The sequence below is a fragment of the Diadema antillarum genome, unplaced genomic scaffold (assembly GCF_040938485.1).
Source record: "Diadema antillarum isolate AM-2024a unplaced genomic scaffold, OU_Dant_1.0 seq00001372_RagTag, whole genome shotgun sequence".
NCBI classification, from domain to species: Eukaryota; Metazoa; Echinodermata; class Echinoidea; order Diadematoida; family Diadematidae; genus Diadema; species Diadema antillarum.
The window spans coordinates 1-286,520 of NW_027272133.1; the positions used below are offsets into that span (position 1 = coordinate 1).

Genomic DNA, 286,520 nt, shown 5'->3' on the forward strand with positions numbered 1-286,520 from the left:
TTGGAATCAAAATACAAATGTATTATTGTATGAACAAACTACCAAACAGTTACAGTACAAGTTCAGTGAGTTCATTAGGATCAGATTAGATACATATGTCTTGAAATTGTTCTAGACTTCTTTGACTGTTGGTGAAGATTGCAGATGAGGAGGGAGCCTGTTTCATAGCTTTAGAGCAGTAGAGAAGAAAGCTGTTTTGCAATCCAGTATGTTGCGTAACCCTTTGTGTGTTTCGAAAGTCCACTGGCACAAAAACTATGTAGCATTAAAGGTCCTGTTTACCTTTGGAAACAGTGATTTAAAAAATGTTCAAGATATCACATTTGATGCATACATGTATGTGTAGGTCTGTTTATCACAAAACATCCTACCATATTAAAATTTTCACAATAAAGTCTAAAAGATAAGGAAATATCAGTATTTTTTTCATTAAACCATAACTGTAGACGATTTAGTCTTGAGACACTTTTATATAATTGTTGTTCACATTTTGTGTATTTAACAATACTTAATATCGATTATACGGATTCAAATTTTTACAGTGGTTGTTTCTATCCCAAACTCACATTTTAGAACTATTTTAAAGCACTAATGCTGGGTTTTTGTTTCATCTACAAATGATAGATTATGCCTTTAAACACATTGTCCAAAGTCCCAGGCACAGTTAGGGTTAAGAGTTGTACAAAAGTCAGCGACATTGACAAACGAGTGCACACAGAATGGGAAAAGACATTCATCCACAGACTCTGTTGTTGGCCATGTTATGGACCAGTATCCAACCTGTATAATTATAGGCATATCACAACATGAATGTGTTTCATTTGTTGCTTTGATGTAACCGTTTCACTGAATGCTGGACAAGAAGCTTTGTTCCTCTGCTGCGTGAATTCAACTCTGATAAGTGTGCATTTTGCTTCTAGGTACATGTAGCTGTTGATGGGTGAATGCATCTCTTAATTCCCTTCACAACGTCACAGTTCCTTTGAATTTGAATTCATCATGATTATTTTTATAAACATCCCTTGCCTTATAGCACTATCACAAAATACCTTTTAAATATCTGCAATGTAGTCATGCATGTAGTAGAGCATTGCAGGCTCTTTCAGTGTTGCGCAAGGCTTTGGAAGGCACATTATGCATAATGAGTGATACAGAGCAAGATTGCCAATCTCTGTACCTTGGTACATAGCATACCAAAAGACATACAGATGCACAGTCCAAAGAAAAAAATGCTTTTTGAAGGCAAAAATCATACTTTGGATCAAAGATGGAAAGTGTACATATACCTAGGCATTTCATATTAGATTTTCAGAAGAAAATAACACCTTATATTTTTTATTTAAAAAATGCTCTATTTTCTTGCACTAGATGAAAGATAAACAGTATTAAGCGACTCAGACAGAGAAGAGATTCTGAAGTAAAATGGGTCAAATGCAGTGTACACTTGTACTGGGATACAAAATCTGGTTGAAAACAGGATTAATTTACATGTTATTTGGTACCATCTTCCACTAAACTTATGCTGAATAGAAGACTTCTTAGAAAGAACATTGATGGATGAGAACAAAAAATATATGACATAATTGTGTCTAGTTTTATTTATCTTGTTCTGTGATGAATGATTTTCTGTTTGATTGTTTTGGCCACTCTGGTAATACAAGGTCTTGATACAGGGAAACCTGTTCAAAATGAGCTCGCTTACGAAGTACCATGTTTAACAAGGTGAATTCGGTGGTCCAAAGTTTTTATTGTACCGTATTTAACTGGCCTCTTTTTAGTACATTTACAATGAAGTACCAGTTATAATGAGGTAAAATCAGTGGTTCCAGCAACCTCGTTATAACATGATTTCCAGTATAGCAAACATGCTTCTTCATCACAGTGGCCCATATTCACAAAGGTGATTTAAGTGAAAACCATGGTTTAAATTTTAGTCTATGAGCTAACCAAAATAAGCACGAAAAAACAGGCGAGTGTCAGAATGTGGTTTAATATTACATTTAATGCCTGTTGGCATAAGTGACCTGCCACATGCATTCATTGTACATACAAGAAATTTGCATTAACCATGGATTTTGAATGTAAACCACCTTAAAGATTACAGTGCAAAGAGTTTGTCATAATGAGTATGCTGTAATACAAGCTCCCTGTTGTGTGCTTGGTCAAGATCATTCCAGTCTTGTAATGGTGTCTACACCGATTAAAGCGCTCACTGTGTACAGTGGTATGTTCATCTTTATTTCCCAGGATTTCGAGATAAACTGTTAATTTTCTCTGAGCATTATACAAAGCGACCATTTTAACAAATCATCTCTACAGCTCTGCAAAATCTGTACAAATTTTAAGCATGCCTGAAAATAATCTGCTTGGGAGTTTGTAGTGTGTGTCTGTTCTATTTGTACTGGAATCATGAATGAAATATCTGTGTCACACTATGAAAGGCTTTGAGTTCAAGAAGAAGGGTACATGTCAGAAACATATCAAATGTGATTTTGATTTTATGTTCCTAGAATCGACACTCAGTGGGCCAGAGGTGATTAACTATCAAGGCATCAGATACTATTACACTGTACTGGTATAATTTTCCTGTTGATGGATGCAATTGTTTTCTGTGAATATTATATGATAATGTTGACTGTATGATAGTCTTTCATGCAAGATTTTATACTCTTCAATGTGCAGTTTAGTCACCTTTGTACTTTATTTGTACTACATTTTTAATCATCTGCCAATTATCATCATTTTTAAAAGAATAATATTGGGGATTGCAATAAAGTCTTATTCACTTAAAGATTTTGATTGATATCATCTTGTCCAATGTTTTGTATAGACCAGTATGATGCAGAGACTCTCAACCCCACGCACCTTCTGATCTGGAAATTCTCCCGCCTGAAACCCCTAGCAACGGGAAACTCCAACTTGATGTGCACAAAGCGCACATCACTTGGGCGAAGTTCCTTGTAGCCAGGGTCCAGGGCCCGCTTTAAAGGAGACCTCCGGATGATTTTCAGATTTTTACATTTGAACAACTACAAATTAGTTATACTGAGGACAGAGTTTCAAAATTTGTGATAATTGGGATGAAGAATAAGAATATTTTCAAAATTAAGAACAAATTGCAATGAACAAGGATGATGACATGGCAGAGTCACCATAAGAATGCATGAGTTGCAGCTCAAGGAAGCAGAACAAAAGAAGAAGGCATGCATAGATTATTCACAGGTGAACTCGCAAGCAAAGCGGTATTGTAATGGAATTACACTGCTACATTTCTGAAATATGTGAACCTCTTATGTCATCATCCTTGTTCAGTGTAATTTGTTTAAGGTTTTTCAAAGTATTGTTTCTCTGCTCAAAAACCACAACAAATTCCACAAATCTATACATGGAGTGGTCGATTTATGTACTACATGATGTGAAATTATGAAAATTGTCTGGAATGTCCCTTTAAGGGCCCTGGAAGCTCTAGGGTTCTAGATCAGATGCTCTCTCGTGCTATCTAAGGCTTATTTTTCAACATTCGATGGCACGAAGTAAGAAATCCTTTCAAGCGGGGGACACAGATGCAGGGCGGGAGAAATTAAATCTCAAGCGGGAGAGTTGGAGTCTCTGATGACGTGTGCTACTAAATGTACTGGTATATGAAAATGGAAAGTGGAAGTGAAATGCCATTGAAGTTTCGATTTGACCTAGAGTTATGTAATCAAATAGAATGGCAGAAAGTTAAAATTGGACTTAAATAAGGAAATTATGGCTTACAAAAGTGCCTTGCTTTCCTCATGACATACTGCATATTGGTCACGGTTACAGTGCACTCCCGTTATAATGAACACGGTTATAAAGAAATTCCGGGTACAACAAAGTAAAAATTCAGGCTGCTACATATTATCCGCTCTATGTATTTCTATTGTTTATTTGTTTAGTTATAACAAAATTTCGATGTAACAAAAGAAAACGGCCGGTCCCGAGCACTTTGTTATAACGGCAGTCCACTGTAAATCTAACAAATGTTTACAAATCTTTCTGCATTCACCAAATCCAAATAACGTGTATTTCAGGGAGACCCCCTCTTCAACTAGTATACACTTTATTCAATTCTACACATTTTGTTTTTCACACAAAATTTTACTAAGTTTTAATTTTCTCAAATATTTTGGCACAGACAGTATTTGTCCACTTAGGACATGCAAAAATGTATAATTATTCTTATTATATACCAAGAACAGACATGAAAAAAATTTTTCTCCTGTGAATCATTTTGTGACTTTTCATGTACAAATGGAAAACAGAGCTGCTCAATGTCTACATCACACAGAGTTGCCAATTTGCCCTGCTCTCTCTAGACTTAACATTTAAAAACTTTTTTTTTTTTTTACTGTGTCTATTTTTTATTCTCAATTTTTCACTGATCTACTTCAATGATTTTTTCTGTTTTCATACAAAGCAACTTATCAGAATGGAATTCCCCTTTAAAAACCAAGATTACGCAACTAAACCTTGCTTCAGATAGTTTGCTGGAAGTGACAGGGTACAGTTGCATCCATCAAAAAAAAATAATACATTCTCACACAGTGTTGCCATGCAACTATATGATTTGAAATCACAACACTATCTCACTAGTCAATATCAGAAAGGGCCAAAAGAAACAAGGATGGTGGAATGGGAACAATTTCAATTGTAACAGGAAGAAGACAGATAGAAATAGGAGATATGTTTTATCAGTCTGTGAAAGTAAATATGAAAGTGCCTGCTAATGGGGGAGCGATATTTTGAATGCTGAGTGAAACCATGTCATTGTTAAACTCCCGATATAACTCAAATGTCATGAGAACCTGCCAAATCCAAGCTAAATAGCCCAGTCTGAAGTGCTGGTTTCTGTCTACAGTTTATTACCTGCTGCTATGTATACATCAGTTTTAAAAAAGAAGGTATTTGATACTTAATAGTAACAGGTGCACTGTTTGGCCATTTGTTTTTCTCCAAAATTGCAGTGTTCTTGCAATTTAATACTACCTCCATTATTGTTGTGAATTCACTGCAGCGTACTCCAAGGTTCAAATAACAACAATGCACTTTACATCTTTAAATGTTTTGACAAAAATAATACAATATGAGCCAGGGCCTCAGTAAGAGCTGAGTCTTACAAATACTTCCTCCAACTTCACATTATAATTAACGTCTAAATTTAGTGAAGAGGATCACAGAAAAACAATCAAACATGATTCCGCTGGAAAATTAACTGCTTCAAGATTGTATGATCAAGACATAGTGATCGGGACTCCCCCCCCCCCCCCAAAAAAAAAAAAAGAAAAAAAAAAGAAAGAAAGAAAAAGAAAAGTAAGCTACACTTAAATGTTTCATCTACGGAAAGAAAAAATTGCTAAACAGTGAGCAAGTATGCCTTACGACTTGCGCAAAGATTTTGTCATGACTCAAAGCCAATCATTAATTGGACACTTGAACATACACATGGCACGGTCATCCAGGCTACTGCAACCACTCATCCTTGAACCAAGATAATGGTCATCTTTTTGTTGTGAATGTTAACCCTAATCAGGCTGGGGGGGGGGGGGGGCGGAATCCGCCCCCCCTCGACGTTTCGCGCAATATCTCCGCAGCGCGATAAGCTCCCGCCGCGATATTTCAAGACTTTTTTCTTTCAAGTATCGCGCAACTTTTGAGACCAAAATTGTTGCGCCCGCGCGTACCGTTTTGACGCGACGCCCGTTCGAAAAAAATTTGTCAACCCCAAAATTGCTCCAAAACGTGATTTTGTGTACAAATCCAATGCAAATTGTTTTTTCAATTAATTCACATAAAAATTCATATCTTGACTTAGAATGGACGAAATTAATTTATTTTAGCATAATAAAGCTTCGAAAAATGTCTGTGACAAATTTTGGCCAAAAACCAAACAAAAAAAAGGTCGAAAAACAGAGAAATACATAAGAAATTCAAAAAAACAATCAAATACATAAGAAATTAATTTCGATACAGATTTTTTTTTTATCCTATGTCTCAGGAGAATGATACAAGAAACATCTTTTAAAAGAAATTAGCTTAATTAGAGCATTAATAAGTGATTTAGAGCCCAAAACTGATTTTATGCATAAATTACAATAATTAATTAATACAAAATATACGAAAAATTTTTCGGAGAAAGCAACCATACATTTTGATAGTATACGTCGCGGGCGGCGCGTGTGCCGATTTTCGGCGCGATCACGCGTTCCATAGGCGAGATCCAGATATAGCATAGCCAAAAAAGCCCAGCCTGATTAGGGTTAAACATCTGTCAATCACAATGGACTCCTCAGGCAAATGAGTGTATGATCTTCTTCATAGCAATTCTATGCAGCGCGGGGACATGTTTTGGCTATAGCAGGGTTGCCAACCTTGAGTGAGAGTTTGGCGTGAGACACTGCGAGGGAGCGGAGCGACCTCCTGGCTAGCGCCTGACGGCCTGCTGTGCGGCTGTACGTACAGTCAGTGTATGTAAAGCGATGTAAAGCACACGTCATAGCCATACATGTACTGTAATTTGCCAAAAGTACAAGCTGCGCTCACGTGGTGTAGGTAGAAACGAATCGTAATCCAATAGCTCGTCTTTGCGCATGAACTGAAAATTATTATGATTGGTTAAGCTTTACACCCGCGCGGGAAAATTTCGAAATTTTGGGCTTGGGCATATCGATATTCGGAATATCAGAGAATTTAGAGATATATGTATTTTTGTAGTCATGTACATTCCATTTTGGGGGTTCAGCATGAGATTTCGTTTATCAGAGTGAGACAGTCAAAATTTGTTGAATTGCGTGAGTCTCACGCTCAATGCGTGAGAGTTGGCAGCCCTGCTATAGACTTGTCACATACCTCTTGAACACTGCACCTTACCAGTTTATTTTAAAGGACATTGGATGGACGTACGTACAATGTGTATTACGGAGGAAGGATTTGTTACTGTCTGAACTCTTGATTCCTTTCAATCTCTGCTTCTTTGCGCTGGAGATAAACTCAAATCACGGCCCAGGTAAGGGAGTTGCAGACCTGCACAGTGGTAGTCTTACATCAGACACCTATTAACATAATGCTGTATTGCCATATGGAAGGACAAAATTCTGCACTCACCACCATCCCCCTCGTGAGTACATTAGCAGCTTCTACAGATGGTGAGGCAAAGGATTGCCAACTTGGGGATCACTTGCTGAAGGGAACAGATCCAAGGGGCAAGGGGGGGGGGGGGGTTGGACCAGGAGGATTACTCAGTTTTGGCAAGGTGCAGACTTGGAGGAAGACTACATTCAGCCAAAAGGATGAGACCCTCCGTGATACATACATATAACATTAGCCCTGCTGATGTTAGAATGGGAAGGGATTGAAACTTGCACATTTGAACATACGTAAATAGGTATGGTATTGCAAAAGGTAAATATATAATTATGATCTGATGACAAGCTAATTAAGACATCATCTGCTATTTTCATTCAGTCAGAAACACTCTCGGATGACACCAATATTGATGTTGAGATTTGATTTATTGGCTTGTCAGAAGAGAGGCGTGACCAAAAAAGACATGACTGAAATAGACATGGAAGAGGCATGGCAGGATACATCTCAAACTCTTGGCTGTATGAGCACGGTAAGATAAGACCTACACATAAAACTTAATGGACTAGAGGCAATATCGACTGAAATTTAACCCGTTGAGGACAGTTTGATTTTGCTACAACACGCATTTCCCATAGACACCTGCCCGAGTATACTCGGGACTCGTCCTCAACGGGTTAACTACCTCGCTCTCCGACTCTCTAAGTCAGTATTGTTGCAACCCTCTCCCATTTCGGATGTACACTGTCAAATATTGATTGAAGACTCAGTCTCGAGAGCGCTGTCTGTTTGAAAAGAATGGTATGTTGTAGGAATATAAACTATGACATGCTTTGTAAAACAACATGCTGGTTTGTACGGAAGCATCGTCTAACTCCTGATTTAAAATAGGTCATAGAAGAACCCATGAGAGTAACAGAGACCAGTAAGAGCTTGACTGCTACTGCATCAACAAACACATCAAACAACATTTGTGGGCAAAATACTATGTCCGAGGCTTTTTGCAAACATAATTTGGCGTACGTTGTATGGAAGCTGTTATTAGCCCCCAAAACAGTAGAAAATGGCTAATTTTTATTCCTTTGAATGATTTGATGCAAAAACTTTCTTAACAAGAACTTTGAAATTCCTAAATACTAGGAGATTGTTTTGATTAAACAGAATGATATGGACCGGCAATGAAACTTTATGGAAACAGACGCTTTGTAACAAGCATGCTCCTTTTGTTACAATGAGAATGAGAGGAATAAATACACATTGTTAAGAATGAATACTGGGTACATATCAGCTTCACATTTTGAAGCAGAAAAGAGATAGTGGGCTGTCTGAATATCTAAAATGATATTATTCATGAAGCAACCACAATACAGTACATCTTTCAGTTTACACTAATAAAGATTACTATTCGTCTCATATTTTTGCAAATACATGGAGTAACCCTGCATGAATGATCTGCCCCATGCAGTACGCAAGTGTAAATGAATAAGCAATGTAATATAAATGCAGATGACAGGGATACAGTGTAAAGGGATATAAACACAAAAGCACACTTAAGTGTTTGGATGGATGAGACTATGAAATGCCATAAACAAGTTCAAAAACTTAACAGTGATATTGCCACACGAATTACATTGCTGAGACAATCAATGTGGTACTAAGCAGTGCCAAATCAAGGGCAAATTCACTCATCCTACTGTAATTTGACTACTATTTTTGAACATGGTAAATATTTCACAAAGCCTTGAAACTGTTAAAGAGCATAAGAAACCTGCTAGAGTGGTTTTAAGATCGGATGACTCAGTGCCAACCAACCAGGTGCTTGGAAGTCTACAATGGATGATGCTTGAAGAGAGGTGGCCTTTGAAGATGATTTTATGTAAATCTAGTTGTAAGACACTTCATGGCAGCATGTCTGCATAGGTGCAAGAACACATCATACAGTAACCACAACAAAAACTTGTTTCATAATCCCACAATCTAAAATTTAAGCAGGAAAAGAAAAATTTTTTCATACTATGCTGCATGTCTTAAGAATCAACTCCTTGCTTAAGCTGAAATGCCACTTCCCTTCAAATATTCATGAGAGGATACTAATTTCTCTCTAATACAGCATAAGAGGCTCTGGTTAACATCATATCAACCAGCAATAAGTGATACACATTTATAAATATAAATGTATGTGATGCACAACTATCAATGGCCACACCATCCTACACAAGCTCAAATTCAAGCACGAAAAAATCGATCTCACACGAAACTGTATGTCCTTGGAATCAGCTCTCTGCTAAAGTCAAAATGCCACCTGCCTTCAAACACTCATAAGAGGATACCTATCACTCTTAAAGATGAAGCTGGTAAAATCTATATCCCTTCATCATCTTAGGGTATCACACTTCTTTTAATGATAACATACTTTCTCTTAGTTTCAATGGCTCCTTACTTTGCATTACTTTTACACACAATTTCACCATGATTGGTGTATTGTTACTTGCATGCAATGTATACCAGTGTCTGGATATTTTTGATTTGTTATTCTGTCTTTGTTGAATTAATTGTTACCACGTTGCAGGGCCCATTAGAACATCAAAGAATACTGTACAAGTGGATATTTTCGCATGACTAATTTTTCGCACTCAGCGCGGTAAGAAGATTTTCGTTTGTTTTTAATTCCGCGGAATCAAGATATCAACTACTGGAACATATAGCAAGCAAAAATATTCGCGTGCTTCTATTTTTGCGCTAGTTTGCGCGAAAATTTCCACTTTTACAGTGACCACTGTAGGGGCTACCCTGGGTAAAGCATACAAAATAAACAAACGAACAATAGACACCTAAGTATCACAAGTTCACCTTCCATGTAAAAAGTTTACGAGACAGGGTAATTTGTTAACATTTTTAACCTGCGATTTCTTAAAGGAAGTATTGTTTTCAATGAGAAGCTCCATTATGTTCCTTGAAAATGCCATTTCTGACTTGTTGGATTACACAGCACTTCATTCATCTTTGAGCTTGTTTTTTTTTTTTTTTCCCTCTACAGGAGAGATTGATTCTATACACAAGCTAGAGAAATTTTGCTGTGTGGCATAACAACAAGTACAAAGCAACATGGGTCAATAGACATAATGACTGCCTGGTGCTCCCCACTTTTGCCATTTTGACATTATCAACTTGCACGGTACATAAAAACTGCACGGCAATCTTTAGCTCTCACAAGGAGTACAGAATCTTGTTTAGAGTACGCTACAGGTGGGGGAGTTCGTTCATTCCCATTGCACTAGGCCACTGTACCATTACACTATCCTTGGCTCGAACACGAAATTGCTTCATTGTTGGACTCCATTCTTCAGTCCCTCTTCATACTGACCCTTTCTGTGTCAGGGATTTTGGACAGTACGTTCTGCGCTTTAGGATTTTCTGTGCCTATCAAGGGAGACTCCCTTGACAGCATTCCTGTGGATGAACACCATCATGTGTGGATGAATCATGAAGGCCATTCTGAAACTGCGTCTGTAGCTTAAAGGTTACAGCAATAGAGCACATCACGCCATTCACATGCAATGCCATGCTTAGATGGACATGACGCTGTGCTCGAAAGCTTGTGACAACTCATCCTCAAAGATTGAGATGGTCAACAGAAATGAGTTGCGGGTCCTCTCTTTGGCCAGTGCTTCTCATGCTGCACTCGTCAGCGGTATCAACCACTAGCAGCAGACATTTGCGATGGAATCAACCCTGCATGCATTCTGATGGGTGGTCCGCTCGGCTTCTACAGATGGAAAAGAAATTCCCCAGTTCATTCTCTCTGTAAAAGGCGTAAATTAGGGTCCACCTCCTGCATCAATCGGACCGCCTCCCTCCCCTGGCTGACCGGTATCAGCTCCGAAGGTCTCACCAGGGGCTTGCAGGCCTCGATGGCCGCGGCAATGTGGTCAAGTTTCCAATGCTTCTTCAGCAGGGCGTGGTCGAGACTGAATGGACCGTCGCGTATCCTCCGGACCTGGAGTGCTACGGCTGATGACTTGAGCTCCTGGCCAATGTCGTGAACAACTTTCCGAAGGTACTGAGCAGAGTCAGCATAGCTGTGTATTTCTGGCAAAAATATAAAAGGAAAGAAAAAAATTCAAAATTACATTACCTGTGGAAATTTTTGCAGTGTGGGACTTTTCATCTTCATTGCACTTTGTGAGATACCACTGCAAAATAAAAACTATGTAAAAATCACAGCATTAAATTCATTATTACATGTCTACATAAATGTATATTATTGCCAGTACAAAAGAAAGCCCCATCATTCAGCAAATCTAAAAGCACACAGATTTCGTCTAACAAGATCATGAGCAAAAAAAAAAAAATAATCCCATGAAAATTTCCATCTTCAAAGCATATAAAAAAAATTGCACACAAAAGACAGTGAACAAGGCACCTAAGGATCGGATGGCTTAATTCACAGCTTGGGCTTACCTAACTCAAAGTAGGGAGGTTCAAACATGGTGCAACTAATGTCTGTGAGTAGAGGGTTTGTCTCCCCGACAGGGTGTAAGAGGCCCCTCACTGCCAGCTCGTAGGCCTCCTGACTCTGCATGTCTACCCCAGAATGCCTGATCAGCTCCCGCTGGTAGCTGCGGCAGATGTTGGATATGACCCAGTCCAGCCTCTCCAAAGTGATGTGGTCTGTGGTGGGACAAATGTAACATACACATCTACAGAATGTTGAAGCAACCGCTCCTCTAGAATGCTCATGCAAATGAAGAAACAAACTATTAAACATCTTTGATCTCGACAAACAAGTGGCACTAGCCACAGACAGGATGTACAATGGTATCAAAATTTAACCCGTTGAGGACGAGAACTGAGTATACTCGGGCAGGGGTCTGTGGGAAATATGTGTTGTAGCAAAGTCAGTCCGTCCTCAACGGGTTAATATACTGAAAACAGGTTTCTCATCAGAAATAGTCAATGTGTGGAATTTCACTCTCTGTTTTTCCTATCTCCCAGATGAGCACCACATGCGCAAATGAAATAATGAGAAAAGATGATTTTTACGTCGCTGATTACAACGCATGCATATACGGTTCACACAAAAATAGGTCAAATAAAGAGACCATTCGCCAGCACAACTGGATCCAAAGAATGTTTCCAAATTACATGTATCTTGAAAACATAATAATCATGGACTGGAAAGATTAAAAGTATATACCGGTATGCCCGGTGACTTTTGCGTCACTTACCATAGGTTGTCTTCTGCCAAATCTTGCCCTTGTCATCGTGGGAATCTGTAGCTACTCCAAAGCAACCTCTTACTGTGTATTGCCGTGGTAACCGGGCATCCTGGTACTGACTGACAAGCTTGTTCCCATCTCTCACAGCAAGAACTTTGGAGAATAACCGTCCAAACAGAAAAGGCAATGACAGGAAACTATCTAGGGTTTGATATTTAATAAAATTTGTGCAAAAGCTCTGAATGAAATGCATCCTAATGTATTGTATTTTTTCCTCAGGGAATAGCTTCACTTTATGATAAGTTGAAAATTTTTGAGCAATATGGAATATATGTAAAACATTTCAAGATGAACAAGGAAAAGTAGAATTTACGCGGTGCGTAATATATGTCCCCGCCGGAAGTAGCATTTTGTAGCAAAATGTACAATACAGGTCACAAATCAAGGTCAAAGGTCAAAGAAATCAAAGGTCAAAATTCTGTGTAGAAGTTTTGAAGCCCTCACCTGCTGCCATCACATAAAGCAAACGGAATCGAAATCGGGTTAGAAATGGCGAAGGAGTAGCATTTTGTAGCCATTGTACAATATAGGTCAAAAATCAAGGTCAAAGGTCAAAGAAGTCAAAGGTCAAAATTCTATGTAGATGTTTTGAAGCCCTCACCTAGTGCCATCACATAAAGCAAACAGAATCGAAATCGGGTTAGAAATGGCGAAGGAGTAGCATTTTGTAGCAAAATGTACAATACAGGTCAAAAATCAAGGTCAAAGGTCAAAGAAGTCAAAGGTCAAAATTCTGTAAAGAAGTTTTGAAGCCCTTACCTATTGCCATCACATAAAGCAAACAGAATGAAAATCGGGTTAGAAATGGTGAAGGAGTAGCATTTTGTAGCCAATGTACAATATAGGTCAAAAATCAAGGTCAAAGGTCAAAGAAGTCAAAGGTCAAAATTCTGTGTAGAAGTTTTGAAGCCCTCACCTAGTGCCATCACATAAAGCAAACGGAATCGAAATCGGGTTAGAAATGGCGAAGGAGTAGCATTTTGTAGCAAAATGTATGTCAGGTCAAAAAATCAAGGTCAAAGGTCAAAGAAGTCAAAGGTCAAAATTCTGTGTAGAAGTTTTGAAGCCCTCAACTAGTGCCATCACATAAAGCAAACGGAATCGAAATCGGGTTAGAAATGGCGAAGGAGTAGCATTTTGTAGCAAAATGTACAATATAGGTCAAAGGTCAAGGTCAAAGGTCACAACTGAATTTCTGTGTAGAAGTTTCAAAGCTCCCACATAGTGCTATCATATAAAGCAAACAGAATCAAAATTGGCTAGTAAATGACAGAGAAGTAGCAAATTGAAGATTTTGATCACACACGGACGCACACACGGACACATGGACGGACACACGGACGGACACACACACGGACACACACACGTACTGATGAATGCTACAGTTATGTAACCTGGAGACAAGAATGAATAAATATTCATTCATCTCACACAAGGTCTTATTTAGAATATCATGAGAAAGAGTTTAGTGTCATGCAGAGTCCAATGTCCATATCATCAAGATAAAAAAGAAAAGAAAAGAGGACATTATCAAACTATTAATTCAATGTTACACACAATAAACTTTAATATCTCATTGTGTTTTTTCCTTTTTTTTTCTGTGAAATTACATAGGAATGCTGAAATAATTAAATTAGAGGTGGCTCTTAACATTGATAACACAGTCCGACCACGATTTTCCAGCCCTCTCTTATCTGGAATTCTCTATCAACAGGGTGCATTCACACTGTGAAGATGAAAATGATTTCAAACTCACTTAAACCCCTTGAAAACTCACAAGATTTACCTATAATATTCCCAACAAAAACATATTCTGAATTTTACACTGAATGTTTCAATTTCTGTAACTAAAATTGACGATAATTTTAGGTAGGCTAGCGTAGACTTAAAACAGTTGCGGTGTACGCTATCTACCGACATGGCAGGGTGACAGAGATTGAACTGTATCAACGTTGCTGATCTACAACAAGCACCAAAAAACAGTACTCTCACCCATAACTCCACAGGACTTCCAGTCAAGGCCACGGGACACAACAGACACACTGATGTTGCTGTATGATAGACCCTTCACTAGGGGGTGGTCAGCAAAGCTAGGCACTTCCACCACCTTCAGCGCGCCTGGACTTGTAGCCATGGCGGCTACTTCAGACTCACCCTCTGGCACGAATTTGACAAGGGTCTTTTGTGGCCTTTGCTTGAGGCTATTCAGCTCTGATGACAGAGAAAAAACAAAATAAAACAAACTCAAAAAGTAAAAAAAAAATAAAATACAAAGATATAGTGTCACATGTGTGGGACTCTAATGCCTCAGTATTTCAGGCATCATCATTACATTCGCAATGTATTTTAAGCAAATTCATCCCACAACAAAACAATTGAATGGTATTGATCAGAAACCTTGTGGTCAAGACACACAAAAAAAGTTTGATTGCACTTCTGAAATATCCCCTGGAGAAGAGTAGAAAAATAAAAGTTTAAACCTTGAACATTACATATGTGTGATACAACACATCATATTTATTTTGGGTGTCCTCAAAATTAATCTGAGAGTCTGGAAGTTTCAAAACATGGTGAAAAGTTGGTGGAATCTGTCACACAAACAGACATCAGTGGTGGCTGGATTACAATGTACCTTCTAGGAGAGTTGTCTTGATTTTGTTTCTCACTCCTTTGATAGTGTGACCTGCTGGCTTGTAGACAGCAAACATGCCATTGAGAGCCTGCCATGCCTTGTGTGCATGCTGGAACCCTTTGCTACTGGCAGACATCTTGCAGGCTCATAACAGATTTCTCCTGTGGCATATATGGAGAAAGGTTGACAATATGGTTACCCTTGGCACTTATATACACTTATCTCAGTATGTAAACCAGGTTGGTCCATGAGGCATGAGGGGCTGTAGCAAGCTAATTAATAGGTATAGGGTCTATACATCACAAATTGTAACAACATCTTTCAAACCATGTGCAATGCATGCTCCTTGTGGGCATCTCCTTTTTTTTGAGAGAGAGAGAGAGAATTATATTTCTACCCAATTCTTCTAGTAAAAGAACGGTTTAACAGGGCTGCCAACTCTCACGCATTGAGCGTGAGACTCACGCACTTTGGTCCTTTCTCACTCTAAAACTTTATTTCATTTGCATGCATTTTACTCAGCATTGGCCTATGGGATCAGGAGTCTCACTCTCAACTAGTTTCCAGTGTTGGCAGCCCTGGTTTAATGGTGGTACCACGAAAATATCATCTACGGCTGACCATGTCAGTGCCCTCAGTAAATTTACTTAAATATTTTATTGATAATATATTTTTAGATTTCAAAATAACTCTCCCACCTACCAAGACCAAGCCTTTAAAAAGTACCTGAAGTTAAGGTAAATAAAGAAGCAGAGTTTAGGATTGCAAAAAAATAAAAAAAAATAAACAAAAACAAACAAACAAGCAAAAAAAAAAAACAAGGTAAACTACAGTCTGTTCATTTCCACAAATAGAGATTTGAGTTGTAATTTTCTTGTGAATCATGTGAATGGTTAATTAGGGTTATCTTCTGGAATCATACATTATGTATGAAAGTATCATGCTGCTCTTTTTTTCTTTCTCTTATTAGACCCAATTGTTAGAAGTCTATCTTTATTTCATTGTATTCAAATTCTGTGATGTTCGAGAGGTCTAGACCTATATACCATTGTTGTCTTGTACTCTTGATCATTTAAGAATTGAGAAATTTACTTGATTGCTGCATGCTGTCACATCCTGCACATAACTAAACTTATTCAAGTTATTGTCTTTATGCAATACAGACTGATTTTTTTAAAAGGGGAAATTAGATCGCACTCCATTGAATACCTAGATTTGCAGTGTCACCACACGAAACACAATGCGGCATGCAGCACACAACATTTCGCATTATAGAACTGAAACGAGGAGGCAATTTTTCATTGTAAAACTCATTTAACTCTTGGAATTACCATACTAATAAGATAGGTATATTATAAATAAACATTTTAGAATCCATCATTTAATATTTTAAACTTAAAATTTTTTAAAGAATTGATTTTATTTTACACTTTTTTAGTTTATTATCTAAAAAAGGAAAAATAAATAAAGTTCTTTAGCCCGTACCCAACCAATTCAAGACAGACACTATAGATTTTGATATCTACTCGACCTCTTCATCAGTCACTCTGCTACCTTCGCGTACTTTACACGTGAGGCGCGATTTCAAAGTGTCACTGTCGGCAGTTAGCTGGGTAAGCAAATATCTAATTGTCACAGAATCCGGGACTAGGATTGTCGACTACCTGGGGACAATGATCAAGCGAGGACCTACGAGGATCGTGCTAAAGTTAGAGGACTTGGAGGAGTTTGATAATATCAAAAAAGAACTCGAACAGAAACGGAGAGTGGAGCAAGTCGTCGGGTTGAGTCCCACGGAAAAGGGAGCACAGTCGAACACATCCAACGGGGCCGCAGCCGGGCAGGAAACCGTGGTGCCCGCTGGAGAAATCGCTGATCCACGCGCCCGGGATGAGAGAATCAGAGCGAGGATTGGATTTGATCCGAGACCAGTTCCGACTACATCGCATCGAATCGGGGAGTTTCGAGGAGGTGAATCATGATGGTCTCATTGATTAATTGCAGATTATCATTACTCATATGAAAATGCATGCTGATCAATGCAAGTGTGAATGCGAACTCTCCTGCTGATCCCGCGGGCGGGGGAGTCTCCGGCACTCCGGCATGGCAGCGACATTCAGTGTGACTCTGCTCGTGACTTCAGACGTTCGGTGAGAGAGTAACTTGCTTGGCTGCGTGACAGAGACCGTCATCACTGTCATCATTTAATGACCTGTAATATTCTTCTTTCGTATGCACCACACCAAATGTTCAACTGAGATCTGAGTTATAGTAAGCCACTAACTGTGACCAGCCCGAATGCAACTGTGTGAAGCACTCACATCGTACACTGTATGTCATGTCTCTGCTGTGTTGTGAAAGCTCTGTGTGGTGTTTTGAGGATACAGTGTCTGTATGACACTCCCCAACCTCAAGTTTATTTATGGCTGTACCTTCTGGTTTGCTTTCCTGCAACCCCACAAACACAAGATGAGTAGTGCCTCAGCCCCCTGTCAGATCAGCTGTAAACATGCCTGTATTCTGATCAACCAGTAACCAATCCAGACCTTGGTTGTTTGAGTGTAACCCCAGTGTTCCCTGTTTGTTGCTACTGGGAGCCCGGAGAGTTTGGCAGAAGTATTCATCCAAGATGGAACTCTTTGAAGACTGGTGCTGGAAGGATCTGCTGCACTTTTTATTTCACTTGGAGGAATGGGAAGATCATTCTACTGAACATAAATTATTGACAAAACATTTCTGAGGGAAATGCAAAATTTAAGCAAAGTTGCGTGCATTTTAAAGCGAAACTTCATTAAAGAGAGGTCTGATTTAACAGAGCCCTCCTATAGAATTGTGATTTTGTAAGGCCCAACTCCTTATTGCTTTGTTTTTGTACCCTTAGATAGTTAGAGACCTGATATAACAAGGTACAAGTAATTGTCATGGTTTTAGGTTCTCCTCATAATGAGGGTCCCGTGTATGAGTATCAAATGAGGTTGTTAGTTGTCAGGCAAGTACATGTACAAAAACCTGATGCAACCTAAAGAGTGTAAGAAGCTCTTATGGTCTCAAATGTCTGATAACTGTACCAGTGTATAATGCTCAGCTCTGTAAGACCTAAGTATAATATTTTGCATATGTTTGTGTATCAGACTGTGTAACTTCAGCGTGTGAGTCTATGACCACTGCTTATCCCTAACTGTTTTTTAGTTAAGTTTTTTTTTTTTTCACAGATTGGCACAGACTCGGAGCACTCTGATTGCTGATTGACACACTTGTACATTGTAGATGTCTGTAAACCACCTGATAACTGTCAATGAGAAGGGATTACCTAATTCCCTTATCCCTGTTGTGTCCCCATGGCCATTCAGTTGGACCTCAAGACTCATTGCTATACCTGAGTGAGCTTGCTAATTTTTTACCAAGATCAAGTTTTGATTTTACTGGATGCTGATGAAACAAAAGCTTGGTGATTTAAGTGTAGTGCCTGTTCATATTTAGATAAAGGGTTAAATAATATGATAAAAGACAACAGGCTCTCATTACAAAGAACACTGATTCAACAAACTTTCTTTGCAACACATTTTACTTGTCCCTTAGTTCAAAGCTTCATGTACATGTATCTTTTTTTCCTTAAATCCTGATAAAAATTTTGATGCAACATAGAGATTTCACTGCAGTCAAGGATTTTCATTATTAAGTCCGCTGTACAGTGCACTATGGTTTTCTGGCATGATTGCAACGTGTGATACTCTTGTTATGATACTTGGACAGGGAATTATAAGTACAGTGTAGTGATTTTAATATGTGTAGTGTACATGTATTTGACAACACTGTAACTTCATACATACTGGATAGCTGAACCTGTTCCTTACGGGAACCTGGTATACCAGGTTCCCATGGGAGCAACTGATATACGGGAACCTGGTAATACCAGGTTTCCAAGATGAAGACAAGAGTGCCTGTTTCTTGGCCTCAATTCCCCAAGTCCCCCAAGTCCCCCAAAATGGGTTTGATAAAAAGATTAGACTTTATTCTGTCAGCACTTATTCTCTTTGTGTTGGAAGAATTTGTATATCACAGTTTTTTCAACCTTTGTTCTGATTTAGTTTGCCCTTGCTCTGCTACAAAACTGGTATGAACATGTACATTAGCGATGAAAGCTGATCACAATAAATATATGTGTTCGCTGACCCTAGTCATCGCATTCTGGTGCCTGATTTGTGTAGAACAAAAGAGTGTTAGCCCATCAGGGCACGCTCTATTCATACACTGCACCCGATCGATATTTCTGTTGTTCAAGGGCACATGTAGTTGACCATGGGGAGGGGATTCGTGCAGCGCTTGACTGCTTTCGCACAGGTGGATTACCAATCTGTCTGTTCTCTTTCGAGGGGCAAAAAGAATCTCGTTTGGGGACATTGATGGTATTTAGAGAATTGCGGAAGGAACAGGTTAAAAGATGATGAAGTGAAATTCTGAAGCATACCGAGTATATTGTAAAACCATAAAAGGTGTTCTTTTTCCTGAATAATATTTGATGTTAAAACTGAGATTACATTAAATCACAATTGCAGGGAGGTATGTAGGAAAAATACTCTCCCTGCTTGCTGTTAAAGCTGACATCAAATTAGGCAAACCGTTCTCCTACCAATTAGAGAACATCACAAACTACATGTACAATCTACATGTACAATGTATTTGGTGGAAATGAGAAATACAGTGTACTTGCACTTTCAGAACTGCTAAGCACCTCCCATTGAAAGCAAGCCAGAGTTACAGTATGTACATGAGACTGAAGTGTCAGTGTCAATGCCATTTCAAAATATGTGTACAATGTAAATCAATGTCAACTGTTTAGCTGAAGTGACTGTTGCAAATGGTACTCCATGTACACTAAACCTTTATCTCACTCTAAAGAATCTTGAATGAGACATTTGCTTCACTTAGTGGGTTTACTGTAATTTGGTTATTTTGTTTTCACAACAAGAGAGAATATGTTCTACATTTTTGAATACACAAACCATTCATTTGATGGTATGCATATCAAATATAAAATATGACGTACTGTTTAATTAAGCACAAATTAAAATGGTAAATGTACAATGTACCCCTCCAAAATTATGATGCTAAATTCTCCATGGAGTCTCAAAAAATGTAACTGAGTGGTTATTATGTAGTGTAGAGTGTGTGTGTACAGTGTACTGTATCATGACTCAAGGTGAATGAACTCTATGACTCAGTAAAAATGCACCTATTAAAGTGCACCTGCTATGAAACAAATAAAAATGCAAAAACAAAAGAATGAAATGAAAAGAAGGGCAGATGCATCTGCACTCACACATTTTGTGTGTCTGTAATTCTAAACAGGGGAAATTGTGGTCCCATGACCTAATTTGTGTGCATGTATGTGTGTGCATGTGAGTGTGTGTGTGTGTGTGTGTGTGTGTGTGTGTGTGCATTTGTGTGTGCATAATGCGTAAATGTATATGCACTGGGGGCCTGTGGCATAGTGGATAAGACTAAAGACTCCCAACCGGAGGACCCAAGTTCGAATCTCGGCTGGTGCTTACGCCCTCGGACAAAGTGTTTTTACCCACCATGTTCCTCTCGACCCAGGTGTTAGTCTGGTTTCCAGACGCTCTGCCACTTTCACAAAATGCGCCCTCCGCGGCAACGAAGTCGCCGCCCGCATAAAAGTCGCTGCCTTTGCAGAGAGACCATCCAGCTAAAGGGCTCACATCCGTAAATACATTGTACAATGGAATGTCCCAGACCCCTTCACAAATTCGTACTAAAGATACCAAAATAAATGAAGAAAAAAATTATTTAAAAATCAATGATGTAGTTTGACAAAAAACTGAATAGCTGTAGATATTGAGTTTGAATTCCTCTACAAATTGCATTTTGGTTGGGTGATGAAAGCTTTTCTGGTGGAATTTGAGGGGACTATATTTCATTGGGTATGTGTACGGAAAATGGGTGATTATTTGAGTGACAAGAACTCGTAGTCTGGCTTTGCGGACCCCTGGACAGAATTTGGACTGAAGAATCCGCCCTGAAAATTTGATGGATGGAAGGGTATATCTCACTTATCCAGGTTAGTGAAACTGAAACACCTCATTTCTCCAAGCTATTTTACAGAATTTTTTGAATTTGATTTTTAACACACATCCCTATGGGGAAATATTTATGGGTGTGAGCCGTAAACCTGCTACTGTACTTCTTTTGTCGTTAGAGGGCGTTTATATTCGAGGAGTAGTACGAGCACCCTTATGGTCTGGAAGCCAGACGAAACCCAGGTGTAAAAAGGGGTACCTGACAACGCCAAGGGTAATGATAATGGCAGAGCCCTCTATACGCCCTATGTATTGGTTGCATTATTAGTAACTTTCTGCACAATAATACTTTGTACAATAATATCGGTACATTCCGCGCGGTCCGTGTAAAGCCCATTACACAGGCTTGTGCCGAAAGGGTGGGGTGGGTGGTGGCGCGTCGCTTTAATGGGAACACCACCCTTCGTCCAAAGGCCCCCCCCCCCCCCCCCCGGTTTTGCCGAAAGGGTGCGTTGGGAGCGTTGGGTCGCGTCGCGTTGACTGGAACCCCATCCTTCGTCCAAAGCCCCCCCCCCCCCCCCCCCGGTTTTGCCGAAAGGATGTGTTGGTACTTTTTCTCATGTAATATTAAAAGACGAGTTTTGAATTTAAATATCTAACCTTCAAACAACCATTTCAAAGAGGCTATCGTCCGGATCGGTTTACACTCTATTACCACTTGGTCTACAGCCAGTTATTCTGATAGACTGTTTAATATCAGTTGGTCTAATAACTAGTTGGTCTAGTCATCATTTCGTCCAATTACTGTTTGGTCTAATTGTTATTTGGTTTAATTACTATTTGGTCTACAGTCAATTCGTCTAATAATAGCCATTTGGTCTATTTTTGGTCTAACACCAATTCATATCATCAAATACCGATTTGATCTATTATGAGATGGTCTAATTCCATTTCGTCTAATCATCAAATGGTCTAAACTAAAACCAAATTTGTCCAATATAAATTTGGTGTACACATAATTAATTTTGGTCCATTGCCCAGTTGGTCTAGCCTCTGTCTATCATCATTTAGTCTAATAACCATTGATCTTATTGTCATTTGGTCTAATAGCCAGCCTCCTGGTCTAATCAGGTACCATTTTGGTCCAATCATCGTTTCGTCTATATGACCAACTGGGCTATTTTTTTTTTCGGAGGGGGGGGGGGGGGGGGGGCTTTTTCTAGGCTTGTGCCGAAAGGGTGGGTTGGGTGATGGAGCGTCGTGTTAATGAGAACACCACCCTTTATAGTAACTAAACCAAATAACAATTAGACCAAACAGTAATTGGACGAAATGATGACTAGACTAACTGGTTATTAGACCAACTGTCTTCTATCGGACCAACTGGCTGTAGACCAAGTGGTTAGAGTGTAAACCGATTCGGACGATAGCCTCTTTGAAATGCCGGTTGTTTGAAGGTTAAAGGGACTGTACAGTACTGGTTGAGGTAGGGATTCGTGTTTTGAACATTCCTAAGTGAAATAATGAAAAGCCTCTTGTGAAATATGAAAGAGCATGTAATTTTAAGAAGGATTCAACGTTTATTTGATGAAAATTGGTTTTCAAATGACTGAGATATCCAAAAAAGTGCTAATAATAAAAGGCGACATGCCCCAACTTTATTAGTATCTCTTTGTTTCACCTTGTTTTTGGATATCTCAGCCATTTCAAAACCGATTTTCATCGAATAAACTTTTGATACCCCTTAGAACCGCATGCTCTTTGACATCTCATAGAGTGGTTTCTGAATATCTCACAAAACGTTAAAAGCTAAATCTCCACCTCGACCAGAACTGTACACACCCTTTAAATATAAATTCAAAACTCGTCTTTTAATATTACACGAGAAAAAGTACCAACGCACCCTTTCGGCAAAACCGGGGGGGGGGGGGGGGGGGGGGGGGGGGGGGGCTTTGGACGAAGGGTGGGGTTCCAGTCAACGCGACGCGACCCAACGCTACCAACGCACCCTTTCGGCAAAACCTGGGGGGGGGGGGGGGGGGTTTGGACGAAGGGTGGTGTTCCCATTAACGCGACACGCCACCACCCTTTCGGCACAAGCCCATTAGGCATGTGATACAAGCAAGAAGCATGCCCGTTTTGATACATAATTTGACAGGCTTGTGCCGAAAGGGTGGGTTGGGTGGTGGCGCACCAGTTGGTCTAATAGACTGTTTAATATCAGTTGGTCTAATATATACCAGTTGGTCTAGTCATCATTTCTTCACCCTACGTCCAAAGCCCCCCCCCCCCCCCCCCCCGGTTTTGCCGAAAGGGTGCGTTGGGAGCGTTGGGTCGCGTCGCGTTGACTGGAACCCCACCCTTCGTCCAAAGCCCCCCCCCCCCCCCCCCCCCCCCGGTTTTGCCGAAAGGGTGCGTTGGTACTTTTTCTCATGCAATATTAAAAGACGAGTTTTTAATTTATATTTAACCTTCAAACAACCATTTCAAAGAGGCTATCGTCCGGATCGGTTTACACTCTATTACAACTTGGTCTACAGCCAGTTGGTCTAATAGACTGTTTGATATCAGTTGGTCTAATATATACCAGTTGGTCTAGTCATCATTTCGTCCAATTACTGTTTGGTCTAATTGCTATTTGTTGTTTAATATCAGTTGGTTAAATATGATTTCAAGACTCGTCTTTTAACCCTATAAAGACCAAGGGGGGGGGGCACATTGTGTCCCCTACCAGATTTTCATTCGCCACTCCTTCGCCCTTAATCCAGTTTTAACCAAATTTGGTGACTTTTCCAAAAATCTTATTCCGAACATTTTGATATATAATTAAGCTATATTTGATATTGCTGGTTGCCATGGCAACAATAAAACTGACAACCATGTCAGTCAGATTTTGCATATTTTTCTGTTCCAATTCAAATTAACCATTATAATGTATAAAATGGGCGTTTCTTGGCTGAAATTTGCTGAAGGAGCAAAATGTGAAGTAATTATGGCCCTGAAATGTTTTTCCTATTATTTCCTTTGTTTTTCTGTGACAATGCCATAAAACAGTAGATATAATAGAGATACTTGAAAATAACAGTATTTTCCAAAGAGTGCCATTCTATTTTGTGTCATTTTGATTCCTCCACCCAAGTTATACCTCTAATATCATTTGTTTATCACATTATCAATCTGCAAACTTAAAATTCCGATATTATTGGAATATGAAATATGATAACTATGCATGTACCTATCCCTAACAATACATCACAGGTCTCATAATGTATTTCTTTATTTTGTTATGAATAGCGCCCCCATGTAGTGACCTTGAGAAATTTCAACCATAAAGAATAATGAGCTTTGACTTGCAGATCATTTGTGGCAAATATGAAAAATATTGGTCTATGATAAGACATACTGGTGGGGATAAAGAAATTATACAGAAAAATCATGTTTTTAGCATATTTCCTATGTATTTCTTTATATTTTGGTAAATAGCGCCCTCTATGTGTCACCATGAAAAAAATCAAGTGTGCGGTCATGTAGACTATGAGTTGCTCTATACCCATGTGCCAAATGTGACGATGAAACATCAAACAATAACATCAAAATAGCTTGGGCTTTATAGGGTTACATGAGAAAAAGAGAAAAAGTACCAACGCACCCTTTCGGCAAAACCGGGGGGGGGGGGGGGGGGACTTTGGACGAAGGATGGGGTTCCAGTCAACGCGACGCGATCCAACGCTCCCAACGCACCCTTTCGGCAAAACCGGGGGGGGGGGGGGGGGGGTTGGACGAAGGGTGGTGTTCCCATTAACGCGACGCGCCACCACCCAACCCACCCTTTCGGCACAAGCCAATTTGACAATGCAGTATTATATCGATAAATTAATGCACGCTTTTTCCAAACAGAGACTATGACTTGCAATTGTCATTCAGACATCAACGTCTGTACTCATCCTAGACAGTATGATCCGTCACTGCGTTTTTATCCATTACCTTTTTTATTACGTTGAATATACTTGTTCCAGTTGGCGGCTCCAATCATGATAAAGCAGGATATTGCTTGCCTTAAAAAAAAAACAACAACAACAACACCACCACCACCACCACCAACAACAACAACAACAACAGCGGTGGCAGCAGCAGCAGCAGCGCCAACAACAACAGCTACATAACAGCAGCAGGCTCAGCAGCAGCAGGCTCAGCAGCAGCAGCAACAACAACAACAACTTCAAGGTAAATTCAAGGTAAATTAAATTCAAAACGAAACTACAGATGAATGTAAGCAAACTATGGAAATGATTATTTCGGTAGGCCTAAGATGGCGCATTATGATACAAGTAGTTATTTTCTATGCGTGTTGAACATACCGTATTTAAAGAGTCTCTCCGTCATAAAAAAAAAATATAATAATGTTTTGAGAACTATACATGTAAATCAAGACGAGCATGTTCAAGTCAAACGTTTGGTGTTGAATACTTTTATGTCATCATGCAACATGACCCGAAAGTTAGTAATGATTCTTTTGATGTGACACTCAACTTTGTTGAAATCCGCACACACCCAGCTCCCTACCCACGAGGCATTGTTTGCTATATGGCAAGGAACGTGTGATTGTATAGCGCTATTGGCACGCCCTCTTAATGTGGAATGAGGTTATTATGACTTCACGTAGATTGCCTCGGGCACACATCCAGCATGGCTCTCGAGGCTGATTTTATCCCCTGTGTCGGAGGTGTGGCTTCGTCACCTGCACTGTTCCATTATCGCCGAAAGTGCTCGTATACAAATGTATCAATGGTTTGATAATCCTTATACCAGGAGGCAATATTGTTAGAACGTGATGAGCATTGCCTAATCAATAATATTAGCGTTATGATTCCCGAAGACATAGGATCGGCGTTCCCAAAATCACGCTTGATGACTGATGATTAATCTCACTTGAGCCAAGGTCAGCGTTGATATAAACTTAATCATATTTATAACAAACAAAGGGCATCTTTATTCCCCGTCAATTTCAAAGGTACACGAATAAAGCACGATCTTAAAGAGAAGTATCTCTATAAGATGTAGTAGTCTTTAAAAAGTAATAGGGGATGTGGTAGAAAATTTAGTGGACTAATTGTTTTTCAGAATGATGGTACTCTCCCAAGATGTAAATGATATTTCATCTTTTCTAATCTTGCAGTCAATATCAGTTTATGTGCTGGTTATATACACACAGACACAGACACACACAAACACTCACGAGGAATCAATCAGTTGATATAACAATGTATATATTATTTATATCTCATAGAATAATAATTATTATAATAATCGTAATTACACATGAGCAGATAAAATAATTCTGTATGGGTATATGATTTCTGAGTTCACCTCCAAGATAACTGCTAAATGGTTTTAATTCGACTGAGCTGTCAGTAGTGAAAAAAAATGTTTTTGCAAAGTTATGTAAGAGACATAAATACGTGATGACATCTCCCTCTGTCTCTCATTTCTTCTCTATTCCATAATAATTTGTCTCTTTGTTCTTCAATTTTTTATGTGTTTGATTATATAGTGCGGATGTTGTATATCTCGTTTGTGTTTGGAAGTTTTATGTTCTGTTTTCTATTTTCTTCTCTCCCTCTCTGTCCTTCGCTCCTCTCTCCCTCCCTTTTTCCATCTCGCTCTACCTCTCTCTCTCCGTCTCTCTCACCCTCTCTCTCTCTCTCTCTCTCTCGCCCTCTCTCTTTCTGTAAATTTGTTTTTGTTTTTTTGTGTGTGAGTATTGGTTTGTTTAAATTATTACATATTACCGTTGGTATTTTTTAAAAAGAAGTATACAATAATAATTATTATTATATTATATATTACAGTCTAATACATGTATGTGGCACCATTAACATGTGCAACAGTCACACATTCAGTCTCTGCTTCATTATTGGGATTTTGTTGCGAAAGGTTACGATAGTTCGTCAAGATTACAGACTGTTGTGACATATACCACTGTCTGACTGTTACATCAATTATACAAACACCAACGTCATCACCATAGCATTCGTGTCACAGACACTATTGACTTCATATTACACCATTCCAGACATTGCCAGAAAAAAAAAATCGGCTCGTAAAAAGAGAAATAAAATTCATTGCCAAGCGGATCATTCTTATTAATACTTGTTTTCGTATATTGTCAAAATGCTACATTCGAAAGTGGAAGATTCACAGAAGAGCTTGATAAATGTTTAAAAATGAGTTAAGAATATAATATGAATTTAGTCCATGTAGAAACTGGGGAGAGAAACAAAATAATGTGACAGAGTGAATCGAGATTTTTATTCAGAAACGCATTATCAATTCAATAACTTCATCTATAACGCATGTTATATAGTTATGAAAAGTTGAAATTGGTAGCATTTTCATTCCAATCCAAATCATTGATGTAGCCTTATTCTCCTGAATAAACATCTATTACAATTTGCATTTCTCCAGATTCCATTGAAAGCCATAGCATGGAAACATTGATCAATCATTTTCTGCTTATACAGAATTTTACGTTGACATTCAAATGTATCAATTACTTTCTTCTTTTCTCCTTAAACCAAATTTTGTCTTATGTGCAAAAAGCAAAAGAAAAACCCCGACAAAAATGAGCTATGAGTTGAACTGTTTCAGAACAGATGCATTACACCTCGATTCCCCATAAGAGCTACGCGAGAAATAGTGCTTTAATATTTGCAACAATTTTTCTTTTTTCCTCACTACCCTTTGCATTTTGATAAATCGTGAGGCTATACATAATACATAACAAAATTGGTTGATAACATCCAATCACATTATGCTAACTAGATTTTTTTTTCACTGCGAGCAAAACGATAATCATTGTTTTCTATGCTGCCTTACTCGAGTATCGATGGATTACTGAGGTTTACGTCACAACTAACGTTTCAATGCGAAGACACAGGTTTCATAATAACGTCTACAGGGCGAAATAGTCTTTATATGCTCACACATCCCTGTTATCAAAAGTTTACGCCAGCCCTTTTGATTGAGGAGGCGTCATTACGCCATCATTCCACATTGTTTTTGCGGACACATTGAGAGAGGGCGTTGTTCATCAACAACTGTTCATCAACATCAGCCTTGTAATATATTAAGTGAATTTTGTGTAGTGTGCCTACCAACCACGCTAACAGTGACTACTTGCGTACATTAACTTCTGTCAAGAAACTGTTCACATATCATGATGATCTTCGATGGACTTTTGAGTCGTCATGAACATTACCAGTGACATAATTTCTCTAACGGTTTTATACATTTCTCTATGGTCTCTAATTTGTGTTACTGGTGACAATGATGGACGTATGCGAAAATTATACATAACTGCTTCATTAAAGGGCTTAAACAAATTGAGTCATACTTCACAAGCAGGACTACAAAATAAACTAATCACGCATTATCATTCAAAAAGGAAATATCAACGACATCCACCTTGCATAAGGCAGTTAAAAGCGCTTTGAATACTGCTTACATATTATAGCATTACACTAACGGCTGTTATTTGATTTGATTTGATTTGATTTGATTTATTCTTTCATTTACATCTTATTTACCAAACAAGGCACTTCCTCAGTATCAAAATTACCTTCCCTTTTTTTTTCTTCAATGATATACATGACACTATAAGCAATTTACAATCATATATGGCTGCATTTACATAAAGAACATCATTACCTGAAAACAAACTTTTCGTTTTCTATGTCGGGCAAAGCTGAATATCGCTCTTGTTTGACAATCTACACTGCAAATGAACGACCAGTGCTGATCTAGAGAAGGCTCAATATAAATTAATTTCAATGACAAATACACTAACTGCTGAACAATCATTTTGTTCACTATGGCCGAAAAGTATAATGAACGACTTCCACGTAACAGTTCCGACCAGTGTTACCTCTGTTCGACATACAAGTGCTCAGATTTTGCAAATCCCCCTTTCTCTAAGACGGTTAAAGTAACTTTGAGCTTTGGTTCTTTTTATGTTTTAGTGAGAAATGAAAATAGGAAAATGACGTTAGGTATATAAAGTTGGTTTGTCTCTCCAGCTTTCATTCACCTCAATTTCTGGTGTTCATCGATCTACTGACTGTCGTAGTCTCGTACTGAGTCTGTCTCGTTGAACTGCCGGTCTCCATGGGAGAGGTGCCGCCTTCTCTGACATTCGGACTCGTCATTGTTGACGACGAAGACGACGACGATGTAGTGTTGACGTCAAACTGCGAAGACGTGTCCGATTTCCTGGTCGGAGACGTCATGCTGCCCGCTACTTTCAGCTGTGTCGGCTCCGTGCTGATGCTGACATGCGATCCGGAGGATGATGTCGTCATCTCGGCCTGGTGAGAGAAATCTCTGCCGGACACGACGGCGAGTGTTTCCGCCTCTTCAGTCATCGGACGCGCCGATGCCATCGCCGTGTCCGTGGAAGGTTTGGCCTGCGCCATGGTGGTCAGCATCTCGGGACCCTCAAACTGCGAAGTCGAGTCCTGGACAGTGAACGACGCCGTGCCCGTGCTCATGTTCGAGATCGTGGGGCGTGTTTGGAACGAGGCATCGAGAGACCCGCTAAGGACGACCGGTGGAGAAGTTCCGTTTTCTCGTGCGTGAGCCATTAGACAGAAGTGCAGCTGAACGTTCTTGGAGTCAAAAAGTTCACTAAGAGTCAAAATTCTAATCGATTGGCAAAGCAGGCGTTGACAATTTTGATCTCGAATCTTATGTCGTCGCCTATGTCTGTTCACTCTTTCAGAGTGACGCTTGAGGAGATAAGTGTCCGACTTTGTATAAATTTGCAGTTTTTATTTCAAATCTCTCGCTATCTAGAAAAGGGAATTTTAGAGTGAAGCTGCAAAGTCTAAGATATAGAAATACAGATGCGGTCTTCCAGCATAGGAGTCAGCTCTAAAGCGATCTCTGTTTGAAATTAAATGCAGGTCCTGATGGGAGAGCGTCTCGGTCAGTTTTCATTAGCACCTTGCGGGACCAATGGGCGACGCCCAGTCTTTTCATTTCAAGGTACCGGGACAGTAGCCAATTTGTAACGAGTGTTCTCAGGAGAATGAAAGAAACAATATTTGGATAGTGAAATGAGGAACAGACACGAACTCACCAAGGTCCGACCTTGATGGCGCTATTGTGTTACTAAACATCTCGCCCTGTTCTGTTAGCATGGTTAGTGTGATACACGCTACGTGTGATCCTATGCATTACAGTCAGCAAAGGGCGGTTTCAGATGAAGATGCCCTCTTTCTTCCACTCCTATTTTTCTCTAGTTACCTTTCGAATTGATTGTGGTTTAAGAAACAAAGTATGCAAATACCACGCACCTGCTTGGCAGTATGCAATGGTGTAGATATCATTCTTTCATGTTCCTTTGTTGTAAAATGTCTTTTACTGCTAATTATTCGAATATTAGCAAACCTTATAGATAGGTCACATCCAAACGATGTTTTTGTGACTACAACAATTATGCGCCATCATTCTTTCCTATGCAAGGATCTCGAGTCACTATAAAATCATTCACGATGATTGACTTGGCATGAATACGTTATGTCGATATGTTTGTTTGCTTGTTTATATGTGTTTTGTGATTGTACGTTTGTGTGAGTGTGTGTTCATTCCGATCAGACAGATATCGGGTGTTGGTTTTTTTTTTTTCGGGGGGGGGGGGGGAACCGCGCAATACATAGTAATTAAATCTTTTGATCATATACGATGGATGACTGCGGATTATTTAAAGTATTGTTGTATTGCCGTTGAAGTATTCATCAATCCCCGCGCTTGGGTGAATTACAATAGAAGAGTACTTTGATTGTAAAGTAATAAATTGATTTATGTATGAACCCCGATAACGAGTGCTTCTAGTAACTATTTACCCCTTTATCAAATACTCTCAACACTTTATCATTCTCGGGGGCTCTCCTAAAGGTTTCTATGGGGTTGGTGTAGATGGTCTTGAATACATGTATACAATTTCAGACACGGGAGTTTATCATCGTCCATTTTCGCGATTGGAGTTTGCATCCACCAACATCAAGAAAAAAAAAAACCAACAACAACAGCAACAACACTACAGTCAGTGACAGTGCCACCAGCAAGCTTTGCATTAGATGTAATTACATTTAGCAAACTCGGCTTGAACATTAGCTGATCATTTTATTTAAAAAGCGATGTCGCAAACATCAGCAGATGAAGAAACGGACGCGTTTCCAATATTCTACTACTACCACCACCACCACTACTACTATACTACTATACTACTACTACTACTACTACTACTACTACTACGTAACTACTACTACTACTACTACCACTACTACTACTACTACTACTACGTAACTACTACTACTACTACTACTACTACTACTACTATTATACTACTAGTACTACTACTACTACTACTACTACTACTACTACTACGTAACTACTACTACTACTACTACTACTACTACTACTACTACTACTACTACTACTACGTAACTACTGATACTACTACTACTATTATAGTAGGAAAGCTACAATTCAATGACAAAGACAAACGTACAATACACGACACGCATTAATTTTTACACCCAACACAATCCCAACCCTTTTGTCTACAGAGAAACTACATGCACGTAATATTAACATTCACACACACAGCATGCTGACAAGGAGTGGTTAAATAACTTCCCTACTATGACTGCTGATCAAAAAATTACGTAGGCAACTGTCTCCAAAGGAAATATATATAGTGGTATATATAATGGTTCTAATAAAAGATATTACACATTATTTACAATATGGTTCATTTGTGCCAAAGGAATTCCTATTAAAGCCTACATTTTGTACATCTCTGCCTTAGTTGAGCCATTACAAGAAATCAGTTTTTATTGCAGACGTTTTACTCGTCGTGCCATTAAATCACGTCAATGTAGTTGGGTTGACCTGAAATATCAAAAGTTGTGAAGACTGTAAAAAGTTGGGATGCCCTACACATCCTTGCTCTTTGAAGAGCAGGAGCAAAAGAAGAGAAAGTTTGGGCCAAAATGATGCAAGATGAGACGTACCATCTTGCTAAATTAGAGGGACGACATACTGCAGTTTAAGCGGTTGTGGAGTCTTCAGTTGAAGCGCATTCGTTTTGGTTGGTTTTACCACATGTGTAATAAGCACTTTCATACACATAACACACGAAATATTTTCTTAAACTAATTACTTTCAAATATCATAATGTTAATACTTGCATGACTTTGCTTCATCATATGGAAGAGTCCCTTTCGCATGAAATGAATAACCCTATATCTTCTAAGAAAAGACAATAGAGAGGAGTAGGGAGAGAAAGTGGTCTACGTTAAAAGAATAAGGGGAGACAGGGACAGAAGGAGATTGGAACCAAGAGCGGGAGTGAATAAAGCATGGGGGAGGTGAGAGAGAGAGAGAGGGGTAGAGAGTGAGAGAGAAGAGTGATGACGTAGGTTCCTACCAGAAGTTGGTATTTACATAATATATCATGTGCATTGTCATGACAACCACACAGTCTGGACTTCGGAACCTGTCAGAACACAGGCGTGTGCTTGGAGGAGTCCTTGAATGACCAGTAGTGACCACAGTGCTCAGAAATGTGTGGTCTAGCGCCCAATTTTACTTTGTCACGATGTCCTGATTATCCTACACAATGTGACTATAGTTTAGACTATTTAAACTATAACACAGTACAAAGACATGTTATTTAATGTTGCACCAGACAAGGGCTACATACTTATAATTCAATCACAAAATGTCACATTGCTGTTTTAGGAAAGACGCAATTCGCTGACAAAGTTTGAACTCGAATTTGTGCCATGCTTGAATCTCCTGAATCGACAATGAGAAAAAAAATTAATTACCTCTTTCTTGCTCGATTGCAAATACTTTCTCGCTGACAATACTAACAGCAGGAAGAGCAGGGTGATCATAAACATACTGATGTTATACTCAGAATAAATGAAGCTGTCTGACAAAGACCTGCACTCCAAAGACATAAGCAAACTGCCGAACATAAAGAGTATTCTTCCAACCGGCTTCGGGAGGGTTAGCGCGATACAGCTCTGTTAGTTTCACCATTCTTTTTCATCTTCTTTTATCCTCTTCTTTTCCTTTTCTTTTTAAAGTCGGATGCTTTATACGCGGCGGTCAAGGTATAGCAGCTATGTAATCGTGTAACGAAAGGCAGGTCCCGTCTGCGATATCATTACGGCATCGTCAAATCTAAAATATTTGATAACAAGCCTAGAAAATAACAGTTTGCTTTGTTTTTCGCGAGTAAATTCCCTATGGTCAGCACTTCCCCGTCACATGTATTCTTAATTTCTGTTCATCAATATCGCGTCATATTATCCGTCTTTACATGTAACCAGTTTGCACCAGGGCATTTTATTAAATGCACAATTATGGTTGGTGTCAGGATACAATTGTCTCGACGTAATGAAGTAAATTAGACGGACCGATGATCTCGTTATAATGACATTCCCCTATTCCATTTTTTGTTCTTGCATATGTTAAGGGCTGTACAGTACACTTGTTACGTAACTCAATCACAAATTTGATATGGAATTGCGGTAAAAGTGTAATTCAATAACAAAATAGCGCAGATTCCAAAGCTATTGCTGTAAGGCTTGAAGTATTCAATGACAAAGAAGGAGACACAGGCTCCCGATTTATCACTGGCTTTACAATTACCAATTAACGAAAATCTGCAACTTAAAATTTGAAATTGAGATTCCAAACTCGAGACTCGAAACTCGATACTCGAAACTCGAAACTCGAAACTCGAAACTCGAAACTCGATAGTCGATACTCGAAACTCGAAACTCGAAACTCGAAACTCGAAACTCGAAACTCGAAACTCGAAACTCGATGTTTAGCAACACACCCTAGTACTACTACTACTACTACTACTACTACTACTAGTAGTAGTACTACTACTACTACTACTACGTAACTACTACTGCTACTACTACTAGTACTACTACTACGTATAACTACTACTACTACTACTATCACTACTACATTGAAATAATTATCATATTTTACGCCGCTCCCGTTCATCATGGTGTGTGCTCGTATGAAAATGGAGAGTGTTCAGTAGCTCTACATCATCTACATTATCATGAAAAATTCCTCAATCATTTTATGGTCATTGAACAACTCCAAAAAGATTTTGAACATCGTTTAGACGAGGAACAAGATTGAAATGTGAACGACATTTATTACTATCCTCCAAGACAACAATGTTGATTCTGTCAGAACTACTGAAGTTGAATCGTACTTCTTATATCATTGTCAATATAATTTCATATAATTTCATATCATGTATCCTATCCTATCCTATCATATGATATGATATCGTATCATATATCATATTATAATTATGTCATATTATATATCATATCGTATAATTCTGAGAACTTCATTTCGACGAGAAAAAAAAAATTGAAATATGAATGGCACATCCTCCAAGACAACAATATCGATTCTCTCAGAACTATTGGAGTTGAATCATACTCCCTATATCATTATCATTATGATATGATATGATATGACATATTTTGATATGATATATCATAATATATATATATATATATATATATATATATCATATCGTAAATATATCACATCACATCACATCACATCACATCACATCACATCAATCATGTATTATATCATATCATATCATATCATATCATATCATACCATACCATATCATATCAAATCATATCATATCATATCATATCATATCATATCATATCATATCATATCATATCATATCATGTCATATCATAAAATAGTTCTAAAATGTGAGTCAGGGATAGAAACAACCACTGTACAAATCTGAATCCGTATAATCGATGTTAAGTGTTGTTAAATACACAAAATGTGAACAATAATTATGATAAAAATGCTTCTAGACTAAATCGTTTACAGTTATGGTTTATTTAGAAAATACTGATATTTCCTTATATTTTCGGCTTTATTGCGAAAATTTTATATGTAGGATGTTTTGCAATACAACAGACCTATCATTACAAGCTTTGCTTTATAGTAGGTCCCCCATATTTCATGTTTGTAAAATTGTCTTCTTTGTAATTACGACGCTATGTCCAGTCTTATGTTCAATCGATTGTATCATGTTATTTGTGTTTTGAGATGTGGAACAATAAAATCAAATCAAATCAAATAAAACCTACACATATGCACCAAGTGTGATATCTTGAAAATGTGTGAAATCACTGCTCCCAAAGGTAAACAGGACCTTTAATGAGTAAAAAGATGACCTGTGCCTGCGAAAGACAGTGGTTTCATCGACTCTAAAATTTTTGTTTCACCAAATGAAAACAAAATAAAACAAAACAAAACAAGAGGCTACCACTTTTTAAGTCTAGAAAAGAGTTTACCTGACGAAAATTTGGCATGGGGTTGCAGGTCTGACATAGTAGTCAATATCCAAGGCAACGGCTCATACAAAAGCCCAAAATTCGTGCCGCAGCCAAACAAACATCGCCTCGCTTTTCTTTCGTCCAGAAAGTGGGCGAGAAGTTGGCATCTAACAAGGACATTCAGTAAAAGATTCTGATTTTTTTTCTCTTCCAAAGGTAGAGAACGCTGTCGCAATATTCAATAACATTGGCCGCACAAAGGCGCTGGCATTTAATTTCGATGCAGCACAATAGAGGCAGTCGACGGGTTCATGGCTGCGATTGAAAATACGAATGCCTGCAGGATTTTATGCTTATTTTTTCTGCCCTCCGTGACTCCCTTCATGTACGTATTGAGTACAGTGATTTCTCTGGTGCAATGTGTGATAGGCAACCGGTGTTGTGAGCTGACACTATAGGCGCGACGCCATGGACTGTGGTATGCAAGGCCAAATTTAAAGCCCTTGTAGCCAGCCTCTGTATAAAGTTAGCACCCTTCTTATGAAGCGAGGGAATCAACATCGGATTAAGAAGTGTTGAAGTTTACACAATAATGTCCTCATGTTACGCGTTGAGCAGTGAAAACACTTCATAAACCTCCCGTGCAAATACAGGGGCAGTAAAATTCAAGAGAGAGATTGGTCAAACATCATAGTTCATAGAATTAGAAATCGCAAGATCAACTCACAATCTCCTGTCCACTATGTGTATGCCCTAAAAGGAGAATGATACCCATATAAATATATGGGAATTTTGTAAATGCATCAATAAAAGAAGAACAATCACATTAGTGAAGTTTGAGAAAAATCGGAAGAATCGTTCAAAAGTTATGATTTTCTAAAGTTTCGGTGGCATCATCGCCGGGTGAATTTCTTGCTGGAAAGAACACAGTGTGAACACAGTGTGAAATCTCTTCACACTGTTAAATTTGAGCGTTTTAACAGTGTGAACACAATGTGAGCCATCATTCACAGTGTGAAACAAAGCATTACTATATGAACACTCTCTATGGTTCTCTGTTATCTGTCTTGAATATTAGTTAACAATCATTTTAATTCTTTGGAAGGGGGCATTGAGGTCTATGTTTCACACACGCATTTACACACATAAGCACACACACATGCGCTGAGGCGAGCGCGCGCGCGCACGCACACACACACACCGAAAAAAAAAATAATTATCTAAAAATCCGAAGGAAAAAAGATACGATCGACACTAAAGCCAAGACCTATATGTGCATGGGTTACGCCCCAACCTTTTGCTACTTTATCCCAACAGAAACAAAAACAAAAAACTTAGATGTGACCACTGAAAGAGTTTCAAGGGGAAAATCAGTAGTGCCGTGAAGTAAGAAGGAGAACATAAAATCTAGAAGTGAAATACGACACATACATGCACACGAAATGAAATAGGTGTCGAGAAATTCCACGCGGACGCTAAACTGTGACCGTTCTTCGTTACTCGCTGTTGTGATGGTGATACTGATGATGATAAATAGTGACAATTGCTATCTACTTTTTTTGTTTGTTCTTCACGGCAATGCATATGCTAGATATCTTTTTTTTGTATCTCTTTTCTTATAGTCAAGATTAACCAAACAGTCCTATGGAACCAAACCCTAACATGATGCACTGTTACTCACTGCGTGGGTGGAACAACCTTGTAAGAATGAACTGTTTGTGGAATGAATAGCGACCAACCTCTCGAATAGGTCGTTGTCCAAGCAAGAGGCATTTTTTTTTCGGTTTGTCAAACAGTTAGCATATCATTTATTATGTAAAACCGTTCACCCGTTCTTATCTTATTGTCTTTGGAATTTATTTCGCTCGCAGGAGGGCTCGTTCATGTCATATGAGTTCATGTTCGACATTATGGGGATTGAACTAGTGCAAAGAAATGACATGTTTTCAAATACATTGTATTCAATTTGCCCAACTTCTGTGTTACGACAAGACAAGATAAAGTTGCATATAGGTGCGGCCGTCCATAGTCCCACGTCTTCATGGTCTTGCTCAGTTTTATTACCATAAATGAGACAGAATTGCATCCAGTCACTAAGTTTAATATTGTCTGCCTTGATGCTTTAGATTATCGGCACAATGTAATTTCCCGTCGACAATGTTTACCGCGCTTGGTATAGAGTGGAGGCGTAGGGGCGGGGAGGGGTGGGGGTTGAAAGACTATGAACTTGCACTTTATGTTCATGGTGAGGGGGTTGATGATACACCTTAGACTAATCGATATCATTTTTCATTCTTCATCATTCACGTGTATAATGGCTCAAACGGCGTGCAGTGTCAGCGCCTGATAATTATGTTTTTGGCTATTCCACGTGTTTTTGGGTGTGCGGTGATTACAGCAAATTGCGTAGGAATCGTTTTGCGATTGAGAAATGTGCACACTGACGGACGGGGGTTAATACGCCTTTTTGCGATCTCGTTCATGCGGACTCCATTCAGTTTGTCACGCTTGACTTATGCCGAATGGTTAACATATCGTATATTGCTTTTCGTCAACACGTAAATGTTTTGATAGGTGTGGAAAAGACGTTTCCTAGTCTTTCACTGATGTCATTTGGTAGCATGTTTTCAAAGAGTCCAAGCAGGTAAACATTTTGTGAAAGGCCCGCGCAGTATTGTTGCTCTTAGAAATAACCTTTTTAATGATCATGACATTTTGCAACGTTGTCCTATGGCACTCACTTGCAGTGAATCTGATGATTTCTTCTCATATTATCTCCTTTATATACACCCATGAGAAAGCACACGTTCACATGCAGGAACACACAAATACCATCTCACGCACACACAGACAAAATACGCATACTGACGCACAGACATATACATATTAACATATACATACACACATACGCACACATAAACACGTTACATATACAATATTATTCATATTATATAGAAGCTCGCAACACAAATGAAAACCAAGTAAGGCAAAACTACAACACTTGTACACGGAGGCAGACCATCTCATCCGGTAGATCTGCTCTCTTTAGTTGATGGAGTTAGTAAAATACAATTCTTGACGCTTATAATTGCGTAAGACTGTTGAGAAGATTTCCTTTCTATATAAGTCTTTGTTGACGTGTTAACGACAGAGTGTTGGCATGGCAGTCACACATAAAGAAAGAAAGAGAGCACCAACTCAGACGAACGTGTCGGAGCAGTTTTGCAAAAATGTTGTGACGCCTCAGGATAAGCAACATGAGGCAGAAGAATAATGACATATTGCATGTGATGTCGCTGCGTTGCGAAATTGGGCACATGCTTGACAATAGATTTGTTACTCGTTATAGAACAGAACCTCAAACTCATTCACTGCTATTGACTCACTTTTCCACCCCACCTCCTCCTATGCATGTAGCGAATGTTTGTCCTAAATGCATGGAGTCTTGGTTACAAAAATCGCATTCAATACCTTTTGGCTAAAACTCAAATTCTGTAAGAAAACAGAATAGTCTATAGCGGTACTAGTTAGGACATCCCCCTCTCACCAACAAGTGACATTTTGGCCATATGTCTGACTAAATGACCTCTCTCAATGGAGGAGACGCGACTGCCACAAAAATGGTTTGCGCTCTCGCCAAAAAAAAGCGACTTCATGGAGACGTCTGAGACATCCTCCAAACAAGATGACAACTTATTCGCCTGGAATTAGCGGGGACATCGCCACGACGTCTCCGATACGTCTTGTCAGTCACGGAGACGTCTCCGCGACGTCTCGACATCGTTGCCGGCAGGTCGCCATGTGTCGATCTCCGCAAAGTTAACGGACGCGTATCGGAGACGTCGCGAGCAAAACAAGTGCATGTATCTGCAACTTGGCCGCAACTACGGAGACGTCGCGGAGACATTGCGGCGACGTCGCGGCAGCGCCTGCGAGTCCAGCTGGAGACTTGAAAAAGTCTGAAAAATTGTACATGAATCATGATTCCCTCACTACTCCTCCAGGAAATGTCTCCAGCGAGACTCGTGTCTCCACTACACAATTTTAAGATTGTGATGCATTTTGATATCTCATGGGCAGTCACTCATGATACTGCATGTGTTCTTATGTTTCATTTGGAGTACCTCCTCGGTAACACTTTACTGTAGATGTACGATTGATGAAAAGCGGGATTTGTTGAAAAGTTGAAACATTAAATATTTACTTCAGCCGTGTGCCAACGCCTGAGGCATGGGTGATAGATCAAGTCCTCTTAGCTTCCTATGTCCAAACCTGCCACATTTGGGTTGTTGTGTCATCTTGTATAATATATTGATATCATGTGTATACTGTACAAAGTAAATCTTGATTCGGAATCTTTTGCGGACGTGGAAAGTCAACCCAAGTGTGCAGAGAAACATTTGTTGTGACTATGTATGCTACAAAGTGTTTTATCGGTGCTAATCTACACGATGATGCTACCACGTCTAGTGTTTGTTGGGTGACAGGAAAATATTTAATCCTATTCAATCCTCTTCATACATACTTCAGTGTAGATTTAACCTACATTTGAACATATTGCTAGAGGTGATTTTTTTTTCCCCATCCACTCTGAGGTTGAACGGTAACAATGAAGGGTCGCTCCATCCGAGCACTATATTTTCTCTCTCTCTCCTATTTGTTCTTTTTTTTTTATAGTCCGCTAGATTTCGCAACACTGCTTTGACATTCTGTTTTTTCAGCAGTGAAATACGCACGGCAGTACCTACAACGTCTCTCCCCCCTCCAGCGCCTTCAGTGTCAAACTCGGTTTCTGATTGGTCAATTGTGCAGAAGCTACAAGTCCGTGTCGGTAGCTACCGAAAAAAAATACAGAGTCAAAGAACCTTCGCATTCGTAGTGACAGGAGCTTGTACGCCGTCCACAGACAGAAAGTGCGACGAAACTTGGGACAGTGTGAAGTACGTACGGAGGCACGTACACCTGTGAGCACATCGCCAATCAAATTGTGAACTTGGCTGCGGTGGAGGGACCATGGACCAGACGTAATCCAAAACCATGGTAAACCAGACCCGTCTTAGACAGTCGAAAGCCCACAGCGAAAGTTTTGGAGGAATGCAGTAAAACCGTACCCTTGTTCGATCTTGGACAGGTTTAGCCGACTGTCAGGCTCGGTCCCCAAACTGACGCGATGCCTACTTTTCGAGTGATCAGCACAGCGTAGAACAGATTGGTTGACATCTTAAGGAGAAAGGTAAACTCATGATTCCTATCATTCATCTATATCTATCACTGTGTATGCTGTTATATTTCAATGATCACTGCTCACTATCAATGATAGTAAAACAAGAACACGGGAAGCATGAAAATAATTTTAAAACTTTCTCACGAAGTGAATTATCCGAAAAGCTCCCGTGTATTGAAAGCCACCGAGTATAGGGCAACCCCTTTGCACTATCTCACTGATGTTGACATTTCTTGACTTTTTTAAAACCTGTTTTTACATTGGAAAGGCAGAGAATTTCTCCGTGGGAAAGTATTGATCCGTTGCCGGGACAATGATATATATTAGAACATACTCTGCACCTTCAATGTAACCTGATGTCAACCTTATTTGGGGAAAATAATCATGCTTCGAGAAGACCTCCAGAGTCGCGTCCTCCTCCTCCCTTGTAGTATTAAAGCCGAAGGTTTTACTTCTTACTTGTTAATCTGCTGAATACAACCATACGAAACCATGAGTGTGATCAATGCCATATGGTTTATGAATTGATTGAGTGATTGATTTTTATTTCTGCATTTCTTTGAAATGTAACACACAGTCATTTGAACAAAGTTGAGTATTGCTGAATGTAACAGTCGAAAGAGCTAAAGTGATTAACTTTAGTTATTCCACGATGATACAAAATGCAGAAACCAAGCATAACTATGTCTCAAAGAATGTGGTGACTATGATAACAGAGAGATCTATTTTTATATTATTATGAAATGAGGAGTGGCATGATATGACGAGCCGCTGTGAGAATCTCGGACAAAAGACTGTCACGTTCGAATTATTTGCTCTAAACAGTGCGGAAGCGTCCTCCAGCCAGGCCACATTTGCTTTTGAAATCTGTCGCTGTCTGGAGTGTTTACTTGAATCATGACACCAATCTCACCAGAGAGAAGGGGAGAGGAAAAAAAGCAGAAAGAGAGAAAGAGAGAGAGAGAGAGAGAGAGAGGGAGAGAGGGAAAGGGGGAGGGAGAACAGTGACTACGTCAAGCTCAGACGCGTTATGCGTTTTATGTGGGGACGTAACATATAAAGAGTTTCATCGCAAAACGGGTTAAGCAAGTTAAACATTTCCAGTATACCTCACTTGTTACATAACAAGGAATATTCTTTAAGTTATTAGTACAGATGTACCATACTCTCTTGATATTTTAGTTTTTTTAGCAGGTTTAATAGCAAATTATCTAAATTCAACACGAATGGAGTTAACTTTTTTTGCGATAAATTCTTCATATAGAAATAAAATTACTCCTCGGAGTGTCCTTTTCTTCTATGCTTTCAATAAGTAATCTTAGTATATAGCTAGACTGAGAATAACCTCTGACAAAAAATAATTAAGTTAATATTTGCTTAGTCTCATGTAATGGACATCTAGAATAGTAGCGACACAGTTAGGAATTGTATCAGATTTGGAGTAAACCCAGATTTTCTCACCTCGGAAGAGCGTTATCGACTTTTTCTTTTCCAATTTTGTTATTTTCTGGGGCATTACAAAGTCGTAATGTGTTTTACATCGACATAAGCCAAAAAAGAGACAGTTTAATTTCAGTGTCATTTTACACCATTTTCAAGTTGAATTAAATCAAATGAACAGAATAATAGCATTTTCTAATCAAACTTGGATTTGGGATAAGAAACCTTTGACGGAATCATAAAGTTTGGAACGTTTTCACCGAATAGTGGTATTGGTTGCAAACAACAACAACAACAACAATATGATATGCAGCTTGGTTGGGATCACATGGGTGCCAAATACACCTTACCGCAACTCAGGTGTGAATAAAAAATCCATAAAAGTAAGGTTTCGAGTCGATATCAAAGTTAGCAACTTTAAACCTGTCCCCCAAAGAGTCATCAGTTCAATGCAAATACCGCACAGTGTTTACTTTTTAATTTCATGTCAAAAAAGGGAGATCGGTAAAGATTATGAGTAGGTGACTGGGAAACATGATGCGATGCCATCAACACCCCAAGTAATTGGAAAATATACATTTTTTGAAAAAACAAAAATTTGAAATTTTTAATTTCCAAAATTCTTATACTTCATTTCTGGTCTGATTTTGATGAGACGTCTATATATAATTCTGCTCGCTTGATATTACTCTTAATTAAACAATGCCAGCTTTAGCATGTAATGGTGTGGAACCGCACTATAAGTCGGTCGTGCGCGGCAGTTGATGTGCATTATCAATATGTGTAGATGATGTATTGACCGTAAAAGTACTGGTTCCGCGGAATACTTGTGATTCTTCATAGAAGAAGACAAGCAATTTGCCGACATACCGCGTCCAGAGTTTGGCTCAAAAAATTAACCTGTCGTAGATTTTTTTTTTTTCAAAGTAAAGTCGAAAGTTGTCCCATCTCGGAATGGCCCATGTGAGAATTAGGACAAAAAACAAAACAAAACAAAGCAAAGCAAAGCAAAACAAAACAAAGCAAAGCAAAGCAAAGCAAAGCAAAGCAAAGCAAAGCAAAGCAAAGCAAAGCAAAGCAAAGCAAAGCAAAGCAAAACAAAACAAAACAAAACAAAACAAAACAAAACAAAACAATAACAATACTAATATCTATCATTGATTATGTGTGAGAAAAAATGTAGAAGTTAGTGCGCCATGAAAGTCCTGCCTACAAAATAAAGATCCCATCACTGATAGGTCAGTGTGTATGTGTATGCGTGTGTGTGTGAGTGAGGGGGGGGGGGGAGAGTTAAGCAAATGGGAAGTGGAGACAAAGCATATTATACCAATCGCATGTTATAGATAGCTGTACGTTATCCGTCCTCACAGATCCCGGCGTAGGATAGTTGTCATGGTAATACACACTCCATAGACATACACAATCGCAGCCTTCGTCCTCTTCCTCTTCCTCCTCCTCCTCCTCCTCCTTCTCCTCCTCCTCTTCTTCTTCTTCCTTTTGCGCAAAAAAAGGGGTCGTCATAAAATCATTGAGAGTGACCATACTCCCTCACATCCAGTATCCTTGCTACCAGCTAGCTACCTGAACTAGTAAAACTGAGGGCCCAATAGAATGTCTTGTGTGCTTACATGCAAAATACTATGTAACATCTGAAAGAATCGGGTAAACGAGAAATTGTCGTTGCCCTTTTCCAGTACACTTCTCAATGAGTAATGTGCTGCTGCTAATTTTATGATATCATCTACTCAAGCAAGTAGACCCTGTGCAATACTTGCCGTTTTCAAATGTAATAGGTCTCCAAAGATGAGAGAAAAAAGTTTGTCAACATGAGAAACTACTTAGTATTATGTCGGAATGAATTTCATACTTACTGGGAAAGGTATTCATTCACGTTACACGTTTACTCTCCCAAACACTAACATTTGCACGTGGCATAGTTGCTATTGATTGCTTTTAGAGCCTTGTGTCAGTTGTATGAACAATGTTTCTCAATACCCCAATAGAAGGCAAGCTATAAAGTGCCTGTTTATCTTCATCGCTGGGATATAAAGAGAACTGGCTTAGCACTATGCTTAGCATGGGGAGTGATCGTCAACCAAGGCCAGATGGGCTTATGATAAGATTCAGATGTATTTGCGGGATTCACCCATTATAACGTCGCATATTGATCTGCCATATTGGCACGATAGCCAATATTCTAAAGATTCTGACTTTTCAACTGATCAAGACTTGCTAAAAAAGCTGGTAGGCAGGCAAGATTGCACATTTTTAATAACGCCCACACCTCTTTGCATGTAATAAAGGAGGTGACAGGTGAGAGGTTCTTCCTCTCACCCCCCTAAGTGATATATAGACTGTGTGGAGTGACATATCCCTTGTCCTTCTTTGAAGGGATCAATCTTAAAATGGCTCTGGTTCTAGTTCTGGTCTGTGACTACAATGCCCAATATAGTGGGCTATCACGGTGCAGGTGCAGGCGCAAGTATGTACGTCTATATGCATGTATAATGTATTTACCAGTTTGTGTTGCATATCTGTATGTATCAAGAATAGATCATGAAAGGTATATACATATTAGTAAGTTCAGTCAGAGAAAGGCTACTATGTTTTGTACGATAGTATAGACTTGTAAACGTATACATTTCAAAGAATAATAAGCATCTTTCCTTTTCTAAAGAATATAACCTTCATTCAGCTCAAACTGTTTTTTGTTGTTGTGCTGAATAGAATTTGCAAATGCTCCTATGTAGGACATTAACGAAAACTCCAGGGCATTGTATAGCGTCTTTACTGATGCAAAATCCAGCAAATATTTTCGGTCGTTAAGTGGTTGAAATGTCTAAATACGAGTTACCGTCTTGTTTTGACTTGCTGGCAAAGTGCTATATAGGGGCGACAAAGGAAACCTCTTTGTCAAATGAAAGTCTTGAATACGGTGTTTTCGGAAAGGAGAGCGATTGCTTGGCTTCAAGCCTTGTTCATTGCCTTTAAGAATAATATAGACATTTCTGCGGGTAAATACCCTACGAATGTAGCCCCTCCCCCTCCAACGAATCTCTTGAGGCGACTAAGACGTCCTAACTATTTTGATGGGACAGTAAACAACAAGAATAAGCTGTAATCACGCGGCGATGGATGGGAGTCAACCCTCCAACACCGATCCACTCAGCCATGTCAGCCGGGATACTTCAGGCATGCAGGCTCAGGATCAACACTCGCATGCGTTTTCCTTTGAAATAATTCAGAACCTTGGTGTGAAACCCTTGTTGGACATGGGCGCAAGGTTGTTGTCCCTTTTTAGGTTTTGTCACTTTTCAGAGCGCCGGAAGTCAGTCATTGATTATTTCTTTTTTTTCAGTTGTTTTTAGAAGCTCGAACAAATTTCTCAGAGTATACACCTCTAATCTTTTCTCCTCCCTTACCCTCTCCGGTTTCTCTGTTTATAAATGAAATCTTATTCACCTCTTCGAGATCTTCTCACATTCATCACCTAGGAATTATCGTAATTATTGGATACCTCACGAAATAAATGTGAAGTGCTTTTCGAATATGTCTGTATTGAGGATTTTTTTTTTTTTGGATAATGGTATGATTTTTCAGTGACACAGTGAGGGAGCAAGATTATATTATGATAAACATAGTGGCAAAGATAGCTAGAATGATAGGTGAATATATAGATGAACGAATGAATTGAAAGAAAATGTAGAAATGAGAAAGTGAAATGGCGGAGATTAGATAAGGGATTAAAGCGGCAAATGACGCCCAATCATACGAATGCTTTTCCACAGTTGATCCGTTTACTAGTAGTTTGCTACGAGACTATAATCCTTAAAAAACAACAACCAGAATTTATCTCAGCTCTCTTTTCGAGTAAGATCGTTTTCCAGCTAGTGAATAGTAGTGATCATTTTCTACTCCCACAGTTGAGACCACTGCTCTGCTGTCTGTAAGCATGACCTTTTCTAATTATATGCGCTAAATTCAAGAAATCAAATCGGAGTGTTCGTATAAAGAAAGCAATTTAACCACTTTTCCCTTTGCCAAGAGAGTTGTTCCTCACTTTGCTACAAAGAAATGGGAGTTTCGTTTTATACTTGAGCAAGACAACGCACTCTTCAATAATCGAAAGGATCGTCATACAAACAAGTTTGCTGCCCATACAGACAAATCCGATTACCACTCGTTAGTCCTTAGACAGGCATGCATATGGGGCCATAGCCAAGGTAACGAAAATAAAGCATCTCTAATTGAGTTCAGCTCTATAAGGAAGGTTTGAACAGGGAGGTGGAAGTCTCCACCTCTCTGGTTTGAGAAAGCTCTTTGCGGATGCTTGAGATCGTTTAATCCTCTCGTAGAAATTGTCGCGATTTACAAAGTTCTTCCCCCCCCCCCCCCTTGGAGTATACAGAAATATACGGTCTTACCAACGAATCAGATATATCCCCTCGTGGTGTAATAATGCGTTGAAGGGTTAGAATACCATTGTTTGCCGCTTTCTTTTTTTCAAATAACACCTACACCAGTGCTCTACATAGGGAATACCATACGCACTATATCCCGATATGTGTTTTGACTAGCTTACAGAATTATCAAGGAAAAACTGTTGTTCATAACTTCGTTACATATTTGCTTTTCATGATGCCAATTGCTCTACATTTTAGTAAACATTTATTTTTTGTATTTATTTATTTATTTATTTATTTATTTATTTTTTATTTATTTATTTATTTATTTTTTTTTTTTGGGGGGGGGGGGGGGTCATGCATTGGGCCAGTTCTGACGTGTTTTCTCAGGCCTAAGATATTCCTAAAACGAATATATTTTCCCGAAGTCCTCCTAAGTCATTCTGCTTCCTTGATGTACGGATCCCTTGCAAAATTCTGCTCTCTTTTTATCGTGAAGAAAACGTCGAATTAAATTCTCCGCAGGCTTGATAAACCGACACTGTAAGAGGTTTCATTTATCAATATTTGCCACCGGTAGCACAATTACAGGTACAGGTGAGGATCCTCAGTCAAAAGTTTGAGTGGAAGCTAATGCGCTGGGCGATATCTAACGGTGACATGATAGGCATGATAGGCGATATGTTAAAGGGTTTCCTCACTGGGTAGCTAGATTCTGCCGCTGCGCCCTGTACGGTTCTCGCCAGTCTATTATGTCCAAGCGTTTTTAACCCCTGATGGCCCCACGTTTACCAATCGTACTATTGGATTCCCTAACAAAGGTGTGTTTCTTTTTTCCCGGGTCGGACCTTTTTCCTTTCGGGTAAGAATAACCATTATCTGGCTTTATTTTGGGGATTTGAGACCCCATCGATGTTACGAATACTGCCTATTCATTATTATTATTCGTCGTCGCTTGCTAGCGAGAACAGGGTCTTCTGCATCCATCATCGGAGATCGCTGCTTAGGGAGATTAATTGCGTCTTCACTATACAAACACAAAAGTGTCGTTGTTGACTGAACAGAAGTCATTCGTGCGTGGTCTGGGGAAAGATTTGTTCGTTTAGGATTTTTTTTTCTGAAGTCTAGATTTATATATTGTTAAAGCGTACAACTAGGACACTTTGTACCACTTTGTATCTTTCCACGCTTTCCACTCCTTCAAAAAACTGTTTGACCAAACCGTTTTGTTAGAAGTGAAGTGGCGACAAGCATTATTTACCTTGTAAACTTGAAACCATATTAAAACTGATGCAACAGTGTTGCCTAATTGTGGAATGATTATAGACTACTTTGCAAGCGTTATAGAACCATTTAAACCTGTGAAATGGTCAGAACACCACCCCTTTTAGCTTATTTCCCTCGTCTGACTTCTTCGTGAAAGTATCATAATGACGTGTACCTCTGCGTGTTGATTAATATGACACACTACCCCGTTGTGACCAATGTATGAACACGTATAGCTTTGGACTTGATTGGTAATCGTTCAAAAGCACATCAGGGTGCGGCTACGAAGACGGTACAGGCGTGACAAGTACGCCTACATACTATAATAAGGCTCAAACACCGATTAAATGTTTGATTTCATGGTTTTAATCAAGTTTTCATTACTCTGATTATAACATTTGCTCGTCCACCTGACATTGCCTGAAGTAGTACATTGTATATGACAACAATTGGATGATGATATTCATAGTTTAAACCAAGTTTTCATCACCTTAATTGGCGAATGCACGATCGTTCATCTGAAGCAGTATCACATAGGCATTCATGGCAGTATCGGGTGATAATGCGCATTCTGATCGCAAGATAAGTGTCACTGCTACCCTGGTATCTTTATGCTACCAAGAGAAAATACTCAACTAAAAATGACTGCATTTCATCCTATATGTGTAACGGATGATACTGCCAAATTCAAAGTCTGTCTGTCACTAAAACTGAAACACTAACAGCATAATTGATAATATTCTGAAGAGCTTTAATGTTTGCATTCCGAGTGCTTGCTCCATCACGAGTTCACTGAATAAAAATGTGAATGCTATAAGATTATTCGAATACTCCCATGCTACACACTCTGGCAATTAATGCACCTATAAGGAGCAATTTCGTTTTCATGATAACGTATAAGATTACTAGTAATCCTTTCAGGTGATTTGATGTTACTTTGATCGTTCCCAAATTCCCGAAACTGTCCTCAGGCAGCATAGATTCAATTCAATTTTTGAATGAATTCTACTTTAATCATTATTTTACATTCATCCAACATAAGATTGAAACAAAGTACATATAAGCATCTCATTAATGACACAAATCATATCGTTTTATCAATTTGTAAGAAATGCACAACGTAGGTAAATCATGAAGTATATATATGATAGAAGGTATCAATGTGCAGTTGAGTATAGGCCCTGAATAAAACAATGCATAAAATATATTGCAAGTTAACAGAAAAGTAGGTATAATTTAGTTGTTTTCAAGTGAGTAAAAGTTAAGGAGTTTGACTTGATGTTTGTTTAGGGAATAAGAAGAGCGAAGGTTCTGGATAGTACGGCAAAAATGACTACTGGAAAGATGTGTCGATATGAAGTACTAGTAGTCGTAGGCATAATAGACATTTCCAGAATGGAGAAAGAGAACGAATTTGGTGTATACTGTGGTGTCCTCAAGAAGATAGGTGACAAAGATCAAACGGATTCGAATATGCAACCTTTTATAGGTCCTATGGGTTGACGCTTTTGGGAACTATCATGTTCATTTTTCCACGAAATGCTATTCATGTTCATTCAATTGATATCTACAATATTCATATAATGCATAGATATATTCATATCATGTTAAATGTGTATCATCTTGTATCGCATCATATTACATCATATTCTTCGTATGTGTGTGTGTGTTTCTGTGTGAGTGTGATACATTGTGCTGTCGCGTCAATGTTGACCAGTTGCAATTGACAGTAAAATCAAACCATAATGTCTTTTTCATGAGACGACTGCCAAAGTCCTAATGATGGTAGGATCAATTAGACCCTTTTGAAGTGCTTTAAACTACTTAAAACGAGCAGTCTTCCAAACCTAAGTGTCTCTTTGAACCCGCTTTGATAGATTGTCATATATCATGTCTTATATAGTTGGATATTCCTGCATTTTCCAGCTGGATGATTCCTAAATGTGTGGGATTGATATTTGATGTGTATGCTCGTTTGCCCCGAGAGAAAAATCACAATTTTGCGAGATACAGCCTTTTCTAAACACTATCAACGTTTCACAATTGGTGTCCCATCAGCATATAAATCAGGGCTTCTAAGTAAATAAAGGTGCGATTGTGGTGGCATGCATGTGGCACAAAAAAGATCGCCAATAGAAGATTGGGCAGGTGGAATTTCAAATATGTTTTGGGGGAAAACAGACGCACTCTCTGACGGAGAAGTTTGTGTGCAAATGTGGGTGAAACGAAATGACGCGTAACAGTTATTCATCGTGTTCGTTTGTCATGACGGATCAAGTCGCTCATCACACTTGCTGCATATACATGTGTGTGTGTGTGTGTGTGTGTGTGTGTGTGTGTGTGTGTGTGTGTGTATGTGTAGTGTATACATATTGTTTTTGCGTCAGCATGTTATTTCACAAGTTGCACGTTGACTTTAAGTGTTATGGTCATATCAGTATTAAAGGTAGGGAATCCCATTTGCATGCCTTAAATGAAGAGTTGTGTAAATACAGTGGTAAGTTGAAGAGAGTATCATTTTAGAAACTCCCATAAAGTATTGAAAGTGGAAGGTAACATTTAGTACACTTTTTTGACCGTTAGATTTTGAATTGAATTTTTTTCGGGGCTCACCGTAAATTCCAGTACATTACTAGGCTACCTTTGCAGACCCATGCACTGCATGTGTGTCCATCATGTATATTTTGTGGAGAAAGTTCATCAAAAACTTACAAACATTTCAGTATACATTCTTGCCACACACTCTATATGTTATTACATCAGCTCTTATACTTTTAGATTTGTGTTTATAAATACAAAATACAGAAGACTGCAAGAAAAATGCTTAAGTGTGGCTGACACACAGAACTACTGAGTAGTTGAGTTTTGTGCATTATTCAAATTGTAGATAACTGTTGACTTCCAAATTTCTCAGCAGTGGCCTAAACAAGTCCCCTGAGGTTCATATCTAATGTTATGCTGCATTTTGGGAGGTCTGTAAAAGGTATCCCCTACCTTTAAAGTCTACACTTATACCGATGGAAAGTTCCCCCTTTAATGCCTGTTTCCTTGATCTTGATAAATAGTTCATATACCTTTCCGCATGAAACACCCTAATGATTGACGTTTTATGTGCTGTATTTACATACTACCACAGTACATATGCTATGAGTGTTGTGATTGATAATTTTCTTGACCGATTTCAATGACGATTTGTATCTACCATGCCAATATATTTAGCTTCCGAGACACTTGCTCATGGCGGGAAGGAATTTTCCATCCTAACCATAAACATGTCTGAAGGAATTCTTTCTTCTTTTTTTTTCTAAAACAATTGTAAATAGGGGTTGATTGAAATTATTCTAACAGCAATGGTGATATCGTAGATGTGTATTCCCCTCCAGTGAAAACTAAGCTCATATAAATTGAAACATATCTGGTCAAAAGCGGTACATTCACAGGCCGATCAACCAGGTGTGTACAGTTCTGGTCGAGGTGAGGATATAGCTTTTAACGTTTTGCGAAATATTCAGAAACCACTCTATGAGATGTCAAAGAGCATACAATATTTTAAAGAGTATCAAAAGTTTATTTGATGAAAATCGGTTTTGAAATGGCTGAGATATTCAAAAACAAGGTGAAACAAAGGGATCCTAATAAAAGGCATGGCCTGTATAGTCATTTATTATTATCACTTTTTTTTTGATATCTCAGCCATTTGAAAACCAATTTTCATCAAATAAACGTTGAATCCTTCTTAAGATTGCATGCTTTTTCATATTTCAGAAGAGGTTTCTCAGTATCTCACTTAGGAATGTTCAAAACATGAATCCCCACCTAAACCAGTACTGTACAGTCCCTTTAAAGGAAAATCTACTCCTTGACATAATGCAGGAAAAGCATTCACTGAACGCAGCGATGGAATGTCATCACATTATACTGAGGATAATTTAAGGGGGAACAATAAGATATTACATCCGTACGAATATCAGTAAGTTGTCTGACAAGGTTCTTCTGATAAAGTCATGTATAGATCAGATGACCGCATCTCTCTTGTGTATTATGTATCCAACGATGCTAACTCATCTTTTGAATGTGAACTGCCACTAATATCACATTTTCTCTTCAGATTCATTTAATCACACTGAAAGTAATATTGTTCTTGTTAATATCACAAGAGTATTGATAGATTTGTACAAATCTGTTGATTAGATAGATTAGAACGTACATTTTTATGCTCCTGTATATTCCAGGTAATAATAGATTTAGGTGTATGTCGTCACACACATGTTACCAAGGCACTTGCCTTGAGGGATCCGTCAGACACTATGTAAGCCAACATACCGATGTCAATGTGTCTGAATTTGCGCTGCATTGTTCTGTGACTCAAATTTCCCTGTTAAAATCAATCAAAAGCAGTTGCAAAAAGCAAACTTCAAGCAATAGTACAATGAATTTCAATTCGATATTATGTCAGGCCTCCTGGCACTGGTAGACTATCCCCGCAATTCTTTTCACCTGACAGGGCAAAAGTTAACGACTGTACTTCAGCTAACCATTAACAACATTAACAAGTTGCTGTCCGATAGTTGATAAAACCAAGATGTGAAAAGAAAGGTAAAACTTATATGATGGAAAATTCCTCTTAAATTGAACTTCAGCCAGAATAATTATATGGAAGGTTTAAACGAAACGGACGATAAGATCTTAAAGAGAAAGAGAAAGAGAAAAGCAAAACACCTTGGCAACACCGTACCACAACTTTAGACTCCTACTCTTTGTTCCCACGGATGGAGGGCGCCTTCCTAACTGGAGGTGGGTGTTAACTCTCAGTGACAAGTGTGGGGGTGAAAGGGTGTCACACCTAACTTCAATGGGATACCTTCCTGTCACGATGTGGCGTGTTGTTTCACGTACAATGGGATATTCAAGCGTAGGAGTGAATCACAGCATTGAGGTGTGACTCGAAAACAAGTGCGTAGTATACATGAATGGAAAGAGAACTATGAGAACTCCGTTGAATGACAAAATAAACAAACAAACAACAACAAGACGAAGAAAAACGGGCATAAAAATACCAAATGGCCATTGCTTATGCTATGTATTGAGATACAAGGAGTAATATTTCGTGTGACCAAAAGTTGACTTGTTTTACTTGTGGTGGCATTCTTTGCTCGTTGAATGCAAGTTGTATTGTTTTGGAACTGTGATGGGCTACATGTCAGTTTCTCACGCAAAACGCTTGACCCTCGATAGGGAGTGTTAAAATTGACCCCATCGTCACATGCAGTGATACTCGAACAGTTTGTCGAATATGGTTGATGCTGACATTTCTCTGTCGTGACAAACACACAAATATAGATTTATCTCAATAATGCCGATATACAGATGAAAGGAACTTAAAGCAGATATGTTATTCAATTATTATAAGTTGCCACATAACGGAATTATGATTCCATGAGTTTGTGTGTCATTGAAATACAGTGAGCAGTTACGTGAATATCTAAGAGATATGTAACACTTGAACACCCGAAAGGCTGACACCTTTCATAATGAACAATATTAGATTATTGTGAAGACGTATTCAACTAATATATTTTCCCATACAGAATGCCAGAAAAAAAATATCAGTCGTGATTTCATTCTAGGGCTGTCTGATTTTATTTCGTTTACATGAAAAGCGTGTAGTAATCAACACTGCCTGCTGAAAAAACAATATTGTCACACAAGCGCAAAAAGATACCGAATTTTCGCTCAAAAACACAAAAAGTGTTAGGGCCTATGTTTTTATTCCTGTGTTAAATCGTAATGATTTTGTGTTAGTGGAATTTAGAATACGCCATTATAATTCAAGTGACTCAGGCGGGAATGAACCCCATTTGGATCAAATAGTTAAATTGTTTCGTGTTATGAGTCTTTATCCTAGGTAAACAATAGTCTCTGAACACACGGTATGGAAATGTTTTGCTTATTGACAGAAGTGAAATTCGTCAGGAAGAGAATATTCCGATTTTTCACTTCTCGTTTGCAAACAATAACTCGATGTATAGACGAACCCAAAGAATTCTTTGTGACTACACGACACATCACTGGAACAATATTGCACCTCTTCACAATCTCAAGGTGTGAAATAAAGTGCCTCTGAGAAGTAAATTGGTAAGGAGTCATCACTGTCCTTCAGAAGTGGAGTCGATGTATACAGTGACAACAAGATGTCGTTAAAGTCAAGGAGATGCCCTTGATCTTTTACGTATGGCGCCACACATATTTTAACCTGTCTAAGAAGTGGACATCAAGTATTCAAGCAATTTGTCGGGATCGAAATGAACCGGAAAGATTAAAAAATTAGGTAATCTTATTCATCTCAGGGAAACGTTTTTTGCTGAAACTAAATGCGATGTTTCATTTGAACCAAATAACTCGCTTTCTGTCAGTCTCTAAGAATCACCTTAAAAGTTATCATTGAATTGCTATGCAGCAAGCGTTGTGTCTAATCTTTTCTTGATAAAAATACTTCATTCTAATCCCTTCGATTTCTGTGTATGAATTGATTGATTTGTTTGATGTTTCCACAATTCATCTTAATCAAGGTGTAAGATGTAGCTGTAGTGCCTTGACAAGATATAACATGAATAAGTTTTTCTACAGAAATAATGAATTAAACGTTTTAGAGTATATTTCTACTAGTCCAGGTTACATAGCGACCTGTAATCAGGTAATTGGAAATGCAGTTCTAAAGATATATGCTACAATATACAGCCTGTATTCTTACAGCATTTTTTTTTTGCGACTCTGCTGTCGCGAGAATTGCTGTAATTTTACAGCATTTAAAAAAAAACGATGTGGGATATTTCTTTATTTTAAATCAGTTAAAGAATAGAAAAGAGGGAAAGTCTACTTTCACTTCGCGAAATATTTGTTAGGTACATTCCTCGAAGTGAATGAAACCGTCTTTGTAAGTGATGACAAAAATGAGTGAAACGACTTTTACGATAGACGTAAATGCTGTGGTGGACAAGTCGAGCTCTGCATTGCTCACTTTACCTCACACTTAAATTATGCAAGAGTGTGCTGAAAATGTTAACAAAAGCTGTATTTGAAAGAGAAATATCCTTGAGAGGGTTTGGGCTGTTTCTAAAGTATGTCAGCACTTTGTTAGTTGCTGAGATACTTTCCAAATGGCTTATACCGACTTTCGAAACGTAAACAGTATCTGGTACCCAACTGCTTTCCGGGAAAATGTAAACGTACACCTTAAAAGGCTTGAATGGATTGAATTTTGAATAGGACATAATGTGCATGGGTGTAACTAAAAATTGCCGCTATTTCAGCGACACGTTCAAACGAGGAGTTGCTGTGGTTCAGCAGATATTAAGACCACAATAATCACGAGGTCCTTCGTACGAGTCCCGTTTTGTGTGAGCTCTTTACGCATGAATAAATTGTATAACGTTGTTGTCATGACACCACCAAAAAGGACATCTTCATCATCAATAGCTGTAAAAATAAATGAGTCTTGAATGAGTACTGAGGAACTCACCTTAAGTTTTTTCATCTATTCTTATTCATTTTTGTTTCCCCGAGAATTCCTGCTTTTCCGCCACTGACGTTGCCATAATATTATGATGTGTGTAAAAGTCGGTCGTATTGGTTGTCATTGATGTATGATACTGCCTTGATTTGCAGTATTGGCGCCGAGATGTCTCCTGCACATATTTCAGTAGCCTTTTTAAAGCAAGCAGTGTCACTGTAATGAAAGTGCGTTTTTGAGTGAGTGAGTGTGTGTGTGTGTGTGTGTGAGTGCATGTGTGAGAGAAAGCGTTTCATCGGTGGAGCTTTTGTATGCTCATTTGCAGTCCGTTCATTTTCTTGCACGCATTCCCGATTCGGTTCTCAGTGTCCATTTAATCACTAGCACTTCTTTTCACTCGTTCAGTACTCTAAACCAACTCGAATTGTTGCACTAATATGAAAGCGATGAGCTTTACACTTTCAATAGGGTATGAATATATTTTGTGAGCTTGAAAGGCGTTCAAAGAAAATCATCTTAATCCATCAAAATCTCCGTCAATGCCCTTCGACGCAGAAGTAATCTTCTTTGCCTTCTAAGTATGAGGATTAAAGTATCAGTGTTGTGTAAACGTTACTTCTCATCTTCATCGCCTCTGTATGTAGAGTTTCGAGACTGTTGATTCGGTTGATCTTTTAAAAGCTCCTATTAAATATTCAAAGGTATTTGTTGCAGTGTTCTACTGCCAACATGTTTTTTCTTTTTAATTCCAGGTGTTTTTTTTTGCCACACTATATTCTCTTCTTTAAATATTGTAAAGACTTAGCTTCATCAAAGAGAACGTTGCGCCAAGAACGCGAAGGATAAGCCTGATAAAAGAAAGTACTTTCAAATCGACGAATGCCTTCTGATTTGATTGTAATGAATCTATTTCCGAGTATCTATGTGTTATAAACTAATACATTGCTTGCACAATTTAAAGAAACGCACAAGTTGAGAAAAATTTCACCCAAAACAATTAAGAGAAACAAAAGAAACATTGGTGCGCTGCTAGCGTTGTTTCTGTTATTAACTTAAACATTGAACAAACACATTGAACCTCAAGCATTTGCAGTGTATATAGGTGTTCAATTGTAGACCTAATAAGTATCTTCATGAACGATGATGACCCGAGATTACACTAGAATTTCAAACCTATGATCTAAACTGGTGTATTTTTGGTGTTTATTTCTGAGTTAAGACGTCACGATAAAAGATATCCGAGCTTCATGATGAAAGTGGAATATTTGCGTCACGTTGATGTACATTATAGGCCTATATAATTCATATAATAATATATTATATCATATATATATAATATATATATATATCTATGAATATATATATACAGTGTATATATATATATATATATATATATATATATATATAGAAAGAAAGAGAGAGAGAGAGAGAGAGAGGGAGGGAGAGAGGGAGAGAGGAGGGAGGGATGCAAAGGGGGAGAGTTATTCTTGGGTGGATGTCTGCCTTTCGTTTGGTAAGAGGATGAAAATACCATTCTTTAACATCTCTCGTGTCAGTCTTTTTATTTTCTCTCCAATCGTAGGTGACCTTCTAATTTGCTTGGCATTTATCAAATTTTTACACTCTTTCGTGAGTCTTTAGATTAAGTAATCTAGCTAACCCAGACAATGCCAGATTAATACCAAAGCTGTCTCCGCAGAATACTAATCTTATTAGACATCTTAACTTGTTGGTAACATTTTTGTTTTTATGGTGTGTGTTTTTTTTGGACATTTTCATGGTGATTTTTGAAAGCACCGATCGGCTGTGTTTCATAAGAAAACTTATTTTTATTTCTTTGTCTGTTTCTTCATTTTGAGTAAAAAAGAAATAAATATTACGTTTTTGTGCGCCAGGTAAACTATAGCATTGCCAGCCCATTCTGGTGTTTAGTTATAACTCTGATATCTGGGCATGTCGGTCTTGGATCTTCCCGTTTGTGCTGTAGGAATACAAATAGGGGACTAGTCAAAACTGAATTTGCTTTAACAATGGAGAGGATCTATGTTTAACACAAACAAACGTGATTCCAATATTACGGATCATGGCCTTAACGCAAGTTCCTGCAGATCTCGATGAAGATCAGCGGCCTTCAGTTCAGCAGTACTGAAACGCAGTTCCCATTCAAGCAAAACTGGACTTGGCTTTGCTTTTATAAAGGAGATTTTTTTTTCTTACATTCGATGTCATATGATTAAATAATAGCAAGAACATATCAGAACAATCCTTGATAACTCTCGATTAATATGAATGCCGATTTGGTCAACCGCAAAAATGCAATCTATGTATTTTATCAAATTCTTGATAAATCAGGTACGGTAAATTTACGATCGCTCTTTAAATCCCGCTACACAACATGGTGGAGTGCTTTCGTCTACAATACGCCTTTGAAGTGTATAATGAATCCTCGGGAGCACTGCGGGGATGTGGCATTCGCTGTTTGTCTACGATTATCAGCGTCTTCATCCTAACAAAGAAGTCTGCTTGAATTTGCATATTACGGCGATACACTCGGGTGCATAGTGGTCAGCTTCACGATAAATACCATGCCAGTCCACTTCAGAATATCTCCTTTTCTCGGAGGAAATGATTTTACATTGCTCTGGCATGAGAGCAAATAAACCGCTGTTCTATATGGGTTTTCCACATTCCATGTAAACAGACAGCCTGCATTGGAGCGCAACATCCATGACCCAATGCGCAACAAACACGGCTCAGACTCGGCACTCGCCCACAGATCTTTCTTACGTACGAGTCCTTTTGTCCAATGTAACGCCTGCGTGACGCCCTTCTGTGGTATACCAGACCTGCGAAACTCTGCGCACTGATCATGTGTAAACGACTTTAGCCTTGCTCTTTGAAGAGACACTTATGAAGGCAACTGCTGGAATATCCTCCTCATTTGTCGCCTCTTCGTTTTCCGTCTGGATTAAAATTCTCCATGTAAACTGGCAGAGTCATACATCCATTTTTGTTGTTGTTGTTGTTGTTGTTGTTGTTGTTGTCCTGAACGCACTTGACTCTGCAGGCGCTCTCTCTCTCTGGCAACTGAGCAGGCTAAACCCTATATCCTATGTTGATAATCTTTACAAAAATGTGTTTTTTATGTATTATTGGGGATTTTTATCGATTAATGTAGCATAATTTGAAAGACTATAAGAGACAAGACGAACATCGTCGTACATTAATAATGATCAACGCCTCCTCACGAACACTGTCCTCTAGTCTTAATTCGTGCAGACAAGGTTGTTTTCAGTATCCAAGCAATCTCTTTATAAACGCAACCAAATATCATGGGCGCCTGCCAACATTTACCTTTGCAAATTTTGCTACTTCTGCGGCTATGACATCAGCATGGCCTATGGCTATTAAAGGAAGCTATAAGAATCAGCATTTCATTGTGCCAAGCGTTTCAATGAGAACAACAAACCAATCATTAAACTATAAGATATTAAATAAAATAAAATGAAATAAAGTCCAACTAGCAAACATATAGCATTCACTACTGCTGTATAGTGATCACATTTACGGTTATTTTCTTGCCTTGGGATTTTTAGAATTGTAGCCACAAACGTAAATTTATGGAAATCATTTTGTAGAAATATACAGTGTACGTTACGATTAGCCTTGTAAAACATACGACACACGCTTTCACATTAAATATATATATGTACATATATTTTTCTTTCCATGTCTGCCATGCAGGACCTGAGACAATGGTTGCCTAACAAAGTTCTTTGAAAGAAGCATCGATCTGGACCTCCGCTCTTCGATCATGGACCAGTTGCTAAAGTTCCTCCTTGCTTCATCACTCCTTCTGGCCTCTACACCTTTGGTGGCAGGACAGGCCGGGGCATGTCCCACGAACGTAGTCAGCACCGGAGTTCTCGTAGGATCGGTGGTTGCGGCCTTCATTGCGGCCATCATTCTGGAGACATCTGCCATTCTATGCTATAAACATTGGTGCAAGAAAAGACCACCAAAGTTGCAACACACTTTCATCACAAGTAATGGCGAGGAGGTCCACATTAAGGAGAGAGTCCCCCCAGTGGAGGACGATAAGGTGGCTCCTCCTTTGAAGAAGGAAAAACGGCAAGATGTACGAAAGGAAAAGAAGCAGGAGGTGTTCAGTGTTTCTGATAACACTGATACCGAAAGTAATCTCTACGGTCCCGCCCTCTATCGGTACCCAATCGCAGCTGACAAAGATACAGGAGATGGTATCATGAACGGACGTCACGCGTATGAGCCTGATATGACCAGCAACTTCCTCTACTCAACTGGATGGAAATCTTCCAATGATGATACGCCTGACCTTGATAAAGTTCTCAGCGGCAGTAAAGATGAAACCCCTATTCTTCGTGGTCTCAAGAAAGGTCCTGATGTCGATGTTGACTTTTCGTCTGCTAGATTTAAGAAAAGTATGGTTCGTCAAGCCATGCCCCAGGAATGGACAATTGGTATGGCTACAACTGATGATGACATTATGACCTACCGCTATCACACCGGCTTAGGAGGTAAACAGCGTCGCGCGTCTTCCCCAACACTAGGACTCGACAACCAAGGCTTCGTAAGTTCCAGACCTAACAGCCCATCAAGGGGTCTCAGAGATTCAACTGTTGTTCAAATAGAGCAGCAACCGTCCACATCGGAGGCAAGAATAACTATTGATGATAGCTTTGTGCTCGCTGGGAGTAGACCAAGACGAGGGAGCGGTTCCCGGGCTACACTGAGTTCAACGCAAGGATCAGTACGGGCGTATGACGACAACTTCATACTGCGTGACCCGCAACGTTCAGATAGTAGCGACGAAGACCTCTATGACTATGGTGACAGCGAGCATTCATGGCAAGGCTCATATTTTGGAACCGGTCGCTACCGAGCTGACATGGGAGGCATACCGTTGAGCAGACACGGTGGAGGATCCCCAACTAGTCCCCGCAGCTTCCGCTATCACACCGGACTTATTAACCCCAATAGTCCCGATTTGGGTGATTCAGAAACGCGTCCCATAAGGGTAGATCCAGTGTATGCCATTCCACATCGCAATTCAAGGCAAGAGCCGCAAACTATTGGATCCATTAAACTCATTCGACCGCATTCCGTCGAGAGAGATAGGCATGTTGGAGAGACCACCTTCTCCGTTGTGGACGAATCTCGTTCTGATACCTACGTCCAGAGGAGGAGTCCAACAGTGACTCTCCGAGACAGAGGAACTCAGTGTGAGCTGCTTGCGCCGAGGCACATGGTATCTTTCGGGGACCGATCGTCGCCACTATCTTCACGAAGAGACCCAGGAGTTCCCACAATTGGTGAGCCTACATGAACCATTCTGTGCAAACGCACACCAAGATTTTTCAACTTCTTTGACATAAAGAAAGTTAGATTATACTTTTAATAATAATGATACATACAATTTCTATAGCGCCGTTCTCCACTTTGATTAAATGCCCAAGGCGCTTTACAATTGTACATCAAAGCAAACAGACTGAAGATTACAAGTACGTATCACCATAATAGAAGAAGATGAAGAAGCAGAAGAAAAAAACAGACATGAAAGTCTGTCTTCAAAAGGCACTGGTCTTCAAAATGCACTGCTAAACACATATGATTTCAAATTACTCCTGAAAGATGTTATAGAGCCTGAGTCTTTCAGCTCACGAGGAAGTGAATTCCACAGTGTTGGTCCAGCGTGAGCGAAAGCTCATTCCCCCAAAGATTTCCTAGAAAACGGAATATGTAAGAGACCTGAAGTTGAGGATCGAAGAGTTCGTGAAGGTTGGTATTGACGAGACGAACAAACATTGTAATCAGGAGCTGTTCCCTCAATAACGTGATAAACCAAAAGAAGTATCTTAAACCGAATACGCTCCTGTACAGGCAACCAATGAAGACTCTTCAGGATAGGTGTAATATGACTGCGTTTACTTGACAAAGAAACAATACGTGCAGCGGCATTTTGTAGCTTTTGTAATTGGACAATTTGTGAGTTTGGTAGATTGAAAAACAAACCATTACCGAAATCAAGGCGTGAAGAATTAAGTGCATGAACAATTTTTTCCATGGCAGAGCGAGTCAAATACTTGCGAATAAAACCAATACTGCGCAATTGATAACGGACTGATTTAGAAATGTTGGTGATTTGATCAGACATAGCCATGTGAGAGTCAAACATAACACCCAGATTGCGACATGACTTTGACAGAGGGATATCGTTACCTACAATCGAATTGAAATTAATATCCAACTTATTCAAGTGAGATTTAGAACCAAAAAGGATAAATTCACACTTGCTGTGGTTTAGAAGCAATGAGTTAGACCTCTTTTATCAAGATATTGACATCAGAAGCGTCAATAAGTATAATATAACTATCTACTGAATAACACATATTTGAAAGAGATAATTTGATCGGAATGAAAAGCAGACCATTTTAACAGCTCATAGGACTGTCATGACTATAGGAGAGTATGTTTTTTGTGTGTATTGATCTCACTTACATAATTTCTTTACCTATTACCTAAATCAGGTATCATAAAACTGGTAAGCAACCAGTCTTTCCGTGAGCAACGTCAACGCAGTCCCGACCGACTGTCGTGGAGCACAGACGACGAAGAGCCAAGTTCTCGATCACAGAGTTTGCCGAGGGAGTGGGCAACCTACTCCGAAGTGTCTCGAACAACATCAGAGAAGATTCGTAGACCCCGACGAGCGAGATCTGCCTCTCCTGTTCGACGGTCAAGATCCTCCTCTCCGGTCACAAGATCACCGCGAGGACGTTCACCTGGTCGACGATCTCCGTTTGGAACGATGGGTGTAAATATGATAGCGATTTTTATTCTGTTGACATATAATCAGCTTCACGGTAAAGGATGTTTATTTGTACTTATAGACACATTTTGATGTCGATGTCAATAAGGGGAAAACATAGTTGTCATACTTCTATGCCTGCAAAACTGTCGATTTTTGCTCTAAAATATGCACGCCTCCATAAAATCTAAGAAAATAACACTGTACTAATATGATTTCAGTATGGGGTACCGACGAAAATGCGAACTATAAGCTAAAACTGTCTGGAAGTACTACAATCTCAGAGGTTATCTGATCTTGTAAGCTACGTAATTATTTATAATCGATTAACGATACTCGACAAATCGGGTCAGAGCCGTATCCATCGCTCTTCTGCGCTTAGAGTGAATCGCATGCGGCTTGCTGGAAAGTAGGATTGCTAGGGCACAATCGATCATTTGGAGGGCGCTTCAGGAATGAAAGACATGTACTACTATCGACAGTATTTCACTTTAGATCTCAAAAAACTCCTAAACATTTTAAGATATTGGCAAATTACGTCAGCCAGACAAGATTCTTTGTAGACGTTTGGTAAATATCATGTCAGTTTCATACTCTCCTCTTTTGAGAAGTGAAAAAGCAATCACAAGCAATTACGTCTTTCTTAACAGCCGTCGTCTTTGAATTAGAATTAGCGCAAAATAGGATGATAACGGAATAAATTGATTTCTAAGTATTTTACTTCAATTCACATTCCATTTTGACTATTTAAATGTAGTTCTGCTCATATTTTGTGGTATTGATTATATTCTGTCAAAAAGCAAGTCAAGTCTCAGTGATCAAGGGTACTTCAGTATTCAATAAGTCTCTCCCATCACAAGCTACTTGAAGGCTGTGAAATTTAGATTTTACGTTTGTTTATTTTTTAATTATTTGATGTAACAAGAACATAAATCAAACGGAAAAGTTGTGTGTGTTTTTACAATCAGTGATTTTAGTAGCAACTACATCTTCAAATTGGTAGATATAATGATGTGATCCCTTGACAGTGGACTCATTGGACGTCTACAAATCTTAGATAAATTTCCACTTTTCTTCGTGAAATTGATAAGAACAAAACATGTACCATAAGCATTAAATTTTTAGATTTTTTTTTCATGGGAATTTTGTAAAATAATTTTGAGACTCTGTTCTTTAAAGTCAGGAATAAGATCGAGTCTGACTTGTAGGATTTGAACTCATCAAATGAAGATGATGCGTACGTTTACTCTGCCCCTCTGTAATTTTGCGAAGTACTATTTGCCCTTTAGAATCTTGCTTTCCACAAGTGTCAAAAGAAAGTGAATGTTCGAATTGCTTCCCACGATCTGATCAGAGTGCGTATGTCGAATAATTTAAACGTCCGCATTGGTTTAGAATATACAAAGAGGTAGAGGTAAACACCTGTCAGTTTGTATTGCCATAGACAGCTAATAGAAGGCCGCAACTAGTGGAAACAAAGTGAATGACAAATCAATTGAATGCGCGAAACAACATGGAGAAACATTAATTGATTGAAATCAATTTCTTTTCGTTTACAGACTTCGTCTGGAGATATTCCAACTATTGGAGTCATCAGACTTATATCTCGCGATGGTACTAGAGGCCCACTAGAAAGAGACGACGAGAAAGACTCTAGCAGCGGTATCAGTATGGGAGATTCCACTCCACAGATACGTCGTTTGGCTTCCACAACGCGGGGAGAATCCCTTTACCACTATGCTCAGCAAATTCTAGACGAGGACGAACAGGTTATCCAGCGATTTTCACGAGATCACTCAAAACCTTCGGATGACGGGATACCTACCATCGGGGTACTTCGGCTTGTATCTGATCGTAGACGTCCAAGGGATTTGGAGAGGAGAGTGAGTTGGGCAGGAGATGAGGTCGATAGCTACGAGAGATCAAGTAGTTATAGAATGCGAGATGAAAATGAAACAACAACTAGAAAGACCTCCCAGAAAGGGACGCAGGAAATTCCCTCTCCTCGCCAATCACCCCATAGCCTGCCAACAATTGGAATTATCAAACTAGTTCAACCTGACATTGCACAACGGCCTGTATTGGAAAACACTCAACAATATGTCCAACGTTCTGTCGATATTGGTGCGAAACGGAACATTGGCACCCAGAGTAATATTTCCTGGCCAACATTGATACAGAGGATGGAAGAATCAATAGAGGAGGATGTTACTAAACGAGTACTGCGACAGACACAATCAAACAAAGAACCAAACACTATCGGCGTCATAAAGCTGACCACTCCCCAAGTAAGTTCCGAAAAAGGGCGACAGGAATTGTTCGAAGAGGTGGACGTTAGCAAATCTCACAAAACAACATCTAGGAAAACGCCCAGTATGATTGACAGGCCCACTGAACCCGCTATAACCTGGCCTCAGCTAATCCGCACTGTTAGAGATCTCGTAGAAGAAGAAAGGACACCGACATCACGCAAAGATGATAAACGGGCCTCTGTACTTGGTATTTTCAAGTTAAAGTCAACAAAAGACAGAGCTCCGAAAAAACACGTTGCTGACCAAGGCACAAATCCTATCCAATCATGGAGTAATCTCATGACTTCTGTTGAAGAAGAACTGGAATCGTCAATAATCACGAGACAGAACACGATCTCGGCTAAGGGCACGTTCACAACAACCGGTACGGAACCGGAACTATCCTGGACTGACATGATAAACATGGTACGGAATGTAACAGAACAGGAAGTTATGAGAGAAGTGATGGAAAAAGAGCAAGAAAGAGCAGTGAAGAAAGAAACCCCTACGTATCTGGGATCTATTCAGCTGAAACAAGAACCTAAAGCACCAATGACTGATAACGCAACTGAACCTGAATTCACATGGTCTCAGTTGGTGCGTATCATTAAAACAGAAACGGAAGAACTGATGATACAACAGCAAACAGGTTCTTCTGTCCACACAGACGACAAGTCAGTGCAACCTGAAATTGATTGGCCTCAAATGTTACAGTTAGTCCGGCAGGAAGTCCTGAAGCAGGTGAAAGAAACTACTGTAACAGAGAAGACCGCGCAAAAAACTGACAAAATACCATTAACTGTTGTCAAGTTACTCGGTTCGGAAGATAAGAAAATACCAACACAAGACGAAGGGACACAGCCAGAATTCACCTGGGGACAGCTCGTGCGAATGGTTCAATCAGAGACTGAGGAAATTATCCGGCAGAGGACAGTGAAGGCGGAGGAGAATGAGCAAAATGACACTGAAGAAAGTGGAACTGATCCTGAACTACCATGGCCTCTTCTCGTGCGCATTGTGCACGGGGAAGTTGAAGAGATTTTAAAGCAAAAGATCTCGAGAAAGACAGCTGATGCTGGGACAATGCCAAACATTGAATGGAACACAATGATACAGACTATTGAAGATACGGCAGTACAAGATTATATACGGGTAACCAAAGATTCGAAACCAAAGACTAAAGAGCCAACCATGGTAAGCATCATTAAACTGAAGACAGAAGAACAGTCCACAATTCCAACAATAGAAACTGTGGATCAAGGAACTCAACCAGGAACATCTTGGGACCGGCTTATTAGCAGGATTGAAGAGAATGCTATCATGTCAGTAAAGAAAAAGACTGTGCAAAAGAAAGTTCAACAAGCAGAGCCAACATCACTAGGAGTCATCAAATTGAAGGCACCCGACATAACCGAGAAAAATGAGAGCTACACACAGTCTGAGAGGCCAGATGTTTCTGACAATTTCACTGAGCCTCGAAGACAATGGCGAGATCTGCTTCGAGGGTTGAAAGAAGAACTAGAAAGTGAATACATTAAGACCATTCGTGAACTGGAAGCACACTTGGCTACTCAAGAGGATGAGCCTGACTATGCACCAACAATAAAGTCACTAGGAGTTTTCACCCTGAAGGCGCCAAAAGAAGAGACAAGATCAAAGCGGAATACCTTCACCCAGTCATTCATACCAAGTACATCCAATAGCTTCACGCAATCTGAAAAATCATGGCCAGAGCTAATGATGAAAGTTGAAGAAGAAGCTGAGACAAAATTGAGACGAAGAATGAAAATACCCAAATCAGTACAACAAGGGTCACAGACTGAAATAGACGAAGAAATTCCACAACTGTTCCTTGATGACATGGTCGAACCTACAGAGATAAATGATAATGAAGAACATGCTTCTCCATTTACTCTGAAACAGGATTCATACGCACAAGCTGAAACAGATACGACGGATGGCTCTTCCTCGCCCATGTTGATTAGAAGAAGTACAGCAGAAACTCACACTAAGCCTGATATGCTGGATGGATCATCACAATATGAGCAACACCGGAGTAGTGTTGCAACTCAACTGAAGACAACAGTGACGGAAGTCGGCACTGAGACCAAAACACCATCGAGCAATGACTCAGCTTCACAGACAATGCCATTCCCGGTTGTCACTCAAGAGCCACCTATTGTTGTTGAAGCACAGCCTCCTGTGCACATGAAATTGCAACAATTACCTGACAAACCTGATACGAACGATGCAACTACTTGTACTCCTCCTGCACCAAAAACTAAAGACGAATCTTCCGAAATCACATCCATAATGAAGGACACTGGAGTTTCAGCATGGAAAGTGTCAACCAGGGGGTTTTCGGCACAATTTGACACGCCACTTGTTGAGACATCCAGTTCTGCTCAACAGACAGCCCTTTCAATTATCGAAATGGGGACATCACCCTTCAAAGACACCCCCAATTTTGCTGGTGTACAGGTTTCACCTACCTATGAGACGCGTAGTACATTGCTAGAGCGGCCACAGACGTCAACTACCCCTGTGCAAGTTTCTATGAAGGCTGAAACAACGGAAAATGGCACAAATACAATCGAGAAAGACATTAATGTGATGCATGTTCAGGCAACTGCTGAGGTCTCTGAAAAGACTGTTTCGACTGATACCCCACGTACACAAGATGCTAGTATTTCAGTTGACTTATCCAAGAAGCAAGTGGTCTCATACTATCTGGACCAGCTAAAGAAGAAACCCAAAACGCAATCTGTGTCAATTCAAAGCGAACCTCATCCAGTACCTGAGACAAGAGATGCTGAGACAGAGATGAAACCAAAGACTCTCAATCAATTTTCACAGGTTGAAACTGCTCAAAATACGACCAGCACTCAGTATGACCTAGTCCAAGAGGAACCAGCAATTGTCGCCGAAGTTATTGAAGTTTCAGAAAATGCTGCAAATGAAATGACCTGGAGTGAACCTCCGCCGACGATTGAAAAGAAAGATAAGGGTACACTAACAACAATGCCAGGAGTGGATGAAATGACTGAAACCAGACTTCCTGTCCAGGAAAAACAAACTGCAACTCTGACAGCACAGATGAAGCAATTCTCCATCCAATACCACAGTTCAGTCGATGATTTTACTCAGCAAATGTCGACTTCACATCTTGATAAGCACACAATAACAGATTCTAGCTCTCCTCGAGACGCGGGATTCCAGATAACTCCTGTTGCCTACGCACATAGTACCCATACATCTTCCAGAAAGTTGGTTGCCACACCTGTTCAAGTTAGGCAGAAAATGACCGATGAGTGGACAAATACGCCAGTTACTACACCAGTAAAAATGTCTTCGCAAGCGACTCAAGCTCTTCGTGATGTGCAAAATGCCGGTGTAAATACATATGTAACAGAGCAATCTCATAAAGAATGCGAGGTTGATATTGAAGACCACAGGGAAGAGGGTCTCCCTCATATCACACAGACTCTGTTGGGATCACCGACTTTTCGAATGCCGGACACCGCGTCTGCTGGCTCTCAGACGCACATCGTAGTCTCAAACTCTTCGACTCAGACTGACTTCGCAGTGAAAATCGCCGAAACATCTAGCTCTTCAACGAACACTGACAAAGTGAAAACCAAGGAAGCATCTTCTTCTTTCTATATGAAAGTTTCTGTTGCAGAAACACAAGCAGGCATCTCAAGGAAAGAACGTGCAGTTAATACTACAGTGATCGAACAGGAAGACGCTTCAAATATGACGGACAACGTAATTCCAGAAACATCATCGATAGGTGAACAAGTGGATATTAAACAACCAGTTAACAATCAGATTATCCAAACATCCAGACCACAGAGTCGATCACTAGGAAGTAATACAAAGCAGAAACCTTCCACGAAGAGCACGTCTTCTCAAGTAAAGCCCTCAATTGCAACGGCATCTCTGACAGTTCAACCAGAAACCAACGATTTTGAATGTACTTTTCAACCAAAAAGTCTGGACAAGCAAAGTCAAGTTGTCGTTCCTGTCTCAACGATCGGCGCCAACACGGACGCTACCATCAACGAAAACGCTGAAATCGTTAAAGACGTGTCAACATATGAATTTTCGGTAATTGTGCCTGAAAGAGTAGTACAAGAGGAGACTGTTCCAGAAAGAGCTCCAATTCTTTTGCAACCAGAAAGCTGTGATAGTGGTGTTCAATTTCAACCAGAGCAGCAGGAAACCTGTACAAATACAATACAGGCCGCTCTGAAAGACTCTTACTCTCAAGTACTTGATATGAAAACCAAAGACTCAGAAGCACAAGCTCAGCCAACCGTGGCATCCATGAAATCGTCAATACGTCCAAGTATGGAGGACGCATCATCCACAACATCTGTTGCTGTCAAAGACTTTTCGCATCAAGCAGAGATTCATCCTTTGGTGAAAGATGTTGGTTTGATCACAGACAGAGCTGAAATTACATTAACAGGTGTTAATACAGTGCCTATTGACGTTCAAGCAACAGGTGTAAATACATCTCCACTTCCAATAAGGAAAGACTGTTCTGCCCAAATCGCCTCTGAGCAGAAGAATGTAGGCGCGAACACTCACCTAATCAAGGTTTCAGACTCATCAATACAAATAAAACCAGTTATGACGTCATCCTCGTCATCCACAGCATATCAGCCCAGTGAAGACATATCAATCCAGTCAGCGTTTGAAGCAAAGGATTTCACCCAACAGATAATGATTCAAGCTGCACGTTCTAAAACTGTGCATAGTGCTTCTCAGGTTACTGTAGATATGTCGGCAGCCGCGATAATGGCCAAGCCGTCCGTGTCAGATGGAAGCATCATCACAACACAAATTGGGAATCTTAGTACTGAAACACAGTACGAAAGCTTATCCATCAGCAGTTCCACAAATACAGAGGTGAGAGAGGTGCAGGACCGAGCGTCACTTGCTGCAGAGGCTGTAAAGGTTGAAACAGAACAAATCATTCGACAAGAAGCACCAGTTGTGCAGTTTGCTCCTCCTGTTTTTTCACCTCAAATCAGTGATGCTGCAGTTTTGGTCAAGCCTCAGGAGAGTGAATCAAGCACTAATACCAGGGTTATATCTTTGACGGATTCTACCTCACAGGTGATATCACCTGCGACAAGAGACTCTACCTTCCAAATTGTGGCTAATCAGCAAGAGTCGGGCAGTAATACAGAGGTTCAGCGACTGATAGATGGATCCAGTAATACTATATCAACCAGTGTGAAGGATGGTATGAGCAATACATCTCCATTACCAAAGCGAGCCAACATTTCAGCACAAGTTAGCACCTCGATGACGTCATCATCAATGATGACAAAACCGGACACGAAATCTGGGAGCACATCTCCAATTCTACCCTCGAAACTTGATCGATCTACACATGCTGACATTCCACAGGAAACAAATGAAATGATTGTTCCCGCAGTTACGACTCCGGTAGAATTTGCTCCACTGTACAAGCAGACAGAAATGAAGGATTCTACAGCTCAGGTAGTGGCTGATCAGCGAGACTCAAGCAATAATACAGAGGTTCTACGACTGGTAGATGGATCCAGTAATACTAGATCGACTAGTGTGAAGGATGGTATGAGCAATACATCTCCATTACCAAAGCGAGCCAACATTTCAGCACAAGTTAGCACCTCGATGACGTCATCATCAATGATGACAAAACCGGACACGAAATCTGGGAGCACATCTCCAATTCTACCCTCGAAACTTGATCGATCTACACATGCTGACATTCCACAGGAAACAAATGAAATGATTGTTCCCGCAGTTACGACTCCGTAGAATTTGCTCCACTGTACAAGCAGACAGAAATGAAGGATTCTACAGCTCAGGTAGTGGCTGATCAGCGAGACTCAAGCAATAACACAGAGGTTCTACGACTGGTAGATGGATCCAGTAATACTAGATCGACCAGTGTGAAGGATGGTATGAGCAATACATCTCCATTACCAAAGCGAGCCAACATTTCGGCACAAGTTAGCGCCTCAATGACGTCATCATCAATGATGACAAAACCGGACACGAAATCTGGGAGCACATCTCCAATTCTACCCTCGAAACTTGATCGATCTATACATGCTGATATACCACAGGAAACGGTTGAAGTTGTTGTCCCTGAAGTTGTGAAAACAGTAGAGTCGATACCACAATACAAGCAAAAAGAGGTTAAGGATTCTTCCTCACAGGTTGTATCTCCTGCAACAAGAGACTCTACTTCCCAGATTATGGCTGATCAACAAGACTCGAGCAGTAATACAGAGGTTCTGCGACTGGTAGATGGATCTAGTAATACTCGCTTTATCAGGGTTTCAGACTCATCAATACAAATAAAGCCAGTAATGACTTCATCCTCGTCATCCACCGCATATCAGCCATGTGAAGACATAGCAATCCAATCAGTGTATGAAGCAAAGGATTTCACCCAACAGATAATGATTGAAACTGCACGTTCTGAAACTGTGCATAGTGCTTCTCAGGTTACTGTAGATATGTCGGCAGCCGCGATTATGGCCAAGCCGTCCGTGTCAGATGGAAGCATCATCACAACACAAATTGGGAATCTTAGTACTGAAACACAGTACGAAAGCTTATCCATCAGCAGTTCCACAAATACAGAGGTGAGAGAGGTGCAGGACCGAGCGTCACTTGCTGCAGAGGCTGTAAAGGTTGAAACAGAACAAATCATTCGACAAGAAGCACCAGTTGTGCAGTTTGCCCCTCCCATTTTTTCACCTCAAATCAGTGATGCTGCAGTTTTGGTCAAACCCCAGGAGAGTGAATCAAGCACTAATACCGCAGTTATATCTTTGAAGGATTCTACATCCCAAATCATGGCTGATCATCAAGACTCCGGTAGCAATACAGAGGTTCAGCGACAGGTAGATGGATCCAGTAATACTAAATCAACCAGTGTGAAGGATGGTATGAGCAATACATCTCCATTGCCAAAGCGGGCTAACATTTCGGCACAAGTTAGCGCCTCGATGACGACTACATCAATGATGACAAAACCAGACACGAAATCTGGGAGCACATCTCCAATTCTACCCTCGAAAGTTGACCGATCTACGCATGCTGACATACCACAGGAAACTATTGAAGTTATTGTCCCTGAAATTGTGAGAACAGTAGAGTCGATACCACACTACAAGCAGAAGGAACTGAAGGATTCTTCGTCACAAGTGGTATCTCCTGCAACACGAGACTCTACCTCCCAAATTATGGCTGATCAGCAGGACTCGAGCAGTAATACAGAGTTTCAGCGAATGATAGATGGATCCAGTAATACAAGATCAACCAGTGTGAAGGATGGTATGAGCAATACATCTCCATTACCAAAGCGAGCCAACATTTCGGCACAAGTTAGCGCCTCGATGACGTCATCATCCATGATGACAAAACCGGACACGAAATCTGGGAGCACATCTCCAATTCTACCCTCGAAACTTGACCGATCTACACATGCTGACATACCACAGGAAACAAGCGAAATGATTGTTCCCGCAGTTACCACGCCAGTAGAATTTGCTCCACTGTACAAGCAGACAGAAACGAAGGATTCTACAGCTCAGGTAGTGGCTGATCAGCGAGACTCAAGCAATGATACAGAGGTCCTGCGACTGGTAGATGGATCCAGTAATACTAGATCAACCAGTGTGAAGGATGGTATGAGCAATACATCTCCATTACCAAAGCGAGCCAACATTTCAGCACAAGTTAGCACCTCGATGACGTCATCATCAATGATGACAAAACCGGACACGAAATCTGGGAGCACATCTCCAATTCTACCCTCGAAACTTGATCGCTCTACCTATGCTGACATACCACAGGAAACGAGTGAAATGATTGTTCCTGCAGTTGCCACTCCGGTAGAATTTACTCCACAGTACAAGCAAGAAACATCGGATACGCACACGCAGGTTACTGTAGAACAGAATGATTCAAGCACAAATACCAAGCGACTTCTGTTGACAGATTCATCTTGTCAAATTGAAAGTCTTCCCAGCCTAAAGGAATCCATGACTCAAATAGAAGTACTTCAGAAACATTCGAGCAGCAGTACCAGGCTAGTCAAATACAGAGATTCCACTTCCCAGTTTGAGCGAACGACGTTACAGAACTCCTCAGTGCAGATTCAACCCGATACAGTCTCTTCAACAGCAACTATATTCCCAGAGAGTAATGATGTATCAACATACGCGACTGTTACTGGACTGGACTTCTCACATCAAACTAATATCAGTGACCCAATTCCAGAAAGAATGGATAACGGTTCAAACACAGACACTGATGTCAAGGACTCTGAAAGCAATACATCTCCACTTCCAAAACGTGCAAACCTTGCTGCTCAAATTGCTGTAACGATGGCTAGTGAGTCAATGATGACACATCCTGATGTAAAGGTAGGAAGTACGTCACCAATCTTTGTCAAGAAACATGACCAGTCTACTCTAGCAAACATAGACGTACCAACAGAAGAAATAGTAAAACAAGAAACATCATTCGTTGAACTTGGTGCGCCACTTTTCTTACCTGAAGTTAGTAATGCGGAATCTCAAGTAAAGCCAGATCAGGTTGACAGTGGAAACAACACAATCAGGAAGATCTGGAAAGACATGACCTCACAATACGAAGGCCCAGACCTTAGTGAATCTTCAACTCAGCTTGACATACAGCAGCGAAACATGGGTAGCAATACGCTTGTCACTGAGTTAATAGACACATCAACTCAACTGGAAATGGTTGAGAGAAAAGAAATCACAGCGCAAATACATCCACTAACTTCTGAGATGACGGCAATTGTCAAGCCAGTCACTGAGAATTCCTCAACATTGGCAGTTTCGACGTTCAAGGATTTTGCTCATCAGGTTAGCCTTGAAGACCCATTACCTGACAACATGGATGTCGGGTCGAATACGCCCGAAACGGTTTTGAAGGATAATGTTACAAATACGTCCCCGCTACCCAAACGTGCACACACAAGCGCACAAGTTAGTGCACACACAACAGACGACAGTACATCGCCAATACTTACTAGGAAGTATGATCAGTCGTCATATGCCAATATACCTAATGAGGAAATTGTCAAACAAGATGTGGTTCCTGTTGAATTTGCACCACCCATTTTTGAAGTTGATGTGGTGAATACGAGTTCCCAAGTTGAAACAATGCAGATGGAGTCCAGCACCAACACTAAGGTTACATCAATCACTGACTCTACTTCACAATTTGAGAGAGTGTACACGAAAGATTCCGTCGCGCAGGTGCGTCCAGTGACTGACACTACTTCAACAACTGCAACTATTGATGGCACTGACTTTGCACAACAGACGGAGTTACCCAAAGCAGATGTTGAAACCACAGGCATCAATACCGATGAGAAGGGTACATGCAATTTCTTTGTTCAAGTAAAACCTTCATCAGCAACAAAAACATCCTCGGCGAGACCGGAGGTTACCATGGCATCAACAAATACGTTGCTTAAGACAAGCAAAAGTGAGATCAGCATGACTAACGCTCAATACTTGATGAAAAGCTCTGTTTCGCAAGTAGATGTTACATCCGCAAATATATCATCGCAGGTCATACTCCAGAGTGCTAATTCATCAAGCCTCGCTTTGCCATCAACACGAGACACTAAATCTGACCCTATCATCGGATTGCAACTGAGTCGTCATACTCAGTACGAAATATCATTAGCTGAAACATCAGTTAATACGGAGGTTGTTCGTATGAAAAATGCTGCATGTGAAGCTAATCTTCCAACACCTGAGAAGGACGAAGTAATAAAACAGGATGTTGAAGAGGAAGAGCTCTCGCCAGTAGTATTCCTTCCCGATTTAGAAGATGCTGGCACCCAGACGCTCTCCGACCAGAATGAAACGGGAACAAATACTACAGTGTGCGAATTGCGCGATACAACATTTCAAGTTGCACCAGACACTACCCATACCAGCAGCAACACTGTTCCTAAAATCGTTTCCATGACAGCAGTCAACACATCAGCACCAGCTAAAACATTCGACATGGGTTCGCAGAGTGCAATTCGAACTTCCTCGGCTGCAATGATGGCAAAGCCAGTGGTTCGTCATGCAAGTACGACTACGTCGGCACGGTATTCGAAAGCGCCCAAAACTCAAGAAAAGTCGGTCAGCACAAAGATGGTGAATACCATACCAGTCCAACGAGTGGAAAAGGCTTGCGAAGCTAAGATTCCAGATCGAGTTGAAGAGGTCATACTGCCAGAGAAGAAAGTGGAAGAGTTTGTCCCTCCTGTCATCAGTAAAACGCTAAAGGATGTCAGATCTCAAATATCTCCTGAAATAGCAGAAACAGCCTCGATTACTGTATCCCCAAAACTAACAAACACAGAATCACAATGTGTCGTCAAGTCAACTCCAAAATCAACCAATACAGCTGAACGCCCACGTCACGTGGACTCCACATTTCAAGTAAAACCTGTAGTAGGTGAGGCGGCAACGCTAACTCAGGTTACTGGTCGGGAATTTACGCAACAGAAGGTTTACGAATCTGTAGCTGTCGAGATGCACTCTATACCAACAAATACGATGCCACAACCAAAAGTGAAAGAATCTACCTCACAAGTGAAACAAAGTTTTTCATCGGTGTCCACATATACACGACCTTCCGTAAAATCTGAGTCAATTACAGCAAGTCAGGTTACAAAAACAACAATAACGCAGACGGAGAGACGACAGGAAGAGCCCAAACAAGTTACAAAGACTTCAGACACTGGTGCACAGACGAATCCTGTTACCATCATCGACTTTGTTCCTGTTACTGTCGACTCATCTGTTCAATATGAGCCAAAATACTTCTTCACTGGCATGCCCATCCAAGCCACTGCACCGGTGGTCAACCAGGAAACAGGTACTGTGCTGGACGAAAAGTCTCAACTTACATCGACTGTTTCAATTTCCACTCGGCAAATATCTAGTCAAACAAAGAATTCACCCGAAAGCAGGGACAGTGCCGAAGACCCAGTCAGCAGGGATTTAGTGAACAAACCATCCCAAGCAGAGGAGCTTCAACCACGCTTGTCAGATGTCTCTGTTCAGCATCAACCAAAAATGGGATCTCGCTTTCAGCAAACCGAAATGAAGAAGTATGACAGGGTTTCAACGACACTTATCGAAAAGAAGACTGTACACCATAGTTCTCAGTTTTCCACTGAAACAGCGGGTGTCAGTTTGCAGTTTGCACCGGATGTTAGTAGTGTTTCTACAGTTACGGATGTCAGAGAAAAACAATACAAAGACTCATGGCAACATCCCAGAATCACTAAGACAGGAGATGTAGATACTGAGATAGCGCCACACACGACAGAACGTGAGACTTTTATGCCTAAATTCCAATCGAGTCACGCATCAACTCAACACAAACCAACAACCAAGGAGATGAGTATGCAAGCATACATCGAGCAGCTTGAAAAAGCAACGATGGAACAACACCAAATGCTGGAAGAAAGTGGATTTCAATGGAGCACAGAGAGAACAAATTCAGGTTTTCAGATCGCACCGAAGATGAGTGAAAAATCCAATGCTGCTGCTCGTGTGCAGTCAAAGGCCACTGGCGCTCAGGCTGGAGCTGATGTCAATGAGAACTCATCCATGACTGACTTGACATTAGATGACATAGAAGAGATGCTCACTGTTGTGAGACGCGACATCACTGCTACTGTCAAAGAGGAACTGGTTCAACCAACAATTTCAAGACCAGAGGAAATGTCGCTAGACTTCGAAATTGAGACCATGGACACAAGCATGCAAACACTTCTTGATTCTATCTCACGAAGTGCTTCCCCTATTCTCCAAGAAATGAAGAACATCGCTATCCAGTACGAGAAGACATACGAGATGAAAGATCAGCAAATGACAGTCATCCCGGATACAATCGAAAAGGCAATCAACACTGCTCGTGACGAGCTTGTCTCAGTTTTGACACAATATGAGATGAAGTCAGATTTGAAAGATGCTGACGTCCAAGTGCAAAGAGATGTTAGGGATAGTCCAACAGGAATGCCTGAGAAATTCTTCAAAGACCAGGATTCTCAGTATGCGTCTAAATATGTTACGGGACAGATCCAAGCATCACCTCTTGTAACTGACGTAGGAGTTGCGTTGCATCAAGAGAAATGTAAAAAAGCTACAACACAGACTCATATCAAGAGCTTCCCACAGGGAACTCAATATGAAACAAAGACGGGCATTTCATCAACACAAGTGACTCAAGACACTGGTGAAAGGAGCAGTCAGACAGCTGAAACTAAGCACCTTACTGACGAAAAAATCGAAAGGGAAGAAAAAACAGAACTTCTTCGCGTTCCTTTGATTCCGGAGTCCGTGACTATCGAGATACAAACTGATCCTGTAATCATTAAGTCATTCGATGACGATGACGACCTAGATACCGAGTCAGATGTTGACAGTGGAATCGAAGCTGACATGCAAACTGACCCCGTGGTTGTACTTACAGAAGACGAGTATGAATCTTTAATTTCGAGGCCAAAAGTCGCTGAGTATTCATCTCAAACATCTTCATTGCAAACAAGACACTTCAGCGATCAGTTCATGGCATCAAAATCGTCTGAACCAACTCAAACAGAGGCAAAGAATTCAGACACATCAACAATGTACACGACAGCGGTGTCTCGTCAATTCACCCAGACCTTTTCTCCAGTGAAATTGGAAAAAGATGCACAATATGAATTCAAAAAGCATGTAACAGGGACGCAAACCTCCCATATGACGTCCGATGGCTCGACGACAATGCCACGGATACGCTTGGGAAGTACTGCCCAGCAAACATTGCCAACGGAGAAGACGTTCCAGAACAAGCACGTGTACACCATGAAAGATGAGAAGTTCGACCAAGACGTGCAAACGAGTCCAAACAAACTCAGTGACAAAGGCAGTTCAACGATACCCATTCCGGGTAAAAGTGAAATTACACAAACGAGCCCAGCCAAGAATCTGGAAAGTTGTACTGATCCTATGGTTACAAAAGTGTCCTTTGCAGAGTCACAGACACCAGTCATCGACGGAAGTGATCAAATTATCCAATTTTGTGTTGATCGAACAAGTATTATGACTGAGACTACGACTATTGATTCGACATCTCTTAGTACAAATACAGAAACGGGAGGAAAGGTGGACTTTGTTTCCCAAACAGAAAAAGCAGATGTTTCTGATGTTGTTTCCTTCACCGGGCACGTACAAATGACCGAATCTACAGTTCAAACTGATGAACAGCCTACGGAAGTGATAAGTGAGGTAGTCCATCTGCAGCCAGTCGAGCCCGTGTCCTTCTCACCAGCTGATTTCATGCCACAAGAGAACCAACACGATTGCCAGACACAGACTGAAGAGGTTGTATCGGATATTCTTGATAAACATCCGGCAGAAGTTAGCACAGTTGAAACACAGTCAGCTGAAGTGCATGTAGTAGACAGAGGCTCAAGTCCAGTATTTGTAAAATCTCCAACAAAAGAGAAGAGTGTTCAACTTGGAGTAGCAAATAAATCGACAGGTTCGCAAACCTACGGCAAGCAATTTGTCACAAGAAACACATCTACCAAAAAAGTTATGAAAGATGTGGCCGTGCAAACCGAGATTCCCCTGGTCACAATCGTTGAAGATGCTGTAAAACCAGTTCAAGCCACGCCTGTAAGAATGAGTCCAAAATTGTGGGATAAAGTTAAAGACGTTACTGATTCATCATCACAGACACCTCACATTGAACTTTCGGACAGACAAGCAGCAACTAGTCCCGTAACAACATCTGAAAAATCAATGCAACATGAAACTTCTTCGCCTACCAAAGAGCGATACGTTAGCACGTTCCAAACAGCTCTCCTAGAAAGTGCAGATGCACCCATTCAGGCTACTCCGCAGACCAGGACCATACCTCTGCAGGCATCACGACAAGCACAACTGGCAAGTGTAGTTACTCAGGCCAAACCAAAAACATTCGAGGCCAAATTGCAAGTTGTCCCTCTAAAAGTGCAGACGCAAAACTCAGGTACACAACATGACACTGAAATGCCAACAATGGACAACTCCATGTGCCAGACTGACTTTGAGGATATTCCTTACGAAGAGATTATCGTTGTTTCTACCTCAGATGTGGACACCGAGCCGTTCTTCCATGTTGAAGAAACGTCTGATTTTGCTTGCCAAACAGAAGTTTCTTTAGAAGAATTGGCGTTCAACACTGACTTGATCCCATTGGATGACGTTCAAACGCAAACATTTTCTCCGAGGTACAGTGAAGCATCATCTCAGTATCAAGGGGAACTACATGATTCAAAATGCCAAACCACACCAAATTCGGTACCAAGATCAACTTCACCTGTTACACCAATTCATTCTAACCACGAATCCCAAACGCAAGATGGCAGTAAGACTGTTATTGATAGTTCAAGTCAGCATGAATATCAACATGAAGATTCCCTTACTCAAACAGCATTCACCACTATTATGAAAGCTGTATCTCCCATACTTCCGCGAAAAACACAGAGAGAATCACAAACGCCTACAAAGAAACCAACACCTCTTTCCCATAGATTTACTCAAGCTTATATCAAGCAACGTGATTCCTTGAACCAAGCTGATGCCACTGCCGCTCATCGAGCATCATCACCGACCAACGTTGTTACTTCAGCTGTAAACGTCCAGACTCGATCTGCTGAAACCGTTGTGTTTGCTGATAAAGTCACTCAGCATGAATCTTCATTATCTCATTCTGACAGTCAAACCGTATCAAGTTCCCAACTACACAGGTCTTCATCCCCAATACCTGTCGTGCGTGATACCCTGGAAACTGCAGGAACACAAACCCTTATGGAAACAATAACAAAAGCACTGTCACCCATCCTCCCCCGTTCTATGGCTCGGTCAATGCAGACACCCCTTTTAAGCCGCCAGGAAACGAATGAGTGTTCTTCTCAGTATGATCGAAATGAAAGGGACATCGATTGTCAACACGATGTTCCAGTAACAGAAAGTACATCTTCTCCTCTGCTCGTTCGGAAATCAAATGATAGCAGCCAAACCACTCAACCGCAAAGCAAATTAAAAGCGACTCAACATGAAGTCATGGGACAAGACAAGGCCGCACAGCAGAATGTGACTGGAAGAGACGTTGGCTCCTTAACTGCGCCAAGAGGAGCTCACATTGCCACACATGTCGAGAAAACTTTGCAGGAAACAGGATCACAACATCAAGTGGCAGTTCGTGATTCAGTGAGTCAATATGAAAAGGCTATGCAGGTGAATGAGAGCCAAACAGCTCTTCTTACAGGGGAGCAGGCGACCTCACCAGTTCTTCCTCGTTCAAGAGCGAATGAAAGCCAGACGGATAAACAGGAACCGATTATTGTCACCACACCAGTAATAGAGGACTTTGCTCCGATCATTCCTGAGATTGTTGCCACCGAGTCTGAGGTTCCCGGGATTGTTACACGTGGGATTGCCACTCAATCCCATGTACCAGAAAAAGATGCCGAAATCCAGGCACTGTCACAGAGTACAGAGAAAGGTTCATCCCCCGTGCAGTTCAGACAAATTGACGAATCTATGCAGACACATTCGTATAAGCTTACAGAAATGTCCAGTGGAGCCACCCAGTATGAAACAAATGTTGTCGATGGCACCACACAACATTTTCTTAAGATTGACAGCAAGACAAGTCAGTATGACATCAAACAAGAGCACAATGTCTGCCAGACAGCTATGGCTACAGCGGAAAGGGCATCTTCTCCACAGGAGAATCTTACCAAGGAACTCCCCAGTCAGACCATACTCCAAAGCATGCCACGCGGTTCTTCACCTGAGAGGGTGAATTCAACCAGTCACGAATCACAGACAGCCAATGTAGAGGTTAAGCACGTGACCAGTATGGCAACGCATATCAGCATACGCCAACATGCTTCGATCCAGCATGAAAGGGAGTTATTTGACAAAGTCAACCAGTATGATCAAAAGACAATGCTGTCCAGTGCCTCCTCACAATGCGACAAGTCAGAACAACAAACATTCACTCAATATGAGAGTGAACAACAGGATGCTGCTTCGCAGTATGAAGTGAAGCAATATAATCGGGGGTCAGATTCTATAGCTCGTTCTCTCCGTGAGCGGGAATCTCAGACCTCTGACATGAAACAGGAGAAGGCAGATGCGGTTACAGAGTGTGAAGTGAATCGAACAGACAGCGCAGTGCAGTACGAAGACAAGGTCAGTCGCGAAGGATCAACTCAGTGTACTACACCGCAAGTTGAAAAATCCAATCAGTTTAATGTGGACAGTAATAATATTCAAACTCAAACACCCATTGATGAGGTACAGGTTATTCCGGCAAAGCTCACGCCAAGTCTCGTTGCCCCAATCATGCGATTAACAAGTGATAATGCTGCACAGTATGAAATAGAGCGATCTGAATCATCAACTCAGTACAGAAGGGAGGGAGAAGATAGCTGGACACAGAACGTTGTAAACCAAAGGGACGCTGCATCTCAGTACGACGGCAAACCGCGTTCTCTTGGTCAGGCTTCCTCGCCCATTTTACCATGTGTTAAAGGCCAGGAAATTCAGACAGCAAAACCTGAACAAGTTCTGAAGAGCAACGGTGCGACTCAGTATGAAACAAACCTGGAAGACGTGTCGACACAATATGATAAGGGCAACATTTCTGTAAACACGCAATACGAGAGACTTGATAGAGATGTCACAACACAATACATACAAGCAGTTAAAGAGCGTACGACACAGCACGAACTTGAGGCAAGTGATGGATCATGTCAAAGTGAGATCAGGGCAGAGGATCGGGCGTCACAGTACGACTTTAGGCAGCCAGAATCATCCGTTCAATACCAGAAATCGGAACAAGATAACTCTTCTCAATACACAATCGACTCGATGGAACGAGATGTACAATTTGATGTTGAGACCACGTCAGTTATTTCACAAACAAAGACTAAGCAATATCATGAAGCTTCATCACCAATCATGCCGCGTGTGGAGCATCAAGCTCTCCAGACTTCTGTAGTGGAAATGACTAGAAGAGATAAATCAGCGCAGTATGTGGTAAAACAGGAAGAAGCATTTACACAGTATGTAAGAGGGGATACCAGCGTGTCTACACAGCACGAAAATGAGGCAATGCAAAAGTCAAGTCAGATAAATGTGGCGTTGACTAATAAGACAATCCAACATGCATCTGAACAAATTGACATGTCAAGCCAAGATGAGCTTGAAACGGAAAATAAATCTGCGCAATATGACATTCAGCACCCAGCATCATCTACACAGTATGAGAGGTCAGACAGGGACGGATTTTCACAACACGTCACATATCAGCAAGATGCCAGTGCCCAAAACGAAATTAAACAACAATCTTTTGGCAATCAAACTTCTGCTGATACTGTACATCAAGAATCTTCACCGATTCTTCCACGTGTCTCTGGCCGATCGCTTCAGACCTCCACACCAACAGCTGCTGCGACAGTCGACGGAGCAACCCAATATGTGTTAATGCGGGAAGACATATCTACATTTGTTGACCGCACAGAGGCTGACGTGACGACACAGTATGAGAAATCTATCAGTGATACGTCTACTCATATTGATGTTAAATTGACAGACACTAGCACTCAACATGTCGGGAAGCAGAGAGAAGTTCACGTCCAAGCCAAGGTCAAAGGTACTGGGAAGGGCTCAACGCCTGCAGAGATTACAAAGATCAGCACGAATACACAATATGAACGAAAGCAAGCCGAAAGTTGTACCCAAGCTGATGGCATTAGCACTCAGGGTCACTCGACGCAATGTACCACATTAACTGAGGAGAGAACCTCTCAGTATCATCTTACTGGTACCCATGAGGAAACGCAAACTCCAGTCGAAGTACTTTCAAGTGTTGATACGCCAATAGTGGAAACAGTGGTAGTGCCTACTGCTCAACATCCCTTAACTAGGGCTATGCCTGAAGATATTATCGTGCGTAGTGATAGCCACACCCAATACACTACAGAATGTTTACAAGCTCACACGCAATATGACCAACTACTTACCAACACATCGACACAGTCAAGTGCTAGTGTCGAACATGTGACAACGCAGTATCATGAGAGTGTGTCCGACAGCAGCATCCAGTATGAAAAGACTGCTCATGAAAAATCAACCGAGTGCTTTACTACGCATGAAGATTATGCAAGTCAGACAAATGTAAACACCCAAGACCAAGTTTCTTCTCCAGTCCTTAAGCGAGTTTCTCAGCAACAACTTCAGACTGCTGTGCAAAACAATGTCGCCAAAACTCAGACTTCCGGGCAGCAAAATGTCTCGATCATTGACAAAGTCACTCAATCTGGGAATGAAATGACAGATGGTAAAACCCAAGTTGATATTCCAGTCCGAGAAGTCTTCAGTCAATACGAATCTGTAGAAGTCAGCGAGGAATACACCCAGTATGATATCAGACGTGGACTTCAAGTAAGCCAGACAGAAAATAAAACCGTGGATCAAGCGTCATCGCCGGCATTGCCGCAGGTTTCCAGTAAGGCGTCACAATCTGAAGCTACAAAACACACAGTATCAGAGAATTATGTCCAGCATGACAGCAACACGCGCAGTAATGGAACATCACCTATCACTGGCGGTACTGAAGATGTTTTGTCACAGACTCCTGAGACTGAAAGGACTTTGGTACATTCTCATAGTCAAGTGAAGCTTGTAACATCTCATCGTGGAGTATCTCCGGTGAGACTTAGGATAGCAAGTAGAGCCCTGCAGACACCCGAGCGTTCACTCTCAAGCATGACTGATTCCTACGTGCAGCCAGAGAAATACGGTGTTGATAGCTCTACACAATACACAGTGAAGCCTACTGAAAGCGCTGCTCAGTATGAAGATCAAGGACGGGATTTTGGGCTGCAAATAGATTCACAGCAAACACACATCTCTACTCAGTATGATCTGGAAGGTACGAGTGAAGGCAGTCAGTCTCATCTTTATGAGCAGGATGGCACTACCCAAGTAGAGATAATTGGAGCAGATGTTGCCACACAATATGAGTGGAAGGTTCTTCATCAACAATCACAGAGTAATAATCCAGTAAGAGAAGCATCTCTCCAACATAGTGCTGTTGGTTCCCATCAAGCGACATCCCCTCTTCCACGACGCACTGCGGCGTTTGTCTCGCAAACATCTCAACCAGTTCAGTTATCCGAGCAAACAACATCTCCAGTTCTTCCTGAGATATCCAGCAAAGAGTCACAGACAAATGTGAAATTTAGTGATGTTGTAACCCAGTCGAAAGTGATGCAAGTGCATGCAGAGTCTCAGTTTTACAGACAGAACCGGGAAAGTTCTTCTCAGTATGAGAAAACCGAAGCTGACAGCTCCTCTCAGTGTGAAAAGGAAGTAACAGAAACTGCCTCTCAACTTGACCTCATGTGTACGGACTCTTCTAGCCAGACGAGCTATTTTGGCGTTCATGAGGCATCGTCACCACAACTGGTAAGCTCATCTTTGAGAGATCAAGCGACAGATTACCAGAGAGAGGGCCATGATGCCAAAACCCAAACTTCTCTTGAAGTAACTGAGAGTGGAAGCCAGAACGTACCTCAACAAAATGATGTGGATATGCAGAACTCTGCAGAGACACTCAATACCGCATCGTCGCCAATTCTTTCCAGATCTAAAGCAAAACAGTCAGAGACCGTTGTCGCTGTATCACATCAAGCGCTGTCGCCAATTTTGCCACGTGTTAAGCATCAGTATCTGGAAACAGAACTACAAAAGACGACAGCTGACACGTCAACGCAACTAAGTGCCAGTACAGGATGCTTCGGAACTCAGCACGATTCTACTGTTACTACTTTCGACAGTGCTACTCAACGAGCATTGGAAGTAGAAAGCACCGGCATCCAGTATGAAGGAATAATGCGTGAAAGTACCACTCAATACGAGAAAGGGTTCCAAAATGCAAACATCCAATCCAGCTCAGAAGTCGTTGATAAGTCTACACTCATGTCAGCAGAAATGTCTATTCACAAAGTTAATCAGACCGAACTACTAGAAACACCTAAATCAGATGAAGCTTCACAAAGTGAACATGTTCTTAGAAATAACAGCACCCAGTCGACCCTAAGCCGAGAAGATAAGTCGTCCTCTATGAAGACTGTGATTTTGAACAATCAAGCCTTGCAGGCATCTATTCAAGATGTTGCTAAGGTGCATCAGAACATGCAGACAGCTCAAGTGATACAACGGATTACTGCCACTGCAACTCAATACGAGACTGAAACAAAAGATTTCTCTGTTCAACGGGATGTGGAGGCTGAAGATGAGATGACTCACACTGAAGTACATTCCAAGAATGCAGGAACACAGAACACCATTGGACGAGCCGACTTCCAGAACCAAACAAGTACACTGATAACACAGCAATCATCGCAGACACCAAAGGAGGAAGCTAAAATCAAGACAGAAATATCGACACAGTACGAGACTAAACGTGTACATCACATTGGTCAAACAGTCAATGAAAAAACGAGGGTGCTTGAACGCGGAAGCCAATATGAGGCTACCGGAACTGAGTCTTCCACTCAGTATGAAATGGAGAAGCACGAAGTTCCTACACAGTCCCAAATTGAGAAAGGCGATCTAGGTGTCCAAGTGCTGCATTCTGTACAGCAACGAGCCTCATCACCAATCATCACACTGAAGAGAGGACAGGAATCTCAAACTCTTCCTCATCCTCAGTCCTTGGTTGATGCTGTCACAGACTACCGAACTGTCCAAATTGAGAAAACGACACAGATGATGCCAACAAACCGGGCTGAAGCAACCCAATATGTATTGAGCCACTCTGATTCAGTTAGCCAGACGACTGTGAGAAGTCTAGATCAGTCTTCATCACCGCTTGTGTCAAATGTTTCAAATCGTGAGTCGCAAGCAACAGAACACATAAAATCTGCAAACGTCACCACCCAATTTGATATCCAATCCATCGAATGTCATGCCCAAACGCAAATATTTCAGCCGGAGATTCAAACTGAACAAAAATCATCTTCACCTATCCTTCCCCGGGCGCTTCATCGAGACTCCCAAACACCAGTGAAGGATATGACTGAAAAATCTTCTCAGAGTAAGAGCGTGGGTCAAGATGCATCATCCCAGGCGGTTGAAGATAAAATATTAAGGGAGCGTGCGACAGAAACCGTAAAGGCCAAATTAAGAGCAGGATTTACACAGGTCAGCAGCCCTGAGCTGATGAGCAAATCTCTCCACATCAAACCACTGTCAGCAGACCAAACAACGGAAACGAGCGTCAGAAGGCAAGAAAGTAAGCCTACACAAGTAATTGTCAAACCAGTTTCCCAAGGCACAAAAACTGAACGCGGAGTTATGGCGAGTACTACAACTCAAACGGATACACGAAAGGCAATTGTGTGTGAAGATCGATCTGTTTTCACCTTACCTGAAAAGAAGGCAGAAGTCCAAAACATATCAATCCAGCATGCACTTCCTTTTCCAGCGTCTGATAAATCATCAGAAATAACCTATGAGTCTAGGGAGGAAGGGACTTCTGCAAGGATTCCTGATATGAGTGACAAATCCTGTCACGCGACCGCGGAAGAATACATAGAAGAAATAGTACCAGCAGTTGTACAACAACAAGAGGTTACACCGGTCTCGTTTCTAAGTATACAAATGAAGGAGAAAACCATTGAAACAGATTCCAACGCCATGCTGGACAGATCTTCATCGACCGCATTTATAGGACACAATGAAATATCTACGCAGACTGTGTCTACAGGGATGGAATCAGTAGAAGTGCAAGTTGAAGAACCCGACTACGGTCCGATGTACTTGAGTACAGTCAGTTACATTCTTGACGGACGAGAGAGACAAACAGAAACCATAATTGAGCAACTTGCTAATACACCTGTACAAACAGACGCCTTCTTCCAAGACGTGCAGCTGCAAACTGCAGCAGACAATGAGGACGAAGCGACTGAAACCGTAACGACTGGTATCGACTTCGCTGGGCAGTTTCAGCCACTGGCGATTGAGCAAGCTACCTTAACACATACAGGTCAACTGGTTTCAAATGAAGTTCAAGTGAAAATAGAAAGTCCTGGTGCGATAAAGAGAGATACAGCTACGCAACATACAACAGCTAAAACAGCAGATTCACTAACGCAGGCCGAACCACTGATGATTGATGAGGGTGTCGTAACGTCTGTGGTTTCAAAGAGCACAACAAGCGCCCAATACAGCCCTCCACCTTCTACACACACTTCTCCTAGGCAGGAACGTAGAGTCATGACAGCAGTTTCAACCAACACTCCGGGCAAGTGCATACACACAACGAATACACAAACATCTCGCCCTCCGTACGTAGAGTCACACGCTCAGGTGAAACCAGCGGTGAGAAATCAAGAGTCACTAACACAATTTTTGTCAAGTGTAAGGGACCATGGAATGGTTGCAAAGCCTGAAAGTTCCGACGCTGATTTGCTGGCCGCAGTAGATCATATTGATTCACCTGCCCAGTGCACTAGTACAGTTGAAGATTCACCCAGTCAATATGAATCCACTGAGGCTGCAGATATGTCAGTTCAGGTGATGCCGACAAGTGCTGACCTTGCAAGTTCTCCAATATTCAAGAGACGAGAGATGCAAGTGTCTTCCACCCAAACCGATCCGCTCTTTGCTGACTTTAGTGATGAATATGAAGACGTGCCTGATCTGTGTGATCTGCCGGCAGACCGCATTTCACTCGAAGAATTTACATGGGATACATACGTTGATAGTCTCGTAGAGACAATGGAAAGACCTTCGATGCAGTCATTTGAAGCCCCGGTTATGCAGATAAGTTTTGACAAATCATATGCCACACCTCAACGAATTTCGGGGGTAGATGCGTCTATACAGAATCAACCGATGATGCTTGATTGCGCAGCTGGCCCATCAGCTAAGTGGCAACAAGATAGGGGCATACAGATTCATACTACCCAGGCGACACATTCAACTCAGAGTGACCTTACCTCTAAAATCATTGTCCATTCGGCTACTCAGCATACAGTCGATACACAAGACAGCTCCTTGCAGCATGATACCATCGTCTCCTCATCTGACAGAGCAAACTCTCCCATTCCTACGGAGGCCAAGCATGTTCAAACACAAAGTAGACCCACGATGTCAGATGGAAGCACAATGATGACTGCTTTCAAAGGGAAAGACTGTACTACTCAGGCAGCACCTTTGACGGTTGACATGGCAAGCTCACCAATTTTCAAGAGAAAGACTGACAATGCGCATGTTCAAGTGAGCAGCGATATGACATCTACAATGAGCTCTCCACTGACGATGAGGAAGTTTACTGCAAATGAAAGCACAATGATGACACCAGCTGAGTCAAAGGATTTCTTAACTCAATCAGCTCCCTCCACATCAGAAAGTATGTGCTCTCCTGTGCTGGTGAGGAAAGCAGCTGTAGATGAAAGTGTGATGGTGACACAAAGAGCTGACAATTTTTCGGTACAATTCAATCCTGCAACTTCTACCGCCGGGACACAACTTGAACAGAAAACAACGTCCGAAATGAAGACATCTCCCATTATGACTAGGAGAGCAGTTACTGACGTCAGCACGGCTATTTCTCTGCCAGACGTGCAGGAACTTGCTACCCAATCTTCACCTGTAATGGGCGACGTGGTCAGTCAACATGAATCCTCCGGAAGTGACAAAGCAAGCTCCACATTACCAGATCAGCTTGGTGATGATGTCACCGTCCAGGTTCAGCCAGCTGTACAAGACAGAACATCGTCAATGGAAAGAATTGTGTTCGTTGATGGATCAGCGCAAATTCATCCTGATGTTCAGCACCAAGCTTCCCAGCTCTTAACAGAAGCACTGCACAGAGGAACGACACCATTACCTCAGACTGCTAGTAACGCTGAATGCCAGATTACAAGTTCGAGTATTCATGAGAACGTAGCCACGGTTGAACGTGCTCAGAGGGATACCACGTCCCAAGCGACACCGGAAACCTCAGAAGGTTCAGCACAATATCAGCAAGTGCTTATGACTAGCACGATGACCTCTCCTATCTCGGCACAACGGCAACCAACTAGCGATGAGGGCACTATGGTGGAACTGAAGAGTGGAAGTAATGCCATATCTCAGGCCACTCCAGCAACATCTGAAAAGATAAGCTCTCCTCATACTCTCAGGAAGCAAATGGTGGACGTGAGTACAGTAAGTGCGCAACCAAATAGCACAGACTTTGCATCCCATGTAGTACCCCAAACGGCCGACGAAACATCGCAGTCAGTTGTGCTTAGAACAACGGAGAAATCAACATCACCACTTCTGGCGCCAACTGAGTCGAAAAATTTTGTTGCTCAATCAACACCCAAAACAAAGGAAAGCATGGGCTCCCCTGTCCTGTTGAGAAAAGCAGCTGTTGATGAAAGTATAATGGTGACCCAAAGAGCTGACAACTTTTCGGTACAAGTCAATCCCGCAACTACTGCCGTGGAGACACAACTTGAACAGAAAACCACGTCCGAAATAAAGACATCTCCCATTATGACTAGGAGAGTAGTTAGTGACGTCAGCACGGCTATTTCTCTGCCAGACGTGCAGGAACTTGCTACCCAATCTTCACCTGTAATGGACGACATGCTAAGTCAACATGAAACCTCCGGGTATGACAAAGCAAGCTCCACATTACCAGATCAGCTTGGTGATGATGTCATCGTCCAGGTTCAGCCAGCTGTACAAGACAGAACATCGTCAATGGAAAGAATTGTGTTCGTTGATGGATCAGCGCAAAGTCATCCTGATGTTCAGCACCAAGCTTCCCAGCTGTTAACAGGAGCCCTGCACAGAGGGACGACACCATCAAATCAAACTACTATCAATGCCGAATGCCAAATTATAAGTTCGAGTATTCACGAGAACGTAGCCACGGTTGAATATGCACAGAGGGATACCACGTCTCAAGTGACACCGGAAACCTCAGACGGTTCAGCACAACATCAGCAGGTGCTTATGACTAGCACGATGACTTCTCCTATCTCGGCACAACGGCAAACAACTAGCGATGAGGGCACTATGGTGGAACTGAAGAGTGGAAGTAATGCCATATCTCAGGCCACTCCAGCAACATCTGAAAAGATAAGCTCTCCCCATACTCTCAGGAAGCAAATGGTGGACGTGAGTACAGTAAGTGCGCAACCAAATAGCACAGACTTTGCATCCCATGTAGTACCCGAATCGATCGATGAAACATCGCAGTCAATTGTGCTTAGAACAACGGACCAATCAACATCTCCATTTCTGGCGCCAACGGAGTCGAAAAATTTTGTTGCTCAATCAACTCCTAAAACAAAGGAAAGCATGAGCTCCCCTGTCCTGTTGAGAAAAGCAGCTGTTGATGAAAGTATAATGGTGACCCAAAGAGCTGACAACTTTTCGGTACAAGTCAATCCCGCAACTACTGCCGTGGAGACACAACTTGAACAGAAAACCACGTCCGAAATAAAGACATCTCCCATTATGACTAGGAGAGCAGTTACTGACGTCAGCACGGCTATTTCTCTGCCAGACGTGCAGGAACTTGCTACCCAATCTTCACCTGTAATGGGCGACATGCTGAGTCAACATGAAACCTCCGGAAGTGACAAAGCAAGCTCCACATTACCAGATCAGCTTGGTGATGATGTCACTGTCCAGGTTCAGCCAGCTGTACAAGACAGAACATCGTCAATGGAAAGAATTGTGTTCGTTGATGGATCAGCGCAAAGTCATCCTGATGTTCAGCACCAAGCTTCCCAGCTCTTAACAGAAGCACTGCACAGAGGAACGACACCATTACCTCAGACTGCTAGTAACGCTGAATGCCAGATTACAAGTTCGAGTATTCATGAGAACTTAGCCACGGTTGAACGTGCTCAGAGGGATACCACGTCCCAAGCGACACCGGAAACCTCAGACGGTTCAGCACAACACCAGCAAGTGCTTATGACTAGCACGATGACTTCTCCTATCTCGGCACAACGGCAAACAACTAGCGATCAAGGCACTATGGTGGAACTGAAGAGTGGAAGTAATGCCATATCTCAGGCCACTCCAGCAACATCTGAAAAGATAAGCTCTCCCCATACTCTCAGGAAGCAAATGGTGGACGAAAGTACAATGGGTATGGAGCTGACGAGCCAAGACTTTGCATCCCAAGTGTTATCCCAGACAGCAGATGAAAAATCTCAATCGACTGAATGTAGAACACTAGAACAATCAAGTTCACCCATCTTTGGGAGGAAACAGACGACAGAACAAAGCACAATGATGTTACCATCGAACCTTAAAGATTTCTCAAGTCAAGTTGTAGTCTTAACTAACGATGGTATTTCCCAACATGTCACTACATTGTCAGACAAACAAAACTCTCCTATAATGAAGAAGAAACTTGAATCCCACACATCAACATCTCTGACAGAGGGTAAAGATTTCCTAGCACAGATATCGCCAGTCATGGAAGCAACAACAACTCAGTACGATAAACCACATGGCAAAGATGCGAAGAGTTCACCTTTGATGACAAGGAAAACGCAGGACTTCGAGTCACTAGTAAAGCCAGATTCCCAAGAATATGGTACAGCTGCGATGGAGACAGAATTTGGTGACAGAACCTTGCGGGTATGTCCGCAGAGTCAAAGTCAATCATCTCAATGTACTAAGCTGCAAGTCAATACTGAGGCAGGCATACAACATGAAGTGGATATGCGAGAGTCAACATCCTCGCCGGTGATAACTGAACTCCTCGATAGAGGAGCTCAAATACACCCAGTTTCTGCAGAAGTCTCAGTGCAGTCAACTAGACATCAACCAAAGGACGAATTTAGTCAAACAAAAACTAGCCGTGATGATGAACAGGTAATCCAAGTCGAAGAAATGGTTCTTCCAACTGCGCAGCAATATCAAGAATTGGTTCCGCTCCAACAGCCAAAGCCTTCGATCTATTTTGAAGAACGAATGAGACTGCGGGATGAAATTCGCAGAGAAGCAAAGGAAGAACTGCGGAGAGAGATCAAAGAGGAGCTAATCGAAGAAATCAGAGAGGAGATCATAAACGAGGTTAGAGATGACGTCAGATCTGAATTACTAGCGTCTGTGTATAAACAAGATATAAAACCATTAATGACCAGTATATCAACAGTGCCAGAGCAGGTTATGGATCATAAGTCAACCTCGCCTGTTGACCATAATGTCGACGATAGAACCATCCAAGCTCAACCAGTCTACGTAGAAGAGATAAATCAGACAGATGTGGATAAAACGGACAGTGGTAGTCAGCCTGACTCATCATTAGTACAACCTGCAGAGCCTCTGCGAGAACCTCCTTCTCTGTTCCCGGAATGCTCTGACATAACATCACGAAAGGAGGAACAAAATGATGTGCTCGTAGATGAGATCAGACATGAAATCAAAGAAGAGGTCGTAGACGAGATAAGACATGAAATCAGAGAAGAGGTAGTTGATGAGCTCACGGCTGAATTGACAGCAAGCATACGTGACCAACTAAGCTTGGAAATGAAAGAAGAATTCAAAGAAGAACTCAGGGACACTGTTATTCATGAGCTCAGAGAGGAAATATACGATGACTATCGGGAAGAATTAATCGTCGAATTTGCTCCACGCATTAGGCATGACATCGAGGAAACTGTGCGAGAAGACCTCGAAGAAACTCTGCGGAAAGAACTGGAACCGCGCATACGGGAAGAGATTAAAGAGGAATATATCCAAGAACGGGTAAAGGAACTTTTAGTGGAATCTCTTAAATTCGAGCCTCCTAAGGAACCAGAGGTTAGGGTTAAACCTGTGACAGTCGAGCGAGGTACACTACCGCGTGTTATTGTACCTTCAAACTCATCAACTCAAGTCAATGTGAGTGTGGTTGACATGAGTGTGCAAATTGAGGAAACAAAACCAGTTCAGATTGATGAGATATGTCAAACCCAAACCCGCTGCAACACCAGAGGTACGTCAACGGACCGATCAGATAAGAAGGATACAAAGACTCAGGCTCAACCGACAACGAGTGATCGAGGCACCACCCCAGCTAAGGCAATTAGCAAGCACTCCTTTTCCCAAACTGATATAACAAATGTGTCTCATATCGGAAGTCAACATATCTACCGGCCACAATTACTGCACCAATCCTTGCAAGCTGAAATGCGACCACCACAAGTGCATCAAACAGTGCAGGCTAGATACGCCAGTGCATCAAAGGAAACGACAATGAAGCTGAAACAACATGGGCCTGCTATGACACAAACAGAATTTCCTAGAGGAAATCAGCAGTCACAAACATTTATACCTCAAAGAGAGCATGGAGTTCAGTACAGATATACAGAACCAAGTGCTGACGTGCAAGTTTACGCCGTACCTAGTAGGCTGCAAAAGGAAACGAGTCCAGAGCAAAGAGTGTACGTAACCAGACAAGTGCAGTCCTTTCCTTTGAACCAATCACACGCAACAACAGAGGCTGATAGAAGTATTGGTATTGTACATCGAGCATCTCAACCTGAAAAACGCCCCGACGTCACAGATCATATCGTCCAGATTGGTCCCGTGACAAGGGAAGGTGCTAATTCTCCCGTGTACTTTCCCGTGGGACAGCAACCTACATGTGAGCGAGCAATATCACCCGTGTCTTACTTGCCGAGAACAGATGTAGAAGCTGCTCCTCCAGGTTTAGAATCTCTATCACCTCGACGAAAAATTTCGGTTGAACATATCTCTGACACGCCTCAAAAGAAATCACCGAAGAGGGTAACCATACAAGAAATACCTCGCCAAGAAGAACCTCGATTGATGTCCAGCAGTACTCCATTGCAAGCACGAGAAAGTCGTGCAGTAACCAAGCTCAGTTCTTTGTCATTCAATGAGTCAAGCGCTTCAGTGCACAAAGTGATTATGGACAACATGCCTCCTAGGTGTAGCATGATTTTGGTCCAACAAACAACAGCTGAAGCTACCTTTACTACTGCAATGGCGACAAAGTCCTTTACTAAATCCTCACTCTCAACAACGTCAAGTACATTCTCCACGAAGAATTATCTGCCAATGCAGGCGCTTTATAGCTCACGTACCGACGACGATGGTGATTCTTCGGAACTCTCTGAACCAGACTCGCTTATCGATAGTGAAAGTGCGCACATTGATGAGCTTGAAAAAATAAGACGCGATCTACGTTTGTCACGGGTCATCGTCTCTGAAGACCAAACTACATTGATCAGCTATCTCGTCGATGACAAAGATTCGACAGAGCCAACGGGAACGTCATTCAAGGCACCACAGGCAACGCCATCTAGAGAGGCCTTTGGTACACAACGCTTTGTGCGATTCGAGCACGGACCGCAATCCGTCCCAGATGTGGATGCTGGTGAACCATCTTCGAATCATTCAATGGATGTCACTAGTGAATGGTTTAAGAAGGAAACATCTGCTTACAAGCTCGGTATACCGTTTGATAAGAAAGGCTCTCCTGCTGGTGGTGCTCGAATACTTACAGGTCCAGCACATGATCTGAGTCCAGATGGCGCAACATCACTGAAGTCGTCCACTTCAACTGAAGTGGAAATGAAGCCAACTCGCCTCATGTACAGACGAACCCGTGATGAATATCTAGGTTCACCTCCAATGGTTACTCGTTTTGAGGAACTGTACCGGAAATCTCGACCAACGTCATACGCAAATTATGGCTGGCTTATGGAAAAATCTCCAAAGAAACAGGAAAGTGATGAGTACGAGGTTCCATCTGTCCAAAAACTTAAGGCACGCTTCTCCAGACCTAAGGACGGGCCACCTGGGCGCCCAGCAGATGAATCACCTAGTGACGTCGAATCGGAGGTCAGCACAACAGACTCTGAAACTGACTCTGAGTCATGGCAAGCAGTGATGGACTTCTCAAGCCCTTACCTTCACGAAGATCCAAGGTTCTGGCCATATAGCTCCTCCCATAAAGCACCAGGTGAACCGAGTTCCGAGTCTGAGGCTTATGATTCCGACGATGACAACCAGACGGTCTGCAGTGAAGTTGATCTGACAATGACGAACGTTGACTCTTCGTCCTCAGACGACGATACACCGGGAAAGCCTAGGAGTCGAAGGTCGAGTTCATCCAAATTCAGGAGCAGCTTATTGCGGAAGGAGCTCTCCCTCACCGGCATTGTCGACCCCCGGTCACAAACTTTGTTGACAAGCTACCAGAGTCGTCCACATGCCGAGCAAAATCTTCTTGCTAGTCGACGAAGCAGGTCCGAGCCTGACCTCACTTTCTCTTCAATAACCAGGAGCCCTGCCTCGTCTGAGGTTGGCAGAGGAATGGCCCGTGCTGAACTCATTCAGTCCGATGCAAGATATGCTCGTGTAGTCCAGAGAGTAAGAGACAACAGACCATCATGGGGCCGCTATTCGAGACTGTCAACCTCGGAAAGTGATCTATCTAAAAGGTCCTCCTTTCATGAAATTGGAAAATTCTAGGAAATTCATGTTACGTTGACGTGCTATTGCACTTTGTCGTCAAAATTGTAAATAAGTAATTTATGTATCATTGACGTGGATGCAGGGCACTATTCGTCATTTTCATGAATGTAAATGATATTGACTTTGTGTACTTGTCTAGCTTTCAAGGCATGACTACTCAACGTATCACGAGGAATGTTCGGAAATTTGTTTCCAGGATATTAAGGCAGCCAGTAGTAATGCAATGCCTCTCAGTATGTATCATTTAGTCCTTGCACGAACGAATTAAAAAAATACATGTTTGTAACAATTATGTCATTGTATATGAACTTATCAAACAGGTGTTTATCTTAGTGTTTTAGGACACAGTTGACTGACAGCTACATTTTGACTTAAAGTTTGTGATGGTTTGGGAGTTGCGTTTGCCCCAACCTTTCAATGTACTGTTGCTGTATATACAATACTATACTGCTTCTGTTGTTGATGATGATATAGAAGGTTTATGGTGATGGGTCGTTAGGTTACATCTACTTCTTTATGATTGAATGCCTATAGCAATTATATATAGCTGTATATTCATTGGTATATTTTGTTGTTGTGTTAATCTTATCAAAGGTATTTCATTACCATATGTTTATCATGAGGTTATCTATGTAATGTAGGCATCATTGTGATCAGAAATGACGGTCATGCAATCTGCCAGTCACTCTGTGTTAAATACTTCGGTAGTAATTTTAAAGAAGTGTAAACAAACTGCAGCATACAATTCTCTACAACTGTACAAACAGACTTATTGTATAAGCGGTTGTCTGTTTGTTTTTTTCACATTCATCTGCATTTAGATTTCAAAGTGGTTTGTGGCCATACAAAAATGTCTTCCATGAGAGTGGGAGACACGGTCAATGTGTCAAGACAGTATGATTATATATTATGTAAATATGTATGAAAGACATTACACATTGGCATAAGGAAAGTAAATCATGTACCTGTTGCTATGATATCGGGTCTAACATTGCCTATATACCCTACTTTTCACTTGCTTGTATATACCGAATTCGTAATCATCGCACTCCTCGGAATTAATGAGCTAAAACTTATTACCGTATAGTCCTATTGTGAAAGTGTGCTGGTTGCAAGAACACAAGAAAAAAAAAGAAGAAGAAAGTAAGTACCTAGTATCATAAGTATTGAAAACAATTGCTTTATGGCTCTTGTAATTATTTTGATGTGATATGCTTGTAATTCATTATATCCGATATTGTATCTAAGAAAGATTTTCAATGTCATTCAGTCGCTTCTGTATTTGCTATGCCTAACTAATTATCAAACTTATTTCATTTTTTCTTTTCTTTTTAGACATGAAAAGATACAAATTAGAATTTGGCAGTCTCGTAAAGTTAACTGCCCATGTTTAGATATATAATTACATGTAAGTGCGCTTAAAATGATATTGAAACGATGATGTCTGACATGTTCTGAGATGTGTAAATATAGCTCTAAAGTCGAATTAGTTGTTTTTTTTTCAGCTTTTCGTTATGTATTGGTCCAGTATAATCTATTTATTTATGCATATTTATGACTGCAGCAAGGTTGGCAACTATTGTGATTTCGTTTCGATGTTAAACATAAATCCATGTGTTTACTAGTTGGCTAAACATGATAATACTTTAACGCACAGGTTTGAAGTACGATTTAAAGCACACCAACCCAATTACGTTTTGACAATAGACATATCAAAAAACCTTTAATGGATATCGTGACAAAGCCCACGTTGGTTGCCACGTGATGTGAAATCAATCCTTTCAACTCGCGAGCGCACTAGTACGCTAACCTTGCTGAAGTAATGGTGTTAATGATATTGACTTACACAATTTATACCTCCCAAAGACCTTCAAGTAGATGTCGCATGGGTACCTTTGGCTGTCATTTAGCATAAAAATGTTTGGTTAAACCAAACGAACCGTGATGAAAGTCTAACCTTCTTTGTATACCATTTATCTATCAATCGTTTACGTATACTGTTAAAGAGACATCTGATGTTGGTAGAATAAAATGCTGATTTTATCATTATTCATTATCTGTTAGATTTACTTTCTTAAATGAGAATTTCATCAACTGGCGGTATGTAAAATGTTTCGAACTCAGTGTAACCAGTAGAAGGTACATGTGGTACCAAGTGTACAAAATGGAATATAGAGACGAAATTGTGAAATATCAAAGTGCGTCTGAGAATTTAGAATATAAAAAATGCTATGTCATATGAAAAACTGTATGCTATATGTATGAATATGTACAATTATTCCTGATTTATAATGGACGGCTCTGGGTTGAAACGCCTGATACTGACTGAGTCGCAGGCATTGTATCACAATCGAAAGCATATCCTATGCAGACCTGTGATAATCATTCAAATGCTTTTAGCTTATATCAACGTCAAATAACCTGCAGTTGCAACTTGTTTTATGTTTTTATATTTACTATTTCCCGAAGTACTGTCAAAATAACTCTTAGATTTTCTTATGAAAGAAATCAACTAATGATAGCTTATAGTTGTTTCAACGTATGCGTAAAAATTCCTTATGTATTATTGACGAAGGATATGATAGCCTAACCAAGCTGCTTAATAAACGCTTCAAATAAATAAAAGATAAATGCGTTTCCACGAGTGATGTGTAATTCACTCCCTGTTCAAATTTAATGAAGATATAGATTTTATATTTGCTCCAGAAGTGTTTGTGTATTTTGAGTGGAAGTGTAGAGAGTAGATCAGTGTATATTAATCAATATCTACAGATTTGTGTGTAGTATATAAGTATATGTATAAGCATATACATATATATATATATATATATGTATATATGCGTAATATATATATATTATATATATATACATATATTTACATATAGTTCTATCTGTCTATAGATAGATAATGAAGATGATTATATATATGAATATAAACATGGATACACAATATATAACTTCATATACATGCGCGCGCGCGCGCGCGTGTGTGTGTGTGTGTGTGTACTATGGTGTTTACCTTTACATAAGCCAACTCTGACTGCGTGTATTTGTTTCCACTGTATTTTCATACCATTTTCTAGTTGTATCTTTTTATTTATTGTTGTTTTTTGTGGAGGAGGGGGAGGGCAAGCAGTATTTGATTCATGACGAGAGCAAAGTGGGAAGTCAATGAAATGATAACATGATTGTACAAGCCACAATAATGGTGCTTCAAATGTTATGTTAGAACAAGTCTTTCACGAAGATCTTTTAATCAAATGACTATCAACAGTGGTCAGAATACTGCATTTTGGAAAGAATAGTTTGACGGTGTCGTTGATGCATCAGGGACGACTCTTTGACTACGGGGTGATAGATCTTGGAAGATATGTCGTCGAGGGATATCGGCTGTCTAAATGGCTAAAACAAGTATGATATTGATTGTATAATTCTGATTTCTATCCTCTTCCCTGAAAACTGTCATTTAAAAAAAAAAAACAAATGCCGCTCTCTTGGAGTGCGCAGTGAAAATGTACTTGAACATATTGGATGCTTTTCATAAACGACGACAATAACAAAATCACCGGAAACTGCAACCACAGTGAGCCTTGAGACTTTTGGCCAACTATGTATGCAGAAAAAGGTAGATATCATAGCAATATGTGTATTTATATCGATGGATACATCGATACATAAACTTACATATTCTACATGTGAACTTACATACTAAAATCTTGGCTTTCAGAGTGTGCATTTGTGTGCTTTGGTGTGTTGGATTTGTGTATTGATTAAATAGATATCGATAGATGAATAATGCACATAAATATCTTCTCTTTTTTACAAATGCTTTCAGTGAAGCTGTTTCCTAAAATTACTATCCTTGCACGTAATAATTCTCGAAGCAGTTTTCACACTAACACATCTTACCAATTTTGTTTCTACAGTTGTACTTTGGATAGATTACTGCAATGGAAATTATTGGACTGTATCAGGGCAATTACCCCTTAAGGACAATTAAATCACCCTCCGGCTAAATCCTGGTTAGTGATAAGGTTAAAGATTAGCAAACGTGATTAGTGTTAGGTTTAGGTTTAGGGTTAGAATTAGGGCTAGGGTTAGGATTAGGTTCAGGATTAGGATTAGGGTAAGGGGAAGTGCCTGGGGTTATTGTCCAGAAGGTAATTTCCCTAGAACCGAAAATTAAAAATAAACACATTTTCCACATTTTCTCCCTGTCTAAAGAATGCTATCTGAACATGCTCTTTCCTTAGCTTTTTTTTTTTATTTGTTAAGATCCCTTTCATGAATGCTCCGTAGACTGCGCCAGTGATCTCCTTCGTCAGAAATCACATCAACATGATAGTATATCATCTCGATCATGAGGTCACTTGTGTATTTCCCGAAAAGATTAGGTACCCACTTAGGTTTAACAGACATATTTTGTCCGCCTGTGATTTTCTTTTTTCCCTCTCTTAAGGCTGTCGTATCTTCAAGCTATATGCTTATTTGACGACAGTCTTCTGCATTCACACTCCCAATACATGCACCATAATTCAGTCAGATCATTTGATTCACTATATCCAGAACTTCAGAATTTCCTTACTGGTCCATACGTGAAAATTTAGCTTCCTTTTGTTTCAGAAGGTATTGAAAGTAATACAGTAAAAAGAAACGATATAAAATACTTTAAGCCTGGAAAAATATATATATAAGAAAATCTAGAAATTCAATAAATGGTGGTGACCCCTTTAATGTGTAAATGTTCTCCATCATTTTGCTCCAGGCTGGTGCAGTTGTGGTCAGTATTCTATTACAGTTTCGTCATAATCACCCTTGCCAACAGTCATCAACATTGTTGGCATCAGTTTAATTTTTTAAGCAGCAGATTAAAAACGTTAACGTTACTCTTGTGAAAAACAGTGAGCTAATTGTTCTTTTTTTTCTTATGTACTACATGGTTTTATCATATCCTGACAATAATATGTCTATTACGAGTTGAATTCGACAATGAATAATGCGCTCATTTTGCTGTCTTTTTCTTTAGATATCGCACCGTCGCCAATGATCATTCTTTGAAAGAACTAGACAATGTAACCCTCGCTTAGACTACGAGCACAGGCGCTGCACAGCGAGGGAACTAAGCCATAGACCTCTTGATTGATTGATTGTTATATGCAACGGGGAAAAACAACAGCTTTCTCAAAAGATTGCACAGCATTTAGCATATACAATAATATGGAGCTAGCTTTTTCTTGTGAAGTAAAGAGAGAGGGAGAGAGAGAAGAAACCCTGAACACGACGAAATGACTGAGACTGGAGCCACGGAGTGATATAGGTCTTTAACATTTTAAAAAATATCATCAGGCCCCTGTGAAATACACCAGCTAGCACGAACTGAATCCTGTGCGAGGGGAAATAATTATTAATTCCCCCTGATAGTTAATTTACGGGTGAAATGATTGATCGTCTGCGATCGCTTGGGGAACCGTATATCGAATCAGAAAGGTAAATATCACACCCTGTGTAGTGCCTATGGCAAGAATAAGACTAAATTTCGGTCACGCGATTATTTTTTCCATGTATTTTTAGCGATTTTTTCCATCGCAGCGAAGGACCAATGTTCCACTCTATCACTTAGTTATACAGTCACTCCCATAACATACTGGCCTCGTAAAGGAATGTAAGCGCATTTAGCCAACATTAGTAGCATTTAATCGTGAATCTTCCCGACGTTTATTGCGAATACTTAATTGAATAATGACAGTTTTAACAATGATGATGATAATTATGTATATGTTGAATATATAAATACATTTGTACGAAATGTATATAGAGTTATGAGATTATGGACAAAAAAACGGTGCTCAGCTAGGAATTATTGTTCCTCTCACTGTTCCTTTTTTTTTCTGGAAAAAGAGCGGGAGTTGAAAAAATTCGTCTCCACCAGGAATATACAATTATACACACTCACACACACACACACACACACACACACACATATTCACATACACACACACACATTATATATATACATAGAGAGAGAGACAGACAGACAGACAGAGAGAGAGAGGGAGAGAGGGGAGAGAGAGGGAGAGAGAGGGGCGATATAAAGACGCAACCAACATAACGACGATATAGAAAGGGCTTATCTACATCAAATATTAACGTGGAGAAGGTGTACAATTAAAAACACGTTCTAAAGGAAATTCATCTTACATCGGAGTAGTAAGCAATGATCTGACGGTTGTTGCCTCTTTCTCTTTTTTGTTTAATAAACATTAGATGATTTGATTCTTAGTCTTCGGATGGCAATCCATTAATGGATTTTCTGTTGTTCTTTGTAATCAAAAGCCATCAATCAGAGTAAGTATTTTGCGTCAATATTTGCGTCAATATGTATATATATATATATATATATATATATATATATATATACATATATGTATATATACTCTGTTTATTAAAAAAATTCTGAATGTCGCAGATTCTCAAATTCATTATGCTAGATTAACTGAATGACAAAAAGGCATGATTAGCCCGAGTGCAGTTTCTTTTCACGCAAAAACCGAAGGCCGTCCCCCAGGGTGAAAGAGAAACGCATGAGGCTGTTATAAAAATTATGCTAATGGAAAATCTTGGTTTCATCAGACCATATTATCAAACGGCATTATTTTTGTGATGATTCACAACTGAAGAATGATTGAGCAGCATCAGTTGCGAAACAAAGAGGAAATGAAAACATGATAAGCTAGGCGCCTCTTTGGAAAATTTGATGTCAGTGCTTTCAGGTGTTTGGAAGATGTGAAAAGTACACTGTGGTCCGTTCTGATGAAAGATTGATATTGAATAAATTTCATTAACTGGTCTCTCACCTAATCATACGAATCTGTGAGAGCTACCCTCCTCTAGTTTTGTCGTCTTTCCTTTGATGGATGTATAGCGCAGACTATGATTAACTCGCTTAAAAGCTTGGCTAACAGATCGCCTAAAATTTATGATTTGATTTTCGGGGACGATTGTTTACATCTCAAAATGGCCAGATGCTCATAAAGTGTTTGACTAATTTAAGAATTCACTCGTTGCTCTTGACTTTAACGCTTACTTTTAATCGATCATCTTGATACTCCCTGTACAGTGGATTCATGTCTTATGGATTAGATCATATCATCACATACTTCTTGAACCCTCTGCCTACGCTTTTTTGTTTTGTCATTTGATAGCAATTTCCCCCTCCACCCCAGGCTGACGAAATCCACGCGTTGCTATCTACTTAAAAGCTAATTTATCGAAACCCTCACTCGTTTCTCCCTGTGGCTCCTATATTTCCCCAAGTTCTCTTTCCACTCTCTTTATTCCATTTTTCTTATCTCTAGCTGTCTCTCTCCCTCTCTTGCTCAAACAGCCAAACAAACACACTCTAACAAAGCACACACACACACACTGACGCACACACACACACCTTCATCCTTTACCCCATTCTTTCCGTAGCGTTGCTCTGCGTTCGACCTCCCACAATACGTTTCACTTTGCGCAAAACACAAGATTAGCTAATTCGTGCATCCGTGTAGTTGCTGCTCTAGCCGTCGACCGCTTCAGACCTCACTCTGTCCCCTTGTTCAATTTCATTGATTATTGCTGTTTGTGGGACCTCGGTTAACGCGTGGCCACTGACTTTCCCCTCGATGACAATTCGTGATGGCGACGGTCTCGGAGAGCCAGGGTGTGGTGGCGATGATGACGATGTTTTGGTTAGCACTAACATGGAGAATTCATGGAACTACCACACCTCCTTACGACGTGGGTAAGTTCTTTCTCCATCTCTCTCTCTCTCTCTCCACCCCCTCTCTTTCAACCTCTTATGTACATATTCCTTTTTATCTACCCTGTATGTTCTTCTCACATTTTCTCTTCATAATTTAGAGAAGTCTTATTTTCGGCCTACTTGTTTTGAATCTTCATTTTCTATCATTATAGCCAGATTAATAACTTTGTTGTAAAAATACGGAAAACCCGTCCCCTGTCTAACAATATTCAACGGAAGCTTATAAACAGGTTGTTTCCCCCTTGATATCCAGGTAACGAAATTTCTTGTTTGTGCAACGTGTCAAGCTAACTATACATTTCAGATTGATTTCAACTAACTTGACTTGAAGATGAGCAGATATTAAATTTTGCTCATCTACATTGAATACCAAAGAGGCAAGTGTAGGCATATGTATATGTATATGTATATAATTATGTCTACATCATGTGACCGTGCATCACAAAAACCAACAAAAAGTTGCTCACTGATTTTGTGTGAAGACTCAAAATAGGTGAACTGTTCAACCTAGCCAATCTGGAGTATTTTATATTTTCTGAAAGAGCAATACTTCTAAATTATTGCAAACTTTGGAACGGTAAATTGTGTTTTTAGCAGTTTTTCTCGAACGATTTTTTGAAGAATAGTGTGATTAGATTTGTCTCCGAATTAGAGTCCACTTTCAACTCTAATAACTTTGAAAGAATGGCGCTACTGCTTTGAAAGTTTGTTTAACTCATAAGTAGAATGTGATGATAGAGCATGATCAATATCAGCTTGATTAATTTTATAAATTGCCATGCAGTTTTACATCCTGTTTTTGTTTTCATTCATTACACAGAGTACAGCTCAGTAAGATTAAGCGCTTGAATGGACCCTTTATATACTTCTCTTTTCTCAATACACACTTTCCCAGAATGTGTGCTTTTTTTTAGAACGTTATAGATATAGGTTAGGAGAGTGCATTTGAATTGAGTTACACAACATTTTAAAGCTTAAAATATGCTCTTTTAGAATCTGCTCTTAACTAAAATCCATGTCTCGTGACTTTTTGTTGGTTTTGTGATGTAGGATCACATTACCATGTATACATCATGTGATCAGGATGATTACATTATGTTTGTATGTGTGTGTCTGTGTGTAGGTGTGCATGTGTGTACGTACGGATCTCGGAGTTAAAGATTGATACAGTATACCAAAAATAACGGCATTTCATGAGAATCTAAAGAAAAAACATTTAAGATTGAGGTAAGGTTCAGGTCGAGTCTTTTATATTTAGGCACCGCAGGTATTGAGAACAACCTTAAGTAGCCACAGTAATCAGTGAAAAGAAGAAGAAGAAGAAGAAGAAGAAGAAGAAGAAGAAGAAGAAGAAAGAATTATATCTAAAATCAGAAATTCAAGGAATGCCAAAGTTTCACACGTGTTTTCCAATACTATCTTACTAGAAAGCAGATACATACCCATACAAACAGACAAATCAGCTAAGGTATTGATGTCATAAACTCATATCTTTCTAATTCTTTTTTTTCCGACGGAAATCAATTCAATACCTTCAACGCATTGATCTCTGAAAGCCATCATCACTGGGCTGCAACGCAAGTACACATAAACACACATACCCTCACACACACACACACACACACACACACAAACACACAAATACAAGCCGAGAATTCAAGTTTGTCTTCTGGATTTCATGCTAAAAATGGATAAGAATGTAAAATGCGGCGAAAATTTTTGAGTAATTCAAACGAGTTAAGTTCATTTCATATCATTTTCGTTTCATTTATTCATTTTCGTTTTCAATCAAAGAATATAAATGTACAAACATATCATGTTAAAAAGCCATTTTCAATAAGGTGCAGAAAAAAATGTAGACTTCAGAGAAACGTAATATGACATCCCCACCTTGCCAAATTCAAATTATATGGTTACTTCTGATATTTCTGTTCGGTGAATAGATTGTGTGCCATAAATTGTTACAAATTGTACTGTAATTCATGTTTAATGAATACAGATTGTACTTCTTGTTTTCTTGGTATGATTCTCTTTTATTATTAATATTAGTACTGAAAATGGTAGGGACTTCTAACAACTGGCCGTGAATTTGAAAGAGAAAATTAATGCTCATAGGTTACGTTCTTAAATTGGACAGGTATGACTGAGAGCATTATTAGACGCAGATAGAAATGATTGCCAATATGCACACTTCAAAGTCAATGTATGTAGGGAATGCAATGTGTTCTATTAAGATTTCTTAAAGTTTTATAAAATTCATATCTAATTAGCCAACAATCGTCCAAACGTTTCAATACCAACATTAACATTATGTGATGGAATTTAGTGGGGGATTATGACACAAATATGACCATTTTTTTTCTTAATGTATCCGCCTATGCTTGACTAGCTCGAAATATATCAAAGCCATTGAAACCTTGACCTTTATTATTATAATATGTTAGAATTTAGCAAGGAATTGTTACATAGTATTCAGATATTGTTTCACCTATCCTTGATCTTGTTGACATTGTGTCCTATATCTGAAATGGCTTTTCAAATTCCTAAATCTCGTGTATCCGCAAAGTAAAAGTGAGTGTGAGGGCCAATGGATCGACTAGCAAAAATTAATTACAGAGTGACACTATTCACACTGCAGTTTGAAATTCAAATTATCTCATTCTGCGGCAAAAAAAAAGAAAAAAAAAAACAGACAGGAAAAGAGGGCGGGAGACTGAGATAAATTGAGAACTTTCTTCCTGTACGTAATTAAATTCCTTCATTTTCGATTTATTGGATCGGGTGACAGTCCTCCAAACAATTAACAAATACGAGACTGTTCACGCCATGACCCATTAAACTTTTCACAGCAGTCCGCAGCTTATGAAATATTGATGCCACCTTGTAATTTAGACTCGTTGTGCTAATGGTCAATAACTGAAAAGATTTATTATATATTTTCAGCAATAAATGGTGAATCAATTATTTGCCGTAGAATGGTGCAATTAAACATCTCATTTATCGGACACTATCTATCCAGTAGTCGTTTATCATAATTACAGCGAAATGGTATAGCAGCTTTACTTCCTGTTATTCAGTAGCCAAATGGAAAAAAAAATGAAAATATATGTCACAACAAAAAAGGAGAGAACTAGTAAGTCATTTTTTGAGAGCGTTTATAAAAGTTGAATGCCAGTGAGCCACAAAATATAACATTCTTTGTGAGTCAACACGGCCTGCTTGGTCACGTGATAGCAACGTCAATGCTTGTAGGTGCTACAAGTTTTCAGTCTTTTTTAGCACTGAACACAGAGTTTTAGGTTTGTCATTGCTTATTTTATTTCTTTGCTGATGAATAATACAATTATATCCTTGGCATAACTTTTTTAACAGAATGATTTAGAAATTGCAATGTGTCTTTTAATGATAAAATTAATAACATGATAGTTGTGTGAAAATGCAAGCATCTTATGAATTCTGGAAGCATTATTGCCTATTTGATAAAGGCACCCACTTAACATTGCATATATCAAGTTCAGAAAACAATGTGGAGTACCTATGCATTTTATATGAGTATAGCCACCAACAACTCGAATTCAGTCCGTTTTCAATACAAAGTATAACAAATTTGATGATATATCATAAATCGTATGAATCGTTTCAACGCATGAATACACATTGAAGGGTACGATTGTATAAAGAAAACATATGGGGAGAAAAATATACAACAATGTCAAATTGAATGCAAATTGTGCGATAAGGAACAATCAAAATTGGGTTCAAAGAATATATGGTATATTATAATATGAAATTGGTAATGCAGAAGACCATCTTCATAAGCAGAGCTTGACTAGGAAGATGACTCCGGATAAACTTACAACACAATATGAAACTTGTATCTTAAGAATCTTAAGATACAAATCTATATATCGCCTTTCACGATATTTTGTATAGCAGCGCTGAAGGTGTACGCTGCTTGCAGCTGTGAGGTGTGCGTTGTGCTGTGATATAGATCTGTATTTTCAGTACCTTACACAATGTTGTATATATGCATAGTTGATTGCTTCTTGAACTAAATGGCGGATAGGTTAATGGCATTTAAACGAGCGCCATCATCTCGATATTATGAATCCTATTTCGCTCAAATCGAGTCCATTCGCCTGGTCTTTTTCGCTTTATTCATTAAAGGTATTTTTACCATTGGGAGCAGTGATTTAAAAATGTTCAAGTTATCACATTTGATGCATATGTGTAGACCAATTTTGTTAACTAAACATCCCACCAAATAAAAATTTCGCAAGAAAGCCTAAAACTTCGCGAAAAAGATACATACTTTTCTATAAAAAAAGAGATAATAACTGTATATCGTTTATTCTAGGAACAATTTTATTACAACTATTGTTAACATTTTGTATATTCAACAATACGTAAGATTGATTATACTGATAAATTTTTTCATTAGTTGTTCCTATCCCTAGCTCACGTCATTATAGAACTACTTGAAAGCACTAAAGCTGGGTTTTTGTTTCATCCGCAAATGGTACATAATTCCTTTAAATGAAAATGACTAATAGGAGGCAAGATTCACCAATTGTTCTACAGCCCAACTTTCCACACGCAAGTTTGGGAGGTGTCGGAGGTAGGGCAGGGGTGTTGCGCCTTCAGTGCAACTAAAATGGAATGGTAGAGAAAGAAAAAGAAGATTAAAAAGAATAACAAGGATACAAACATTCAAACACAGACCTGCTAGTAAAATATAAGAAAAAAACCCCAATAAGTTTGAGAATGGAAAAAAAAACCCAGTGAGGTATAGAACGAAGAAAGGACCTTATTTCTCCTTCAGAACCTTGTTTCTCCTTCAGAGTATTAGATAATCATTTCTTTCTATTGGGTTAAAATCCTTATTTTAGTGCGCTATGTCCTCATTTCTTTAGGTAAAAGCTTATTTGTTTTTTTCATGTTGATTGTTTATTTTTAATTGCTGATGTCCTTCAAAACACCACCATTCAGCTATACCATCATCAGTAAATTCCTTTTCATTTCTTTAAGGTAAAATGGTATTTTCCCTGTAAGTTTTCTTATTATAGTCATCTCTTTTTTTTTCATAGCTTCGAGGTTTTTCCCTCTGTTTGTGAATTTGGAAATTAACTGTATAGGAGATACTGTTCATCGATTGTATTGAATCCTACATTCTTTTTCTGAATTAGAATATGACGCCATATTGGATTAATGACTACAGTATTTTGAACCATCTTTCTTCGGTCTCTGCACCGCACGTGTCTTCAAGTTTCTCTTTCTTGTTAATTTGTGCATGTCAACACAAATATCTCTAGCTAACAAAACCACAAACTGATGTAATAGTATAGATATTGAGACATCGCTGCGTGAGGAATGAAGGTTTTGTCTGTTGTTCTGTTTTCTGTGTCTGTTTTGTTTTGCGCTTTCGAGGTTGAAGGACATAAATATATAATGACTACAAGTAACGGGAAACCCACATTACTGTTTCTTTGTTGACAGGGGATTCATTATCTCTTTTTGTTGTTTCAGGTTTGTCAAATGAAACAGTTAGTGTGTTATGCTGAGAGATACTATTTTGATTAGATTTCAGAATCGCAAATTATGATCACACAGAGTCTTTCTTCGTTTCACTCCTATCTCTGCACGGCTCTTAAAGGGAAAGTCACACGTCTTGATATTACATGTTGCTTTGTATGAAAGCAGAAAAGTCAGCAAAAGTAGATCAGTGAAATTTTTGGGGAAAATCAGACACACAAATGTTAATCATTTCTGAACCGACAAAGTTCAGAGATTATACAGAAAGTAGCGACTATCTGTATGACGTAGGAGTTGATTAGGTCTACATTAGGTCTCTATGGTACACAAAAATATCACTATAATAATTATCATTTTTCTCTCAAATACTCTAACATAGACAGAACTTGTCTGCTGAGTAGGACATGCAAACAAGTGTTCTCTTTTTGTATATCGAACATATTGCAAGATTTTCTTGAGGAAAATGGCAATTTGTAACTACATGTTTGTGTATACAAACGGAATATAGAGCTGCTCAACATCTACCTCACACTGAGTTGCTAATCAGTCATGCTCTCTAAACCATAACAAGTCATAACCTTCAGTGTGTCACTGATCTAATTTTCTGATTTTTCTCTTTTCATACAAAACACATCATAATAATCAGGACAAAATTCCCTGTTTGCGATGCGGATAGAGTATAGTAAACTGTTGTTTCACGCATTCGTAGTCATATGGCGCAGATAAGTGAGTTCAGTATTTGGAATAAGCCCGCTAAATATTTTGTATTTGAGATAGGTATTTCACACTAACCGTTTATGTTTACTAACCCTTACACTTTTGCTCTCGAAGTTCAATGAGCGATAGGCATTTTGGTCTGTAAGGGTGCTGGATTGCATGCTCGCCGTGATCTGCAAATGAATTGCGCCAATCCTCCGACGAAGAGAAAGTCACGTAGCAATTCTGCATTTATACATCCTGCGAATCCTTAATCCATTTGATAATCATGAATATTCCTAGGAGATTGCCTCAATCATGAATATTCCAGGAAGATTACCTCATGCAACACAATAAGAGAGGATTGTCATTATTAATTTTCCAAAATTGCTTGATTTTCGTGTGTTTCATAAGCAGGAAATCCCGTTCTTCATTGGCAAATCATTTCACTTATTATTATACACCCTTTGCTTTCATGTATACATACGGTAAAACAAGCAAGTACTAAGAAGATTTATGTATAGTATATTGATAGGGTACAAAAAATGACCATTCATTGCAAGCTACCAACTCGAGTATTCGTTTCACTATAAAATCTTGAACTTTTGAAGTTATCGAATATACTATATTGATCGGAAAATATCGAAGGCCAGACTTATTGGCCCTTTCTCCTCTATAACCCTCTCAGATCTTAATAATGGATAAGAAACCAGTCGTTATCAATGATCTTTATCCCTATGATTTTTTTCCCAGCTAGAATACTGATTAAAAGGGGAAAATTACAAAGCACGACCACCAACACGTCCAGCAAACACCCAAAGGTGGATAGAACAGCGCCACCACATGGACCCACCCCCTGGTTTGTCATAATACGTCACCAGCTATAGCTAAGAAATGATAACTCTGAATGGCGATAACCCCGGTTTCGTTAACTTGATGTGTGATGCAATATGTTTCCTTTGTAGACAGATTTTAATCACGAAAGCATCGATCATGTAAAAGAAAGCCTTGGATATTTCGATAGATGTGTAAATGAATGCTAGCCAGTCACTCAAGTGGTACATGCCCGTGTAGAATTACGAAAGCAATTACCAGTGATTACCGGGTTGAGCAGCATTAATTGCGGATCAAATGAGCTGAACAAACAAACAAACAAGCAAACAAACAAACAAACAAAAAACAAACAAACGGAAAATAACTTTTAACAGTTGGGGTATTCAAGTTTAGGTATGTTATATACTACATAATCATATAGTCAGAACAATGAATATAACAGCTACACACAGGTTAGACCTACATGGAGTGTATCATCTTATTACGAAATAATATTTCAGACCTGCGTGAAAGTGTGTTAATCTCTAATAAACGGACATGCGTGCAAAGCCTGGACCAAATTTATGATAAATATGATTACGTGAAAGTGTATGCCTTTTCTGTTCTTTTCATACAATAAGATAAGAAAGTGTTTGTTAGATAAGAAAGTGTTTGAATAGAAAATAATGAGACTTGTATGTCTGGTCAAATACGTGAAAGTGTATTACTTTCTAATCGGACAGACGATTTGTCTTGACATGCGAAACTATAAACGAGAATTAAAAAAAAAATGTTTCAAAGTTTGACAGTTGATTTCCATTTTCTCATGCTGTCGCCAACGAAACGATAAAATACAATGGACGGCTTTGCAAAGCTTCATCGGAAAAAACCCGAATACTTGATTGAAAGAGCGAGTATTGTATTTTGTTTTCTTGTGTGTGTGTAGACACATGTGCTGTTGAGCTGCTTGTGCTCCTGTGTAGTACGTTTGTCCAGTTTTTTTTTTTGTGTGTATGTTATCCGTATGGATTTGACTTCTCATCGCTGGGAAAGAATGACAAAGTACCAGGTGACACCAAAAAATTTCCCAGTTTTGATGCTTAATAGCTCGAAAACTATATAATATCACATAAAACTGTCTTTGATATGAGTAATAGCTGAATAGTGTTCAATCTATTTGAAGGTGATTTGAATATGAAAACCTGGATCAGTTTCACGAAGTCCATGATTAACTTCAAAGTTAGGTTCCAGATTTTATTTTGATCAAATTTTAACCCACTGTAGAAAACCTGAATTGTACATTAGGAACTAATGATGTGTATGTGAGTGTGTACTTACAATGACCCTGAACAATGGTCCTGGATACCACCTGTTCAGAGCTCTGCTCCAAGGCACATGAATGCTTTATTAAGTATTCATGATGGATTGCCTGGGCACTGCTAATCTGAACTCCTAGCAAAAGATGAAATGCATGCACATTAAAAAAAAATAAGCACATGTTTCCACGTGCTTGCATACACCACATTTCAGAATGAATAAAAACTAGCTGTGATAGTGGAATTTCTCATGAATAAATAATGGGGCATTCAAATTTTGGTCATTGTCTAGGACCATTGTCTGGATGTCAACTACACACTCCCATACACACCAACTGACTTCTGTGCAAAGTTAAAGTTTTGTACAGAGGGTTGAATATAGAGCAAAATCTGAAACCTAACTGAAAAACGAATGTTTAATTTAATGAAACTGAATTATACTGTCATTTTGAAAATGCCTACAACAAAATTGTACACTATTCAGCTATTGCTCATATCAATGTCAGTGTTACATCTGATATATAGTTTGTGAAATATTAAGGATCAAAAGTGGGAAATGTTTTTTGTAACAAATAATATTATGTGTGGATGTGCCAGTTATATAGATTATCGTGTGTGGATACATGGTCATATCTATGTTCAATTAAATCATCTCTATTAATTTCCTTTATTTCGATTTTTTTTTTAGCACTCATCCATATATCCTATGTTGAACATGGAATTTGTAAAGGAAACTTAACAAACGAAGTGGATGAGATGAAACCAGTTTCTTCTATGTTTGCTTTGCAGTATGGAGTAGCCAAAGAGGTTACAGACAGTAGGTAGTGACTATGTAACCTCTTTCGGGTTAACATAGACAAATATATTTTTCTCAGGCTTTGTTCCCATCCACACTTAACGCACTGCTCCAGCGATCCATTCATACCTTACAATTAAACACCAGATAGCATTTGTTGAATTGAATAATCTGCACAAGATCAGAAAAAAAAAACAGCTGGAAGTTGACAAGTTAAAGAGAAACGTTGACTGTAATTCGATAAAATATATTGCTGAAGATTACTCGGATCTGATATCAATACAAGGGCCTAGAGACTTTTGATACTTATACAATCAATTAGAATATGACGATAATGGGGCTCAAGTGAAAAAAGAGGTGTTGTTCAGGGCTGGCGGAGCGTTTTCAAAAGTGTGGGGGCCCACTTCCGGGTTTCATGAGCTAACAAGCAAAAAAGAAGAAAAAAGAAAAAAAAAAGGTCCTCAGCTCATCTCTCCTCTTCCATTTCCGGGTCTCTCCAGCTGACAAGCCAAAAAAAAAAAAAAAAAAAAAAAAAAAAAAGGTCTTCAGTGGAAAAACGTAACTTATTCCGCTCACACTTCAAGATCTCTATCTATTTCTATTTAGTGCCTCTTACGTACTTCCGGGTTTTAAAAAAGTGTGGGGCCCGAGTTCCATGTTGTTGTTTTTTAATGTAGCTTAAGAAGCACTAAGAATAAATGATAAAGATTATAATGAACGGAAACAACAACAAACCATAAAGTGCGTTTTGGGCACTTGATAAATTTGTATGGGTTCTGAAAACCTCTTGCTAGGGTCTGAAATTCATAGGGTACTGGCCAGATGCAGTTCAATATCATGACCCTGTCAATACTAAAACCCCATGATTTCATTTTTGTTATCAATGTCATCATTGCACTGTCATGATAGGTATGCTATATACGAACTTTACCAATGCTCAAACCATCAGTTTCATATTATCATCACAGTTATTGTTAGTATTTCCTTTTGTTTGATGGGAATAAAGCATAATTGAATTGAATTGAATTGAATTGAATTGAATTAAATTGGATTGAATTGAATTGATATTATCGCAATCATTCCTTTACTCTTTTTAATATCATCATCTAGTGCTAGATCCCAGCGGGTGCCCGGTAAACTGGACATTGGTGGAGGACACGTGTCTCTTTGCCATATCCGTAGCAGGAACCTGGGATTGCGCTCGTCAAGCGTGCTTCGACGTAGGAGGCGTTCTTTTTATGCCGAAATCAGCCGCATTCATCAACTATGCTAATGGTACCGATTCTAATGATTTTAAAGACTAATCGAGCACCAGTTATTCATAGATTTCGCATGCTGGCATGATAGATGAGGTCGAAAAAAGTAAAAGATTCGTCTATTGAAATTGATCCAATTAAGAAACAGAAAAACGTTAATATCAGTACAACAACGTTTGCAAATTAGATGATGAGTTGATGTGCTATCGTCTTCTCTTGACCTCAACACAGATCTTCTTCATGACAGAATTAAAAAAAAAATATTCCCTCGACATCGAATTTTGTTGTGGTGCAATAATCTGGCACGGAGGACTATGATGCATGAAAAGGTATTACAATGTACCTATAAACACGTTGTTTTTATAACAGCTTGCACTCAAACTAATGAGAGGGTTCTGAGTTTGTTATACGTCATCACTTTAACATCACCTACATTTCAATATTTCTGAACAATTTACAATATCATTAACATATACTAAAAATAACAGTGGCCCCAGCACAGAGCCCTGAGGTACACCGATGTTTACCTCTCCTTGCATGGATTCGACACCATCAACCACCACATATTGTTTTCTATTTAACAAGTAATTAGAAAACCATTGTAGGGGTAAACCATTATTCCATTATGAACATAGCTTTGTTAAAAGGATATGGTGGCTGATGGTGTCGAAAGCTTTTGAGAGATCCATGAACACTCCACAACAAATATTACCTGTATCAATTTCTTGTGAAATATTATCAGTAAAATACATCATATTCAATGAGGTGGATTGATTTTTCCGAAAACCAAACTGTTCAGGAATTAAAATATTCTCCTTGGTAAGATAATCATAACGCCTATCATACATAAGTCTTTCAAGTAGTTTAGCAAAAATCGAAAGGAGAGCAACAGGTCTATAATTTTCAGTATTCTGTGGATTATCTTTTTTAAACAAAGGAACTATTTTGGCAATTTTAAATTCATTTGGCACAACACCAGTGCTCAATGACATATTAAAAATATTACATAATGGATCAGCAATATACTGAATACAATCTTTAATTACTCGAGGAGATATATCATCTGGCCCACTGGCTTTTGATGTCTGAATTAAAGAAGATATTTTTATAATTTCATGAGGAGATGATGGTTTTACAAAAAAAGATTGAACATTTTGACATGACATAAACTCTTGAAATGAGTGAGATGGGGTAGAAATCGACTTTGACAGTCTTTCGCCAATATCGATAAAATAAGAATTAAATTGATTTGCTATATCCTGTTTTGAAGAAAACCTTGAATTTTCGAAGCACATACTTTTGGGCATAACATTGAGTTTTTTTCTACCTAAGATTTCATTAATTTGTCTCCATGTTTGTTTTTTTTTAGATCACCCTGCGTTGACAAAAACATTTCATTGTAATACTACTATTTTGAACAACGAATAATATTTGTGAGTTTGTTTTTATACTTCTTATAACAAAATATATGTTTAGCATCAGGATAAATAAGACTTGCCTTATATAATCTATTCTTAAGTTTTATGGATTTGAGTATGCCTTGAGTAATCCAAGGTTTCCTGCATTTGTTTTTCTTTTCACGAATAATCTTTAAAGGAAAACATTTACAATATATTGTATGAAATCTTTCAATAAACTTACTATAACTATCATTTACATCTGAACACTCATTAACAAAACACCACCGCACTTTAATTTATTCTTAAACAACACATTTTCGTCATTAGTCATTCTTTTCTTCACACATTTTTTCTTTACTGATTTATAATTACATTGTCCACCTTTCAATATGACATATATTGGAAAGTCATCAGAAAAATCATCATATGTAATTCCATTAGAAATATTCTTATTGATAGTCTTAGTATAAATTTTGTCAATTAAGGAAGCTCTGGTTGATGAAATACGAGTTGGTTTTGATATCAAAGGAAACACATTGAAAGAAAACAACATATCCAAAAAGTTGTTTGTTTTACTATGACTTCCATGATTAAATGAATCAATATAAAATTCGCCCATCAAATAAAATTCCTTCTTTTCACTTTTCAATTTTTCTGCAATATCATTTAATTTAGAAGTGAAATCCACAATATCGGTTGGAGGACGATAAATACATGCTACAATAAAGGACTTATTATTTTGAGTAAGTTCAGTAAAAAGCATTTCATAATTGTCTGTAACACATGACAAATCATTTCGTATAACATATTGATATTCATCTTTTACACACAAAGCAACTCCACCATCAACTTAATCTGGAGGTCTACATATAGAAACAAAAGAATAATTATCGATATCATACATATTATAGTTTGTTTTTGAAGAAAACCTGGTTTCAGATACTGCCATAATGCTAAAAGTGAAGTCTAGTGTAGCAAGAAGGGTATTAAATCGATCAAAGTTTTTTATGCAGACTTCTTGCATTGATATGATAAAAAGACAGGTCAGAGTTAATAATATTTATGTGCATGCTTGGCATGAAAGTCCTCACTGAAAATATACTTACAATCAACATCAGGAAAATTGGAAATAATTTAAAGGTTTGTTTTCTCAGAATTTCATGACTAACCCGTATGTTGTATTTTATAAATTATGGCTTTGTTGTTGTTGTTGTTGTTGATGATGTTGTTGTTGACGATGATGTTGTTGTTGTTGCTGCTGCTGCGAATCTCACTATGGACTGTTTTAACTGAGGAACTTTAATTGTATCTTAGATCCTCTTCCCATATTACATCAAACCCTTTGCACGGGCAGCACATTCAGTTGTTCCCTATAATGCACCAGTTAATATGTCAGAATGTATCCATGCAGGGTTGGCTGCCACTGTCCCTGCTTCTTCGTTCTGGATTGGATGTTTTGATGACGATGGCGACGCTTCCTTTGAATGCCCTAACCACGAAGGAATATTTTGGAATTCAGAAGCGGATTTCAACGGCTATTGGGGTAGGCCTAAGTATAGCTATTTCGTTTCATAACAAAATTATTTTTTCACATTCCCCTTGAAAGGATCCCCCTTGATCCCTCCAAAGATTATCAAAACGCCTTCGTATGTGGACAGGTTGCCAATGATGGAATAAAGTCCATTAGACATTTTTGTTTTCGGCTACGTTAATTTCTTCCCCATCATACACATACGCACAACCAGTGATTTTTTTATGATCCCCTCAAGTACAAGAGTTCACTGTTCACATGCCTCATGTTATAGATCAATGAGTGTACATTGGAGTTTATGCACATGACTGATGGACTTGTAATATTTGAGGTTACGTAAGTAAGTTGTTTTCAGTTAACTCGTACATATTTGACTTTCCTCCATAAATGGTTTTATCGAGTTCATTTGAAATACATATATGTATGTATATGTATATATATATATGTATATATATATGTATATATATTGTAGTTGTTCCGCGTATTGGCAGTACTAGAAATAGCAATAATAAAGTCACAACAGAGGAATGCAGGGAATGCATTAATAGCCAATCTTGATTTAATGAATAATCCGAATTTTCGAGGAACCTTCCTCTTCTTCAGGGATGACAGTGCGAATATTCACAATGATTATTAAGAGTGAGGTGTTACTACCCTGCTAGCGCCTGCTAGGTAGTAACACCTCACTCTTAATAATCATTGTGAATATTCGCACTGTCATCCTTGAAGCAGAGGAAGGTTCCTCGAAAATTCGGATTATTCATTAAATCAAGATTGGCTATTAATGTATTCCCTGCATTCCTCTGTTGTGACTTTATTATTGCTATATGTATATATATATATATATATATATATATATATATATATATTTATATACATATAATTGTATTTACATGGGATAATATTTTAATGGGCTAAGCGCCATGATTTCAAAACTTTAAAGTTAGCCATCATCAGATAATGCAAAATAAAACCTTTTCAGTGATGCCTCCTTCAATACATAACAAGGAGTGTTCTTGAAGTTATGGCAAAGATATCCTGTATTCTATCCTTATCATTTCTGTGTTTTTAGCAGCTTTAATGGCACATATTTCACCTAACATGAATGGAGTTAATTCGTTTTGCGATCAAGCTCTTCATATTTGTATATATAACAACCAGCAAAAAAAGAAGAAAGTAAACACTTTTTAAACTTCATTTTTTATATAAGACTTTAATAATAATCAATAATTAGTCATTTATCAAATCAAATGTGATTCATTTGTCTTTCACTTGAGGTATAGCTGAACTCAGAATCAAAATAAACGCATGAGTGAACACAGTCCTTTAATGTTCCATCGTACAAAACAAAAACGTTGCAGAATTGCAACTTGTCAATCTGTGCAGTGCATCGACGGCACATGCTGGATATCACTCAGTGTGCTCTCTCGTGTAGAAGGTTTCTCCATCTTTCCATGCAGTCGGTACAAAGACAGGTCCCAAAAGGTGTTAAAGCCGAATGCACCCATGTATGGGCCCTCAGTAGGGTTCATTTCTGGCGAGTAGCTGGTCAGGGGTCACTTAACATTAATTATTTACAATTGGCAAATCGGGCGCATGCTTTATCTACAGTGGTGCTCGGATGCCTCTCAAGGAATTGCACAGGTGGAGTACCCAACAAATCTCCACAATAGTGTTCCCTGGCAGTGCAGTGAACATGCTACACCACTGAGGAATGCTCCGGATACTGCCGCTACATTTTATTCAGCCTGCGATTTCAGAACATTTTTAAAGTTTAGACATTCAATCATCCTTTTGGCTACTCAGATCCATTTCGAATCTGGACTAGCTCAGTAGTTTCCCATTTGTGGGAAAGAGAGACAGATCAAAATCTTAATCGTGCGGTTTCACCTATTTTGTCTCTCATTCAAAGACAAAGTCATTGTGTAAGTTTGCTCTTTTGTTTCCTTTGAAGTGATTGAGGAAGGGTTTGTGCAAATCAGTGCCACATTGTCCATTTTGTAAATGTTTACTTGTGTACCTTTAAAGTGAAAACTGTATGTGATCACGGGGGGCGTAAAATCCATCCGTAAGTTAGCCTACCATTGTGAAAAAAAAATCTTCTAGAAATTTGATATGTATTTCGTTCCATTCTCTTACAGTCTCCTATAACCAAAAATGAACTTGAAAAAATGTTTACAAAAGTGTAATCTCTCTCTCTCTCTCTCGCTCTCTCTGTTTAATTTGCTTGTTTGTTCTTTTTTTGTAAGTGTAGATTGGGGCACGAACGAACCAGATGAATACACATTTAGCCCAGACAAGAGCTGTGCGCTTATTGGCAGTGCTAAGATGCTGGACTTAACATGTGAATACCCGAACACCGTGTACCCACTATGTGAGAGGCAACGCAGCGTCGCACCTGCCATTGGTGCGTATTTGATTCACCTGCTAATTTCCCACTTTTTCGTTAGAGAGGTTTCAGCCTTCCACCTCATTCCATCGGATTGTGGAGCTGTTGGGGATCACTCCACCGGTACTCGGCAAAATACTAGACCTTCTTGAACTTAGCGTGACAAGACTTTTGACATGCGAATAAAGTGTGCCAGATGATCAGATTAAAATTTGCGTACTATATAAATTTATAAAAGACGACAATTATTTCAATTCAATTCAATTCACATTTTATTTCATTTTTCGTGAAGAACATGAACATTTCACTTTCTTTGGTAACGGAGAATAAGGTTGCATAATCAAAAACAAAGTGAATTGAGAAAAATATAATTGTGGAACCTTGGAGTAGCAATACATTGTCATGAAAACTGACTGACTGAAGTGATAAAGACGATAACGATACGTAAAACATCGAAAAATGGAGGGATCCGCTAAAAATTTCCATGCCATAAATTGTCTCCTGTGTAATACATGTTACATGTTGCTTTGATGCGACAACTCTTGCACGGGAGTACCGGTACATTCATTGATATAAATGAACAAATAAATAAATGAATAAATAGATAAATAAATAAATGAATATATATATACATATATATATATATATATATATATATATATATTATAGATATTAGGGTTTGACTGTATTTCTTTCCTCTTGTGGCCCGAAATAAGTGAAAAAGCGCTAAACAACAGGAAAATAGCAATCTATTGTGAATCCTACTTGCCCTATCTGGCCACCACAAGATAATATTATGCATTTCGAAAATTTGATGGCCCGACATCAATTTAAGTGGCACCGCATTACTGTCAATGTCGAACCCTGACTTGCCTGACGTAAATATGTAAAGCAGTTTTATCACCTTCCAACTAGGGTATGCAGGTAATATGAGACTATTAAGCTCATTTGCATAATTGGCATGAAGATGCATACAGAGAAACCCATCAAACTTTGTTTTTGGGAATTAGCAACTATTCATCCTTCCTTTGATATAACATTTGCACTAATCAAATATTTTTATTGACAGTTAATATGCAAATTATGACATCATTGCAGAAGTCTCATATTGCCTGCATGTGCAGGTAATATGAGACTGTGCGTGGTAGACATTGTGTCAATGTTAAAATGTCAATCTCATGTCTTAAATTCATGGGTTTTTTTCTATTGGTGTTGTTCGACTATCTAATTTTAATAGATATCATATGAATATTATCTAAAACTGAGACAAATAACACAATTTTAAGCCAAAAATTGATTTCAAGCATGAAACGCCATTTTCTGTGTGTTTGTACACAAATCTAAGAAATTCTCAAATTTTACGCCGACATGAGATTTTATTACCGATATGAGATTATTATGTAAAGTTCTTCCGAACACAGCACTTCTGTCCAGATTTTTACAAAATAGGTATCAAATGTTGCACAAAGTTCAAAAGAAAAAAATAATAATCCTGATAGGCCTAGCTCAGTTGCAAAAAAAAAAAAATAATGAAGAAATAATAAAATCCGCGGAAATATCACACAAAACGTTGAGATCCCAGTCTTTTATGGTTAAAACTATGAAAATTGTGAATTCAAATGTTTGAAATAATCGTGTACAGTATCTAACAAATATAAAATGACCCTTAAACTGAATATTATAGCACACCAAATCAATTGTGGCATTAGATTGGAAGCACCCTATTTAAAGTACACAAATATTAATTTACATACATGAACAAACAGCTGTGCATTGTACTTTGTGATACATTTTTTTATACACTTTGAATATAAAAAACTGTTAGGAAAGAAAATGAGGTATTTTGATGTTGGCTTCTAGTTTTAATGGGGCATTTTGATGTTGGCTTCTAGTTAATGAGGCAAGTCACTTGAAATCAGAGATGTTAATAGAACCTGTCCGCCATATTGTCTCATATTACCTGCAGCTTGTTGCAGCACAGTTGGTATCCTTTGAAGCCATATAACACGTATTTAGTACATCGCATGGACCAATACACACTTTCTTTGGTTAAACCATTCAATAAGCTCACGTAAAATGCAAAGAATTGAGTTCACACACAATTACTTTACTTACACCAGAGTAATTGGTGAAATGTCAAATTTTGTATCAAGGCTAAAAAATGGTGTAATTTTCACATATCTTGTCAGTATTTGGTGATATTCTCAGCAAACTTTCAGTCAGGGAACAGGAGAAACATCAAGAAGTAAGCACAGTGATAATATCAAACTATAGATGGCGTTATATGCATTTAGGAAGTGGTTCAGGTGGAGTAATAAGGGTTTTTAAGTCACATGTGCCATATTACATGCAGTCTTATATTACCTGCATGTACCCTATCTTTCGGTTTACATAATTATGTTACAATTGCCTTCTTTTCAACTTCTTTTCCCACTCAATCTGTTCATTTTCATCGAACCTGCAGCCCGCTTTCGAAGTAGACAATTCCGCAGCAGCGGTGGCTGCTTGCCTGCCGCTTACATGAAGTCGGCGGCCCCTACGGGGACATTGAATGGTTGTGCTTCGCTCTGCATGGCGGATGATGAATGCGCCTCCTTCAATTTATACAAAGACAAACGGGACAGAAACTGTCAGTTAAATCTGGTCACTGTGAACTCCGTGCCTGAAAGCGAGATCAATTTCAACCTCGCTTGTCTCTACTTTGACTGATATATCATCACTATACTATGCCATGTTCTTTCTCTTGAGTAATAACAATACTCAGTCGATGTCAGAAATCAATCTTGGTGGTTCAACTCCTGTTCAAACAAGTTGATCTATGCGATCCTGCAAATTTGAGATATCGTTTGCATTTTACATTTGCTTTAATCAAGTCTAGTGGTTACTGGCAGTGAACCAAATGATATATTCCACTTCATCTAGAAGACAAGATATATTTCTTTTGTTTGTTTGCATATTTTTCAATTTTGTCAATAATTTCACCAGATATGACGATGTAACACGAGCGTAATTGAAGTAATGATGTGTTATCCATGCAAGTTGTTGGCTGAATGTGTGTTTACATTTGTTGGTCCTGGAAAGAAATCGTATGAATTTCACCGATATAATCACAGTTGTATCTTCCAGTGAAAATAAGGAAAAAGCATCAATACCTTTCTTTATCATGACAGCAATTCAATATAAATGCCCTAATTCAACAAGCTTACATGGCATGAGAAGACAACCAGTTGTACTGTAGTACCGTCAAAAATCTGTCGACGCGTAATACGAAGAAGTTACTTCCTACGATATTCACACTCTGTGATAATGACAGTAGTAATGATAAAAGATCGAATAATAATATTACTGCTGTAATAGTATATCCTTAATTGTATCATAACCATTATGATGATTTTGATAAAGATATTAACGATCTATGTTTGTAACGCGCTATGATCATTTTGTGTAAGGGTTTCTCATTTCCATGGCGTTTTTATTATTATTTCTTTTTTTATAGATCTCCACGGCTTTCTTCGTCTATGATATACTTAAAGTACAAAAACTATATGTGTGTGGACATTTGCTTTGGTATTTTAAACTTTCCAATCCGGCGATCCAACGTTTATCAATATTTTCAATTAAAGGGACTGTACAGTACTAGTTGAGGTAGGGATTCATGTTTTGAATATTCCTAAGTGAGATAATGAAAAGCCTCTTATGAAATATGAAAGAGCATGTAATTTTAAGAAGGATTCAACGTTTATTTGACGAAAATTGGTTTTCAAATGGCTGAGATATCCAAAAAAGTGCTAATAATAAATGGCGACATGCCCCAACTTTATTAGTATCTCTTTGTTTCTCATTGTTTTTGGATATCTCAGCCATTTCAAAACGGATTTTCATCGAATAAACTTTTGATACCCCTTAGAACCGCATGCTCTTTGACATCTCATAGAGTGATTTCTGAATATTACGTTAGAAGCTAAATCTTCACCTCGACCAGAACTGTACACACCCTTTAAAAGTATATGTATTTCGCTGTAGAGCACGTACCTCGCGCGGTGCAGTTTTCGTAAACATATGACTATCCAAATGTTGTGAAAAGAAAATGTTACTGACAATATCTTCTTAATCATGAACACACATTTGAAATCGTAAGGCTATGTAAGCTGTAAGTTTATCAGTATCATAGCAAAAAAAAAAACTGTCATAATAATATGCATATAACAATCAATGTATAAATCTCAAAGCCTATGTATATCATTCTTCTAAAGCTGCAAAAATTTATGATATGCTAATTGGCAATAGACAGTTAAATGAAAAAAAGTGCAATTCGTAATGTATTAAGCATACTTACAACGCATTATCAACGTTTCTTTGCTTTTACCAAAGCAAAATAAGCGTTAATGAATTAACGAGCGATGAACATGACGAACGGATATGTGTAGGTCTATGCATGGAGTGACAGGGATTGTGATTAATGTGTGATGTAGAATCTAGGAGCTACTTGCACGTGGACGTTAATCGCTCGTGCACCAGTTTCTGCCAAAAGTGTCACAAAAACATTTTGAACATGGATCTCATCATTATCGCCAATAGCCAGAGAAAGACCTTCGTTATTAGTCCATAATGTGTAGTAGGTCCATGCTCCACGTATCTTCTAACATGAATTATCTCATGTTAATCGAAAGCCCATGAGCAGGGATGAGACCGAATACGCACACTGTTTTTTTTTTCCATCACACCAACTGGGTTCTTAATTTGTATTCTTTTGTAAGATATAGTATTAACCAGAAATGTCGATGACGACTAGTATTCCTCCGCCATAATGCAAGGTCTCCCAGTAAGTGTACAGTACGTCTTTACAATGTGTGATGACAGCTTCACTAATAAGCAGAAATTAAGATGGGAAAAAAAATGAAATGACATGTTCCTCACAAATGTGTTGAATGTTTTCCTTGAAGTAGGTTTGATGGATTGATGGATGGATGGATGGATGGATGGATGGATGGATGGCTATATGGGACCCTGCACCACATAACCAACAAAAAGTCGCCGCATATGGATGTTTAGCAATTGAAGGCAAATTCTAAAAGAGCAGACTCTATGATTTAAAATGATGTATAACTCTACAACAATAAACTTTCCTGAAACATCTTCCTAACGAAAAGAAAAGAAGCGTTAAAATGATTTATAACTCAAATCAAATGGACTCCCACCCCTAACCTATCTAAATATTGGACAGAAAGCGCACAATCTATGAAAATGTGTACTGAGAAGAGGCTCTGAAGCACGAAATCTATTCAAACGCTTAATCTTACCAAGCCGTGCTCAGTGCAATATGAATTAGACAAAAACAGGATGTAAAACTCCAGGGTAACAACAATGGAGGGATTGCCAGATTTAGCTGACATTGAGCATGCTAATAGCACAATATTCTATTCATGACTGCTATCAACGTTCGATGCAGTAGCATTATTCCTTCAAAAGCTATTAGTTAGGAATACGAGGAGTTTGTTAAAGCTTTATAAAAAATGAAAAGGGGCTTTAAATACTTGGCAGTACATGCATAATTATGTGTTATTCCTTGAGCCGCTTACCTGGATATGGAGATATCCATATGATCGATATATGGAGAAATGGAGAAAAAAAAGTAAAATTTAGCATTTTCACATGACCTTCGACCTTTGACCAAGTGGCCAAAAACTTTCCAAGAGAATTTTTATCTGGTAATGCATTATACACTGAGTTCAAAGTGTATCTTTGGTCAAAAAATATTTTTTGATATGTGAAAGAGATGTATTTTAGTAATCTGTTGCACCAACAATCAGAAAAAAATGTTACATATAAAAAAGAAAAAGTATATTTTGATATAGAAAATAAGAACTAAATCAGTGAGTCTGAAAGGAAAGACTATCAACTTTCTTTTGTTTTCAGGACCCAGCAAGGGATTAAGGAACCAGCAAGAGATTAGGCAACCTGGGAACAATAGCAAAGTTATAGTCTTCTTTTCAGACCCATTGGCTTTAGTGGTATGTTTATAATTTTAAATGTATTTTTCTTTGCTAATATCGAACTTTTTTTTTCTGATTCTTGGTGTAATAGGTTACTGAAATGTAGCTCTTACACATATAAAACAAAAATATTTTTTTTTTTTTTGCCAAAGATACACTTTAAAGGAAATACATTTAGGTATTGCATAGAAATAGGGGAAATAGTGAAGTTTTGAGCATTTTACGTTGACCTTTCATCTTTGCTCTTGATCATGTACACCCGACAGTTGATAGGCACAATTACGTCCACTCATATTTCAAATTTCATTAGGATACCTCAAACGATTATTTTAGCTAAGCTCTCCACAAAACTGATTACAGACGGAAGAACCGGATGAACAATCCAAAAATACAGTATGTCCCCCCCCCCCCCCCAAAAAAAAAAATACAACGGGGCCCTATGCAATGATATCTTTAAAAATGTTGCATCAATCTAAATAAAAATTCAGAGCTATAGAGCTATAAGACCCTGAAGTAGCACTTAGACAGGTGGATCATTTTGGATGTTATCAATTCGAAAAATTGATTGTAATTTTTTGGGGACATACTGCAGTATGTCACACAAAAATTACAATCAGATTTTCGCATTGATAACAAACAATATGATTATTTTTTTTTCAATGCTACTTCAGTTTCTTGAAATATAACATCTTAGGTCTATTTTGCAGAAATCCCCATTCGATTTGGTTAAGCGGTCACAGAGAAATGTGGATTGTAGTAAAGCATGTCATGAGTCTGATTCTTCCAAGTTTAGCACTTCGATGATTTTGTGTGTGAGTAATAGACAGAACTTGGACAAAAGAGATTCCCGACATCCTCTACAAAATTCCTCATTTCTCTATGAACACTGAAGCACTTCGAATGGGGTTTTCTGTAAGATGTGGGCAATGAGTTATAGTTGCATACCCTGAATTTGTATTTGGATTGATGCAATTTTTAAAAAGATATCATGGCATAGGGCCCCGTTGTAATTTTTTTGGGGGACATACGGTATAATACCTCTCCCGATACTCTATTGCGGAGGCATAGAATGGTTTCATGCCATTTTATAATTAGATTCTTAAAAACATGTAGAAGAGAAATGTTGAGAGGCCGCTTCTCTATTGAAGTCATGCTGATTTCAGCAGACATGTTGCTCATTCAAACATGCTTTTCAACGACCCTATACAGCGTGTATCAAAAAAAAAGAGAAGGTAATTCAACTTTGAAGGGCTACTGTTTTATTATTGTTAGCTACGGAGAGCGCGTTTTTATTGTTGTGAGGAAGGGGAACTTTTCCTCTTTCCATTCATACGTAATTATGTTGACAAAATGTCATGCATGACTGAGCACATGAACTTAAAGACAATGACAGATTGCACTTTTTCCAAGTTTGAGTGTCACAAACGAAGGAACGATGAATGTCTCACTGAATGGATGCGATCTCTCGATGAAAGTTGTCAAAAAAATAGACCAGCTTGCACGAGTGCAAGTTTGTGTTTATGGCTTGTGTTTAGAGTTTCTTCTAACATTTTATGGTCTATAACCTTTATAGCATGGCCACTTAACCCATAACTTACTCTCACAAAGGCAAACCCACACAGTCATTTTTTTCCTTCCATATTCAACACACAGCTCGCAGCGACAAACGATGTCTTGAATATGAAAAGAGAAAATGGATAGTGGGTAAGCCTTTGGGGGAGAGCCCAAGTTATGGACAACGTGGCCATGTTGAAGATTATGAACAATAACAGGTTAGAAGAAACCCTAAACACAGCTGACCTGCAGTCGTGCAGGCTGGGCTGTTGTTAATTTTGACCACTTCCATTGGCAGATATCCTCTCTAAAAATCGAGTGAAAATATTCACTCTTGAAGGAGTGAATACAAAAAAGAGTGAATTTAGAGTGAAATTGGGGTGAATTTCGGGTGAAAATGTTCATTTTCACTCATTTTAGAGTGACGTCAGGGATCATTCCAAAATCTTCGAAGTGATCCCTGAGGTCACTTCAAAATGAGTGAAAATGAACGCTTTCACTCTAAATTCTCTCTTTTTTGTATTCACTTCTTCAAGAGTGAATATTTTCACTCGATTTTTTTTAGAGTCATCCATTCAGCGAGACTTTCACTGTTCCTTCACGAGAACACTCAAACTTGGAAAAAGTGCAATTTATCATTGTTGCAATTAAATTTCACGAGCTCAGTCATGCATGATATTTGTCAGCATAATTAGGTATCAATGAAAAGAGGAAGAATCCCCCGTTCTTCACAGTCAACATAGATTGTTCTTTGTTGCAGACAAACGTGACTCCAAAGTTGGATTTCCTTTCTTTTTTTGACACGCATTGTACATACGCGAATTGAATATCTATTCAAATGCATGTCTATAAACAAAAACAAAAACGTTAGACATTTCCAAATACCTTGCGCTTAACACGAAGAAAGAACACACATATCCATGTGTTATTAAAGGTCCCGAAAAAGACAACAAATTGGCAGTTTAAGATGCAAAATATTACATCCAGGAAAAGAAAAAAAAAAAACCAAAATGTCACTCAGTACAGTTCAACATTTTTTCCGCACAATGTGGAAAGCCAACAGTAGACACTGTAACTAGCTATTAAAACAAAGTTACCCTACCCCCTCTCCTGGGTCCCTTGGGGGCACCCCTAATTCTGCCATGAACAAACTTGAAACTACAGTCATCAATGTACTAACTCATAGTATTAACTTAGCTCTATCACTTCTGGTTCTAGAGAAGAAGATTTTTAAAGATTCCTTAATTTTGGGGGTTTGGGCCCCCCTGGGGGCCCCCTGGGTGGGGCATGGTGCCCATTTAAAGAAATTGAGTTTCTAACCCCCTAGGGATGCTACCTGCCAAGTTTGTTGAAAATTGGTCTTGGGGTTTTCAAGAAGAAGATGAAAATGTAAGAGGCTTACACACGACGCACGACGGACGCCGGACGAAGAACGATCACCTTTACATGTGATCTTTCATGAAAATTAACAACCAAAACACGATCCATATATACAACTTTATACTTATGTATGTGCCAATTTTGTATTCCTTATTTTGGGCCAGATTCATGTGAAATTCGTTGTTTCAATTTCCTTCAAACTATAGTTGTGCATTAATTTACCTGTCTATAAATTGCAATCGACTGAAATTGTATTAATGTTTCTCCCTATAGTGGCAATGGTGCCAAAGTCTTGATCGCCGTTTGTTACCTTCCATGTTTGCCCTGTCAGTGCAAGTGCAAACATCATTGTCATTTGCAGAACCATTTTTGTAGCTAGAGTTGTACTTACCACAATGCCTTGAATGAAATAAGTATGATGTGGTCGCCGACATAAAATCAACACAATAATGCCCCACGAAAACATAAAGAAAACAGATTCTTTTTCCAAAATGTTATCATTGCCCAGATAATTTTGCTGGTCTTGATGTTAGCTCAGCATCGCGGGCCCTTAGAGGCTACAGTTGAATGAAAAGACCAACCTATTTTCAAGGCAAGTAGTTAAATATGTGCACCACTGCTCAATGAATTTGGATCAATTCCTAAGAAGCGTTTTAACCTCATGCTCATCTCACACACACACTTACAACCATACACATGTATACAATATATGCATGTGTGTATGTATGTATGTGTGTGTATGTATGTGTAAATACATATAATCATGTATTTATAAATGTGTATAAAAAACAACTCTGGATCCAGCTTAAGACATTGTGTAGATAGCAATGTCAGCAGTAAAGTCTGCGATTGAATGGGATATACAGGCGACTCCCTATTAAACGAAGTTTTCTTTCGTTTTACCAAAATGTTGTTATAACCAAACAACTTAAGAACACAAAGATACATAATAGATGGCTATATTTGAACCTTAATTTTCATTTCATTGTATCCGATATTTTGTTTTATAAAATGGGTTCAAGAATGTAGCCAATAGGAAGCGCTGAAATGAGACACACCTCCTTCCTTTACTTCAGTACAACTGCACTGCCTGTAATCCTATGGTAGATTGCCGATCGTCTGTGCGCGCGGCGGCTTCTTTGATGAATTGCATGCATACGCGTACGCGCTGTCAATCCTGTAAACAACTTCTAGTTCGGGCTGCCGGCCGGCCGGCCTGTCTTCCGCGTCCCTTGTGCATAACATATGTGGCGTACGTACGTATACTGTACTATACGTACACTTTGTACAGTACAGTAGACCAAGCGTTATGGGACCGGGCGCGTACATGGAGTCACTTTGAAGAGCAAATCCAACGATTTAGCAGGTTAATTCTCACGCCGTTTTCAGAGTATGTTGTCTAGTAGGCCTATATGAGGAGTCTATATCAAGTCTGTAAGGTAAAGGGTGCATATTCTATGTAAAATAAGTAAGTTTTCATGCGGGTGTCCGGAAACCCAACCCCCCATTATACTTATACTGTATGTGCGGGACTTCCGCGATGTGCGACGTGCGTAAAAGTTTGGGACGAACATCTTCGGACGTCTTGACCCACAAAGGTACGTGAAAAACGCTGAAAAATGATGTTAATTTTCGAATTTTCGACCCATTTTATAAAACAAATGATATAACCGTGTGTGTTATGACGGGAGAGCACTGTAATACAAGTGAAAACTATTACGGAAACACAAAATGAATTGCCTCTCTGTGGTCGTGTGACTCGTTAATAAATTATGAGCGTAATGTCTCCCTAAAGCTGATAGTTACATAAAGCAGAGAGTGTGTGTGTGTGTGTGTGTGTGTGTGTGTGTGTGTGTGTGTGTGTGTGTGTGTGTCATGGCTGGTGGAACCATGGGGGCCGTGGGGGCTCGGGCCCCCACACTTTTTGTGCACCATACAAGGGAATACATAAGGTGCATCACTTCGGGCCCCCACACTTTTTTTTTAACCCGGAAGTACGTAAGTGGCACACTGAATAGAAATAGATAGAGGTCTTGAAGTGTGAGCGCGGTAAGGTTATGTTTTTCCACTGAAAAAAAAAAAAAAAAACACGTTTTTTTTTTTTTTTTTTTTTTTTTGCTTGTCAGCAGACAAAACCCGGAAATGGAAGGGGAGAGATGAGCCGAGGACCTTTTATTTTTTTTGCTTGTTAGCTCATGAAACCCGGAAGTGGGCCCCCACACTTTTGAAAACGCTCCGCCGGCCCTGTGTGTGTGTGCTGATATGTGAATTCCCTAAATATAAGACTTCTTCAATTTAATACCTTATTGTCTTACAATCTACTTAATCATTTCACCCGGGTGTCTAAAAAAAAAGGTTTGTAAGACAAAGCCCACAGAAATCACAAGATAAAAAGTTGTACTTCATCGAACATCAAGTGTATCAATATTTATTAACAGTTGCACATCATATGAAATGCTTTCATGAACACCTACACAAGACAATGAGTAATTGCCACGTAATAGTGCAAAAATACAGTATTTACTCTCCGAACATCAACAAGGATACAGCTGTTTATCTATCTCTATGCATTATTTTGGCAAATGTAATTGATGTACAGACTTCATACCATGTCTTGCAGAAATAGCTAATTAAGTCTCTTTACATTTTTTTTTCCAGCAAACTCAGGATGAAAAATGTTCAAGTTGATCAGAATTTGGTCGACATGAAAGGGGACCATAAAAGAAAGCAAAATGAAACCACATTCGCTTTGTATCCCAACGCAAAAAATACTATTTGTTCGGGGATATTGACTTTTGACCAACCATGATATTGCAATAAATATGGGTACTAAGACTACTACCTTGATTTTTCTGAAAACAACTGATGGAACTACGAAAATGTAGAAATGATTTAACTTCTGATGCATATTTCTTTTTACAATATGTAGATAAATTCTATTTTACATATGACATATAGAAAAACATAAGAAGTTGTTATTCTCACTAAAATTTCATTCATTGCAGAAAACAGAAAGGAAGAGTAGAGACATTTTACTTCACAATGGTCCATTCTAAATTTGTATAAGCAAATCATTAAAAATATGGCTGTATATACTTCTTCTACACTTGCAAGGTTGATAAAAATACAAATGTGATTTATTTATCTCCATTTCAATATTCCATTTTATTTCCATCTGCAAACCAACACCTCAAGAATCTTATTAATCAACACATCATAGATTGACTTGCTGCTCAGCTGGATATTGTGCTTGGATACAAATGCTCTATCCAACTGCTGAAAATTCACCCACAATGTATCCGTTACACATATATGTATAGCGAGAATTATGTGCTATAGGTTTTCATTTGAAAGACAACAAGACTAAAAGGATTCTACTTAATCAAGATTACACGAAGATCTACAAGCACCACAGTTTTCTCAGTGCTGTTGTGGTTGTTGTAGTCTCTCTGTCTGTCTTCAAAATTTGCTTGCGTTTGCTTGTGTTTGCATGTGATGTACATGTGCAACTTTATGAAACCAGGGCCCCGTTGCTAGAAACTTTGCGTTTAAACGCAACTTGCAACTGATTGTCACTGGCCAATCAAAATCATTGTTGCATGCATGTCTTCTTAATAGGGCAGACCCTAAGCCAATCAGAATGGTTGTTTCAAAATTAGCAATTATTTGCAATTGATTGCAACTTTCTTGCAACGGGGCCCAGTTCAAATTAAAGGGAGATGTGAACTGTAAGACACATCAACTTCCTCTACCATCAAACAAAAACACGAATATATTTGCTCAATTATCTATACATTATAACAGTTATGAAGATCAGGGTTACATCTAGTTTTTGATCAGTGCTACACCTAGATACAGACAGCATGGGTAGTGTATCACAAGGCTGGTAATATATAAAATATGACTTGGGTTATCAATCTTACAGCTAAAAAAAAAAACCCCGATACATTTTGAGTATATCACATGTAAGCATGCAAAATAGTAATAATAATCAAAATACAGAACATATACAAAATACAAATACATCTTAGTAATTACTTGGTAATCAGTTGGGATCTCTTTAAAAAAATTGCATCACAGTATATAATTTGCCTGTGTCCAATTAACATGCAAACTCTGATGAAGAAATTCAAATTACATGTTGTAATAGCTATTAAAAATCTATGAAATGAAGAACGCTGACATCATATACATACAGTGACTGGAATTTCATGTCTTATTCTGTTAAAATAATTCAACGCATCTGAAATGAAGGCAACAGACTATGTTATTTAAGGGCTGAGCATCAGTGATAGCGTCACTGCACACAGGCAGGGCTGAAAGAAATCATGCCTTTGTCTTTCACGACCATGTTTCAACTCAGACTATGTTCCGACCAAACGCATGTGTGATCGGTTTTATGCGAGTATTCAAGACGCACAAGAAGTGTATGCAGTGCACTCCCGTTAGACGGTTATAACGAAATTTCGTTATAATGAATTAAATCTTCTGGTCCAAAAATTATCACCATTAAAGTCTATGGTACAAAATTCGCTTATAACAAACACGGTTATAGCGAAATTTCCGTATAACGAAGTCTTTTCCGAGCGCCACAGACAAAGAAAAACAAAAGAAATGTGCTCCACTATAACGAAATGCGAATTGCTTTCGAAAATACGTAGCGGAACAAGCATTTATAGCGTCTCTGCATGGGTGAACGCTTCACACCACGTGTGTTCGCTCCTTGTGTCACGCACAGTTTATTGTATTTATTTGTGTTTGTGTTTGTTTGTGTTTATTGTAATACAGTTATCCCATCACATTTCACATAGCTTTCCAGTGTATAATGAGTATTCAGCAAACATAATATGATATATATACGTGGTTCCTTGTTTTCGTTATATATTGTATTTGTTTGGTTATAACGAAATTTCGTTATAACGAAAGAAAACTGCCGGTCCCGAGCATTTCGTTATAACGGGAGTGCACTGTATATGTAAGCTGCCACCTTGAAGCTGCCTCCTAAGCTTAAAAAACCTGTCACTAATATGCTATCAAATCCTAATGTGATTGGTTACTATGTGTAGAATGCTAAATCTGTGTTAATACTGATTAAAGAATGAAAACAGACAAAACAAAATCCCTTAAGAAATGATGGTAAACTGTGTAATTAATACCAAGATAAAACTTCAAAACAGTAACTAAAATCAAACTAAAAATTTGCCCTAAATTTTACTTGCACTTTAAGGACACTGGCATATAAACACTGTAAGAATAGAATTGAATTTCATAAAAGGTTTGTGTATTTTACACATTGTTTGTAGAAATCGTTTAAAGCACTGAAATGACATGATCACAACAGCACAAAACTATATGTCCGACATGAGAACTAGTGGCATACACATTCAGCAGGTTAAAGGACAATACAGCAAAAATTGTGGGAGGGGAAAACAGACAGATACTTCTTTATAGGCAACTATCGTAACCATGAATGGTTACAGCTCGTTATTCTGAAGGTTCGTTATTCCGAAGGCTCGTCAGTCCGAAGATTCGATATTCCGAAGGTTCGTTATTCCGAATTTCATTTTCGGATCAACAAATCTTCGGAATAACGAACCTTCGGAATAACACCACAAATGTTCAGGTTAACGAACCCTTTTTCATTTTTGGATTAACGAACCAGTAGGTATAGGGAATTTGTGTGTTTCGGATTAACGAACCTTCGGAATAACGAACCTTCAGAATAACGATCCTTCGTAATAGCGAACCTTCGGAATAACAAACAGCACCCACCATGAACAGCTCATTGTACAACAAATAAAGACTTTGATGTCAATCCTATTTCGAGTAAGATTTACTTTTGAAATTGCAAGTCTTATAACATGTATTCAACTTTCCGACATAAAATGTGTACCACTTCCATACAAATTCATAGCAGTAGTGGTCAAAGTACTGCTAGATGCTGGGCAATGTGTTTTTGCATTTTTCTCTGATCTACAAGTAAGCATTGGTGCACTGTGATGGATCCATACAGATGAAAATGCAATTAATCTTGTCATAGAATATATTTTGAGCATAAAGTTCTTTAAAAGCGTAAGTAGCATTTTGCCCTCCCATATTTTTGTTCCAATAAAGTTCAAGACTTCCTTAGAACATTGCACACATGAACAGTTCTGTCAATTGCTGAACAGTGGTCATTAAACAAACACAATATTTGTTATACACCTGATAATGACTTCACGGTGTATCATCTTGTGATGTGTGTGGTTGTATTTGTCAAGAAAAAGGAAATGGATGCAAAACAAAAACAAAAAAAAAAAACCAAAATAAAACAAATGCTTTTCAACCAGTGTCTCTTTTAACTTAAAGCTCAAGTGGTGGATCCAGGTGGGGGCACACTGGGCACGCACCTGCCTTTATTTTTTGTTGAAACAAAATAAATAAAAAGAAAAATAGAGGGGGAGCACGTGCACCCCCCTTTAATTTTGTAAAGGCGTCCCCTCTTTGAAGAATTTCTGGATCTACCCCTGAGCTCCTCCTTAGCAGAACTCAAAGGATTAAAATTTTGAGTTGTGGATCTTTCCTTCCCTTTGTATTATTCTGATGTCATGATCAATTCTGCCATTTCCCTCGATCACTATCACTGATTTGACTCTTAAAGCAAACACTGCATGTGAGAATTCTTTGAAACAAGCTTAGGGTAGACACTTAAATGCACAGCTTGACTTAAAATGTTCACTCATCCAAAGCTATGGTATACACTGTTTGCGAGAAATTACTCAGATTACACCACAAACACAGCATAGGATTCAAGTTTTTATGACGTACATTGTCTCTTTCATACACAGTAATATATATAATTATATATATGTATTTATATAAAAATGGGGATGTAGTGGAGTAGTTCTCAGAAGAGCTGGCATGGGTTGGGTACAGAAGAGAAACCAAAATGTCTTGGTGGCCTCCAATCTCTCCTCTCCATAACTGTTTGCTTGCTTGGTTGATTGCTGCTACTATTTCTTGGTTACGCTGCTGCAATGTGACACAAAGTAGAAACAAATACATGCAAATTAGACCACATACTGCCTTGGACAACGTATACATTGCATACATGTTGCATACCCTCTAAAAACTGCAAGAGACATTTTCTGCAATACAAAATTCAAACCAACAAAGACAGTAATTTTGAAGAAAAGCTGATAAAATTAATACCATCAGAATTTTAATCAGACACAAACTATGACTTGCCCTATATGAGCATGATTATAATTGTGTCAATCATCTTTGTACATTTACTTATACATGTGCATACACACAATACACACTTTTCTGTCCAGATCGATGTCTTTTTCTTCATGGAAGCGAATAATGCTAAGCTTTTTTGAGACACAAAGAATAATTTCCTTAAACCAATCTAGTCTCATTTTATAGACTGCATAATTTGGAGATCAAATTGTCTATCGGGATACAAGCTTAGTCATCACTTAACCAGTATGCAGCATATGTAGGGTGGGGGAATTTGGGGAGAAAAGAATGATAAATACATTAAGAGCATTATCCTTCCACTTAATGATAGTATATGGCCTCAAAAGTTAGCACACACAGGCACACTCACACACAAACATGGATGCACAGACACACTAGGCGTTTTCACATCAGCCCGATAAAAATCCAAGCTCGAGATATTTTTCGCGATTGCAAATTAGCGCGTTATTTCATTTCCTATTCACATCAGCCCCAACATTATCAAATTGCGTGCTAGTTCTCATTAATTATCCTGCTATTTCGGAAATTTCCCGTGTTGGACTCGAGAAATTTTCTTGATCAATAAACGCGCTAATTTGTATTCACATTATCAAGTAGCATGCTATTTCGTGATTGGGTTAATTTCCCAAGTCAGAAATAGCGTGCTATTTCGAAACATTGGGCTGATGTGAAAACGCCTAAACAGACACTCACAAAAACATTGCTTTATATTTAAGACAAGATACTGCATGGATTTTTTTGTCAAAGGAATTCTTTTCATGTCATAATTCCTTTATAAAGGACCAAACTCAATGTGAAAGCACAATTCAAAAAGAATGAATTGGGTTAATTTAAGCAATGCAAGGATCAATAGGACACAGGGAATGTGGCAAGGTCACAGGAATCCTAATAAAGTCATTTAAGAAATGGTTTCAGGATACAGGAGATGACGAGCCTCAAAAGTCTAATAGATGAAGGGATTATACTCTGTCGCAACCATACTTAATTGGAATTGCCATGATGATAATATGCTAAAAAGGTTGAGCATGAATATGCTTGGAAAAAAAAATAAAATGAAAATTACATGTTATACAGGCATATGTTTGCAGCAAGCCAAGTCCAAAATCAGTGTTAGATTTGACTTTATTTGTGTGCAAAAGAAAAGTAAGATCTCACATTAGCAACCTTGCACCCTTGTGCAAAGAAAAGATAAAAGAAACTACGGGCATAAATAACACTTAGATTTTGCAGTCAACATGCTATATGAACGGTACTACAGCAGAACAAAAGAAAATTAAAAACAAGTATTAAATTGTGTCATGGAATGACTAAATTAAGATAAGGGCTGACCACAATTAGAACAAATAGCAGGTTAGACACAATGGCTGACAGGACACATATTAGCATCATTTGCACTTACATGTACAGTGCATGATGTGATTGAATAAGTAAACATACATACATGTATTTCATTGCTGCACCTATACAATTCAAGTTATACAGAGTACACTGTGTATAATGGCAGTGCAATTTGAAAACACCTTGCTGTGACGAGTTTTGCCTATTGGGATAGCCTTATTTTAGGAACCTAAGTCATCACCTGTCTACTTACACTTTTCCTGGAGGGGATATGAACACCATGTTTATCAATATGAATAATAAGCTATTCATCAAGTTTTTATTTACTTATAAATTTACTTGAGTCACAATTCTCGGAAATCTGATAATTCATCTGCTTTAGATTGGCATGCTGATTTATGTTGTCACAATTCAATGCCAAAAAGCAAAAAACAAACAAAAGTACTGTGTACACATGATTCTATACACTGATATTTAAAGGAAGAGCGGGCATCAACCGGAATGGTCAAATTAATGGGCACATTGTAGTCTTACTCTAATGCCTTTCTCCTATGTAAACAACATCACTAATGTGACAATCTGTCCACTTTCACAACATGGTAATAGAGAATTTCAAGACTACACTTTGCAACAAACAAACACATAAGACATTGAAGTCAGAGCTTGCAAGTTCCCCCGGGTGCAGTCACAATGGCAAAGTGCAAAGTATTTCATGTTATCCATGAAGGAAAGCATACCTATGAATGTGAAGAAGTTTCAAGCCAGGAGTAACAATGAAAATGCAGTTCATGCTTATTTCTGTAGGCTCCTGTGCATCAGATAAAGAAAAGAAGTTTGAGATAAAAGAAGTGTTGAACAAAATGATTATGCATGAAACCAAGAATGGAGCACAGGAGTATGAAGGATAGAACAAAATGTGACTCGTTAAAAGAGGTTGACCCAGATGTTTCAATTGTAACATTCCAAACTTGGAAGAACTAAGAGCATCAAGATGAATTTAAAATGTCACATTTCATTTGAACAATAATACACAAATGCAATGGCTAAAATCTATATTCTTGATATCTGAAAGAAAGGGGAGAAAAAGGCACAGAGATGATGAACAAGTATGATTTCAGTCTTTCAAAACAGATAATATGCAGGTGTCACTCATTTACACTTTTAATAAGCATATGATGCAAACTGAAACAATACATGTATGTCCAAAATCATCTGAAATTTGATAAAAGAATAACAAACATTTTCATCAAAACCAATATCATCATCAGATTTAATCTAGATTTTTTTTCTTTTCTTTTTAATGGAACCACATCTATATGCCATATGCCATGCATTAGAATGCAGGTAAACATAACTGATATGCACACTCTTTTGCAATTCGTTTTAAAAATGACAATGACTTTGCATGGTTTCATTTAACATCACTTCATAACAATGATGTGCAGTGGGTCAAACCAGCTGTGAAAATGACCAAAAAAACACACACCTTAAGAATGACTTGAAGAATGCCAATATGCAAGATTGTATTTCAAGCCTTCTGAACACTACTGAAAGCATGAATGACCAGTTAGATTTTGCATGTGAAGTCAATTTGCATTGGAATTGAGAAGGTAAGCAATGCAGGCCAAAATAATAGGAAGCAGAAAAAAGACCTTGAAAAAGAGTATAAAATGCATGCAATTCAATTTACATTATTTCATAGTTTTCATGACTGTCAGTCAGACTAAGGTTGGTTTTTTTCATGTAACAGAAAAGTACCAAAAAGAGGTGCGCATTGCCACTGTATGTTAAAAATGGTCACCGAATATAGATGGACACTGTGAAATTAGGCCAATCTGGCAGTTAAATTCAATTGCACTGTCACTTTGAAATCTACAAAAGGAGGAACTTGCTGCTATGCAGCTAACCCATTGAGGACAAGTCCCCAGTATACTCGGGGAAGTGTCTATGGGAAATGTATTGTAGCAAAATCAGTCCGTCCTCAATGGGTTAAGGGCAACTATCTTTAATCAGAGGCCAGTGAAATAATAAAAGGGGGAGACAACCATATGAATATTGGCTACTACTAACTATTAGCTATTTGCACAGCTATCCCATGGCTGGAAAATTAACATACATAATGATATATAAATTTCAGAAATATGTTTTTTTTAATGTTTTAGACTATGTTTGCTTGTCATGATAGTGCCTAAAGGCCAGGGAACCATCCCCCCCCCCTTTTCAATGCATCCAATATTGATCACTACATGCAAACCTTGTGGTTGGGGCCAGATTTTATGAATATATATATATATATATCCTTAGCTTTGGCAAGGTGTATAACTTTTTTGTGGTAGAAAAATTGAGAAGTTCTGAACTGCTAATTTTGAGCAAAAAAAACTTTGAAGTTCACTAGCTGTTCTACAGTCCAAACACAATAAGCACTATATCATAAATAAAAAAGAGATTATCAAATAACTCTGAAATATGCCATATTCCTGGTAAACATCCTATTCACTAATATTCCACAGCACCAATGCTATTTCTGCCAGTTTTGAAAAGTAGGGTCCTAATGTGCAATATCATTTTCCTCAAAAATGAAACAGTGAACTAAACGACATAAGATTGGAAAAGCAAGGGTAAGCAAAAAAAAAAAAGAAGAAAGTTTGTATTTTCCTTCAATTCTGTTTCTACGCTTTAGATTAAGATAGAAGAACTGCTTCTTTAGAAAATGCCAAGAAACCATGAATCCTCTCAGTTGATCAGAGTCAATATTTTGAGGTGTTACTGGAAACCGACTCATGCAACATTTAAAGAATTTTGTGAAGAGATAAAAGACTAAGTGTATGTGCATCATATTTGGAAAGCAACTTTTACGCTGAATTTTGAATTGCAAATGAGTGGTGACGTGCCACGCCTTTGCCAAGAGAGGGCGTATGACCGTCGACTTACTTGAGGAGGTCAATGGGGAGGGGGAAGATGATGGTGGAGTTCTTCTCGGCCGAGATGGTGTTGAGGGTCTGGAGGTAGCGCAGCTGGAGGGCTGTGGGCGACTCTGAGATGGTGTCTGCTGCCTCCTTCAGGGCCCTGGATGCATTTTGCTCTCCCTCCGCTGCAATAACCTGTTGGGTTAACGGAAGAAGAAGAAGAGAATCAAGTATATACCATTGGGATGGAGAACAATTTGAAAGATGCAATTACAGAACTGAGACCACAGAGAGATTTGAACATATACATGTGCAGAGCAATGATAAAAATGAAGGTGGTATATGAGAGACGAAAATTCAAGATACACAGGGAAACAACAGAGATATTGAATATCAATAAATACAGGAAAATTTACAAAAGAAAGGGAACAGTGTCAAAGGTTACATCACAAGATGAAAATGGCAAATATGTATGCCACCTCGAACAGAAGTTGGGTCTGAATTGACAGACTACACAACCTTGGCAGAAGTTGTCTCACCTTTGCCCTTGCCTCCCTCGCAGCTTCTGCCTCAGCGGCCATCGCCCTCTGGAGTTGGACTGGCAGACGCACATCCTTACTGCAGGCAGAATATGATAGAACATCACACATTAATCCATCAGGACCAGTAACTTGACCCATTAAAGACTGGTCCCTAACTTAACCCTTTAAGGACGGGCTCATTTTGCTATTACAACACGCATTTCCCATAGACACTTGCCCTAGTATACTCAGGACTCATCCTCGACGGGTTAATCTGTTGAAGACTAGTCCTATTCAGAGAGTACTTCCGCAAGTGTCTATGGGAAACCCTTGTTACAGCAAAATCAGCTCGTGTGGCACCAACAATGTATACATGTATGTGTATGTGCATGTACAATGATAATGCATAAACAATAAATCAGATCAAATCAAAAATCAAATCAAACAGGTTAATAAAGAAGGTGATATAATGTAAACTTGTCTATGTACTTCAACAAAGTGTATTGAAGGGAAGAATGGTGAAACTCTGTGTTCTGGAAAAGTGGCAAAATAAGAGAAATGCAATGTTGTAGCTTAAAACAGGGATGTTTATACATCGTGTTTATTATACACATAGGCTCATACTGTATACACTGAATATTTCGCGAGGTTTTTATTTTCGCGAAATTAAAAACACGCGAATATATTAACTCTGATCCTGATATGAATGTGACGTACGCGTACACATTTCTCCGTTCAGTACAGGACTCTACGATCGCGAATTTAACCACTCGCAAAATCGTTGGGAAGTCTCGATTCGCGAAAATTTAGACTCCCGAAATATTTGGCGTATACAGTACTCCTATCAACAATACTGGACCTTATTATCAGCTAATACTTTAACCACGACAGCTTGAAGTTAATCTTTATCTTGTACCATTGCCCCATATCTTGTACCAGGAATGCTCACATTAATCTCAAGCTTATGTTCTTCTCAAGAACTTATTCTTTATTCTCAGCAACAACAAAAAAAAACCCTCACATTTATATCCCCAGCTTCATATTACTCACACTATAAATGTTCACACTAGTCATGAATGTTCACTCAGCTCTCACTTATAACAGGAATGCTCAAATTTACTCCTCTGCTCAAATTCCTGTCACAAAGTCTGAAAAAAAGTTTATTTTCATTCAAGCTTTTCACTTAATCTCTATCTTATATTCCTGCCAAGAGTGCTTAAAATATATATTCCCAGCCAAAAAAGCTCATACTTTGCCCTTAGCTCATACTTACACAAGGTTCACCCACACTCACACCACATTCACTCACACTCAACATTCAGCTAATCCTTTCGCCATGAAAGCTGACACTTTGCCCTCAGTTCATACCAAGACTATAGAATTCTCACACACACAATCCAAAGTTCATGCTCATAACAAGAACATTCAAACTTTATCCTCATTTCATACCCTATAACCACCAATCCTCAAATGTTATCCTCAGTTCAGCTCCAGATGATGGAGAAGAATAGGAAAGGGGAAAAATCAGGGTTGCTGTTTGTCTTCCAAAGATGGCACACATGTTTACAAAATGGCACCCTTTCCAATGCCCTCTGATATTTTGACTCGCCCCCGCGCCCACAGAAACCGCCAGCACGGGAATAACACCTGTATGGCCAAGTTCACTTCTGTTGTGTGAAGAGAAGTTATGCAGGAGGTATCATGGGCAACCATGATTAGCAACATGCAGCCCACCTTGGAATTTGAGCCCCAGCCCCCTGACAATAGCTCATGTGAAAATGTCAAGTATAATTCAGTTTCTGTTGGTAAATTCAGTGTATTATGCTATGACTACACTAGATAGCATCACTTTACATCTACGTCTTTCTGCATCAGTTCTTCTACTACACATACTGAGAGCATGATACCTCCCCCCCCTTTTTTTTTCAATGTAGCAGTTCACTTCTGCGTGCTCTATTATACCATTTACAGTCTGGGCAAGGCCTAAAACACAATCTTAACCTCATGCCCTCAATTATAAAGGATGTAAACTAATCATGTAGGGAAATAAATTCATACACACCAGTGAGTTTTACTAGCATTCAAATTGTCATTCAAGACATGCTTATGCACATACACATGTGAACAAAGTGTTGTTTTTTCTCTCTTTTTTTTGGGCAAAAATTCCACAATCCGGCAAACTACTAATTTGTCCATCACACAATATATTATGTGCACAGTTACTCGTTGTCTTATTCACTGTCTACATGCTGCAGTATTCTGTCTCAAAAGTTTTCTCACCAAAACTGCAATTTGTTTACCAATTTTCACAGATGTCAAGAAAGATAATTGCCTACTAACAATTCCCTTTATCCTTATAGCGTCACCATGGCCTCCTATTGGACTGGCATGCATTGCTACTTTTCAGTGGGCTGGCTAATTGACAATCAGGTCAAGACATCTACAACATGTGGCAATTGATGAAGACAGCATGGTAAGGGTTAATTCTCGGACACAAGAAGGGCTGATGTACTTTGGTTCATGTGTATGCTTTGCTTTGCTCACATCAAATGCACAAATCTCTAAGAATTTAACATGGACAGCATAAAGACTTGGAGGAGAACATGAAAATGGCTCATCACAGTGTTATCTAAGTTAGATATGGAATTATCATTGTGACTGATGACAGACACAGTGTGCAGTCACAGTGCACCTAGAAAAGAACACTGCCAGAATCTTGAGTACCTGGGTAATGGCCAAAGGCCAGATATAATGATAATAATGATGATGAAAATAATATTAATGATAATGAAAATAATAGTAATAATAACCATCATCATCATCATCATCATCATCATCATAATGGCTTACAATGTAGTTATCCAGGGTAGCCTCTTCAATGTTGACCATTGCTTTACCAGAGGGCCCTGCCATTATTACTACCCCAGCATTGCCAGATACTCATTTATATAACTGGGTTGAGGGAGACAGACAGTGTAGTGGATAGAAACATCATGTCCAAGGACGTCAGCACTGGGCGGGAATCAAACTTGGGTCCTCCGATTGGGAGTCAAGAGTCTCATCCATTATGCCTCAGCACCCCCAAAGACTTTGATCAGCATCAGACAGGTACATGATAGGACTGACCCTTGAAATTAACTCTTTTGTTGTCAAGATGTTTCGATTCTCTGTAGGGTCATCAGTACATGAAACACCTAGGCCTCACTTCATGAAAAGCTGCTATGACAGCATCTCTTGCTCGAATGGAATGGCAAATGTCATGGTAATGACAAGAATCCACCAGCTTCCTGATTGACTGTTGCTGCTGTACTGAAAGTTGATCTTCTAGCAAGACTGGCTATCCCAACATCTTTTATGAAACGGGGCCCAGGCCCCTGTCAATAATGGTTTAACTCTTTATGTGCCACATTGGCACACCCGACACAGTCGACAGTGTGCCAAGTTCGAATATTTGTGACCCGCTACAACAAAATGATCCTAAAGTCGGGCGAGGTCGATTATTTGAAAATTGCATGACACAATTCCCTAATCTTTCTGCTTTAAATTGATATAACACATCTTATAAAAATAATCGGCTGCGGAGATATCGATGTTTAAAAGAGAGCATGTCAAGACGTCTGGGAAATCACAGTTTCGAGAAAAGCGCCCTAAAAATTCTCCTTGCGACGCAATCACGATCACGGGACACGCAGTCAGTATTCACCTCCGGACAATAGATTGAAGGTAAGCCCTAGCAACCCCCGAAATGCTCATTCAAACACAGCGTCGGCAGTCTCCTCACCGACCAATCAGTGACCAGGATGCCAGGAGAAGCGGCTGGGCCGTCCCGGCATAGCGCACCCCGCCAGCACGCACCAGTCGACTGGGCAGTGTGCGAGCTTCACGCTTCAGTTAGCGGCAAGCGGCAAACTGACCATTGAGATCACGCTGGTCGTTGTTAGGGGCGGAGCCTTTGTGTGGCGCTCAATCCAAATGTTCGAACCAGTTTCTGCTTCGTTGAAATGCCAAAAAACATGGCACAGAAAAATGCTATTTTTTGGTCTTTCCTTTCATCATTTTGCTTCAAAATTTCGACAGATGATAGAAGACATGTCAGACTCTAATGATATGTCAAATTCAGAAAATCGTAAGTTGTGACCAATTTTGATGCTCTGACTTCAAACTCGATTTTCACGGCTTCGACCGTGCGCGACTTTAGGACCATTTTGTTGTAGCAAGTCACATTTTGTTCAGATGCACAGACCCGCCCAAACCGATCGATAAATCACCAAATGCCACAGTACAATGAAACCTTCATTTGTGATTTTATTTCTCTCACATGTAGCTTGCACTGTGTGGTGATTAAATTTTAAGCGATGTTTCCTATTAAATTTTGAGTAAATTTTAAGTCTCTATGATTGCTTTGTGGGCAAAAGTCACGCCTGAACAAAAAAGTAGCTACTGGTCATTTAAAACAAAAACAATCATAAATCTGTCATGAAATTTACATCATAGCAAAGCTTGGAATTTTATTTACAGCTTTGACAATTCCATGTCCAGCATAAAAATAACCTATAAACTTTAACATGAGTTTGAAAAACAGAATGTTTCCCAAAAACATGCATGTGTTTAAGTATCAGAATAAATGTGGCACACAGGAGGTTTACACTGCATGGCACATAAAGAGTAGGAACCCTGTGCACATTCTCATGTATGATCAATTTCTAATACATTCAAAGGGTAGTGTTTTGCTCTTCATACACTAAAATGAAAATCCATTTAACAATCCACCCCATACCCTCTGACACTCATTCAGACAGTGCTTCCAACAAGGAGAACACACATGAAGTCATATACATGTTAACCTAAAAACTAGACACAGCTTTCTGTCAGTCGAGAATAATTATGTCTTTTGATTCTTTCAAGAAGACACTGAAAACTTATCTGTTCAAGTATTGATGACTGTATAATATTATGTTATGTCAAGCACATAGAGAATTTTGTTAATTATTATGTGCTTTATAAATGTGAATTATTATTATTATTATTATTATCATTATTATTATTACTATCTATTATTATTATTATTATTATTGTTATTATAATAATAATTATTATTACTATTATTACATATTATTATCATTATCATCATCATCATTATGTCATGATAGCATGATATAGGACCCTATTGAAAGATATGGCCATAGGAGAAAAGAATGCCATTCGCTGACATTTCCTCTGATGCATAGTCATGATTATCAAACCATGCGAACCATGATCATCAGTCAACCAAGAAAATGATCTGCAGCTAGAATTTTCTTGTCATTGTGAATCCACATCTCCTGTGTTATCATCACCAAATGATCAATGATGATACCATAGCAAGCTGTCCCCAAAGTGTTTCTGGTATATTCATCGTCGGACATGTAGGTATTTAGCAGCTGGCTTGAATGAAAACATGCCCATGATCGGCATATTTCTTTGACAAAATTATCTACTTTTTTTCATAATTGGCTTTAAAATTCCATGAAACTGTTAGATGAGAAACAAGAAATGTTATTGATAAATTAAAGGAACGATTGGTAGAACAAGGATTTTGAACGCCGATGCCATATCGTCTGTATTCACCATGCAGATTTGTACACTGCATGCTTGCATACATGTAGTGCATCACACCGCTTCACATTCCAGCTCTGCACATGACCTGCACAAGCAAGTAGTTTGTTTTCACTCCAGCCATACATGTAGCAGTAACACTGAAAGCGCAACCATGAGAATTGAGGTGTGCAGTAGAATTATGATGGGGCATATTACAATACTGAAGATTTTACACTTTCTAAAAAAATATGGTCAGAATGATTTATTAGACACTAATAAAAGTACCTCCAGCTGGTGTGTTGAAGCTTTTATGAAGAGTTTACAGATAGTAAACACATGACCAGTGAGTTTTATTGCTTTTACAGCTCACAAGTTACACGTATTGTGCCTGAGGCCTAATGGCTGGGCATTAGCATTTACTGATTTACCATTTAGGATTATCCATGCATCTACTACAAAAGATTGTGCAACCTTCTTCACACTTGATGGACTAAAACCTACGTAAGTCACTGCGATACTGTAAAACGAGGAATGATCGCGTGCATTTTAATTTTGTGAATTTCATGAGCGCCAAGATTCGTGAAATTAAACTGCATGCGAAAGTTCTCGTCTACACTATATGCATTGAATGCCTGTAGCAATTCGCGAAAGTTTCATGCCGTAAAAAAGGCCGCCAGCTCCAATTCGTGAAAACTTCATGCCGTGAATGTATCATGTTTTACAGTAAATAACACAATAAATCTAGCATACATACGGAACACGTTTGTTGGCAAGACTTTAGAGAGTGAACAAAAAACAGGTTTGAACTTTACCTAACTGTCATTTAGAGAAAGTCAATGTGTGTATCAGATTCACCCAGGTACTGCTGACGGTATTTTTAGCATTCTAGTTTTGGGGCAACTCATTTCTTCTTTTGGAAAATTATCAAGTAATATGATATTTCTAGTGTTTGTCATATCAACACCATTTAAAAGAGGACAAATTTACATTTTCACCAACAAATTTCCATTTTCATAAATTTCAAATATTATGTCCACACTTTATGCCAAATGGAAAATCTAGTTTTGAAAAATATCATAAATATCCCCAAAATATTGCAGATTGTAATATTTTTCATATTTAATTGTAAGTTTTCCTAAAATTTCTACCCAATTTTTCAGATTAGTTTCCATGGGATCCAATGCAGAAATTTCTAGGTATTTATCTCTTTTCATTGCTAAGATACACGTATATGAAGAACTGTGATTCATGTCTGCAATGTCCAAGTAATAGATTTTTCTTTAGAACATTATTAATGCACAAACAAAGACAAAAAAGGCACAGCCATTACAATTGAAAAGCAATGGACCCTGCATTCCACTCAATTTTGATGGTCAAATTGTTCAACCCACAGTGCATGCAGGCTTTGAATTTACAGCAAGCCATGGATAGGAAGCAGACATGCACTGCAATCTACATGGCACAATAGAATCTAGTCGGCAGCTGTGGGGGATTATTAGAACCAGCAGACAAATTACTTTGATGGTTCGCACTGGTGGCATGGGGGATTTTACTTTGCACGGATCAGTGCCAGGGCATGCAGTAGGCCAACTGTCTAATTTTGAATATTGCACTGCATCCTGCATATGTCTTGTAACTAAAGGAAAACTTTCTTCAACTCTGGTAAGCTACCAGTGTTAGGTTTGTTTAACAGTTCAACATGAGCTGCCCCTGTTAAGACAGTGAGTGACAATGACATTAAAAAATCAACCATAATGATTCAGATTAGATTATGTTTATTCATTCTTATTTTGCAAATCAGAGTTTTAGCATTGGTAATTTTCATTTTACATTCATGCTGGTTTTGTTCAATTCTTTGATTCTTGAGTATAACATACGAGATATTTTGCCTTGACTATAGGACTGGGTAAATAATTACTTACTCCCAAGAACAATGAGTATTAATAGAAAACCCAAGCTCCATATCCTCGCTGCCATTTTGAATTTTAGCTCTAAGTAGAAACAGTTTCCTTCTTGTCGAAAAGAGATTTTGCAAGTAATATTTCTCAGAAGACTAGGTTATGATATAGTTTCAAGTAGTTCAAGTGCAATGGTGCAACAACAACAACAACAACAACAACAACAACAACAAAAACAGAGAAAAGACAAACGAGCAACCAACCAACAAAACCTGACCCCAACACCAACATCCCCTCTCTTATGCTCTGTAAAAGATGACTTTTCTCAATTGATGGGAGAACAATAAGTATTGTTACTGTTTGCTTCTTTACTTGCTACATTGTAGATTTTTTTATATCATCCCAAGGTGTACAATGAAGCTGCTAGCTATACTTCATTACTGTGCACTAATGTGATAATAACCACAAGCATAAGGGAATTATCGATACAACAAGAAGGTAAAACTTCAGATCCCACTATCATTATCTATATGGGTGAGAATTTTGAACGATGTACAATTGCCAATTTTCGTACCTTATGACATTCTTTCCCTTAGAACACGCCAGGATGATCTAAGAAACCAGATTTTTTCATGTCATCTCAAAGATTGGTAAATTTCCTTTCAGGAAATATATGGTTTGGTTGACTTTTGCCTGATATTTTTCATTTCACAAGGACTTAAAGCGTAAAAATACGGTAAAAACGCTATTTTCACAAAATGTTTTGTTTTTCAAACTAATGATGTGCATTTTTAATGGTACGTGGCATCTAATATCTGACCATGTTCTGGATCTGACATATCATGGGTATGTACCACAAAATTATAAGAACTTTATGAGCACGTATAAAATTACAGAGAACAATTAAAATATCAAAGTCCTAAACAGACGAACGTCCGTGATGTTTTTATTTCTATCGCTGCTGCAAATTCTACTTTGTTGTCCCAACTGTAACGTATACGAAAATTTGGTGTTCCACCTAATGAACATATCCTGCAAAAATTGTACGTCTGCTGGCTGTACATGGGACGTAATATTCTTTTATGCAAAATTATACTGAGTTTTCGTCACGGACGTGCCTCCGCTATTTTCTAATAAAAATCGTAGCCCATGACACGTTATTGGCGATATTGTTCTGAGTCGTAATCAACTAAGATCTAGCAACACGATAATATGTTTGTTTTGAGTTTCTGGCCATCCTCTGTCAAATAGGAACCGAAATTATATTTTTAGACGAACCTCCAAGAAAAAAAGAACGTCCGTGATGATTAAAACATTTTCGAGTGGGACACCATCTTGCTTTGATGGCGAAGGTGCATTTTACCTTTGGCTCTCTAGCCGAGGAGCTGCATGCCATTTTTGGAGCGGACTGAGGTACGTCCGCAGTTTTTGGACCATGCAATTCACCAAAAACCAAGCAAATAATTAATATTTTCTCTGAAAATTTACCTCCTGATCCCCCTCTGAGCAATACATATGTTGTAATGATGTCAAATTTCTTATAATTTGCATTGACAATACATTTTCAAATTTTTGAAAGAGTTAGGAAGGCTAGGTACTCTCTGCCGATTAGTTATCCGTTCTGGAACATGACCCTAGTAGTAGAACGAACGTCCGTGATAATTCCAGAGAACGTCCGTGACGTATGCAATCCCTCCGATAGGGATAACTTGTCCCGAAAGTGTCCTGTATTCTTTAATTCTTTTGGCTCGAATAGCGACAAATAAAGTTTTACAAAGTAGAAAATGAGTTTAGAGCAGTAGTTTCAGAATTTTTAAGGCGTTATGTGATCATGATGAACAAACAATTGAAAATTTACTCCCAATTTTACGCTTGTTTTCCCTTTAATTATACAAAAAACAGCTAAATGCTTAAAACAAAGTTATAGGAAAATGGAATTTTGCGTAATCTGAATTTCTGTGCGTTTAAATTTCTTTCTAATGAGGTTCTGGAGACAATTTGTACTGTTACAGGTTCTGAAAGTTTCGCTCACGGACGTTCTGTCCGAGAAAGGACATTTCTGACAATTGCAAATATATCACTGCACATGAGATTAATGTTAGTTGAAAATATTACCAAATCACCGAGCCGCTCATACCCGAAAGTGAATAGCGTTCAGCACTCAATTTACCTGTAATAACAAACGGAAAACGTTTTTTCACGGATGTTCGTTGGTTGAATAAGTCAGTGGATTACATAGTAGGAGAAAGAGGATCAGTGCCACTTTTTAGTGACAGGTGCTCTAAGTGTTTATCTTTTGAGTACGGTAGCTGCCGTCTCAAACAGAACACATCCAGTTTTGGTCTCCATAACGGACGTTCGCTGTAATTGTCATGATATTAAATGCCTTAATTCATTCTTATTTTTCTCTTCATGACGATTTTTCTCTCATTCCCTCAATAGCCTGAACATGCTGCGACCAAACTGAAAACAAAAACAAAACAAAACAAACCAAAACAAATCCGAAAAGTGCTACGCAATCACATTCAGGATAATGACGGAAGAAGTCTGTAATGAGCATGTGTTGAATAAGAAACGGAAAAGTTTCAAAAGGACGTGGAAGCAGTTGAATGAAAATGACTGAGAAACAGAGAAGGGATCGAGCTCCAACACACAGAGAAAAGAATTGCCAGTGCACTCCCGTTATACCAAATTCCTCTGGAGAAGTTTTTGTTTGTTTGTTTATGTTTTTTACTCATCGAAATGCCGTCACAAGCAAACAAAAATCATGCAGTATACAATTATTGGCTGATGAAAACACACAATTCCTCCGCTTATCATCACAATGGTGTTGTTTTATACTCATCAATGAAAAGCAATATTCATTTGTAATTTTTTCCAAGATTTCTTTTTTCATTTTACATTTAAGAGACAGAGAGATCGTCAATTTGTTTGTGCTTTTGTGCTTACTTTGAAAACACATGTTAAAAAAAGTAATTATTAAGAATAGGTTTAAGGTCGCACTTTGATACGTTCGCTCTTCCAAAGATTCGTTTCTCCGATGTCCAAAGGTTTGTTATTCCAAAATGGAAAAAAAAATGTAGTTAATTCAGGGGGTTTGTTATTAGAAATGTTCTTCGAAAAATAGATATTAAGGATCATTATTTTTAGGTCCGTTCTTCTAAAAGTGGAATGGGCCTGATATTCGTTTAGGTGAAAACGGTTATTATGAGGTTTTGAAATTGGAAGATCTTAGTTGTTAACTTGTTTCTCCACATTTGGATAAGCGAACATAATTTTTCATGTTCCAATTAATAAGCCTTTCGGTTAACCTTCGGAGATTCCTATCATTTACCGAATAAAAAAGCTTCATAATTATACGAACTCTATCAATTTTCGTATTGACAAACTGTATGAATAACGAGCCTCCGAAATGACGCGCTACAAAAGGTTTGTTATAACAAACCATATTGTATAATATCGAAGTCACAAACATCCATCCAAGTTATATGGACTTATTGTGTCTTGTTATGACGAAACTTCGCAGTATCGAACCTATCATCATTTCTGACTAATATAATAACGCAAATTCTCCTCGGTAACAGTGTGTAACACAAGGAGCAAACACAGAGGGATTTCTTCCTAACGTATTCGTTTGCCCTCCCCAGCTAAACTTCGTATTTCTTTAACGGAGCACGTTTCTGTTGTTTTTCTATATCAATTCTTTGTCATAATTTTAGCTGTGATCATGTTCGTTATATAAAAAGCAAATTTTGCATTGTAGACTTTATATAACAAGGTTAGGACCTGAATATTTACTTCATGATAACGAAATTTTGATAAATATATTCGTTCTCAAGGATGGACTACGTCACTGAGATTACACGTACGTTTGTACGTTCATTTACGAGAGATGGAAAAATTGTTTTCTTTGATTCCTCAGTATAAGAAGATAAACAAGCTTATAATATTGGTAATATCTATTCAGGATTTTGCAGAGGAGTTTGTTCTCGACATGAAATTGCTGTTTGTTGTGAGTAGAATGCGTTTTCAACTCAAGAGAGCTGAATTGTTCAATATCTTGTTTGTTCCGAACGTCCGTGAGCTACATGCGAACCTCCGTGATGAAAACTATGCTATGTTTGTTGGGTTATAGAGACTGCCCAGATGAGATACATCTTAAAAAGGTATATTATTATTTGGGAGTGAGGATTAAAGTATGGGATAGTGAAATAAGAGGTGAAAATATTGAGTTTCTGTAAAATGCGCGTAAAGTTAAGGAAGTGTTTAGCGGAAGAGCAATATTTCCACAGAAATGACGAATTTAGTTCAATCATCAGTTGTCTACCATTACGTACAGGTTAAGAGTACAAGCTTGATATTCTGCAATCACGTACACATGTCCCTTAAGATATTTCGTTAGGATTTTGAACTGAATCAGATCTTCGGAAACTATGTTAAATGGTATTCAAATGTATGTGTAGTACTATTCCTCCCGGACGTTCGCTGCTCTGGACATGGTAAACTTCAGCGGTGAATAAAAACTTGTTCCTCTGGGAAAATCCTAGTATAATTGGGTTCATATTAAAGCTTGAGTTACACTCTTTCAGGTAAGATGAATGACTTGGAGAATTTCCTACTTTTTAAATTTTGCCTTGTTTTGGCTCAATTGTACATCGTTCAAAATTCTGACCCATATATTATCTAAATTCATACACTTTACCATTTGGCTATAATGACATATTTCAATATAATGAAGAAAACTGCCAGTGGTGAGGATTTTGTTACAATTAATGAGTGTCCCCTAGAATATTCAGTTTGGGGGCAGTATAGGTTGCCAGTATTTTGTCTGTGAGAATCTACGGATGATGGCAACATCCAGAGTAGCACCGAGTACAGGAGGATTGTACCTGAGAGAACATTGTTCATGCAATAAATTGTGCAGGTTACCGAGGCCCAATTTCTCCACATCACTTGCTCTATTTCTTGCGCTGTGTACGCATATCCCGCGCATGCTCATTTCTGCCAGACCCCATTTTGTCTGTTGCAATTTCCGCATGTTTATTTTCCCCCTTTTCCAGGCCATTGCGAATCCTGCAGGTATTGATTTAACTGTGTAATTCTTTTCTGCAAGTTCCTTCTTCCTATTCAAATAGTACCATCTTTATCGAATGAACCATAGGCCTACCATGCTGATGACTTTGAGGTATTTCCAGGCTTGCTGTTTATTACAGTTTCCATGTTTCTTGCCCAGCACAGTGCGAACAGAAAGTACAGGTAAACCCGTCTACCACGGCTTCCTAAAGTAAGCCATCGTTTCCTAGATAAAGTTATTCCCTGAAGACTTGAAACATGACACATCCCATTCCTGAAAGCGGAGAATTAAATACCAGAGGTGACCACTATGGCTAGACATACAGGCCAGTACCAGACGTATTTTCGATGTGGCAGTCCTTATTTGTCTGAAGATGGACTTTTAGTGGACATGTATATTTGTGTGAGAGAGAACTAACTGTAAAGTGGGACAGGAAAGAAAAGTGATCAGAAAAAAAATGCATGCTACACGGATAAAGAGAAATTGGGGATACAAGTTATCAACAGGGCAGGAACCAAGTGAAATGATTCGTCATCAGGCTGTAACAAGGATTTCAAAATGGAAAATTTTATATTAATGAACATTTATAAGGGAATGAAGCAACTGAGTGGGGTTAGGATCTGGGAGGAACATAGTAAAAAACAGGAACATGTGTGTGTGTGGGGGGGGGGGGGGATGCAAAAATATGTTCAACCTTGGAGAGGGGGAACATGCAAGCAAAAAAGTGTTGACACTGAGCAGAGGGAGGGTTAAGGAGGTAGTCTCCCTCCCCAAGGAGGAAAATTTTGTATTCTTTTATTCTTGTTGTGCATTTTGAGAAAACAGAAATCAATTTTGTTCACAAGTGAAGAGTTTGTTTGCAAAAACCGATAAGTCCATTTTTGAAGATTTTGAAATACGGTCTTTGTCATAAAGTACAAAATAATACCTTTTAAATGATATATATACATATAAGGGTACATTTTTGAAGTTATGGTCAAAAGAAGCAAAAATGTTCTTATTATTATCTTTATTTTTCTTGACCTTTAATCGCAAATATCTCCATTTGGCAAATATGGACTTATCGGTTTTTGCGAACAAACTCTTCAAGTATTTCCCTAATGTGCTTGGATGTTACATGCATAAATACCCTGTATTAGCACAAAAAGAGCTTCTCTGGACTAGTAGTATCATCATAGCTCCACAGCAAAGGCAAAAATTTCACTCTTAGGCAGTATAATACATGTATGCCTAATCTATGTCATAGTGTAGACAGGATTCAATGTACATTCATAAAGACGACTGAGCAACAGACTTTAAATAACCCGTTGAGAGTGGGTAGCTACGGTAAAGCTTTCCTATACTTTTCAATAGATGCAATGTCATCACTGTCTGGTAAAATCACAATTAGGGACACTTTCTTCAGAGCTTGAGTGGTTTGGTTGCAAGGCTGTATCACCCATTCTACTACCTACTGACCCACTGACACAGCATCACACCCAAAAGAGGCTGATGTGGAATGGATTTGTAATTATCAGCGTTCCCGCTTCTTGGTGCCGCATCCCTCCATTTCGGCAAAGGTTTGCTCAAAATAGCAACTGTGAAAGACCACATGACATCATGTCAAAATTTCTGATGTATCTTACAATGAAAGAGTCTGAATGCGAAATACACTGTAGGTTAAGTGCCATTTTGAAACATTTCAAAGTATGTCCATCATCAGATTGAGCAAAATAGAACCTTTCCAGTGATACAACAGTTATTTCTTATCAAGGAATATTCTGGGAGATATGATAAAAAATATTCCATATTTTGTATCTCCTCATTTTTTTTTATAGCAGGTTTAATCAAATTTATCTCAAATTAACAAGAATGGAGTTGGCTCCTTTTGCAATCAAACTATTCAACTCTATAAAAGTGGATTTACATCATGCAACAACATACAACTATTCTCAAGCCCTCTTTTGGACAAGCCTTATATTTCAACATATAGCAATTGAGTTGTGTTCTCTTTCGAAGCATAAATTTGTAACCCATTACCATTTGCATGTGAATCTCATGTAATTTGTGCACTCTATCATCAGATATTGATCACCAAGCATCTTAGTCACTAGGTATACTGGAACTTTCATAGGGGCTAATGACCATCTGTGTTCAAACACATGACAACAATGTCTTTCCTTTCAAATCCTTTATTTAGGTTATTTTTAGGTTATTTTGGGATGCTTTACCTGCCTTAGCCACAGCGATGTATTACATGCAAAACAATAACATAAATATCCTTGTATGTCACAGGAAGAGAAGAAATGTGTTTCTCTTGTAATAAATTCATAAAAGAATATAATGCCTCCTTTAGCATTCTCAAATGCTGCACAACAAATTCACTTAATCCAATTGTTCATACCTAAACTTCTGATATTGATGATACAATGGCTAAAATATCTCTGACAATTAAGTAGGTTGTCCTATCATTGAGCTAATGGCAAGAGAAATTATGACCACTTCTAATTTATGGGACTCACGATCTAGTGGAGATGCCATATACACTAATGGAAGTATTTGTTGACAGTTGATGCCTGGATAGCTAGAAAGCACTTTGGGTGAGCTAAATTGCATTTCCATTATTCCATTAATTCTGACAAGATATTTTGTGTGTGTATGTGTGTTGGGGGGGGGGGGGTAGGTGGGGGTGGTGGTGGGGGGCTTGCCAATTAAGACAGCTCAACTTGGTTCAGGTTGGCAGTGAATGATTCCGCAGAAGCCCAGAATACATCTCCCCACCACACCACACATCTGATGGGGCAGAATGACACAGGGCTGGTTCACCCATCTGCATACAAAGTGCCTTAGCTGGGGCCAATGATCAAGCAAGGATAACCTATGGGAACTATCATTATTATTATCATCGTTATTTGGTCTTATTCATACAGGGTGCCACTTTAATGATGTGAGTACTCTTGCATGTCTCAGTGGGACTTGTTCACATGAGAAACAGAAATAAAATATAAATGCAAAAACAAGAATGTATGAAGTGCAAAATTTAATAATATCATTCAAGAACATGTTTTAAGTATTCTCTAAGGAAACTTGTCTCACTTGGTGAATTATGTATGCATATGTGGGTAATGCATTCCAGAAAACTGCTCCAGAAAATGAAAGCACTTTATCCTCCTCTCAATAACATCCTGACTTTGGGTAATATCAATTTGTTGAATGTCTTGTTCCACAGCAATGAATTCCGTAAATAGTTATACATAAAGTTATATTGACAGTTACCCAAGGTAATTTTATATATATGTATGACATTATAGAAGCATAATGATATACAAAAAAGGACATTGAAGTGAGATATCTGAGAAGTGATGACTACTTTCCATAGTTTGATGCCGTATGTTAAAATCTCTGGTGAATGCTATACTTACATCTCAACACGTTCCACTTTGATACCCCATGGGTCGGTGGCCTCATCAAGACTTGACTTAAGGTAAAATAAAATGGAAAAGAGGGGAAAAAACAACATAAATAATAAACATCATGGTCTTTACAGGTAATATCACCTGTTTTAATAATGTTATATTATCATTTTACATCACCGCACTGTTATTCTTTGTTTTTGTGCTTTTGAAACTTGTATTCAATTTCTATTTGATTGAATGCATCTATAAACAAATCAAACCAAACAAACAAACAAAACAAATCACCTGTTTAACATACATTGTGCATAAAATGATGCTATAAACACTCTTTGCAGGGTTGATTTAAATGTATAATATTAATGATGAAGCTGGCATTCAGGCTGGTGGTTGCATTTGGAACAGTTTCTGATATTTGATAGCATGCATCACAGGAAAAATGAGGCAGTTAGTAGTCATCAGGTGTTAACATATTAACCCATTGAGGACAGACTGATTTTGCTGCAACACGCATTTCCCATAGACCCCTGCCCGAGTATACTCTGGACTCGTCCTCAACGGGTTAAATCACACATCCATGAATGTCTTGATAGAGAAATGGAAATGAAATCAAATCCTTGAAAAGTATATGCACTACCTGTCTTTTGAAATGATAAAAAAACAAGGTCTTTACGGGGAAAGTGAACTTGCCATACAGACTTGAGCTGAAGATAATCACATTAATCTGCCCCTTTCAGATCCTCACAAAATTCACATATTCTCTTGTCGGTTTTTGATTGGATTATATCTGCACATTCCATAAACACAGCAGCCATTAGAAAACATCTTGTTAAATGCACTCTTAGCTGCAATGGCCCTGTGCTTATCTGTCTGGTGTCTCGGCTACAATAAAGGGCGGACAAATGAACAAATTAATTCAGGGTCAGGAGAATATAATTTAACTTTCATTCAATTCACATCAATTTCCCTTGACTCTCATATTCCTGACTGCCTGTCCAAAAAAAAAAAAATGTCCATGGAGGAAATTATTCTTTGCAGGGGGGTGGGGCATAAATGCAGCCATGCATTCAGGGATCCATTCATCATTACTCATGCTTGTTGCAGGAGCATGAATATTGCATAATTTTGACACAATTTGAAAAACTGAAGCCGCAGATTCTGGACAATAGCACAGAAGAGATTTTAAACCGATCTCCACTGTTGTGTTGGTGGTTAGCTCCTTTAACAGTGTGTACAATGAAATAATTTTTCTCTTGCACTATATAATTACATTAAAGCAACTGACACCAGTTATGTAATTGTCACACATCTTTAAATTTCTCCCACATGATAGGCAAAGCAATCTGAACCACTTCCAGCAAAAAAAAAAAGACCTATTCTACTTCTATTAATGATACCTAACATTTGAGGTATAGAAGACACACATTAGAAAACAGAATGTTTATGATTAAAAAAAAGAGAACTCAAAATGCTGCTTAGAATACATCGTAATCATAATCACCACCCTGATAACTATAAGCTGCAGGACACTCATCATAAAACTTATCATCCAATTATGAAATAGTTTCATAAAGCCAGTGATTATAATCAGGCTTATTACATGAAATACATTAGAGTAGCAGATAAATTAAGTAATGGTAAACACCAATACTAGAATATACATACACATACCATGATAGCTTTCCATACACACACAAAAAAAATGATAATATGAAAAGTGGTTATCATAGGACCATTCTACTGATTTTGATTGACAAGCTGCCAGTGAGTGACAATGAATACCGGTAATAAATAAATATGACCTCAGAATCATACACAGCACATCAGAACAGATTTGGGGAAAGCCAAGCTTGTAAGAGATAAGGTTGCTGCAAAAAAACCAGCATAAACCAATCATATAACTCTGGAAAAGAAGGACCACTACATAACTCATTACCACAAAATATTTAGAAAGCATCTGCACATACTGATTTCCTGATTTTAGTATTGCTCTAAAGTTTGCCAGCCACTCTCAACTTTCTATAATTTACTTTGTCAGACACAAAAGATCAAAATCCTGCAACACCATCTCTGCATAAAACTGGAGAGTTTCTGTTATGAAAGTATTCTTGAACTTCAAAATTCAAACAGGACATAGTAAACACATAAAACTGTTGGCTTCCTGAACAAAGAGCAAGGTGTCAAATTAGTTTCTTTGCAGTCTCTTAGCTGCAATTTCTGTGACATACTGTCAGGGTACCCATTTTATTGTAGGAATGATAAAAATTAAATTGTCACTATGCTGCCCTTTCTTGCATTAATCCGTTGAGGACAAACTGATTTTGCTATAACACATATTTCCCACAGACACCTGCCTGAGTACTATACTCAGGACTAGTCTTCAACAGGTTAATATTAAATGGGTTAGTCAAATACCGGTTAGTGATTGGCTAAACAGAGTCACATGATGGAGGTACATTCATTATGTTCCCCCATATATGGGCGAACATTCTTGGTAATGTTCTCCCATGGGAAAACATTTTCATGTAACAATTGACAGAAAGCCTAGGACCGCGCGCGCACAGTGAATTGGCTCAGCGCGAGCACTGTAACAATATACACAGCCTAGTCGCTGTAAGTATAGCGCACAGCGTATTATCAGCGTCTGGTTGGGCTACGTACACTGAATCTCTACGATCTTTGTGGTTGACGTTGACGTACAAAAATTATATTTGACTAACCCATATAATATAACAGATGATGACTTTTGCTGTCGGGAACATGTATCAAACGTTCCACCCTCAGGGTTTGAAATGCTATTTCAGGAGGCTATAAGTCCCTTGACTTTGTCTCGGGACTTATAACCTCCCTCAATAGTATTTCAAACCCTTCGGGTGGAACATTTTGGTATGTTCCCTCCCCCGCCAGTCATCATCTATATAATGTTGTCTTCTCCCCTACCTGCATAAAGTGACTGATGCCCTCACGGTCTGACAAGATCTCAGAAAGGTTCTTGGTTCCGAGCACATTGCGCAGGGTGGTCTGGGCGAGAAGTCGGGTGGAGGCGTTGGCGTCCTCGACATTGGCGATGCTGATGGTGGCATTCTGGACGCGGTAGTAGACTACGGCATCCACTGAGACTGTCACACTGTCTTTGGTCAAAATCTGTCGCAGGAATCAAACAAAGTTGATGTGAACACAAAATTTGAAGGGGCCTACCGTACTTATCAGTTAACATTAATTAACATTGTGATATTATGCATTTTGGTTCGATACCCAAAAAAGACAATCATATATCAACTTTTTTTCAGTAATTTCCTGCCATCTGAGAAACCTTAACGAAAATCATTTTCATGAAAGGAAACAAAGAAATGTTAACACAAACAAAAGAAATAACTTTTAGATATGGAAAAGTTTTGATGGCAATACAAAGATAAAATATGTAGGCCTATAAACCACCTTCAAAGACAAATACTACAAAAGTAGATATATCAAAGTGCTGTAACAAGATAGACGGATGGACAGGAAGATAATTGCCAATGGCATTCAATCTCTTGTCTACACAGAAACTTTCACATGCTTGCATTTTACTTTCGCAAAGTTTAGCTCCCTCCGTGCAAAATTCACAAAAGGTTTCATGTGCACCAACACTTTTGGTTTTACAGTATATTAATACACACAAGTGCGCTATGGAGTAGGACCATGGCAGAGAATGTAAGAATAGACCCCACCCTTCCCCCTTCCCCCCCCCCAAAAAAAAAAAAAATATTCATAATAGGCATGATGTCATGTACATACAGGAGCCTAATTACAGAAGCAGATGGCCCACATGACAAGCCTCACCCTCCCAAAAAAGTGCAACCAGCAGCCATTGACCTCCTGAAACATCATGGTAATTTCAATTTTGCATCTTGGAGTGAAAAATACACAGCTCTTTTCCATCATGTGTGTCAGAAATTGCTCCCGACAGAAATGAGGGCCATACATATATAAACACAAAACTCTGATCTTGAGTTCATATTGCGTGACTATGATAGGAGTGAACAACACAGAACAGAACTGAAATAGGCCATGTATATAATACAAAGGTATTTGGCAGACACATTTTCTGAAAGGACTTAAATATACAAAGGGACACAGCAGCTCTGTCAGAGAACCAATATTCATATATATATATATTGAAGACAGACTTTCATGTCTTTTTTTTTTCTGCTTCTTCATCCTTCTTCTATTACTGTGATGTACTTGTATTTTCAATCTGTTTGCTTTGATGTACAATTGTAAAGCGCCTTGAGCACTTAACCAAAGTGGAGAACGGCGCTATAGAAATTGTATGTATTATTATTATTATTATTATATATATATATATATATATATATACATGATATATATATATACGGGTATACATATACACATACACACACACACACACAAACACACACACATATATACATATAATCATAAGACAGACCATTCTGCAACTTTACAGCTGCCGTTCAGTTTTTATACTTTTACTTGTCCTCGGAATGAAAGATCCAAGCACATGCACGTATAGAACTAGATTTAAATTGATAAACTAAGTTATTTTCACTGATTGCACATCATGATGAGATAAACTGTATTTTATTTTTAAAGAAACTGAGAATGTTAGAATAATAATGCATATGAAGTATTCAAAAGTCATCTCTTTGTAAGGTAAGCACATGAATAATCTTTGTCTTAATTAACCCATTGAGGACGAGTCCCGAATATAGCCGGGCAAGTGTCTACGGGAAATGCGTGTTGTAGCAAAATCAAACCGTCTTCAATGGATTAAGTATGTCATAATTCTACTAGGTGATATAGCTTTGATAATGTAGGCTACACCAAAAACATATATCTTGGTATGTAAATATTCAACTTTGGGGGGGGGGGGGGGTTCAGGGTGTGTCTCTAAAATAACATCAATCAATCTAACGGTATAAGCTGCATACGTGTATCAATGTTCTTCTGCATTGAAAATTCTATCCTTGTGATGTGGTACATTGTACTGATATTCTCCTTGCATGTCCTCTATTGTCTTTCTTTTTTCTGTATGCTGTCTTTTATTTATATTCATTTTCTTCTTTGTGTGCTACCATGCTCCCCCATCAACCCATCCCCACCATCACCACCAGCACCATCATCATCACTACTACCACTATCGCATTTCTCATTGTGATCGTCTGCTCCCGAGCTCGACTGTCATGTCAGCCATGCCTGTCCATGCATATTACATGAGACCCACCGCTGAGGTGTTTGCTCTGACAACTTGCCAGAATGTCTCGACTGCAATTAGGATTCAGCGAAAAAAAAGCCTGCCCATCATAACTGGTAAAGTCAGAAAGAGAGGCAGAATTTCAAGTCATGAAGCGAATTCCCTTCTGAGAAAAGCTTTCCAGGGGATTGCGCGGGATTCTGAAAGCAGAATCTCAATTTGAAATCTAGTAAAATTTGAGCTCATGTTTTTTCAGTCACTAAGCATATAGAAGTGACAAACAGGATTAATGATTATTTCATCTCGAGCAATGAAGAAAAATTCCCTTCATTCCAACTAGGCATGTCAAAAAACCCTAACAGTCATAAGTGATATTATTGAACTAGATTATAGCAGTGATATATTTCATGGGCTAATCATATTAATCTAAATATATGTCTTAAAGGCACTGTTTTACATTTTGGTGGCTCAAGGAATTTCACATCATGTTGACTTTACAAATGAACCAAAAAAGACCAATCCAGCACACAAACCTTTTGAGCATTATGCTGTCATTATCAAGGGAAATATGAACAAACAATCATGCTTATAAACTCTTTGGTAGATGGTTCATTCTATCAAGACAGTCTGTGGAAAATATAGAGTGTGGTGAATGCACTCGCTCACAGCATTAATTTTCAACCTTGCTCTTTTTGATACAAATGCAGTGTCACAGATACTCCATATTAGAGACAATATAGTACTATGTTGAGCCAGGTAAATTCAGATTTTCAAACTGAAAACACTGTTGAACAGTACCTTTAAGATCATTATGGATTCCAACATTAAGACCATTATTGATTCCAAGCTCTTGTGAACATGTCCCATAGATGCATTTACACTAACATTTCAACCGAACAAGAAAAGGTCACGCGCGTAATTATCAGAAGTGCACTGCCATCCCATGTACTTTGTTTCAAGAACACTCATGCTAACAACACACTGGAGAATGAACAATTGTTATAACTTTCAGCACTTTGAGAATGCATAATTACTGTCTTCAGACTCATAAGTCTATTTTGATTATGTTGCAGCAAACTGCTGACAAGACATTAGGATGTCCAATGTAGTGAAGTTTTTTTCCTTCATTTTACTTTATGATACTTCATATCTTGCCTCTTAGGATATTGTTTCTGTATCAAATATAAAAATAGTATCCTGTGCATGAAAATATCACTTTGATTCCAATGATTTTGCAATAGGAACATTTGATTACAGGCATAATTTACCATATGTAGATGAAACAAAACTCCAGCATTAGTGCTTTAAAATAGTTCTAAAATGTGAGTTAGGGATAGAAACAACCACTGTAAAAATTTGAATAGGTAAAATCGATGTTAAATATACAAAATGTGAACAATAGTTACATATGTATATGGAAAATGTTTCCAGACTAAACCTCCTACAGTTACGGTTTAGTGAGAAAAATACAGATACAACCTATATCTCCTTATATTCTAAGCTTTATTGTGAACATTTTATATAATATAGGATGTTTTGTGGTTCAACAGACCTACACATATGCATTAAATGCCATAGCTTGAAATTTTTTTAAATCACTGTTCCTAAAGGTAAACAGGACCTTTAACTCTTTATGTGCCATGTTCGCACGCCCGACTTGGTCGACGGTGTGCCAAGTTTGCATATTCTGCTCAAATGCACAAACTTGCACAAACCAATTGATAAATCGCCAAATGCTACAGTACAATGAAAGTGTTTCTTGTGATTCTGGTCCTGCCACACGTAGCTTGCATTTTATGTGGTGATTGATTATCAAGTGTTGCTCCCTGCTGGATTTGTGAGTAAATTCTAAGTTTCTCCCACTGTGCAACTGATTATGATTACATTTTTAACTGATCAATAAAAATATAAAGAACTTCACATTCCCTGGGTTTGATTATCTTGAGAACATGGTGAATTTTTCATGAATGTGTTGTTTCAGTTTACATTCATATCAGTGTCCATACGAAGGTATGGTGGAGTTTCTCTGCAATATCTTTGCGTGAGGTATTCTCTGTCCTTTGAAGTTCTTTGCAAGTAATGAACTACTCCAATCTACATTACTGGAATACAAAAGTCAAAATAATAATATGGTGTAGTATTTGAAACTGTGATATAAAATAAAATCCCTGGAAATGATGATTTTTGTAAATGTATGGTTAGTTTACTAAAAGACAGGCAGAAGGAAGGCATATGCATCTAAGCTACCATCAGAGTATCACAAGTTAACATTGATGATGAAGCCAATCCTTACTGAATAATTGGTTGGAGGTGTACATGTGACCATGCATGCATTTTATTCTAATGCATAATTTTGTTCATGACTAGTCATAATCACTTGAATGTTGTGATGGACACTAGCCAAGATTTCATCATATTTTTTTTTTTTAATTGCAAATATAGCTGCTGCAGAATTTTAAATGCCTACATTTTGAACTAGAATGACAAGGATATACTTCATCATTTCATATAGAAAATAATACACAACATTTTGTTTTGGATTAGTATGATTACCCACACTCAGTACTTTCAAAGCAGTCCAAATGCCCTCGGCTATTGCCCGGGGCATGATAGATTGCACCAAAGGCACCCTGTGTGGGTAATTCCTATGATATAATGTACTCACTGATGTGTATTACATGCTCTGAATGCATGTAAATTCACATTGTAAGTTCACATCTTAGGTAGACGACCAGTTCGTATAAGTTTGCCTTGAGTAGTTTTCAGTGATCATTTGATACATTCTAATGTATGTATCTGGGTACTTTTAGCCCCCCCCCCCCCCCCCCTCAAAAAAAAAAATAAATAAAAATCCCTTCTTGTGATGTTTTGCATTATGATACCATGTGTACTGGAATACCACCAGGCAAATTATCTTTCAGATTTTTTTAAGGCACCATGTACATGCAACAGTTTGATATAACTTGCCAATTTATTTCATTAGCATTAGTTTCATCACTCTTAATGTGACTGTCATTAAAATTTAAACAATGCAATCAGGTCAAACAATATTAAAATCATTCATGAATGCCATGGTGATACAAAAGGGACTTCAGGAACAACATAATTTGTTATAAATATATATTTGTTTGTTTACATCCATTCTGCTTCTCAGGCCAAAACAAAATAGAATTGCATTGTTGTAAGAAATTGAATAAAAAAATAATATTACAAAGGACCAAAACAAAAGTACCATCTCATGGAATACTACAGCATAGTCATTATAAAACATCTCTGGTTGTAATATCATTTATAAAAGGTAGTACATTATGATTCAACAGGGAAGCTGGATACCATCAGCATATGGCTTAACTGGGCTACTGGCCTCAGGGGTAAGTTAGTTAGCTCAGGTTAGCCTCTCACAAAAGGCAGATTTTGGCAATAGTATCACCATGCAGTGGGAGAAGCTTAACGGCAGGCCTGGACGCATGCAGTATGCATTACACATATGTTTGTGTTGGGGCCATGTAGTATATCATTCATCAATATCTATATGATAATGCTAGTAAAGGGTGAGACAGGATCTAGGTAGAGTTCTGTCAATTATTTAGTTGTATTTTACTCAGTGCACTGGTTAAAAATGTACTTCCATGTCTTAGCATTAATTGGCCACTTGGCAACGAAGCAAGTCGAGATATCTCCCTTTTGGTAATTGATTTGACTATATGCATTACAATGTATCATCACTAAAAGGTTTCACTGTTGTTCTAAACGCTGTTCATTTCACACTGTCTTGATGACATCATTCTGTGTTACAAAAGAAAGTGAAATGCATAGTTTGTCAAAATAAATTTGAATGTTGGCATCTCTATGAATCTTGCCACATGATGGACATAAATGAGAAGAGTTTATAAAGACACACTGGAATTGTGATGATATCAAAGTTCAATCCAAGGATTTACATGCGTCAAATTTGGGGACACAGAATCTACTTCTCCCAGGCACAGTGATTCGGTTTTGTCACTCACTGAGCTGCAGAAATATGGTCTGTCCGCTGACCAGTCTGTTCTGATGTAATCTCAATTGATGCCATCTGATCCATGCCCGTATTTAGGAGTCCCAAATTTGCTCTAAATGTCACCATCTAATTCTGCTATTCCTTATCATGCCCATCTGATCCCTAATACTATGCTTGTCCCTGCACGTAGCTACACAGATCCGAACTTTTCATAAGAGTCACACATCTGCACAGCATTGTAAACATGAACTGTTATACACACACTCTCTCACACCCACCCACCCACACACACACACGCACACACCCTCACACACAAACACACGCACATACGTTGTCAACCTCAGCGGTTGGTAGCAGCCGGCTGGCTATAGCCGGACTTTGAAAAACCGAACAGGATTCATTATGCTAATAATGAGCCTGGCTGCATGCTGCATGCACCCTGCTCGCACACTGTGACAACCCTCCCCCCCCCCCCCAACCCGCCACCTTTGAAGAGAATAACAAGACCTCGGCAGCTTTCAGCCCTTGCATGATGACATGGACTGCATTGATGTGGGGAGAGAGGGGATTATTAGGAAGCGGGAATATACACTAAAAGGGAAATTTAAGCACAAACAATACAACATGACAAGAATAGATTATGGTACCTATTGCAAGCAGAGTCTCTTTGTTTTGGTATAGCCTGATGTGCACTAATGCACTCTTCCTCTTCAAAATCATACTTCTACAGTTGGATAATGAAAGACAACTTAGTGCTTCAAAGCCAGGAGGTTGTAAAATCAGTCTTCAGACAGTTTTGTGGACAAATCCCTTTGCAGGGCTTGTTATTTGTACCAATAAGACAGTGAAAGTGATTATTTTCACTCATTCCAACTAATAACACATTTTAAAGTCTACTAATAACAGTATGACAATACAGAAAGATGTTTGATATGAAAGATGAGCACTTTTTGTTCCTTAACTCTTTGAGAACAAGCTGATTTTGCTATTCATTCATTCATTCATTCATTCATTCATTCATTCATTCATTCATTATAACATTTCTCATAAACACCATGCCCCAATTATACTCAGGACTAGTCTTCAACAGGTTAAAATAAAGTAATTATAACATGCAATGTTTTGAAAGAATAGGAATGTGAAATCATTCGCCTTCAAATACCTACAGGTGCCATTGTGTGCCTGTGCCTGTGCATGTGGGATGTGTTCATACAGGTATGTTAAAATGGTGTTTAACTATGCATTTCCTTATTTGGTTGAAGGTCCTGTTTACCTTTAAGCACAGTGATTTAAAAAAATGTTCAAGATATCACATTTGATACATATATGCGTCGCTCAATTGCATCACAAAACATCCGACCATATACATTTTTGCAATAAAGCCTAAAATACAAGAGATATTGCTATTTTTCTCATTAAACCATAACTGTAGACAGTTTAGTCTGCAATCATTTTTATTGTAACTATTGTTCACATTTTGTATATTTAACAATACTTAATATCGATTATACTGGTTTAAATTTTCACATCGGTTGTTTCTATCCCTAACTCACATTTTAGAACTATTTTGAAGCACTAACGGTGGGTTTTTGTTTCATCTGCAAATGGCAAATTATGCCTTTAATGTTGCTCATTCCTGTGTCATTACTCTGCAAGTATACATCTATAGACACACAATCAATTTGTCATGTAGCCAATGGGAAAGGAAACAAATTCAGTTTTACAAAATCAGATGTTTAAAAGACTTTGACTTTGACAATAATCTTGGGTGCTAAAGGATTAACAAGAAGACACATGGGGGGGGGGGGGGGGGGGGGGGGGCTGCAGTGATCTTAATGGGATGGTATAGTTTTGGTTAAGATGGGGATTCAGATTTTAACTCTCTGCAAAATAATTGGAAACCATTCCTGAAATATGAAAGAGCATACGATTCTGTGAGGAATTCAAAGTTTATTTGATGAATTGGTTTTGAAATGGCTAAGATATCCAAAAATAATGTAAAACAAAGTGGTCTTTCAAAACTGGTTGAGGACGAGTCCAGAGTATACTCGGGCAGTTGTCTATGGGAAATGTGTGTTGTAGCAAAATCAGTCCGTCTTCATCAGGTTAATAAAATGTAGGTCCAACCGTTTTATGTAGGTCTTCTTTATTTTTGGATATCCTGGCCATTTCAAAAAAAAAGTTTTCCATCAAATAAACTTTGAATTCCTCTTAGAATTATATGCGCTTTTTATATTTCATAAAACGTTTCTCATTATCTCAATAAGAAAGTAGGAAACCTGAAGCTTCATACTCAACCAAACTATACCCTCACTTTAACAAATAGAAATGATAAATAATACATAGAGCCTGTAACAACAACAATTTTTGAAGACACATCCTTTAAATGGAGATTCAGAAGAATCTTCATACATGTACATATGTTGGAAGTCACCTGGTTTTCAACTGGTTTTGAAAAACAATTACCATCACAACATGATCCTAATAGTTAAACCTATAGTTAAACAGCACTGATCAATAAAATTAAGTGTCAATTGTATTCAAATGTTGTTGTTCTTTTTGTACTCCCAAAATATCACAAAGTTACCAAACAGTATAAACACAATATAAATGCAATGTTCATTCTGCAGTATTGAAATATGCAGCTGTTCAGGAGGGCAACATGTAAAGAAGACTTGTAAATGAATATTTTCTAATTGAATGCTTGTAATTCCCTTATTACAGTCAATTTAAACTGCACTTGAAGGTATGATTTATTCTCAACCCTATTCCTTTGACAGTTTAGATTTCCCATTCACATTGTATATAGAAGCAGCCAAGTTCCAGTAGGCAATGGATTCAACAAGACTTGTATAATACTCATTAAGCTTAATGCAATGATGGAGGCTTGTTTACTCTAATTCTGATCTATTCAATCAAACATGACTAACCAAAGTCATGTGAACTGATCTTTTTTTACTTTTACATATCTTACATTTTTAAAAATTTAATTCCTTTAAAACATTCAGGGAAGCAGCATATGAGCAGAAACCTTCAATCCCTGATATTGGTCAACTAGAATTATCACTGAAGGTGATTAATACCCCCGCCCCTAGTGTTGCTTTATAGTATGTTTATAGTACCAATACCAAGTTTGTGCATTTGTTGAAAAACATGCGCTTACCATAGCAATGCATTGTCCGATACAAATACAAAGGACATTTTGCAAAACTACACTTAAAGAGCATCATACACACCAAATTTTACCTTCGTAGATTAGATGGTTCAATTTGATACAAAAATGAGTAGTTACCATGTCAACACATTTTTCTTATATTAACACATTGGTGTCTTGCATAGCTACACCATCCGATCAACATACATACTAAATTTGACCTTAATTGCTCTAACAATGTGGAAGCAATTCAATCCACAAGGTTTTGGTGAAATTATGGTTACCATGGCAAAGCTTTGTCCGACAAACACAAAAATTATGTGTTCCACATCTATGCCTCAAGGCCATAATGCCTACCAAATTTGATTTCAATTGCTTCAAAACTGTGGAAGTGGTTCACTCCACAAGATTTCGAAGAAAACATGCGGTTACCACGGCAACGCTTTGTCAAGTACAAACACAACAAGTGTCTTGCATAACTACACCTATAGATCATCATAGATACCAATTTTGAAATTGATTGCTTAAATACTATGGAAGTTATTCAATCCACAAGGTTTTGGTAAAATTATGGTTACCATGGCAATGCATTGTCCAACAAACACAAAAAACATGTCTTGCACATCTATACCGCAATATCATCATTGACCCTAAGTTTTATTTAAATTGCTTCAAAACTGTAGGAGGAGTTCGCGACACAAGATTTTGCAACAGACCGACCGACCGACCGCCCGACCAACATCATGGTGATTCCTATATACCCCCTTCACACTATGTGCGGCGGGGGTATAATTATAAGCAAGGCCTTGGCTTTACAACAACATCATTCCTCTCCCCTCCCCTCGCCCAAAGACCAAGACAAAAACAAAGAAAAAAAAGGCAGAAATTAAACAGACCTTTGAAACAGAAACTTGTTTCAAACCAGAACACTCTAAAACTGAAACTGAAAATCAACATATTAAATGTAGTCACTCCCCCAACCTTTTGTAAACTGTTAGATTTAACACTCAAACTTTTGAAATAAGCAGTCAAAATGTTAAACAATCATTTCAGAAATGGTAAATAAAATATTTGTAACATTTACAAAAAAAGTTGGAGGTGTCGCAACATTCAATATGATGTTGATTTACCATTTCAGTTTTTAGAGTGTACTCGCTTCTACAGAAAACACCTGCACCCGCTTGTCCCGTCTCAATTTCAATGTCAGTTGTCACAGCATCCACCAATGTCTCTTGGGCGTCGCCCGTTTATCTTGTCTGATGCCCTCATCCTATTAATTTGGCAGATGCCCCCATGTGTTTGGAGGAGGGCTTCAATATTTGATGGAGCATCATCACTCTCCATAATTTAGCAAGGGGCAAAGAGGCAGCATGCCACAAGAAAACTCTCAAAAGCCCCAAACTGTTTTACCGGGCATTCACCGTAGGAGAGTGAGCCCCGTTCAGAGGTTAACCCATTGGGGATGAGGTGGCTTTGCTATAACACACATTTTCCACAGATACCTGTCCAAGTATACTTGGGACTAGTCTTCAACGGGTTAAGAGGGAAGTTACAAAGATTCTCAGCTGACATCTAGGCTTGATGTGACAAATAAAGAGGTGGAACAATCCGCTTGTATGTGCAAGAAAACTTGATAGCAGAATCAGTTCATACATTGCCCTTTGCTGTTTTGTTATTTGCATATGTCTATTTTATTTTCATAAGATATAATTTTACTCTCATGTCTCTTATTTTCTTAATTTGTCAAGAAATACAACACTACCAAAAATGGACAAGAATGAGGATGAAGCAGTCTGTATATCAAGTATCAATTTTCTTTGAAATTGGCAAGACTTTGAATTGAGCTGAAATGAACTGAATTAATTTACTTTAAACGAGGCTGCTAGGGAAGCATTGGACACTTGCAGCAAGCAAGCACCCAACCGCTTTAAATCCTCTCTGAAGGAATAGCTGTTGAGGATATAGTGTCTTGCCTAAGGGAAAAAAAACCCATGGTAGCCAAGGGATGGTAACCAGGATTTAAATTGCTACTCATAGAATGGGGTCTTTAACCGCTCATTGAGCTCCAATAGCCCTCCATGACTATTTATGATTTAATGATTTCACACCAAACCATTAAACATGATGATGATGACAATGTGATCACTTTTGCATTGCATTAAATATCAAACTCTATTTTTGCAAAGTGGATTATACGAGCATGACTTGCAACTTGACACATTCCCCACTTAGGCCTCTAGAGCTGGCATTGACTGGTTCTCGTACTGCAATAAAGTGAAATACATTCTGCTAAAGATTATCCATTTTATTTGCTTCTTCCCTTATGAAAAGAAATTACTTTGTTGAGTTACAGGTCTATGCACTTAACAAACTCTAATCATTTAAAACAAACATGTAACATAACATCATAAATGATATTAGCCCACAAAGAAACCATCATGATGATCTATGATATCTACGCATAATTTCACTCATTTTTTTTTCTCTCTCTCTGCTTCTTTTGCAGATCAGGGAGTTTTGACCAATTAGACTAAAATACTCCTCCATAAAGGCGTACTGAAATCCACAAAAAGAAGCGTGAAGAGAGCACATTATTCACATAGCACACGATAGATACTGCTCAATTTTATGTCATCCTTGCCTTGAAAAAAAAACAACAACATACATCTGACAACCCAGACCCATATTACATAATAGGTTTAAGTTCTCTTTTGCCATCAAAACTCATATCTTTCAATAATAATCCATATTCTGTAGGAATGCCATAGGTTCTGTCCACAGTTGAAGGATTTCCATATCCTCATGAGGAATAACCCGTCGAGGACGGGCTGATTTTGCTATAACACACATTTTCCATTGATACCTGCCAAAGTATACTCAGGGGTTCCATAGCATTTGTTCCTGCAGCAATTGCTCCCATGAAATATCTGCATGTTAAGCCAGATATAATTCCACCGACAAACATAACCCTAATCCTCACATCAAACAAAACGTAGGACCCTATCACAACCAAAACCCTAATTAACCTAACCCTACTTCAAGTCCTTGGAGAAAATAAGACCAAGCAATTATTGCAGGAACAAATGTTGTATCACCATACTCTGGACTAGTTTACAACAGGTTGATATTCTGATCTACCAAAACAGAGAAACAGAAGTGCTTTATATCATATTACACAATTTATTACCCTCCTTATCCTTTGAAGACCGAGAGACTGGCTTTCCAATCCCTTGGAATGATAAATTCTGCTGCATTGCGCAGTCATTCTTCAGCATGGTTGTGTTTCAGCACTAACTAAAATCAGCCTAGGGCCCTGTTTTAAGGAGAGTTATAATTGATTATATAGTTGATTTCTATCATAAGTCTTTGGCAACCTGTGTGGTAAGGAAATTTATAATCGATTATCTTTTGATAAAACGGGGCCCGGACTTTGTGTTTGACAGTGGGCGTTCCAAATTAGATAACAGACATGTATCTGATTCTCCTTGTAACATTTGCTATTGCAATTACACATAAAGCCGTATGCACATGTGTGTGTGAATGAGAGAGATAGGGAGAAATACCCATCTTATGTAAGCACAAACAGATTAATCAATAGTATGCATGCAGGTACACACCAATCCACCCACACGTGCAAACGATGATACCAACTTATTGTTTGTATACGCCAACACACCCCTATGCAAGAAGTGGTATACACATCAACACCACACATTCACACACAAGATTTGGGATACAACCACAGACCAATATGAGTACCTTGTTCCAAACTTTTAACTTCCCCCAAAGTTTGATATATAAGCTTAACATGACAAGTCCTTACACCCTTGATTTAAACAACACAAACAAAACAGAACAAAACAAAATAAAAAACACACATACATGCAGATCAAAGGGTATCTGAGATTATGTACACTCTAGCTTCCAAGGGGGTGGGAATTATCAATCAAATACTAATGCACCTCTTGCAGACTAGAAAATATCTAGTAGGAGGACATCAAGCAACCCTGTAGCTACAAAAGGGGAGGGGGGGGGGGGGTAATTGTATCAAAGAATACAGACACATACCTCTTGTGGGGGGACATCAAAAGACACTGTACGGAGATCCACCTTTGTATAGCTCTCAATGCATGGGAGCACCATGAAGATACCTGGAGAAAAAAACAATTAAAAAATCATTAAAAGATGCACAAATTCTCAAAGCTCCCATGCCTCATTTGCATGTAACACCATATATGAAGCATATCCAATAAAAAATATAACAAAGATGCAAAAAGTTAATCAACTAGATGTGTGTTGTTTTTTGTTTTGTCTTTTATAACACTCCAGACCCTAAGCTTCATAGCGACAAATCACTTGTCATAGTGGTATGACAATGTTTTCTCACTATTATCAGGCAGAAATTGTCATGCCTATTATTATTCCTGCAGATTACATTGTACCCATAAACAAACCAATAGGGTCCATCGTTCAAAAAATGCCCAATAGAGGGAGGAATCTTAATGTGGGTCGTTAAACAGTTACTTATCTTGCTAATTCAATAAAACCCTACTATTTCACAGATAAGCATCTCAACACAGACATTGAAACTGTCTGCGAACACCCAAGGCCAAATTGTTCATGATCTTGCAATGCATAACAAATATTTGTTACACACTCCTCACATGGAATTGAGAATAGTAGCATAAAGATAAGAATAATAGATGATAATATTGATAATGGTAACGGGTTTTTTCTGCGTGGTAGTCTTCAGTTTTACCACTGCTCATTCAGTGGGTCCTGTCACTATCATTACCACATCATTACCACATATCTATTTCTTCACCTGAACTGATTGAATAATTAGACCAATATAAAACAATATTGAAATACAGTTTAAGGTAAAGGCAGAAATTTTCACTCATTTCGCACAACCAGGAATCAGCACAAAAAATACAACCGCATAAATATTTTTTCATGCCATGATATATTTCACTAATAAATGTCTTGATTCCACAGAATTAAATGCACAGGAAATTCATCTGAACCTGCAGAGTGCAAAAAAAAAAAGAAAATACTTGTGCGAAAATAACCACTTCTACAGTAGTATTGACATCAACTGACATAGAAACACAGTCATGAATTCATGATCATTTCAAAGGCATTATTTACCATCTGCAGATGAAACAAAAACCCAGCGTTAGTGCTTCAAAATAGTTCAAAAATGTGAGTTATGGATAAAAGCAACCACTGTAAAAATTTGAATCCATATAATCAATTTTAAGTACTGTCAAATGTACAAAATGTTAACTAAAAGTATAATAAAATTTTTCTAGGCTAAACCGTCTACAGTTATAGTTTATTGAGAAAAGTAATGATATCTTCTTAAATTTTATGCTTTATTGCAAATCTTTTATATGGTAGGATGTTTTGTGATACAACTGACCTACACGTATGCACGAAATGTTATGTCTTGAAATTAAAAAAAAAAAAAAAATCACTGCTCCCAAAGGTAAACAGTACCTTTAAGCATAAACACATCTTACTTATCAAATACCATTCTTCTAGCAAGATCAAACCAGGCATTTCATGAATCTCTCCCCCTTTCTTTTGTGTACAAATCCTACAGAATGTTTTAAGTTGTTTCACTACAAGAAAAGGACTATCATGTCATCAGGAATATTTTTATTGTGATGGCCTAGGTGAAATAATTTCCATCTGCATTATGAAAGGGAAAACATAATTTTCCTAAGAAAATGTAACTTTACCATAATTTTTCAAATATCATTGTTGTATATAAATTTATATACTAAATTCTTAAAGGAGACAGTAAAACTGAAAACTTGGAGAACTTAAAAGTGGTCAGCATCTCACACAAAGATCCTTTTGCCATTTAGCTTGTGTTCACAGTTTTATCCATTATGCAAAAATGCATTAATTAGAACAGGTTGCCTGAGACTGAGCTAAGGTTATCCTAAAGGGCAATGGCCTCTTAATTCTGGGGAAACCTAGTCAACCAAATAATACAAAAACAATCATAACTACAAATAGAATTATTGAGAAAACATGCTACCACAGCTCTGACACTTGGCAGAGTTTACAAACATATTTGAACAAAAACACTCATCTAGTTTCAATTATGTACTAAACTACACAACAGAGCTTTTCCTTTCCAACAACAGGCAGAACAGAACAATATATTCATTTTCACGTAACTTTACTGTTCTTTACTGAATAATGCAAGATTCATCCAGGAATAAGATCAAAAGAAGGATAGGCCTATAGTGTTCATGTGACATAAATGTATATGGCACTGTGAAAATGTGTTTACCTATGACAAAATCTGATATCAGCTTAAGCGCAAAAAAGATGTTTTTTTTTTTACACATTTTTCTTTTATCCCAGTGAATAAGTACTGTAACAGGAAATGTTGGTTAGCAAAACAATTTAAAAATGCAAGTGATTCTTTTTTTCCATATTAGTGAACAATATCAAACAACTTCACGTTTGAAATATAGAGTGCTGAATATCAAATCTAAAGATTACTTATTTTAAAATCTGGCATATTCCTATGGACCACGACAGTATGAAAAGCAAGAAACAGACAAGGTAGTGAATCAACTATTCTCATGAAGTGACCATCAAACAATGTACCCTCAAAGTAATTATTGATCAAGATCATTGATTGGAATATAGAAAGTCCATTTTTTTTTTTTTTGCTTAGAATTCATTGAAGGGGGAAATGAGCACACCATGTCCCTTACCCCTGGGTGGCCTCCCATGGGGTAGGGGGGGGGGGTATCAGTCTGGAAAGAGTTCAACTTGAAACATACTCCCCTGCACTTCATCACAGCTATACCAAGAAGCATAATATCAGATGCCAGTACTAAGAGGTCTCTTTCAAGGACGCTGCTTGTTCTCCTGTGTGATGCTCACATTTAATGTCTTCTGATCAATATCCCACTGAGCTGATGGAATTATATCTTGAAAGTTTTAGTGTCAGTGAAACCCAGGAGAACCATGATTGTTTGTTCTTTTATGTCAAGAAAGTTTTTTTTTTGTCTAAAAGATATATGTTGTAAAGTACCAAAAGCCAGTCAATCACAACTACCTTGTCTTCATGGGAGAACTCGTGAACTGATAAAACTTGGAGCTTGAGATACATGTTGAAAATGAGTAGCATTTCATACAGAAGTTGAAACATTTACATTGACATCCTCATTGTACTGAGGTGCTGTGTGGCCGAAACAAAATGTTGTTACACAGGAAATCTTTAACTCTTTATGTGTCATGATGGAAACCCCCCGTGTGCCACATTATTCTTAGACACCAAAGTAGTCATACGTTCAGAAAAACATCCAGTCTTTCAAATCTATATAACTTTTATAGATTTATGTTTTATTGTAGACAAAGTGATCAGAGTCTTCGAGAAAATGCCCAACTTTGCATTGATGTCCATTCTATGACAAATCTTCTTTTTTTTCAAATGCCCAGTAGCTACGTTACTGTAAATGTATGACTTTTGCACACAAATCAGTGACAGATACTTGAAATTTGCACGCAAATCCACCACGAAACACTGCTTGTTAATCAATCACCACACAAAGTGGAAGCTATAGATGAGAGGAACGGAATCACGAAAAACGCATTCATTGTACTGTGGCATTTGACGATCAGTTTGGGCAGGTTTAAGCGTTTGAGTGGAATATGCGAAGTTGGCACGCCGTCGACTGAGTCGGACGTGCAAACGTGGCACATAAAGAGTTAAACATCTTATTTAGATGGTAGCCGGTTATTATAGGTCTACAACTACTAAAAGTTGACCAGTTCCCAATTTCAACATACACACCGTTAAAGAGCAAACTAAGGAGCATTGCTTGAATCTAAACAGCCTGAATTTTACCTTCTTTTTTTTCTCTGACGCCTAAAAAAAACACTGAGTCTCAGAGGCCTAAACCAATTTGTTCATGCAAAGCACACTTCTAGTATCCTCTAGTACCTGGGTTGAGCTGCTCCCATTTATGGAAGATGATCGCATCAAAGTCTCCACAAGATTTGCCCGGCCAATTATGGAGGCATTTAAGCTTCACCCCGCTGCACTCGGAGGTCGTTTATACATTCTGAGCATTTCGGCTCAACAGGAAAAGTGAATTTTGTCAGTCCCAAACATTCTTCATCTAATAAATGTTGGCTATGTTTTCTGCTAGATGCTTTCATTCTACATCAAGGACCAAGGGCATCGTACTTCGCCGGTGTATCACCATCCTCCTGTAACCCTTTATGCTCCCAGGCACTTAGCCTAACTTGCCAGGCTTTTCATCGGTATTCCGTAATCCACCCAAACTTGACCTTGTTGTAGATTAGCAACTCATCTCAAGTGCAGCATTGTGCCTCAGTCTAACAGGAAGGCCAAGGGTGACACAATTCTATGAGATTAGAGGCATTAGGTAGTCTATATTCACCAACATTTAGTTTCCAGACATCTGTGCCAATCAGGCAATAAGGCAGAGTTAAGCTAGTATCTCACCAACGGAGACGTCTCCGCGACGTCTCTTTCTTATCAGTCGCAGTAGTCGCGGAGACGTCTCCAACATAAAAATGTCTTGCGGTCTCACCAAGGAGACGTCTCTGAGACAAGTTATGGCAGGTGCCAAAAAATTTCAAATATGAGGGAGCCGTTGCAGGATCACCTGACTTGATCTAGGCAGGATGTCAGCACGCATATAGGTCACATGGTTTTTAAGTAGGTCAAACAGCGTCAAATAGAGTCGTGGAGACGTCGCGGAGATGTCTCCGTGACCTCTCACCAGTTTTTCTGGTCTCCAGCAGGTCTTGGCGACGTCTCTGAGACGTCTCTGAGACATCGCGGAGACGTCTCAGCAGTCGTGGATATGGTTAGTCTCCACGACGTCCCCGCGACTGATGGAGACGTCTCGGAGACGTCGCGGAGACTTCGCGAAAAATCGAACATGTTCAAATTTCTTGCGACTAGCTGGCGATTAATCAGAGACTCTGTAATTTTCAGGAGACGTCTCGGAGAAGTCACGGAGACGTCTCTGCAACTAGCAAAATCTAGATTTGCGAACTAGTCATGAACTAGTTTCAAGCCCGGTGAGATACCCCCTTAAGGGTTAAATTAAAGGCATTATTTACCATTTGCAGATGAAACTAAAACCCAGCTTTAGTGCTTCAAAATAGCCTTAAAATGTGAGTTAGGCATAGAAACAACCAATAAAAAAATCTTGATCAAGATAATCAATATTAAGTTTTGTTAAATATACAAAATGTGAACAATAGCTATAATAAAATTGTTTCTAGAATAAACTGTCTACAGTTATGGTTGAATAAGAAAAAACAGTGATATATCCTTATATTTTTAGGTTGAATTGCAAAATTTTAATATGGTAGGATGGTTTGTGATACAACTGACCTACACATATGGATCTAATGTTATAAATTGGAATATTTTCAAAACACTGCTCCCAATGATAAACTGTGCCTTTAATGGACCAGATTGCACTACACGATTCATGGCGTGGCTCATAAGACTAACGAGCTTGGGGTCCTTTCCCATATGAACTCCAATTGAATTTTATAGTTGCATTGTAACAAAATACTTGCATTCATTGCATTGTACACTTTACCTGCAAGAAAGCTTTTTATATATCTGACATGCATTTCAATGTGTCACCAGGAAAAAAAAAAGAGATCTAATGTAAACTAAAAATCACAAAAAGAAAGGCTTATACTATTTATCAAAATATATTCAGACCTTCAGACAAAAGGTGTGCATGTGTGTGTGTCTTTGTCTCTCCGTGTGTGTACTCTATATAGTCCTCTAAATAGCACACAGTTTGTACTATGTGCCATACACAGAAACAAACCCTTTTATTAAACTATTTCTTCACACAGCTTAAAATTTTTTTTCTACCAAAGATGTGTGTATATGATTGATCAATTGTTTAACTGATTGACTGATTGACAGATTGATTGATAGATTGAATTATTTATTGATCATCAAAATTTGCAGCCAAATGGTTGAACTGCGTCTGATTTACAGGGATTGAAATACAGTGAGACAAAATAAATCACATACGTGTATATATAACCTAATTTACAAAACACAAACAAAATACAATATGAATATGTGCACATGAAAACAATCTATATACACATACAATACATGATTCTATGTATGTTTGTGCCTTTCGGTGATTTGCATTCCCTGTGCAAAGCAAGAGATTTATTGCGATACGTATTTCATCTGATATGACACCCTTTGTGCTCCCCATCGTTGTTTTGTTGAAACGGGTGTTTTCCTTCATAGACTTTGTGTTGGCAACAGCCGCTATGCCCCTTCATCTCATGATGTATGCCGCCCCATTCCCAGCCAACGGGGGAGGGGCTCGACTGTGAACCAATAAAGATTGCCTGATCGGATCAGACGCGAGCGCCTGTCAGAGGGGGCAATCGATTTCTTCGCTACCCATCGCAGCGAGCTTGTCACAGATAGGGCACGGCAACCACCCGTAACTCATGCACTAGTCACGCACCGCCACTCTCAGGATTAGACAACCCTGCACTGCCTACGGCCTGACTATGCTCTGTGTGAGCTTAACCAATTTGTTCATTTTTTTTTACCCAACTTTCAAATCTGCTCAACACCAGGAATATTCTCACATAGAAAAAAAAGTATTGTGCACTAATAGCTAGTGGAACTCTAAACAAGAAACACTGTGGTTTGACTGCTTAGCTATAATACTACTTGTTTTCCTCGCTCACCCCTGTTTCTTCTCATTAACCCATTGAGGACAGACTGATTTTGCTATAACACGCATTTCTCACAGACACCTGCCCGAGTATTCTCGGGACTCTTCTTCACTGGGTTAAACATTCATAAAAGGATACACCTCTCTTTGAGTAAAAGTGGGTAAACATGATATCCCTTTATCACGTAAGGGTATCACCTTTGGTTGCATAATATTGTAATGTACTTTTTTTATTTTCATTGATGCATTTTGCATTTACATTTCCTTGCTTTATATGTTGTTATGTAAAACTGGATATCCTTGACTTGTTATTTTGTACACCTTGAATTAATTGTTACTTTGGTAATATGTTGCAGTGTCTCTATAGGAAAAAAAAAAGTGTTTAAATCACTGATGGGGCTGAATAGATATATAAATAATGAATAATGAATAATGAATAAATAACAATAAAAAGATAAACACATACATAAATACAAGAATGATTAAATAAGCAAATAAATCAATCAATTAATCAAATGATAAATAAATAATGCTTTGTACAGAGTAACACTTTCATATCTAAGGTAGATAGAAATGATGACTGGACAATATTCCACATGCTGAAGTTATACTAAACAAGTATAAAACAAATCACTTGCAAAGTTTAGAGAAACGAATATGTTGTATAAAATCTCTTTTTTAATCTTAGTGATCAGGCTGTTGAGTAACATGGTTTTTTTTTTGAAAGAAAATAGGCCTGGATAACAATCTATTTCTCTTTCAAGACAGTCTGTGGCCAAATTATGTATGAAAGGAAAACCCACACCAACCATGTAATGAATGGTTTTTGGTCTTTCAGCTCTACTTGCTATTTTCTTTTCTTATTGCAGTAATTTAATGTGATATGATAAAGTTTAAAGAGCTTTCCACTTGATCTTGTATTGCACAACTGACACACTGACAGACTACCACACATCCACATACCAGGTCCCTTTGCTCCTCCAGGCAACAGACGACCCAATCTGAATATGACAGCACGCTCGTACTCCTGAACAACCTGTCAGCATGGCAAGATCAAAAGGAACAACAAAACGAATATTCATGATCAACGTCAGGAGAGTACAGATATTTGGTTGAAATTATCACATTCGTTTCAGTATTCTAATGACATCTGTTCAATGTACCAAATTGACATGAATTTTCTCGGAAGTGCATTTCTGTTTGATTGAAAAACTTTTTGAAATGAAGCCTGGGAGCAAAGCTAGTTAAATGATGGAAAAAACAAACATGCAAACAAACCAGTAGGTGAAAGACACAGGTCATAAAATTTGACATAGCTGCATGAATGTTCCAGTTTACTAATGGAACCGGAACAAAACATACAATGGCAAAAAGATAATGAGCTTTCACACCCTCAACAAATTGTATCAAAATACAAGGCAGGTTTCTTCCTTATGATTTCTCTTGAAGTCTGTGATGATTCTTCACCTCTGCCTGTGAAAGCGACAGATTGTCCACATGCCTCTATGCTAGACCAAAGTTCCATTATTACATATGCCCTGCATGAAAATTTGATACACAAAGGGTTAAGGTTCTTTTAACACTAGGAAAAAAATCCTCAAGGCCAGCCTTGCATGACAATACTTCATCATCTTTTCTGGCCTATTTTGAAATCGATCCTGCCGATTCTCCGGGGGTGGGGGGGGGGGGGGGTGAGGGGAGGGGAGGGGAGGCTCAAGTAGATGAAAGGAAAGATGAAGATTCTAACATAGTCATCCACTGAAAATGTGCTAGAACCTCTGGTTCCTCTAATCAAATGTGACCCACCACAACAAAAGGATCCAAAAGTTGCTGATTTCTGAGCCGAGAAAATTGAGTTTGAAGTCAGATCACTCAAAATTTCTGCTGTTGGCATAGTGTTGTAGTCTAATTTTTTGTCTATCATCCGCGGAAATTTTGAAGCTAAATGATTGAGGGAAAGACGAGAAATTAGCATTTTTCTGGGCTATGATTTTCAACGGAACAACAACGTGTCCGAAGATTCGGATTTAGCGCTGCAAATAGACTCCGCCCCTGGCAACGAGAGAGTGATCTTATTGGTCAGCGCATTGCATTTTGGTTACCGATTAGTCGTGCGTAGACCGCAGGCACTAAGCTTGAATGAACATCACGGAGGTTGCTAGGAGCAGACCTTCTATTGTCAAGAGGTGAAAACTGTCTTACCTCCCCTTGATCACAATTGCATCGGAAAGAAAACCTTGAAGGCGGTTTTCTCAAAACGCTGTTTTCCTAGACCACTGAACAAAGTCTCACATATCTCTGCATCCGAGTACTTTTACGAGTTGTGTTATATATGAAATCAAAGGGGAAGAGTAAGGGAATAATGTCATGTCATTTTCAGAAAATCCCCCTTGGCTTTTGGAACCTTTTGTTGTAGCGGGTCACAAATCTTCCTCCTGCGCAATACACTCTCAATGCTGGCAATGTACACATACAATTGTAGATACATGTATGCATCCTTAACCCCTTGAGGACATGCTGATTTTGCTACAACACGCATTTACCATCTTTACACACTTGCCCGAGTATACTCGGGACTTGTCCTCCACGGGTTATTTCTTGGACCATTTCTGTAAGTCTCCTTACCTTCCTATCATACTCTGCTTGTTCACATGATTTCAACTTATTTTGGGGGAGATTTCAATGGAAAATATACATTTTTGATAGCATGGTGGGTTATTGTAGGATATTATTTTGTAATCTTCAACAGGAAATTATGTAAGCAGACAAAGAAAAATTGGTTTAAACTACTTGCAAAATGAGACTCTAAATAATGCAAATATTATCACAATGTCTGGAAATCAACATAAAGATTTTTTCCTCTCAGAATCTAAAAACAAGCCAACTGCAGTCCCAGATTTTCATCTATCTGAAACTGAAATATCTTTCCTGTCCAGTAAAAATATTATTCCCCTGGACATAAAACTCCTCTTACACGCATAATTCATTTTGTGTCCAATTCCCCAGGTCTAGATGTTCAAAAGACTTTCAGCAGTATTCTTGCAACAGTGGTATGTAGGAATGAACTTAACACTGAGTCATTTTTTTTTTCGAAGAGTTGATTTTGTTATCTAAGTATGAGCATTCCCTAATAGAGCTTCATTAACATCACAGTTCTGCTGCAAAGAAAAAAAAAACATTGGATGAGAATGAGAAGGGTGTTAAGGTGCCTTGAACGCTATGGCCTTTAAATAGTGGCAACTTAATGCCCTTATCATTCTCAACTAACAAAACAATGCACTGATAAGATTTTTTGCGAAGCTTCAGATTATTCCTCCCAATCTCCACTGAACAAAGGTTGATTGGGAGAGGAAATCAAGGGAGAAACCAAGTTACACATCCAAGGATGGGCATCTTTAGCCTCCACACCAGGCAATTATGGTCACACTCCAGTTAACAAGAGAAAATAAAGTCCCTCCTACCAGCCCACCCCTCCCTTGTCCTCCTCTGCTTCCCTCGTCCTCCTCTGCCTCCCAGCAACCCAATTTCCCCCTCTCTGTCGAACAACAATGACGACAGCCGCTCACACCCCCACGTCCATTGCTGGGTAGAGGAATCCAATTAGCATGCTCAAGTATGTGTCAAGCAGAAAATGGAATCCACCCCCCATCCCGAAAAAAAAAGGACGAAAACAGAGAGAAGACGGAAAAGAAACCATCCCCGTGATACCACTGGCATCCATAGGTGCTTAAGTGTAGCTCTTGCACCTGTTTCCTGGGACTCTTGCTAGATCACAACAGGGTGCCGCGGCTACGCTAAGCCAAGGCGAACCAACAATAAGCCAAAGACCAGGAGATTTCTTTCAAAATGTCACGGTCCAATTATGGAAGGGCCCCACGTAGATAGCGGAAGATGCACACACAAAAAAAAGGGCACGAACACTCTCCTCCTATTTTCATATCTGATTCTGCTAGCACATCACATCATGTCTGCTTTTGATGTACGACCCACTGCATTCACTTCTTATTCCCTCTGGGTAAATTGTATGCCTGTGTGCAGCACTTTCTCGGCATACAAGTCTTTCAGTGGATTCATTTCTGTGATTGCAGTGCACCCTTCCCGTGCTAGAAGCGATGTGAACACTGAACAAGCATTGCTTTGAAGTATTTCCCTTTGCACTGCAATGCCACACTTGTCAGAGTTTTGCATATATCAGCAAGTTCTATTGAAATAGAACTGTTGCCAAACTTCATTCATGTTTGAACTTCCAGTTTGACATACATGTGCCTTTGCAATTACAAATATTGAACAGGGTATAAGAAAAGGACAGAAATTGCAAATGTTGGCTGCCAAAACATTATCTTCATTGCCATATGGAGAGGGCATTCATCACATGCCATCCACCATGTGTGGAAAGAAAATAAAGTAATGGTAAAAACTATATATTTTCTCCACCCACACACATTAATTTTCTAGTAGTCTGTGCATTAAATGTCTAATTCTGCTGGTAGCCATCTAGATACAGGCCATTTTGTTCACATAGATACATTTATCAGGTAGGCCCTACATCACTTCTCATAGGTTTCCTTTTCAGAATCTTTACAGTACTGTTTCACCTTAATGATTTGCTTTCAATTGTACTTCTATGCTACTCATGACTCCATTCATTTTGTTTTATCCTGTTGTCATTGAATTTCAGAATCTACACACATACAATGTACATGTGTGAACCAAATAGATTTTAGACTGCACGTATGTGTGTGTGTGTGTGGGGGGGGGGGGAGTATGGAGGAAAATATGGTAGGGCTGGGGGTTAACCCGCTGAAGACAAGTCCAGAGAATACTCGGGCAGGCATCTATAGGAAATGCGTGTTATGGCAAAATCAGTCCATCCTCAATGGGTTAATATGAATCCAAGTCTGCCGCCTGAGGGATGATTCTACACCCGCCTCATGGGTACTCCAATACATCAATCTAATCACACCAGAGTACAACTTGCTGAAATTCCCCTAATAGAATCTTCACACGTTGCTTTGCAAGAAGGGGAAAACATGCACTTTTGCACTGCCTGAACCACGTATTGCACACCCTGCATGCGCAGACTTATAAAAGGTGTGCTCCAATAATAATCAATATTTGTATTTTTCTTGCCAATGGCTGTCCTTTCTAACCATGATTACTAATCTTGTCAGATCAAATATATGTGTGGTATACGTACAGATATGTTTTCACAACCCTTTCTATCATTATCAAATGAGTGGTCATTTATGCATCACTCATCGGCCTGCACATAAAATGTCCATCTTCACCATTAGTGTTTTAGACTAAATGTTATTCTTAAATGTTATGAAACGATGTAGCAAAACCTAATCAACCAATTGGCTGACAGCGTACACATGACAAGGCATTTGCTTTGCCTATTGACCGATTCTGTGACGCGCTATGTGTATTTTTGGCATGGGCAGCGCCATTACGCGGTGTCTCAGCCGACCCCTCTTCCCCACTCCCCCACCCCCTCCCGCGCACAGAATGAAAAACTGATGCATGGTTGTTTTAGCCAATAGGCGTCTCGCACTGAGTGCATGAACACTTGCTTAGTGCGCGAACCTTTGTTACAAGTGCGCGATAAACATGTTGCCCTTAGGGTGAGGGAGGGGGGGGGGGTCGGCTAAGACACCTCAAAATGAGGTAATGGCTGCCCCCAGTGCCACAAATTGTCTGCTGCCCTCAACGAACCCGAATCGGTCAATAATGTAATCATGCTTATGACTGGTCCTTAGTATACAAATAATGATTGCCATGAGGGGCACAGTTAAAATTATGGGCCCAAGGTGATGTGAAAACCATAACTATGCTCGAAGTGAAGCTGAGGGCATAGTAATGGTTTTCACATCACTGAGGGCCTACATAATTTTAACTGTGCCCCGAATATCAAGCGGTCATTATTTGTTTTATATACCGAAAATATAGGTTCCAAAATACAGATACCGAAAATATAGATTCTAGTCTCTTTTACAGCACTCGTAATCAACGCTGATCGACAGCACGGCAGTTATATCATTGGTATGTACATATGAGTGATCTAAGTGTTCGGGGTTGCGACTGTCTCCAAACCTATTTACAGGGCACAGTTGATTCTATGCCCCGGGCACAGTAAATCATGACGTCATTTTGATCAAAAATGGGGTAAAGCTATTTTCATGACTCCACTTTTAACCAATCAGATGAGAGCAATCTATATATGAGGTATATAATAGAGTATAAGGATTGGTCATTAGTACAGTATAATGACAGGTCATTGAGCACTTTTACTTCACAATGGTGATTGGGCAAGATTTCATTGTTTTATCTACTCACAATGATTTATCGCATGAGCAGGATCTGCTTCGATCATTTTCTAAAGCAAATTATGCACATAATTTTGTTTATAAGACAATAGTATAATTTCCCCCACTTGGTACCTTGGAAAGAGTCCAAACACCCTCAGCTATCCTCTTCCGAAGTGTCAGACTGTTTCAAAGGTACCTTGTGTGAGTAATTCTTGTTCTTGCAGAGTTGACACATTGGAAGGAATGTGCACCACAGTATTCTGTTCATGTGGGTTTTACTTCTTTACACACAGTGTAAAGTCTGAGTTTTTATTTTCAATGCATTTGATGTCTTCATTCGACTTCAACCTTGACTGTCGGGTATACACAAAGATGGATTCATGGAAGTCGAAATGGGGGCAAAATAATCACATTTTGTATTAAAAAATGTATTGAATTAAAGTAAATAGATCCAAGAAGGGTGACAGACCACACAGTAAATAATGAATATATATTCCTTCCCCTGAGAGGATACACTGAACTCTTGTTTTATTCATATCAATTTTGCAGCAAAACTGCCTGGAGTGTGAAGATTTATCATCCTACAACTTTCTTTTCAACGAAAAAGTCACAATGCATTGTTGATTAGTAATGTATTTTAAAATCTAAATGCTCTTTGCACATCTATTTAAATCCTGCAACTCACAATAATCAAATGACAGCAACACAAAGATAAGAAACAAACAATCCATGATAGAGGAGAAACTGATACAAAAAAGGGAAGTAAAGGGAAGAAATAAGATTAATTGACCACAGGAAAAAATACAATGGCATACGAAAAGTAAGAATGTGGGCAAGGGAGGGTAAACAGTAACAAGGAATAAGGTACACCACTAGAATCAGAAACATTGGTGGCATGAAATTTTCATGCATTGGGGCCAATGGCCTTTTTTTTGTGTGTCATGGAACTTTTGCGAATCGCCACTCATGTTCAATGCATTGTGTAGACAAACAATAATGAATGCATTTTACTCTCCCAATCTTGGCTACTCTAAAGATTTGCAAAATTTTCTTGCAAGCAAAAAACTCCATTTCTACAGTATACTGTATATGCCGAATATTTTGCGAGGTTTCCATTTTCGCAAATTTTGTGACTCAGGTGCTATTCGCGAAATTAAAGAGACGCGAAAACATGACTCTGATCTAGATGTGGATGTGATGTACACATGTACATTTTCCGTTCAGTACAGAACTCCATGATCGCGAATTTAGCACTCGCGAAATTGTTGGGAATTCCCGATTTGCGAAAATTTAGACTCATGAAATATATGGCGTATACAGTATTTGACTTACTTTAATGCAGACAAAGAGGGAGAAAGGCAGAGTGAAGATGAGGAGTATCCATGACAACCCAGTAAGGATCATCCCACAACATCCTATTCCTCCATCAGGCTCACCAGCTGCAAGACAACAGATAAAACAGATTTTAAGGTGAAATCATTGACAACTTTCTCTTTTTCTTTTCTTTGACACATTGAAGACTATAGTCTCGAGTATACTTGGGCAGGTGTTTATGGGAAATGTGTGTTATAGCAAAATCAATCTGTCCTCAATGGATTTACAACAAATATTTTCTGGTTTTGTTACATCTCATCATTCATTTTTTTCTGATTACTTTTTAAAAACCCTTCTTTTTCCACAAATGATGATGACGGTTATTTGATATCAAGATGAACATACATAATTTTCATTCAGGGTTTTACATCATTACATTGTTTGTACTTGAACCTTGGAATAAATGAAATAACACCCAGACTTTGAATCCAATGCACTGATATACACATTTACTATATACAAAAAGATTTCATTATTTTTCTTTTTCTTATTTTTTTCTTTAAAATAAACCCTGAATTCTTCTGAGACTCACAACTAGTTCTTGTGTTTTCTTCACAGACAATTATTGATACTACATTCCTGCCTATACTATTTAGGGTAGAGTCATAAAGACAAAGTCAAATTACTGACATTTTTTTCTTCTGATTCAAAACCTGTGCCAGGAATTTCATGTAAATGACTAATGAAACCATATGTTGACATTAAAGTTAATATCTCTTTCTCTCACTCTCAAAAAAAAGAATAGAAAGAAGGGGGAAGCAGACTGAATGATCCAAATCATCCACCGGATGGCAAATACTCCGTCAAGGGAAGATACGACACTCTCGTTCAAAGCCAGCCTTAATTTGCTGAGAAAATATCCAGACTCGCTCACACGGACAAATTTGCAGTGATGAGGTAATGGCAGTCTGCCTTTCAGCAGTGGGGGAGATGAGTGTTGTTGATGGTGATGATGATGACGATCTGCAGAATGATGCATGGTGTCAGAAATTAGAATCGTCTGACTCTATCCCGGTGCTCGGTCCCCGAACGAAATGATATCATCGCCTCGCATATAGAGGAGCAAATGCTGGCTGTGATTATGGAGTGTTAAGTATCACAGGGGTTTGATTATGTCTTTCTAGGCAGCAAGTTAGCCAATCAGCAACTTGTCATGGATGATTTCTGTCATCACATCAACTCACCTCCCTCTCGGCTATCAATGCTGACACCATTTGGTGCACACATTAGAACTGCTGAGGGTGTGATTGCCATTAGGCAATCTTTACATTTTAGTCATCACCATCACTAACGATTTTGTGACAGTAACTGTTGTTGATTGTGTAACCTCAATCAACATTTTCAGTATCATTGTCATTATCTCACCTGCTGTTATCAGAATTACAAATATAATCATCATTGTGATTTCTACAATTCATAAAAGTAGTAGTAGTACTAGCAGTAGTAGCAATACTTAACTACTAGTTGTAGAAGTACAATTTGCTGTTGCAGTAGAAATAATGTTAGGCTTGGTACTAGAAGTGGTAATGTAGTAGTAGTAGTAGTAGTAGTAGCAGCAGTAGCAGTAGTAGTAGTAGTAGAACCATAGTAGTAATAGTAGTTTGTATTTGGTAACATCATTATCATTATAATCATCATCATTTTCAGTGTTCTTGCTGTTACGATTGTTATTTTAATGAATGCACCACAGATCCTGTACAGTAACTGCGGACCCACCATTTTCCCACGGGCGAAGGATTGAAATCTTTATTTCTTTATGACGTACTTTCTTTAATCACTATTTTCAATGCATACTTGTTTCATTTGCAGTCACACATTACCCTATTCTATTTTTATCTTGTGTGTGTGCATTTTTGGGGGGTTATTATTCCTAGTTTTTTTCAAGCAAGGTTATAGTTTGCCCCTTGAATTCCATAATTTTCATACTACCACTCGAAGAGATATCATCTTGTGCCACTATCCATAGTGCTCACTATAACACTTGCAGGCATTACTCTCCATAAATTTCTTCACATTGAGAGCTCTGTGGTATAGTGGATAAAGCACTAGATTTGTAAACAAAATGTCTGAGGATCAAATCCTGCCTGGCGTACTGTTCACCCTTAGACAAGATGTTTAGCACTCAATATTCCTCTTGACCCAGATGTAAAATGGGTATCTTGGTAATTCTGGAGTAATAATAATGGGCCTTCTGGCAGAGCAGTATACAGCAATAAAGGGCTGCCTTATCATGTAAGATCATACATTTATGATTATCATATCATTATTATCATTACAAAATATTCTTATGTATATGATATAAATATATGGAAGCTGTAGTGTTCTATGTGTATGGCAACATCCTATGATGAGAATCTATTGTTGAGTGTTGACCCTGAATGGGCCTCTGGCTGAGCACGCCACAAGGAATAATGCACACTACACTTTATAATCTGAACAACCATGCCTTAAAGAAGTGACCTGTACATTTCTCTGGCACACTGGCTCAGAGTGCTATACATGCAACATTCCATGACCTTCTCACTCTCAGCAAGGTCTCCTGTTCCACTAAAAGATAAAGGATTGGTTACCATAGAAACCAGAAAGCAAGTATTTTGGGCAAATGCACCTGCGGGAAAAAAAAAATCTTAATTGATTTGGGCTTATTTTAATTTGTGATGCTGTAGGAAAGGTTAATTCATAAACTGTGCACCATATGTTCATATTACATCTTCTCTAGACCTTGTCTTCAATATGTGCATTACAATGTGATATCAGTTCAAACTTTCTTTCATCTAAAATTTTGCTTTGCAATCCTTCAGAAGATGCTAAAAAAGTGCATGAAAATCTCTACAAACATGTATAAAACTCTGGTTGGCATGCTGAAATTGATGCAATGTCTGATCTACCTTTTTAATTGCGAATGTTGCCAGTTTCACCAAATGACTGATTTCACTTCCATTTTTCCAGGCAATCATAGCAGAGTAAGGAGAAATAAAAGCTAAGCTGAGGGTAGTATTCAAATCTTCATAATGATAGTGCATTGTGATTCATCTGGGATTACAAGAGAATGGCTCTATTTTCAAACATTCTTATTTTAAATGGTTGAAATCCATACATTCTGAGATTTATACTAGAAAATGTAATGCAATAATCATGATATTATCTGTGATATCTCTGTTGTAACAAAATACTATGATTCTAAATAAATACTATGAACTTTTTTTCAAATAGACTTTGAATTCCTCTTACAATTATAATTATGCTCTTTCACATTTCATAAGAGAAAAAAATGATCTTCAAAAAAATGTTAGAAAGTTGAAGTCTCATTCCATCCGAAACTATACCATTCCATCTGAAACTATACCATTCCTTTAATGTCTCAGGACAGAGAGGTTTGAAAGGATCAATAGAACAAGAGGGTAGATCAGGTTAAGAGAGTCAGAAGAGCACTACCATGGGGGGGGGGGGGGGGGGGGAGGGGGGAGGAGGAGAAAGGGGGAAGGGGGGGGGGATGGAGAAGACAGATAGAACTAAAGAAGCAATATAGTCTATTCTGGAGACACAGAAGTCAAATGCATGATTCATATATGAAAGATTACATCTCACACTGTCCTGGCACTAACAATTTTATACTAATTTTATACTAATTACTGTACATACTTATGGCCATGCATTTGAAAATGAGAAGTCTGTTCATCTCAACAATGACATAATTTCCAATTGTATACATTCTATAGGAATAATGGCAAAAGAGGTCGAATATTTCACTGACCCAAATAATCATCTGTTTTCAATACTTTCTTTACCCTTCTTCCAAAACAAAACATTTTCAGCTGATCTCAACATATGTTGCCATTGCAATAATGCATTGTTTTGATCACTGTATGCCCCCACAAGGATGCTTTACAAGAATGCTACATGCCATCCCCTGCACCTGAATTCACACTGTATGATGCTGAGAAGCAAACGCGATCACGATAGTACAAAATGCACACAGCATGCAGACATATACAATTGTCTGAACTACAAAAGCAACACAGGGCATGGACAAGTATTACCACTACCTCCAATGATGGAAGTAAACGCAGGTTCTTTCCAAACATTTGAGCTCTCGGCTTTATTGGAATCCATCTCGCACGGGATGTTGTATCCTATGTCTACACTCCCTGGCTGGCTAGCTGGCTGGTGCAGGCATATACACAGAAATATTATGCAGTCTTTTCCCCTCGGCTTGTGAGAGTTCAACTGAGTGGGAGAAAATACAGCACGACGTGCTCATCATGGGGGGGGGGGGGGGGGGGGGACAGATCGACATCCAGTGGCTGATGCAGTGGATGTCGATAGTGTGTGTGTGTGTGTGTGTGTGTGTGTGTGTGTGTGTGCGTGTGTGTATGTGTGTTGCTCTATTGGTGTGTGTGTGTGTGTGTGTGTGTGTGTGTGTGTGTGCCATGCAATATACTGCTGCACCATTGCTGTCCCCGGGCCGTGTACATATGTGTGGCGTGAGTGTCCGTGTATGGGTGTTTGTGTTTGGCGTGTTGGGTTGTTGTGAGACTCTATCTCTAAGCATCATGCACCCAGCAGGCATTTCGAGAGTACCTGGGTTCATGCATGATGTAGTATAACTTCAGAAGGAGAAGAATGATGAAAGGATGTTATAGATACAGTGACAAAGATATAGAAAAGAAAAAAAATACAATAGCACTAATTTATACACACGCGCTGAGCACATATGAGATATACAGTTATTATAAAATAGACATACATATTGTTTTAAGGTATAAGTGTATGTGTATGAATATATTTCAATATATATAACTTAGAGAGGATTTTATATATAGTCTACATACAATTGCACATACGTTATGAAAGAAACTGGCTCGGCACAAATTATATAGCAATGCATGTTGAAGTATATGATGAATAAAATATTGAAAGCCATCATATGAATTCAACATCACGAATCTTATTCAACTTGAAAACATTGTTTACTTTTCTAACTCTCTCCCTTCAGGAAGTACAAAGTCCTTCATCAGAGTGAGCAATTTGGATGTTTGATATTTCATTCATATTATATTCACAATGTTAAGCTCCCACTGCTCAACTGGTTTGAGAACTACTTGTAGTCTCTCCATCCTCAACAATGTTTCCATTCTTTCAACATCTTGTATGATCCAGAGGATTGTCGTGAAAAAAAAAAATTGAGTATGAATATATATTCTACTCTCTCTCTCTCTCTCCTCATAACATAAGCATAATTATATTTGAAGAGTTTTATCGCAAAACAAGCTAACTCCATTCTTGTTAGGTTGAGATATTTGCAATTACAAGCTGCTAAAAAACAAAGAAAATGATAAGAAAATACCAGATATTTTTAATCATAACTTCTTAATATTCCTTGTTATGTCACAAGTGAGGTATTACTGGAAAGGTTAAATTTTGCTCTATCTGATGATGGACTTACTTTGAAATTTTTAAAAGTGGCACTTAGTTCACTTTGCAATAAAACTCTTCATTTTTATCTATCTATACATATGCATCTATTCATATACATATATGTGTCTGTCTACCTGTTTGTCTGTTTGACTGTGTCTTGTCATTTCATAAACCTGATAATTTCAATGAATATCAATTTCTGGGTTTGCACCTTTCTTTCTTTTATATGCAGCTTACTTGACAAATCTATTCAGTCTGGATCATTATGTCAATGTCTCATTCAGAAGAAAAGGATTTTATCTTTCTAACATCATTTCCATCGCCCAAGCTGCTGATAGTGTGGTTTACTGTATACGCCATATGTTCAGCGAGTCAACATTTTTCGCGAATAGGAACTTTCCCATGATTTTGCGAGCGGTTAATTTCGCGATCATGGAGTCCTGTACCAGGAATGGAGAAATGTATACGTGTATGCCACATTTATAGCTTGATCAGAGTCAATAATTTCACGTGTCTTTACTTTCGCGAATAGCACCTGACTTGCAAAATTCGCGAAAATAAAAACCTCATGAAATATTTTGTGTACACAGTATCATTGCTGTTTTTGTTTTGTTTTTTTTTCACATGTGTACAAAGTGTATGTGTGTGTGTGTGTGTGCCTAATATTGCCATCTACCATTTGACTTCGGATTTTCCAATTTTCTAGCTAATAACCTTTCACAACAGTTTGCCCCATTTTAACCTGAAAGACAAAAACCTTTCAACATTATCTGTGTGAGATGCCTCATATTGCCATCATTAAGAGATTATGTGACCTTAAATTTTCATTTTTTAAAGACAATAAGCTTTCATAGATTTGACCCATTTTAACTTAAACAAAAAGAAACTCTCACAATACTGGTCAGAAAGTTACACACAATCAACAATGAAGGAGATCAGGCGTTATGACAAAATGAGTCAATTGCAAATAGCACAGCTGTATACTTAAATATTAGCACAATTTTGTCCTATAATATCTAAGATATCAAAATATATTTCAACATAGAACTCTCAATTTTTGACAAGGGCTAGTAGGCTAACAGACAACAACATTTTGATCCATTTCACCTTAGTTACCTAAAATGGCATTTTTTTTCTTTCTGGCTACCTTGAAGAGCTGGGTAACATGGTGATTAATATCACAAAAACCCTTAAGAATTATAAAACATTATACATATATATAGAGAGAAGCATTGTCTGAAAAATTACATATATGTAGAAATTATCTAAAAGAATATATCAATGTATATTTCACATGTTCATTGACACAGTTGGGACATTTTGAGTATCATTCTAACTGGTGAACATACCAACCTAATGTTTATACCACAGTGTGCTAAGTTTAGCTGTCTCTTCAACCTGCTCTTCCCATCAGTCAAATTACATACCATACATTCTTCATACTTGTCGCATTGGCTGTCTGCTTATCTATCAATTCAGCAAAGATCGCCAAGAAACATGAGCGTGTGGACAGGTGACAGAATTTTGAGGCAGTCGTTCGTCGTGCAAATATTTTAAACACATGGCCTGTCTGTGTGGGTGTCTACCCTCTACTGCGCTGTGTTTCTATTACTTAATGTGAGAAAAAGGCAGGGTTTTTTTTTTTTTTTTTTTTTTTGCTGATTTCCTTCACATCATGCGCAGTTCTGTACAAATGGTTGCACATGAAGAGTTTCATTGCAAAATGAATTGCATTCATGTCCATTCCATTCATGTCCGTATGAGATATCTGTGATTGAACCTGCTAAAGCACACACACACACACACACACACACACACACACACACACACACACACACACAAAATAATAATAAGAAAGCGTGGGCTCTTTTTATTCATTACTTCAAGAGTATTCTTTGTCATGCAACACAGTCTTATTTTGCTTTATCTAATGGGAGACTGTCGTTAAAATGTTTAGAAATGGCAATTAACCCATTTTGTGACCAAACTATTTATATGGAAACCATGGCAACCGACAGCATGGGCATTGGAAAAGAGTTTCATCTATAACATATCATTTTCAGCAATCATTAGCATCCAATTTGGAAACACATTAAAACTGCATTCTGAAATCATCTAGCATTTACACACAGCTGTAAGAGAACAAAAATGTCCTAGAAAAAAAAAATCATATTTGTAAGCAATACACTGAAATAATTACTGCGGTTTACCGTAGCATACTTACTACTTTGTAGTTAATAAAACCTGAGCTGATTTTGCTATAACACACGATTCTCATAGACACCTGCTAGAATATACTCGGGACTAATCTTTAACAAGCTTACCTTCTTTGAGCATATACAACATTTTGTCTTATTTTCGTTTTCTTTTTGATAGCAAAAGTCATGAGAGGGATTGTGAGATAACCTATCAATCTCAGGTACTGTCAAGATGAAGAAACTGATCAGGTGCCCTGGAGCAAAGGCTGCTTTTATGTTTATGATCAAATACACACTTTGTGTGGGTGGTGGTATACATTTGTAGTTACTGAGTTACATGATATTAATGCTACTAAGCAAAACATTTCAATCTATATTACAACTGAAAACAACATAAAGTTGCAGAAAGCACAGCAGTTTTAATAGCATGTTTTGGCAAAACAGTAATATCCCTCACAATCTCATATGGACACAGGTTGAAGTAATCATGTCAACATCTAATAGCTCTCTCAATTGATTTTGTACATAAAAGTTGATAAAATTCATGGTCAATGGTTCAACTGCACCCCATCTACAAGATGTTGCAATTGCTAGATGACCAAATCTCTACAACAATTTGATGCAAAAGGCAAATTTTTTACCTCCCTCAGGAGGGAATATTTTGCCAGCATTTGTCTCTTTGTCTGTTTGTTTGTTTGCTTGCTTGACTGCCAGAAATATTCCTTCTAAAGTTATGAGCCAATTTCAAAGAAATTTTCATAATGAGTCTGTTGTTATAAAATGAACAGATGATTATTCTTTGTGTAGTGATTTTGGCTAGATTTTTCTTTTTTGTTCAAATGTATGCCAAGCTCTTCGTTATAGTGACCATATGGCATGAGTGGAGATCTAAGCTCTCCAAGTTAGCTCCAATTTTGTTTTAGTTCAGTTTAGAGTGAAGAAAATCAAAGAAGACAATGTTATGCTGGTCAGTTATACAAGAATTATGAGACAAAGACATGATCACCTCATCTAAGATGATGGCGATTGAGATGGGTATCTTGGCCTCAATTCAAGTCACACATGCCTGTAAATGAGCTCAACATGGTTTGCCAGATATACAGAATAACAAGAATCACTGTTTTATTGCAAACATGTGAAAGTTTGAAATACTTTAGCTCCATCCAGTACTCAATAGAGTACCGAAGTGATGATGTCACAGGGTTTTTCTTTTTTTTTCTCTTTTGTAGCTTGGACTGGAACCAAGTGTGGACATGAACACTTTGGCCAGGTGAGCTTGGTTCAAACAAGTTTCCGTGGCAATGAATGACTATTACATCACACCTTGCACTCCATACCACTGCTGTAATAAATAGTGTGGTGTCCAACAAAAAAAAAAATAGAGCAGAAAATGTTGATTATCAAAATGTGACCTTAAGCAAACTGTTTTAGAATGGAATCATTTTGCAAATGCAATTTTCCAATAAGGTGCTATTTGTCATTTCTAAATACAGAAATCCAACAGGGATGGTGTGATTTCCAAATAATAACTGGGATATATTGTATATTTACATAATCACTGTATGCATAAATGATTGGGAGAGCCCCAAGGCACAATTATAATTGCATCTCCTTTAACTCTTTATGTGCCATCGTGTAAACCCCCCATGTGCCACATTATTCTGAGACAGCAACGTAGTCATTCTTTGGGAAAACATTCTGCTTTTCAGATGTATGTAAATTCAATAGATTTTCATTACCCTGGACACGTTACTCTGAGCAAAGTTAGAAAGAAAATGCCAAGCTTTGCTTTGATGTACCGGTAAATTGTATGACAGATTTGTGATTGTTTCTCTTTTAGATGACCAGAACTTAGATTATTGTAGAGGCATGACTTTTGCAGAATTTACTCACAAGTCCAGTAGGGAACATTCCCTAATAGCTAATCACCACATAGGATGCAAGCTACATGTGACAGGAATGGAATCATGAGAAACGCTTTCATTCTACTGTGGCATTTGGCTATTTATAGATTGGTTTGGGCGTCTTTGTGCATTTGAGCAGAATATGCAAAGTTACCACGCCATCGACTGAGTCGGGCGTGCGAACTTGGCACATAAAGAGTTAAATGTGTGATTGTGACCAGTCCTAATTTGTAGCTCCATGCTTTGACACATTTTCATTGAACTTTCAGTGGCCTTTTTTATTTGATTATACTCTCTTTAATCATAGTCAACATGGACAGGGAGTTGAGTTTCCCTTTAATGTCCCTTCAAGCCCCATCATAAAATTCTTGATATCTGCTTCTGTAATGAAGTAACGGTCGACAGAGTCTTTGGTGAAGGTATAATTGATCATGGTCTCCCGCCCCAGTTGTCAATGTACCAGTTGAATAAATCAGATTGAAATTGAATGCGCATGTGTCAGCAACATTAGGAGTATGTATGGAAGTTGAGCGGAGAGGCAGAGGAGGGGTTGTCAGCGAAATGTATTCGAGAGGTAGGTGCTATCATGATTAGAAAGGTTGGCAGGCAGCAATCAATCAGTACCGACTCGGGGGATGCCTTCTGGGGGACGAATGGCTAGCAAATCTGCTTTTTAATGTGAGATTTGATGGGCCTGCGAAAGAGAAATATACTAGAGAGGTGAACATCAAATTTGCATTCCAGTTTAATCACAGTTTGTTGCATATATGTATGTACGAGTCCAACCTAACATCGCAGTCATCCAATAACATGTCCTAGCAGCAACAGTTTGCCTTAGGCAGCCCAATGAAAATGCAATGCAGACATAAATGAGGGGTATATTGAAAGACTCGGTCTGATGAAACCAGCAGCAACCTGACTTGTCTCCAATTGCAAATATTCCATGGCATAGGAAGCCCATTTCACAGGTATAACATTATCTTTGAGGACACTACTGAGTTTTTTTTTCCTTTCAGAATTTCAGCATGTTTCATAATAGCTTTTATTTTAGCTAGGGAATCAATGTTTGTATACAAAAAAAAAATTAAAATAAAAACAGATTATTGTTGTTTTTCTTTGGAGATAGGATGATCATCTTCATCCTCACATTTGCCAGATATACAACATCACAGTCTGATTTTTGTTATAAATAGATGAGTCAGTTGTAATATTAGATTGGCTGCCAAACCTGTGTAAAATTATTGCTAAAATCACTGATATCTTGAAGAGTTGCATTAAGTATTCATCTGCCTACTCAGATATCAGATATCCTTTATGAATTTTGATTATGTGATTGCTAGTCCTTTCATTCCATAATTTCATTATATTGTATGATCTTCAGTTAAGAATTAGATTATGTTGCTTTCTTATTATTTTATTACATTGTGCAATCTTCAGTTAAAAATTAGATTGTGTTACTTTCTTATTAATCTACTTGGGGTTTTTTCTTTTCTTCTGATTATATCACATTGTTATGCACAGTTGAGTATAATATGCTTCATAGAAACTGTGCAATATAAATTCAAAATTATTATTATTATCCCTATAATTATTAATGTTATTGTTAATATCAACATTAATATTATCATTATTATTATTATTATTATTATTATTATTATTATTATTATTATTATTATTATTATCATTATCATTACTATTACTATTATCACTATTATTGCCTGCCTCTTGGAAATGCCCATGATGGGTCTGAAGCACTGTCAACATGATAAAATTACTTTTAATATTTGTCAGAAAGAAAGCATTAGTATCATCATTGTGGAAATATTATACTAGTTGAGCATACTCGACAAAATTCCTTTGCCCAAAAATGAGCAGACTTGAACTAAATAGTGTATAATACATGAATATATAATTTTTTTTTTTCTGAAAGTGGAAGTCCAAGTCATCAGGAAGTATCAACATATCCATTTCATACTTAAATAAACATTATCTTTCTTTATAAGATGTCATGCCATAAAGTGCTTCAAGCACTTTTATAAGTAATCAGTATCAAATTGATTGTGAAATGATAATCTATTGAAGTAGATTAGGGCTCGATTACTGAAAAGATTTCCTGATTATAATGCAATTGTTCAAATTGATCCGATATTTTGCCATCCATACTTCTAAACATCTGCAAGTTTTACCACAATTATTTTGCAGCTGCAATTTAGAAATGTTATTGTTAACAATGTATGACATACATTTCAAAACATTCATGTCAATAGATATCATTAACCTCTCACATTGCAGAAAATGCTGAAAGCACACAAATACACACCACCAGTGCCATATTCTTCATTATAAAATGGGTTCAAGAATGTAGCCAATAGGAAGCGCTGAAATGAGTCACGTGTGCGTGCATTATTTTCTTCAGGTAAGCACTAAGAAGAGTCTCTCTTCCACCTCCCTGGCCTGACGTACGTCACAATGTTTTACACTAGCAGTGCGCACTCAATCAGTTGTTACAAGTGCGTCACGCGCTACTATGTAGGGTGACGCGCTGTCAATCCTGTAAACAACTTCTAGTTCGGGCCGCGGGCTGCCACAACAGCCGGCGGCCTTTCTTGTGCATAACAGTACGTGGCGTACGTATACTCTTATACGTACGTACAGTACTTATAGTGTGCGGGATTTCCGAGTGCGACGTGCGTAAATGTTTGGGACGAACATCTTCGGACATCTTGACTTTTGAGCGAGTGCTACATGTAGCTGACTGGTATTGACCCACAAAGGTACGTGAATAATGCTGTTAGTTTTCGACCCATTTTATAAAACTAATGATGCACAGGATTATTTCGTGGCGTTAGTGAAGGTGCGGCTCACTCTCGAGTATTGACAACGGTTGCAAACATGCACTCGGCTGCGCCTCGTGCATGTCGCACTATTGTCAATACTCTCGAGCGCGCCGCACCTTCACTAACACACTCTATCCTGTGCATCATTAGTATAATAATATGTTGACATACAAAGCCAGACAATCCATATGCAGTAGTGGCACTATACACAGATGGAGAGAGAATGTGTATGTGTGTGTGTAACAAGGAAATTGGAGTTTGATACAGCATTCTACTGCAAAATAGTGTATTCACACGCTTTGGAAACTAGACAGTCTGGATGTGTTGGATATTCAACTCAGATTCAGTCATGACTACACTGCTTAACCCATTGAGGACAGGCTGGTTGTGCTAGAACATACATTTCCCATAGACACTTGCCCGAGTATACTCGGGACTTGCCCTCAATGGGTTAAAACTTTGGGCATCATGTGACATTCAAGACTAACCCAAAGTGTTGGCATGCAGCAGACCACTCACTGCACTCTCGTCATTTACAATGACCAGACCAGAAACTTCTGATGTCTAGGCACCAGTAAATCTTCGTTGGCCGAGCATGCACAACATTCATAACTTGGTATTCAATCCATGTGGAATGTGCATGTGCCAATGGAAAAAAAAAATCCTTACTCTATGAATTTTGTTATTCCTTTCCTGTTTCAATAGGAGAGAAGGGCATTACATACTCGCTAAAATTAGCGCTGCAATGTGACTTGACATTAGAGAGCACACAACTTTAATGGGAAGTGGTTAGGCAGAAATAAATGAAAGGGTTACAATTCCCAATGGCTGCATAGTTATAATAAAGCCAAAATACCACAGTGACTATAGGTCTCAAAAGTCAAAGACATTGTTAAAATTGTTGAAATTGATTCCCTCTCAAGCAATTATGAAAAAATGCAAGATATCACATCAAATTTTGCCACTTCACTTCTAAGGGTTACATAGGTGTACAAGAGTTTCAAGCACACACGTAAGACTTGCTGGACATGTATAAAGAGCTCTTTTTTAAGGCAGTGTCATGCTGGGATATATCAGGTCTATCCTGGGTCTGCTTTTCTCTTTGCCAAGCATCAATCTCTTCTTTCCTTTGGAACCCACAACCTTAATCAGCTAGACGCCCACATGAGCAGTTAGGGACATTATCCTAGCCGGCCTGGGTTGATACATACAAAATGAGCGCTGTTTTATCCCATACTATACAAAATGGATTACCCAAGCCTGCATCTTAAACATGAAGCATAGATTACCATTTTTGAATCTCATTTCGATATATTCCAAGCAGCAGTAGAAGATTCATGCTACTATACAGATTTCTAACATACTGCCAATACTTTGATATGGCTGTGGAATGTCTTCTTCAATGAAAATATTAATTTTGATAAAAATTATTTATCACATTGAATATGTCAGCCTTGTTTTCTTTCCACTCTAACGCTTGTACAATGTATAGCTGCCTTCTCATCTCACCATGTGCATTCCCCATATTCAACTTTTCTGTATAAAGCCTGTTCTGGGGCTAGCAGCTAAATTATACAACTGGAATATATCTAAACCATGATCACATATTCATTGTAACTCAATTATGTCTGTTATTGTTCCAGTGAAAATAAACAAAGTGGAAATAAATCAAAATCAAATCAAATCAAATCATGTGTCATATCTTTATGACTATCTTTTTTTCTCTATCCCTCAGACTCTTCAGTTTATTAGTTTGATTTTGTTTCTGCATTTATCACAAAAATCATGAAAATCATCTCTTCCTTTTTTTCTGATTATTTCTTTATATCTGTTGAGAAATATAGAAAAGTCACCCCTCAAGCATCAAGTACAAAAGACACGCATAAAAAAAGTTGCTCTTAAAATAAGGTTTACACCCTTTTTACATCACCGCATTTTTTAACATGTCAACTGATCTGTGATAAATTGTACAATACAATTTGTTACTGACATGGTGGTTAATGTCATCAAATTGATTAGATGCCTCAGTTCTGTCGAGACACTATATTTGGAAAGCAATCTAACAACTACAAAGTGAATATCTCACCATAGCAGTAGTTCATATTATAACCCGTTGAGGACGAGTCCCAAGTATACTCAGGCAAGAGTCTATGGGAAATGCGTGCTGTGGCAAAATAAGCCCGTCCTCAACGGGTTAACATTTCTCTCTCTCTCTCTTTAATCTACAGATTAAAACAGTAAAAAAAAACACAACAACAACAACAAGGAAACAAGTAAAGTAAAACAGTCATTTCTCAAACATTGAACAGTGAATAATAATGTGTACATCTTTACATGTTTGCGTGTTTAACTCTTTATGTGCCATGGTGGAAACCCCCTGTGTGCCACATAATTTTAAGACACCAATGCAGTTATGCTTTGAGAAAACATTCTGTTTTTCAAATCTATGTAACTTTTATACATTTCTGTTTAAATCTGGATTTGTAGTGAGCAAAGTTGTAGAAAATGCCAATCCTTGCTTTGACGTAAATCGTGTTACAAATCTATGATAGTTTTTCTTTCAAATGACAACAGTAGCTACATAATTACTGTAAATGCACGACTTTTGCATAGAAAACAGTGACAGAAACTTAGAATTTACACTCAAGTCGAGTAGGGAACATTGCTTGCTGGTCAGTCATTACATAAAATGCAAGCTATATGAGAGAGGACCAAAATCGCGACAAACGCTTTCATTGTACTTTGGCATTTGGCGGTTTTATTGATCGGTCTGGGCGGGTTTGTGCCTTTGAGCAGAATATGCGAAGTTGGCACGCCCTCGACTGAGCCGGGCATGCGAACGTGGCACATGAAGAATTAATCACGTTAAATAATCTGAAATAATTCTACAATGTCATTTGTAAACATGGTGGGTAATGGTATTGCATTGATTCAGAGACTCCAACTCTCCCGTTTTCGACGGGAGATCTCCCGCCGAAAACCCATTTTTGCAAAGTCTCCCGTTCTCCCGTTTGAGATTTAATTTCTCCCGCCCTGGCTCTGTGTCTCCCGTTGGAAAGGATTTCTTACTTATTGCTATTGTATGTTGAAAAGAATAAGCCTTACATGTAGATAGCACCAGAGAGCATCTAGAACCCTAGGAATTTTGCTCTTTGCATCACACATCAACTTGGAGTCTCCCGTTTGCTAGGGGTTTCAGGCGGGAGAATCTCCAGATCAGAAGGTGCTTTGGGTTGGAGTCTCTGTTGATTGTACACCTCAGTTCCTTCTAGACACAATGGATGTGTCTCACACACATCCTATACAAATCATATACTTATCTCATACACACTACATTTTGCATGGGCTGGTTTTGTGTTTTACTTTCCCATCCAAAGATATTGTGAAGTGTAATGGCTGCTGTATTTTCATTCCATCTTTTCTCACTTATCCTGTAAACCATGGATCCTGCTCTAGTTGTTTGAAAAAGGATATGAGACTTATCTATGCTTACCAAATCATAGGTGACCTGTCACCATGAAGTCCATCAAGTCAGAAACTACTAAATCAGCACTGGAATTTAGATGCAGTCAAGCTTGCATCAAATAAGGTATTTTAGAGCAAGGGGAATTCAAAATGGCTTCTATGACATTTGCTCCTGCGACAATGGATTGCTCCCATGAAATATCTGCATGCTAAGCCAAACATAAATTCTACCCAAGAACATAACCCTAACCCAGATCTTAATCCCCACATCAAAGTAAACCTAATCTCCATCACAACCCTAACCCTAACCCTTTACGCGGCCGTCAGATGGTAAAACGGTCTATCTCGAAAATTGCTGTTCTGAGAAAAATGACTTTAAAGTTTAGAGGTTTGAGCTTTTTAAGGAGATGGGTATAATGCATTTTTAGCAATGGGACGAGAAGAAGCATATTAAACACTGATAACTGAAGAATTTTGTGCTTATTTGGGGTTTTGATTATAAAATAAATGAGATATTTGTGCAGATAGACTGTTTAACCACAGCACATGTATACACTCCCGCTACACATCATAAGATGGTAAAATGGTCTATCTTCTAGATAGACCACAAACACTATGTAAACTGGTCTAACTCGAAGATAGACCATTTTACCATCTGACAGCGGTGATTTAAAAAATCTCATTTAAGAAGGTTATATGGTTTAAGTAAAAGATAGCTCGTTTTACCTCCAAACGATATTACCGACAATGGGCTAGCTCAAAGATAGACTGTTTTACCATCAAATCTGAAGGAAAAATACAAAAAAGTACCAAGATAGCGGAAATTATCTCTAAAACAAGACATGATGGGATTTTCTCGATAGCACCATTGGAAAGAGCACCCTCACATGTCCTGGAAAGTGAATTTACCTCAAAAAGTCAAATTTCGAGTTAGACCGTTTTACCATCTGACGGCCGCACGGTATCTTTGGAGAAAATAAGACCAGAGCAGTTAAAAACACCTTCAAAATGTATAATGATAATAATGATAATGATAATAATAATGATAATGATAAATATGATAATAATGATAATGATGATAATAATAACAATAATGATAATAACAATAACAAGAATAATTATAATAATAATAATAATAATAATAATAATAATGATAATAATAATGATAATAATAAACAATTTTTATAGAGGGCAAATTACATTCAAGTCTCTAAGCACTTTTTTTGTATAGTGCGTAAACCCTAATGTTTCAAGCCGTTTAACCTATTCCGTACGGGAACCTGGTATACCAGACTCTGTAGCATCAACCAATGTACAAGTATCGTACAGGAACCTGGTATACCAGGTACCCATATTTACAAGAACCCGGTATACCAGGTACCCATATACTACAAGTACATAAATGTAGATACGTGAGTCTGTATTCTTGACCTAAACTCATGTTTATTTGTATTATGCTAGCCAGAAAATGACTTTGATTGAAAGATTAGAGTTTCTTCTATCAGTATCTGTTCTTTTTCTGCATCAAAACTGCATGCCTTTGTTCAACGGAGTAGTGTGCTTGTTCTGCTATAAAACTTATATGAAAACATGCAGAACTATCAAGGTTGCAAGATCCTACTAGATTTTGACTTATTTGCTGACCCCATTTTATTGTTCTTACATGAGTGTATAGTGTAGAACAAAAGGATTTGTCAGCCCATCAGTGCATGCTCTATTCATACCTCATGTCTGATCAATATTTTGCATTGTTCAACGACACATGCAGCTATTTGATGGAGGAAAGGGGATACACGCAACGCTTGACTGCTATCCAACAAGCTGCTGATTGCCAATCTATCCATTCTCTGTCAACAGGCAAAAAGAATCTCGTTTGGGGACATGGAAGGCTCTCAAACAATTGGCAGAGTAACAGGTTAAAATCGTAAGAGTGTAAAGTTCAGACAGTAGTATAGTGTAGTTACATATCAGAGTTCTGATACATACAGTATAAATATCATGTCTTATTTTTTCAACCAAGTCATCTACATTTACAGATTTTGGCTTCCATACCTTCTCAGAGGTATCAAGGTATCAGGCACATATAATTTTGTCAAATTCATTTCTAGTGATTTAACATCTACTTCAGATTGTGTGAGAGCAAAGGGAAGTCATATTTTCAAACATGCTGGCTATTGCAGTGCAGATGATAATTGCACATTTCCAAGACATTTCAGTCCATAGCCTAAACAACATGGTCTCTCTCGAATTGTCAAATTCTTTTCCTCACCTCTTCTGTCATGAACTCTGTCATGTCAGCATAGATTTTCCTTTCTCCTTCTCTCCCCCTCTCTATTCCTTCTTTTTCTCTCCATCATTCCTCTCTCAATCTTTATATTGTAAATTGATATTCCTCTCTCCCCCTTTCCTGTTTCCCTTGTTCTGTCTTTTCTCTCTTTCCTCTTGTCTGTCTCACTTCCATGCCATCCAATTTCTCTCATCCTCATATATCTCTCTATTCTTATCTCTCTCTGTCAATATCTGGTTTTGTTTCTCTGCCTTTGTGTCAATACTACCTTAATCCATTCGGATTCTTTTATCTTCCCTCTACCCTCTCTCCTTTCGTTCTCTCACTCTATCTATCTATATCTCTCACTTTCTACCTCTCTTTCTCACACACATACACACATACACACATATACACATTCATTTCTCTCTCTGTCAGTGCATATATTCACATCTACCAGTCCATCTGTCTGTCTGTCTGTCTGTTTGTCTGTCTTTCCCCCTCTCTCTCTCTCTCACCATCTCGATCCTCTCAGCGGATGTTCTCCCAGCTCACTGCAAGCCTCAAATCCATGGCTTCAGCTTACCTCCTATGATCTGAGCAAACGGTCTCTCTTTGAAGTATTCCCCCTCTTTGTCGTCCGCCCTGCCGTCCGCCGCGGCCATTTTAACCAGACTGTAATCGGAGCTAACAGCGGTCATGATATTGAGATGGATGATGCACAAAAATTTCCAGCTCCTCCGTCCCCCCAACCAAAAGTCAAGTGAGGAATGGAAACTTCCCTTCGAAGTGACACTTGATGGCTGAGTTGTATGTGTGTCTGGGGCTCGGGGAGGCGGGACTGGGAATATTGAGAGATTGACACTTTCCGAAAATTGATAATGACGCCTCAGTTCATCAGCAATCTGATACTTAATTGAATGGGTGTCTGCGTCATTGGCTTTCACCTATTTGCTGCTCACAGGAGCCACTGTCTGCTGAAGACTGGAAGCCTATTGCCCAGTGTTGCTGCTGTCCGAGGTAAGCCAGTATAACCCCCCAGGCGGTCTACCACCCTCGGGACAAGCATCAGAACAATTTAGACACGGACACTGAGCCAGCTGCATTATTGGCCAAGTGCAGCAGAGTGGGTCAACCACACACACACACACGCACACACACACACACACACACACACACACACACATACATAAAATATATGTTACGACCCTGTCTCACTAATTAGGTATGCGTCAATTAATTTGCAGGAAACATTACTGGCGACTGAAAGGGCAGTCAGATGATGAAAATCAATGAGACACAAGACGGGCCTGGCATAAAGGAAAAGGTCACACGCCCGTCTAAACATCGGTGCTTAAAGGGGAGGCTTATGATATGATCAGGTCCCATCTTGTTTCAACAAGTACTTAATGTCTGATGCATAGTGGAGCTCGCCATTCTTTGGCTCAAATACCATGGAAAAATACAGTTTTGTGACTCATCATGCATTTAAAGCAGTGTTATCAATCTTAGAAGTTCTTTTGCATAATAGTACTCTTATCAATATCCTATGAGAGAGCCATCAGAAAACATAAAATCTTTAAGCTGCTAGTTGTTCACGATCTGTAATACAGAAAATTGAGGGTGCTGTCACTAAAAAACAAAAAACAAAACACAACAAAGAAACAAAAATGACTGGTGGCTGTTTTTTTTTTTTCACAGTAGCCTATACCTTCAAAGCAAATCTAAATTCATAAAAATTTACAAAATATGTGGGATAGTAAACTGGACACAGGAAATGAGTCTCAACAGTCTATCACAGTCAAAGTGTACTGTAAAGCAAGACATATTAGCAGTATGAAATTTTCAGTAATTACAGCCAACAAGCCCTTTTTGCAGCACGAAATTTTAAAGAATTGCCATTGGCATTCAATGCTTATAGTGTAGACAAGAATTTTCTGCATCTATTTTAATTTCATGAATCTTGGCTCAGATTGCAAAATTTACAAAATTAACATGCATGCTAACACTCCTCGTTTTACAGTTTGGGGCATGCAACATCACTAGGAACCTGGACTCACATATTGGATCTGCCCCCACGGTCAGCTTAAATGAAATCCACTGAGTAATCCACAAAATTTACAAAATTAACATGCATGCTAACACTCCTCGTTTTACAGTTTGGGGCATGCAACATCACTAGGAACCTGGACTCACATATTGGATCTGCCCCCACGGTCAGTTTAAATGAAATCCACTGAGTAGCAACTAAGTCATCGTAATCATGAGCATTATTATAAAGATGGTCACCTGGTCAGAATAACCTTTGATCCTACAAAAGATGGATCAATGAGGGCAGCACAATCAACCCTTACACCTAGCATGTCTTCTCCTAACCATGATTTACCTCCATACAAAATTCCAAGAATACAAACTGTAAAAGTGGAATTCTTCACTGTGAGGAAATTTCCACGCACATATAAAAGCATGCAAATATTTTTGCTTGTCATATGTTCCAGGTATTCATGTCTTGAATCCATGGAATAAAAAAGACGTAAAATTCCCTTACACGGCCAAGTGCGAAAAAAAAAAATTACTCACTCAAAACAACACCACTTTTACAGTAACAAATACTTATAGGCTTGCAAAGAGCACAGTAAGATTAGGTATGGCAAAATTCACTTCTAGCCTATAAAAGTTAGACCACTGAGGCGCTGTCACCGAAAACATTAGGCATGCAGACTTTCCCATGAAACAACTGAGAAGTTTGTTGATGGTAGTTCAAACACATAAAACGTGACGTGGTGAAAGGTATAACAGACGCAGGGGCATGGCCACCCTGAATCCAGAGACTTAATTTACACACGATAGACCTCTGCATATCGCTGATATATTTTGTATGATCCTATTTCCACAAGTGTAGAAAAATAAACTAAACCACTTCTTCCAAGCTGATATGATTAACTCCTACATTACAAGTCATCCCATGAAACAATCCCTGTGTAATCAGAGATTAGGATTGCTGCAATGGAAACAGCAGCGAAAATATTAGAAGTAGTAATACAATGTAGTTGTAGTGGTGGTAGTAGTAGTAATAGTAGCAGTAAAAGCAGCACCTGTCTGAAGAAAACAAACAAACACTTGGTCATGGAAAACTGCTAACATCTCAATTTATGGCTTGGCTTTGAGCAACCAAAGTTTGACAGTAGGTATAGAGGAAAGATTACTCTCCCATATATAAAGAAACTTAACATATTTGTGTCAGTCAATGCAAATGACATATTTTAATCTATTACAGAAAATTTTTAACCTACAAGTTTTTGTGGGTTTTGAGCTGGGTGGTGGCATACGTTTGTGCAAAATACAGAGTATTATTTAGACAGGTACATTTGTAATCACAAGTGTCTTTTAAACTCACAGTGGAATTATGTAACCACTCATTACCACCCAGCTCAAAACCCACAAAAGGCATGTCTTCATCAGCCCGAAGTTTCAAAATAGCGCGCTATCTTGCAGTTACCAAACTAGTCCGATGTCAAAATAGCGCGCTATCTGTGTAGTGAAGACGCAAATAGCGTGCTATTTGATCGAGAAAATTTCCCAAAAAATCTTGGTCTAGTTCGTCAACTAGAGCGCTAATTCGTGAAATAGCGCGCTATAAAGGGTGCGTCTCCATCAGTCCGAAATTTTCTCGATCCCTCACCACTTCTGGTTAGCCAGCTGGCAATGGAAAGCGCATGTGTTATACAAGCTAGTGATTGTGTCGTACATTACATGCACGGTGTACTCAAGGATCACATGTGTGTACCATAGGCCTACTGTTGTTGTCATCTTTAAAACCAGGGAGGTGATTTCTCTCACCTCCCTACTACATGTAAAACTCAGTGCCGTGCTGCATGCTAGCTGTTTTTTTGTAAACTTCTTCTTCTGGTCCATTCTACCTTAGCTGAAGATTCTTGCAGATTGTGTGCATTTTGGATTTGTTTAAACATTGCAATTCGTTAATTTCATATAAGATGCCTCACTGGACAGAAGAAAGAGTAGCGTTATTAATATCCCTTTGGAGAGAATTTGCTGTACTGCTCACCTCCCTGGTTATAGAGTCGTACATACAGTGATATAGGAGATTTTGATCGGGGAAACCCACTTTTGAACCGCAAGCCAGGCAGAGTAACATTGCAAAGTGCGCATGCGTCAATCTTCGGACTAATTTCCTGAAGCAGGCTGTTCGAGCTGATGAAGACGCACATTCATTGTATCGGGCTATTTTCTAAGACCGCAAAATGTCCCGCTAGTTTGAACTTCGGGCTGATGAAGACACCCCTAAAGAGTGGTAGATCAGAATTCTCTGCATTGGCCTGTCACTACCAAATCAAATTTTCAAAATTTTTCTCATGTTAGAGAGTCATTATTTTAAATCTCTACCTATTGCCAAAATTTGGCACTTTAAATCAAAACAGAGGGTCAAAATATTAGCATGTTTATCTAGACAATTTTTTTTTTCCAGACAGGCACTGCTTTCACTAGGAACGCTATTATAAAACATGTTTTCATTGATCCTGCTCAGCACGCCTTAGTGACCCTAATCTTTAAATCCTCTTTTAGTTCCATTTTCTATAAATCTGCACCTCCTAACTCTTTCTTATTTCATTCACTTTTTGAACGGGTTAGACTGGTCCCATTTTAACAAGTAACGTACCATTTTATTTAAGCTTTCTCTTTTAGACCATGCAAAAAGTATACACATATATCCGCCTACGTTTTGTAGCTTTGAGCCCGGCAGTCCCATTTAGTATGAAATTTGGGTCTGTGAGTAAGCCCATAAATACCCCAAAGAGAGATAGTAGAATATTGGTTGATTAGTCTACTCATTTCCAATATCAAGCTTTATATGGAATAAGTGGCAGCTTATCACTGCCAAAGAATCTGTCACACAGATGATCTGCATGAAGTATACTGCATGCTACAAACTTACACCAGATTTTAGCAAGTTGTTGCATGGACATAATTATACATAAAATTGTTTTTAAAAAATGAAAAAGTATGTGATAGGAAAATCTTCTTGCAATTGCATCAGTGTTTGCTACAATAGGGTTCACGTATATGGGTCAGAATTTTGAACGATGTACAATTGAGCCAAAACAAGGCAAAATTTAAAAAGTAGGAAATTCTCCAAATCATTCATCTTACCTGAAAGAGTATAACTCAAGCTTTGATATGAACCCAATTGTACTAGGATTTTCCCAGAGGAACAAGTTTTTATTCACCGCTGAAGTTTACCATGTCCAGAGCAGCGAACGTCCGTGAGGAATAGTACTGCACATACATTTGAATACCATTTAACATAGTTTCCAAAGATCTGATTCAGTTCAAAATCCTAACGAAATATCTTAAGGGACATGTGTACGTGATTGCAGAATATTAAGCTTGTACTCTTAACCAGTACGTAATGGTAGACAACTGATGATTTAACTAAATTCGTCATTTCTGTGGAAATATTGCTCTTCCGCTAAACACTTTCTTAACTTTACGCGCATTTTACAGAAACTCAATATTTTCACCTCTTATTTCACTATCCCATACTTTAATCCTCACTCCCAAATAATAATATACCTTTTTAAGATGTATCTCATCTGGGCAGTCTCTATAACCCAACAAACATAGCATAGTTTTCATCACGGAGGTTCGCATGTAGCTCACGGACGTTCGGAACAAACAAGATATTGAACAATGCAGCTCTCTTGAGTTGGAAACGCATTCTACTCACAACAAACAGCAATTTCATGTCGAGAACAAACTCCTCTGCAAAATCCTGAATAGATATTACCAATTCTCAATTATATAAGCTTGTTTATCTTCTCATACTGAGGAATCAAAGAAACAATTTTTCCATCTCTCGTAAATGAACGTACAAACGTACGTGTAATCTCAGTGACGTAGTCCATCCTTGAGAACGAATATATTTAATCAAAATTTTGTTATCATGAAGTAAATATTCAGGTCCTAAACATGTTATATAAAGTCTACAATGCAAAATTTGTTTTTTATATAACGAACATGGTCACAGCTAAAATTATGACAAAGAATTAATATAGAAAAACAGAAGAAATGTGCTCCGTTATAGAAATACGAAGTTTAGCTGGGGAGGGCAATCGAATAAGTTAGGAAGAAATCCCTCTGTGTTTGCTCCTTGTGTTACACACTGTTACCAAGGAGAATTTGTGTTATTATATTAGTCAGAAATGATAATAGGTTCGATACTGCGAAGTTTCGTCATAACAAGACACAATAAGTCCATATAACTTGGATGGATGTTTGTGACTTCGATATTATACAATATGGTTTGTTATAACAAACCTTTTGTAGCGCGTCATTTCGGAGGCTCGTTATTCATACAGTTTGTCAATGCGAAAATTGATAGAGTTCGTATAATTATGAAGCTTTTTTATTCGGTAAATGATAGGAATCTCAGAAGGTTAATCGAATGGCTTATTCATTGGAACATGAAAAATTATGTTCGCTTATCCAAATGTGGAGAAAACAAGTTAACAACTAAAATCCTCCAATTTAAAAACCTCATAATAACCGTTTTCACCTAAACGAATATCAGGCCCATTCCACTTTTAGAAGAACGGACCTAAAAATAATGATCCTTAATATCTATTTTTCGTAGAACATTTCTTATAACAAACCTCCTGAATTAACTACAATTTTTTTTTTTCATTTTGGAATAACAAACCTTTGGACATCGGAGTAACGAATCTTTGGAAGAGCGAACGTATCAAAGTGCAACCATAAACCTATTCTTAATCATTACTTTTTTTAACATGTGTTTTCAAAGTAAGCACAAAAGCACAAACAAATTGACGATCTCTCTGTCTCTTAAATGTAAAATGAAAAAAAAAATCTTGGAAAAAATTACAAATGAATATTGCTTTTCATTGATGAGTATAAAACAACACCATGTGATGATAAGCGGAGGATTTGTGTGTTTTCATCAGACAATAATTGTATACTGCATGATTTTTGTTCGCTTTTGACGGCATTTCGATGAATAAAAAACATAAACAAACAAACAAAAACTTCTCCAGAGGAATTTGGTATAACGGGAGTGCACTGGCAATTCTTTTCTCTGTGTGTTGGAGCTCGATCCCTTCTCTGTTTCTCAGTCATTTTCATTCAACTGCTTCCACGTCCTTTTGAAACTTTTCCGTTTCTTATTCAACACATGCTCATTACAGACTTCTTCCGTCATTATCCTGAATGTGATTGCGTAGCACTTTTCGGATTTGTTTTGGTTTGTTTTGTTTTGTTTTTGTTTTCTGTTTGGTCGCAGCATGTTCAGGCTATTGAGGGAATGAGAGAAAAATCGTCATGAAGAGAAAAATAAGAATGAATTAAGGCATTTAATATCATGACAATTACAGTGAACGTCCGTTATGGAGACCAAAACTGGATGTGTTCTGTTGAGACGGCAGCTACCATACTCAAAAGATAAACACTTAGAGCACCTGTGACTAAAAAGTGGCACTGATCTTCTTTCTCCTACTATGTAATCCATTGACTTATTCAACCAACGAACATCCGTGAAAAAAAACGTTTTCCGTTTGTTATTACAGGTAAATTGAGTGCTGAATGCTATTCACTTTCGGGTATGAGCGGCTCGGTGATTTGGTAATATTTTCAACTAACATTAATCTTATGTGCAGTGATATATTTGTAATTGTCAGAAATTTCCTTTCTCGGACAGAACGTCCGTAAGCGAAACTTTCAGAACCTGTAACAGTACAAATTGTCTCCAGAACCTCATTAGAAAGAAATTTAAACGCACAGAAATTACAGATTACGCAAAATTCCATTTTCCTATAACTTTGTTTTAAGTGTTTAGCTGTTTTTGTATAATTAGAGGGAAAACAAGTGTAAAATTGTGAGTAAATTTTCAATTGTTTGTTCATCATGATCACATAATGCCTTAAAAATTCTGAAACTACTGCTCTAAACTCATTGTTTACTTTGTAAAACTTTATTTGTCGCTATTCGAGCCAAAAGTTTTAAAGAATTCAGGACACTTTCGGGACAAGTTATCCCTATCGGAGGGATTGCATACGTCACGGACGTTCTCTGGAATTATCACGGACGTTCGTTCTACTACTAGGGTCATGTTCCAGGACGGATAACTAATCGGCAGAGAGTACCTAGCCTTCCTAACTCTTTCAAAAATTTGAAAAGGTATTGTCAATGCAAATTATAAGAAATTTGACATCCTTACAACATATGTATTGCTCAGAGGGGGATCAGGAGGTGAATTTTCAGAGAAAATATTAATTATTTGCTTGGTTTTTGGTGAATTGCATGGTCCAAAAACTGCGGACGAACCTCAGTCTGCTCCAAAAAATGGCATGCAGCTCCTCGGCTAGAGAGCCAAAGGTAAAATGCACCTTCGCCATCAAAGCAAGATGGTGTCCCACTCGAAAACGTTTTAATCATCACGGACGTTCTTTTTTTCTTGGAGGTTCGTCTAAAAATACAATTTCGGTTCCTATTTGACAAAGGATGGACAGAAACTCAAAACAAACATGTCATCGTGTTGCTAGATCTTAGTTAATTACGACTCAGAACAATATCGCCAATAACGTTTTATGGGCTACGATCTTTATTAGAAAATAGCGGAAGCACGTCCGTGACGAAAACTGAATATAATTTTGCATAAAAGAATATTATGTCCCATGTACAGCCAGCAGACGTACAATTTTTGCAGGATATGTTCATTAGGTGGAACACCAAATTTTCGTATACGTTACAGTTGGGACAACAAAGTAGAATTTGCAGCAGCAATAGAAATAAAAGCATCACGGACGTTCGTCTGTTTAGGACTTTGATATTTTAGTTGTTCTCTGTAATTTTATACGTGCTCATAAAGTTCTTATAATTTTGTGGTACATACCCATGATATGTCAGATCCAGAACATGGTCAGATATTAGATGCCACGTACCATTAAAAATGCAAATCATTAGTTTGAAAAACAAAAATTATTGTTAAAATAGCGTTTTTACCGTATTTTTATGCTTTAAGTCCTTGTGAAATGAAAAATATCAGGCAAAAGTCAACCAAACCATATATTTCCTGAAAGGAAATTTACCAATCTTTGAGATGACAAGAAAAAATCTGGTTTCTTAGATCATCCTGGCGTGTTCTAAGGGAAAGAATGTCATAAGGTACGAAAATTGGCAATTGTACATCGTTCAAAATTCTCACCCATATACTGTATAAGCTCTTATTTTTGCATACAGATATTTTCACAAATGAGGAGGTCATGGGCATTTTGGCAAGATGCTGTTTTCATGAATTGACAATGAGGCCATCGTAAAAGCACTATTACCCAAGCACATGGCGACATTTTCACAAGTTGTTGAATTCGCGGTCCAACTGTGATTCGCAAAATTTGAGAAAATTAAACCCTCACTAAAATAAACAGCTTATACAGTATAATAGTAGTTGTCGCACAACTTTCTGTAACAGTATAGCAGCAGCATTATAGCAACAGTAGCAATGCGAATCAGGAAAGGCAGAAGTATGATTTTATGAAGAAACAAAATGTGATACTAGCCCAGAATAGATGCAGAACTTCATTAACAATAGTTTAACTCCTGCGGGGGAAGAATACCAGTAGTGATAGCAGATGTTGTAAAAACAGTACTATTATTTTGCTCTTGAACTGCACATCATAACATGGGCAGTAGCAATAAAAATGGAAGCAGCGGAATGTGAAGCAATTATAGTACCAGCACAATTGGAAGTAGCAGCAATGTTTGCTGCTGTTGTTGTTGCCAGAGACTCCAACTCTCCCGTTTTTGACGGGAGATCTCCCGCCGAAACCCCATTTTTGCACAATCTCCCGTTCTCCCGTTTGAGATTTGATTTCTTCTGCCCTAGCTGGCTCTGTGTCTCCTGGTGGAAAGGATTTCTTACTTATTTCTATCGTATGTTGAAAAAATAAGCCTAAGATAGCACCAGAGAACATCTAGAATCCTAGGAACTTCGCGCTTCGCACACATCAACTTGGAGTCTCCCGTTTGCTTGGGGTTTCGGGCGGGAGAATCTCCAGATCAGAAGGTGCTTGGGGTTGGAGTCTCTGTGTTGCTGTTCATAATATTGTTGTAGCAGTACATATAGAACTAATTATAGGGTTGCAGTAGTGACCAATAATTAACAGTAGTGATATCAGTAATAGCAGTACAGGCAGTAGAATTTTGGCAGCATCAATCAGCTCTAGCTGGTAGTAAGATACTTATATCATATTATATTCATATTATATAAACTGGAAAGAGAACTACCACTTCATCATGTCACAACATGTCAGAAAAATTCTAGGAGCGGTTTACTATTTAACCTGTTGAGGACGAGTCCCAAGTACTATAAAACATGATATACTCACGGCATGAAGTTTTCACGAATTGGAGCTCACGGCCTTTTTTGCGGCATAAGATATTTTGCATGCATTTTAATTTCACGAATCTTGGCGCTCGCAAAATTCGCAAAATTAAAATGCACGCGAATACTCCTCATTTCACAGTATACTCGGACAGGTGTCTATGGGAAATGTGTGATGTAACAATATCAGTCCGTCCTCAACAGGTTAATACAAGAATATCAATAACTAGTAGAAGTATAGCATAATTAGTAGCAGTAGTAGTAGGCCTAGTATAGTAGTAGTGTTGTAATCGTAGGAGTAGTAATAATAATAATAATAAGTACAGCATTTGTAATGCGCCTTCGATCTAGTATCCTATTCTGAGGCGCAGAGGGACGTAATTATGAAAAGAATAGCATACATCGTAGTCATAATTGTACATAAGAAGGTTGAAAAAAAGTAGTTGTTATTGTTGTTGTTGCTGTCATTCAATAGGGTTTAGCAGTGATAGTAGAGTAGTGGTAGTAGGAATGACAATACCAATAGAAACAGTGATGGAAGCAGTACCTGTAGTAAAATATGCAGTAGTAATTACACAAATCATTTCTATGGTATGTGTTTGTCTCAGGCTGCTATAGAGTATGTTAAAGTAATGTCAACTCAGCACAGTCACTGTATAAGCACCATTGTCTGCAGCACTTTCACCTTCCTGTGCCTTCTATTTATAAGCGAAGGCCAAAAGAACGTGTTGTTACTTCCAATGCCAGATAGACAGCCTGACCAGATGCCATGCGCAGCTTGTCGCGATTTGCTGTGCAGCGGCAGCTAGGGCTGTGTATAGTTACCACATCTTAGAATGTCAACAGAATAAGAAAAGGAAATGAAGACTGGAGTCTTACATGATCCAATGATTTGTGGAAATGGTCTCTCAGTATAATAGCCATTTCCTCCCCCATCTACTTCCTTTTGTCCAGGTGATGCCATTTTATTGAGAGGCACAGTATCACAGTCAGCAACAGACATCAGATACACATGCACTATGCAGTAAAATTCCAGTAGTTGTCTTGTACGCCAACCACTGTAAGTCCTCACGATGGATAGATCACTTCACAGATCAGCTTGTCGTATCAAATAGCAAATACTCCAGTTGGTCAGACCTCACGAGTCAGGGGTCATATTTATACCATCACGTGCATATGGTCCCTGGTTCCCACTGCTGGCTCAGAGAATAATGCCCAGTACTTTCAGCCAATCACAGGGCAGCACAGACTTATTATGTCACAACTCTCCACTATAGGGCTTCCAAGCACACAGCAGGAAGTGTTCAGCGCTGCATGCAAGCTGTACTACAATCACACTGTACAAATATCTCCAATGCCTATACCACTCCCATTCCATTCATCTTATCTATTTAAAGTCTGACTGGACTTTGACCCAGCAATCAACATGCATGCCAATTCTGTTATCACAAGGCATGTGTACACGTGGAATCTAAATATACACAATGATGTAATAAAAGTTTCCATACACCCCAGGAAGAAAACAAAATAGCTGCATGGAATTTCCCTGTCATCAACAAGACGGAACCATTCTATTCAATACATTATTTCACTGGAATGTTCCTCTTTGTATGTATACTTTATGCTATGTGAGAGCTTCTCAAAGAAAAAGCAGTTAATTTATTATTATTATTATTATTATTTATTCGGCATTTGCAAAACAACACAAGTGATAACAGAGAAAAAGTATAAACAAACAAAACACAAGAAAACAAAGTGTCAGGCTTTCCCTTTTGAGCTTCCCGAAGGAGCATCTGCACTCTTAATTGTGGAAAGGGGGAGGGAGGAGTATAATAATTGCCGTAATTAAAAAAGAAAAGATCCAAAAATTCTAGAAATAATCCCAAGAAGGTAAAAAGATGTGGAAGTATTAAATCATTTTAAGAACAGTAGACTCACATTAGAATGAAGTCTTCAGGACCCATTTTCTTTTGTTATATCAAAATTTCATTATAACCATACAGTACAGTGTATAAGAATAAAACCATACATAATGATATAAGGACATGAATTTTTACTTTGTTGTAATAAGAATTCTTCACATTTATGTTCCTTGCAACAGGAGTGCACTGAATAGCATAAACCTTCCAGTTTGGATCTACAACAGCGCAACATTCTACAACATACAAGTCGGGACAGGCTTAGCATTGTAGGCATTTGGGCTCCTGAAATACTTACAATATCAAAATGATAGATTCCAAGAAAGTTGAGACCAACATTGTCATAATGTCGCTTATATCTCACATCTATCTTTCTAATTAATATAGAAGTGAGTAAATGAAGGGTAAATACATCCAATAACATGGTTTTTCTACACTTCCTGTTTTTCCAAGGTTTCAGAATTTATTGACCGTGATAGCGGCTGTGCTTGGCTTTTCAAAGCTCAGGCTTCTTTGTTTGTTGGTTGTGATCAACAAGACCAACAACTATGGTTGTAACCAACACAATCATCACATGTACCCAGAAAGTCATAGTCTGACTTTAGAACACAAGATTCACTATGATTAATTATCCTTTGCAATCACAGAATATGCCATATTTTCATAATCATATTTTCAGTGCCTAGGATACATTTGATGTTAACCCGTTGAGGACTGACTGATTTTGCTTTAACACGCATTTCCCATAGATACCTGTCTGAATATTCTCGAGACTCGTTTTCAATGAGTTAAGGGTGTTTAAGGGATCTAGATGATTTCATTACAAGGCTGCTACATATTCATAAAATACATTTCAAATGAATCATGAGTTTTGTAGGTAAACCACACTAACAACAAAGCATTTCCAACAAAGCACACAAAACATAATGGATATTAACTAGAATTGAATTTTGACTTTGAAAGATCATTATTGTGAAATGAATTCAAATTTTCTCTAGTCATTTTACCCTTTGCTGTAAGTATAGTCCTGCAATGAGAAAATGTCACGTTTAATGGCCATTTCTATGCCTGGATATTGCTATATCAACATCCTTTCATATTCTGTCACTGCCATTCACAGATATGATTGCAAAGGAATTGGAACAATTAACACTACAGTCTGAAGCAAAAAATATCAATGCATAATGCTCAAGGTAATAGCACTTAGTTTGATTGCAAAAAAAAAGCTATCCAAATGAATTGTTGGCTAACACAGTGCCTATTATGAACTTACTGATAAGTGATATAAAGGCAACAGTCTTTTGATGAAACACAGTCTAATGGCAAGTCTTTTGGTTACACCGACTGTTGAAAAGTAAATGCAGTATCTACAACTTAGAATAGAAAACCCCATTTTATATTTTTATCAGGTCTGAAAATTGATCTGCACTCAAGACAAGCCATTTTCAAGGGCTCACTGAGGATATGTTGCATGAAGAAAACTCAAAACAGAAAAAGAAGGTGTGATGATATTCTACAACACTGAATCGTACTATCACCTTGAATCATGGCATTTCCATGCAGTACCAGGAAGAATTTCTACATGTGAAGGTCTTACAACAATTTTAAAAAGTCTCAATCATATGGTTTTAAATCAAAGAGAAAGAAAAAGATCAACAGAATGTAAGAGCACATAATACTCATGAAAGGTATTGTTTTAAATACCCAATACAAGGTATATCATTTCAAACGGTATATGAAATAAAAAAGGTACTTCAGAAGATGATGAAAATGCAATGTCAGTTGGCAATTGTTGCTCAATGGCATAATATGTAGGTATGTAGGACATCCTCTCAAAAGCAATGACAAATATGAGGAAGATTTCCAGTTTCCAGAAGAATTCCACCTTTGAATGATGTCACTTAGGTAGCAGGTCAGCTCAATTATTCCAATGAACTCGCACTTGTAAGCAACATGACAGCATTGGTATGAATATTCATTTGGCTGTCCATACATTGCAGTTGTGGCTGACCAAAATATGGCCTTCACTGTCACCTTGTTACTGTTTTAAAAATGCTTGAATAGATATCCTCATTTTGATTGTGTACATTGTATAAAATGACACTAAATAGTGATTTTTTTGTCTGTTATTTCTTATTTCACCAAGGGCTATCTCCGAAAACATATAGCCGCATATGGATATATTTTGAGAAATGTCATTTACGGAATAGATGTATACCCCTATCTCACAACCACAAATCGATAACTTTGACCTTTAAATTCATTCTGCCTTGAAATGATTTTGCAAATAGTAAAATACGATCTTTCACTTTAGCCCTTTGTTGTCACTGTTGTAGTTTTTTTTTTCCAAAGAATCCACATTGCTAGATTTACTACTGATTCTTGAAATGACAATACGACATTCCAAAAATATTCCTCAATAAAATTAGCACATGTTCATAAATTAATTTCCTGCTTTGTACAAGTAAAATGAATCCAACCAGATCAAATGATTTCTCTGGTATAAGATACATAGTGAAATTCAGAAAAGCCAAATGATGAAGACAAAAATATAATAATGTTTTAAAGTGAAACTCCCCAAAGTACTATGGGTTAATATTCATGTCAGTTTCATCCTGCTAAGTACAGCAACAGATGTATATCTAGAGTAATGGGCATTTCTGTCAATGTTGCATTCATACTGCCCTTTTGAATCAAAGAACGATTCATAAAGATTGGTCTACATTGTGTGTCAATAAAACTGCAAACTTGTAAGCCATTTCAATTCAAAGAAATTATAATGTTTAGAAATAATTTTGCTCCCAGAGATTAACCATGCAAGATATGTTGTCTGTAAGAGCACCAACAACAAAAAATAAATAGATGAAAAGAACAAATATCCATTTTCAGCCCTGAATAAAAAAAAAAGAAAAAAATTCTGAATTGTCTCATTTAACCCTCTCACACCAAGTCTCAAAATTCTACTGATGTTATACTTACTAAATTTGTCTGTGGGTGTGAAAGGTATAGACAAGTGATTGTGATGGTATAACCTGCTTTCAAGTCAGAGGAAAAAAGAAATATATTACTAGCATCCAGTGTTCAACTTGTCTTGAAACTACATCACAACCTGTGAAAATGAAAAGACTGCCCTTGACCTATTAGTCCACCATCTGTGGATGCTCTTGCATGTGTGTGTGTGTGTGTGTGTGCATGTGTGTCAGCATTTGTGTCTGTGCAGACATAATTATGTTTATATAAGTGTTGATATATTTGTATGCATATGTTTGTCTGTTTGAGTATGCATGTAACATGCAGAAGAACACTTAAGATCTTACATCCAGTAGAACACTTAAGATCCATGATTTATATTATTTCAATATCGGATCATTCAAGTATCAGTTAACCTCAGGTGGTCTCCCCGATGTGTTTTCCTCGATGTTTGTTAAAAATACTGAAGTTCATTCTTACCCCACTAGACAAAAAGATTCCTTTCATCTTTCTCCTGTACGGACTGTATCTGCTTTAAAAACAATAACTACTACCGGACCTAAATTTTGCATTGATTTGGATAGAGAAATTATCCAATCTCAGTCTCTTAATTCATTTAAGCATAAACTTAAACTAGTTTTTCTGAATTCATATTTATAGCTATTCTTCAATCCTCCTCGACATTCTCTGTCCATACTTTGTATTACTGTCATTAACGATTATGTAACATGTGCCTCGCTTGCGATTTCTTATTATCTCCTGGACCTTCTTTGTGCATTTTTTTGTATTTCTGCTATTGTACACTGTATTTGACTTGTACCTTGCTCGGGTGATCACACAATTCTCAAGAAGTCTTGTGCCGCGGACATTGTTTTCTTTGTCTTTTCTTTGTCTTTTTTATTCTTCGATGTTTATATTTCCCCAATTCACAAATTGTCATTCTTTTCAATTGTAAATATCAAGTAAGAATAAATCTCACATCCGCATCTGGGAATCTACAACCTACAAGCAATGCTTCTATGTGGATTCCTCATATTTCACACGTTAAATTGTCTTAAAGTTGTACTTGACAATTCATCCATGCTTTTGTATTGTTATGTTCATGGTTTCTTTATTTGTTGAAACGTGGAATATGGAACAATAAAAACAAACAAACAAAACAATGTGTGGTGAACGTGGTGCATGAAAATTTGTGTATTTCTTTGTTTAGTTCACATTGTGTCTGTACCACTCTACTCTGCCAATCAATCTCCATAACTGCAGTAAGCGCCTTTTCTAAATCCATTGTAAACTGGTGTGAAACTTTACTGCTTCCTTCACTAAGCCAAGGCTGACAGTGAAAGGTAAGAAAAAATACAACAAGGTGCTAATGGGCTACCATAACTTAACGCACTCTTAGAAAAATTATGCCAATAGATAGTAAAATCAATTCAAATCTTTATTTCGATCATCAATTAAAGTGCACTCAGAGTGCAAAGTATACAAGCAAAAAGTAAGGCATGCACACTATAAAGAATGGTACTAATGCACATGAATGTATCATAGTACACATATAAAACAATGTTTACTTCGCAGAAATTACATTATGAGGAAAATAAAGTCACGGAAAAGAATGACATTAAGAAATGATTTCCAATAACAGTCACATATACATAGCACAGTGGAAAAAAGATATACATAGGCCCTACTTGCCAATAAAAGAAACAAGCATGTGCATGAGCACACATGGGCACTACTTGGGAGATAACAGCACATAAACTGCATACTCTAGAATTAAAAGGAACTACAAAGATAAACATCTGAGGACTATACCATATACTCATCACTACAGGGTTGCTATATTAACCCATTGAGGATGCGCGATGGGCTGATTTTGCTACAACACACATTTCCCATAGACACTTGCCCAAGTATACTCGGGACTCATTCTCAATGGATTAATCATATTCCTGGAAGTTTTGATGAGGGTAGAGTTACATTGGTCCAGATACAGGTAACCATCCCAACAAGCTTTTGGGTATATATGCCATATAGACAGTTGGTCTTACCACCTATGATGTTGGCAAACTGAGGCTCTTTGTACACTTTAGGCTCTTGGTCGCTGGGCTCCACGGACGTCATTATCAGATGGTGATTACCCACAATCTACCAGTAAACATTTGACGAGATGCAGGGTATGACCAGATCCAATGTGAGTGCAATATACCACGGATGTTTGAATTGCTCACTAAGCCATAAAACTGTTCAATTCGACTTGAAATTCATGATCCATCCACAAAGGCCAGTGAGGAAAAGACAACCCGTGCAAATGTCATACAAAGGTATATTCCTTATTTCATCACGGCAGGTGCACACAGGTGATAGCAAATTATTTATGTTCCGTTAATATATCAATCAATCTCACAGTCAAAGAGACGGTTATTACACTTTTTTCAGGATGACCGGTGATTTTTATTTTTACGATATCTGTTGTTTAAAAAGCGGTGGCACTTTGATTGGGATCTCCTCAAATTCTGACTGAAAATATGAAATGCCTCTAACACTGTGAGCATGGCAGCTACCTGCAGCTGGTCTATTGAAAGCTGCAACATGTCATTAATGTAGTCTCCGATTCAGACCTTTTGGGTGCTTTCATTGCATCAGTGTTCGATCAATATCCAAACGAGATATCGAATGCTCGTTGTCAGTCATCTAAGCCAGAGATCAAAAGGACCCACTTTTCATCAGATGATTACAAACCCTCACAAAGCGACAGAAAGACAGACTGAGCGACGGGTTGAAGTGACATAGATTTCCCTTCACTTTCTTTTGCTTTATTTTCTCTTCTATTCTATCCCCTAGCTGCCCTTGTATAGCTTCCAACCCTTTCTGTCTCCTTGACAACCACTCCCTATATTTGCTGAGTGGGGATGGTTTAATTGCTCATAGGTTCCGATGTCACCACCGAGATATACCTCTATCAATAGCTGCGGCTCTGTGCACACGATATCTGTTCACTCCCTACAATTGTCTCGTTCAAAGACTTTATGGATTTTTTTTTTTTTTTTTTTTTGGGGGGGTCTTTCCTTTGCTAGCAGAGAAATGGGCATGTGTAAAAAGTTACACTATATGATTTCAAAATTTTCCAGCTGGTTTGTTCATAAAAGTATCTTTAGACTCATGTTCGTTTGTTTTTTGTTTTGTTTTTTGTTTTCTCTATATTCAAGGGTACTGTCCATGTAACACGCTTCATTAATATAATCAGTAATCATCAATATAACTATGACCAAACTTTTCTTTAAAACTGTTTTCCACTGTACCATGCACACAGTAATTTTGCCGTGATAATACTTTGGTAATGTATCGTACCATGGTAATTTCTATGCAGTACTACCATGATAATGTACCAGGTATACATTATCACTATATTACTGTGGCAAAATTACTGTTGATCATGGTTTGGTAATTGTTACTTTACCATGATATTGCCATGATAAAATATGCATGGTACTTTTTTTATAGTAAGGGGTACTGCAATTTCATTCTACTAATCTGCTGTAAATTATACACTTCAATAGATCTGTCTGTCCATAATGTTGATTCTGTTATGACATCCGAGACAGGAGCCTTATGAGGCTGGAATGTACTGCAGTGTATTATATAAACCTATACAAAAAGAAAAGATAATAATTTCCTCCACAGAAACAATACACTGACTAAAGTGTTTCTGATTCTCAACAAAAGATGTACACTCATTATTACAAGTAGAAGCCAATTACGATCTGCTGCCCACTGTAGAAAACAGCAATCGATTTCACTCCTCTGTAAATGTACAGCAAATACAATTAAGTGATTTTGATTGCACATTGGCTTGATGTTAACATGCTGTATGTATTTCTGCAGAGAACAACTAGGTGGCCGAATGACATAATTAAGTGTGCCAAATGTAATTACTGCACTCCTTAATGTATGTTTAATATGGCACCAAGGGTCTATAGAAAGGCTAGCTCACTCACTGGTCAACAGGTTCCAGTGCTAACACCATTTATCACTCACACTTTAGGTGAGTATGATAGTCTTCTCAGCTCAGACTCTCTCTACCAAAGGGGGCTTTTCTACTCCAAAATAACCCTAGCTACCAGCATCGCTAGCATTCATCTCTATAGGGACATATGATACACACTTGAAGATTGTTGGATGCAGACAAGTGCTAACATATTGCAATGTGTCCTTGGGTGGAATCAAATATCCACTTCCCCAACAAATATGATATCACTATTGCTCATGTTTCATGTTACGAATATATTTAATAGAAAATGCAATCTGTAATACAATAGGAGTTGGCACCATTCTCTTTTCCTCATTGGCTGTCATTTAACCTCTTAAGGGCGAGTCCCGAGTATACTCGGGCAGGTATCTATGGGATATCGATGTTGTAGCAAAATCATCCCATCTGCAATGGGTTAAGGTATATCCCTTTTGCAAATGCCACAAAATCTTGCATTGTTAGAGAATAATGTCTCCCAACATTGTGTATGAAATCTTATGGTAATACATACACCTAAGAATTGATATGAAAAACCTCTAGGTCCATGTCACTTTAGAATATGCTCTCTTTTGTACAAATGGTTGGAATGCTTTTCAGGGTCCAAATAAATTAACTAGAGATCTATAGTATTGTTTCCCCCTCCAGTGTAAAGAATTGTCCAGTTTCATTCCTCTGAGCCATCGAGTAAAGGTTAGAATGCCCTGCCTCCACAAATGCAAGCTTACGAAAGGAATATAATTTTCTGGGTTGTGAAAGGGACATTTATGAACTACAAGCCTTTTTGTGTCAGTGAGTGAAATGTGTATAAATTATACACACAAATCTATGGACAGAAAACAAATAAGGGTGACATAGGGTCAATGAAATATCTGCTAACCTTGTATTACTGAGGGTGGTGTTTGTATGGAGGGTCATGTATGATGAGCATATATTTGCTATATGTAAACTGAAGATAGACTTTCCTTCCTTATACACTTCTTTTCATTTGATGGAAATGATTTAATCATAGTAATTGAACTGAACTAAACTGAAAATATGCCGACACTAATTTCATTGAAATTGGGGTTTGCAATTTGTTTCTCAGAATTTAACTGCTGAAAACCCAAAATATGAATTTGTTAAGATCTGCCTTATTATCAGCATTTATCAACAAAACTGGTCCTAAAAATGCTATTTAGAGTTTATTTCTCTTAGCCCCTCGTATATAAGATGAATATCAAATTTCCAGAATCAAGTCTTCAACATAAGTTCTTCATTCTATATCATGAGAAAAGAAGAAGAATATGAAGGGCTGCACATATTCAGCATATAGGCTGTTTACAGTCAAAACACCATCTGTTTGACTGAGATTAATTTCATTGACTGGAAGTTTATGCTTTCAAAAAGTTTTAATGTAAGGTGAGCATTCAAAATGTTGGTATACAATACAGTATGTCCCCCCCCCCCCCCCAAAAAAAAAATGGATTTTTACACTTATAACTACCAATATGATTAAACTGTCTAAATGTTACTTTGGAGTCATAATCTATAACATCTTAGCTATATTTTGAAGAAAACCCCATTCAATTTGGTTAAGTGGTCACAGAAAAATGTGTATCATTGTAAATTATGTCATGGGTCCGATTCTTCCAAGTTTAGCACTTGGATGCTCTTGGAACTAAATAATGTGTGAACCAAATGGACAGAACTTGGAGGGAAGGGATTCCTGACATGCTCTACAAACTCTTTGTTTCTCTTTGACCACTGAAGCAAATCGGATGGGGTTTTCTGAAAGATGTCAGTAGTAAGTTATAGTTTCATACCCTGAATTTGTATTTGGATTGAATCACTATTTTTAAAGTTATCATTGCGGAGGGTCCCGTTGTAATTTGTTTTTGGACACATGGTATATTCTCTCTGGGTTTTTTTCTACCCAAAACTTAGGTGAGGCAGCAGAAACAATTTTGTGAACAGGACTTTTCATGAGATATTATCATTGTTCTTAGGGTTTGTCCTTCGGATAGTTTGGGTGCGTCTGGATTTAGTTAGTTTGAGGGTAAATCATTAACTTATTAAAGGATTATACTAGATCAGTCAATGACTGTCTCATGTGAGGTAGTACTGCTATCACAGCCTGATATGAAAAGAAACTCATAACATGATTTTTTTTTATTTTAAACCAAAGGAAAAATACTCATCTGCAGCATAGCACGGTACTCTGAAGGACATTTGCTTGACAGAAGACTTATCAAAGCTTGGACAACATGTCATGATCTAGTATCTCATGTCAAAGAGAGATATACCTGCCTTGGTGATGGGGCAATTACACAGCATTGAAATCCAAAAGTTACAGTAATACTTGCTGTCCAGAGACTAAAATCTCTGAAACATTTTTCAAACTTTTCGAGTTATATTTGTGCTGAAACATGTCTAATACTTGCATAGTACCAAAAGCTTGCTTTTAAGCAGGTTACATTATTTATTTCTCCAGCATATTTACTGAGTTTTAAAATTTGATATATTGACCACAATGTTCTATATCAGTCATATTTTTCTTGTACATCCTATTCAAGCTGAATGTCATGTTTTGTCTTATATTGTTACATTTCATGCATTTTTCAATGAGAAACACAAAAATTAAAGGAAAATGTAATTAAAATTGAAGGCCTGTAGCAATTTTGCACCAGGAGTGGGGACAAGGAGAGACACTGGTCATGGTGTCTATGCCTTCTCCTCTTCCTCCTCCTCCTCGTCCTCGTCCTCCTCCTCCTTCTACTCTCTTAAAAAAATTGAGTGAAAATATTCACTCTTAAAAGAGTGTAACATTGTTTGGGCAACTGCAAAAAGTCACATCGACAGTATATTGCTTCTACAAAAGAAAGCTATACGTATATGCACCAATTCAGGTTATCGGGACCATTCAGATCCTTTGTTCGTAGAATTAAAAACACTTAAGGTAAATGATATTAATTTTTTGCAAAATTCACTTTTTATGTTTCATTTGTATAACGGTCAGTTGCCATCTTCTTTTTTCTCATTATTTCATTTAAACAAGGATATACATTCTTATCCCACAAGGCAATCTGATAAATTTCATTTACAAAATCCTAAAACGGTGATGGCTCTGAAATCTATCAGACACACTGGACCTGATATTTGGAACTCTCTTCCTTCAGAAATTCGAACTTTAAAGTCTATGTATTCTTTTAAGAAAGCTGTAAAGACAATGCTGCTCTCTGGATATCAGTGATCTTATAATGTCAGTGCAATTGTATTGTATATGAAATTCCCTCGTGGAATTATCGTTGTTCTGAATTTATTGCGTAATGTTATGTAACCGACCATGACCTGTAACTGTTCACCTGTCCCTCGGTGAGAAAATTCAATTCAATTCAATTCAATTCGCGTTTATTTCATTCAAACAGATAAAAAACATTCAGACAAAGTATATAAATAAATTCAAATTGACAATAAAAATGTAACAGAATGTGGAGACAGCAAGAAAAACAAAGTTTTATGAGCAGCTGCCACCATAACAAAAGCATTATAATAAAAGTCATATTAAATTGTACAAATAAATATGCATAGATATTAAGACCAAAGAGATTGAAAATACATATTCAACAATAGACACATAGAGACAAAACAAACAAACAACAAACAAACACAGAGTAATACCCGAATGTGTAGATTACTTTTCTTTTTCCAATAAGAATAATTTAAATCTTCGTTTAAAAACATTTAAAGATGGACTCATTTTAATTGACTGTGGCAAGTTATTCCAAATTAGAGGTCCTCTATACAAAACAGAATATAAACCAACATTTGTTCTATTAAGAGGTAAATGATAATTCAGAGGATTTCTCAAACAATACGAATGAATAGCACTATTTAACTGAAACAAGGAAGAAAGACTTGGGGGAATACAATTTTTAAAACATAAATACATAAATACACCAATAATATATTTGTTCAATTCAAAAATATCTAAAACATTACATTTCATAAAAAGAGGTTTAGTGGAGGCAAGATAATTGGCGTGACATATAATTCTCACTGCTTTCTTCTGCAGACGGAAAAGTCTGACCATAGAATAATTTGATGTATTTGCCCAAGCAATGTTTCCATATTGAAGTTGACTTAATATAATAGCGTTATAAATCATGCATAAAATATTGTGAGGAAAATATCGTAATTTGTATAAAATACCGATGCATTTAGAAATCTTATTGCAGACTGAATCAATATGTTTATGCCAAGATAATTTATTATCAATAATGATGCCAAGAAATGACAATGAACTCGTAATTTTTATAAGATTGTTATTCATATAAATTGCTGAATTCTGTATATCAATTTTCTTATTAGTAAAAATCATACATTGCCATGCTTTACTATTCAGTGATCCAGGTGATCTAACTTTGTGTATTAGTGAAAGCAGACAGACCTCTCCTCTCTTCTTTCTCCTATTCTATCTCTATGCAAGTCATCCCTCCCCCTATTTTCCTATATGTTATGTATTATGTACAAGGGCTGCATGCAAATCAAGCAATGCTTAAGCTGTAGCCCTTCTGCGTTATTCATTGCATCACTGTTCTGTTGGACATTGTACAGGCAATGAAGAAATGTATTGCTGTATGTTCTGAAAGTAATGAAAAAACCTCACTTTGTTAGCAACTAATGTTCATGTATATCCATTTATATGTATGGTACCATTAATGTATATGATATATGTTTGTATCTGCATGAGCAATGATATAATGCAGGAACCAATAAAATCAAATCAAATCAAATACAAAAAGGGTGAATTTAGAGTGAAATTGGAGTGAATTTTGAGTGAAAATGCTCATTTTCACTCGTTTTAGAGTGACCTCAGGGATCACTCCGAAATCTTCGAGTGATCCCTGAGGTCACTCCAAAATGAGTGAAAATTGAACATTTTCACTCAAAATTCACTCCAATTTTACTCTAGATTCACTTTTTTTTTTGTATTCACTCTTTTAAGAGTGAATATTTTCACTCGATTTTTTTTTTTTAGAGAGTACTTCTTCTTCCACTACTACTACTACTACTTTTTTTTTTTTTTTTTTTTTTTTGGGGGGGGGATATTTTGTCAGAAGTACTAGTATCATGAAGGATGCATGCTTCCAGTCTCACAGTCTCCCTGTATGGCCAGTTCCCCTTCCAGCAATGATTCCATTCTCACCAACACCCCTTCTTGATGTCCACATCATCTAGCGTAAAACCTCCATCCTGCATTACAGTGTATAATAAACCAAACTGATTGGCCAATTAATAGACCTACATATCTGCTATGGATCAGCTTCAGTGTCTTCTATCAGGATAGAGATTTCAGCACACAATCCTGCTGTGGAAACATGTCCATTCTGTCTCACATCTCCCTATCATCTACTTTGCCCTTTTCTGTATATATACATACCCCAAAAGTCCATCTCTAAAGAAATCAAAGAACATACCTCTAAAGTCCATCTCTAGGAAATTCAGATAATGTTGTGCACTGGGGAATAAGGGAGAGCAATTGGAGAGGTGACCACTACTCTAACTGCTTCCCTTCCTTCCCCAGTTTGACCTCCCTTCACATCTCACTACTTCTATACCCTCCTTCCTCATCTGACAAATCTCAGCAGCAAAGTCAAGAACCACACCATCCCATAAAAAAAAATATATATATATATATATATTCTCAATCAATTATTGTCAGACTATAACCTTGATACTGGACTTGTACCCCAATGCAATCTACCCCACCCTTAACCCCTTACCCTCCCTCTTCTCCCAAATCCTTTAATCAATCCCCATGGCTAACCTCAATATAGAAATTAAATAATGACATGCACTGATTAAAACAGACCATCTGCTCAGTATCCTCCTACTACCTCTGGCAATTTTACTTCCTTTAATCATTTCAGTTGTGTGATAAAGTTGTATGATGGATTAAGTCTCAAGGTATCTGTCAATATTTCTATCAAATAGATATCTAACTGTAATATCACAATCTTATTATTAGAACAACATAAATACTGATGATGATGATGATAATACTATTGCCAATTAAGGCAATGACAAGAGTAATATAGTAGTTATAGTAAATGCAATGATAAGAATAATAAAATTGGTAACAGTAATACATGTAAGAATAAAGACGATGATAGTATCTATAATGATATTAATGATAACAAAATGATAATGCACCAATCATCCAATTCCGTTCATCTATTAAAGCTGATTATCATGGGCAGCAGTCAGGGAAGAGTGCATATAATAAGCACACAGAAAGACCACTGCAGCTATTAATTTCAGCCGCAGGGAAAGTTTCCTGCTTGTTCCATGTGTACCCCCCCCCCCCCACCATTTTTCCATTCTCCAGTCCTAACACTTCCCCCACATCCACAACTCCCCCATCCCCCCCCCCCCCCATACAGTACTGTATATGTCACCAGTGAAACCAAACAGCGGTGTACAATGAGCAAACAACCAATCTCCTCCAGCCACTGGCAAAGCCTACCTCCGATGATGATGAGATCCCTTTCATCCGACGCGTCCCGCTTCACAGACGTCATCTCGTACTCGGGCATGATGGGTAATCACTAGATTCTGCCAGCTCCAGAGGTAATACGTCACCAAGCAAGCAGCAGACTGGAGCGGTGCAAAAAAAAAATAAAAAAAGGCCACCGCTATAGCTCTGAAGAAAATACACCAGACGTTTGGAGTCCAGCGATGTAGCCCTACATACGAGAGAGTGGCTGAGGTGGTAGAAATCCTCCAACTCCAGTTGGTGCAGACTGTTTCAAATTGTTTCTCAACTTCTCAATGGATATATTTAGCTGGAAAATGCCAGCTATGCCACTATACTCCTCCCAGCACAGAAAGCAAATTGCTCCCTCCTTAGGATGGAATGCTGATATGCTTTAATCCCAGTTTACTTAACTCCGCCCTACATGGACATACAGGAAAAAGCTATGGCATATAGTGGTCACATGTGACTGTTACATCTCAGAGTCAGCTCTGAATGTTGTCCTGCTGGGCTAGAGCTGCTATCGAGATGCAAAACTCATACACCCCAACATCAAGGATGTGCATGACATTTAAGACTTGTCGAAGCTTCTAGGCATGAGAGGGGAATGGAGTTGGAATCCTTGGATTACACTGTCAGTGGCGCTGCTTGCGGCAGATGCGAGGAGAGACAAGAGGGGGGCCTTGAAATAGGTACAAGGATGACTTTTTAAGAGGCGATAGTAGACCTACCAAGTCCTCACACCATTCCTCTCCCTCCTTATCATCATCCTTTCTTTCATCTTCCTCCTCCTCCATCTCCTCCTCTTCCTCAAACCTCATCATCTTCCTTCCTATTTTTTGCCTCATCCTTCTTTTAACCAAGCCATGTAAAACTCATGGTACTTTTCTTTTATGGTCATTATATTTTTCTTCACTTCATTAACCCACTGAAGACTAGTCCCTAGTATACTCAGACAGGTTTCTATGGGAAATGTATGCTATAGCAAATTCAGCTTGTCCTCCATGGGTTAAAGGATAACTACCTTACCTATACCGCGTACTGATTCTACACTATAGTGAAATTACCTGCAACTATGACATGTATTACCAGCAAATACAGGGGCAGATCCAGGAATTCTGTAAAAGGGGGGTGGGGCGACTTTTCAAAATTAAAGGGAGTGCAATGCACCCCTTCCATTCTTTTTTTTCCTTGTTATTTTGTTTGTTTAAAAAAAAAATAGAGGGAGAATATGCCCAGTGTGCTCTGGCCTGAATCCGCCAGTTATATATTACTTGCATTAACCCGTTGAGGACGGGTCCCGAATAAACTCGGCCAGGGAAACCCGTGTTGTAGCAAAATCAGTCCGTCAGAAAAATTGTTACAGATGTTTACATTAATTTCAATTATGTAGGCCTACATTATACACTGTACATTAATACACTGACAATTTTGGTTCTAAATCACAACACCAAACTGAAAGGGGGAAAAAATTGAGTAAAACAACACAGACTGATCCACAGCAATTGGCTCTGTGTTAGTTTGTTTGTTTGTTGTTTGTTTGTTTGGGTTTTTTTTTTTTTTTTTTTTTGGGGGGGGGGGGGTTATTAACCAATTGAAGACTAGTCCCAAGTATACTTAGCTAGGAGTCAACGGGAAATGCGTATTATGGCAAAATCAGCTCATCCTCAATGGCTTAAGAACCAAAACAATAGGCTGTATACGGTATTATAATGTACATGTGTCAAAATTGGTAAAAATCAAAAGCATGATGGCACTTCCTAACTTTAAGCAAGAGTAATTAAATATATAATGACCAATAACTTCATGACCATGAAGGGGTGGACAGCATTTCCCAGGCAACTACAGAAAAAGGTAGCTAAAGGACCTTTTATCAAAAACAGTCTTCCCATCATGACTTTAAGTCCAGCTCCTCTCTACAGCAAAGGGTGCATGCAATGCATCTGTTCTCATATTTTACCAGGATTGGACATGCTGCAGAAACTGGGGGGGGGGGGGGGGGGGGGGCTATCACCATTCTCAACCCTTTCAACAAAAACAATGTACAGGTCTGTTTGTTTACTAGTCTGTTTTTTGTTTTTGTTTTTTTCTCAGATGGAACAAGAAGTAATATCATTGGATTGGTAGCTAAATTCTACACTATGCAAATCATTGTTTATTGGATGGAAAATGGATGCTCAAAATACATAATCAATGCACAAAGCCTTTTATTCAGGGTTTGTATGTTCTTCGTATTTTTCCCAAAGATAGTGATGATTCCAACCATGATGATGATTAAACAAACTATGCATCCGGCAAAAGTATAATTGTGCTTGATTTTGAACAAAAAGAGGAACACAATCTTTAAATTTCTCATTTCCACACTTTTACACCACTACAGAAGATCTTGAAAGAAAATGTCCATCATGTTGATTTATTGTTAATATAACCAGAAAGGAAAAAACAACAACAACAACAACAACCAAGGAACAGAATATGTTTTTTTTATTACACAGGCAATATACCTGCCTCTATTATCCTGTGACCTTGCTGCTGTATTAAAGTCATTGAACAGCGGTCATAACCTCACATTTATATCAGAATTTCATCTACGATGGTAATGAGTCACCACACCACACTATAATAAAACGATGAGGGAAAAAAATGTTAATAATAAGCTTGCAAAACAGGGTTTCCACTTTGCACCATGAGTGATATCTCCTCAGTTACGTTGTAGTGAAAGTCTGGCATAGTGATCACCCATTATGGCAAGATGAATTAGCTACATCATTGTAAGAGCTGAAATACCCCCTTCATCTCTCTCTCTCTCTCTCCTTCTCCCTCTCAATATGGTGTAATGCACACAGCAGGAGGCCGGTTATGGGGTAATAGGCTGGAAGGTAGAAAAACAGAACATGCAGCACTGGTCATGCTTGAACTCAAGAGGGCAGTGTTGATATTTAGTCTGATGGATGCATTGACTGGAGTATTCACTGCAACATACTACAGAGCTCCACCACCTGCCCTACATGTATAACAATCTGAATTGATATCATGAGGGGGTGGCACAATATTCAAACAATGGCCACTGTTGTCTATGTGGTATACTTAATGACACACACTGCATTCACCTTCAAGGAATTCAAGGTGGTTTTATGATACAGAAATCATTCCAGCAAAAAAAAAATAATAATAATAAATGAAAATAAATAAATAAATAAAAAAGGCTGTTATATTGTAAATAGACACTCCAGGAGCACAATTTTTTTTTGCTAATCTTTAAGTAAGAGGTCAACTGTCTTCACTCTTGGCTTACTAAATCAAAACAAAAACAAACATATTCCTATTTAATGTGAAACTACAACGCATTTCATTGTATTATTTGTGGATATTTTGATATGATGCATGCATACATACATAAGAAATGAATTGGGTTTTGTGTCATAGGTCAATTCCTATTTGATATTCATCTAATATGATGTACAAAGCTGCACTTCTCAACCTTTTTCAACCAGAGGTCCACTTTGGCTTCTACAGACTTTTTGGAGTCCCCCAGTTACGTATGATATGAATCTTTTTTATTCAATTCTTGGTTGACATAGCACATCAGTTGAGACGCACGGATGTAAAAATGCCCCATTAAATGAAATGTTGCACAAACTCACTGTGATACCATAAATGGTGAACAATTTTCAGGTGATCTAAATTCATTGAGTAGATAGGGTAGTCATATTAATTTTTGGAGAATTCGGACAATATGAAGAGTATGCAGTATTGGTACTCTTTTCCAGTTTGTGATATATTTGCTAAAGCAAAAATAAGGGTAATAATTATCATATCCAGGAAAAAATGCAAAAACATGAACTAAACAATTACATCAGGATCATCATGTACAATGCATGCCCAGTGACCACATGTACTTGAGTTTACATAAAGTGCTGACATCAAAGGAAAACCTCAAAATTAGGTGGTTAGGCTGAAAATGATACATATCTTTTATTTGGTAACTCTTTATGTGCCACGTTCGCACGTCCGACTCAGTCGACGGCGTGCCAACTTCGCATATTCTGCTCAACACACAAAGCCGCTTAAACCGATCGATAAATCGCTAATCTGGCGGTACAATGAAAGCGTTTCTCGCGCTTTTGTTCCTCCCACACACTGCTTGTATTCTATGTGGTGATTGACTATCAAGCGGTGTTCCTAACTAGATTTGCGTGTACATTCTAAGTTTCTGTTATGGTTTTATATGCAAAAGTCATGCCTTTACAGTAATGTAGCAACTGGTCATTCAAAAGAAATAATGAAAATAGATATGTCATACAATTTATATTGAAGCAAAGTTTGGCATTAATATTTAAGTTTGCTCACTATTGTGTCTTCCTTAACAGAAATGTGTAGAAGTTATACAAATTAGAAAAACCGAATTCTTTCTCAAAGCATGACTACCTCCACGTCTCAGAATAACGTGGCACACAGGGGGTTTCCCCCATGGCACATAAAGAGTTAAAATTGCAGGTTTGATAGCTTTACCATACATCTCTGAGATTCAAAGTCTGATAAATGTTTTGAAATGCAGGGTTCTATTTCTGACCATGTTTGCATGGTCTTGAATCAAATTGTCATTATCTGATCTATCACTCTTCATACCACATCAAACTTAAAGCTAGACAAAATGGCGCATTGCATAAATACTTAGAGACTTAAAATTGTGAATATAACAAAATCAGCTAATCAATGTTAGCTGTCGTTATCTGGAATTCATAATGACAGATCACATGTTATACAGATCTAGGTTGTGATGCACAAGCTGCTACCCTAGTACATTTGTATACAACGATTGAAGGTATTGTTTATCACTGGGAGCAGTGATTTAAAACTGTTTGAGTAATCACATTTGATGGATATGTGTAGATTAGTTAATCACAAAACATCCTACCATCTAAACATTTTGCAATAAAGCCTAAAATATAAAGAGATATTACTATTTTTCTGAGTAGACCAAAACCATAGACGGTTTAGTCTATAGAAACAATTTATTACAGCTACTGTTCGCATTTTGTGTGTTTATCAGAACTCAACATTGAATATACTGATTAACATTTTTACATTGATTGTTTCTATCCCTAACTCATATGTAATAACTATTTTGAAGCACTAAAGATGGGTTTGTGTTTCATCTGCGACTGGTAAATAATGCCTTTAAAGGATCCCTGTACATGACAGAGCGAGACATTGTATGCTGAAGTTTGAACCCTACTGCACTATGATGGGAAACTTTTAAAATGGCAGCACTCTGTACTCCCTATCATCCTATTCTGCAAATGGAAATACCATCAAATTGGGATGCACAACTAGTTCCCACAGAGCACTGGGTTTAGGTGCGCTAGCTGGGGCATATACATTAGCGGCATGAAAACATTGGAGTCCGTCTCAGCAAATGCGCAGCTGGATCATGTAATTCTCAAATTTGCAATGTGAGTTAAAGCCAGAGCACAAAGTGGGGAAAAAAGCTAAACATGGAACAAGGTTTCTCTGTCATTACAAATGAAATTGAAAGTGACTTCTTTAACAATCACGCCAAGGGAAGTTTGAGACAACAATTGTTTTTAGACAAAAGTGATTTCAATGAAGTAAACTGAATTATCTACTGAATAGAATTTATAATACATGTAAAGAAGTTAGTCTGCTTGTCAATTTCTATTAAAAATATGATTATATAACATATATATTCTATTATATATATATATATATATACATATATATATATATACATATATATATATATATATATATATATATATATATATATATATATATATGTGTGTGTTGATAAGGTAGTCCACGTGTTGGCAAGATAAAAAGATAAGTAACAAAGCTGCAACAAAGTTCATGCTGTATTCACCAACGGTTTATTTCTTCACACAAATTTTCGAGCGTCTCGCCGCCCTTTCTCAAGTGTTGATACTGAGAGAACAATAACAAAATTAAGCCATAACAATATATTGCAACCGTGTTACCAAGGATGCGCGCTTTAACGCATCAATGCTAGGCATCCTAACACCCAGCGCGCATCCTGGCAACAGTGCAATGTTACGTCATAATGAAATGACAATGAGTATAAAGCATACATGAAAAAACTTGGCACGACTGATACAGAAGTAATTCCTCTGAATACGCAGCTGCGGTGGTAATGTAAAAGCAGTGCATTATTTCTTTCAAAATTCAACATACACATAAATTAACTTGAATTCTAGTGTACAGATAATCTTTACATAATCTGAAATTATCATGATTAATATAAACATTCAGTGTGATGATTCAGTTTGATTTTAAGTAATCGAATGTTTATATTAATCATGATATTGTTACTTATCTATACATATACAGTCAAACCTGCCTTAGCGGCCACCTCTCTATAGCGGCCACCTGTCTATAGCGGCCACTGAAAAATCCCCCCGAGAGAAAAGCCATGTTAAAGACCCTGTGTATAGCGGCCACCTGTCTAACGCGGCCAGCGGCCACAAATTTTGTTTCCCGCGGTAGATTTTAACCTGTCTATAGCGGCCAAAAACCCGATGGAGCCGTAGCCGAGCTGGTAATTTAGGGTGTTTTTCTGCTTTTTAGCCGTGCCAGTCATTTCTGGGCAACATTCAGTGATCGCCATCGTTGCATTCATCACTTATTCAGTCACAATAATGCACTAATTCATGACTGTGCACATGCTACATCTAGTGTACTGTGCAACAATTTCATAAACACCGGCATTGTTCTATGCATGATACACACGTGTGCATACGTACACACATAAATGTACATGTATATACAACGATGATACATGTACATGTAGGCAATGCACGCAAAGTTGGATTACCTGTCTATAGCGGCCACCTGTCTATAACGGCCACTTTTTCCGTATCCCTTGGGTGGCCGCTATAGACAGGTTTGACTGTACATATCTATAAATCTTATCACTTGTTGTATACTCCTTGTTGAAAGGCTAAACATCTGATTTGCTTTCTCTGCCAGTCTGCAGATATATACCTGAAAAATGACCATTAAAAGCATGTAGTGACTTGAAGTGAATTGAATTTGCATTTTGTACCAATCTATATAACATTGAATTCTTGTAACCAAGTGAGCTTGGGATTGACAGCCTTATTGTCCCCAGTGAAAGGATTTACATCAGATTATTCATCCTGATGGACCAGGCATATCCATCGGTCTTGTATCATGATCCAATGCAGACTGTGTGAGATTGAGTGTCGCATTGTTACACTTGGTGTGGTTTGTTTGTGTAATATAGCATTATTCATGCTTAAACGACATTGCGTGAAATATTGCAACCTAGAAGACGTTGAAGTAGACGCTTGAGAAAATCTGTGGAGCCTTGTTTGTCATTGATGGCTTGTTTACACAATGTACAGACCTGGGGGGAATTCAGTTACTGCACGTTTATCAATCAAAGCAAAATCAAACGAAAATACAAAAATTCTTTTTGAAAGTAAGCCAAGTACTCTATAAGAGTATAGTATACACAAGACTCCCCCTCTCTAACAACAACAACAGACAGTAGGAGGTGACCTGCAAGGAAGAGAATATATACTAGTAATGATAATGATATGATAATGATAATAATAATAGTGATAATAATAATAATAATAATAATAATAATAATGATAATAATAATAATAATAATAATAACAATGATAATAATAATAACAATAATACTAATAATAATAACAATTAGAAAAATAATAATATCAATAAGAAAAATAATAATAATAACAATGATAATAAACAATAATAACAACCATAAGTACAACACTTACGTATAATGCACCATCAATCTAGTGGGTCATTCTGAGGCAAATTACACACAGTTGCACAGGCAACATTTACTAAACACAGTACATAAAGGGAGGTTTTGTTCTAGCATTGTGTATATTGGGGTTTATTTGGTTATAATCTAAGCTGAAGGGATTTATTCTAGAGTTTCGATGAGTCATGCACAAATATATTATTCAATAGTTTCACATTTGGTTTCTCTATGTTGTTTCTGTTTGCTGCTACTACTTCTGTAGGCCATACGTGGTTCTCATGTTTATTCTAACTGGGCAACACAGAAGAAAATGAATGCTAAAGGACATAAGGTTTCATACTCTATTGCCTGATCAAACATATGAACGGCAAGACCACAGTTGGGTATTGGTCTTGAAGGAAAACGACATGCAAGTTCTTTTCATTCTTGGCGTCATGGTCTGAAAGTACAGCTAGGTTTTCATCATTTCTGATAAGGAGGAATCAAAAAGCGACATATGTCATAAATTGATTATGTTGATGGCTCAGAGCCAAGTCATGATGTGATACCTCAAACAAACAAACAAACAAACAAACAAACAAACAAACAAACAAACAAACATGCAAACAAACAAAGACCTGAGCGCATACAAGGTGAACATCAGTGCTAAGAGTTGGATAGATTGTTTGAGGTACAGCGTGACCCCAATCCTGCTGGGAAGACTCAATCTAGTGATCTGTTTTTCACATCAGAAATATGCCAAGCACCTCTTACGGCTTCCTCAATTTGGTACAAGTAATTACATTTCAATCATGAGTCCACAGCATCAGTTGCCATGGTAACTATCAGCAATAGAGAATGGTATTCCAATAACTCTTGACCTCTGCCAGTTATGGTACATCATTGATCAGTGTTGAATGCACCTGAGTTATATAGATATACACACATGCATGAGTACGTTTCAATGTGTTAAATAAGTGCACATAGGTATAATATTTATATTTTCATATCTCACATAAATATCTCACATAGAAATATCTGACAATCACGTTATTTCTAATATCATGCAGTTGGACTCATAGGAAGGGTAACAGTGAGAAATCAAAAAATTTTATTTCCTTCTATTTTTTTAATCTCCTCACTTGATTTAGATCCATGAAATAATACAATCTCATCTACCAGGTCAGTGTAACAATAGAGGCATAACTTTGACTTTGTGACTGGCCCACCAACAAGCCATTATCTTTAGGTGCAATGACCAAATTTAGTTTTTGGCACTCCCTCCCCCCCCCCCCCCTTCCTTTCCCCTGTCCATATTGATTCCCAACTCTTGTAAATGATTGAGGGTTTTTGAGATAATCATAATCCACAAGCAAACCTGCATCAGCAAAACAAACTCTTTTACTAAAAGAACACAGGTTCCTGCACAAATATATCGGCATGAAGATGCAATTGACAATAGCCCCACCTGAGCATTAATGTTATTTCCTGACACACTTTTATTTCTGATTTATTCAAGATCTACAAAGAGATCCTGTATGTGTTTGTACTTTGAGAGGAACACAAAATTTTCAGATTCAACACTTTTCCTGGGAATTCTCTCCTGCCATGCAAAATGAAAAGGTAACATGTGTGATCAAAATCAGGCTCACTTTAGGGGGCTGAAGAAAAGAGAGACATTGCAAAATATATAGAGCAAACCAAATACGTATCAAGGTAAGGGCAGGTGGCAATCATTTCATGCCAAACAGACTTGTTGTTTTCTGTGCACCAAGAGGTCAATAAGAATACAATAATGAAGACAGATGGATATAAGAGACCAACAGACATCAAAGGGGAACCCCTAGAGATAAATAGCTAAAGAAAACTAGCGACTAGTGAAAGAGAGAAAGTGAAAGGGCGAGCGAGCAAAGTGAAGAGAGCGAATGAAGATGAAGGGAGATAACAAGGAAAATAATGATATTGGGCTCCAGAAGCAGAAAAGGAAAGAGCAAGAGTGATACAAGAGAGAGATAGAGATGGATAGATAGAAAGAGAGAGAGAGACAGGGAGAGACAAGGAGAGCACATGTTAGTCTACTACACGTGGGACCACAGCTCCAAGTTCACGTACGTACATATAAAATTACGCTCACAGTAATCAAGTATGCCCGTAATCCAATTTAAATATCGGGTATCTCTTTTTCTTTCTTCCATCCACTGCTCTCCATCTCTCTCTCTCTCTCTCTTCTCTCTCTCTCTCTCACTCTCTCTCTCTCTCTCCCTTGTGAAGACAGCGTGCACATTATATCCCCGGGGGAATCTATTGCCAGCGCTCTCGTGGCATGGAGATAGGCAGAATAAATGTTACAACAGGCAAACCGGTGATTAATTTCTTTGGGTTGGCCTGGAATGATGGAACAGTATGCTGAAGGGGTATAAATGAGGAGCCAGTGAGGGATGGCATATTAGCATTAGGTGCCGGTGGTGCTGGATTGATATTAGTTTTACAATGTCATATGGCGGTCACTTTATTTGTGCTGGTGCTTGTGAACTAAACACAGGTAGCGACGCAGGGAAAGGTCAAATAGAAAAATTGAAAATTAAAAGATAATAAAAATTACACATCACTGTAGATATATCAATACCTGGACAGTTATCATAACATTCAAAACCATATATATTGACTTTTATAATTTCTTTTTCTCCTATCTGACCAATAATACAAGTTGGTCTTTTACGAGGGTCCCTTGTTTAAATCAACACAATTATTTTTAACTATTAGTTCCATAGAATATGCATATTTTTTTTTGGTAATACATTGTTCATTTTGTTTTCTTTGAATCTGTATCAACAACAAACATGTTATTGGAAATAAAAATTTCATTTGAATTGAATTGAATAATACTTTTGCTACACAAAATCTACAAGTAAGGCAAACAAGCATGACTTAAATAAGTAAGGTATGAAATCATATTTAAAATAACTGGTGGCACAGAGACTCATCAAATGGTGTTGCTTTTGGATAGCAGTCAATAATGTAAAATGAGCATGTTTTATACATTTATTGTACACATTTTAACATTCTAAGTTTCAACTATGTATCTTCACATTGAATACCAAGTTTGCTACTGTTCAGGAAACTAATAATGCATCCTATGGGTTTGTACTGGCAAAATGGCTCTACTATCAAGTGAATCAATTCTACTTCCAATATCATGTTCACTCGTCAAATTACAAAAGAAATATCTAAAGTTTAATTTGGCAGATCCACATCTCTTGTTTATTGGGGTGGGGTTCTTTTTAATGCCTCAACCACAAGCTCAGATAGGTATAAACGTGGGCAACAACCTTGCTGAGACTGACTCTACAGTGATAAGACAGGCTTGGTTGCCAAGCACTACGTGCATATGAGCACGTGCTTGATTAAAGGGAGTGAAGCAAGGAGGAGGTTACGAGAGCAGTGGAGCTGATCTGTGACCAATTACCCCCCTCTTCCCTTGGGATGAGTTAGCTCCAGGGTGAATGTGTGCAAGATTCAATTTTCACTGGCACTCGATGGCTAGAGGACTATATTCCGTCTCATGGGAGGGGATTCTCCGGGGTTATTTTCGGGTGTTTCGTGTTTGCGATGTGGGATACAATGGCATCGAAAGAGCAAATTGGTGAACCTGATGATTGCATCATTTGTAGATTTTATTCTTTTTATTCTTGAGGGGGGGGGGGGGGAGGGAAGGGGGACATGGAATGGAAGAGACGGCAACATGCATTTGTATCATGGACACATATTCTGCATACAAATATTACTTTTTGATCGCGTATTTCTGAATTTTTGCAGTCATGCATACTGTGAATGAGTGCATATCTTATTTATTGGCCAGATCTGCTATTAAGCAAACATTCTTTTTTCCACACGTAACATGCTTTTTTTTTCATATTATGTGAAAAAGGTTTTAATCAGTTGTAATAAAAGTTTTGTTCTGAAATCTTTAAGAAAAGATGACTAGTTTACAAAGTTCATTATTGCATATTACATGAACTTGCTTTCTTGAATTCTTCTTTTTCTGAGACATTCTAAGCCACCTTTCAAGGTCATCAGATAAGAAATAATGACATCATAAATTTGCAACTGATCTCTGTTTTTTTTTTCCTTCTTTTTTTCTTTTAGGAGAGGGAGCCATTCTGCAGTATAAACCTTATATTAACCAAAATTAATATACTGATAAGATATAATGAATTAGCGTTTGTTTGTTTATTTTTACCTTAACCCGTTGAGGACAGTTTGATTTTGCTACAACACGCATTTCCCATAGACACCTGCCCGAATATACTCGGGACTCGTCCTCAACGGGTTAAATGCACCTCAGTAAGAACTGGATTTCATTTTCGGTAGAAACAGTTCTGTGAATGCGCATGCTGATTCTACATGAAGTGTTTGCTGAATATGATCACAAAGTCTAATAGAACCAAGGATTCACACCTTTTTAACCCGTTGAGGACAGACTAATTTTGCTTCAACATGCATTTCTCACAGACACCTGCCCAAGTATACTCGGGACTCGTCCTCAACGGGTTAACATCACATACTGCCATAAGGTACTAGTAAATAAAACATGCTTTATACTACTAGCTCAAACACAGATGTATAAAAGAGGTTTGTCTGTATTTGTGTGGATTCTTTTTCAGTGACTCCTGCTTAAATTCTATGATGGGCCACAAAACTTATTCTTTTACCACAGGAAGTATCCTATGCATCACTCTTAGGAAAACAACACTTTATAGGAACCTTCGTGTGATGACATGCTGTCATTTTGTGGTAAAGCTCCTGAATCAAAGCATTTTCAAAATTTTTATGTTGTGTGATGTACAGTGTATGCTTCTTTCAGGATAGAAAAAGCATTCTGCTCAGATATCAAATTTATATGGACATGGTAAATGTGACATTTCCTTTCTCAAAAAATAAAGTAATTAAGTACTTTAAAGTACATGTTGTAAACTGAATGTAAGGTAACATTATTCACAAATTTCATTACAAATTAATTCAAAGAACATGCTAAAAATCTACTCTACATCAAATAACAATTATGTTTCCTGAATTTAACTCCCTCATTACGATGGGAAAGTTGTTTGTCATAACAATAGAAGTATCTTTGTCTTGACACAATGGTGAAACAGATTTTAAGTTTCACCATAAAGCATTTTGTCCATTGTAGTGAATAGGACCAAGCGATGTCAAAATGGTAGTCGCTTGAACAAGCATCTCCGCAGAGAGTATCGACATGCTGTGCTCAATAGAAGCAACAATGGCCATTTTTGTGGTAGTGCCTTTCCACCACATACTTATGCTCAAAGCTCTTTAGAACATATTACCCTCATTTCATTTGGATGATTTTTGGTAATTGGGGTGATTTTTTTTTTATTTTTTTAGGTGATACGCTATCAGCGTATCACCTATTGTGATTGCCAAAATTTCTCTTTTTTTTTATTCTTCTTTCTTTCTGCCACATTTTGTGTCGTCAATATCTCAACAATGACATTACGGAATAACATGACATTTTCAGTCAACATGTCTCATGACAAAATCTAGCCACAATAAGGTTTTCATGACAGTAACATATCTATGACGTCATCTAGGCGCCATTTTGTGATTTTCGGACCTTGTCACATGATCGATCATAACTTCATAACTGGATATCATTTCTGTATCATTTTCGGTGGACATAAAGTTTAGGTCACGCTCTATCTTACTTTTTAACGCTAGTTACCCAGGTCTTCATTACGCGCGCGTTTGCGCGCGTCAAAATTTTAAAAGGCTCAAAACGACTTCCCAATGGGAAATCTCGAAGTTTCAGACAATTTTAAGCGTTTCAAACATTTTCTCGCGTGCGCGTCCGTCCGCGCAATTTCGCGCGCAGAGGGCGTAAGCAACATGAAAATGCATTTTTTTTGACTGATTTGGATTCCTGATACTTTGAGTAACAATATCCATTGATTTCCGATCGATGTTGACCTATAACAAAGAAATGCACTGGCGTCAAAGTTGAAATTCCGCGCGCGCGTCTTTCTGCAAATATAGTGAAAAAACATGTCTTTGTTTATTTCGGCATAGCTCTTTAAATCGTCCATTGACCCTATATTTCTATTGCATATTACAAAAGCATATGAATTGGAAATAACGTTTCAAGTACCAATATTGCCAGGAAAACTCATGACGTCATCATATCATCATCTGAAATCAAAAAAGTGGAATTAATTTTTTTGAGGTACTGTTTCTGTCATTCATTTACTCGTATCTCTGTTGTTTAAGCTTAATATCACCCCAAATTCAGATATGTTGTACTTTGAACATTTGCCTTTTAAGTCCATATCATGCTTTTGATATTTGATGACGTCATCATACCTTAAATTGTGATTAAAGGTAAAGACGCAAAATCGGACAAGTTTACGTGTATTGTCTATGGGAGGTGAGTTTTTTTTAAACCATGCATTGACTTAACAACGTTTAAGCACCTTTATCTCAGCTGATTTTGTTTCATTTCCTCTGAAACTTAAGTATGTTGTAGCTGTGACAATAAGCTGCAGTAATCATGCATTTTATTCTTTGAAATCTCCTCATGAGGTTGACAATTTTGCAATTTAAAACTGAAAATGAGAATGGAATGTGGACGAAACGATTCCTGATTCATCTTTCACGTACATAAGTTTACGTTCCTCTAATTTTCTCGTCGAGACGTATGGCCGAGTGGTTAGAGGCGTCGTCTCAGAAACGTGAGGTTGCACACGTACGGGTTCGAACCTCACAAGAGCACGAAAGAAAATAATTATTTTTTTAATTTGTTTTTTCTTCAATGGAGTACTACACCTTCGTCCATGTAGAAATCACGTTCGCATGTAAACACAACTATACGCACACACTCACATAGTATCCCTTTGTTTTGCGTTTGAGACTGCATTACTTCGACTGCTGCAAAATTTTGCAGGCTGGGCTTTTTAAACTGATTTAAAATATTGTAATAAAATGAAATTTGTTCATATCAATTCAGTAACACAATGTAGTCGTGGTTACTTTGTGCTGATTTATACATGGAACAAGCTATACATTGTAAAAAAGGTATTTGAATTGTTCCTTTAAGTCAGTCTTCTGTATTGATGATTATTTGTCAATTAGTGGTTTTTGTGGAGTTTCAGATAGTGATAAAAAGTATAGATGATAAGTACAGCGATAATTCCTACAGTTAGTTCAAAGTTGTGTTACAGAGGTTTGATACATACATTTAGCATTGTGTGTGTGTGTACGTGTGTATACAGGTTGGCCATATGACACATTCTAGACAATTAATCTTAATTAATTAGCAAACGTGATCAGCTATGGAACTGAATATGGTACTAATGTATGATGTTAATGATTCTAATTAAACTGTGACGAGTTTAAAGGGATAGCTTAACTGTGTGTAAAAATAAAGCAATTATAAGGAAATTTTAGGGGAATTTGATAACCATGCCTATAATAATTTCATACAGGTACTAATAGCTGCCTCATGTTCATTTGATCGATTGTCATGTCAATAGCAAACTGACAACGTACGATGAATATGTTATACATTGAACAACTTTCAAGTCCATATTTTTTTATCGTTATTTTCTAATTTGATGACGTCATCATGCTAGAAGGTATGGTTAAAGGCGAGATATCGAAATCAGCGAAGATTGTACGTTATGTCTATGAAAGGGGATTTTTGTTTTTTATCCATGCATTGACTCGATAACGCTCGAGCACCTTTACCTCACTTGATTTTGATTTCCTCTGAAACTTAAGTATGTTGTAGCTGAGACAATAAGCTGCAGTAATCATACATTTTATTTTATTTTTTTTAATCTTCTCACCAGGTTGAGTATTTTGCAGCATAAAACTGAAAATGAGAATGGAAGATGGACGAAACGATTCCTGAGTCATCTTTCACATATAAGTTTACGTTCCTCATATTTTCTCGTCGAGACGTATGACTGAGAGGTTAAAGGCGACGTCTCAGAGACGTAAGGTTGCACACGTGCGTGATTAAAGGCAAGGTATCAAAAACCAGCCGATTATAGGTTTTATGTCTGCGGGACGTATTTTTCCCAAGTTGCCAGAAATGGCATAGCGACCTCAGTCGTTACAAGGCCGCTTTTCCGTCTAGCAATGCAATAGATGTTCACACGGCCACGTTTAATAGTTGAGTGGGCATTGACTTTCCCCCTGTTATATCTATACATTGTTGTGTGTATTTTTTTTTTGTCTTACCATTTCCGTGGATGACCCGTGGCCGAGTGGTTACAGAAACGGTTTGGCATGCACGCTCAATATATTTTCAAGGTGCCTATATCACATTCTTTTCTTTGTCGATCGCAGATGACCGTCATCTGATGACCACAAGCGTATCACCTAACTCGTCCTCAATGTGACGAGTTTTCATGTCTCGTTCTTCTTTCTTTCTGCCACATTTTGTGTCGTCAATATCTCAACAATGACATTACGGAATAACATGACATTTTCAGTCAACATGTCTCATAACAATATCTAGCCACAATAAGGTTTTCATGACAGCAACATATCTATGACGTCATCTAGGCGCCATTTTGTGATTTTCGGACCTTGTCACATGATCGATCATAACTTCATAACTAGATATCATTTCTGTATCATTTTCGGTGGACACAAAGTTCAGGTCACGCTCTATCTTACATTTTAACGCTAGTTACCCAGGTCATCATTACGCGCGCGTTTGCGCGCGTCAAAATTTTAAAAGGCTCAAAACGACTTCCCAATGGGAAATCTCGAAGTTTCAGACAATTTTAAGCGTTTCAAACATTTTCTCGCGTGCGCGTCCGTCCGCGCAATTTCGCGCGCAGAGGGCGTAACTAACATGAAAATGCAAATTTTTTGACTGATTTGGATTTCTGATACTTTGAGTAACAATATCCATTGATTTCCGATCGATTTTGACCTATAACAAAGGAATGCACTGGCGTCAAAGTTGAAATTCCGCGCGCGTCTTTCTGCAAATATAGTGAAAAAACATGTTTTTGTTTATGTCGCCATAGCTCTTTAAATCGTCCATTGACCCTATATTTCTATTGCATATTACAAAAGCATATGAATTGGAAATAACGTTTCAAGTACCAATATTGCCAGGAAAACTCATGACGTCATCATATCATCATCTGAAATCAAAAAAGTGGAATTAATTTTTTTGAGGTACTCTTTCTGACATTCATTTACTCGTATCTCTATTGTTTAAGCTTAATATCACCCCAAATTCAGATATGTTTTACTTTGAACATTTGCCTTTCAAGTCCATGTCATGGTTTTGAAATTTGATGACGTCATCATACCTTAAATTGTGATTAAAGGTAAAGACGCAAAATCGGACAAGTTTACGTGTTATGTCTATGGGAGGTGATTTTTTTAAAAACCATACATTGACTTGACAACGTTTAAGCACCTTTATCTCAGATGATTTTGCTTCATTTCCTCTGAAAATTAAGTATGTTGTAGCTGTGACAATAAGCTGCAGTAATCATGCATTTTATTCTTTGAAATCTCCTCATCAGGTTGACAATTTTGCAATTTAAAACTGAAAATGAGAATGGAATGCGGACGAAACGATTCCTGATTCATCTTTCACGTACATAAGTTTACGTTCCTCTAATTTTCTCGTCGAGACGTATGGCCGAGTGGTTAGAGGTGTCGTCACAGAAACGTGAGGTTGCACACGTACGGGTTCGAACCTCACAAGAGCACGAAAGAAAATAATATTTTTTTTTTTACTTTTTTTCTTCAATGGAGTACTACACCTTCGTCCATGTAGAAGTCACGTTCGCATGTAAACACACCTATACGCACACACTCACACAGTATCCCTTTGTTTATCGTTGGAGACTGCATTGCTTCGACTGCTGCAAAATATTGCAGGCTGGGCTTTTCAAGCTGATCATGGTATATTGTAACAAAATGAAATTTGTTCATATCAATTCAGTAACACAATGTAGTCGTGGTTACTTTGTGCTGATTTTATACATGTAAGAAGCTATACATTGTAAAAAAAGGTATTTGAATTGTTCCTTTAAGTCAGTCTTCTGTATTGATGATTATTTGTCAATTAGTGGTTTTTGCGGAGTTTCAGATAATGATAAAAAGTATGTATGATAAGTGCAGCGATACTTTCTACAGTTAGTTCAAAGTTGTGTTACAGAGGTTTGATACATACATTTAGCATTGTGTTTGTGTGTCCACGTGTGTATACAGGTTGGCCATATGGCACATTCTAGACAATAAATCTTAATTAATTAGCAAACGCGATCAGCTATGGAACTGAATATGGTACTAATGTATGATGTTCATGATTCTCATTAAACTGTGACAAGTTTAAAGAGATAGCTTAACTGTGTGTAAAAATAAAGCAATAATAAGGAAATTTTACGGGAATTTGATAACCATGCCTATAATAATTTCATACAGGTACTAATAGCTGCCTCATATTCATGTGATTGATGGTCATGTCAATAGCAAACTGACAACGTACGATTAATATATTATACATTAAACAACTGTCTTTCAAATCCATATCGATGTTTTCTAGTTTGATGACGTCATCATACTTTAAATTGTGATAAAAGTAAAGACACAAAATCGGACAAGCTTACGTGTTATGTCTATGGGAGGTGATTTTTTGTAAAACCATGCATTGACTTGACAACGTTTAAGCACCTCTATCTCAGCTGATTTTGCTTCATTTCCTCTGAAACTTTAGTATGTTGTAGCTGAGACAATAAGCTGCAGTAATCATGCATTTTATTCTTTGAAATCTCCTCATCAGATTGACAATTTTGCAGTTTAAAACTGAAAATGAAAATGGAATGTGGACAAAACGATTCCTCATGTATCTTTCACATACATAAGTTTACGTTCCCCATATTTTCTCGTCGAGACGTATGGCCGAGTGGCTAAAGGCGACGTCTCAGAGACGTAAGGTTGCGGGTTGGAACCCCACAAGATCACGAAACAAAATACTTAGCTATTTTACTTTTTTTTTCTTCAATTTTGGATTACATATTCGTCCATGTAGAAATCACGTACGTATATAAACGCACCTATACACACACACAGACACACACACACACGCCATATCCCTCTTTTTTGTGTGTTGGAGAACACATTGCTTCGACTGCAGCACAATTTTGCAGGTTGACTTTGTCAAACCGATCATAGTATGTAATGACGACGACTGAGGTGTTGTACTTTGAACAATTGTCTTTCAAGACGATGTCATTGTTTTGTAATTTGATGACGTCATTACACTGAAAATTGTGATTAAAGGCAAGGTATCAAAACCAGCCGATTATAGGTTTTATGTCTGCGGGACGTATTTTTCCCAAGTTGCCAGAAATGGCATAGCGACCTCAGTCGTTACAAGGCCGCTTTTCCGTCTAGCAATGCCATAGATGTTCACACGGCCACGTTGGTTGAGTGGGCATTGACTTTCCCCCTGTTATATCTATACATTGTTTTTTTTTTGTCTTACCATTTCCGTGGATGACCCGTGGCCGAGTGGTTACAGAAACGGTTTCGCATGTACGCTCAATATAACTTCAAGGTGCCTATATCACATTCTTTTCTTTGTCGATCACAGATGACTGTCATCTGATGACCACAAGCGTATCACCTAACTCGTCCTCAATGTGACGAGTTTTCATGTCTCGTTTTATTTACAATCTGTGAAAAAGGTATACCTGCCACCTATGGCCTCTTCAAAGGAACTACAAGTACCATTTCTGCTGTATCAAAGAAGGGCAGTGGGGAATTGATAATCTTGCTGACCAGAGATGACATTAATTTGTCTCCCAGAAATGGTTAAATCAAAGAAAAATAATTTTCATTACACAGCAAAGTCACTCATAGCAAAATATGACATTAAGGTGTGAGTGAAAAGGCTGGTGGGGCTTGTTGAAAGTCTAACATTATCCAAGAATCTGGCAATGAAACAGGTTAACATAATCAGCTGCCTCATCTGCACTACAGTGTGAAAGCCTTTGTTGTTGTTGTTCTACTTCCACATCTCCCTTAGATTACTGGAAGCGTTAGTTCAATTGCACTCCACCAGCTATAGCGTGATAAGCTCCATGCCCACTCCAAGCCAGATCAAGAGCTATCAGAAGCAGCGTTATACAACAAACAGGACTCCAGCCTCCCTCAGGCCATGGCTGCAGCATTGTGTTTTGATAGGGAGTGCAAAGAACTTTGGAGGGCATATGTAAAGGCAGTGGCGGGATAGGATATAAAGAGGAAAGCTGACAGAATTAGATGTGAAATATCAGATGATGCAGAATTAAAAGGAGAAAACAAAACAAGAGAGATGGAGGAAAAATTAAAGTGCACCGAGGGACATTAGAGCTCAAAACATCACAAAGACAGACATATTTAACCCGTTGAGGACAGTTTGATTTTGCTACAACACGCATTTCCCATAGACACCTGCCCAAGTACACTCAGGACTCGTCCTCAACGGGTTAACTTTTTGTTTTTCCTTGCCTTTCATAATAATTCATAGCCCACCAACTGTTTCAGTCCCTGTCTACGAACTTCACAGTCTACTATACCTACAACACTTGTTTTCATGGCTGCTCATTTTGGTAGTATAAAATGTTTATGAAGCCTGGCTATGTGTAACATGAATATCCATATCATGTTCATGCTTGTCACAAATCAAAATTGTCTAGTGTCAGCATTGATATGCATTATGTATTTATCCTTAATTTGTGACCTGACCGTCACATTCATTCCAACCGACTGTAGTGAAGCGTCCTGTCATAGATCATAATCATAGCAAGTAGTATTGAATCAATATTTGCTGAATATTTACAACTGGATTTTAAAAATTACATGAATGTAATCACTGCAAATGCTTCTGATGTGGTAATGTCAAATGCCTTGGTCTGTGACTTGAAAGAGGAAAAATCATAACACGGTGATATGGCTGGAAATGATAAACACGGAAAGACGAGAAAAAGGCCATTATAGTTGTAGATAACCTTACAAATCATATCCTATAACACCAGTGATTTGACACTAGCACACCATTTTTTTTAAGGTACACAAAGAGATCAGAAAGAAAGAAATGTGGTGACCTACATAGAATATAGGTAATGAATAGACAGCCTGTGGTGACAAGCAAATACAAACATACACACACCAACATTTGCTATTCGAAATGTTTGATACATGGCATGCCTACAGTTTCGCAGCAAGATGCAGACATAGTATTACATTGTAGCGGCTCAATTTAAAAAGTTGTCAAACTGTGCCGGCTGAGGCATTTGATGATGTTGCTTTTCATGTCTGCATATCTATACATTTTTAGAAATTCTGGTAGTATGTAAATGACTTTGCAGCTCAAATTTTCTGAGCAAGAAACAGTGTTAAGCAGAGCATTTACTATCGGAAAGGCTTGAATAGGTAAGGTTACAGAAAGGTTCAGTAAATATGAAAACAAAAAATACTGACAGAGAACAAAAAAACATGAACACATTACAAGGCATGGATAGTAAAGTATGGACTTAAAATATGGAAAATGGTATACTGTAAAAGTGGATATTTTTGCGCGACTAACTCAGTTTCGCACTCGGTGAGATAAGAAGAGTTTTGCGTGTTTTTAATTCCATGGAATCAAGTCATTAACTGCTGGAACATATGGCAAACAAAAATATTTGCGTGCTTTTATTTTCGCGCTAGTTTTTGGTTGCGCGAAATGCGCAAAAATTTCAACACCGCGAAAATTTCCACTTTTACAGTAAGATGTAAGAGCAGCCATCTGTAGTAACTGTGGAATGTAACAAAACACATTTACTTAATATCTTAATCATTAACCTGTTGAGGACTAGTCCTGAGTATACTCGGGCAGATGTCCATGGGATATGCATGTTGTAGCAAAATCATTCCATCTTCAATGGGTTTAGTTCATATTTTTGTTAGTTTATATGACATAAAAGGTGCCAAGAAGCAGCACACAATGTTGATGGCAGGGTGTGTGTTTGTGTGATGGGGATGGGGGCAGCATTTCCAAAACCATGCATCTCTGAGAGGGGGTAAATGCACATCCAGACTTAACACCTGGCACATCCTGTTCTCACAAGGGGCGAGTTAAATGGCAAGATCATCAGGAAACAACTTTTACCTGTGCTTTGTTTTATATTTCCAATCACACTGCCTTGTGAATAAAACATTGTTGGCATTCACACCTTCTTCCGCAAAAGATTCAGCACAATCAACAGGAATGCCGGAATGAATATTCAGGAATCCTGCATTATTGACGAATGAGCAGTCCCTGAACGTTTGGGACAGAAGACCCTCGCCACAAGCTGCGTACATTTCTGGCCCTGCCTGCGACCTAGCAGACACAATTTTGTTTTATTGACCATAGAGCTTGATTTAACCTTGGTATATGGAAACCAGCATACACTTGGGGCACATAGGGTAAAATCACAAAGGTACTATTAAACTGTTTAAATATTAATGACAGTTCTTGACAAACAAGATAGATAAACAGATCAGGTTAAATTTTCTTACTTTGTTTGCATTCCTAACTACTCAATGGACTGATGGCCATCTTTTAGGTTTTTGATTTAAAAGATAAAGCATTTCAGATAAGGTCACACTTTGTCCTATCCTTCTTCCTATATCATTCTTTCTACTTTCTCATCTTACACTTTCTAACAGAGAGCCCCTAATTTGGTTCCTCCTCCTCCTGTTGTTGTTGTTCTTGCTGTTGCTACAGTAGTAAATTCTCCACACCAATTTAATTTAGATGATGAAATTAACCCCTTGAGGATGGACTTTCCATAGACACGTGCCTAAGTATACTCGGGCACGTGTCTATGGGAAATGCGTGTTGCAGCAAAATCAGTCCATCCTCAACAGGTTAATGGGTTGAAAAGGACTTCTGTATATTTCATTCTGAAATGAGTGTCTTGCCTTGTCAAATTACTAGGCTATAAATCTACCCAGAGCAATGTTTGTGTATGTGTGTGAGTTTGTGCATGTCTAAGTGCGTGTTTGTCCATGTGACTTTTCCGGTCTCATTAATATCAAAATGTGTGAAAACTCTACATTCTCAATTCCTACTGACTCAGAAAAAACCCCAATCATATTCAAACAAAATTCATCTTGAACATAAACCAAGTTTACAAGACTTTACAGATTATTTTCACATTGTCTGTTTTACATCAGACATTCCAGTTTTAACCAGCAAATGATAATTAAAAAATAAACTATAAAGCACTGTCATTGCATTCCGTCTTTTAACCCGTTGAGGATGAGTCTCACGTGTACCCGGGAAGGTGTCTATGGGAAATGCGTGTTGTAGCAAAATCATTCCATCCTCAATGGGTTATCAAGCAACCTATCATTACATCCAACCTCAAAAGCAATACTTGAACAGTGTACACTCGATAGGAGGGGGGGGGGGGAGTGATTAAAGATAAGATAGAAATACATCCATATGAAAGACATTTCTATGCAGAAATCTACACAATGTCTAAACACTATCATAAAAATGACCACGGGAAATAATGCCCCATTCTCTTCCCTTATTTCTCCAGTAGATATCAACGACAACAAATAGAGGGGGAAAAAAAAAAACTAGGATGGACATGAATCATCGATGGAGTGAAGCACACCCTCAAAGTATCCTGTTGTCTACAGCATGCCCAAACAGCCCAGGGGCATGTACGTCTCAAGATGTCTAGGCGCTCCAAGAGATTGAGAGGAAGGACTGTCCTGCCCCCGCAAGATAATATTTTGCTGTTTGGAGTGTCCGACTAACGGTTGTTTGCATTACAGTAAAAACACCTCATCGAGAGAGACCTAAATCTGCATTCTGATTTCTGAGAAATCCTCCGACTAATCACTGCAAATATGCATTGTGTTTGGAGATTGTTTTTCAGTTTCCATTCTGGGGAAATTGACTCCCCTATTGAAAGCAAATAGTAACAGATTACCTTTTTTGTTTGTTTCAAGCCATCTCACATGCACAGACAATGAGTAGCCACTCCTGTGCCTCCATGAGCAGTATATCATTCAACACTTACATATATATAACTTTCTGTCTGCCAAGAGAACTAGATCTTGCATTGTCACTGCCAGCTAGCACACAGCCTATAGCACAACCTCTTTAACTATAAACACCATTGCTACATCATGGTATAGTTATATGGTGGTTTATATAATACCTGAATAGATCCTTGTCATTTGATTGGGTGCTTGATATTGATAATTTGTCCCATCTTACTATTTTGTCCTCATTCAAGCAATTGTGGCTCCATTTACTGAGCAATCTTGGATCCATGCGATTTGCTCCATTGCACGCTTGCGTGAGCTGGTTTTTGGTACAGATTCTGCGCTAGAAATATGACATCATTCACATTGAAATAATTGCAGAGCTACTATACCACAGTAATCCGTTGAAGACGAGTCCCGAGTATACTCGGGCAAGTGTCTATGGGAAATGCGTGTTGTAGCAAAATCAGTCCGTCCTCAATGGGTTAACAAATAAAATGCTGTTCAATGGATTGCTAGGCTGTTGCCACGGAAACTGTGATATCTAGCAGTTGCATTTGTTGAAAAGGTGTATATTGCCTGAAGGAAGAGAGACTGCATAGATGTATTTTTAATTTTGGTATATATCATGCATTTACGTATGTCTAATTAATGTTAGAAATGATATTACTGTACCTGCAAAATATTCAGAGGAGATAAAAGGGGGGGGGGGAATACAAAAGTATCCTTAAGCATTAATCATTTACAACTATCTCGAGAGAATTTGCTACATAAGGCATGCTAACATGGAATTGTGATTTCTAGGATAATCTTTTTTTTTTTTTTTCGTATGCTTGGGCTTTGTTTTATATTCATTACCAAACTCCTCAATACATGTATGGCGGATAAGACTTAAGTTAATGGATGTCAGTTTCATTGGTCAAAGAGAGCTATTGCTGCATTTGAATATGACACCACCGGAAAAAGTGGAGAATGAACCAGTAATCCTTTGGCACCTGAGCTGAGCTTTGCACCTGTAATAGCCAATCTCAATATTCACTGAACCAAGGATTTGATTGCTGTCAGTATATGTATCTTTACTCATTTAGTTATGATGACACAATGAATGACCCAGTTATTTTTTAAAACTTCAAAATGCCACAAACATTCTGACTGGATCATATGAGCAATGAGCAGGCTTATGTTTAACCTGGGGCAGCCCTACCTTGACATTATCTTGTAAAGAATGCTTGATTACAAGTTGAAGGGAACTTCATTCCAACTTAACATATCTTGATTCCATTTTGAAGTTTGCTCTTATCACTATCATGACAGCTTGTGTCATCTTTGTTTTCTTGTTTCCAGCTGTCTGCTATCTCTATACATAGCAAATGAATTAAATATACATGTTTTTAAAAAGGCTCTTATTCATAATTTCATTGAAAGGTATAGTCTATGTCAATTATAAGGTGAAATACACAATGCCCATACCCATGGATGTAAAGGTCAAGTAGTTCAGGGTGTTGTAATTTGATACAGTGATATACAACACAATTAATCATTATAGCAATACATCATCAATTATTCAAGTTTATGAACCTAACCGCAGCAATGTGTCCCTATTTGGCCAAATTGATCCACATCAATGAGTGTGTATTATCAACATCAGCAGCCACTAAATGGGAATGGATTATGTTCCTCTCTTTGTCCATGGCCTCAAACTCTAACCCACGTTTGGAGTCTCTGTCACCACATCGGGGAGATATATGGGAAGCCATGTCGTCATCGGCCCTGGACGGTCTGTATTTCGCAGGAGGTAATCTTCACGAAGGCAGTATCAGTTGGAGATGGGAGCAGAGGGGAAATCAATTTGTGTTTTATTTCCCCCCCCCTTGACTACTACCCCTGCTCCTTTTATTTTGGTCTTTTTTATTTCTTCCTCTCTGATGTCTGCACTTGGAGAACCTCTGAAATATCATCCGAAATTTAGGGAAATATCAGACTCCCATTGCTACCGGTAAAGAACACCGGTAAAGAACTCCAGCAAACCAGTGCCATCACACACTCTGCCTTCGTGAGAAAAATTCAGAGCACTCTGGATTTACACCAGCAATGAGATTGTGAACACAAAGTGCCGGGTACATCACTCTCCTTTAACCCGCTGCTGGTGGAAACAGGTCGGCCATGCACCAATTCCATGCGGAGTTAAATCATCCAGCAAACTATGGGTTAAAGGAATATGCCTGCATTTCTACAAGTGCTACATCTTTAGAGACAGCAAGTTCCAATTAACGAAACTATATTGATTGCTTTTAGTTGGATTAGTTGGATACAGTACTTATGAGAGAGGTACATTGAATCATATACTATATGATTCAATTACTACAAGGCTGATCACCTTGACCTTGACTGTTGCTTGTAGTAATTTTGCAATCCTGTTAAAATACATGATCACATTGCACATTATGGCTGCTTCTTTAGTCACAATTATACATGAAGCACCTTTACTGACAAAGTAGGAGTTTTGAAGAAAACTATATTGTGTGTCTCCAGTTTCAAAATGAAATATGACCACAGACCCTAAAGTCACAACCCTTCTCATTCTGGAAGGTCTGCAACATGCTGAAAGAAATTTCTCTTTTAATTTGGCAACACTCCTGAAGGACTGAAGTAAACTTTTAAAATAACTTCATTATTGCCATCATTAGACACAAATGTAGTAGATGTTTGTACATTACACAACTCCTGTCTAATGACACATTTAACTCTTCAAATATCAAAACAATAATGCAGAAAAAAAACCCTTGTAAGTGACAGTGGAAACTGACATGGAGCTGCCACTGGGATGTCAATCCCAGAAAGAGGTGTCACAATTACAAATCTTACATCCTAGGCATGACAGCACTTTGATCATTATACTCATCAGGTTTGAGATTCAACGTCTAGGACTTGCCAGACTGCCCATTGCTATTTTGGGATACATTCATCAGGGATTTTTGCTCCGTACTTTTGCTCACAGTTTTACACCCTGACGTGCACAACAAACCTCCAAACAAAGATTTGATGTATTACTAGTACGCATATCAATGCATTTGTATATTGATGTGTCATTTCATTCAAATTGAATAAACAGCAAAAGCTTTGCGTCACAACAACAACTGTACATAGATATCTGGATGACTCCCCAAAACAAAAACAAAACAAAACCAAGAAATCATGTAACTCACAAAGCATGCATTTGAGAGCTCACTACACACTACATTGTACCTTTGCCATCGGCACACAGTATATGCACATTATATCCGTGTCCAAACACTGCGTGAGATGCAGTATGGATCATATTCAACTCTCAACAAACAACCAAGAGGTAACACAATACTAGTGTGACCCTGCATCCCAAAACCTGCAGAAAAAAAGTCACCTGGGTTGATTTTCCAGTCGGCCTGAAAATAATATTTTGGGTCAACTCGACTGATTTTTGGTTTTCAATGAGACTTGACACTTACCCTTTTGCTATCTAAGCTGATCTTTGAAGGCATGAGTTAAAGGGACTGTACAGTACTGGTTGAGGTGAGGATTCAGCTTGTAAGGTTTTGCGAGATATTCAGAAACCACTCTATGAAATGTTAAAGAGCGTACAGTTCTAAAGGGAATCAAAAGTTTATTTGAAGAAATCGGTTTTGAAATGACTGAGATATAAAAAATAGAAGGTAAAACAAAGAGGTCCTTATAATAGTTGTGGTCTGTCAATTTTATAACGATCGCTTTTTAGGATATCTCAGCCATTTCAAGACCAATTTTCATCAAATAAATGTTGAATCCTTCTTGAAATTACATGCTCTTTCACATTTCATAGAAGGCTTCTCATTATCTCACCAAAAATGTTATAAACCTGATGTTAGATCTAAACCAGAACTACATTGTATACAATCCCTTTAAGCATAAAAAGTGTTTTGAACAGGTTTTGTAGACCAACTTATTTCCATATCAGCTTTAATTGGGTTTAAATATGACATATGTCCAAATGAGTGAGAAGCCCAATAGAAATGAAACACACAGTCAATAGCAGATTACATGATAGCATAATCTAGTCAGCACAGTTACACATGTGTTTGCTGTTAGTCAGGAGAGAAATCATCTGGTTAAAGTGGATACAGGCTCATTACTCAGCAATTTGCAATTAATGTTGGATTTTCAATATGTGTCACTCATTCAAAACATCTTTCACATGGAAAATTGTCAAAACTCATGAGAAGCCATAACATATTCCTCAATAGTATACATAGTATACCTTTTGGGTTTGCCAAATAAGAGAATCTTGCTTTTTTTGTGATGATACTATTTCAGTTTTCATTTCATTTCATTTATTTTCATTTTCAATAAAGAGAATCAATGACATACAAAACATAGCATGAAAAAATATATTCTACATGACTACACTCCGTACAAAAGAAAATTGTCACTTTTCACAGATTTTTGCGGGTTTCCAATGTCCTTTATCTTCACAAACTGCATGGCAGATGGTTTTGTATGGCCAACAGCAATTTTCATTCTGGTTTCTATGGAATCAGAGTCAACAATGCCTTAAGCTGCAATAGCCTTGCCAGATTCTATGCCCTCCATCAACACGGGGTGATGCATATTAACTTTTGCCGGCCTGTTGAGGCAGCTAGCCATTTTTGCATGCAACATTCAAAATTCCTGAATCTTGCATCATCCCCACTCCTCACAACCCATCCCTACCCCATCATCCTCAACCTTGGAGCCACAGACGGTCATTTCTTCCACTTCACACATCATAATTCACCTCAAGGCAGTCCACCAGAGCTCCTCACTGTGCTTTAAGTACAGGAAACTTCGACTCTGAAATTTCTCCCTCCTAATGACACTGCCGAAAGAAGGTGCTTAAAGGGGGAAACTCTCTTGTCGAATTCATCAACATTTGTTACTCATCACAACACAAGTCCAATAGCATCGATAGAGCATTAATTCTCTGAATCTGGTATTAACTGATTTTTCTCGACTTGAAACATTTGGGCAACATTCAGTTTGTCTGCTTTAATCTAAGAAAAAAAAAACTACCAAAGAAGCAGTAAGAACACCAACAGCAAGATAATCATGCAGTTATGAAAGTCAGATTGCATGTCAAACTTTCATTTCTTTTAAGGGTGGGGGGGGGGGGGAGAGTTTCAAAATTCCTGCAGTTCAACCATAATTATTTTACAGTTTTCCTTACATCAATGTCTGTGACTTTCTACTACAAAGGATCAGTATGTTGCATCCTAAGGCTTTAGGCTATAGAAAAGGTAAGGCTAGAAAAGCGAAACAACATGCATTTTCAACTATACCTCAATTACAAATTTCAGCAAGAATGTGTAAACCAAAGATGCGCCATCCATTCAAAAGGTTATAACATTTGCCTTATGCAAGTAGAATCATTATAAGCAGTCCCTTGAAGTAGCATAGCTTTCATAGCTCTCTTGGCATTAATATATAAATCTTTTTTATCTCTCAACTGCTCTCTCCCTCTTTCAAGTGTGGACAAGCATAATCATCAATGATTGAAGCAGCAAAGGCAGTCATTTATGTCATGTTTTTCCAAGACACCCAATATGCTATGGTTACAAGTATGGTCTCTCTCTCTCTCTCTCTCTCTCTCTCTCTCTCTCTCTCTCACTCTCTCTCTCTCTCTCTCTCTCTGGTTCAATCCAATCTATATCTCTCATTATTTCATAACATGTCTTCCTATCTCTCTCTATGTTTAATTTTACTCCCGGTAGATCAGTCTCATTATCTTTCTCTTCCTCTTTCTCACTTTTCTCATTGCATTTCCTGCATCCTTGTAATGTGATAAATAATTTTTTTTGGTTCTTTTTTATTATTTATTCTGATTCTACCTTCGCAAGATCATTTAATTTCATAACAACTTGCTTGTAGTCAAAATTCTCACTTCTTGCTTCAGTAGATGTGAATGTGTTGATGCCATGCAGCTGACAATATTACTGCCTGAGCAGATGTTTTTTAGTGTGACTAGATTATCATTCTGTTGCCAAATATTTGATTAGCTTCTGTAATCTACTTTCTCCCTAAACTGTCAATTTCCATTCACATCCTATATACGGCCTTAATTTTTTTTTCAGCAATTCTCATTAGAACCATTTCATAATTTTTCTCTCTCAAAATAAACTCAGTGTCGAAGTGGTTCACCCTGAAATATGACAGACTGTGAAAATAGGATTCGTTTCTTGCTTCTACATGACAACAAATACATGTATATACAGTATATTTTGGTCATTTACAAATATAATGAGTTCTGGCATTGCATAATGAGTGGCATTTTATTTTCCACTTTTTCTACTTTATTCAAGGGACCAATCAACTTTTCTTGGTATACATTACAGCTTTTGAGGCCACAGAGTACTAATTTTTCAACTTACAATAGAAATTGAATATGGAAATAAAATATGCATTGCAAGTTGCAGGGGGTACCCATCTGCTCGCATGAATTCAGATACCATTAACTAAGAGCTGTCAATAAATATATGTATAGCTGAAGCAAGTAGGCAAAGTGGCTGAATTAACATTAAGTTAATTTACAACTTTGCACTCTCCTTTTCCATTTCAATTGTAGTGATCTCAACCAATGTTGGCACCCCAGAACTTTAAAACTCCACAATGCTTTGACAGATTTTCCTCAAACTTTCACTGATGTGTCAATTAATGTTGATGCTATATTCACTGATATTGCTGCATTCACTCAACACACATGTATGCTTGGGGAAACTTCCCCTTTAACTTTTCATATATTCATACCTACACCATTCTGTTTCCGATCAGAACAAGGCTTTCCACCAAAGAGTGATCTTATTGCTGTAAGCATTATTGCTGTAAACATGAGTATGGCACTTTGTGCACAAACCTTGACGAAGGGTGTTATTTTTACCTCATTGTCTGCAGTCATTGTCAACGTGATTGAGTGGGTGGCTTTTCAATTTTGATATGCACTGAAATATTTGCCCACATTGCAATGTTTCTGCATGGATAGAGACAGAACAATATCCTTTATTCTGTAGGCTATGATATTTTCAGCTCGAAGGACTGAAAATCTAAATCTGAGGGTACATCTATTAGCACTGACTGCAACCTTGCAAAAAAGGGGGTGGGGGTGGAGATAAAATAGAGTGAGTTGCACAATGCCCACTTGCAAGAGTTTGAAGAGTACAAAATTATTGAAATATTGGCAATTACAAATACATGATACACTACAAAAGTCCATTGCTGATCATCAATCCTGAATTACAATTATACAAATGTATTTTGCTCTTTGAAAAAAACAACTGTCATAAAGGACAGCACAAACCCATAAATCCAGTGAACACACAGCAGTACAACTACATATATACATTTTATAGTCCATACAGCTAGTCTCCTGTCTTTCCTGTACACTCGTCTTTCATCCTGGTCAGTGCTTTTCACTATGGATGTGTGTTTACGCAATTAGAAAATGCTTGTGTTGTCTACAGCAAGTCTGGTGATTCACGACCGGACCTTTTTGTTTGGAAGGGTGACAACAGACATAACACTGGAAGAAATTTAGAAAAAAAACCCAGATGCTGCAATGTCACTGTTCGCTGAAATCGGGACAATTGCACAGTGCCAACAGAAATGTGAACACTGCCTTTACGCCTTGCGTAAAGGAGGATGGCAACAAGATAAATACAGATCTAAGAAATCAGGAGTAAGTTTAGATACTATGCTTTAAAGTACAGAGGAGACTATTATTAGAGAAAAATAATCTGTCAAACATTCAAGTCCTCCTCAGATGTTACTGTTCTTGTACCGGATATCATTGTGTCTATTCCCTCGATCCTTTCTATATGTCCGCGCATTCTGCATTCTTACCGGTATATGTACCCAATTCTTCGCAATATCAATCCAGGGTGCATTTAATCATTACTCTTACATCATGGAATCCAGTTTGCTTGCGTGTGTTAAAGTTTCATTTTTTTTTTCTTTTTCCTTTTTTCTTTCCTTCCTAATTTGATTTCATGTCAGCTGACATTGGTTTCTTTGATTTTGTTTCATATACTAGTATCTGTTTGTAGTTTTGTTACGTCATTATTCGTTCTCTTAAGTATTTTCCAAGGGTTCTCGATATCATACAAGCTTGCTTTTTAGTGGGACCCTCCATTTCCATTCCCATCCTTGCACTATGCATATGTATATACCTTAAAAATGCAATTATGGTGTTACTCATGATCACATTTTGTTTTTTGTTGTTTTGTTTACTTTTTTTAAACTATTACAAATGTGTTCTGTTAATGCACTGCATATGATTTTCCCTATTTATCTAATGGAAATGAAAATAAAGTTGAATTGAATTGAATTGAATTGAATTGAATTGACTATGAACATGTCACTATAATAAGTTAGCCACAGATGCTATGCAAATGATTCAGAAAACCCAATACTCTTGAATTCCAAAACAATTAAACAAAAATGTGAGACTGGTGGGCATTTTAGTAATATCTTTTCAAAGGAAAATTAAGATTTCTTACTTTTCGTTCATTTCACCTGCTCTCCCTGCTTTGATGGCCCATGACCTTATCACGGTGTTGTGGATGTAGGTAAACTAAAAAAACACTTGGAGTGGCTACTGATCTGACTTCAGCTATACATCATTCACTCTTGATAGTTGTCAAGGGTAGTACAGTGTGACAGAAACGAATCAGACATGGCTGGAGTACGGAAGAGGCTCAAAATGCATTACCTTTCATCCCACTATCAAGAGCGCACTTCAGAAAAATAGGGCACGGTCGGATAATGTAGATTAGTTGTCACGGTCTTTCCCTCGAGGCCTCAATACATCCTGTTGACATTTCTCTTTTTTTTCTCTAATATACCATTCATTTATATGATTTATGCATGTGCTGCAGAAAATCTTTCCATAATCTTTGCTCACGTGATCACCTGATAATTTCCAGGTTGCCATTGAGTCCCTAAAGTGACTCTGCCTAAAGGCTAACTCTTAGTCTAATGACCCAAATTGTTGAGTTGGAAAGGGCTTGCTATTAAAGCTTGGTTGAATCATGAGATACTTGTGAAAATGCAACACCTGCAATTGTTCTACTGTGTCAAATAAGCCACATTCCCTGCATCTGTGTCTTCAAGCCAGTTTTGCACGCTATTTATGATTCTCAAGCGTGAGCCACATTTTGAGCAATTACGATTCACCATAGGGTCCCATCTCATAACAGATGTTAGGATAGCTACTCTTGCTAGAATAACAACTTTCTGTATCAACAGCCAGCCAGGAAGCTGGATTCTTGTCATTACCATGTATACCACACTTGCCATTCCAGCAAAAAATGTTATCACAGCAACTCTATTTTCATGAAATGGGGCCAACAATGCCTTGTTATCACACCATGTTACAGGCTGTGAACACATGGTTGTGTATGACATGGTCTTTTGTTCGTTCCGAAATGGAATGTCAAGGCCATGGGTGTGTGCACGCAAATAAACTGAGGATGGTGTTGCATGATCAATCATTAAATAATCTCCGTGTCCTCCTTCAAATTGGAAGTGGTCTCTAAGTATAGTGATGATCACGAGAAGATCTCTGGATGATGTGTCTAGATGTTATCTAATACTCTAACTCATGCTTAAACCGTTGGAGACTAGTCCCTAGTATAGCTACTTATGGGCAGGTTTGTCTGGGAAATGCATGTTATGGCAAATCAGCCTGTCCTCAGTGGGTAAAGGTCTGAAGCTACCAGGTTCAAAAATCCTGGCCACCATGGCCACCTTTTGTAGCCTCAAGCAGGACATTCTACATGTTTAGTATCATGCTCGATCCTCTCTGCATGCCCAGTTATACTAATCCCCTTCCACACCAGGGACTTAATTTGGACAGTGTATAAAAGGTTATGGAGTTTTCTGTGCCAATTGGGACTCAAAACACACAAGGGTCAAAAGATGCCAATAAGCAGAGGTGGAGAGGAAATGTGGTCGTATGCACCAAGAAGTAACAACCTGTGCCTGGGATGCTGGCAACAGAATGGATCACGAGCAAATGCACTGCAGGTGCAGACCAGTTCCATATCTACCAGAGACCAGATTACAACTTTTGCCCTTTCAGCACCACAGGGTAGCTAAAAACACCATAGACTGAAGAAATGTTTATCTTTAGCATGGCACCATTTCCATCATCCCCACTAAATGACCATCATGCTAGTCACACTGCTAGCAGTTATGTCTGAATGCTGATGAGGACATCACACAAATTTAGGTCTCCACTTCCTGTTGTTGGTGAAAATGGGGTCATGTTGAGACTCTACATAGTCTTTAATATGCTTACAAAACATACTAAACACACAATTCACATCATAGTGGTTGACTTCAACTTGTTTAGAACATCTCAGTAACATTGCCATGCAAATGCTTTATCTGACTGCATGGTATTGGTCATGGATTCATTAAAGTTGTCTGACAAACTGACTCTACTAATCAAGGGTCAAATTTCTCTTGATTCTCCTACAATTTCAGTTACTTCCATGATTATCTTCACTGTTATGAAGGAAACTGAGAGTTTTTTAGGTCATGAAGGCAGACCACAAAATACATTCAACCACCCAACATGTCACGAAGTTACAACATACAATGCCACAATGACTGACATGTGCCAAGACTGGAACAGAAACTTGAACAGCCCTTATTTGTGCAGAATCCTGCCCAGTTTATGAACCTTGTGTGACAATATACAATCAACATTCATTTGTTGCAAGATGAATTTGTAAGAGATAAGAGGCCATCATACAAGTGGTTAAAGGACAAGTTCACCCAAATACACTATATGCATGGATTGAGTAAAATATGTGTCAGTAACAAGTCACGGATATGTGTGCTTTTCATATAAAAATGCAGTTTCGTGGAATTCTCTTTTTATCTTTATCAGTCTTCCTACATGACATCATCTGGGAAACTGTAGTAGTCTTTTAATCCAGTGATAACTGCACTAGAATTTTAAGATTTGTATGAATGCATAACTTTTGAACAGATCGTCCAATATTTCTCAAATTTTCTCTGATTATGTGTTCTGCCAAATACTGCTCAATTCACTTAGTTTACACATTTATTTTGACGAACTTGTCCTTTAAGGCAAGATACGTGTGGGGTATAGCATCTGCTTGAAAACTCATGAATTAATGAAGTCTGCAAACATCTGACTAAACTCAGTGGAATGGTGTCCTACCTGACTCCAAGGTCTCATTGATTGTATACCAGTCTAGAAATAGCTTCCCATAATTCCATCTGTTTGTTTCCAAGGCAATATTTCAGTGCTCTAAAGCAGGTGCAGGAACACTGTGCGTGGTTCCACTGGGGAAACATATTTGCAGAGTAAGACAATCCCAAGGAAACAGTATAACTTTATAAATCACTTATCTAGGAAATAAGGTGCATCATTTCTGTGTTTGTGTGTTGCATGTGTGTATGCGTGAGAGAGAGAGGGAGTGTGTGTATATGAGTCTCTCAGTGTATATGTGTGTATGTGTATGCATGTGTAAATCTCCATGTGTTTTTGTACATTGTCCGTGTGTGTGGGTGTGTATGCATTGTGTTTGCATGTACATGTACATTGTAGATTTCAAAAGGTTTGAAGCCTGCACACGTACAGAAGAAGAAACTCTGCAATTCAACATTGTTTCATGCTTCTTTCACTTTAACAAATTTATTTCATCCTTTTCATTATGCAAAAGCTGAAGGAACCACTGAAAAAGCCCATTTCATCCAATTGTGGCTTGTCATGAAAAAAAAAAAATGGATGGGCTGGGCATGTGCCCATATAAATCCTATTCAATTGTTTCATAAGATGTATCAAATCATGTCACATGAGCAGTAAGATAATGAAGGACAGAGATATGAGGTAGTTGTGTTACAAAAATGGAAAACACATTCTGATATGTGTGGGTGTAGAGTTTGTGTATTTGTAATTGAGGGCTTAGAATGCTGAGTTCTGCAGGCCTCCATATCAGGTTATGTAGTCTAGGCCTCAAAGGTATGTCAAAAATATTGGGAAACATTTACCATCTACCAAAGATGTTATTCAATGATGTCTATTTAACCGACTGAGGACGGACTGATTTTGCTATAACACGCATTTTCCATAGACACCTGCTGAGTATACTCGGGACTCATCCTCAACGGGTTAAGCAATTATCTCTATGACCCTGACTTGTCATATACAATGTTAAGTACACACTGAGTTCACAGAGACAACAGGTAAACAATGCAGAGTCAGACAACTGACTTCAATACAAGGTCACTGCACATAACTGAGATGTGAAGCAACCACATAGTTACCTTGAAACAAAGTCAACTATCTACAGTATACTTGTACAACAATTTAATCTGTTTGGACTTTTGGATCACTGAAGTTATAAAGAATGTATGTTGCTTTGTTCTTGCTTTTATCTTTCCCAAAAGTACGACCATCATCACATACCCATTTTAAAAACATGACGGTGAGACTGACTGCCATCTAGCAGGCAGATATTGGTTTTTCCATGAGAGAAAATATGAGACTTCTTTCAGGCAGTTTCAGTTGATTTCTTTGTTCATATGGAGACCTGGAAACTGGATTGGCATGTGTACATTTGAGATGTGTTCCTCCTGTTGAGACATCCAGTACGAAACAATCCATTCTCACTTACCAATAGCAGGTGATTCACGTATTTTCTATATTTGCAGACGTTCTTTGTTTGAGGAGAATGGAAATATAATACAATTTATGACCGAAGTGTTCACCCGCATGTTTGGATTTGTGCATCCTGTTGTCTTATGTTGCATTTTATGATTGCAGAAATAGCATGTTACTGCCATCCTCTGCTGCCACTTCAAATGAGGTGAAAAGTGTGTTTGATCTCTTGCTTTCATATCTGTGTGCTATGTTCAAAAGTAGTCACAACGCTTGATCAACAATGAATGCAAGACTTAAACATGATGCAGTTATCAAATATACACTGTGAACTACCAGTATCACTTCTGATACATGGTCATGACATGAGACTATCAATGCTTCCTTTGATCATACAGACAGGAGTATTAAAAGCATTATGACAGGATATTCTAAACCAATCTCTCCTTCATATTTCAACATTGCGCAATCTAACATTTTATTTATGTAGCAAACTTTTCACCCCAGTGGTAATTACTTTGAGGGGGGGAAAATGACACGGTGTAAGGCTTGCTTCCCATTTCAAGCCAAGGTTTCAAGCAGTCCCCTTCATTTCCAGCAACATTTCTTTGCTTCAGTAAGTGTACAGTATTATGACAATTTTCCTTTATTGTATGCAATCAGCTACACTGTAATTGTATATGTTTCTATGTTAGATTTTACACTGTAATGATATTTTTGCTAGAAATTAAATAAATGAATGAATCTGTACTTCAATCAAATAACTAAATTTCTAAAAAAAGACATCTAACAAAGCAGGCTTTGACCAAAAACAATAATAAAAGCAAATCAGAAAGGCAGCTTTGCCACTTGCACACAACTTACAATTAAGTAACGCTACAGTCATGCAGGTATCACTTTTTTTTTTCAATACAGTTTCTAAGTCATACTGCTCTGATTGAAGACTGAAATGTTCCAATAATATCATCTCTTCCATCTCTGGTGAGGACTATTGAGCTCCTGGAGGGATCTGATGCTGAATTACTTTAACCCATTGAGGATGGGCTGATCTTGCTACAACATGCATTTTCCCCATAGATACTTGCCAGAGCATACTCGGGACTTGTCCTCAAAGGGTTAACTTTAATCTTGAAGCAGATAGGTAGGAAAGAAAACATGATCCAAATGAGCTTGGGGAACAAAACACCACTGAGTAGAACAGTTTTGCCTCCATAACCATTTTTTAACAAAAGAGGTGGTATTCTAGGATTTTTCTTATTATAACATATGATATTTGGAGATGTTTTGCAGATAAGAAGTGACATGATGAAAAAAATCATATTCAAATACACCAGACACATGTGATATTTCAATAATACAAGAAAAAACAAAACAATCAGATATATGTATAATTGCAATCATTTGATTAGAGAAGGAGCATTTCCACATCAGACAGAAGTCTTTGAAAGTGCATCATACTACGACTTTTTATTAGAAGTTAAAGCACCGAGTATAATGCATGCTCCAGTTCTAAAATTAGTCAGCATCAGAAGTCATTAATTTTCATCAGGAGTGATGGCATAATAAGCCGAGGTATTTAAGCACTTTGACGTCATATTCCTTGAAATAGCGACTGGCATTTGGTACAATGCCGCTGCTCTGTTCTTTCCAGCACTGCTGTAAACAAGGTTCAAATGGCCCCTGATGAAGCCAGGCCACTATTAGAGTATAATCAACCCTATCAGACGAGCAGTGATGATATTACCAGGTAAGCAGCTACGCACCTGGATGAAGGAGGGGTAACACACATGCAAACACTGTGCATTTTGCAATAGTGCTTCGTGGCGTAGAAGAAAAAAATATGAAGAAGAAAACAAGTTGTTAAAAGGAACTACATGCAAGATGCATGTCATAAGAACAGAAGATCTATGCATGCCATACATGTTATACAAACACAATATGCATGCTATCTGAACAAACACAAGAATGATATTAGGTAACCTACGTACGCAAGTTGGATGGACACAAGCACAAGAGATATTTGTTACATGAAAACAAAATGCAAGTTCATACAAGAATAGAAAGAGGGATGTTACACAAAAACTCCAACACGCACATTACACAAATACGATATACACACAAGACATGTTACGTGATCACTACACATAGAGATATTACACAAACGCAAGATGTAGGCCTGTGTATACACACTGGGCATCATGGGAGGTATACAATACACTTATAATGCAATACACTGCTTGAGTAAATACTTCTATTCTAGATTCAGATTCACTGCTTCTACAAATCATCCTTGGTGCAAAAATGGTCAACTTTTTTTTTTTTTTTTGGGGGGGGGGGATTTAAAGTGAAACTCCACACCATGTTCCAACTGTCCTGAAATGAAAATAAAAATTAAACTAATAGATTGTAGCAATTTCATGGAATTCAAACCTACAGTTTTAGATAAGAATTTGAAAGAATCTTACAAGCTGACATATTTGTTTGTTTGCCTGCACTTAGTCGAACACATTAATTTGTATCTAAGCAAAGCTCTTAAGAAACAGCAAATAATATACACTGTCAGATTCTAACTGCCTTAACCTGGTAAAAAGTTTGCTCTGCTGGATCCCCAAGCATTGTACGTACATATCTCAATCTTGTACAACCACAGGTACTTTACTTGTGATCCCCGTTAACGAAGCACTCATGCAGCCAAAGACTCACGCTCAAATGGAGTTGACCGTTACGGATGAGTGCACGCATAGGTGCACATCATTCGCTGATGGCAACTCTATTCCAGCTGGCCTGCGTGCACCAGTCATGGTATTCAAATTTACAGCAGTGGGCAGCGAAACAAGATTGATTCAATCGAAGAACCACATGATATCTGACAACCGACTCCCTTTAAATGCTATCATTGAAATGAAACAGTGATAACAGTAGCAGGTCGCAAGCACTTATTCATAAATTATGCATATGCTGATGCCATTGCTTTACAATTCTCCAGTTGACCTTCACATGCACATATGTGACCATGCATCACAAAACCAACAAAAAGTCGCACCTCTTGATTTTACATGAGGCCTAAAAAATGGTGAAATGGGTCAGCCAAGTCAATCTCAATTTTGTTCATATTTTCTGAAAGAGCTATTCTTTTTCTACATTATCCCTAAGTTTGGGATCAGAAAATGTGTTTTCAGCAGTTTTTCTACAACTTTTTTTTTCTGGTAGATCAGTATGATCAGGTATGTCTAAGAGGTGATTTATCATTTCTAATAAACCCTTTACACATTTCCCTTTCAACTCTTGATAACTTTTGACAGGATAAAGCTACTACTTTGAAAGTTGGTCACGAAAGGATTGTGCTAATAGAGCACTAGGAATCTCAGCTTAATCTTATAATCCCTTATCTGTTGTTACCGCCTATTTTTTTTTTGTCCCATTCATTGCACAGCTAGCACGGCTTAGTAAGATTAAGCACTTGAATAGACCCTATACTTCAGAACCTCTTTTCTCAGTTAACACATTTCCAGATTTAGATGCATTTTCTTTTCTACGTTTAGATAGGTTAGGAGCTGTCCATCTGAATTGAGTTATAAATAATTTTAAAGCTTAGAGTCTGGTCTCTCAGAATCTGCCCCTAACTAAAAAACCCATGAATGGCAACTTTCTGTTGGTTTTGTGATACAGGGTCGCATATAACTAATCTTCACTGAATTTCAGTCTTACAGAGAGCAATTTTTCCCCTTCCCATTTAGTAATTGCATTCCAATAACTCAGAAAGGATGACTTTCATGCATGCAAGGCAAGGGTTGTTGTCGCTAAATGATTGACAAAATTATATTTCAGGGTACAAGCTAAAAGGAGACTGAATAGAGTTGTCAATAACGTAACCTCAGCTAAACTGCATTTTATGTGGTTTTGACCAATATCAATATCTGTTGAAAACACATTACATCAAAATTTAAAATTCCACAGAATTCTCACATCCATTCACCTTACTTTATTTGTGGAATGAAAATGCACTTAAAGATAATATAAAGTTTTGGTACCTCAAAAGTTTCCCTGAATTTCCTTGTCTTAGTTTGTGTTTCAGGTTAAAGTACCTTTCATATAACTAACACTGTGAGACTTACTCGCCCCAAAGTGCTCTCATGTCTTAGTAATCATGCAATTAACTGCGACCAGCAGCCCCATACGCATCTAGCTAAATGGGGCTTTGCATTGTAGCATTCAGGATCATGACAGATTTAGTATCGCGGGTAAATATCAACTTAAAATCCAAAAATTTTTTCAATTTGAAGACTTAACAATTAAGTTGAAGTACCCGGTATTGAAAATAGGCTTCGGGCAACGTCTGGTTCTGCCAATAGTCCCTTTCTGTTCGAATTGATGACTGAATGTGACTCGGTCGAGAGGACCTTGGGAGAGCTACATACACTGAATGCTACGGCCAGCGCATGTGCACACATCACATGCGCACAAATTTCAAATCCATGAACGGATAAGATGTCTGTGTGCGCATGCACTGGCCGTCAATTCAGTGTAGCTCTCCCAAGGTCCTCTCGACCGAGTCACATTCAGTCATCAATTCGAACAGAAAGGGACTATTGGCAAAACCAAACGTTGCCCAAAGCCTGTTTTCAATACTTCAACTTAACTGTTAAGTCTTCAAATTGAAGAAATTTTTGGATTTTAAGTTGATATTTACCTGCGATACTAAATCTGTCATGATCCTGCATGCTGCTGGTCGCAGTTATCATGCAATAATGGTTTCGTACAATACGTGTACTACCTCGCCGCCGTACAGCGTCGCATACTAGTAAATGGCTATTGCATGATTACTAAAGACATGAGAGCACTTTGGGGCGAGTAAGTCTCACAGTGTTAGTTATATGAAAGGTACTTTAACCTGAAACACAAACTAAGACAAGGAAATTCAGGGAAACTTTTGAGGTACCAAAACTTTATATTATCTTTAACAAAGGAAATATCTTCATTTTTTTCTATCATAATCATTTCCTACATCCAGATTGGACCATCCTCCAGCATGACAGAAAAGAATTCAATCTTATGGTACGTGTCATATCATCAGCATGTACGTCTGTTGCAAGCAACGATGACAAGAAAAGTGTATTACACTCTCATTGACCACCAAGTGTGAAGTGAGAATGTCAAATGCAGTATTGATTGAACTTACATGTCAAACACACTGGGACATCGTATAAAAGTATATATTTGACATTAATGAAGACATGATGTAACAAAACAAAATTTCATGTATTGGATTATGAAATGTTAAATCTAATCAGAAAGCCATATTAGTATCTTAGTCATAGAATGATCATAGATTCAGCAAAGCGAAATATTCAAATAACATTTTTTTCATTTATAGACTGTGTGGGTGGAATGATTAGAACTTCAGCCCCTGCTATGTGTACACTGGATGCAGGCCACACAATAATTGACAAAATACATGTATCAAGGGCTTGCAAGACAGTGCTCACTACAACTTTGATGATGAAATCTTTGATATCATTGAAGATTTAGAAGGTCCCTAAATCCTTACATACTCTTTAAAAGCCATCAATTCTTTTTAAAATTTTATTTAGAAAAAAAAAAAGATCATCTTCTCATCATGAAATTGGCACCTCTGATTATCATTGCACATGATTTGGAAAAAGACCAGATGGGAATGGTTGAATTTATTGAATCTGTCAAATAATGTCTTCCATAATGTGTTACAATATAAAAGATTATGGAAAAATTGTGGAATTATGAGAGTTTTGACATTCATACACATCAAACAAGTCTTAACATGTAAACTATAAGTATAAGTATGCATTGCTTCCACCTCAGCCTCTTTTCTTCTCTTTTCATTATATCTTCCACCTTTGTTTTATCACTTGAATTTGTCTGATAATTGTTCAGTTGAAATGTACATAATTGTTTGTAGGGGATCACTTCCAACAAGCCTCTTGTGTGCTTTCTACATGTATGATCCCTCCATTCAAAATGTATGATTTGTACAAAGACAATTGTGTTTTGATTTTTGTAAATGTTATGTTTTGATATGGAAATGAATGAATGAATGAATGAATGCATGAATGAATGAACTGAACAAATGAGTGGGTTTTTTTTTAACTCTTTCTTATGAACCTCTAGTGATGAATAATTAATAATCATGATGAAAGAGACAACACCAAACTAAGGATATGTAGATTCTGAGACTTCATGGAAACTTCAGAAAATAACATCAAGAGGTTCAAAATAACATTAAGCTCACAGTAGTTACTGTAAGCCTGTCCTTTTAACATTGAAAAGAAAATCCCAGTAACATTGCGGCCCCCTATAAAAGCACATTTTCTTTTCCTACACACATAGATGTGGAGACATGAGGATCCCCTGGCTAAAGCAATTAGATTCATCTAGTTTCCACTCCACTGGTTCATGACAGAACAACTATACCTCATGGGGCCCATTTCATTTTTTTTTCCTCCAAGGAACTTGCCTGTCAACAAGTGTGTTCCCGCTTGACTGAGGGGGAACATGTTTAGACTTCAAATGGATTTGTGTTGGCAAGTACCTCAGGCTTTTCACACTTCTTACCATAGCAAGCAAGTATAGTCGTGAAATTGCAACAATTCTAGACTGTAGATTACTTTGTGACAAGGACTCACATGTAGTTTGTTGCTTTTCAAATGCAGACTGCTCCTGCCCAAGTATGAGTCAAGAAGTACTTAGTCTTTAACCCTCTGTATGCTTTGGCACAGAAAAACTTCATGGGATTGTACAAACTATCTAAAGTCCCTAGCACAAAAAGATTTAAGTGACCAGGGCCCTGTTTTATGAAGAGTTAAAATTGATTTTAAAGTTGATTTCAACTGTAAGTCTATGGCAGCCTGTGTGGTAAGGAACTTTAAAATCGATTTTATCTTTTGATAAAACAGGGCCCTGGCCATCTCTCTGCAGGGATGATTAACAAAACCCATCTTACCAGAGGTAATCAAATATCAACCAAGATTTCTTCTTTTTTTGTGAAAGTATAATGATTCAATCCTCTGCAAGAATGGCAAAGTAGCCAAAGAGTGGAGAGGATGTGCTGAGAATCTCGTGGCTCTAGGATTCTTTCACGATTAATATCCAAGCAATATTTGAAAAGTAACATGTGAAATTGTCCTTACATTTTATGCTTACATCTGACACAGGAGTAGCTAAAAATACTTTATTTGAAATAATGTTCAAAAATTTGTGCAAAGTGTACACATCCCAAAGCAAGTCATCTTTCTTACCTGGGGCCCGTTTTATCAAAAGATAAAATCGATTTCAAATTTCTTTACCACACAGTCTGCCATAGACTTACAGTTGAAATCAACTTTATAATTAATTTCAACTCTTCATAAAACAGGGCCCTGCTACATTACTGCAATGCCCTGCCTCACATCCTTACTTTACTTGGATTTTTTTTTTTTTTTTTTTTTAATGAATGGTAATATACACTCCATTTCATCTCCAATAGTTGATTTTCCCTCCCGCAATATTCACACGCCTCGGATCTCTTATCACAATATTTTCATTATTCATATGCGGTGTAGAGTGTGCAAACACACACACACACACACACACACACACACACACACACATATTACTACATTATCATCCTACCCTTAGAGGTGTTTAAGAGTCATTTTCTTGCCATCAGACCAATTATAAAACTAATTTACTGCCATAAATGAGGCAGAGTGTTGAAAGGTTACATTTTGTCCCATCATGAAAATCATTAATCAGGAAGACAATTTTGCAATATATCTTGGCTTTTTCACCTTGGCTCTTTGTGTACTGCACACAAAAAGGGCGGATGTCAGTGTAAATATGAGATCAGATGCCCTCAATTGCCTTGGATTTCACTGGTGAGATATCGGTGGGAATTCAGGCTCAGAAGACAAACTTGGCATTTAATGAAGACTGAAGTCAAGGGCACCCCAATGAAAGACAATCTCTCCACACCCCCAACTCTACTTGCTTGCCTGCATGAGGCTATAGCCAGTCATAACACAGCAGGTGGAACCATGATGCCTATTTCCATTGGGAATTGAGTCTAGAATAATTTCTGGAGGCTTATTACTTTTTGCCTTGTGCATGGAGACACATGGGAACAGATGAACAGGTTTATGATTATGCATAGAAGCGGTGTGAACCCTGTGTTCCATTAGTGTGGAAGATAATACACTATGCTGTTATGTCAGCCTTCGTGGGGAGGGGGGGGGGGGGGGGAGGAGAATTCCCATAGCTTCTGTACCCATTGAAATGACTATATGACTACTATTGGTCTTTATTGAGCTATCATTAAATTCTAATCATGGCATACAATATTGTCTGAACACAATAGATTTACCTGGCAGTTGCAAGGCAATATTGGCAAGGCAAAGAGCTGCAAATAGCTCAATAAAGATTTAAAACCTATTTAGTGGGAAGCAATAGTGATCGTGACATAGAGTTACAGCCTCAAAGCTAAGTACATACTTTTCATGGCAATACTTCTGATGTCATGGCAACATTAATGCACGCAGGTATTCACCAACTACAATAATTGCCTTTCACATATTGATTGGACGGTATTGAACAGTATGCACATTGTCATCCAATAACACGATGCGTAGGCGACACACTTTCATTGATTTTCCGTTGTTACATAACTGTAGTGTCCACGGTAACTACATAATGTCTGATGTAATGATGTTACATATAAAGACAGTTTATATACTGCCTAGGTTACCTACTATTATATTTTTGCAATATGATTTCATTTCATTTCATTCCATTTATTTTCCACATCCTGATAAAAAGCATAAAAAAACACAGGAATGATACACACAGTGGAACATTGGAACAATACAAAAAAAAAATCAACTTACAACAATTTCACAACAGACAAACACACATAAAAGCACTTATTTCAGTTTGTGGGGGGATCAACATGGACCATTAGTCTTTCTACTGCTGATCCCAAATATTACAGCTAGAATAGTTACATTCATGCAATACACACAAGAAAACTATACTACAGAAAGTACACAATACATATAAAAGGGCAAGAGTCATCAAAGTGTGGTGCTTATACACTGAATAAAACTTGAAATTTATTGTATATTTTTTTGAACAAGAAAGAATTTCGTAACTTCTTGTAAATATTGAAAGACTGTTAGACAACTTTATTACAATTGGCAAATCATTCCATAGAACAGGTCCCGTATATTTGAAGTGTATCTTGAAATGCAGTATTTAAAATTTGGGATAATACAAACTATTCATCTGTCTAGTATTGTAATCATTCTTATTTTGGATGAAGGAAGTATCTTAAAGGCAGTCACATGTCAGTCATTACTTTTCACTGAATCAGCTGACTACCTTTATAAAACTTCATAAAATGGTGGAGCTGTCCATAAGGTACATACCGTGGGCTAGTGCTTTTGACATACTACAATAGTACTCCCTGAAAGGAGATATAACCAATACACTACATTATCTTATCTAATGACCATACATTATTTCTAGAAAGTCATATATCCTGTATTACTACCATTTTTTTGTAATCTGATATCTTAAGGACAGTCACATAACAAATATATATTTCTCCCTTATAATCAGTTAAATAAAAAATATAGTAATAAAAAGTGGAATTGTCCCTAAAATAGATACCATGGGCTAGCTTCTTTGAAATACTATATGACAGTACACCTACTTATTCATCAGATGCAACCAAGAGAAACTGTCAAAATCCTACAGGCTCAATGGATGCCATTGGTATTAGAATAGGTAGTGTGATATACATACATAGGTTATTGATATTGTAATTTATGTGAGAAAAGTGACAATGACTTTGGAAAATTGATTCATGATGTCTGAAAGGATGCATGAATATGGCAACAAAAAATCACGAATCTCAACAAAATTTTGCCAATCTTCATCTTTATTCTAATCAGCCAAAAGCCTTGAGGCATACATCATGCGCTCAAAGTGAGAATAACATCTCTATCAATCGGGGGGACATCCTACACCTCTGACAACCATTCTTCCTCCCTCCTAATCCGACGACGTTATTCTATTATTGATCGGCACGCTCCCAGGGTTTCCTAACTCCGGAGAGCTGCACCAGGATCTAGGAGCGATACGCCAGGACGCTCTGACTCAGAGCAACCCACCTAACGGGGTCGATCTTCAGGGGCCTGTAAAATGTATCAGCTTCTCTCCTTTAACGTGAGCAAATGCTCCCTCCTGTAGGGGCTAGATAGAAATGATTGCCATTAAAGTGCCTCAAGGGAACATGTAAAGAGGGGGAAAAAAGATAGTAGACTGACAGAATGATATTTATAGCTGCCTTGCAAACTACATACAAGTCGTTATCATATTATGTATTAGTCTGCATGAATAGACACTGGATGATAAGTTTTCGGTACTAATAGGATTTTATGAGGGTGTTTGGTGATAAATATCGGACAAGGAGGCTCCAGAGCAAAAACCATCCACCAGCGTAGACTGGTCTGTGAGCATCTGGATTATTCAAACTTCCACCAACTACAGATAATAATGTTGAAACTTACCTTTCACTTATTCATATGACATTATAATCACTATACTTAATCAAGAGTATGTGAAAGAGACTACACTTTTTTCCTCAGGGTGTGCACAATTAATTCATCAGGATTACAATCTTATTTTTTTGGCGTTGTTTATTTTCAATTCTTTGCAGAAAGCACAGTGTCTCTGTGTGTGCATCATGCCTTACAGGAGTGGCACTAGACAAGTCACATCAAAGGGTATTATTCTGTACATGTATATAAGTATATTACAGCAACTTCATATCTTCACATGGAAGAAATTCACTAATGTTTATAAAGTGAATCTATACATATATATATATATATATATATATATATATATATATATATATATGCAATGTCTCAAGTGAAACAGGGTTTTATTGAGTTTTTGATAATGCGTCCTTGAATGGACACACTGTTCCTAAGGATAAAAGCTCCTGTGGAAAGAAGTATTGAGTTCTAGATATGTCTTCCGTGCTGACTTGCTTACGTCCATACATTGTTTCTTCCCTTAGGAGATAAAATTCATATACAAAGTGCAATCACACATTGTCATCCTCTTTCCTTTCAACCAGGAAAGCATTGAAACTTATTTTGTGAGTGAGTGAGTGTGTGTGAGTGTGTGTGTGTGTGTGTGTGTGTGTGTGTGTGTGTGTGTGTGTGTGTGTGTGTGTGTGAAAGACAAAAGGAAGGTTTAATCGGGGCCGGCGGAGCGTTTTCAAAAGTGTGGGGGCCCACTTCCGGGTTTCATGAGCTAACAAGCAAAAGAAAAAAAAAAAGAGAGAAAAAGAAAAGTCCTCAGCTCATCTCTCCCCTCCTTCCACTTCCGAGTTTCTTATCAGCTGACAAGCAAAAAAAAAAAAAAAAAAAGGTCCTCAGCTCATCTCTGCCCTTCCACATCACATCACCTCACCGTGATCACACTTCAAAATCTCTATCTATTTCTCTTTAGTGCCACTTACGTATACTTCTGGGTAAAAAAAAAAGTTGGAGGAAGCCCAAAGTGATGACACCTTATGTATTCCTTTGTCTGGTGCACAAAAAGTGTGGGGGCCTCGAGCCCCCACAGCCCCCACGGTTCCGCCGGCCATGTTAATGTTCAGAGCACAGTGCGTGAAAGCAAACCTCTTTCATGTACATGCAGATACTGCCTAAACTTTCAGATGCATCAGATGCAGAACAGCAAAAATGTGTACCAGTCATTCATTCAAAGAACTTTGAAATCAGAAATATATTTCATTGGATCAGCATGCTTCAGATTTAACTCCATGTGTATCAATTCTTTGAAAGCCATGCTGAAAGAGTTGCTAATGTAGAAACTGGTCCACAGAATCTTGATATCCTTTACCTACCATAGGTTACATATTGGAAAGAGATTAAATTTCTTGTTAACCTGATATCAGATATCAATCACTACTTAATGACCATAGAATTATGTTTATCTAGCAAACCTGCATCTCTGTATATCATTCTTGGCAAAGGTGGCTTTGTATTACACAATACAGACTTGAATATAGAATCAACAGAACAATGCAAAGTTTTGTTGTTGTTGTTGTTGTTGTTGTTTCAACCATTATTGTTTTCATTAATCCTATTTTCCAAGAAAGGCCCACATTCTACAAGCATTGTCTTTTCCATGGGTCACTCCATTTTTTTGCACAATGCATATTGATACTTCATGTTGATTACTTAATTACTCATTACAATATATTGCTACTATCAGGTTTCAATTACTGTTGTTTACTCTATTCAATTCAAGTTATCTTCCTTACATTATTTCTCTCTCTCTCTCTAATAAAAAAGTAAAATGCAAATTATGGTCTTGTCAAAAAATTGAATTAAACTGGAACTTGAACTTAAAAGTAAAGATGTGCTCTGGACATATCCAGCAACATATTTAGAAAGCACTGCATTACAGAGGAGAAAAAAAGAGGAAAACTATAGAATAAATATGATATAGATAATGCGTTGGTGCATCACACAGAAGTTCATTACAGGAAGGGATGATGGCCCATGGAATGCAAACAGCTGGGAACACTTGAACATTAGAGCATTCCGGAATGCACAAGGGGAATGTCATTACCACAGTCATCTCCTTTTTCCTCTCCGTCTGTGCTGAGAGCTAAGTGCTGGGCACATTGATGTCAAACTAACCTTCCACTAGCACCATCGTCAATTTCCTTAAAATGACAGGGGAAGAATGCTTTCAAATGTCACTACTTCTGCATTAGCCACATGGACTAACTTTATTCAAATGCAACCAATTATCCAAGTTTTCTCCTACATTCCTATTTGCTTCTGTCAAGTTTTTTTTTTCTACCATATCATGTGTTGGCTCAGTGAGTAGAGCGGCTGCCCTCACAATCGGGAGGTCGTGGGTTCAAACCCCGGCCGCGTCACCAAAAGACGTTAAAAGATGGGAGTTGCTGCTACCTTGTTTGCCGTTCAACAGTTGAAAAGGTTAGAGCAACGTCGATCTGGCGCTGCTCAGTGGCTGCCGGGCCCACGATCAATTGGGCAAAAAGAATTTCCTTTCTTGGACAATAAAATTTGGAGTTTATATCCAAAACAATTATTCATGCACATCCACATGTCAGAAATTCTCACAACTACATTTATAGAGATATACACCATTTGTATGATACATAAGAAAAATTGCTAGGTTGCAAAATAAAGTAAATGGGTTTAAAAACAAGGATTTGTGTTTGGAAATTGAAGTTAAAAATCTTTACCCTCTTCTACCCTAATTTTAAGTCAAGGAATATTTGGAATGTGAACCAATTTTCTGGATTAAATGGAAAATGTTGGTACAGGTACAGGTATTATTCATTGGCTTCTGGTGAACAATTTAAATCAGCTGTCCATCTGACTGCAAGAAAATTTCAGGGCCTGTATTTAAAAGATCTGTAATAAACTGGTGACGGACACTTTTACCATGCCTGTTGTGAAATGTAGAAAATTGAATTATATATTTTGTAAGAGTAGAGTCTGCAAATTTTAGAAAGCCAAAATATAAAGAAATGACTGTTTTACCCATTTGTAAGTAGGCTGTCGTCAATCTATAAGATGAATTTGGAAGCCTTGTCTTTTAAAGCATCTGACTTTTTATGTTTATGTTTATGTCACCAAAGAACATCAGTGCTTCTTACAATCAGATATCACTTTCCATGCATCATCCATTTGCTACAACACCTTCAGTTTATGGAAGCTGACTAACTGTTTTCATTTGCTATAGTACTGTACAAAAATGCAATATTTCTACAATCAACAATTTGTTTTCAACAGTTTCCAACTTCAGTACAGGTAGCAATCTGTGCATCATCTATCTCTGTATAGTCATTATTCTTACACGATGTTTGCAGCCCCTATGGCATCCATTATTTAAAGGCACAAAGTGCACCTGACTAAAATCTGAATATTTCTTCCATGCATCCCTTTCAGCTCTGGCACAAAGTCTATCTGCATTACCAATATCTAGAGTGACCGGTTTCCATGGTGCAGATTTATTGTCTCCGTATCACCCCCTCCCCCGGGATGCATACGTATGCAGATATGATGTCCAGCTTGTCAAGATCCTAATCTCCAGAAGAGCAATCCTCGAGACAGATAAAAGCCAGCAGCAATGTTGGTTGTGAGTGTACTTTGCATCATATACATGTACACTGCGGATTTCATATATCTCCAATTTGAGCTACATATATCCATTGCTACATATGGTATATTTTCTATTTGTGTTTTGCAGCAGATTGACAGAAAGTCTGACACGGCACGTACAGACACACAGCAACACAAAGACACGTTCCATATCTCTGGTAAACAGGATAAATCGTGCAAATATCCATCAGCTCATTTCGAAGCAGGTCCATGACAAATAAAACTTGACCAGTCACAGAAAGAGAGCAAAAGAATGAGAGAAGGGGAGAGAAGAGAAGATAAAAAGTGAGAGAAGGGAAAGAGATAGAAATAGAGAGAGAGAGAGAGAGAGAGAGAGAAAGGGAGATGGCAAGAGGAGACCAAAAGGGGGTCAAAACCTATTTGAATGACAAACACGACACTCTCGTCTCTCGAATTAACCCTGGCGCATGTAAGCAGGTGCACCATTACCTGATTCAGTGTAGGCAGAAAATTGCAGTTGCTGCCTCCAATGCCAAAAGATTTCAAGCTCTAGTCCATCTTCCATCCGATTTCCATGCTAATGACACCTGTCATCATACAGAAAATTGTGCAGTCCCCCCGCTACTGCTTGAATCAAAGTAGCTATGGCCCCACTACGGCTCAAATCAAAGCAGCCGCCACAAGAATCTAGATAAATGGTCTGGATGATCAGCTCTCCTGTTTCTTTTATAATGCCTTTCACATTCTTGCACATCTTCTGTTATGAAGGTGAACATGGTTAGACTCTTAGAGACCTAAGTAAACATTACTGAATGTGGCTTGGTACTGGTATGTGAATGTGTCCTAGAGCAGTGCATATAAATGCACTGCTTTTCCCTTTCAAGCAGGAACTGCCATTTACGTCAGTACCGTACAGATGAATTGATGAATTGGTAAGGTCAGAATTGACATTTTGACAGGCATAAGATGGAAGTCACGAAGCCCCCTAGATGTCATGCATGCATGCATCCGCATTTATTTCCTGGCCCTTATAGCAAGGTGGGGTAGCTTCCTTTGTTTTGAACTAGAGGCTGTATTATCAAATGGCAATATATTGACAGGGCATAGATTCAGTCAGAGATGCCATTATGAATATTTTGATGAACTGTGGGCAAGAATTTTAGAAACCGTCCCTTACTTTTCTTTTCTTTTCTTTTCTTTGTGATGATGGAAATAAATAAACTACTGAAACTGAAATGAAACTGAAGTTTATTACAAACCCCACACAGTGATGTGATATGTGTTCAGTACCTTTATGGCAAGAAAGCTGCCCCCCCCCCCCCCCCATAAGAAGAGTGCAATACTTTGAATCTGTTACATTGCATTACAAGTTAATGTAAGCAACCATACATGTATCTCAGAATACTGGCTCAATATGCTATTTTGTGAGAATATGTGTTTAAAGTGGAAGAGCTGAAAACAACCATTGGTGGTAGAAATCTCCCATGAGTCAAGTGAACAAGATAAACAAGACAACAAGAGTATCATAATACATTTTGGGTCAAGTGTAGCTATGGTAGATTTCCGGAAATCCAAGGGAATCGTACTTGAATATTACACAGACCTTTCTCTGTGAAGCGAATGCTCACAAACACTTGACTGAGAAAAGGGGCTTACTGGAAAGCATTCTGCCTGAGAGAAAAGAGGTGTATTAACCCGTTCAGGACAAGTCTCGAGTTTACTCGGGCAAGTGTCTGTGGAAGATGTGTGTTATAGCAAAATCAGACCATCATCAACAGGTTAAACAACCATAGCACCATCTGAGGAAGATCTGGAGGGTTATGATATGTTGGATCAAGGTTATGTATGGGAGATCTGAAATCATCTAGTCCTATGAATATACTTCGGCAGGTATCAATAAGAAATGCACATTATGGCAAAAACAAGATGAATAAGATGACAGGTGTGGTTATGATATGTTGGATCAAGTTTATCTATGGGAGATCTGCAATCATCAGATTCCTATCTTTAACCCATTGAAGGCTTGTCCTGAATATACTTGGGTAAGTGTCAATAAGAAATGCATTTTATGGCAAAAACAAGATAAAAGGCGTGGTTATGATATGTTGGATATAGTCTATTTGCGGAAGATCTGAAATCATCAGATTTAAACCATTGAAGACTAGTCTCACGTATACTTGGGCAGGTGTCAATAAGAAATGCATTTTATGGCAAAAACAGGATAAAGAAGACAAAAGGTGTGGTTATGTTATGTTGGATCAAGTTTATCTACAGGAGATCTGAAATCATTGCACTCCAATCTTTAACCCACTAAAGACTAGTCCTGAGCATGTTATGGGAGAACCTGCTTGTCCTCAATGGGTTAAGTATAATGCAGATCCTTTCTGTGTCCGATGAAGTGACAAAGCACCTGGTTGACTTTGAGTTCCTTAACGAGACACACTGGGCCATTTCTGAGGTAGCACAGCCCCTATGACTGATTATCTCCTGACACTTAAAATTTTACTTGCTAATAACACTCCACATTAAAGGACAAGTTCACCTTCATAAAGCATAAGGATTGAGAGAATGTAGCAATATTAGTAGAACACATCATTGAAAGTTTGAGGAAAATCAGACAATCCGTTCAAAAGTTATGAATTTTTGAAGTTTTGTGCAGTATCCGCTGGATGAGAAGACTACTGCAGTGTATGAATAACTTAGATGTCACATGCGTACAACAATATAAGGAAAATATAAAGAGAATTTCACAAATTCCATCTTTTGAAAAAGTACACATTCCCCTGACTCGTTACCGATAAATGTTACGGGTAATATTATTCCCCCTGTCTTTAGAAAGAGGCAAGTCAATTGCTCTTTTATAATGCCAAAAAAGTGAAAATATGTTGAATTTTCTTTTATATTTTCTTTATACTGTTGTACGCATATGACTCACAAGCTGTAGTAGTCTCCTCATCCAGCGGTTCCAACACAAAAATTTAAAAATTCATAACTTTTGCATCGATTGTCCAATTTTCCTCAAACTTTCACTGATGTGTTCTACTAATATTGTTGCATTTTCTCAATCATTATGTTTATGAAGGTGAACTTGTCCTTTAAGGGTGTGTGTAGAATGCCATTTGAAACCTGTACTCTGTACTGTAAGTACTATACCTGGCAAAAAGAGAAGTACTTTTTAGATTCCCTATTAGCTTCATTGTGAAGCCTAAATGTCTTCCAGTTGTTAACATAACATGAAATAAACATTCTTCTTTATCTGGTGTTTTATTATGTCTTTATGATATAGTTCCAATACTACTACAGTAACACTGTAATGGGTACATTTCAAGACAGCAATAATATTGGTCTACTGTCTTGGAATGTACTCATTACAGTGTTACTGTAATAGTATTGGAACTATACATAAAGACACGAGACCAGATAAGGAAGACCGTTTATTGTAAATTTGTAAAAGTGTCTCCTTCCAAAAAGTAGTAAACAAGAAAGCCCTATTGTCTGAACTTCATTTGTTACTGTACTATATATCATAGTAAAGTAACAAATTAAGTTCAGACAGTAAGGCTTTCTTGTTTCATACTATTTTTTGGAAGGAGACATTTTTACAAATTTTGTCACACATGACTTTGGAGGCCATTAAGTGTGTGTGATTTACACTTCTTCAGACAACTGTACTGTAAACAGTTTCATGGTTTTACATTACTGTGTGAGCTTTTCCGCAGTGTTAAACGGAGGGGATCATCTTAATCAGCTATATCCCAATTTCTCTGATGTGAGATTGAGATTATTGAAACATAATGGAAGAAGTTATGCAGTTAAGCTGTTTATCGAACAGGCCTATACCTAACGGTTTCCGAGATCACATAACAACGACGCCATTTGCGTGTCCCTCTTTGTTTACCCAAGGAGGTACTGTTGCCTAGTACCTCCTTGGTTTACCTCACGTGTCCCTGTAGTCCACAATAACTCAATTCTATGCTCCGTTTGCCTCCAATGATTGATATTTACTTTGTATAATATGTGACCGCTTTATCTCATAAGGGAGGATAAAATATATATATTTGATTTCTCACCACTCGGCTCTTGTGAGTCATGCAGTCAGCTACATGGAAGCATAACCAATGTGTATTCGAAGTAACAACAACAACAACAACAACAGCAACAACAACAACAACCAGGATTTAATGAAACAAAATCTTTTGAAGCGTCATTGTATGGATGCATATTTTATTGGAATAAGCCAGTACAGACTGACAGTTTATTTTAAAGACCACACCTTTCCACAGCGAGTACACAGTGGTGGCAGGGAGTAACCCACCTCCCTGGTGGTAGGTAGTAAATAGGCGTAGACTAATTTAGTGTTGTTGGATAAAAAAAACTTCGGAAGTCGGGTTATTTTGAAGCAGAGAGGCCGAGTGGCAGTGGTACGGTTCTTTGAAACTGAAAAGGACATACAATGTAACTTCGTAGACAATTGCTTGTTACCTCTGTGTCACGAGAACTTTGTTAACTCCACGTAACGCCCTTGAGCGAAATGGCGAACAAAAGACACACCTCACTCACTTGTAAACGACGTAAGATGGGAAGGGAGACTAATTTCTCCCCTTGATTAGTGGCGCTGTAAATTTATTCACCTCAGGTTTGCTGTGTGTGATGGAATGGAACCGCCGCCAGATATGTGAGCATGTCAACAACTATCATGACAATAGGAATCATTGCTGTAGCATACTCCACTATAAACCTATACGAAATGGTAGGCCTATACCACTAATGTTTTTAGCATTGCCATTTCTATTTCTACACTGCTATTACTACTACTACTACTACTACTACTACTACTGCTACTACTACTACTACTACTACTGCTACTACTACTACTACTACTACTACTACTACTACTACTTCTACTACTACTACTACTATACTGCTACTACGCTACTACCACTACTACGCTACTACTACTATACTACTACTACTATATACTACTACTTACTACTACTACTTCTACTACTATACTACAATTACAGTGTCACTATTAATGATAATTATGATAACAGTTAATGCTTCACCATTATAACCCTGGTTACTGGAATCGAACCCGCGATTTCTATGTATTTAATGTGATCTTATTACGCGTGATTGATGAAAATTAGATGGAAATTAATTGGAAAATGATTGTTTCACTTCAGTAGAGAAGGTTCGAGGTCAATCCTACGTTATTGTCAAGGTAAGATAGTCTTAGTAAAAAATAGTATAGAGATGAATTGCGAAATGCTTACTGCGCTTATGAGCAATTATTGTGTGAGACGGGAGACACGTTTACCATGTTCATCCTTTCCAGGTTATTTTCACTCTTTAAAGCACTTTTGCACTCTTTGCCCCTGATGTTCTGCTCGGAACGTTGATTTAACGACCTATTTCCTGGAAACAGTTCCTACTTTTGTTTGTGATGCAGGCCTTGCATAGCAAACTCATGTGCCAATAGGTCGTAAGTCACTTCCGTGAATTACGATAATGTCTTAACTCTCATAGAATCATCTTCTCTAGAATATGATATCATTGACACTATACAAAAAGATCTT

At 38.1% G+C, this 286,520-nt stretch overlaps 3 protein-coding genes and 1 pseudogene across 8 annotated transcripts; 2 read left to right on the forward strand and 2 right to left on the reverse strand.

Moving 5' to 3' along the window:
* Nucleotides 1–10,764: 10,764 nt before the first annotated feature.
* LOC139708763 (pseudouridylate synthase TRUB2, mitochondrial-like) lies at nt 10,765–15,154 on the reverse strand. The gene is made up of 5 exons (XM_071620709.1): nt 15,019–15,154; nt 14,379–14,597; nt 12,336–12,479; nt 11,569–11,778; nt 10,765–11,196 (listed from the first exon to the last, which is right to left on the reverse strand). The coding sequence occupies exons 1-5, from the start codon at nt 15,152–15,154 to the stop codon at nt 10,901–10,903; spliced, it is 1,005 nt and encodes a 334-aa protein (XP_071476810.1). The 3' UTR covers nt 10,765–10,900.
* Nucleotides 15,155–16,603: 1,449 nt separating this feature from the next.
* Nucleotides 16,604–17,250, forward strand: LOC139708764 (anaphase-promoting complex subunit CDC26 pseudogene; annotated as a pseudogene).
* Nucleotides 17,251–102,661: 85,411 nt separating this feature from the next.
* LOC139708765 (uncharacterized) lies at nt 102,662–121,482 on the forward strand. The gene is made up of 5 exons (XM_071620711.1): nt 102,662–102,869; nt 113,154–113,318; nt 116,111–116,242; nt 118,485–118,637; nt 121,084–121,482. The coding sequence occupies exons 1-5, from the start codon at nt 102,764–102,766 to the stop codon at nt 121,326–121,328; spliced, it is 801 nt and encodes a 266-aa protein (XP_071476812.1). The 5' UTR covers nt 102,662–102,763; the 3' UTR covers nt 121,329–121,482.
* An 8,470-nt stretch (nt 121,483–129,952) lies between these two features.
* On the reverse strand, nt 129,953–230,659 carry LOC139708766 (band 7 protein AGAP004871-like). 6 transcript variants are annotated; one of them, XR_011709385.1, is made up of 10 exons: nt 215,672–216,068; nt 186,252–186,358; nt 179,575–179,647; nt 171,932–172,014; nt 158,438–158,641; nt 155,507–155,562; nt 139,575–139,653; nt 139,061–139,230; nt 136,867–136,937; nt 129,953–134,557 (listed from the first exon to the last, which is right to left on the reverse strand). XR_011709385.1 is itself a non-coding variant. In XM_071620715.1 (9 exons), exons 1-9 carry the CDS (start codon nt 230,281–230,283, stop codon nt 134,539–134,541), a joined length of 861 nt encoding a protein of 286 aa, XP_071476816.1. In that variant the 5' UTR covers nt 230,284–230,659; the 3' UTR covers nt 129,953–134,538. The 6 variants fall into 6 exon arrangements, 5 of the variants coding, with proteins under 5 accessions (XP_071476816.1, XP_071476813.1, XP_071476815.1 ...); XM_071620715.1 differs by lacking the exons at nt 136,867–136,937; nt 215,672–216,068 and adding an exon at nt 230,214–230,659; XM_071620712.1 differs by lacking the exon at nt 136,867–136,937.
* Between the last annotated feature and the right edge of the window lie 55,861 nt (nt 230,660–286,520).

Bases quoted from the DNA above. Each gene is read 5' to 3' on its own strand.
- LOC139708763 (XM_071620709.1), bottom strand. From the start codon at position 15,154: ATGTCTGCCAGTAGCAAAGGGTTCCAGCATGCACACAAGGCATGGCAG. The intron at 14,598-15,018 runs GTACATTGTAAT...CTCTGTCATCAG, and splicing joins CAAGACAACTCTCCTAGAAG to AGCTGAATAGCCTCAAGCAA. The intron at 11,779-12,335 runs GTAAGTGACGCA...GTCCCACCACAG, and splicing joins TTGGCAGAAGACAACCTATG to ACCACATCACTTTGGAGAGG.
- LOC139708765 (XM_071620711.1), top strand. From the start codon at position 102,764: ATGGCGACGGTCTCGGAGAGCCAGGGTGTGGTGGCGATGATGACGATG. The intron at 113,319-116,110 runs GTACCGATTCTA...GTATCCATGCAG, and splicing joins ATTCATCAACTATGCTAATG to GGTTGGCTGCCACTGTCCCT. The intron at 118,638-121,083 runs GTGCGTATTTGA...TCGAACCTGCAG, and splicing joins CAGCGTCGCACCTGCCATTG to CCCGCTTTCGAAGTAGACAA.
- LOC139708766 (XM_071620712.1), bottom strand. From the start codon at position 215,795: ATGTCTGTTGCTGACTGTGATACTGTGCCTCTCAATAAAATGGCATCA. The intron at 179,648-186,251 runs GTAAGTCAAATA...CCATGCTGACAG, and splicing joins CCCTCTTTGTCTGCATTAAA to GTTGTTCAGGAGTACGAGCG. The intron at 139,654-155,506 runs GTAAGTATAGCA...TTCTGCCTGCAG, and splicing joins AAAGTGGAACGTGTTGAGAT to TAAGGATGTGCGTCTGCCAG.